General features: G+C 46.4%; 6 protein-coding genes across 14 annotated transcripts; 3 read left to right on the forward strand and 3 right to left on the reverse strand.

Moving 5' to 3' along the window:
* MOB1A (MOB kinase activator 1A) lies at nt 635-24,872 on the forward strand. Its single transcript, XM_021087363.1, has 6 exons — nt 635-918; nt 4,440-4,606; nt 11,009-11,102; nt 13,412-13,545; nt 20,521-20,684; nt 21,277-24,872. The coding sequence occupies exons 1-6, from the start codon at nt 905-907 to the stop codon at nt 21,352-21,354; spliced, it is 651 nt and encodes a 216-aa protein (XP_020943022.1). The 5' UTR covers nt 635-904; the 3' UTR covers nt 21,355-24,872.
* On the forward strand, nt 31,360-43,916 carry BOLA3 (bolA family member 3). Of its 2 annotated transcripts, XM_003481180.4 has the most exons (4): nt 31,613-31,802; nt 34,382-34,505; nt 36,855-36,943; nt 43,532-43,916. In XM_003481180.4, the coding sequence occupies exons 1-4, from the start codon at nt 31,749-31,751 to the stop codon at nt 43,595-43,597; spliced, it is 333 nt and encodes a 110-aa protein (XP_003481228.1). In that variant the 5' UTR covers nt 31,613-31,748; the 3' UTR covers nt 43,598-43,916. The 2 variants fall into 2 exon arrangements, with proteins under 2 accessions (XP_020943023.1, XP_003481228.1); XM_021087364.1 differs by lacking the exons at nt 34,382-34,505; nt 43,532-43,916 and having other exon boundaries at nt 31,360-31,802; nt 36,855-36,944.
* On the reverse strand, nt 67,062-168,572 carry TET3 (tet methylcytosine dioxygenase 3). The gene is given in 12 exon segments (XM_021087365.1): nt 67,062-74,945; nt 75,543-75,879; nt 79,044-79,181; nt 79,677-79,766; nt 82,421-82,571; nt 83,669-83,877; nt 90,899-90,936; nt 90,939-90,991; nt 97,267-97,357; nt 114,967-117,094; nt 152,596-152,652; nt 167,376-168,572. Coding segments are annotated over 12 exon segments (5,385 nt in total). The 5' UTR covers nt 167,679-168,572; the 3' UTR covers nt 67,062-73,155.
* Nucleotides 168,231-173,770, forward strand: LOC102163719 (translation initiation factor IF-2). Its single transcript, XM_005662458.2, has 3 exons — nt 168,231-168,307; nt 168,506-168,821; nt 168,913-173,770. Exons 1-3 carry the CDS (start codon nt 168,231-168,233, stop codon nt 169,627-169,629), a joined length of 1,110 nt encoding a protein of 369 aa, XP_005662515.1. The 3' UTR covers nt 169,630-173,770.
* On the reverse strand, nt 202,915-239,532 carry DGUOK (deoxyguanosine kinase). Of its 8 annotated transcripts, XM_021087368.1 has the most exons (8): nt 239,278-239,415; nt 227,380-227,492; nt 217,775-217,826; nt 215,711-215,898; nt 210,936-211,083; nt 204,392-204,507; nt 203,715-203,814; nt 202,915-203,292 (listed from the first exon to the last, which is right to left on the reverse strand). In XM_021087368.1, the coding sequence occupies exons 2-8, from the start codon at nt 227,403-227,405 to the stop codon at nt 203,266-203,268; spliced, it is 657 nt and encodes a 218-aa protein (XP_020943027.1). In that variant the 5' UTR covers nt 227,406-227,492; nt 239,278-239,415; the 3' UTR covers nt 202,915-203,265. The 8 variants fall into 8 exon arrangements, 7 of the variants coding, with proteins under 7 accessions (XP_020943027.1, XP_003125052.2, XP_003125051.2 ...); XM_003125004.4 differs by lacking the exon at nt 217,775-217,826 and having other exon boundaries at nt 215,729-215,898; nt 239,278-239,513; XM_003125003.4 differs by lacking the exon at nt 217,775-217,826 and having other exon boundaries at nt 239,278-239,510.
* On the reverse strand, nt 245,532-269,708 carry ACTG2 (actin, gamma 2, smooth muscle, enteric). Its single transcript, XM_021087371.1, has 9 exons — nt 269,472-269,708; nt 259,855-260,016; nt 259,325-259,453; nt 253,631-253,741; nt 253,351-253,435; nt 251,274-251,435; nt 250,032-250,223; nt 248,812-248,993; nt 245,532-245,753 (listed from the first exon to the last, which is right to left on the reverse strand). The coding sequence occupies exons 2-9, from the start codon at nt 259,978-259,980 to the stop codon at nt 245,610-245,612; spliced, it is 1,131 nt and encodes a 376-aa protein (XP_020943030.1). The 5' UTR covers nt 259,981-260,016; nt 269,472-269,708; the 3' UTR covers nt 245,532-245,609.

A 288,358-nucleotide genomic window follows, 5' to 3' on the forward strand; every position in this document is an offset into this window, starting at 1 on the left:
TAACCCACCAAGCGAGTCCAGGGATGGAACTCTCATCCTCATGCACACCATGCTGGGTTCTGACCTGCGGAGCTAACACAGGATCTCCAACATGGATGAATCTTGATAACATGATCAGGTAAAAGAAACTAATCACGAAGATTGTGCACATATTGTACAATTCCACTTATTTGAAATATCCAGATTAGGCAAACTCATATAAAAAGGTAGACTAGATGTCGCCAAGGGATGGGAGTAGGGAGGAATGGTGAGCGACTGCTAATGGGTACCCGTTTCCTTTGGAAGTGATGGGAAAATGTTCTAGAAATAGGTAATTGTTACCGCTCTACAAGTCCGAATATGTGGGAAAACCACTGAAGCATATTTTTAAAAACGGCGAATTTTATGCTGTGTAAATTACATCTCAACTTAAAAAATCAAATTAACGTTAAGTAAAAAATTTCGCACACATAGCCATCTGACATCTAGATAACTGGGACAAAATAGAGCTGCTTCAACCTGGACCACGCACATCAGCATCGCAGGCAGAGGATTCCAAGTCCAGGGCAACTTGTTCAGCGGAAGTCCCGGCGTAAAGGTCCCTGATTGGCTCAGGTGGAGGAGCCGGCCCAAGGAAAAGGGGCGTGCCGAGTCCCTCTCGGTGGGGCGGGGCTGAACGAAGCTTTCGCTCGCGAGATTTTGCTGGTTCCGCATTTCGGGTCCGTAAAGTCGGGGAGGAAGGCGAGGCGGGTGCAGTAGTTCGCACCTGCTTGCAGCGGCTTGACCCCGGCTGCGAGCTGCAGCGTCGCGGGCATCCGCTGTCCGCCGGCTGAGGACCTTCGGATCCCCCTCAGTCCCGCGCGGACTCCGAATCCTGACCTCGGCGGGGGCGAGCGGCCCCTCCCCTCCGCTCTGAGGATAGAAGATGAGCTTCCTCTTGTGAGTGTGGCCCGGCCCAGGGCTTCAGGGTTGAGGGGGCTGAGGGCCGAGGTCGTGGAGGGGGCCAGTGGGAGCCTGAGGAGAGGGCGGGTCCCGGGGTCGGGGCTGGCGTACCCGGCTCTTGCTTTGCCACCGCTCGGGGTCGCAGGGAAGCCTGGTTGTGGTCAGAGGCAGACGGAGGTGAAGGTCGAGGCAGAGGAAGCGGAGCGAGAAAGTTGGGGAGTAGGAAGGCCCCGAGGCCGGCGGCGCCGCCGAAACTTTTCCGCCCGAGTGCGCCTGAGGGCAGAGGGATGATCTAGGGGCGGAGCCATGGGCCCCGCTTGGGGCTTCCAATTTTTCTCCGGTCTCCAGCCTTTTGGTAACGATCCATACAGATTTGGCTTTTTACTCTACTATACGTCCCCCTTTATTGTCATCAGTATTCGGTTACCCCCGCGGAAAATGTGGAGTGCCGCAGTTTGAGAAGCTGAAAGTTAAGCTGGCGGCCTTGTGTCCAAATTCTGATCCAGCCCACTTTGTGAATTTGTATAATTAGCTAACTGCGTTTTAACTCGGTAGACTCTTATTTTAGAGATAACGTCTGGGCGCAAGTGCGGCTTAAATGGGAAAGTGTAACTCTGATGATTCTTAAGCACATTTAGCTTTGAGAAGCATTGCTCTAGCACCTTACGTGTTATTCTCAGGGGGCTCTTATTATTTTGCTTTAACATGTCTTGTATGAGCAAATACATATCCATTTTTAGTTATGGGCATTACCCACGTACTTGGCATTTTTTCCAAGTTTTATTAAATTACATAGTGTTTCATAACTACAGTTTACCCCATTTATTGTGAGAAATTTGGATTCTTTCTAATACTTTGCAGTTATAAAATAGCACTACTAAGAGTATCTTTGTCTAAATCGCTTTTTCCCTCTTTGGATTTTTTTTAAAGTATGATCACCATATCAAAAAATCCGATTTATATTTTAAAGTTTCCTTATTACTAGACCGTTATCTACCCCCTCCTTCCGGTCTTTTTCTTCTTTTAATGTTTAGTTAATTGTTTGTGGATGCACAATTCTTATTTGCTTTTTGGACCTAAATGTGAGGCTGTTTATTTCTTTTAAACTTTGTTTTGTTGATGGACATTTGAATTTCCACTTTTTGGATATTCTGTACGCTGCTGTGAACTGCGTACAGATTTTTGTACTGGATGTATGTGCTTCTTTCTCTCAGATATATACCTAGGAATGGAATTGCCTGGTTGTATAGTTAACTATTTTTAACCCTTTGAGGAAGGGTGACACTTTTTCCAAGCACTGCACCATTTTGCTTTCCCATTAGCACTGTATGAGTTTCAATTTTCCCACACCTTCCCTAGCACTTGTTAATTACACTTTTGGTTATAGCCTTCCTAAGTGGATGTAAAGTGACATCTCATTGTGATTCATAATAACTAATGATGTTGAGCATCTTTTCATGTGCTTATTGGCCATTTGTGTATCTCCTTTGGAGGAATGTCTATTCAAATCCTTTGACGATTTTTTTAATCAGGTTGTCTTTTTAGGTTTTGAATTGTAAAAATTCTTTATCCTGAATATACAGGTCCCTTAGCACATCTATAATTTGCAGCATTCTTTCCTGTTTTGTGGATTCTTATCACTGTCTTGGTGGTGCCATTTGAAGCACGGAAGTCATCATTTCATACTAGTTTCCATATTTAGCTTCTGGTCATTCACAACTTCTCTTTCTATATGTAAAGCGCCATTCCATCTCCCTGTTAAATTTCACTCATTATCATGTTAAATACAAACTTTCCATATTTGATTTTTATTGTTTTCATAACTCCTTTTTACTCCATAATCAGTCTTATTTAAAATTCACATTACTCTAGTAAAGGGAAAGTCCTCAGTTCTATTCCTTTCCCTTTTCTAGAAGTACCAGTATCAGTTTGGTGGATGATATTTTCTCCACGTTTACAAAATGGGCTTCTGCTGTACATTTCTTTTTTTTTTTTAATTAATGAATTTTTTTCTGTGCTGTGTATTTCATTCTATAATATGTTTAACCATATTAAACATAATACTGTATGGTTTTCCAGGATGTAAATATGTCATAATTATTTATTCCTTTACTAGTAAACTTTAGTTTTTCATAATTAAAAACAATTTTGGAAAATATATCCTTACCCATATTAAGGAGAGATACCTAGAAGTGGAAGGGATGGAGTGAAGTGCACTTCCGTGTTAATATGCCATATTGGTCTCCTAAAGTATTACACACTTTGACGAATAGTGTATTAAAGTACTAATTTCTCTATACACTAGCCCACACTTAATGTAATTGTTATGACTTCTGACACTCAAGCTAAGGAAAAAATAAATTTTATTTTGATTGAACAGCTTTTCAGAAAAGCTGGTCCTTATGTTTTTCTTTGAATTGCGTATTCATTGCCTTAGCCCATTTTTCTAAAGAATTCCTTGCCTTTTTCTTAACAGATTATAAAAGCCCTTTATTGTTAATACTTTGTAATATATGTTCCAAGTACTTTTTATTTTTATTTTTTTCTGCTTATCTCCTTGTTCTGAGTTATGTTAATTGTTGCGGTTAGAAATCTGTTCGTTTTTTTCTGGGCTTTGTGTTGTATTAGGACCTTCCTCCTGAATAGTGTGAGATAGAAATAAAAACTTATTTTCCCCCCTAAACCCGTTGTCTCTCATTTTCCCTGCTAAAAACTCTAACTCTGCTTCTGTAGTTTGCTTTGATGGGATTACAAATATTTTGATAAAAAATATTACAAACATTTTTTATTTCAAAAATACTTTTTTTTTTTTTTTTTTTTTTTGTCTTTTGTCTTTGTTGTTGTTGTTGCTATTTCTTGTGCCGCTCCCGCGGCATATGGAGGTTCCCAGGCTAGGGGTTGAATCGGAGCTGTAGCCACCGGCCTACACCAGAGCCACAGCAACACGGGATCCGAGCCGCGTCTGTGACCTACACCACAGTTCATAGCAACGCCGGATCGTTAACCCACTGAGCAAGGGCAGGGACCGAACCCGCAACCTCATGGTTCCTAGTCGGATTCGTTAACCACTGCGCCACGACGGGAACTCCTTCAAAAATACTTTAATATTTGATGTCCATACATGTTGGTTTGGATATTTGAGCTATAAGAACCTTAGAGCTACCATCCTCACAGCGCTTTTCTGTGAGGCCAGAAGGAAGTTAGGTTTGTTAGGCAGTCACAGAGTGGCAGATTAAAAACTAGAATCTAGCTTTTTTCTCTTTTTGGTTAAGGTGCCCTTTTTGTTAACACCAGACTGCTTCATTAGGCATAGTAAAATTTCTTTCTATATGAAATTGTGCTGCTAGTCGTGTTTGTATGCGAGACAAAAGTTCTTTTCTTATGCTTATCCCCCTGTTCCCTACCAATCTTGGCACTTTTCAGGGAGTATTATTTTGAAAATAATTTATATGCCTAAAAATAATGTCATTCTGCTTCCGAACCTAAAAAGTGATACACTTTTACTTTTAACCTAACAGTAGTAGCCGTTCTTCTAAAACATTCAAACCAAAGAAGAATATCCCTGAAGGGTCTCATCAGTATGAACTCTTAAAACATGCAGAAGCAACTCTAGGCAGTGGGAATCTGAGACAAGCTGTTATGTTGCCAGAAGGAGAGGACCTGAATGAATGGATTGCTGTTAACAGTAAGTTTTTAACAACTTTCAACTTTACTGGTTTATAGGAAGATTTTGCTAAAATCTTTTTGTTAATGCATTTCCTTTCATGGGTGTAACTGTTGTAATATAACGGATTTGTCTGTAAAGAAACGCATAGGTACAAATACATCCAAAATGTGTTGTTCTCTTCTGAGAGTACCTGATTGTACCTTGTGTGGTTGAGTAGAGAGACCTGAAGAGAAAGGAAGAGTGCTTTGGGGGAGTTTCTGAGGAGACTTGTCTGAATTGCTGAGTAAGGTCAAATGAAAGATTGGTAAATAAAAAGATTCTACCTGTGGCGGGCATGACTTTGTAAGGAATCCATCCTCACTCTTGTGCCCCCATTCCTAGCAGCTTTCATCTGTCTGTGTGTACGGAAATGTGAGTTTTAGTTGCTATGGTCAGTCACTTGACTGCTGTGACTTAGTAGTAGTTAGAAGGAAATTGAGCGATTGGGAGACAATGGAGGGACCCAAGAGCTGCAAGTCACTCTGAATTCAAGAAAGTAAGGTAGGGAGTTCCCATGGTGGCACAGCGGAAACGAATCCGACTAGGAACCATGAGGTTGCAGGTTCGATCCCTGGCCTCGCTCAGTAGGTTAAGGATCTGGCGTTGCCATGAGCTGTGGTGTAGGTCGCAGACGCAGCTTGGATCTGGCGTTGCTGTGGCTCTGGCATAGGCCAGTAGCAACAGCTCCTATTAGACCCCTAGCCTGGGAACCTCCATATGCCACGGGTAAGGCCCTCAAAAAGACAAAAGAAAAAAAAAAAGAAGAAGAAAGTAAGGCAGGATATGCTGAGGCTAGAGATTTGAATATTAGAGCCTCTCATTTCTGAGATGAGATCAGTTCTGGGATCAGTTTCTAATAATTTTAGGTGTTCCAGGAATCTTTAAGACTTTTTAATGGAAATTTTCATAAATGCAGAAGTAAAGAAACAAGAAGAGTGAATTCCCAGGTAACCATTACCCAGCTCCAAAATTATCAATTCATGGCCAGTTGTGCTGCATCTGTATACTACCCTGATTATTTTGAAGCAAATCCCATACATATTATTTCATCTATAAATATTTCAGTATCTAAAAGATAAGAACTTCCCCTTTTAAGGATAATGACAATACCATCATTCCTTTATGTTATCAAATATTCAGTTAATGTTTATATTTCCTGTGATTGTCCTATAAATGTTTCTCTCCCCCCCGCCTTTTTTTCTTTGTTTTTTTAGGACTGCACCTGCTGCACATGGAAGTTCCCAGGCAAGGGGTCGAATGGGAGCTGCTGCTGCTGGCCTATACCACAGCCACAGCAACACCAGATCCAAGCTGTGTCTGTGACTACACCACAGCTCACAGCAATGCTGGATCCTTAACCCAGTGAGCAAGGCCAACAATCAAACTCACATCCTCATGGATACTAGTCAGGTTTGTAACCCGATGAGCCACGACAGGAACTCCTGAGTGTTTATTTAAAATATATATATATTGGAGTTCCCATTGTGGCTCAGTGGTTAATGAATCCAACTAGGAACCATGAGGTTGTGGGTTCTATCCCTGGCCTCGCTCAGTGGGTTAACGTTCCAGCGTTGCCATGAGCTGTGGTGTAGGTCACAGGCGCAGCTTGGATCCCTTGTTGTGTGGCTGTGGGTGTAGGCCAGCAGCTACAGCTCCGATTCAACCCCTAGCCCAGGAACCTCCATATGCCGCAGGTGCGGCTCTAGAAAAGACCAAAAAAAAAAAAAAAAAAGACAAACGATTAAAAAAAAAAAAAAAATATGTATATATATATGGTTGGTTTAAATCAGGATCCAGCAAGACCTGTACATTTATCTCTTTAATTCACAGGTTTTGTCTCATTGCAGTCTTTTTTCCCTTGTTATTTTTGTTGAAGAAACCAATTCATTTTCCACAGGATAAGTTTTACTGATAACATTCCCAGGGCATCCATTATTTCATTCTGTTCCTCCTTTTATTTCCTGTAAATGTTAGATCTAGAGCAGCACTGTCTGACAGAACTTTCTGTGGTACTGCAAATGTTGTACATCTTCACTGTGGCCATTTAGCACTTAAAATGTGGCTTCTGTGACTGGAAGTGAATTTTTTGTTTGTTTTTGTTTATTTGTTTTTTGTTTTGGTTTTTTGTCTTTTTAGGGCCACAGTCTTTGCATATGGAGGTTCCCAGGCTAGGGGTTGAATCCGAACTGTAGCTGCCAACCTATGCCACAGCCACAGTCTTCAACCTACACCACAGCTCACAGCAATGCCAGATCCTTAACCCACTGAGCAAGGCCAGGGATTGAACCTGTGTCCTCATGGATACTAGTCATGTTCGTTAACCACCGAGCTATGACTTTGGTAACTCCTGTTTTTGTTTTGCTTTGTTTTGTTTTGACCGTTGCCACATATGGCATTCCCAGGCCAGGGATCAGATCTGAGCTGCAGTTGTGAATGCTGGATCCTTTAACCCACTGTGCCAGGCCAGGAATCGAACCCACATCCTGGTGCTGCAGAGATGCTGCTGATCCTCTTGCACCACAGTGGGAACTCCTGGAACTGAATTTTAAACTTCATTTTATCATAAATAGCTATGTATCTGTGGCTACCATGTTAGCACAGATTTAGAGCTTTGATCAAATGCAGGTTTGATTTTGTTTGTAAGACTGCATACATCTTAGGTGGCAATATATACTTCCAACAGTGTGAATACTTCCATAGACACTATGGTATTCAACTGGTGATAATCATTGCCTTCGTCAATGTGGTCCAATAGAAACATATTGTGAGCTACAAATGTAAATTAAATTTCTAGTAGCCACATTTTAAAAAATTATTTTTCTTGGGAGTTCTCATAGTGGTGCAGTGGAAACGAATCTGACTGAGAACCATGAGGTTGCAGGTTCGATCCCTGGCCTCACTCAGCAGGTCAAGGATCCGGCGTTGCCGTGGCTGTGGTGTAGGCTGGCAGATGCGGCTCGGATCTGGCGTTGCTGTAGCTGTGGTGTAGGCAGGCAGCTGTTGCTCCGATTAGACCCCAGCCTGGGAACCTCCATATGCTGCAAGTGTAGCCCTAAAAAGACAAAAAGAAAATTTATTTTTCTCAACTCATTAAAAAGCCATTATTCATATTACTAAGAGGAAAAAAAACAAGGTACAGATCTATGTAATATGTTATCTTTTGTGTAAGATGGGCTAAAGAAGCCTGGGGGCAAGAGATAGAAAAAATTAGTATAGTAAGTAGTATTGCCTCTGTGTATGGGGAGAGTTGGAGTGGTTGGAATTTAGAGCATTGTTTTTGTTTTGTTTTGTTTTGTTTGCTACCCTGTGGCATATGCCGCTCCTGTGCCAAGGATCAGATCTGAGCCACAGTTTTGACCCAAGCCACAACTGTGGCAATGCTGGATCCTTAACCCACTGTGCCTGGCCAGGCATCAAACCTGCATCCCAGCACTCACTCCCAAGACGCCACTGATCCTGTTGCACCACAGCCGGAACTCTGGAATTTAGATATTTTTATCTATCTTTTGGCATGTGAAGCATTGCATATATAGGAAAGACCCTCTTTTTGTAACCTTACTCGGATTACCATATTTTATCTGAAGGCATCTGTTGGCCCTCTTCACCCTTAAATTTGTCTTTGAGATTTAATGTTCTAATCAGCTATTCTGAAACCTTTGGTTTCAGGATCCCTTTTTTCTTTTAAAAATTATTGAGAACCCCAAAGAACATTTAATTACATGGGTTATATCTGGTAATACCAGGTTAGAAATTAAAACAAATTTTAAATAATTACTGTATAATTCATCTAAATGATAACCCCCTTGCATATTAACATAAATATATTTTTATAAAAAATGACTATTTCCCAGAATAAATTTTAGTGGGAAGTGTGGCATTGTTTTATATGTTTGCAAATCCTATTTAACATCTGACTTAATAGGAGGACAGCTGGATTCTCATACCTGCTTCTGCATCCAGTCTGTTGTGATGTCACACATCGTGGAGCCCCTGAACAACTCCATTGTGCCTCCTGAGAGAGCGAAAAGAACAATTCAAATAGTTCTGACCTCACAGAGTCCCCCCTGAAACAGGTGGACCACATTTTGAGAACACACCAATAAACCAGCACACTTTGTTTTGTGTGAATATTGCCTGCCTACATACTACTTTCTTAGAATCATGACTAATTTAAGAGGAAAGTCTGTAAATGAGGGAATTTTGTATAAAATTCCTTTGACAAGATGTAACTTTTTATTGATTTGTTTTTCTAAGAAACTTGGAAAAGCCCTAGTTGATTTTTAGGTAGCCTTGTACACAAAGAACTAAAACATTTTTAAAAAACTTTCCAAGGCTTATGTGGTTCTCTTTACACAGAGTAATATGTTTCACTCAGTTAAGTTCATTTCTTACCCCCTTCCTCTTGTGTTTTCTTCTGGATCTAGCTGAAGCTCCTTTAGGAAGTACTCCTTGACTACCTCAGCCCCTCGAGGTATTGCCTTTTCTCTAAACTCTCTAGCACTTATTATTGGCCTTTGGATGCTATCTTCTTATGTTATATTATTTGTCTCTTTTAATTTTGTTCCTTTCGTTAGCTAGAGACTCTAGCTAGGGCAAGGGACATTATCCTGTGTCTTTTTTATGTCCTCAATATGCACCAGATCTCAATTTTTTATGATGAATTAGTTTTTGCTTTTTTTTTTTTTTTTAAATTTTTGGGCACCTCAGGCATATGGAGTTCCTGGGCCAGGCATCAGATCCGAGTCACAGTCACGACCTAAGCCATAGCTGCAGCAACACGCATCCTTAACCCACTGTGCCAGGCTGGGAATTGAACCTGCATCCCAGTGCTCCCAAGATGCTGCCAATCCCATTGCTCCATAGCAGGAACTTCATATGGCGAATTAGATTTTTTAAATGCCTGATACAGCTGATACATCTTCTCCTTCATACTTTAATGCACAATGCTTTTCTTCTTTTTTAACGCAAATGATATTATCTGGTCCAGATTCATAAGCTATGGATTTTTTTTTTTTCATTTGCTTGGATATAATCAAAATATGTATTTTTACATAATAATTACATTGTTAGAATTTTCTCTAATATTTTATTTTCCTGCTTAGAAGCCGTTTAAAAGCTTAGTGTATTAAAAGGGAATATATACTGAAAGTTTAGTTAGAAGTAACAACTTAAAAAGAGAATTTGGAGTTCCGGTCGTGGCGCAGTGGTTAACGAATCCGACTAGGAACCATGAGGTTGCGGGTTTGATCCCTGCCCTTGCTCAGTGGGTTAACGATCTGGCGTTGCCGTGAGCTGTGGTGTAGGTTGCAGACGCGGCTCGGATCCTGCGTTGCTGTGCCTCTGGCGTAGGCCGGTGGCTACAGCTCCAATTCAACCCCTAGCCTGGGAACCTCCATATGCCGCGGGAGTGGCCCAAGAAATAGCAACAACAACAACAACAACAAAAGACAAAAAAAGACAAAAGACAAAAAAAAAGAGAGAGAGAATTTATAGTACCCCTGGACTGTTGAATCTCCTGAGGATTTTTGGCTAAATCCTCCAACTGAGAGGTCTGGTTTTGTTGTGTTTATACAGGCTTTTTTTTTTTTCTTTTTAGGGCCACTCCTGCAGCATATGGAGGTTCTCAGACTAGGGGTCCAATCAGAGCTACAGCTGCTGGCCTATGCCACAGCCACAGCAACACAGGATCTGAACCACATCTGTGACCTACACCACAGCTCATGGCAATGCTGGATCCTTAACCCACTGAGTGAGGACAGGGATAGAACTCACATCCTCATGGATCCTAATCAAGCTCGTTAACCATCGAACCATGAAGGGAACTCCTACACAGACTTTCTTTCTCTTCTCTTATTTGGCTGCCCTGCAGCGTATGGAGTTCCCAGGCGGGAGATCAGATCCAAGTCGCAGTTGTGACTTATGCCACAGCTGCAGAAACACCGGATCCTTTAACCCACTCTGCTGGGCTAGGGATCAGACCTGCAGCCAAGCACTGCAGAGACACTGCTGATCTCATTGTGCCACAGTGGGAACTCCTACACAAACATTTTAACACAATTCTGGGAGTTCCCTTTGTGGCTCAGCAGTAATGAACCCAACTAGTATCCATGAGGATGTGGGTTCTATCTCTGGCACCACCCTATGGTTAAGGATCTGATGTAGCTATGAGTTGTGGTGTAGGTTGCAAATGCAGCTCGGATCTGGCATTGCTGTGGCTGTGGCCTAGGCTGGTAGTTAGCTGCAGCTCCAATTTGACCCCTAGCATGGAAACTTCTGTATGCTGCTGGTGCGGCCCTAGAAAGCAAAGGAAAAAATGAAATACCCCCCCCCAGAAAAAGGAAAAAACCAAAACAAAACAGAATTCTGCTGTTATCTTTCCAGCTGTGGATTTCTTCAACCAGATCAACATGTTATATGGAACTATCACAGAATTCTGCACTGAAGCAAGTTGTCCAGTCATGTCTGCAGGTCCAAGGTACATATATTGGCTATTATATTTGCGTTTGAATTACTAAATAAAGCTAATCACCAATTGATATAAATTAAATAATAAAGACTTGTTTTTCTCACCTATTTACTTGTGAAAACAAAAGGCTTACCTGTAAGCTTTTAGTTATTAAATACTTTGGTATATGCTACCTGGTATGTTGATTTTTTTTTTTTAATAATTCCATTATAGTAAGTATTAATGTTCAGGTGTAGGAGCGAAGGTAATTCGAGTTAGGTTTATCTTGCTTTGGAAAAGTTATTTTTTCAATTTTATTGACAGTTATGGTTCTGTTTCTGGTTTTTAAATTAATTTCTTGGAAGAGTCTTTACTTGACCCCTAAAGACACTAAGTTTAAAATTTTGGGGGAGTTCCCATCATGGCCCAGAGGTTAACCAATCCAACTAGCATTCACAAGGATGCTGGTTCAATCTCTGGCCTTACTCAGTGAGTTAACAATCCGGCATTGCTGTGAGCTGTGGTGTAGGTCGCAGACGCGGCTTGGATCCTGTGTTGCTGTGGCTGTGGTGTAGGCTGGCAGCTGTAGCTCTGATTCAGCCCCTGGCCTGGAAACTTCCATATGCCATGGGTGTGCCCCCCTCAAAAAAAAAGACAATTTTTTTTTTGACTAATAAATTCCAAGAAATATTGAGAGTTGAAACTATCATTCAAAGTTAAGTCAGGAGGTGATGAAATTAATAATTTAGTGTTTCCTTCCAGTCTCTTTTCCTCTAATAAATGATTTTATGTGATGATAGATGGTAATCAAGATGTTTACCTCTTGGCAAAAAATTGTCCTTTCTGAATCTGCTACAGTTGTAAAGGAAAAGAAAAGTGAGTTTGAATCCTATTTTTTCTTTTGGCTGCACCTGCAGCATATGAAAATTCCCGGGCCAGAGATCAAACCCGTGCTATAACAGAGACGTGAGCTACAGCAATGACAATACCAGATCCTTAATCCACTGCATACAAGGGAACTCAATGAGTCCATTTTTATTACATTATTTTAGGAGGATTTTGATTTTTTTTTTTTTTTTTTTTTTTTTTTGCTTTTTAGGGCCGCACCCATGACATACAGAAGTTCCTGGGCTTGGGGTTGAATCAGAGCCATAGCCATCGGCCTACACCACAGCCATAGTGATGCCAGAGCCGAGCTGTGTCTGCAGCCTATACCATAGCTGACAGCAATGCCAGATCCTTAACCCACTGAGTGAGGCCAGTGATGGAACCCACATCCTCAGATTCTTACTTCTGAGCCACAACAGGAACTCCAGGAGGAATGTTTTTTTATTTTGTGCGGTGTTACAGTTTTATTTCTCAAACTTCCTTAAAAGAAATTTAAATAAAACAAATAGAAAACACTATCTTTGGCTTAAGTGCTTCATACAGTGAAGTTGTGATTATCTTATTAATCATTCTAGCTCATCAAAGGGGAGGTAGAGAAAGATTCATGCCTTTTTAAAGATCTTTTTAACGATCGTTTCTTTAAAATTCCCTCCAAGAAACAAGAGTTTATAATTTTGGCTTTTTTTTTTTTTTTTTTTTTTTGTCTTTTTGCCTTTTTTAGGGCCGCTTCCTTCGGCATATGGAGGTTCCCAAGTCAGAGCTGTAGCCACCAGCCTACACCACAGCCACAGCAATGCTGGATCCAAGCCAAGTCTGCGACCTACACCACAGCTCAGGGCAATGCCAGATCCTTAACCCACTGAGCAAGGCCAGGGATCAAACCCGCAACCTCATGGTTCCTAGTCGGATTCGTTAACCACTGCGCCACGACGGGAACTCCAATTTTGGCTCTTTTGATGATTACTGAACGGCCAACAAACTCAGAATGTGGTGGATCCATCAGCCCCTTGCCCATTCTCAGCACCTTTACCTAACGGACAGGAATGCAGTTCTTTTGTCTTTCTCAGGGATGTGCTATAAAACATATTCTGGCACAGCCAGCTACCACACTATCTTCATTTTCTCTTCCATTTGTAACTATCACATTTCAGAGTATGGGTATAACTTATAGTTAGCCCTTCATATCCATGATTCCACTGCATCCACGGGTTCAGCCAACTGTGCATCATGTAGTGTAGTATTTACCATTGAAAACTATCCTTTGCAAGTGGACCTGCACAGTTCAAACCTGTGTTGTTCAAGGCTCAACTGTAATTCTCTAGGGAAGTTTCAAGTCATCTTTAGGAGAACTTTAGGTAATTTACTAAAGGAACTTCTGTTGACAGACTGTGAACCTACCTTGATTACAACATGTTTTTGAAAATTTTGTCACTAAAACTTTTTCTCTCCAGATATGAATACCATTGGGCAGATGGTACTAATATTAAAAAACCAATCAAATGTTCTGCACCAAAATACATTGACTATTTGATGACTTGGGTTCAGGATCAACTTGATGATGAAACTCTTTTTCCTTCTAAGATTGGTGAGTTAATGTTATAGAACTAATTTTCTTTTTACTTTTGTTTTATTTTTAAAAATTTAATTATTGTTGACTTACAGTGTTCTGTCAGTTTCTGCTACACAGCAAAGTGACCCAGTTAAAAATACATTCTTTTTCTCAGTTTATCCTCCATCATGTTCCATCACAAGTGATTGGTTATTGTTCCCTGTGCTAGGGAGCAGGATCTCTTGCTTATCCACTCCAAATGCGGTAGTTTGTATCTACTGATCCCAAACTCCCAGTCCACTCCCTCCTCCTTGGCCACCACAAGTCTGTTCTCCATGTCCATGAGTTTGTTTCTTTTCTGTAGATGGGTTCAGTTGTGCCATATATCAGATTCCAGATATAAGTGGTATCATATGGTATTTGTCTTTCTCTTTCTGACACACTTCATTTAGTATGCGAATTTCTAGTTCCATCCATGTTGCTACAAATGGCATTATTTTGTTCTTTTATGGCTGAGTAGTATTGCATTATGTGTATATACCACATCTTCTTAATCTATTCATCTGTCAATGGACATTTAGGTTGTTTCCATGTCTTGGCTACCGTAAATAGTGCTACAATAAACACGGGGTTCATGTATCTTTTTGAATGAAAGTTTTGTCTGGATATATGCCCAGGAGTGGGATTGCTGGATCATATGGTAGTTCTGTATTTAGTTTTCTGAGATACCTGCATACTGTTTTCCATAGTGGTTGTATCAATTTACATTCCCACTCACAGTGTAGGAGGGTTCCCTTTTCTCCACACCCTCTCCAGCATTTGTTATTGTTGACTAAGTAATGATGGCCATTCTACACCTGTAGTTTTGATTTGCATTTCTCTAGTAATTAATGATGTTGAGCATTTTTTTTTTTTTTTTTTTTTTTTTTTTTTTTTTTGTCTTTTTGCCTTTTCTAGGGCCGCGTCTGCAGCATGTGGAGGTTCCCAGGCTAGGGGTCAAATCGGAGCTGTAGCTGCCAGCCTACGCCAAAGCCACAGCAACGTGGGATCCGAGCCATGTCTGTGACCTACACCACAGCTCACGGCAACGCCGGATCCTTAACCCACTGAGTGAGGCCAGGGATGGAACCCACAACCTCATGGTTCCTAGTCGGATTCATTAACCACTGCGCCGTGATGGGAACATTTTTTTATGTGCCCGTTGGCCATCTGTATGGCCCGTTGGCCATCTGTATGTCTTCTTTGGTGAAATGTCTATGTACTTCTTCTGCCCATTTTTCTTTTTTTTTTTGTCTTTTGTCTTTTTAGGGCCGTACGTGCAGCATATGGAGGTTCCCAGACTAGGGGTCAAATTGGGAATCAGAGCTGTAGCCACCAGCCTATGCCACAGCAACATGGGATCCGAGCCATGTCTTCAGCCTATACCATACACCACAGCTCACGGCAATGCTGGATCCTTAACCCCTTGAGTGAGGCCAGGGATCGAACCCGCATCCTCATAGTTGCTTGTCGGGTTCATTAACCACTGAGCTTCTGCCTGTTTTTCAGTTGGGGTGTTTGCTTTTTTGTTGAGTTGTATGAGTTGTTTATATATTTTGGAGATTAAGCCCTTGTAGATTGCATCATTTGCAACTATTCCCCTCTCTTTGAGTTGTTTGTTTTTTTTTTTTTTTTTAATGGTTTCTTTTGCTATGCAAAAGCTTGTAAGTTTGATTACGTCCCATTGGAAAAAAATTTATTTTGGCTGCACCCATGGCATGTGGAAGTTCCTGGGCCAGGGATCGAACCTCTTACCACCTCTGGCAACACCGGATCCCTAACCCACTGTACCACACGGGAACTTCCTAATTTTCTTTTAAAATGATAAATGTGTTATGTTGTTTTATTTATTTTTCTTTCTTTTTTTTTCATTCATAACAATTTTTATTTTTTCCATTATAGCTGGTTTACACTGTTCTGTCAATCTTCTGCTATACAGCAAGGTGACCTTACATATACATGTATACATTCTTTTTTCTCACATTGTCATGCTCCATCACAAGTGACTAGACATAGTTCCCAGTTCTGTATAGCAGAATTTTTTTTTTCCTTTCTTTTTAGGTCCGCACCCTCCGCATATGGAAATTTCCAGGCTAGGGGTCAAATCGGAGCTGCAGCTGCCAGCCTGTGCCACAGCCACAGCAATGCAGGATTCGAGCCATGCCTGCAACCGACACCACATCTCACAGCAACACTGGATCCTTAACCCACTGAACAAGGCCAGGGATCAAACCTGCATCCTCATGGATATCAGTTGAGCTCATAACCTGCTGAGCCTCGACAGGAACTCCTGTTATGTTCTTTTTAATGCTCTATTACTTTTAAGAAATGTAACAAATACTGCCAAATTCCTCTCCAAAGATATTGGTGAAAGTATACTCCCTCCAACCCTGTTTGCATTTGCCTGTGTTTCTTCATCAGTACTTGTTGATGAAAATTGTTATGCAGTTTTTCATTTTTTTCTAATATGGGTAAATATTATGTATAAATAAATATAGGTTATAATGTACATTTAAAAAAATATCAATGAGATAGAGCATTTTTTGGTTTATTGATCATTGTGTGTTTTCTGTTTCTTTGTCTCTTTCTTTATGTTATGTCCTTGTCATGGTGTGTGTATTTTTCCTCAGGTTGCCATTTTCTTATTTTGTTTATGAGGTGTTTTTGGAACATACGACATTTTTATTTTGTCCTATTAATGTTTCCCTTTTTGATGTTTGGATGTTTGGATTTTAATGTAATGATTAGAAAGAGTTTTCCTACTTAAAGATTATAAAAATATCATGCTTTTATTTAGTGCTTTTGTTTTTACATGTAAATCTTTGTCATATTTTTTCTCAATGCTCCCTTCACTTTTTTTCCAATTATAAATGCTGGCTAGTTCAATACCGTTTATCAAATACATATGTCTTTTCCCTGATTATCGTATATGTACACCAAGCTGACATATATTTTGCAATCTTTTAATTTCTTTATTTTTATAGAAATTCCATGCTGTTTTAATTACCATGGCCATGTATCTTGAACACCTTTTAGGTCTAGTCTTTCTTCTTTGCTCTTCTTTAATATTCGTGGCTATACTGGAAAATTTGTTCTTCCAAAGAATTTAAAATCATTTTGTCAAGGTTTAAAAAAGTCTTCGTGAGACTTTTACTATGATTTCATTCAGTTTGTAGATTAATATAGGGATTCTTGTTCTTTTGACAATACTGTCTTCCTGTCCAAGAATAAATTATATTCATTTATTCATGTCTTTTATTTATTTCTTTCTTACTCTTGTAAACTTATGTATTTTACTTTATGCTAATCCTTTAGGTTTCTTAAGTTTATTCCTAGCATTTAATATTTTCATTGATAATATGGCTTCCGACTGGTTATTGTTTAGTATATGGTTTGTTTGTTCGGGTTTTTGGAGGGGGGGCACACCTGAGGCATATGGAGGTTCCCAGGCTAGGGGTCCAATTGGAGCTATAGCTGCCGGCCTACACTGCAGCCTCAGCAATGCAGGATCCCAGCCGAGTCTGCGAGCTACACCACAGCTTATGGCAGCGCCGGATCCTTAACCCACTGAGCGAGGCCAGGGATTGAATCCAAAACCTCATGGGTCCTAGTCGTATTCGTTTCCTCTGCACCACTGCGGGAACTCCTTGTTTAGTATATGGGGAAGCTGTTGATGTCTATGAATTTTGTAATTGACATCAGGTTCTGATTGTTTCTTTTGTTTTGAATAGGTTATCTTGAGTTTTTAAAGTATACAGTCACATTGTACTAAGATAATATTAATTGGGCCTCTTCTGCTAAATGTACTACTTGGGTGACTCGTATCTAATTGCACTAACTAGTATTTCCAGAGCAGAGCTGAGTAATGGTGATGATGGCAAACATCCTTTTCTTGTTTACTTTTATGTCAGTGCTTCTAGTATTTCAGCATTAAGCAGGAATCTTGCTTTCAGTTAGAAGTATGTGAATTTTTAAAAATCAGGTTGGTTGTAGAGTATTATCAAATACCTTCCAGTATCTGTAGTTGATGATCATAAGGTTTTCTCCATTAGTATTTTTTTGATGTTCGGCTGGAAGTATATTTTTTTTTATTTCCTGATATGTTAAGGTTTTGGCATTAGTGTTCATGGATATGATCGGTTCTTGTCATTTTCAGTTTAAGGGGTGTCTTACTGTTGGATTCTGTTTTGTCTGTTTGGACTGCTGTGACAAAAAATACTGGACACTAGATGGCTTGTAAGCAACAGAAATGTGTTTCTCACAGTTCTGGAAGTCCAAGAGAGGGGCCAATATGGTCAGATTCTGTCATAGGCCCTCTTCCTGGTTTATAGCAGCAAAAAGCAGTCTGTTGCTTTTTAGGGCCACACCCATGGCATATGGAGGTTCCCAGGCTAGGGATCAAATTACATACACCACAGCTACAGCAACTGTGGGATTCGAACCGCGTTTGTGACCTACACCACAGCTCATGGCAACTCCAGATCTCCGACCCACTGAGCGAGGCCAGGGATTGAACCCGTATCCTCATGGATTCTAGTCAGATTCATTTCTGCTGCGCCATGAAGGGACCTCCCCAAAAGCAGTCTTTTGGTTATATCCTCACGTGGAATAGAGGCAAATATTCTTATAAGGGCACTAATCCCATTCATGAGGGCAGAGGCCTTATGACCTAATCACCTCCCAAAGTCCCCACCTCTTAATACCATCATCCTAGGGGATTAGAATTTATTTCAACATGAATTTTGCAGGGACAGATTCAGAACATAGCAGATTCCTTTTTGCAGTCTAATCAGAAGCTCTTTCAGGAGAAAAACTTATGTTTAGTCTGTTTGCTGTTGGTCACCTTTTCCATTCTGTTAACCTTTTGTTCCCTGACTCATAGGTCCTTTATTGTGTATTGGCTATGTTTGAATGTCAGCTTCACCTTGGAAAGTGCTTAGATTAAAACAAATTGCTTTTAGTTCTTTATTAAAGTCTCCTTCTTATTTGGAAGTAAAGAATACTTTCATCATTATTCTCTTTTCTCAGCTTCCCAGTTCTTCAATATTTCATCCTAATGTTCTAGAATTCTTTCCCCCTTCATTAGGCTGTTGTCCACATTAACTTATGCCAATTATTTATTCTTATTAGACAAAACTGTTTCTTATTCATTTCAAACTAATATATTCCAAGTCACTAATAATTCCTTTTTATAGCGTGGTGCTCATTTGCAAATTCTGAGAGAGAAGGCATTTGACTTAAAAATTCATCTTTTTTGTACATGTATACAAGACCCCGTCCAGAAAAACCTGCCTACGCGCTTCCAGAATAATGTTTGAAAAGGCGCGTTGTTACCAAGACTAGGGGGTTGGGTGGGGTGGGGAGGCACGCAGAAATCAGCTTGCAAGAGCAAAATATCTCAATTTCAAGCTGTTAAGGATAGGTTGCAAAATAAAGAATACAAAATGCAGGGAAGGAGAAAGTCTTTTAGCCTTTGTTTTCTGAAAGATTGGAGAAAAGAACATGAAGTTCAAGAGTAGTGGAGTGGAACAGACCTTTAAGGTCAACTATCTAGGATCTTTTGGAAGCAGATGCTGTCTCATGTATTTTACTAAGTGCTGGTCAGATTGTCTTTCTCTGGTTTCTCTTTTCTAAGAAACATTGATCTTGTTGACCAAAATTCTCAGAAATGCAGCCAGTCACATCCCCACCTGCACTGCTCGGAGAGAGGTGACCAAACCCTCTCCCAGCTCTTTTCTAAGAAGGTGTTTATTTTCTTTGAAAAACAGGGAGGTGTCCTTCTTCCCCGTTACAGGAAGTATTATTATGACCCTTCTTAGGCTATAGGAAAATGCTACTTTTTAAACATTAAATAAAAACTTAGGGACTTTTAGTTTAAGAGAGAAAACTGACTTTTCAGAATAATTCAGAAAAAAAATATTTTTTATTTGTGGGTAGTAGACAATAATGACTCAAAGAGTGCCTTTCGTTTTCCTTTACTTGAGAGAGTTTCCAGTCCTGGTTGAGTGTGTGTGTGTGTGTCCATAAACATTTTTTTTTAGAGCTATAAATTGCAAAAAAGAAAAATGTTCTTATTTATAGTCAAAATACTTACCCTCATTGCATTTAATCTTAGGGAAAAACTCTCCAGTATTAAAAAACTAAAATTGTTGTAACTTTGAATATCATCTTACATAATACCTGTGCCCTGCATTTGTGGCAGTCAGGAAGAGTGTGGTATGTGAGGATACCTCTTATACTTAGGTTTAGGTGAGGTTTTTTCCCTTGCCTTTTAAAGAATTTTATGGAAATAGACTTGTATTTGTTTTTTGTTTGTTTGTTTGTTTTTCCCACTGTACAGCAAGGGGGTCAGGTTATCCTTACATGTATACATTGCAATTACAGTTTTTCCCCCACCCTTTCTTCTGTTGCAACATGAGTATCTAGACATAGTTCTCAATGCTATTCAGCAGGATCTCCTTGTAAATCTATTCTAGGTTGTGTCTGATAAGCCCAAGCTCCCGATCCCTCCCACTCCCATCAGGCAACCACAAGTCTCTTCTCCAAGTCCATGATTTTCTTTTCTGAGGAGATGTTCATTTGTGCTGGATATTAGATTCCAGTTATAAGTGATATCATATGGTATTTGTCTTTGTCTTTCTGGCTCATTTCACTCAGTATGAGATTCTCTAGTTCCATCCATGTTGCTGCAAATGGCATGATGTCATCCTTTTTTATGGCTGAGTAGTATTCCATTGTGTATATATACCACATCTTCCGAATCCAATCATCTGCTGATGGACATTTGGATTGTTTCCATGTCCTGGCTATTGTGAATAGTGCTGCAATGAACATGCCGGGTGCATGTGTCTCTTTTAAGTAGAGCTTTGTCTGGATAGATGTGGGCTTGTATTTGTGAATGTGTATATGAGAGTTGCTCATGACGGTGCCTACATTTTCTGCTATTTATTTTTATCTAATGATACATTACAGGTGTCCCATTTCCCAAAAACTTTATGTCTGTGGCAAAGACCATTCTAAAGCGTCTCTTCAGGGTTTATGCCCATATTTACCACCAGCACTTTGATTCTGTGATGCAGCTGCAGGAAGAGGCCCACCTCAATACCTCCTTTAAGCACTTTATTTTCTTTGTTCAGGTGAGTTGAACCATGTTGACTTTTGTGTCCTTTGACTTGGACATATTTTGGCGGGGGTTTTGTTTGTTTGTTTTTTTAGGGCCACCCCCATGGCACATGTAAGTTCCCAGGCTAGGGCTTGAATCGGAGTTGTAGCTGCCAGCCACAGCCACGGCAACTCAGGATCCAAGCCACGTCTGTTTCTTACACCACAGCTCACGGCAATGCCAGATATTAACCCACTGACCGAGGCCAGGAGTTGAACCCACATCCTCATAGATACTAACTAGTTGGGTTCATTACCGCTGAGCCACGACGGGAACTCCCGGAATTAGAACTTTTTATATATTTATTTTATCTTTTTAGGGCCTCACCCGAGGCATATGAAGGTTCCCAGGTTAGGAGTCAAATCAGAGCTGTAGCTGCTGGTCTGCGCCACAGCCACAACCACACATGTCTGCAACCTATGCCACAGCTCACAGCAACTGAGGCCAGGGATCGAACCCAAGTCCACATGAATCCTAGTCAGATTTGTTACCACTGAGCCACAACAGGAACTCCAAAGTTTTCATGTTAGATAAATTTTTAAATTTTATTTTTCTTCTTTTTTTAGGAATTTAATCTGATCGATAGGCGTGAGTTGGCACCTCTTCAGGAATTAATTGAGAAGCTTGGATCGAAAGACAGATAAATTTTTCTTCTACAACATAGTTACCCTCTTTGCTTCATCTACTGCTAGAGCTATCTCGTTGCTATCTGTTATAGACTAGTAATACACAAACTTTAAGAAAAAGGATAAAAAGACACGTATTATCTGTGTCTGCTGATAAAATTGTCCCAAAGGTAGGTTGACCTAACACCTTCAGAGTGAGAAACTCAGGACACAGCTGACTCTCTGAGGCACTATGTGACCACTGCTATTATTGCCACAGAATTGTACTTGGTCGTAATATATGATGGCTAACCTGCGGTTTATTAGTTTACTTATTCTTTTGCTGAAGAAAATGGTTCTGTTTCAGGTGACAGCATGATGGATATTAAGAATTTCCACCAATAATTTATTAACAAATGTCCAGAACAGATTTCCTGATAATACAATCAGATCAGTTTTATTCTGCTTTTATTTTACAAACAGAAGAGATGTTTGGAAATTTCCTTAAGATTTAGAACATTTGTGTCACTTTGGATACCCCTTTAGTTTGAAGTTTGTATGCTAGTGTTTTTATAGATAAAAATATATATGTATATTTTTTCAAAATTCATAGTTACAGTTTACATCATCATATGACGTGGTATGGGAGTAACCAAAGTTATTTCTAAAATGACTCTTTTTTAATCTTTATTTGGGATTTTATTCACATGAGCCTATCTAAATTTTTAGGCGTGTGTATCAGATAACTTTTTTTAAGGCATCTAAGGACTATCCTGCAGATCTTTACCTTGAAATGCTTCATTCAGATTAATTTTAATATGTAGGTTTTGGCTGGGAAAAGGAGACTTCCCAAAAATGATGACAAACTTGGGTCTCAAAAACCACATTTTCATTTATGTTTTTGTTTCAGAAGCCTTGAACTTTGGATAGGAGAATGAAAGTACTCATAGTACTTGATTATTTTGTTTTGAATTTTCCTTTAAAAAGAACTACTTCTACATGTTTTTATAGTGACTTAACGACTTTATGAAGAGTGGTGTAGAAATGCACGAACTTTATCCCAGTAAGGATAAACCCTAAGAAAAACCACAATTAAAAAAATCCTTGAGGGTATGTGCACATTTTATAACCCTACTAAAAGTTTGGTGTGCTACCTGTTCTTTAGAGAGAGCAAGAGAGAGAGAGTGTGTGTGGTATATGTTTAAAGGATACAAAATGGGAGGAATAAGTTTAAAAAAATTCTTCATTCTGTTAATAGTCAAAGGATGGATTAGAATGTTATCCTGTTGTAATCGTTTTTGTATCAAAACTTGAAATTATTCTGTTTCTATTGGAATAAAAAGAATCTTCCCCTTTAGTGAAGAAAAGATCTAATTTTCATTAGGTTTCCAAGATTTAGACTGTTTAAACGGTCTTGAGAGGCACATATTACTAAAGACTTGTTAGATTGGCAACACTTTAAGTTCATGGACATTCTTTGTTTCAGAGCTGTGGTTTTTGCAAAGTACTCACCAACTTCCTTGATAAAGGGAAAGGTTAAATTTGATAGGGTTTTGTTTATTACTCCACTAGAATGTAAGGAAGGAATTGCTTAGAAATTCCTTTTTTATAATAACTCAATTTCCATAACTTGTTACAAATGTAGAATTTTAAAGGAAACAGTATTTTATCTGATGGTTTCAGGAAATAAAAGAGTGGGATAATCCCTTATGGAAGAAAGAGAAAAGCCCTCTGTGAAACATTCAACAATCCACATTTTCAGATTATGCAGAAGTCCCTGTCAGGCATTTGTGTGTTTATGGTGATCATTTCCAGATGAGAAAGGTTTTTTAGATACCACCTGGAATGTTACTGCCTCTTGACTTTAAACCTTGTTGTTGGTTTTAATTAAACCTGCAAGGAATATGTCTCAACTAGGGTTGTACTTTCATCATCACTTCTGCTACTTCAGATATCATCAAACAAAAGCATTCTCACCTTTTCTCCATTTTTCAGTGATAGATATCCTCTCTTCTCTTCATGACTCAGCCCTGAAATGAACCAAATTCCATCACGTATTAGCTCAGTAGTAGGGGCAGCTTAATAATGGGATGCAGATTTTTAAATGTGTTGGTCATTTGAGAATTCAGGTAATTCAGAATGTCCTTTTAAAAAATAAAAGCATCACCAGATTCCTAGACTAATCTGGTTTAACTAACGATGCATCTAAAGATTAGTGTTAACATTTGTTTACATCCAAGGCCAGGGAGTTGAGGACAGAAGAGTTGAAGGGAGGGAAGAGAATGGGGAAAGGATGACACCTTCCTGTCTTGGCTGGAGGGCCAGCTTTTGATTAAAGTTGGAAGAAATCAATCTGTCTTTGACTCTTCTCAACCTTGATCTATTTACCTGTGCCCAGGGTCTACCTGTCCCCCAACACTCACTCCCCAGGCCCCTCCTAACCAGAAGTCATCTCCTCAGTGTCTGATGGCTGTTCCTCACCCTTGATTACAATCACAGGTTGGCCAGTGCTTTCTAGAGTCTGCAGTTAATCCTATGGTGCTTAAATTTCCGGGTCTTAAAAAAGCTTTTGGACAATGATGTGCAGATTTTTGTTTAAATATGAAAACTTCTTTGTACTATAGTTTTTGTGTTGACAGCCAAATGTATCCTTTATTCTTCTCCAGACTGTGAATAAAGTGATTTTAGCGGGCTGCCAGCTAACAAAGTATTTCCTTTCATCTTAAACTTGTAGAGCCGTAGCTCATATAGCTGCCTTGAGAAATGCACATCTGTATTCATGACATTTAAAACAACAAAAGGAAAGTTTCTTCTAGTAGTTTTCTTGCCTCCAAAAAGAGGCAAGAGGAGCAGTCCCAGTGGTGATTTTAACTTTCGCAAATATTTTTGAGGTTTGCCTTCTCTCTGAGCAGGGAACAAATCAGGCCCAGAGAATATAAGTCCTAGAAATTTGCTTCTAAGCAACTTCAGTCCTGGTTATTGGAGGCCGTCTCTCTGTCCGTGAAATTCTGGCCTGAAAATACCGGCTCATATACCAAACTAAGCTTCAACAGGGACATTATTTCCTCCTAAGATCAGTTCAGTAACTGGATGTGGGGTTTTACAAAGAGGCAAAATAGTAGTCCTTCAGTCTTCCTGTGTTTTTTGCATTAGATTTTGGTATTTCAGATTGTAAAGGGCTTTGGGGGAATGATATTACCTGTGATAGCAGTAATTTTATTGAAGCAACTGAATTGAAATTCACTTGGGTTTTTTCTCATTGTCAGATTCTATTGCAAACAAGTATTCTGTAAATCCAAATGGATTATCAGTGTGCTAGCGATTTACTACAGAACAACATTCCGTGTTTGGTCTACATCAAAAATGGTTTGCTTAAGTTAGTCTTGGGTCTCATCTAAAATATTTTTAAATGTTCTTTACATAAAAATTTATTTTGTATTTTTAAAACTTTAGGGGCTTTATCTATTTTTCTAAGTCAGTTAACTGTACTTTTTTTAAAAAGTATTTTGTATCTACTTTTGTAACTTCATCAGAATAAAGTATATTGAAAGAAAGGACTGATGAAAGTATGTCTCAACACACTTGTTTCTATTTAAATGGGAAACCTGAGATTTTCAGGTTCTGTGGAAGGTTACCTTTGTTCATCATTTAGCAGCTAAAATGCCTCCTTAACTGTTAGAGGAAAGGGAAGTTTCTAGATGAACCCAACGTAATACCAGGGCCTCACCCCCAAGAAACAAATGCTGCCTCTGACTGCAGTGGCTTAAACCTATCCCAAACAGGAGTTCCTGTGGCTCAGCGGAAATGAATCTGACTAGCATCCATGAGGACACAGGTTCGATCCCTGGCTTCACTCAGTGGGTTAAGGATCTGGTGTTGCCATGAGCTCTGGTGTAGGTCAAAGACAAGGCTTGGGTCCTGTGTTGCTGTGGCTGTGGTGTAGACCAGCAGCTACAGCTCCAATTCGACCCCTAGCCTCGGAACCCCTATATGTATGCCGCAGGTGTGTCCCTAAAAAGACAAAAAAATAAAACCCTATCCCAAACAAAAAAGTCGTTTCCTTCTTACCGTGTTCTTGACCTCTTTTGCACATTCATGGCTGTGAGGTTGAAAAAAGGGAAAAGGAGGAACTATACTCCATAATTTTCTGACCTTGAAATTGAGTATTCAGTGTATCCATAAGACACCCCCCTCTCACCCCCCAAACAGCCGTTTTTCATTACTGTAGAAGAAATTAAAATAGGGTTATTTTGAGAGAACCAAATTACAAATGCCTAGTTAAATTTCTAAGAGTGTCTAATGGGTAAGTATAAAAGCTATTTCAAACTTTATATGAGTAGAAGAATCACTCAAATAATACTGGGAGGGCAGGAGTCTGGCTTTGAAGCTGCACAGCCAGAAACTGTGCAAACCATGCTTTGGGCCGTCCCTAGTAAATGCACCTATGCTTTTGGGGTAGGTTTGTTATTGCTGGCCACTAGATATCAGTCAGCCTTAACTCCTCCCAAAAGCCAGCTGCATCTGCCTTGACCAGAATAAAGGATTTTACCTAACACCTCATTCCTTTGGTGTCTCTTCCTAATCAAAAACGTAAATTTGCGCCTCTGATTGGCAGATCTTAGGTCACATACCTCTGTCCTGGCTGCAAGAGGGCTGAGAAGAAGTTTCTCATATTTACTTGGGGTTCAGAGCTCACAAATTGGCTGAAAAATCCTTTAGAGTCCAAAAGCTTGAACTTTGGACAGGCTGCTGATCTGTGAGCTTTTTGTTCCTGTTCTGTGAAAAGATGAATTTCCACTAGAATGTAAGTATCTGAGTGCACTGTTTAGCTCAGCTGACACTTTTTGGTAGATTTGCTAACTGAAGGAAGTAGATTATTGATTTCAGACTCTGGCCAAGCTGACCAGCATTTTATGGCTGACCAGCATTTTGAATATCATTTCCTTAGAGGAACCTGCCTGTTTTAGGGGTCTTTTAGCAACTTTATCTTACTTAATCCTTAGAGCAAACTGGGGAGGGGATGGCAGTGGAGAAGTACGTTAGGAGTTTTTCACTATTTTTTAAACAACATCACAACAGTTCAGACTTTGAATACACAGTGAGGCAAGTCTCTTTCTCTGAGTTGCATTTGTAAAAATTCTATGGGCTCAAGGGTGCTAGGAGGCTCTATAAAATGACTGCAATTAAAAATCATTCCAAGGGAGTTCCGTCGTGGCGCAGTGGTTAATTAATCCGACTAGGAACCATGAGGTTACAGGTTCAATCCCTGGCCTTGCTCAGTGGGTTAAGGATCCGGCGTTGCGTTGCCGTGAGCTGTGGTGTAGTTTGCAAATGCGGCTCGGATCCTGCGTTGCTGTGGCTCTGGCATAGGCTGGTGGCTACGGCTCCCATTAGACCCCTAGCCTGGGAATCTCCATATGCTGTGGAAGCGGCCCTAGAAAGGGCAAAAAGACAAAGACAAAAAAAAAAAATCATTCCAGGAGTTCCTGTCATGGCGCAGGGCACACAAATCTGACTAGGAACCAGGGTTCTATCCCTGGCCTCCCTCATTGGGTTAGGGATCTGGCATTGCTGTGGCTATGGTGTAGGCCGATGGCTACAGCTCCGATTCGACCCCTAGCCTGGGAACCTCCATAAGCCTCGGGAGTGGCCCAAGAAATAGCAAAAAGACAAAAAAAAAAAAAAAAAAAAAGTAAATGCAGAAGGGATAGACCCATTTCTTGAGATGAAGGGCATTGCACTTCTAATCATAAAGTAAAACTGGCCTTTTATTTGCTGCTGTCATAAAAAAAATTGTATGAGAACTGTGAAGTTGGAACTAATTTGGAAGCCCAAGATCTTGGGTGAGATGGTTCTAAAATCTTTTCTAAAAGCATTCATGTTCAATGGTGGCACTAGAATTGCTAAACCATTGTCAGTTCTGTTGAGTCATCACAGCGCTCTCCCTTTTTGTCCAGTGCTGGGCCAGGCCTTTGCTAGCAGTTACTAAAGCAAGATCCTGTTGTGGAATTTGTGAACCAGTGGGGAAAAGAGACACAGACATTGATAGTTTCAAAGGGCTGTTTGTGTAAAAAAGTTACGCACAAGTTGTGAGCTCCTAGTTTAGTGTGGGGCAATCAGAGGTGGCTACCTGGAGAAGATAAAGCTTGAACTGCCCTAAAAGATGGGTAGTTACTGCATAACCAAAATTATGCTGTTTGTAAAGGGAGGTAAAAGCAGTCCTGTATTGTTGAAGGGTGTGTTTCAGCTGGACAGGTAGGTAGGGGTTAAATCACATAAAAGAACTTGGGTTTTTTTACCCACAGGTGATGCGTCAAGGATTTTAAGTAAGCAAATAATGGACACGTTTTCATTTCCAGTGGCCCTGACAGCAGTGTGGTAAGCTGAGGTTAAGAGGAGGATACTAAAGCAGAGTGATAGTCCAAAATAACAACGTGAGCCGCTGTCAAAACTATGGGGGTGAAGAAGGTTTGAGCAAAAGTACTGATTTTCAGAGCTCCCATTGTGGCTCAGGGGAAACAAATCTGATTAGTATCAATGAGGATGCAGGTTCGATCCCTGGCCTTGCTCAGTGGGTTAAAGGATCCATGAGCTGTGGTGTGGGTCACAGATGTGGATGGAATCCCACATTGCTGTGGCTGTGTTGTAGGCCGGCGGCTACAGCTCTGATTCAACCCCTAGCCTGGGAAACTCCATATGCCGCAGGTGTGGACCTCAAATAACAAAAAATCTTAAAAAAAAGTACTGATTCTCAGTAAAGGAAAGGAGGAATTTTGCAAATACAAATTAGTGAGTTTAACAATGGTCTCTTACTTGCAAATAACAAAACCAACTAAAATGACTTTGGTGCTCATTTCTGGCGCTCTTTCCAGTTGTACAAATGATGTCAAACATGTCTCCTCAGCTCTCCTGTGTCTGCTTCATTTGCAAAGTGGCACTGCCCACGTGATTGCAAAGATGGTTCCCTGGAGTAGATTTCCACTAATTTAGCAATCCAGTTGCAAATGATCATTTATTTTACTTAGTTCCAGCAAAGTCCCTAGACCAACTCTAATTGGTCTGGCCCAGATCATGGGACCAACAGGAAATCAATCCCTCAGTCTGATTGGCCATGCCTGGGTCATGTGCCACTCCTAGAGCTGGGGGTGGGTCTGCCTCATTCTGTGGTCAGAGTAGCATAGCGGTGGTTCACCACTACTTTGGAAAGAATATTTTTGGCAGTTTTAGTTACATCTGTGAAGAAAAATGAAAAGTTAGCAAATTATCCCTAATCCCATCAACCATTATTTTTAAGGAATCAAGCAAAAAAATGTGAGAAGAGGCTATTGTAACCCAAAGGAGAAATTTCAAAGGCCAAAAGAGTAAAACAATTTACTTGAGTAAATTTTAAAGATCTAATAGGCTTTATTGAATGACAAATTACTGGCAGCATCCCATCTAGCCAGGAAAGGGGAGCTGCAAAGGGCTACAGAAAGGGAAATGTATTATTTTATTATTATTATTTTTTTTGCTTTTTAGGGCTGTGCCTATGGCATACGGAGGTTCCCAGGTTAGGGGTCTAATCGGAGCTACAGCTGCCAGCCTATGCCACAGCCACCGCAAGGCCAGATCTGAGCTGCATCTGCATCCTACACCACAGCTCACAGCTTAACCCACTGAGCAAGGCCAGGAAGGGATCAAACCTGCATCCTCACGGATACTAGTCAGATTCATTTCCACTAAGCCACAATGAGAACTCCTGAAAGGGAAATGTTTTTATTTTTATTTATTTATTTTGTCTTTGTGTGTGTGTGTGTGTGTGTGTGTGTGTGTCTTTATTGGGCTGCACCCAAAGCATATGGAGGTTCCTAGGCTAGGGGTCCAATTGCGGCTGTTGCTGCCAGCCTACACCACAGCCACAGCAACACTGGATCCGAGCCTTGTCTGCGACCTACACCACAGCTCACAGCAACACCAGATCCTTAACCCACTGAGCGAGACCAGGGATCAAACCCACAACCTCATGGTTCCTAGTCAGATTCGTTTCCACTGCACCAGGACGGGAACTCCCAGAAATGTTTTTAAAGGCCAGATAAAGTTAACCTACATATGGGGGACAGAAGGGGCCCATGCAACAGATTACCTTATTGGTGCTGACCAGAAAATGCCTGACTGATCAGTTAAGACTACATTTCTGGGGGACGTTGAAGCTTTAATTAGGTAGGTTAGATATAAAACCCCAGTTTGGTAGTGTGGCCTAGCATACATAAGTGACTCCATTTTCTTTTTTCTTTTTTTTTTTTTTGGTCACTTTAGGGACACACCCACAGCATATGGAAGTTCCCAGTCTAGCTGTCGAACTGGAGCTGCAGCTGCTGCCCTACACCACAGCCACAGCAACACCAGATCCAAGCCTCATCTGCAACCTATGCTGCAGGTTGCAGTAACTCCAGATCCTTTAACCCACTGAGCAAGGCCAGGGATCGAACACGCATCCTCATGGATACTAGTCGGATTCTTAATCTGCTGAGCCACAATGGGAACTCCTGAATGAGCACATTTTTAGCTGACCACTTTAAACAACTGTAGGTTCCTCCAACTTTTATCCCAAAACTGGGTTTGCCTCTTGGTGAGTGTCAAGCCAAATGACTCAACCATGTCAAAGACGGGGAGAAGGATTTATTACTTGCAGCAAGTAGGGAGAACATCAGGGACCTTCCCAACAGCAAAACTGGGGAAGTTTTAAGCTAAGCGTACATGCATATTCATGAAGGGGCTTGAGCAGAGGAGAATTTGGTTTAGAATTTGGGCAGAGGTTGACAGAGTCTAAGTTTTAGCTGAAGTCACAAGGGTCAGAAAATGTCAACATCATTCATTAGCTTTCAGTTGATCTGGAGGCTGAGAGCTTGAGGTGGGTGGGAGTGGTATTTGAATTCTGCAAAACTGCTCAAGAGTGTGTGACAGGCTAATCTACTGTTGAAGCAGAACTGGGAGTCTTTACAACTGATTTACTATCTTTGCTGTTGTTACTTCTCTTGTCTGGTAAGAGTCCGTCTGTTCCCACATACTTCTGTTTCCCTAAGATCATTAATTACTGAGACCCAAGATCTAACCCTTGTGGCCAGGCTTAGATCACAAATGACAGGCTGAAAATGGCTTATGTCAAAAATCCATGCCTGGTTCTCTGTTTCCGGGACCTTCTACCTATCTGCTTACACAACCCATCCAAGTGCAGCAGTGAACATACTGATTGCATAGGCAAAATGCAAGAGTAAAAAGAGCTGGTTCATCCTTCACGGTATACCAGACCACATGCTATATGCACATACTGCTAGAGAGAGAAAGGGCTTGGTTGAATTTCTGCTTCGAACTGTCTGAAGTATTCCAGACATGGGGCAGATTTGCTGACAATCCGTCCCTGATAGTGTCAGCTTCCCCTGCATTCTCAAAATGCCAAGGTCTGTGACTCCAAGCCTCCACCTCTGCTGAGCCGTGTCCTGCAGGCACCTTAAACTGAGGCAAATTCAAAACCAAGTTAGTCAATCCCCATCATCCCACGCCTAGCCCTCCTCCATCTATCCAAGTCAGAAACCTGAGCCTCATCCCTGCCACCTTCAGCCCTGCTACTTTCAGCCGGTCACTCCAGTCCATTCCTCCCAGGTGTCTCAATCTACTCCTCCCATCCCTGCTACCAGGTCTCCCCTTGGGTCTCCCCTCTCCTTCGGAACAGAAGCTGGGACTTCTGTCCTCCTCTCCAATTTCAGCCCCCTACTGTCTCCGCTCCTCAGTGATCTTTCTAAAGCACAAATCTGACAATGACTCCCCTCTTTAGAATCCTTCCCTGGTTCCTTCCTGGAGGGAGAAACCCAAGACCCTCTGTTTTGTTTTGTGTTTTTGTTTGTCTTTCTGTCTTTTCTAGGGTCGCTCCTGTGGAATATGGAGGTTCCCAGGCTAGGGGTCTAATCTGCCAGCCTACACCTGAGCCACAGCAATGCGGGATCCCAGCCGCATCTGCGACCTACACCACAGCTCACGGCAACGCCGGATCCTTAACCCACTGAGCAAGGCCAGGGATCAAACCCGCAACCTCATGGTTCCTAGTTGGATTCGTTAACCGCTGAGCCACGACGGGAACCCCCAAGACCCTCCGTTTAACAGCAGGGTGTGGGGTGGTGAGTGGGCACAGCGGCGGTCCACTTAGGGCACCAGGGTCCTTGGGACGAGGGGAAGTCCGAAGGCTGCATGGAGCCCCGGGTACTGGCTCTGTCCCCAGCCTGGGCAGCGGAGGCTGCTCGCGAGAGAAGGCGGAGGGCGGGGCCCCGGGCGTGCGGGGCGGCTCCCGGCCTCCAGACGGCAGGGGGCGGCCTCGCCCACGGCGGAGGTGGCTCGGGTTCCGGGTTCCGCGCCTTTTGGGAGACTCGGCGACCTCGGGCGGCGGGCCGCGTCGGCCGGGCATGGCTGCTTGGAGCCCGGCCGCGGCAGCGCCTCTGCTCCGCGGGAGCCGCGGGGTGAGCGCGGGCGGGGGCCGGGCTGCTCTCGCCGGGGCGGGAGACCGCGGGGCGGGCTGCGGCCAGAGCTGGAGCACCCGCTCGCGGAGGGCGGCGCGCCGAGCCGGGGGCCTCCGCGTTCTTTCTCTCATCCGTTGGTTCGTTCATCCAGCGGGCCCGGCTACGCGTAGTCGAAGTGTCAGGCCCGGCGCGGGCTGGGGGAGCTCCCGCGAACAGGGCGGGGGTGGAGGGCGAGGGGAACGGATGCGCAAACATTCTGAATACGGCGGCCACGGACCAAGCAGTGTTGATTTACCAGAGACGTGGGAGGCATAGCCGGGAGTCGCGGCGTGCATGCCAGGGACTGTGGCTGGGTCTGGGCTCCAGAACGTCCGCCCGGCTTCTGTGACCTTGACCCTCCCCAAATCCCACACTCCCCTAGTAGCAAGCCCGCAGAGGGCACTCCCCACGCGCTCTCCGAATTTTCTCTCCCCCTTTCTGATTCATCCACTTCTTTGGCTTTCTTCTCACATTCTTTCTTCTTTTGAACCTGCCTCCCCCAGGCATGACGAGCAATTCTCCTGGTGACTTCCAGCCTGGACAGTCCGCATTCCGGAGATTTTTGTCAGTAGATTGCTAGGTTTTTAAAAGCCACTGCCTGCAGATAGCTGAGATGAGGGAAGGTTTCTCCCAAGGAGTCAGCAGTGCCAACCACCCTGACCCCTTAGTGATTGCTTCTTCCGAGCCACCTGGTTACCCTCTGCCTTTGTCCCCCAGGGCACTGGCTTCAGGAGAGGTCCTAACCCCCCCACCCCATCTTACCCAGGCCCACAACATCAAGTGTCTGTCACATACAGCACTCAGTCTCCCTCCCAAGTCAGATCTTTCTCCTGACCTGCATTTCTGCTAAGTGTTAGAATCGAGATTTCTTTGCTGGTGATCCATAGGTATGCCCTGAATCACGTGGTTCTTCCCCTGTTCATTGATTCATTCATTCATCCATCACCCACATCTTCCGGAGGGCCTGCCCTGGGCAGTTCTGGAAGACTGCAGAACAGGACAGACTCAGTCTTGGCCTCTGAGACCAGTTGGTGAAAGAGTTAGTGCACAGGGCATTTAAAGGAGGTGATCTGAGATTCTTTAACTAACATAGGACCCTGCTCTGGGCCATCAGGAAAGGCCTAAGGATGAGCAGGACTAAGGGGATAAAGGGATGGTACCTTCAGCACCAGCCCTTGATGAACAGCGCTCTAAGGACCATCCTTCTCCAGTGGGGCTGCCTGATATTACTCCTTTGTAGTGATACTCTCGTATGGGCATCTTTCCTGACTTATCTTCAAATGCACTGTTACTTTGACACCAAGAATCTGTCTAACAGAACCCAAAGTCTTTAGCTTGACATTCAAGGCCTGCCATGCTCTGTTTTCATTCTCCCTTTTCAGCATGTGCTCAACCCAGTCAAGGGGCTGCTGACCTGGTCGTCTGCTAAGGGTTGAGACACATTCCCATCAGGAGCCCTGGCTCCTTGGGGTAGCCATAGGGGGAGGGGGAGTGCTGCTGCCCATGGTAAATCTAATAAGGTTCCTCCTTCAGGTCCTTTAACAGAATTCTGTTTCTTCTCTCCAGTGAGAATTGCAAAGAGGGTCATTCCCATTGTGGCGCAGCAGAAACGAATCCGACTAGGACCCATGAGGATGAGGACTTGGGCTTGATCCCTAGCCTTGCTCAGCGGGTTAAGGATCCGGCGTTGCTGTGGCTGTGGTGTAGGCCGGCAGTTGTAGCTCCGATGGGACCCCTAGTCTGGGAACTTCCATATACCTCCGGTGCAGCCCTAAAAAGCAAACAAACAAACAAAAAGAATTGCAAAGGGTAGCTGGCTTATCAAGCAATAGGTAAAGGGGTACATCCCACTGGAGAGAATGTGGAATGTTAATCAGGCCTAAGGGTGGGTGGCATTTGGCCTCATCAGTACGTGGTAATGACTGAGCCGGGTGGCCTGGCCTTTCCTGGTTCTGCATCTACTGATGGATCCAGCCTTAGACATTACCTAGTGCATCAGGCTCCTCACTCATAAAACTGTCCTCACAAGTTCCTCTTGTGGCTCAGCGGAAACGAATCTGACTAGGAGCTATGAGGATGTGGGTTCGATCCCTGGTCTCGCTCCTCGGGTTAAGGAGCCAGCATTGTGGTGAGCTGTGGTGTAGGTTGCAGACTCGGCTTAGATCTGGCATTGCTGTGGCTGTGGTATAGGACGGCAGCTAGAGCTCTGATTCAACCCCTAGCCTGGGAACTTCCACATGTTCTGGGTACAACTCTCAAAAGCAAAAAAAAAAAAAAAAAAAAAAAGTCATCATGATAGTGTCTCTCTCATAACATTATCACTAGTTAAACACCTATGGAATGAAGTTTGGGGCCTTGTCTCTACCATCAAAGTGAGTTATTTACAATTCCATTCCCTCCTCAAAATAAAGTTTGTTCTGCCTCCTGGGGAGCATAACGGAACACAGTGCAGTTGCCCTGCCTTAGCCTGGGGCCCTGCCTTGTGGGGGGAGGGCAGCCCCCCCCCACCACCACAGTGACTCTCCTCTGTTCTGTGGCAGCTCCCTCTTCTCCACTCTGCCCAGCGGATGTTTGCCTCGCAGACTGAGGGGGAGCGCAAAGTGACCCAAATTCTCAAAGAAAAATTTCCTCGAGCTACAGCTATCAAAGTCACTGACATTTCAGGTAAGATTTCTCCCTCATCTCTCCCACAGTTTGGTAGGATTTTTACCTGCTGAAGGGGCAGAGAGCAGGAGGCTTGGTGGGAACTCATCATCTCTGGCTTTTCCACACATAAGGCTTTTGTTTTTTTTTGGGGGGGGGTGCCCACACCTGCAGCATATGGAAGTTCCCAGTCTAGGGACTGAATCAGAGCTATGGCTGCCAGCCTACACCAGCTACAGCAACGCCAGATCCAAGCCGTGTCTGCAACCTATAGCACAACTCACAGCAACGCTGGATCCATCCTTAACCCACTAGCGAGGCCAGGGATGGAAAACCCTCATCCTCATGGGCGACTAGTTGGGTTCATTACTGCTGAGCCACAATGGGAACTCCCTTGGTATGTGTGGGTTTTGGACAGATAGGACTCGGTCTCGCCCCCACTGATGGGGTGGAGGTGAGGCTGCCAGGAGCATCAGAGGGAAACTGTGGGGACGAGGCCCGGCTGCAAGGGCTCATGGTTGCCAGCTCAGGTGAGGTCCCTCAGTCTCCCTGGGGCTCAGGTCCACAATCTTAATTTGACTTCAAGATGAGCCTTACTTTAATTTCCCCACATTCATCTGACACCCTAGAATACCAGAACTAGAACAGACCCCAGGCAGATTTTTGTCTTTTTGAGTATATTAACTGCTTCATTTTTCCCATGAGGAGACGAGCCCAGAGAGGCCAAAGAACCTGCCCAGCCCCTCACAGGAAGGAGGCGGTGGACCCAGGACCCCGGGAAGACTGTAGTGAGCCTGGTTACCAGCCTCAGCCAGGCCCTGCCTTTCTCAGGTGGCCGCTGGCCCCGAAGAAGTTCAGGCTGACTGTGTTAGCAGCAGGCTGGGAAATCGGCTTCTGCCCCGACAGAACAGGGAAGATAAGGCCTTTATCTAGACATGCATGTGGAACAGTGGTCTGGAGCGGCATCTCCCACAGCCAGACACAGCATTTGTCACTCTGCATTGCTGTGAGCGCTCCCAGGCTTCTCTGAGAACAGAACATTGGTTGGGAGAAAGTTTCGAAAGTAGTTTTTATTCCGGAAGCTCTAAGAAGTTAAGCAGTCTAAAGAGCTGCTGGACTAGGAGGTTGGGTGAGCCCCTCTGCAGGGGTCCCAAGGCAAAAAAGTCTTGATGGCACCAGTTCTGGACCTGCCTCAGGCCCAGTTAAGACAGAGCTGGAACTTCACCCCCATTCTGGCTCTGCTCAGCCCTGTGTGGAGTGCAGAAAGGGCACCAAGGTTGGGGACCTTGGTTTAACCGAAGCTTGGACTCCTAGAAGACAGGAGAGAGGCTTAACCAAGCCTGTGGAATAAATGGCACGTGGCCCGGAGCTAAGAGCTCAGGGAGGCTTTCTTTCTTGCTCGTGTTGTCCATGCGAGAGCGGACATTTTATCATCAGTCATCAGCAATAACTCTCCAACCTTCTGAAAACAAAGCTGGGACTTCAGGTGGCTGGGTTCATACAAACCCCACCTCGAGAGCATCCCTAGAAAGCCACCCCCTTCCTGCCACAGCCTGGGGGAGACCCTCTGCTGCTTGTAGGGTGGGTGGTGCTATAGAGCCCAGCTTTGTGACTAGCATGTCCTCAGCATGTAATGCTGTGTCCCTGTCTCACACTTCCCTGTTCCTTTTCTTTTGGATAATATCGCACACAGTTTTCAAACCAAATTTTAGTATATTTTTGCATTTTTAAAAATACCGATCTCTGGGAGTTCCCATCGTGGCTCAACGGTTAATGCACCTGACTAGTATCCATAAGGTTGCGGGTTCGATCCCTGGCCTCACTCAGTGGATTAAGGATCTGGTGTTGCTGTGGCTATGGTGTAGGGCAGCAGCTACAGCTCCGATTTGACATCTGGCCTGGGAACTTCTATATGCCGAGAGTGCGGTCCTAAAAAGACCAAAAAAAAAAAAAAAAAAAAAAAAAATACCAATCTCTGGTCCTTTGGAAGGTGGAACACTGAAATTCAATCCCTCCCGCCCTCTTCCATGTCATTTGCTGGCTTAATAGGTGGAAATACTAGGAAAGCCTCCATTCCCTAGGCTTTGCATGCTTTGTGCCTTATCTTTCCTATCCCAGAAGAAATAATCCGGTGTAGTGCAGGTGCTTTGCAAAAGGAAGAGCACACTTTGGATCGAGACAACCTGCCAGGAGGAGGACGTGGTCGGGTTATAAGCCAGGATCTTTTCCTAACAGTCTTAGCAACTTTCTGATGTTTCTTAACAACATTCAGACCTTCTTTGGATTGTGTGGCACTTATTTCAAGGACATAAGGAACTGTGGCTGCTGGAACTTAATAATGGAGACACTTTCACATCACGTTTATTTCAGGAGGCTGTGGGGCAATGTATGAAATTCAAATCGAATCAGAAGAATTTAAGGAGAAGAGAACTGTCCAGCAGCACCAGATGGTAAATCAGGTCAGTAGAAGCAGCAGTGCTTTTGTCTTTTTTCTTTTTTTTTTTTTTTTTACCTTATTTGGGGCCGCTCCCGTGGCATATGGAGGTTCCCAGGCTAGAGGTCTAATCGGAGCTGTAGCTGCGGGATCTGAGCCGAGTCTGCGACCTACACCACAGCTCACGGCAATGCCGGATCCTTAACCCACTGAGCAAGGTCAGGGATCAAACCTGAAACCTCATGGTCCCTAGTTGGATTTGTTTTTTTTTTTGTTTGTTTGTTTTTTGTCTTTTTTTTGTCTTTTGTTGTTGTTGTTGTTGTTGCTATTTCTTGGGCTGCTCCCACGGCATATGGAGGTTCCCAGGCTAGGGGTTGAATCGGAGCTGTAGCCACCGGCCTACGCCAGAGGCACAGCAACGCGGGATCCGAGCCGCGTCTGCAACCTACACCACAGCTCACGGCAACGCCGGATCGTTAACCCACTGAGCAAGGGCAGGGACCGAACCCGCAACCTCATGGTTCCTAGTCGGATTCGTTAACCACTGCGCCACGACGGGAACTACATAAGCAGCAGTGCTTTTGGACCACTGGTCTCCGTGTGTGAAAGGGCCTGCGAGGAGGGATGGCCTTGTATTGTCAGTCCTAGGGAAGGGTAATGCAATACCACAGTCATGTGAGCAGGAAAGCTATAATCTGGAATAGTTCCAGGGATTGGATTCTGGGGAATATTAATTGTATTCAAAATTAATAACAAGCCATCCAGTAGGTATTTTGCATTCCCCTGTGTAAAGCTACCAATGTTTTACTATTATTGTTGCATATCAAATAGTAGGTAATATTTGTAAACACCGGAGTACTAAAAAGATATATGTTTTTGTAGATTGGAAGTGTTTTTTTTTTTTCTTCTTAGGGCTGCACCTGCAGCCTATGGAGGTTCCCAGGCTAGGGGGTCGAATCAGAGCTGTACCTGCCAGCCTACACCACAGCCACAGCAACATGGGATCCAAGCCGCGTCTATGACTTATACCACAGTTCACAGCAATGCCAGATCCTTAACCCACTGTGCAAGGCCAGGGATTGAACCCACATCCTCATGGAAACTAGTTCTGTTCTTAAACGGCTGAGCCACAATGGGAACTCCTGAAGATTTTTTTTTTATCCTCTTTAGGGACTATCTGGTGGGGAAGCGGAGTCACAGCATGATTGAGCTGTGACAGCAGGGGTCTGTGACATCAGATTTTACCAGACTAAGGCCCAAGGTACTCATGATCTGTGCTTACTCTAGCGAAATTGCTCCAGCCTTGACCCCTTGGCCTGTGTCTGTAAACTCCCCGCTTCAGCCGGTGTGTGTTTGACATCATTGTGGAAAGTCTTGGACTTTGCGAACTAATTGAGCTTTTGTAAAGCTCAGCTCTGGTCACGAGGGTCAAGTTCAGGTGTCCCAGACCACTCTGCCCCGCCCCTCTCTCTCTGGACCGTCCCTCTGGCCCCTGCCCATTGATCTCTCTGTGAATCTGGACCTCTGCCCAGATCGGACCTTGCAGAAGCCCTTGTCGGCCACAGCAACTGGAAGGGCTCTCGGGCATGTGCCTCAACCTACTGATGGGGTTGCGGACATTTTCCAGCGATTACGTTTGAGGATGTTGGCTTTGGAGAACCCCTCCTCCATGGGGGGAGGAGCAAAATGAAACGTCCAAAAGAGGAAGCCTATTGGCCTGCAGGGGTCCAAGCTAGACCGGGAGTTAGCCGCCCGCCTTTTAGAGGTGGTAGGAACCAGCCCTCAGACAGGCTCTCACGTAGGAGGATGCCCATCTGGGGGTGGAGTGTCGAAAGCAGAGAGGCGACCAGACTCTGCTCCTGAGGTTCCACTCCCCAGCTCCTGGTTGCCGAGCAAGTAGTTTCTTTGGGGGTGGGTGACAGCTGGGGGGTGGGGGTGCCCAGGCTCAGGTAGGGGGGCTTGGTGGGCTGGAGCGAAGCTCTCCTTGTTGATCTTGCCTGGGCAAATGAAGGGTCTCAGGCCCAAGGGATCCTAGAAAGGTCACTTGGTGTATCTGGTGCTAGAATCTGCCCTCCTGCCCCCCAGCTTCTCATCAGACAGCCCTGCCTGGTTCCCTGAGGACAGGGCACCCCTGTGATCACCTGCGGCACCCTGGCAAGTGAACTCACCAAACCTGCCAACTCGTGGCTTCCAACTCTTCCAGCTCGCATGGTTCATCAGCCTTCTCTTCTGAAATTGTCACTGGCATTTGCCTTGGGCCGGTCCCCGGGACAGCAAGCTAACAAGTGTTCCTTCCCTATCCATCCTGACCCTACTCCGGGGAGCAGCCACAGGGAGGAGAGTGGGCACCCAGCTCCCTTGTGTGTTGGGCGGAGCTGTTCCGTCCACGTCACAGTGAGACGGGAGCCTCAGCTTCCTCACTGGTGAAGATCGCAGGAGGTACTGACGCCACGTGCCCGCCTCGTGCTGGCCTTGAGCTGGCCTCGTGCTGGCACAGGGAAGGTGGCATAGGGAAGGCGTCTGGTAAATAGCAGTGGCCCTCTCTCCCTTTCTTTGGCCTCTTTCCTGCCTGTTACCCATCACCCTCCCCTAAGGGTGCCTCTGCCCTCCTCAGAGCCCTTCAGGGGGCACCCTGGGTGCCCGCAGAGCCCAGGCCCACCCTCCCCGCCTGGGGTTTCTGATCCTCGGTCCATCTCCTCTGCCCATCCCTGACCCTTTCCAGTGAACTGAGGTAGGTTCCCAGCCCTTCCTCACCTTGCCCACCTGGGCAAGTGCCCTATCCCCTGCCTGTTCCACTCCCAGCTGCCCAGCTCCTGGGCTGCCTCCTCCACAAATGGCCAGTGCAGGAGCAAATGCTCCTTCCTACCAATCCCCACGGCAGTGCCGAGCTGGCTCTGGTTGGCGGCATCCCTCACTGTTGTGCTGAGTCCATTTCTTGTGGGCCTGAGGTACTTACCTTCCCTTTTTCATTGTCCTGGGCCTTCTGCATCTGTGCCACCAGCACCCAGCTAATGCTGCAGGCATGGTTGCTGCTGAAAAATGTTTACTCACATCTTAGAAATGGTAGGGGAGTTCCCATTGTGGCTCAGCAGTGAACAAACCCAACTAGCATCCGTGAGAATGTGGGTTCAATCCCTGACCTCACTCAGTGGGTTAAGGATCTGGCGCTGCCCTGAGCTGTGGTGTAGGTTGCAGATTCGGCTCAGATCCTGCATTGCTGTGGCTGTGGCTCCGATTTGACCCCTAGCCTGGGAACCTCCATATGCCTTGGGTGCAGCCCTAAAAAGACATAAAAAAAAAAAAAAAAAAAAATGGTGGGACGGCCAGGTCACTTGCATACCAGGGCCTCAGTTTCCTCCCCTATTTAAAGTGACCCAAGTGATCTAAGGCCCTCTGTAGCTGTAAGGTATGTGGCCTGTGTTGGGAGCCCTCTGCTGGGGGAAGGCTGTGGGAGGGGGAGTGTGCAGGGCTTAGGGGTCAAGGCCTGGATGGCTTTGCTGTCCAAGATCTTCACGTGAAGTTGTCACTGGCTTTAAGGATTGGCTCAGACACAGGAGAGCCTCTAGGGAACAAGAGTAGAGAGAGCATATGGCCCAGGGGTCTGTGTTCCCAGACCCCAGCAGTGACACGAGGCTTTTTATAGGGGTATGTCTGCTTCTCAGCAGAGCTGAGAGGGCTTCTTTGTGAATATGGAGATGATGGGGCAGCTCATTGTTCCCCCACACAGCCACAGCTCCTGGCATCAGGGCTGGACATGAACCCAAGGGAAACCAGGGGTGGCCAGGACATCAGGATATCCTGGTTCAGGTTCTGTCTGTGATTCACTGGCTGACTCACTCTCTCTCTCTCTTTTTTTTATCTTTTTCTACGGCTGCCCCCACGGCATGTAAATGTTCCCAGACTAGGGGTAGAATTGGAGCTGTAGCCGCCGGCTGACACCAGAGCCACAGCAACGCCGCATCTAGCTGTGACTGTGACCTACACCGCAGCTCATGGTAACGCCGGATCCTTAACCCACTGAGCGAGGCCAGGGATTAAACCTGCGTCCTCATGGATGCTAGTCAGATTTGTTTTTGCTCAGCCATGATAGGAACTCCGGCTTTCTCTTCTTGGTGGGGAACATGGCCCCAGGCTGCCTCCAAGCAACAGTATTTCAGTATAAAGCATTCCTCAGAGATATTGTGGGTTTGGTTCCAGACCACTGCAATAGATCAAGTCATATCAGTTTTCTCAGTTTCCCAGTACATATAAAAGCTATGCTTACATTATACTCTTACCTGTCAAGTGGTCACTAGCATTACTAAAAAAGCAATCTATGTATCTTAATTAAAAAAATACTTTTTTAGGGATTTCCCATCATGACGCAGTGGTTAACGAATCTGACTAGGAACCATGAGGTTGCGGGTTTGATCCCTGGCATTGCTTAGTGGGTTAAAGATCCGGCGTTGCCGTGAGCTGTGGTGTAGATCGAAGATTCGGCTCAGATCCCAAGTTGCTGTGGCTGTGGTGTAGGCTGGTGGCTGCAGCTCCGATTCGACCCCTAGCCTGGGAATCTCCACATGCCGTTGGAGCAGCCCTAGAAAAAGCAAAAAGACAAAAAAAAAAAAAAAAAAAAATACTTTTTTAGGAGTTCTCCTGTGATGCAGTGGGTTAAGGATCCAGTGTTGTGACTGCCATGTCTTGGGTTCTATCCCTGGCCTGGGAACATCCACATGCCACAGGTGTGGCCAAAAAAAATAGGAATACTTTGCTAAAAAATGCTAACCATCATCTGGTAACACAGGGATGTCACAAACCTTCAATTCGTAGAAAACACAGTATCTGCAAAACACCATAAACCAAAGCACAATAAAAGGAGGTAAGCACAATATAGAGAGAGTTCTATACGGAAAAGCCCAGGGAGAGATGCTGATTGGCCCAGTTTGGGTCATGTGCCACCCCTGGACCATTTGGGCTGGGTCAGGGGCACACAGCTACCTCAATACCAGGTCAGTTTGTGGTCCCACCAGCAGTACACAGTGGAAAAGGACTTTTCCCAGGAGAAGGGAGGTTGCTGGACAGGCTGAAGAAAAATGCCTACCCCACTGTGATGTCTTGGGCCTAGTATTAAAAGACTTTGATTGGAGATCCTGCCGTGGCTCAGTGGTTAACAAATCTGACTAGGAACCATGAGGTTGTGGGTTTGATCCCTGGCCTTGCTCAGTGGGTTAAGGATCCGGCGTTGCCATGAGCTGTGGTGTGGGTTGCAGACGTGGCTTGGATCCCAAGTTGCTGTGGCTCTGGTGTAGGCCGGTGGCTGTAGCTCCGATTCGACCCCTAGCCTGGGAACCTCCATATGCCGTGGGAGTGGCCCAAGAAATGGCAAAAAGACAGAAAAAAAAAAAAAATAAAAGACTTTGATTACTGTGCCTGCACTGAGCATAAACTCCCATGCCTCATCAGGTACTATAGCTTGTCTCCTGGTACTGCAGGGGCTAAATACTTATTTGATTGCAGTTTATTTACACTTGGGTCCTGGCATTGTTTGTAGCCTTAAACAATCCTCCTAATTTATAACTTTATTTTCTGATCCAGAGTAAAACTGAGGAAATAGTATGGTTTTGAAGAATAACTATTCTAGGAGGTCCCACCTTGGCGCAGGCGCAGTAGGTTAAGAATTCGACTGCAGCAGCTTGGGTTGCTGTGGAGGTTTCGGGTTCAATCCCTGGCCGAACACAGTGGGTTAAAGGATCCAGCATTGCCACAGCTGCAGCTTGGATTCAGTCCCTGGCCTGGATACGGCCATAAAATTAAAAAGTAATAGTAATAATAAGTCTTTTTTGTAGGAAATAGCAAAATACAAGAAACAGCCTAAAAGTCTGTCATTAGAGGATAGACAAAAATGTTATGATAGAGCCATATAATGGAACACTATGCTGATACAGAAAAGAATGAGGGTGTGTTTTATGCCTGACATGGAAAAATCCCCAGTGTTAGAAGAAAACAGAGTGTAGCACAAGTGTTTGAAATACTGTCATTTGTGTTTTAAAAAGGTAGTGGGGGTGGACAATATATTCATATTAACACAAGAAAGTAACAACAGTTCTCTATTTGGATGGAGGTGGAAATTGGGGGACAGGTATGGAGGGGAGCTTTCTTTTTTTTTTTTTTTTTTGTATTTTAGGGCCGCACTCGAAGCATATGGAAGTTCCCAGGCCAGGGAGTCGAATGGGAGCTACAGCTGCCAGCCTACACCACAGCGACAGCCATGCAGGACCCAAGCTGTGTCCGAGACCTACACCACAGCTCACAGCAACGCCGGATCCTTAACCCACTGAGCGAGGCCAACCTCATGGTTACTAATTGGATTCCGTTTCCATGCGCCACGAAGGGAACTCCTGTCGGGGGTGGAACATTACTGTGTACCTTTTTATGCCTTTTGATTTTTGAGCCAGAGTAAATACTGATTCCAAAAAAAAAAGTCCCCCCCACACACAAAAAAAGGAAAAATTGTTTAAAGAAAAGTGTGTGCAAAGTCTCCTACAGAGATAGAGCTATATAAAAATACTCCCATGGAGGCTTCTTGTAATCAATGCCAAGTACAAAACATGGCGATTCTTCTCTGCTTCCTTAGGCATTAAAAGAAGAAATCAAAGGCATGCACGGATTGCGGATATTTACCTCTGTCCCCAAACACTGACTACGCCCGGCGCTGTAGCTGCTGCTTTTGCACCTCGGATGAATTTGACGGACACCATTCTTTCCTAAGGCATCAGACCAGGATGTTATCTATTTTGTTCATAGACATTTCCATATTATAATTATAGAAGACTATGTTATCTATTTAGATGTTGAAGGCAACAGATAACTAAATTTTTTTTTCATTGCAAAAATATTTATTGAATCCTGCTCTGTGCGAGGCGACATTCTCAGTATGGGGATAATGTAATTAACAGGAGCAGACCAAGAAAGAACTATGCGAAATTTCCGAAGAGTCATTAGTAATGCTTCTAGTTCCTTTATTTCAGGAGTGTGTTCTTTTGTTCAGAGTGGTCTCGTCTTTGAACAGGTCTGTCCTTCTCTAGAGGCAGAATACAGTGCCAGCCTCTGTCTTATCACGAAACTTTCTTACGAGTTCCCATTGTGGCTCAGCAGTAAGGAACTTGACTGGTATCCATTAGGACGCGGTTTCAATCTTTGGCCTTGCTCAGTTGGTTGGGGATCCCAAGTTGCCGTGAACTGTGGTGTAGGTCACAGACAAGGCTAGGATCTGGCATTGCTGTGGCCGTGGGGTGGGTTGGCGGCTGCAGTTCCAATTCAACCCCTAGCCTGGAAACCTCCGTGTGCCACGGGTGCAGCCCTAAAAAAAGAAACTTTCTTATTTCTTCTCCACTATGAAACTGCTCAGGCCCCTTAATCTTTAGGGCCATACCCATGGCTTATGTAAGTTCCCAGGCTAGGGGCTCCCATAGGAGCCATAGCTGCTAGCCTACATGACAACCACAGCAATGCCACATCCAAGCGGCACCTGTGACCACACCAAAGCTTGTGGCATCACTGGATCTTTAGCCCACCAGCGAGATCAGAGATTGAACCCACATCTTCACAAATACTAGTCAGGTTCTTAACCTGCTGAGCCACAACGGGAACTCCCAGCCCCTTAATCTTGCCAAAAAGAAAAGAAAAGATCCTTTGACTTTGCTCTTGCCTTAGTTACAATTCTCCCCCTTGAAACTTCTCTGCAACAGTGATCTCGGACCCTCAGTTTCTCCCTTCCTGAGCGGATTCTGAGGAGACTGGGCTGCCTGGATCAGGGTCTTCTTTGACCTTGGGAGGTCAAGCCTACCTCCCATGACAGAAGCTAAAAAGGCCTGCTTTCCTGCTCCTTGGCAAACAGGGTGCAGGCCAATGACCTAGACTCAGGTGGCTCTGCCTTGGGAGCAAGGGACGCTGAGAAGCAGGGGCAGTGGCGTGTCCATTTTGGCAGCTGAGGCAGCAGTGTCCAGGTCTCTGGAGTCCAAAGTGATAGTCACAGCGTCTGCAGCATAAAGTGGACTCTGGCCACAGTCTTCCTGTTCCAGCCCCTTTTCAGAAGCTGCTTCGTTGGTATTCCCAGAAATTCTGATTGTCCTCATATCCTGTCACTAAATTCTTTTCTGCTCACATAGGCCTGGTCAGTGTCTGCTGCTTACAACCAAGAGCCCTGATGGGTTCACTCACCTCTCACAGTGTGGCTCCTGCCCTCCTGCTCCCATCTCTTTCCTGGACAATTTTTTTTTTTTCTTTTTAGAGCCACACCTGAGACATATGGAGGTTCCCAGGCTAGGGGTCAAATCAGAGCTACAGGTGCCAGCCTACACCACAGCAATGCGGGATCCCATCCACATCTGTGACGTACACCACAGCTCATGGCAACACCAGATCCTTAACCCACTGAGCAAGGCCAGGGATCGAACCTGCATCTTCATGGATCCTAGTTGGGTTTGTTAACCACTGAGCCATGAAGGGAACTCCATCCTCACCTCCTCCTCTGTCTTTCACACTGACCACTAGAGAAATCAGTGGTCACTATCAGTTCTTAAAACCCCTCTTACCTCCCTAAGAAATAACAGTATATAGGTAAAACAACCTTGGGCCCCAGAGTTTTGAAGCAGCACAAATTTAAATATTCTTTGCATATACTATGGCCCTCTTTTGGTTTAAGATGATTCTCTAACCCCACAGTGTGGGGGAGGGGTTGCTGTCCTATCAAGGCAGAACTGCCTTTTACATGAAATTGATTCACTCAGTTGGGGGTTTTTTTCTTCTCCTTTTTAGCTGCCCCACAGCACAGGGAGTTCCCAGGCTAGGGATCAGATCTGAGCCACAGCTGCAACCTATGCAGCATCTGCAGTAGTGCCAAATCCTTTAACCCACTGTGCCCGGCTGCAATTGAACCTACGTCTTCACACTCCACAGACATTGCCAATCCTGTTGTGCCACAGTGGGAACCCCAGTTCACTCAGTTGTATCAGCTGAGAAGACAAGATAAAACAGAACTCCTAAGGGCCAGGGCACCTCTGAAAGCCATTCACCCCAGAGGACAGCTTATAGGTGGTATATTGAGGAGATGCCTAAGACAAGTCCCAGAGGCAAGAAGGCGGCAGTGGCCCGTGAGGACAGAGACTTCAAAATTCGATACCTGTTGACTATCTGTGTAGAGCTTGACTGTCCTCCTGAGGGCGGGCTGGACATAGCGATCCCCTCCTAAAGAACAGAATAAAGTGCGAGTGACTGCAGCTTCAGAGGCTAGGCCATAAAAGGCCCTGTGGCTTCCTCCTTGCCCTCTTGGATCGCTTGCTCTGGGGGAAGGTAGCTTCACACTCAAGCAGCCTGTGGAGAGGTCCGCGTGTTGAGGAACTAAGATCTACCAATAGCTGATGAAGTCGGCCTGCCGGCAGCAGGACCAAACCTTACGCCAAGACAAAAGCAATTCATCTTGGACGTGGATCCTTCCCAGTCTGTCAACAGTCAACCGTAGCCCTAGCTGACACCTTGACTGCAAACAGCCAGGGCCACTCAGCTAAGCTATTTCTCAATTCCTGACCCATAGAAACTGGCAGATAATAAGTGTTGTTTCAAATCATGAAATTCTGGGCTACATTTTTACGCAGCTCTAGAGAACTCACACGCTTGGGCATCACTAGGGGAACACTGGGGATTACACAAACCAAAGGGTTAAAAAGCCAAACTGCAGGAAGGACAGGGGCACGACTAAACATCAGGAACACCAGTGCCACCTGGTCTCGTCTGCTTCTCTGCGATCAGCTTTAGTGTCTCACTGCAAACGGGCGATCACCATATGCTACCAGTATACGACTGACTAGACTGCCAGTAGCTCTTAATTTTTACATCTTAGTGTGATGGCCACGAAGACACAGACTTTCCTTCCAACTTCCACATCAAAGGATGCCAGGGAAGGCCTCTGCTCAGCCTGGTAGGAATCAAGAGCCACCCTGGACTAATCAGCTGGAGTCCAGGAATCAGATCACTGCAGCTTCCCTGGACTCTGGTTTGGAGTGGAGGGAGGAGCATTTGCCACAAGGAGGAGGGGTTCTATTCTCCAAAGCAGAGACTGGCGACAAAAATAACAGGTATTCTCAGCTGGAAGAAAGGGTCAGTGGATCTAGGAGGCCTCCTAGGAGTGTGGGGACATTGGAGAGACTGGGACTCTTCCCTCTGTTTCACCTCTCCTCCACCCCAGGGGAAGCTTTAGACCTGGTGAAATGGGTCAGTCCTACCACTTCCACATGTCTGCTCCTAAATCTGGCAGGAACTTTTTAAAGCAGCCATCCTTGCCTCCCCCACCCCACCCCCGCCACAGTTGTCCTTACCCCCAAATTAAAAGGAAAGCTGGGAAGAGTTCCCTGGTGGCCTAGTAGGTTAAGGATCCAGTATTGATACTGCTGGTCCAGGAACTTCTGCCTGCCGTGGATGTGGCCAAGAAAAAAAAAGTCAGGTTGGAAGAGGAATCAGTTTCTAATTGATTAAGAATAAATTGTTTAGGAGTTCCCGTCGTGGCGCAGTGGTTAATGAATCCGACTAGGAACCATGAGGTTGCGGGTTCGGTCCCTGCCCTTGCTCAGTGGGTTAACGATCCGGCGTTGCCGTGAGCTGTGGTGCAGGTTGCAGACGCGGCTCGGATCCCGCGTTGCTGTGGCTCTGGCGTAGGCTGGTGGCTACAGCTCCGATTCAACCCCTAGCCTGGGAACCTCCATATGCCGCGGGAGCGGCCCAAGAAATAGCAACAACAACAACAACAACAAAAGAGAAAAAGACAAAAAATAAAAAAATAAAAAGAATAAATTGTTGAATGTTAATGGCCACAGTATATACATTGCATCTGATACAGCCAACTCAGCTTTCAGATTAAGTGCTGCTCGTGAGAACTGCTGAATCAAGATGATGCATTTTTTGAGTCAAGTGCCCTTTTAAAAACTGTACAGTTTTCCAGTGGAAAATCCAAAGCTTCCTAGGGTAGGTGCTTGCTGACTAAGCAAGTCAATCTAAGGGACACTGCCTGGTCCACAGCCCTCCCTAGGCCTGTTTTTTCCTCGGGTTCCTGTGGTTGCCCCTCTCACCCCTGATTAGAGCACCCAACTAGCAGTCAGGGGGACAGGCTGGCCTCCAACCTGAGGCGACTGGGACCACAAAGCTCCATCCAAGACACTGCCAGTGACCAGGAGTCAATAGATTCAATTTCCTTTCTTGGGAATGCAAACTGGAAAGGGTGAGTAAATGACCCAAGGACAGCTAATGGCTGGTGGAAAGCTCTGGGCAAACAAATCTGGTTCAAATCGGGGAAGCTGGAGAGAGTCCGTCAAGGAGAAGCTGAAGTTGGAAAAAAAAAAAGTCCAAAACGACCTGGGACGTGTCATGAGGGGCATGGCAAGTCTGAGTTAGGAGGGAGCCGACAAGAGACAAGAAGATGGAGTCACTGTCCATCTTCCGGCAACTCAGAACTACCTCCTTTAGCTTAAAAATACCCACACCTGGTCCCTCCCGCGTCCAAGAGGCCAGCTAGAGGGAGGGGTGGGGAGAGTGAACCGCCGGGACTCCTTAGAGCCCCAGGGGTCGGCCCCACCCCCCAGACCCTCACCTCCGCCCCTACCTGGGTGAGGCCTGCGCAGCCCACCCCCTTTGCCCTCTGGGGAGCTGCTGCACGTGCGTCATTTGGACGGCTCCCCCCCACCCCTTCCTCACGTTCTGGGGAGGAGCGGCCTCCCAAGCCCCTAGTGCACAAAGTAAAACGCGGCTGTGCCCCATCCCCGAGCTGGGCGCAGCCCCTCTCTGACCTGGGCGGAGGGCCCGCCTGCCCCGGGTGGTGACCCGCCCGCGGGATTTCGGGCCCAGGAGCCTCGACCCTCGCGGTGGAGCCGCTGGGAGCAGAGCGGACCCGCGTTCCTGTCCTGCCCTTCCTCGCCACGACTCTGCTGGCGCGCGGCGGAGACCCCGGCGTGGGGTCCGCGGCCTCGGCTTCCCAGCCGCCAGAGAACCCCCCCAAGCCCCCCACTAGCCCTCCACTCACCCCAACCTCCCCGCCCTGAGTGCCTGCCCCCTACCCCCAGGCGCAGCTGCCGGCGCCCCTCCCCCGGCCGCGCAGAGTCTCCGCCCCTCGCCGCCAGAGACCAGCTTTGGACGCCTTTTGGATTTGCATTTGCTCTAGTACCGCTGGTGGGATCTAGTGTGTCGGTTAGGTACCTCCTTTCAGGGAACTGATCTCAGGCTATGGTAAAATGCCCTGACACTATGAATGTAAGGGAACATTTATGCACTTTAATCTTTTTTAGAGAAAAATATAAGGTTTATTAGAGAGGCAAGTAAGAGGATACAAGTAAAAGGTGCCAGTTTCTTTTCTTTTTAGAATAAAAGTAAAAAGAATCATGTTGGAGTTTCCTGGTGGCCTTGTCACTACAGCAGCTTGGGTCACTGCTGCAGCTAGGGTTCTATCCCTGGCCTAGAAATTTCTGCATGCTGCAGGCATGGCAAGAAAGAAAGTTATAAAAACGAAAGGACGTTAGGGAGCAGAATAACCAACTAAACAAATGGATAAAAGGTAAAAAGTTAAAACGACTTAAGTCAAGTAATCGCTTTAGGGGTTTTATAGATTTTTTTTCTTTTCGGGGCAGCATATGGAAGTTCCCAGGCTGGGGGTTGAATTGGCGCTGCAGCTCCCAGCCTATGCCACAGCCGTGCCAAATGGGAGCTGCATCTGCAACCTACCCCAGAGCTTGCAGCAATGCTGGATCCTTAATCCGCTGGGCAAGGCCTGGGATCAAATCCACATCCTCATGGATACTAGTTGGGTTCTTAACCGCTGAGCCACTAGGGGAACTCCCTTTTTAAAAATATATATAAACAGTTTATAGAACAGTTTAACAGAACTATTTTTAGAAGAGTTTTAGATTTACAGAAAAATTGAGGCAAGAGTCCAGTTTTTCTAAACCCAGTTACCCCTCTTATTAACAGCTTACATTAGCATTGTGAATCTGTTACAGTTAGTGAAGCAACATTGATATAGTATCACAAGTTAAAGCCCAAAATGTATTCTGATTTCCCTCATTTTTCCATAATGTCTTCTCCCAGGTATCTGTTCTACAACACCACATTGCTTTTAGTTGTCCTGTCTCCTTAGGATCTTCTCTGCCACAACAGTTACTCAGAATTTCATTTTTTTTCTTTTTTGAAGATTTAGTTTTTAGGAGTTCCCGTCGTGGCTCGGTGGTTAATGAATCCAACTAGGAACCATGAGGTTGCAAGTTCGATCCCTGGCCTTGCTCAGTGGGTTGAGGATCCAGCGTTGCCGCGAGCTGTGGTGTAGGTCGCAGACGCGGCTTGGATCCCGAGTTGCTGTGGCTCTGGCATAGGCCGTTGACTACAGCTCTGAATAGACCCCTAGCCTGGGAACTTCCATATGACACGGGAGCGGCCCTAAAAGAGGCAAAAAGACAAAAAAAAAAAGATTTAGTTTTTAAATAGCAGTACATACAAATATGTTTCCTGGGGCAAATTATAGATGTGTTTGACTGAAAGTAATTTTAAAAACAAAACCACAAAAGGAGTCACGATCCAGTTGGCCAATTGAAGGTTATTCTAAACATTTTGGAAAACATTAACTAATCGCATCTTAGCACACCAAAATAATGCACTGGCATATTGAAAAGGAAACAACTGCCCTGAGTTTTGGAGCTCAGGACGTAGCAGCTTCTCCCAAACAGGATAAATTTAAAGGAAGGTATTGCCTGGAGTGAGGTTTGGTAGATTTGTAAACAAGGTTATGGAGGAAAGGCTTCAACACGTGCATGATTAACCAGTAGGTGTGTTATTCTTAACCTATAAAATAAAGGAATAAAACTTTATAAACAAGCTGAGATTTTCCTTTTATTATTTAACAGAAAACTGATGGAAAAAAACAATACTTTGGATGGAAATGGAAATTTCTGATGCTTTTGGAAATTGTTCAATACTTCCTCTAATACTTCAGGCATTGACTAAAGGAACTGAAGCTACTAAATATTTTGAACTGTTTAGTCGATGTCCCATATCTTCATCTGTTTTCACTACTGAGGCTACGACTTAATGATCATTAAGTTTATATACATAACCTGTGGTCTATACAAACCCATTGAGCTATTTTCTGAAACAAATTTGCACAATCCTAAAGAAAAAAATAAAACTTGAAAGAACAGGCTGTTTTCCAAGGCAGGCTTTTCAAAAGCTAATGTTGACTTGCCCTGTCCTAGGCTTTTTCAGTGTTTAGTTTGCTTTTTCTGAGAGTTAACAGTTTGGAAATGGATATAAGAAGGTCAGATTTTAATGTCTTTGGTTTCCCATTCACTTGGTTAAATGCCAGAAGCAGTTAATCTACTACTCTAACGAGCACTGTGGCTCATTAAAACAAACCTCTGTCGTTTAAGGGTCAACTGATTTTCTTGCTACAATACTGAAAAAGGAGAACTGGAGTTCCCATTGTGGCTCAATGGTAACAAACCCAACTGGGATCCATGAGGACGCAAGTTCGATCCCTGGCCTCGCTCAGTGGGTTAAGGATCTGGTGTTGCCGTGAGCTGTGGTGTAGATTGCAGATGAGGCTCCGATCTGGCGTTGTTGTGGCTGTGGCATAGGCTGGCAGCTCCAGCTCTGATTTGACCCCTAGGCTGGAAACTTCCATATGCCACAGATGCAGCCCTAAAAAGAAAAAAAAAAAAAAAATCAAGAACTGAAACAATTCCCTGAAGAGGTCTGGATCAAGATAAGTGGCTTTATCAATATTATGTCAGTAAAGACATAATAATTTAAAATAAATTTTAATTACAAAATTTTTTAAGTTGTATACATAGTTGTAAGTCCGTGTGTCATTAAGTAAAGTCCATGACATCTCACTTTGGTCGCCTTTGTAGAATGTAAGCTACTTAACTGCAGCAACCTTGAAACATGGGCCACCCAGAACAAGTATGAGGCCTTCTGCCATTTTCTGATCCTCTGAGATGAACTTATGAAATGAGCCCACGAAGTATAGGCAAGAAGCTAATTTTCCTATTGAAAAGTAGGAAAGACATAAATAGCTATTTTTCAAAGCCTCCCCCCCAAAAAAGTGTATCTTAACCTGATACCTTCCTTCTGACCCACTTACAGCTGATTCTCTGTGATCTCTGGGTAAATCTCATTATTGAGCATAATTAAACACTGGGTTTGGTAGCTGACTACACCTGTGACTATCCAGCCCCCCGCCTCAGTGCCAATTTAAGAGTGCAAATCCTCTGTGGCCAGATTTCTTTAATGATAGAAATTTTTATTTTATTCTGGCTGAAGTTAATCATATTATTTTCTGAAGTGAGCCCTTACATTTACTGCTTTTTAAAAATTTCAGCAAGCTAATAATGTAGGTCTTGGAAGTCGCCTTGCAATGCAGCGGGTTGAAAATCCAGCATTGTGCGGCTGTGGCACAGATTCAACTGCTGCCCCAGGAACTTCCACGTGGTGCAGGTGTGGCCACAAGAAAAAGGGAAAAAAGTTAAGTCTCAAAGATGCCACTGATTTAAAAATCTACCATTCGAAAATGGTGCACTGAGCTCTTAGTCTGTGGATGACTGCATTTGAGGTATAGCCGGGCCTGGGGAAGAGTGAGCTGAATACAGCTGCTCTTGCTGCCAGACCTCCAGGTGAAACAGAACCCAGGTGAATGAGAAGTGGACATGCACTGTTTTCAGGAATGTGCGTCTGTACAGCACTAGAATATATGACCTCCAGTTTGGTAGAGAGCTCAACTGGTGCCATATGTAAAGTCAACAGGTTAATTGACCAAATATTCTCAGATTTCAATTAGTTGTTGGCATCAAATAGACATGAGATAATCATGATGAACTAACCATGATCTTAAAAAATATAAGGAAAAATACAACTGCCAGCCTATACCACAGCCATGGCAATGCAAGATCTGTGCTGCCTCTGAGACCTACACCACAGCTCAAGGCAGCGCCAGATCCTTAACCCACTGAGCAAGGTCAGGGATCGAACCCGCAACCTCACGGTTCCTAGTCGGATTGGTTTGCGCTGAGCCACGACGGGAACTCCATTGAAATTCTTTATTATTATATTTGTTATGCTGACCTGCGATCAGTGATCCTCATGTTACTATTGCTATTGGTTTGGGGAGCCATAAACCATACCCATTTAAGACAATAAACGAAACAAACTAAATGCCGTGTGTGTCCGACTGCTCCACTGACCAGCTATTCCCCCATCTCTCTCTCTCCTGGGACCTCCCTGCTCCCCTCGACACCATATTGATAATAACCCTACGATGGCCTCTAAATGTTCAAACGAAAGGAATGGTCACATGTCTCTCACTTTAAATCAAAAGCTAGAGGAGTTCTTGTTGTGGCGCAGTGGAAATGAATCCGACTAGGAACCATGAGGTTGTAGGTTCAGTCCCTGGCCTCGCTCAGTGGGTTAAGGATCCAGCATTGCCGTGAGCTGTGGTGTAGGTCTCAGGAGCGGCTAGGATCTGGCATTGTTGTAGCTCTGGCGTAGGCTGGTATCTACAGCTCAGATTCGACCCCAGCCTGGGAACCTCCATATTCCCTGGGTGCAGCCCTGGGGAAAAAAAAAAAAAAGTAAATAAAAGAAACCAAAAGCTTGAAATAGGAGTTTCCTGGTGGCTCAGCAAGTTAAGGATCTGGTGTTGTCACTGCTGTGGTGCAGATTCGATCCCTGGCCTGGGAACTTCTGCATGCAGCGGGAATGGCAAAAAAAAAAAAAAAAAAAAAAAAAAAGGCTAGAAATCAAATTTAGTGAAAAAGACATGTCAAAAGCTAGGCCTCTTGTTGGAGTTCCCGTTGTGGCTCAGCAGAAATGAATCTGACTAGCATCCATGAGGACACAGGTTTGATCCCTGGCCTCGCTCAGTGGGTTAAGGATCCAGCGTTGCCGTGAGCTGTGGTGTAGGTTGCAGACACGGCTCGGATCCTGTGTTGCTGTGGCTGTGGCTGTGGTGTACGCCAGCAGCTACACCTCCGATTCGACCCCTAGCCTGGGAACCTCCATATGCCACAGGTGCGGGCCTAAAAAGACAAAAAAGACAAACAAAAAAGCCAGGGCTCTTGTACCAGTTAGCTCAATTGTTGATGCAAAGGAAAAGGTTTTGAAAGGAATTGAAAGCGCTCTCCAGTAGAACACACAAACCATAAAAAAGCGAAAGGAGACATTGCCAATATGGAGAAAGTTGTAACAATCTGGATAAAAGGCCAAACTAGCCACAACATTCCCTTAAGCCAAAGCCTAACCCCTAGCAAGGCCCTTACTCTCTTCAATTCTGTGTAGGCTGAGAGAAACAAGGAAGCTACAGAAGAAAAGTTTGGGAGTTTCAGTTGTGGCGCAGTGGAAAGGATTCTGACTAGGAACCATGAGGTTTCAGGTTCGATCCCTGGCTTCTCTCAGCAGGTTAAGTATCTGGCATTGCTGTGATCTGTGCTATAGGTCACATATGGGGCTCGGATCCTGCATTGCTGTGGCTGTGGTGTAGCCTGGCAGCCGTAGCTTCTATTTGACCCCTAGCTTGGGAACCTCCATAAGCCACAGGTGTGGCCCTAAAAAGCAAAAAAAGAAAAGAGAAGTTTGAAGCTAGCAGAGGTTGCTTCTTGAGATAAGAAACCCACTCTGAAATATAAAAGCACAAAGGGAAGCAGCAAGTACTGATGCAGAGGCTCCAGCAAGTTATAATGAAGGTGCTACAGTAAATAACAGATTTTCAATATAAATTAAACAGCCTTAAATTGGAAGAAGAAAGCCAAATAGGACTTTCATAGCTAGAGAGGAAAAGTCAGCATTTAGTTTGGGCACTTCAAAACCTCTTGTTAGGGCCTAAGGCAGCTGGAGGCTTTAAGTTGAAGCCACTGCTCATTTGCCATTCCAAAAATTCTAGGGCCCTTAAGAATTATGCTGGATCTACTCTGCCTGTGCTCTGTAAATGCAACAATGAAATCTGGATGGCATCACGTGGTTTACTACATGATTTACTCAATATTTTAGGCCTGCTGTTGAGACCTACTGCTAGAGAGAAAGAAAGAAAGAAAGAAAGAAAGAAGAAAAAGAAAGAAAAGAAAGAAGAAAAAGAACGAAAAGAAAGAAAGAAGGAAAGAAAGAAGAAATAGAAAGAAGAGAAAGAAAGAAAGGGAGGGAGGGAAGGAAGGAAGGAAGGAAAGAAAGAAAGAAAGAAAGATTCCTTTTCAAAACATTACTGTTCATTGACAGTGCACCTGGTCACCCACCCAAGCGCTCTGATGAAGACGGACAATGAGGTGAATGTCGTTTTCATGTCTGCTAACATAACATCCATTCCATAGTCACCGTGGATCAAGGAGTGGTTTTGACTTTCAAGTCTTAGTATTTAAGAAATGCATTTTGGATTTTGTTAAGCATGGTTGATTTTTCTTTTTTTTCTTTCTTTTTTTTTTCTTTTTTTTGCCTTTGTTAAGGCCACATCCATGGCATATGGAAGTTCCCAGGCTAGGGATCGAATCAGAGCTGCAGCTGCCCACCTATACCACAGCAACACAGCAACAGCAGGATTCAAGCCACATCTTCACTTAATCTCATTTATCCTCACAACCCTAAACTTTGTGATAACAGCATGCTGCTAGGCTGGGTTGCCCCCTCCCCAGGGTTTGAGTATCCTGGGAACACGATGGTCCAACTCTGAGGGATGTACCACAGGTGCATGACGCATCCTGCAGTATCATCTTTACACCAAGATGATCCTTCTTCTTCCTCTCCTTCTCCTTCTTCTTCTCCTTCTTGCCATGCTTGTGGCAGGCAGAAGTCCTGAGGCCAATGATGGAAACCGAGCCACAGCAGTGACCTGAGCCATAGCAGTGACAATGCTGGATCCTTAACAGCTAGGCCACAAGGGAACTCCTGTGTTCTCCCGGTCTTCAGCACAGTTATTTGGGACTGAGGCTTTTGCGCATTCCACTCTGTTGTCAGGCCTGTTCACGTGGTTTGAGGAGCCTGCCTTCAACCTCAGCCAGACAGACTTCAGATTTCTGGGCCTCTAGTCGAAGCTTTCATATATATTTTGTTGTTGTTACTGTTGTTAATTTGTGACCCAAACAGGCTGGGTCTCCCATTTGAGGCTTCTTTAGACAGTCACTCTTCATCTTTGTTATGCCACATAACATCCATCTCCATTCGGATTTCTTTACTTAATTGACTTTCTTTCTTTCTCTCTTTTCTGACTGCCTTGTTGTATATGGCGTTCCCAGACCAGGGATCAGATCCAAGGGCAGGTTTTTTGTTTGTTTGTTTTCGTTTTTTGTTTTCATTTTTTGCCTTTCGTCTTTTTAGAGCCACACCTGCAGCATATGGAGATTCCCAGGCCAGGGGTTGAATCAGAGCTGTAGCTACTGGCCTTTGCCACAGCCACAGCAACGCCAGATCTGAGCCATGTCTGCAACCTATGCTACAGCTCATGACAACGCTGGATCCTTAACCCACTGAGCAAGGCCAGGGATCAAAACCACAACCTCATGGATTTGCTTCTGCCGTGCCACGACAGGAACTCCCAAGGCCCCATTTTGACCTAAGCTGCAGCTTTGGCAGTGCTGGCTCCTTAACCCACCGTGACAGGCCAGAGATGGATCCTGCATCCCAGGGCTCCCAAGATGCCTACAACCCCATTGCACCACAGTAGGAACTCCCTTTTTTTTTTTCTTTGTCTTTGCCTTTTCTAGGGCTGCTCCCGCCGAGTTTGGAGGTTCTCAGGCTAGGGGTCCAATCGGAGCTTTTGCTGCTGGCCTACACCAGAGCCACAGCAATGCCAGATCCGAGCCATGTCTGTGACCTACACCACAACTCATGGCAATGCCGGATCCTTAACCCACTGAGCAAGGCCAGGGATGGAACCCGCAACCTCGTGGTTCCTAGTCTGGATTCATTAACCACTGCACCACGAAGGGAACTCCCAGGAACTCCTTAATTAATTTCTTTATATAGCTTTTTCCTTCTTCATTGAGTTGGAAGATTGCTGAAATCTTCTGGTGTTGCCCCACCCCCACTCCACCATGCTTAGGTTGTTTGTTTGTTTTTGCTTTTTAGGGCCACACCTTCGGCATATGAAAGTGTCCAGGCTAGGGGTCAAATCGGAACTACAGCTGCTGGCCTACACCACAGCCACAGCACCATGGGATCCAAGCCACTTCTACAACCTACACCACACCCACCACAACACCGGATCCCCAACCCACTGAGCAAGGCCAGGGATCGAACTGGCATCCTCATGGATTCTAGTTGGGTTCATTAACCACTGAGCCACGAAGGGACCTCCGGCTTTAGGTTTTTAAAACAGTGAATTTGGGGTTTGAAGGTCATGAACTCATTGAAGCAATGAGTTCCCTTTACTTCCTGGGAGCCTTATTTATTTTTATGAACAGCCATGACTTGCCTTTGGATTTGCTATCGGATTTGATCTCTGGTTTGCCTGCTCTGGAATTTGAGAGCCTATTATCAGACACAATACACTTCATTGGGTAACTCCCCAGATGTCTCTAGGAGGCTCAAACTCTGACTTGAAATTTTCTATTACCAGCTGTGACATTTTCCTGATCATCAGCTGCCTTTACTGAGGTATCCCAGCACTCCCCCTGATCCCTGTTGCCTGCCGATCAACCTCTACATGTCTTCACTGATTCTCCAATTCCCACAATCCTTCCTTCTTTCATCTCTTTTTTTTTTTTCTGAAAGATGTTGGACATATGCAGATGGTAATTGTCATGCGGGTCATGGTCGAATTTCCTGAATTGATGAACAATCTGCTTTGCTGTCCTCTGCTATTGGTGATGCTTTTGAGCTTACGCATGTGCCTTTTCAACACTCACCTTTTGTGTGTGTGTGTGTGTGTGTGCGCTTTTTAGGGCACACCTGTGGCATATGGAGGTTCCCAAGCTGGGGGTCAAATCAGAGCTACAGATGCCTGTCTACACCACAGTCACAGCAACATGGGATCCGAGCCACGTCTGCAACCCACACCAGAGCTCACGGCAACACCAGATCCTTAACCCACTGAGCAAGGCCAGGATCGAACCTGCGTCCTCATGGATCCTAGTCAGCTTTGTTAACCACTGAGCCATGAAGGGACCTCTAACACTTACCTTTTAAAACATTTACATTGGTACTGTTTGCTCAAAATACCGCTTGTCCTCTGTATGTTCTTTGGAATCCCACACAAATTTCTTTTACTTGACTGACATTGCTTTGGGCAAGGGTGGTGGCTGTGTCTTCTGGGGGTCCTGAACGTGCCAGGTCCACCCAGGCTCAGGCCTCGAACCCAGCCTGTTAACTCCACGATGACTTGTGAGGTCATACCGCCCTGGGTAACTGATGGCTCATGTCACAGGATGGGAACAAGCACGTTGCGTGACAAGTAAACTTGTGTACTTCCTCCTGCCACTTTTTAGGTCGGGTATCTCTTCAGAAAGTTCCTGAGTTGCTTTGTAGGGCTGAGTTCAATCTCTGTCGTTCTCCCTGACAAACGTGATGTGTTTCTCAAGAATACCAATCCCTCGCTGTTTGCGTTTTTCTGTCAAGCGGATCGCCTAGCTCAGTGCCCCGGTCCTGGCGCAGGAGGCAGGCGGGAAGGGGCGGGGCGGGGCGTGCTCCTAGGGGTCCCCGGCCAGCCGCCCCTCGCCACCCACGTGCTGCTGGGTCTCCCCGCCATGGTTCCCTCCCTGGCGCCCTCCTTAGAGGACGAACCCACTGCCCTGCGTGCCCTAGTTTATAAATGACCCCGAGGTTCACTGGAGTCCAGAAGCACATGATCACACTTTGTCCAGGTGAAGAGCTCACAGGCTCGAAGGGGAAGGATTAAGGGATATGCCTGCCCCCCTGGGAAAGCTCTTGACTCTGGCCCTGGCCCAGAAGGATGGAGGGCCAGGGAGGGAGGTCCCCAGAGGGACAGAGTAATGGGACAAAGTAGGTGATTAAATAGTCCCACTAGAGAATTTTAAGTAGAAAAAAAAGTATGAGAGACCCCTGTAAGTTAATGATCTCTCGAGAAAGCAGGCTTGTTTAACGGCAAAACCAAACAGGCTTGCTTAGCAACCAAACCATGCAAGGGAAGCAAGAGCCATGCCCCCCACAGTCAAACAATGGTGGAATGAGACCCACCTCCTGCCCAGTGAGGTTAGTCAGTTAATGAGTCCCTAGGACATGCTTCTTTGCACACGCTAAGAACAAAAATAAAGGGAATGGTAACATCCTACTGAAACTTGAGATGATTTACCATATTTAATCTATGTTAGTGCCTTTTTGCTCATTTCCGTTGTGCCACGATGGTCCCCGTGTGACCAAGAAAACTCCCCTGCCTGACACGGAGCAGGATCCGATGATGGGAGTTTGACGTCTACTCAGGAATGGGGAAGAAAATGGTCTCCCCACCCCCACCCCCGCCCTTCTTCCTTTGATTATAAAACTGTAGGCCACTAAGTTCTTGGGGCAGGGCACTCCCTTGCCTGCCCGCTTGTATTCCTCACACGTCCTATCCTTACCTGTCACGGAATTCTTTCTGCTCCAAGACAGAAGATCCTCCCCTTCTCTAAGTCCCGAGGCGCGTTCTGCCCGTTTCAGTCCCGCGGGTCTCAGGGATGGCGCATCCTGGCAGGAACCCAGAGGTCCAGGAGGCCCTCTTATGCGAGAGGGCAGTTCTATTGCGTTGCAGTGTGTTAAGGATCCGGCATAGTCACTAGCAGCTCGGGTTCGATCCCTGGCCTGGGAATGCTTTCAACATAAAAGATAGCTTATAGCTGCCCAACTACGTCTAGCTGCCCACGAGTGGGTCTTCCTACGGGCACATCAAGCCTAGACTGTACCCTCCAACATCCTCACCCTCTTTCTGGCAGAAGTGGACCAAACACATTGAATCCATGTAGCAAAATAAAGATTAAGCCAAAGCCAAGCATGGAATTGAGTGCCATTGACTGAGAATTAACTTCAGAGATAATGCATGTCAATAAACTGAAATGTTATGGTTAAAAATTTGACTAAAACTTAAAACTATATCATATGGTGCAGAGAGAGTACCTCAGAAGGGCCTACATTGTTCCTGCGGTCCTTATCTTGTATATTTGAGGAATGAAACAAATGTTTATGTTCACATCATGATATTGTGTCACTGATGTCATAACTTTAATTCAAGGAGATTTTTCGGTACAATTTTCTAGAATAAATTTTGTTCCCAGGATTCAGAGCTTTGAATAGAAATTTTTGTTTGTTTGTTTGTTTGTTTATTTTAGGGCAGCACCCACAACATATGGAGGTTCCCAGGTGAGGGGTAGAATCGGAGCTGTAGCTGCCAGCCTATGCCACAGCCACAGCAACACCAGATCCAAATCGGGTCTGTGACCTACACCACAGCTCACGGCAATGCCAGATCCTTAACTCACTGAGTGGGGCCAGGGATTGAACCTGCGTCCTCATGGATACTAGTCGGGTCAGTTACCATGGAGCCGCAACGAGCCACAACAGGAACTCCTAGCTAGAATGGAAATTTTTTAAAACCCTTTGTTTTTGCTAAGGAGTAGTTGGATGGCTATAAACTATCTTTTACTTGTTTAAATTTTAACTTCCTCAAAAAGCCAGAAGAAGGACCAAAAATTAATCAAAGAAAGGACAAGGAAGGAAATGATAAGCATAAAGTATAAATTAATGAGGTAAGAAACAAAAGAGTGGAAATAATAAACACAGCACTGATTCTTTTGGAAAAAAATTAACAAGATCAACAAACCAGTAACTAAACTTAGTAAGAAAAAAGGAAGAAAGCACAAAAATACAAAATAAGAAAGGGCACAGGGAAATAACCATTGGAACAGAGGAAATTTAAAAATATATGACAACATATATTTGTACAATTTTGTACAATTTTATGCAAATTAATTTTTTAGGGGGAGGTGTTTAGGGCCACTCCTGCGGGACATGGAAGCTCCCAGGCTAGGGGTCGACACAGAGCTGCAGCTGCTGACCTATGCCACAGCCACAGCAAGACCAGATCCAAGCTGTGTCTGGGACCTACACCACAGCTCATGGTGATGACGGATCCTTAATCCACTGAGTGAGGCCAGGGATTGAACCCTCGTCCTCATGGATCCCAGTCAGGTTTGTTACTGCTGAGCCACACAGGCACTCCAATTTTATGCAAATAAATTTGAAACCACATTTAAAATGAATAATTTCAGAGGAAAATGCAATTTACCAAAATTGACCCCTGTGGAGAGAGAAAACATTGAGACCAATCTCCCTAAAATAATAGAGAAATTTATCAAATAAATACGCCGTACACGGGGGAATTCTATCAAAACTTTAACCACCAGATAACTCCAATACTACACAAGTTGTTCCAGGGACTAAAAAAATGAAAGAAGATAGCTAAATCCTTTTGTAAAACAAATATAAAATTAAACTGTAAATCAATTTCCCTTAATAATTAAATCAAATATAGCATTCCTAACCTAATAGCCCCTTAGGGAAATAAATCTTCATGACCAAGTGGGTCAAGAAAAAAAAAAGGCAGAGATAGTTCATATTTGGAAATCTATTTGGAAATTAATTAGTATAATTTACCATATATTCTCCAGGCATGCTGAAAAGGCTTTTTGACAAAATGTAGGTATTCCTGATCAAAACACCAATAAAATTGTAATTGGTTGATATTTCTAACCATGACAGTAATACACATTTATATAAATTCTTTTTTTTTTTTTTTTTCCATTTTAGGGCCTCACCCGTGGCCTATGGACGTTTCTAGGCTAGGGGTCAGTTGGAACTGCCGCTGCCAACCTATGCCACAGCCACAGCAACTTGGGATCCAAACTGCATCTGCGACCTACACTGCAGCTGGAAGCAATGCCAGATCCTTGAGAGTGAGGCCAGGATTGAACCCACGTCATCATAGACATTAGTCAGGTTCTTAACTTGCTGAGCCACAATGGGAACTCCAATCTCCATTACTATTTAGCATCGTATTAGAATTATTATCCAATGCAATTAGACAAGGGAGCAATTAGAGCATAAAAACTGGAAAAGGAGGAGTTCCTGTTGTGGCGCAGTGGAAATGAACCCCGACTAGTAACCATGAGGTTGCAGGTTAGATCCGTAGCCTTGCTCAGTGGGTTAAGGATCTGGCGTTGCTGTAAGCTGTGGTGTAGGTCACAGACGAGGCTTGGATCCTGCTTTGCTGTGGCTGTGGCGTAGGCTGGCGGCTGTAGTTCCGATTAGACCCCTAGCCTGGGAACCTCCATATGCCACCGGTGAGGCCCTAAAAACAAGCAAAAAAAATAAATAAATAAAAATTAAGAAGAAGAAAAAAAAAAAGAAAAAGGAGAGGTAAAATTATTTCTATATGCATATGACATAGCATATCTAGAAATCTCTAAGTAAGTTAAAGCTAACTCAAATGATAAAAGAATTCAACAAACTAGCAATGTTCAAAATTAACATATAAAAACCGATAGCCTTCTCATATAAAAACAATAGCCAGTTAGAAGATAAAATGAATGAGAAAGCCCCACTTACAATGCAAGATGGAAAGATAATATATTTAGGAATAAACAAGAAAAGTGCAAATCCCATATGAGGAAAATTTCAAGACATTCTAAAAGACAGAATAGACTTGTCTATTCTGTAATCTCATTCTTGGATAGAAGGACTCAACAGCATAAAAAAATGTCATTCTAAATTCATTTAAATGTAAGGTCAGTCAAATAAATGTATCAACAAGTTTTTTTTCCTAGTGCTAGACAAGTTCATTCTGAAGTTTATGTAGAAAAATAAGCAGGCAAGTTCATTCTGAAGTTTATGTAGAAAAATAAGCAGGCAAGTTTTTTTTCCTAGTGCTAGACAAGTTCATTCTGAAGTTTATGTAGAAAAATAAGCAGGAAACACCTAGATATAGAGCAATTAGGGAACACTGGCACTACTAGAAGTTAATTCATTCCCACTGCACCACAACCGGAACTCCCTGGGTACATTGGCTCTTAAAGTGCCGAAGAAGCAGGGGTATATTTGGATTGGGCACAGGCTGGTGTCAGACACACCTGGTTTGAGTCTGGGTTCTGCCTCTTCCTAGCTGATGGTCTTGGGCAAGTCACTTAATCTATCTGAAAGTTTTCTCTCTCTCTTTTTTTTTTTTTTTCTTTTTTGGCCACCCCAAGGCGTTTGGAAGTTCCTGGGTAAGGGGTCGAATCAGATTCACATCTCATGGCCTGTGCCCCAGCCACAGCCACAGCCACGTGGGATCTGAGCCACATCTATGACCTACACTGCAGCTCACAGCAACACCGGATCCTTAACTCACTGAGAAGGCCGGGGATTGAATCCGCATCCTCATGGACACTAATCGGGTTCTTAACCCACTGAGCCATAACAGTTAACTCCATGGTGTCTTCTACGTGTGGTCCTCTTGCATCTTCGGTAACGTCCTTGTGTTTTTGATAGGGATGTGTGCTAAGTTACATGTGTTGAATGTATTTCAGCTGATCCACTGCTCCCCGAGGGTATTACTTCATTTCTTCTTACAGGATGGTGAGCGCTTGTTATTTTCAGAGTACAATGGGAGACCTCAAATGACTAACAGCTCTCCTACATTAAGAAGCCTACAAGAGCCTCACCAGAGGAACTTGTGATGAGGTTGTTGAGCAAGTTTGCATAGTTATGTAGGGTAAAACAATACTGACAAAATTAAGGTCCAACATTGGCAGGGAGCAGCGGTTGAACGGTCAGTTTCGGATAGTTAAGTTTCGAGTGCCATGAGGAGAATTAAAACCCAAGATGAATTGCAAAAAGGCTGGTCCTGGGGAGCCTGACTTGGCAGTTTACATACGAGGTCACTATGTGGTCCATGACTTAGTCTTGGACTCTTTAGCGACTTAAAGCTCTCTCATGCCAAGAGTAAAAACGATAGCTTCTGTTACCTGCTACATCTCAAATGCCTGGTACTTTTACTCCTGTAGTGTGTTTTTCTGACCCTCCTATCAGTCTTACGCGCTGTGATTAGTCTGTTTTATAGACAAAGAAAATGACATAGGGAGATGAAACAGCTCATCACACATTGCAAAATTTGGAAGCAAGGGAGCCGTATTTTTCCACAGAGCGACACAGCCTTTTAGCATGACTCAGCTGCTTAAAAAGCTAGTAAACTTTGGTGTGTGTTAATAAAAGTGGCATGTCCAGATCCTGGAACTTCTTGGTGCCTCTGTGCTAGGTTTAGGCCAGCCAGATCCACCTCTGGAAGAGTGTTCATTTCTAGAGATCTCACTATAAAGAAGGATGCTCTTGGGGACAGGTGGGGGGTAGGATAGGGTCTTGAGCTAAGTCACAAGAAGGTTCAGGGTATTAAGTATGCAGTCATGTGGCTCAGAGGTTTAACTGAGATGCTTCTTAGTGTAGAAAGAAATTCAGTGGCAACTAGATGGAGGCAGATTTAGATTAGTTCAATTTATAACTGCAACAAGTTGGGATCCTGGAGTTCACTAATGATATGTGGATGATTAAAGCTTCTAAATCCACAAAATGAAATACTAGGCAACTCTTTTATTTATTTATTTTGGCCATAGCATGCAGCAGCTTGACGTGGGATCTCAGTTCCCAGAACAGGGACTGAGCCTGGGCTGCTGCAGTGAAAGCAATGAATTCTAATCACCAGACCACCAAGGTACTCCCTAGGCAACTCTTAAAAAAGACGTACAGTTGATTCTTGAACAACATGGGTTTGAACTGTTTTTGCAATAGTAAATACCGCAGTACTATAGGATCTAAGTTGGTCAAATCAGTGGATATGAAAACTTAAGACTCCGAGGAACTGCAGACACAGAAGGTGGATGATTAAATAATGGGTCTTTGATTGTGCAGAGGGTTGGCACCCCTAACCCCTGTGTTGTTTGAAAGTCAACTATGGTTCTGTTTTTCTTTTTTTTTTAGGGCCTCACCATCGGCATATGGAAGTCCCCAGGCTAGGGCTTGAATCGGAGCTACAGCTACTGGCCTACACTACAGCCATGGCAACATGGGATCCAAGCCACATCTGCAAACTACCTCACAGCTCAGGGCAACACCGGATCCCTGACCCACTGAGCAAGGCCAGGGATTGAACCTGTGTCCTCATGGATACTAGTCTGATTCGTTTCTGCTGTTCCACAATGGGAACTCCTTGGGTCTGTATTTAATATTTGAAAATATGTTAAGTGAAAAAGGTTACAACATAGTCTTATTGTTTTATCCCGTTAAAAAAATATATATACACACGTGGTTATATTTACATACACAGGAAATGTTTGTGGCCAATATGTGGTTCTCTTGCAGTGGAATTTCAAAGTGATAATTTTTTTAAGCTCTTGTCTTCTAATTTTTCTCTACTTGTGTGGAATGTGTATAAGAAGAGATGAAAGCATATTTATAGTCACCCAGTAGTGCATCAGCTCCTGCTGAAGCAGGAATCCCCCAGCCCTTACCTCAGGCCCTGGGAATAGGGCCAACAGACAACATTAGGGCTCTTTCAACTCAAAGATGTCAAGTGGAAAGAAGCAGGTTACCAAACACAGTGTGACCCCACTTCCATAAAACACAGGAGTGCCTACGAGGGTCCCCAGTAGCCCCATGTGCCCAGACATTTCCAGAGGGTTCCTCTGCAATTGAAACAAAACAGAGGAGTTCCCATCATGGCTCAGAGGAAATGAATTTGACCAGCAGCTATGAGAATACAGGTTCGATGCCTGGCCTCACTCAGTGGGTTAAGGATCCGGTGTTGTTGTGAGCTGTGGTGTAGGCCAGCAGCTACAGCTCCAATTCAACCCCTAGCCTGGGAATCTCCACATGCTGTAGGGTGCAGCCCTAAAAAGACAAAAGACAAAAGACAAAAAAAAAAAAAAAAAAAAAAAAAAAAAAAAAAAAGAATGAAAACAGAGATGAAAAGCCCCAGGCATGTCATCTGGTACCCTTGTTAAGATCATGGGTTTTTTTTCAGGCAGATACCCTCAGAGGGGCGCTTTCCTGTCCAGTGACCTAACACGGAGTGTTTTGACATCAACTGGACAGAATGCTGGTCTTTATGGACTGCGGGCTTGATTGGTCCCTCGGAGAGGCTGAATCCATTTGTCAGATGCTTCAAGCGGGAGGGACAGCTTCTCCTCCCATTCACCTTTCTCTCTTGTCCCTTCCGCAATTCCTGCTTGAGATCAGCCACCAACAGGATTGGCAACTTGAATGAGAAAAGGTAGCTCCAGGCATGGGCCTTATGGGACAGTTCATCTCCCCAAGGACAGCAGAATCCAGGGTCCCCTATTTGGTCCTCCCTCCTGATTGTTCAGGCCATGAGTTCACTGGAGGGGCACTCGGAGATCCTTAGCAAATAACATTAGAGGTGAATAATTTTAACTGGGGGGAGGGGGGAGTCTCCACACTGATTGAAAAAAGAGGACAGGAAGATAAAAGGGGAAAAAAGAAAGGAGAAATACAGATGGGTAAAAGACCACCCCTATTTCTTTCCCTTAGAGCTAGCTTTAACAATGGCCAGCCTTCAAACATTACTTTATGCAGGAAGTGGAAGGGGACAAGGACAGGCTCTATTAGCCGTATTAATGATGGCTTCATTTCGTGCACCTGCTATCTAAGTGGGGGAGGGTGGAATCACAGGGAAACTTTTTTTTTTTTTTTTTTAAATTTTATGGCTGCAACCTCGGCACATGAAAGTTCCCAGGCCAGAGATTAAATCTGAGCTGCTGCAATGACCCAGGCCGCTGCAGTCGAATTCTTTTTTTTTTTTTTCTTTTTTTGCTTTGTCTTTTCTAGGGCCGCTCTCGACGGCATTTGGAAGTTCCCAGGCTAGGGGTCGAATTGGAGCTGTCGCCACCGGCCTACGCCAGAGACACAGCAACGCAGGATCCGAGCCGCATCTGCGACCCACACCACAGCTCACGGCAACGCCGGATCCTTAACCCACTGAGCAAGGCCAGGGATGGAACCCGCAACCTCATGGTTCCTAGTCAGATTCGTTAACCACTGCGCCACAATGGGAACTCCTAGGGAAACTTAACCACCACAATCTGGGCCTGGCTCAATGAGAGGAAAAAAGAATTCACACTGAATTTGAGTGCAAAAAATAAATATAAAATTTATTAAAACACCCACAATATTTTAAAGATACCAGGAGTAATACAGTTCACAAACCCAGCTGTTTGTGTAAATTATAATAAAATACAAATCAAAAAGGATACATACTTGCAATTTCTAGGCACCCTAAATTAAATTTGCTGAAACACTGGGGGAGAAGGGAGGGTAAGGAGGGTCGCTCAGGAGGCAAACCGATAAAGTGGGAAGAAAAAATATTAACAAAAAAGTAAAAATTATACAAAATAAAATTATCAGCATAAATTTACTGTACTAAGAATATCTACAGTTTAATAATACACATCCTATTGCCTTGAGACATTGCAAAAATCTACCATTCATCCATCAACCCCAGATAAACTTCATTTCAAGTAGCCACAGTTACAAAGTCAAGACGGAATATTCAAGTATGGTTGTTAAGTTCACCTCCATTGGAAGCCAAGTAACCAAACAGGAATTCAAAGAGAGAAGAAATAAAACACATCAAAAAGCTACAGGGGTTCTAGATTAAGTCTAACGCATGAATATGCCACAATATGACCTGCCCTTGTTTCTTTTTTTAATCAGAATGCGTGAAAAAGAAATTACCTCACTCCTGTTTTTCTCCTCCTTTTTCCCCTCAAAAGAAAAAACAACATACTGGAACCAAGACAATTTGGATGTTCAGATGAGCCAAATAGTAGTTTTAAATCCTCATGGGAATAATGATGAGTTATCCCTGAATGACAGGTAGTCAAAACGAGAAAAGAGAGCAAAGAGTACCACTACGAAACGCATCCCTGATATCAGAACAGAAGCAAACGAGGAAGTCGGCCAGTTCTCACTGATTCTTGGGCAAAAAGCAACTTCAGACCTTGCATTTCTGTGCTGCAGTCTCTGCTCAGGGAAGAAGCCTATTGCTTTGCTCTTGTGGGTGGCTCTGCGGGAGGAAGGGCTGGGGGCGCCAAGACAGGGGCCTCACACGTGGAAATAGCTCTCCCCGCACGTGTGGGGGTGGGACCGTACAACCTGTGCTGGGGGTACGCACCTCAAAAGATGTTCGTTTTGGTCCAGGGTATGCTGAAGTTGGCCATGTACTACAGCAGATGCAGCTGGCTGATAAAACTAGGTTTTGAAGGCGTCATTTCGAATGACAGCAACAATGACTGAAAAAAAGCTCAATGAGATGGGCATAGGAAATTCACATTTTATTCCAAAGCAAAACTTAAAAAAAAGGAAACAAAATAAAGTCAACCACAGTCCTTCCTTTAGGCGTTCTGCCATTTTAACTGAAGAATGAAAAAATAAAATGACCCTGGATGCTTCAAGGTCAAGCACATCATCAAGAGGATAACCTGTCGCTATCCGACCGTCATGGAATCTACTTTACCAAAGTTGTCACGATGTCCTGTTTTTGAGGTATTTAAAAAAATTACTGTGACAGTGGATGACACAAAATGGAGCTTCCTGTTGAGTTTTTACAACATCAACTTCTGTGGACCCGAGAAGAAATTTAGAATAGCACCAACTAAAAACAGCCTCAGCGGCACCGAGCAAGCAAAGAACGCTCCTTCCTTTAGTTTGAACGTGAGGGGTTACCAACGAGAGGCAGAAGCAATGCTGGGGCAAAGGCTGCGAGGAGCAAACGAATGAGCCCCCTGCCCACCACGGTCCTGGCCAGTGCTGGGGGAGGAAGGAGGGCCATCTGGTCCACCTCGGCAGGCAGAGCACCTCTGGGATTTTCAGAGACTTCTACTTGGCACCCTGGACAGGGGGGTGGGAGGAATGTGTGTTGACTATGAGAACGCCTGCCACATTCGGAGTACCTGACTCCCCTTCCTCAAAAACAAAACAAAACAAACCAAACAAAAAGGCCTTCACGCTTCCTTTCTCATTAGGCCTGAGCGGCCAGATGTCAAGCCACAGCGCCTTCCACCTGCAGGCCAGGCAGGCCTACCCACCCCACCCCCACGATAACAGGGGGCTGGCTGCCTCCAAGTCTTGCCTTTCTGTCTGGCCAGCAAAAGAAGAAAACAAAACAGAAAAACTGCCCGGAGCAGGTTCTAGCACGTAAACAGAGGTCTAAGGAGACAGCACCAAAAAAGGGGGGAGGGGGGAGGGGAAGCCAAGAGAGACTGGAGCCCACCTTATTTTTGGTTGGTTGTGGTTTCAGAACCTTGATAGCACCTCAGCAGGACAGGATCAGGGACAGTCACATTAAAACACCATAGCACCATTTTATTTAGACTATTTCAATTCATAAAAATGCTTCCCAGTCCATAAAACACACTTCAGTAACAAAAGGAAAGAGAGGTTGGTTGAGGCACGTTGGGGCTATCGTTTCAATTCTGCGCAGCACTACCCTGGTGTGAGATCTGGCGGTGTTTTACTTCCTGAAGCCTGGCGGGCACCTCTCAATGGAATCAGGTTACCGTCTGCTCGCCGCTGTCACCGTCCTCACACACCCACTGCTGTGTGGTACAAAGCAGCCGGGACTGGCTGCTTCTTTCCCTGCCTTAGCACTCTCTAAGTCCCTTGCTCTGCAAACTACTGTTTCCAAAAGAGGCTGGTGGAAGGACCAAGAGGGGGTGGGTAGGACCTTTCCCTGCACGCCTGTCATCTCAGAGAGAAGGCAAAGCAGTCCCCACGAAGCCGGAGTGTGGGAAACCCAGGCCCTGCCAAAAAACACACCAAACGATGACAAAAACAAAAACACCTCAAAATCCATGAAACACACCTTGGTCAAGATTTCTGATGGTTAGATAACGGTTTCTTGAGCTAGCACCAGTTATTAGGCGAGAACCTGCCGAAAAGCGATTTTGATTTGAAAAACCTCTCAGCACAAAACTTCGCAAGTACTTTCCTTGCACGCAAAAGGCAGGGACGACAGAACAAAACGAAAGAAGAACCAAATGTCTGCGCTGCATGTGAATGGCGGCCGTGGACAGGGCGCGCTGGGGAGATGACGCTAAGACTCCATCACTTCCGCTGCTCTACTATCATTCTTACAACTTGGTCATGCCGTTCGTTAGGTTCTTTAGTTGCAATGGCTTTATTTTTCTTCTCATGATAAAAATGTCTGTTAATCATCTTTAGGACTTAAAAAATGATAGTGCCAGTAAAAAATAAAAATTTGATTTTTCTCTTTAAGAAACCTTCAGCAGCAAGGGGCGGGGGATAAAGAGCTGTGCATAGTTATTTTTTAAACATACGTCTAAAGCATGCTAATTTAATGACTGAGATTTGAGGTAGGTTATACATGTAGTGTGTACAAATCAGCATGGGCTTGAGCATGGCAACAGCACCACCCAATTTCTGCAACACCGTTCGGAAGGGCACGGGAACGTCCAATGGAGACTGCCTCTTGACTCACTTCTCAGCAGCCTATTTGCTAATCTAGAAATTTAGGAACCACAGGCTGTGTGGGCCGGGGTGGGGGACAGACATCACATGCTTTTAGCTTGTATGGGTTTCTCCTTTCATCTAATGGCTTTGCTACCAAAGGGTGATGAGGGGGAAGAGTCTATTTAACACACACCAGGGAGATTCATACATGCCACGTATCAGAAGCACCTGGGTTACACTCGGGACCTTCCAAACCGACAGCCAACCTGGGGCTCTCCCGGGTCACACAGACGGTCACATTCGCCAAACGTTTTGTAAAATATTGTATTTCTTGCTTAAGATAATTTAAAATGAAGTTTTCAAGGCACCCCCGCATCTACCTAAGCACGGAGTCAAATAAGACCTGCATAAAAGTACTGATGCGATAAGCAAAATAGCATTTAAAGGACCCAACTTTTCCTCAAAACTAGAAAATCAGCATGCTCATCAAAGACTCTGCTTCCTTTAGCTTGTCAAACTGAAGGTCAGAGGTTTTCCTATAAATCTGAGTTCTGAATAATTCGAAATCCTGATAAGCTCTTGGGTATTTATTTCAAAAGCAATAATATTTCATTTTTGTCCTGTAAAATAAATGCAACTTTACAGAATATGGTAAAAGTGAAGGATAGACAAAGCACGTTAAATAGTCAGCTACTATTTACAATTTCTCCCACAATTACATGTTAAAACATACTTTTATTTTTCAAGTTGCTGTTTAAATCTAGGCAAAAGTGCTTAAAAATTTTTCACTATTTACAGTTAAAACCAGACCACATAAATGCTCAGGACATCTCACAGCGACTCTGCGCCAGTGCTTCTGGAACAGCTACAGTAAACACCCAGCGGGTCGGTTCTCAGCTCTTAAACAAGGCACCTGGAAGCTCAGGAACTTGCCTTTAGCATCGTCATTTGATTGTTAAACTCATTTTATGAAGACCCACCTCTGAATAAAACTGCTCAATAAATATCTGATGTTTATATCAGGGCTTGGCTGTCATTCCCCGTGTGGCCACATGCCCCTCTGCATCCTTACGAAGCCTCCCGGTCACCACACACTCATCCACCTGGGTAGCGTGCTATAACTTCTGCTAAAACCACTGGAAAAACAAACACTCCAAGAAGTCTGACTTGCTGTCGACGCACGTTGCTTCCACCTGCAGGCCCCAACCTCTCTCAACAACGTCGGAAAAAGTAAGCACCACATTCTCATTCCGAAGAACTGAACGAATGAATGCACCAGAATTTTAGAAACGGGCCGGTTCAGGGGGGGTGGAGAGGGGAGGAAGGAAAGGAGAAAATGACCGAATAGAGAAATGGCACCAAGTAGGGAGGAACAAAATCATAGCTACCTGCTGAAAATGCTTGACTCTTGCATCTTAAAACTGTGAAGTGTTAGCCCACTCCCCAAATGCTGGCGCGGAGGGGGTGGGCTCAGGGGTGAGGCATGCACCATTGTCCAATGTTAACTCCAGGGAAGAGGAGATGTGTTACTGCTGTTGCACCGCTGTGCGGAGCTCCTGTGGGGCGCGGCCGCCCGCATCAAGGAGGTCCCAGCACAACACTACAGCACCAGGCCCTGCGCAGCGCAGCGCTGCACACAGCACCACAGGCTTTTCACAGCTTGGGTTCGACTTCTTGTTTTTAAAGATACAGTAGCCCTTTTCGGTATCAGCATAGACTTTGGGGCATTAAAAAAACGAAAACAAAAACAAAAAACTGCCAGTAAGACAAATTCCTTCAGCCAGTACTCATTGGCTGGTCAGCTTGGTGGAAAAGGCTCCTGAGAACCTCTCGATTCCAGCTCCGTCCCGAGGTGCTGCTGAGGGGACCACGATACCACGTGACTTGAGAGATAACGGACAGAGAGGATTCAGTGTGGAGACTAGCAAGCTTGAAGCTGTCTACTTCCAACCTGGTTGGGGTGGGGGGCGGAATCTACGCCCGCATCTCAGGTGCCTGGCCTGGGGTGCACCTGCCCCATCCCCGGCTCCAACGCTGGGGACTGGAAAAGGGTCCCCAGATGTTTTTCTACAGATTCTTCCATCCTACCGGAGAGGACAGAAGCTGTCCTGAGGGCTCCCCCACCCGCCGGAGGGAAGGCATGTCTATCAGGAGGGATGCAGTGGGTGGCTACAACCTGCACTTGGCTCATGAGGGGCAGATGGCTAGAGAACCTCGTCAGCTCCCAAGAGGGCCAGGCTCACCGGGCCCAGCGCAACTGGGCAGGAATGAGTGCTTCTGGCCTTTCCTGCCGATCCTTTACCATTACAATTGTCACTTTAAAAAAATCCAATAAATACACATTTTAAATGGAATTTAAAACTACTCCTTTGTGAAAGGACACTATAAACTTTCTTTCCATTATTGTGATATACAAGGATAGAGTTTTAAAAACAAGAGAAAATAAAAGCCCCCCAAACAAGGGGGGAAAAAAGCCAACGTGGAGATATAAATATTAAGATCACGAAAAAATCACCCGACAGCCGTAGTTTCTTCTTCAAAGTGCTGGGGAAGTGGGGGGAAGGAGGGGCGGGTCAGTTTTGAGGTTTGGACCATAAATACATATATATGCGTATCTATATATGTATATATAGATAAAAAGACTTCTGCACCCCCAACCCGCCCCCAGGTGTGAGGGCAAAAGCACCACAGAGGCAGCTCGGGCCGGGCCCGACGCTGAGGTACGCTGGCTCCCTGGCACCCTGGCTCCTAGATCCAGCGGCTGTAGGGGCCGGTGACCTTCGTGTAGGCATAGGACGACACGGTGACCGCCGAGTCTGTGGGCATGGCCAGCGCCTGCCGGGTGGGGACGAGCCCCTTCTTCTCCTTATGCTGGGGCTCGGTGACCATGGCACCCCCCCACTTGCGCTTCTTCCCATAGAGCTTGGCCTCCTGCTGGCCCAGGCCCAGCCGGGCGGCCTCCTCCTGCCGCGCCCGCGCCCTCTCCGCCAGCTGCTTCATCTTGGCCTCCCAGAGGGCCAGCCCGTGATTGGGCTGGTTGAGGTTCTTGTGCTGGTAGAAGACCAGCGAGATGCGGGTGGGGTGGCAGCGGTTGGGCTTCTTGAGGGGCGTGGTGGCGTGCAGCTCCCGCCGGGCACACTCGATGAGGATGGAGCCGTGAGCGGGCGCCACGGCCACGCCACCAATGTTCTCGTCCAGGAAGTTGTGTTCGCTGTCGGACCACAGCTCTTCCTCCTCCTCGACAGCACCGCCACCGCCCTTCTCCTCCTTCACCGTCCCCTGGCTCGAGGGCTCCTCGGCCGTCCCCTCCTCCAGGCTGAAGGGATCCCACAGCTTCTCCTCAGACTTCAGGGCCCCAAACAGCTTGTCACTGGGGCCCAGGGGCATGCCGAAGGACTGCCAGGCTTTGTCCAGCTGGCTCGCCCCTGGGGTTGGAATCCTTCCCCCCTCCCCTTTCAGGGGGCTCCACAGCTTGTCTTGGAATCCGGGACCACCCTTCAGGGCTGAGGTGAGATCGCCCGCCCCCACCCCCCATGACTTCTCAGTCAGGCTGGGCCCAGACAAGGCCGTGGGGGTGTTTCCAAACTTGCAGGGGCTCCATGGTTTGCTTCGTAGCCGTCCTCCAGGCTGGGGGGCTGGCTGCTGTCCCTCACTGGGGAACAGGCCCCACTGATGTTGGCCATCCGCGAAGCGGGAAGGGGTCAGGCAGGCAGCCCCCAAGGAACTGAGCTTATCAGGGACAAGGGCCGGGCTCTCTGCAGGAGGGAACACACCCCAGCTGCCACCCACACTGGTAGTCCTCTTGGGGGACATGCTTGGGCCTCCTGAGTACTGTCCCCATAGGTGATTGGGTCCCCCGTTCTGAGATGCCTCAGGCAGAGGCGTTTTGCCTATCTTGCCAGGCTCTCTGGATACAGATTCGACATGGACCAGTGGATCCACTGGCTCTTGCTTGATGGATCTGTTGTAGCAATTGGAGCTCTGTGCAAAGGGAGAGGGGTCCCTGGACACTGGGTGAATCTGGGGGGCCTTGGGAAGCAGATACTCCTTTGGGCCTGGATAAGCAGGCTGCTGGTGGTGAGGACTGGGGTGGTGGGTGTCTGTAGGAACAGCCTGGCCGGGCAGCTCGGCAAACTCAGCACCACCGTAGGCCGGGCTCAGGCTGTTGTGCAGAGCGTGGAGGTCTGGCTTCTTCTCAAAATTGCTGCTGCTGCCACTGTGCCCCCAGGCGCTAGGACCCAGGAACTGAGAGGGGAAGACGGGGTTACTGGATGGAAAGCTGTAGTAGCTGAACGACGGAAGAGCGTACTTGGAGTGGAAGCCGTTGACGGAGGCCAGGCCAGGCTGTGCATAGTAGGAGTGGTAGGAGTACACGCTGTTCACGCTGTAGGGGTCGGAGGGCCGGCAGTTGCCCAGCACCGAGTAGCTCTCCACCACCGCGTTGCCACTGTATTTGAAGGAGCTAAAGTGGTTCTGCGGCTCCACCTTGAGGGAGGGCTTCAGGTTCTGCTGGGACAATCCAGCCTTCAGAGACAGGCCTGCAAACGGGAGGCAGATGGAGAAGGAGCACAGGGAACCAGAGGGAAGGCCCCACAGGAGGGCTGCGATGAAGTTCCCCGAAGGTTTCCTCTGCAGGGCAGGCAAGATGAGCGAGGCTGGACCTGCACAGCCCACTGAAGCCCTGGGAGGAGTGGTCGGGAGAGCCCCCCACCGCATCATCCCCCCATGCCCGCCCCACCCGCCAACTCCACACATCCCCACTGAGGCCCCCTCGTGCCAGCCCCTGCAGAGACATGGGCCGCCCCACACGGTAAATCCTGCTGCCTCGCTGCAGACTCTCAGCCAGTGGGGCAGGCAAGCCGGGGACACCCAGCTGCCCTCTGGGAAGACAGCAAGGCCCCCACGCACTTGGCTCCCAGGTGCCACCTATCAGGTCTGGGGTCCTGAAGCTGTCAGGGCGATGGCACTGACTGACAAACTTGAGATAACACAAGGTCCAGACGGCTGCCATAGACCCCAGTGCTCTTCTGTTTGGATTTCTATCTCAGGGCAGGAAGAGGGGTAGTGAGGGGGCTGTCTGGGCCCCCCACCCAAGAGCGCCTGTGCCACCCCCGCTGGGCACCCCTCCCACACACCTGGGGTAGTGGAGATGCCGGCCATCTCCAGGGCCTCCTGCTTGATCTTCTCAGGAGTGCTCAGCTTCTCCTTCTGAATCTTCTTCTTCTCGGCTGCTGCCTTCCTGGCTTCCAGCTGCCGCTGGCGGCAGGACTTGGCAGGCTCAGGCAGGCGCCGGACCTCACGGGGGAAGGCGGTGAGCACCTGGATGGCCCCGCTGCCCACCTTGGCGTTCTGGTTCTCCTCACTGCCAAACTCATCCGTGTTGGCCATCTTGTACAGGGGGAGCACGTGCAGCTGCTCGTCCTCGGGGATCTTGCCCACGCAGCGATTGTCTTCCTTGGTCAGGGTGCAGACCTGCCCCAAGCAGAGAGAGAAGGGGGACACATGGGGTTGGGGGAGCCGGATGCTGAGAGGGAGGGGCCGCCCCCTTCCGCACACACCCCAGCCATCCACCGTCACTTTCTAGAGTGTCTAAAAAGCGCCCTGTCTTGGTTCATAGAGTGACAGTCTCACCAACATTTAGAGTCTGCTCTACAGCTTTCAAAGCACATCCATTCACTCCAATGAGGCTGAGAGGGGATGAGATGACTAGTCCAGGGTCAAAGAGCCGGAAAGGGGAGAGATGCTCTGCCCTCCACTGCTGTCACTGTCATTACATGTCATCCCCCAGACCTCAGAACTCCACCATCATCTTCCTCACCTTCAACATTCAGCCTGCTTTTGCTCTTAAAACTGAAAACTATATGTGCTGGCTGTAGAAAATTGAGGCCCGCACATAGGACACAAAAATTATCTCCATAATCCCACCAATCAGAAACAACCACTATAAATACTTGGTCCCTTTTTGTTTGTTTGTTTTTTGTCTTTTTAGGGCCACACCCATGGCATACGGAGGTTCCCAGGCTAGGGGTCGAATGGGAGCTGTAGCTGCCGGCCTACACCACAGCTCACGGCCACGCCGGATCCTTACCCCACTGAGCAAAGCCAGGGACTGAACCTGTGTCCTCATGGATGCCAGTCAGATTCGTTTCCGCTGAGCCATGACAGGAACACCCACTTTTTGATAATTAAATAGGATCATATATATTATACATACAGTTTTAGAATAACTTCATTTTTTCTTAATATACTCTATTTTCTTACACATTAAATATTCTTCCCCAATATGATTTACTAATATACCATATTATTCCACTGGATCAATGTGTTAATTTATTTAATCTCTTAGTGCTATTTAAACCTGTGTTCAATTTTTCTCTATCATAAATAATACTTTATCCTTTTCACTGAATTTTCTAAAACACTTAAGTCCTTAGAGTAATCACTGTGGGGCGGAATTGCCATGTACTACCTGCCCCATGGCACTGCTACCAGCGTTCCACTGGCAGAATGAGTTTCAATTTCTCTATACTTTTTTCCTGACACTTTTGCCATTCATTTCTGTAAAACTTTCTACTTTGTTCTGCACAAAATGTATATGTTGCTGGTACGTGTTTTTCTGATGACTAATGAGGTTTGACTTTTTTTTTTTCTCATTTACTTTTTAGTCTTGTATTGACTGTATTTTTAGTTTCTGTATTTCTGACTTTCTGGCATCTGGGGGGAGGGCCTTGATCCTGGAGGGGCCATCCTGCCCTAGGACCAGCTAATTTCTAGAGAGAGCAAATGACCCCCTTCCAGTGTAACTCTGATATGCACGTGAACCAGCCCAGGGTCCCCACCCCCAACCATCTTCATCAAACTCACATATAAGCAAACATTCTCACTGCCCTGAATCACCTCAGGGCCAGGTATGGACAAGTAGGGGCCACTCTGATAGCCCAGAGCCTACAGAAATTATTAGACGGCTTACTGACCCTGCCTTCCCCATCCCTTTCCACAAAATCCCCAGTCAGGCTCCAGGCCCTCCTCTCCCCTCTCTGCCTCCTGGCCAACCCTACTGCTGCCCAGTAAGCTGCCAAACAAGCACTCCAAGGCTATAAGAGTCCTTACCCTGCCTGGGGCCACTGCACAAACCCATGCTGAGCTTGCCTTCCCTGTGGCTTATAGAGGAAGCCTGAAAGCACTGACTGGCACAGCCATACACACAGCCTCAGAACATGCTCAAATAAGTAAATCTAGAGCCACTGACACAGAAAGTTGTCCACCATGTGTTCTTTTTTGGTTTTTTTGGGGTTTTTTTTTGCTTTTTAGTGCCACACCTGTGGCATTACTGGAGCTGCAGCTGCAGGCCTACACCCCAGCCTCAGCAACGCCAGATCTGAGCCACGTCTGCGACCTAAACCATAGCTCATGGCAACGCTGGATCCTTAACCCACTGAGAGAGGCCAGGGATCAAACCCGCATCCTCGTGGAGACAATGTCGGGTTCTTAACCTGCTGAGCCACCATGGGAACTCCTCAAAACAGAATTCTTGATTTTCACCCCCAAACTGGTCTTTTCCTGGTCTTCTCCATCTTAGTACATAACACCAACACTCAACCAGCCCACACGCTCAAGCAACTCAGACATCCTATGTCCAGCCCATCAGCAAATACTCTCAAGCTATACCTTCAAAATCAACTAAAGCCTGTCCAATTACTCCCCACTGTCACAGTCACTCCTGCCCCAGCCCTGTCACCTGGGAAACCATCCCAGCCTCCTTCCTGGCCTCCCTGTTCTGATTCTCTCCCCACCTCCCCCCACTGTAACCTCTACCTGCAGGACCAAGAGACTGCTTCTGACTCTCTAAGTCAGATCTTAGCATTCCCAGCCGAAAAGCCCTCCACACCTTCCCCGAGGCCTCTCTCATGCGCCTTGCCGCCTCGCCCCTGCCAGCCCCTCTAATCTCACTCCTGAGCCTCTGCCTGCTTGGCCCTCCCGCCTGGAGCGCGCCACCCCACGGCTTCGTTCCTTACTTCCTCGTCCCTACTCAGGTGCCCCTCCTCAAAGAGGTCTCTCTCCACAGCCCCTGCTGTCATTTCATCCCTTACCCTACTTCACCTGCCCCTATGCCTGCAGTGCTGCAGGGCGTCTTATCACAGACCCAACAGCAGCTCTCGATCCGTTTTACTCCCCAGCATCTAGAGCAAGACCCGGGGCCCATGCATCCAGAGGCTGTTTGACCAGGTCCTACTGTCTAGCACAGGGAACTATATGCAACATCCTATGAGGAACCACACATTGAAAAGATGTGACAAAGTCTACGTTTAACAGTCACTTTGCTGCACAGCAGAAATCAACACAACACTGTCAACCAACTATTCTTCAATAAAACAAACCACTAAGAGGTTGTTTGGACTTAAATCCAAGTGCTCAGAGAGACCTGGAATCACATTTTAGATAACTGGGGGGCCCAAGAGGTTGCATTCTGCAGCCTCCACCTGAGCCATGGACACAGAGCCAACCCTGTCTCTGCACACTCTGCACTCTGACTTCTCACAAGTGCCTCCAGGTCCCTCCCTGCCTCGAGCCCACCTATCTGCATAGAACAGGGCTGTCTTGCAGGCGGGGCTGTGTCAGATCTCAGGCTTCCTTACCACTGTGCACCCGTTGTAGAGGTTATGCTGGTCCTTGTGGGCGTGGGCACAGAAGTCCATGCAGGCCGTGACCCCTGAGAAGGGCCGCCCCTCCTTCAGCCCCAGACGGCAGTCAATCGCTATTTCCTCATTGGTCACCTGTGTGGATGGCCAAGGAGAGCTGCTCGAGTGACCTAAGGTGAGTAGCCCCGACCGCACAGGGGAGGTCAGCTCTTAGAGGGGGGTGGAGGGGGGGAGCTTAAGGACCACAGCCGTCCACCCTGGGCCGAGGGAGGGAGGTTTTGTGGCTGAAGCCCCAGAGCAGTTACTCTCTTCTGGGTCATCTCAAGCTCCCCTCATCTGGTCTGCAGGGTGCAGAGGTAACAAGTGAGAGAAACTCGAACCAGTGCAGAAACCAGACCAGAGGAGGTGAAGGATTATTAGGGAGAAAGACAACACCAGGGGTAGGGGAGAGATGGTCTGGGATGCAGTTAGCTTGGTGTAAACAAGGGCTCTTAACGAAGACCAACAGCACTGCTCTCCCGCTGGCTGGGCTTGTCCCGCGAGGAGCCCCCTCTCCCTTTCCCCACTTCAGGGAATGTGGGCAGAGATATGGGGGACAGGTGGGCTGAGAACAGCCCAAGGGCCCCGTACCTGGTTCTGATAGGCCTGGGGGGCCAGCCGCTTATAGAGGGGAGCAACTTCGGTGGCCAGGTCCTGGAAACTCTTCCGGAGCACTTCTTCCTGTGCGGAGAAGAAGAGGCATGTGTCTCCAGAGCAGCCCGCCCAGCAAACTCTGCACACCAGGAATCAGCCTCCATACTAGAACCACTGCCAGGGTGCCAGGCAGGTAGGAAGTAAGGTGCCATCAATCATCTTTACAGCCTGCCCTGTGGGAGGGGTACAGGCCGTGTCTATTTTAAAGTTGGAGATGCTGGAGCTCACCAGGAAAAGACTCTGCCTGGAGGTCTGGCGCCCGCTCTTCCAGGCTCCAGCCAGTGCCACTCAGAATACCTAGAACAGGTCCCCGTTTTTGCTGGGCCGGCAGGTGAGTAAAAGCATGAGCAGCAAGTGCAACTCTTTCTTGCAGTGTTCCAGACGGGTAGATAAAGGCAGGGAGTGGTGGCTGAAGCCCGGGCGAGAAATCCCGAGGCCAGCCAGGCCCGGAGCCTATCAGGAGCCAGGTACACAGACTTCAACCGTCTAGGCTTTACCCCTGCACCATCTCCCATATCAAGTCAGAAGCCATTAATGTGAGATACAAATTAATCTGATTAAATAAAATTAAAAATTCAGTCCCTCTACTGCACTAGCCACACTGCAAATGCTCGGTGGCTACAAGTGCCTCCTGCGCTGTTTTCTACAGAACACATGGCCATCATCACAGAAGGTTCCACTGGATGAAGCTGCCCTTATGAGCAGCTGCCCCAGCTGCATTTGGCAGAGTTTAGGGTATCTATAGCCTCTCTGGCTCTCTGAGCGGAACAGGCAGGGCCATGGAGGCTCCTAGCTGCCCTTGAGCACAGGCATGAAGAGTTTCTGGGGAAAAAAGAGGTGGAGAAGGGAAGCAAAAGAGTACCAGACTCACAGAATTAGAAGTGGAAGAGCGAGACCAGTGGCTTAGCTGTCTGTCCAGTGGGGAGGCCAGAGCTGCCAGCCGCCCTCACTGCACCTCCCCAGCTGCCTGCCCAACCTGCCACCAGCACAGCAGGCCTGAAGCCAGCGCAACACGAGGGTGAGGCTTGTGAGTTCTGGGGAAGCACGGGGTGGGTTTAAATGCTGACATCTTTGTCACCGTCCTGCAGACTTGGGCAAGCCATTTGCCTCACCTGTAAAGTGAGTAGTAATAGTGCCCAGATCCTCAGGGTGTCATGAAATTAACCCAGCACTTAGTAAGTGCACAGGAAATGGCAGCGGATGGAACAGGGAGAGTATTTGTGATAAATGAAAGCAATGTACGTTCATTCACGGTAAGGGTAGTTCCTGGTGGCACTGAGACCCTTCCATTCATTGAAGCTATTGCATTTGCTGCTCCTGGGGGAGGCCAGGTGCCGCCACAAATAAAAGTCTACCATCAAATTAGACTATAAGACTAGGTCATGCAACCGTCTAAAGGGCAAGCTCTGAGGAAAAGAAAGGGTTCTCCATCTAGATATGTTTCCTTTGACTTGAAAAGCAAAGCCTGGAAGTCTAAGCATAGAGGCTGATAATGGTGTAGAAAAAATGTGCCCAGGGGAGTCCTTACCCCCCTGGAAAAGGGGAAGCCCTGGTACAAGGAGCCTGGAGAGATCTGGAAGGTAGAAACTGGGATCAAGGTTTTGCCTGATCCCGGTACCCAGCCCACAGGAGCAGAGCAGGAGGAAGGCTGGAGGGAAAATGACAAAGAGCCCAGGAAGGCCTGTGCCTGCTGTGCATCTGCACTTCCAGGAGAGACCCCCTCAGGAAGGCCTTCACAACCAGAGCAACAGAGCAGAAGCAGCAGAGGGGGATCTGATCTGACGCTCCTGGTTCCCACAGCCTAAGCTCAGTCTGCAGAGGAGACCCTGAGGCCTCTTGCCCTGTTGTCACTGGGCTGCGGAGGAGGCCTTGGGCCTAGAAGCCACACCAAGCCCCCAGCAAGGAAACACCAATGCCCTGGACAACCACACAGAGACGGCCGCCCAGCAGCCGGCCAGGATGAGGGACCACTCAGGAAGTCGAGCATCGGCCAGAAGGTGGCCCAAGGCCCAGAGGCCTCTCTTTCTGCCACACATCCAGAAAGATGTCTTGGAGGCTTGAAGAAATAACCCTTTAAGAGGGTCAAATTCTAACGAGGAATTTGAACATTTACCTTAAAGAGAGTTTTCTAAGCTGCAAGAGTCTGAGGTGCCTGTAAGTCTAATTTTCCACTCATAGTATCTCCCCCCACACCCCGCATAGCTTATTTCACTGTAAGATAAGTAGCTTTAGGGAGTTCCCATTGTGGCGCAGTGGTTAACGAATCCTACTAGGAACCATGAGGTTGCGGGTTCGATCCCTGGTCTTGCTCAGTGGGTTGAGGATCTGGCATTGCCGTGAGCTGTGGTGTGGGTCGCAGATGAGGCTCGGATCCCACGTTGCTGTGGCTGTGGCATAGGCCAGCAGCTACAGCTCTGATTCGACCCCTAGCCTGGGAACCTCTATATGCCACAGGAGTGGCTCAAGAAAAGGCAAAAAGGCAAAAAGGCAAAAAGGCAAAAAGGCAAAAAAAAAAAAAAAAAAAAAGATAAGTGGGTTTAAAGAAAAGGAAGTTCCACTTTCGGACTTTCGGCACATCAGAGTTGCAGCGTGCAATCCTATGTCCCCCCTGGATTATGACGGGCAGCAGGTGGAACAGGGCGAGTGGGAAGGGCCCGTGCTCCCTGTGGGGCCCCACTCACCTCTTTGGGGTTGTCCCCCGCGAGGCGGAACTTGCGAGGAGTCTTGCTTCGAGCGTATTTGCAGCCATTGAAGTACATGCTCCAGGAACAACCGAAGGAGAAGGAGGCACCACAGGTGTTCGGGTCTTTGCCTTGACAAGCGCAGGTCCGGCTGCAACATATGTCACATTGTAGGCATACAGGTAGATTTTAAATTCTGGAATCTTCTCTCTCCCTCAGGGGGAGGCCCAGTGGAGGCCAGGCATCCACCAGCCTCCCGGTGGCTCGGATGACACCCTTCCCTGCTCTTGACTCCTTCCCCAAACCCCTACCCTAGTGGGCAGAGAACCAGCATTGAGCAGCCTGTTTGGCTCCCACGCTGGAGCCTGAAGGTCTGAGAGTCTGCTGAAGGGAGAAGCACACAGGCTGTTTGAGATAGCTGGGAAGAATCCAATAAAACCCAGGGAGGTTTACACTTCTGCCTGCCTCTGATATCTCAACCAGCTCCAACCCAGACTGCATGGATGGGGGAATAAGGTGAGCTGTGGGGTCTGAACATGCCTGCTTCTTGCAGGCCCAGGTGCTGACAGGCTTTTAAACACATAAAAACTGACACTGAATAAAATCCAGAAACAACCTGAATGTCCACCTGGGGATTGAATAAACACGCTGTGACAGATCCGCAGGGTGGAATACTACTTGGCCGTAAAAGGAATGAGCTTCGCATACACATCCACACATGAGGCTCAGAAACTCTGTGCCCAGAGAAAGAAGCCATTTACAGGACGTTTTTGGAAAGGCACCCCTAAGGGGACAGGAATCAAGACCCATGGTTGCTAGGGGCATGTGACATTTGGGGGGTGATGGAACTGTTCTCTCTCCTGACTGTTGTGGTGGCTACATGACTGTAAACACCTGTCAAACTCTTCAAACTCTGTACCTCGAAGGATGACTTCTACGCTAAGTAAAAATACCTCAATTTAAAAAATCGAGGGGGAACCCTCTAAGGGTAGGTCTTGTGAACACACTGATGCCTTATATGAGCGGGGTGCCTGCACTTCTTCACACTCATTATTATCATGAGAGCCTCAGAGCCAAGCGAGGGCAGAAAGCAAAGCTAAGCTGAGTCAAGAGGCCTGCCTGGCCAGGACGACACCCCAGGCCAGGTCCATGGGTGAGTGTTCTTTCCACCGCAGTCCTAACTCTGCAGGACACACACGGCCCTGACTCTGCGGCCACTCCCTGACCCCGCCAGGACTATCCACATACTCATCATTGAGGCCACATCTCCGGCTGGTGGGGTTCCCGTACTTCCGGAGGGTGTCGGTGAGCTCCTGGTAGAGGGTGTCTCCGAGGCTGCGGGGGATGCCCTCCCAGGCCAGGATGAGGATGACAATCACGGCATTCTGGCAGTGATGGCCCGCCCGGTGCCGCACCAGGCAGAGCAGCTTCTCCTCCAGCGTGTGCCTGCGGATCACCTGTAGAGAGACAGGGCGGGGGCGCTGGGAACCACGGGAGCAGGGCACCCTTGCTCTTGGCACGGGATGCCACACGCCCTTCACCTCTGCCAACAGACCCGGAGGGGCAGATCTTGAGGGCAGTGTCACAGCCTGGTGACAGCAGCCACACAGACTGCCACACACCATCATAAGTTGGGAAAGGAAAACGTTAAAGAGCAAAATAAAAAATAATAACTGCAAAATAAGTTATTGGTGATTTATATAGACTTAGGAGGAAAAACACATAGATGAAAGTATAAGCTAAAATACGTTCAGAAATTTTATGTTGTCCTAAGCTATCTGCAGAGAAAATGCTGCATATCCATGTGCTTTTAGTTGAAACGCAAAGAAAGTCTTGCTACTATGGAAAACAGTTTTTGGCAGGTCCTCAAAAAGTTAAATGTATCTAACCAGGCGCACTTAAGAGTACAGCCAAGGGGAGGGTGGGGACTAGGGACCCGGACAGACACTGGCCCCCCACATTCTTCAGAGCAGCAGCATCCAGCAACAGCCAAAAGGCAGAAACAATGCAAGTGTCCGTCAACTTTTGAATGGATAAACAAAATGTGGCACATCCACACGACGGAATACTTCTCAACCTTTACACTACAACATGAATGAACCTTTGAGGACATTATGGTTCAGTGAAATAAGCCAGACACAAGAACACAAATGTTGTATGATTCCACTTACACGAGGCACCTGCAGTTGCTAAATTTATAGAGATAGAAGGTTCAACGGTGGTTATCAAGGGCTGGGATGAGAGGGAGAGAGGGTTGGAGAGTTTCCTGGGTGTAGGGTTTCAGTATGGGATGATGAAAAAGGTTTGGAAATCAATTGTGGCGATGATTGCTTAACAATGTAATGTAGTTGATGCCACCAACGGTACACTTAAAAATGGTTAGGGGATTTCCTGTCGTAGCGCATCGGAAACGAATCTGACTAGAAATCATGAGGTTGAGGGTTCGATCCCTGGCCTTGTTCAGTGGGTTAAGGCTCCAGTGTTGCCGTGAGCTATAGTGTAAGTCGAAGACACGGCTCAGATCCCGCGTTGCTGTGGCTGTGGTGTAGGCCGGCGACTACAGCTCTGAATAGACCCCTAGCCTGGGAACTTCCATATGCCGTAGGTGCTGCCCTCAAAAGACAAAGAGAAAAAAAAAAAAATTGGTTAGGAAGGGCAGTCACCTATAATGGAACATGACCAAGGATAATGCAAGAAAAAGAATGCAGGAGTTCCCTTTGCAGCTCAGTGGTAACAAACTGGTATCTGTGAGGGTTCAGGGTTCAATCCCTAGCCCTGCTCAGTTGATTAAGGACCTGGTGTTGACATGAGCTGTGGTGTAGGTCAAAGACACGGCTTGGATCCCGCGTGGCTGTGACTGTGGCTGTGGCGTAGGCCAGCAGCTGCAGTTCCAATTCAACTCCTAGCCCAGGAACCTCCATATGCCACGGGTGCAGCCTTGAAACCTATCCCCCGGCCCCCCAAAAGAGAATGTATGTGTGTGTGTGTGTGTGTGTGTGTGTGTGTGAAACTAGGTCATTTAGCTGTACAGTAGAAACAGACAGAACACTGTAAATGAACGACAATGGAAAAAATAAAAATCATTTAAAAAAATAGTTAGGAGTTCCTATGTGGCTCAGTGGGTTAAGGATTTGGCATTGTCACTGCTGTGGCCAGGGAACTTCCACATGCTATGGGTGCAATCAAAAAACAAATGGTTAAAGCGGCAAATTTTATGTTATGTATATTTTAACATAATTTAAAAATGTATAGTGTAATACACCAAAACCCACTGAACAGTATACTTTAAATGAGTGAATTTATGGTATATGAATTATATCTCAATAAATCCATTTAGAAAAAAAAGAAAGCACGGCCTGGGGCCCTGCTCTGCACCCAGGTCCCCACCTCACTCTCCGCTCGCTCACTAAACACCGCCCTGGATCACAACAGGATATATGCCAAGGCAATGGGTACAGCAGTCGGGGGATGAGGTGGCTGAATCTCTCCCCAAAATCCCAAGTAATTCTTTGACCAGATAAGACATGGGGCCCAGTGAAGAGGGGAGACTGGGAAGGGCTCCAGGTAGCAGGGGGAGGGACAAGGATGTGCAGCGGGGCTTCTGCAAAGGACTAGAAGCAGGACACTCACTTACACACATCTCCAGACTCTAGCAAGAGGGGCAGATGGCTGGGAGAGGATGAAATGGGACGGCCACCAACATAACACAAGCAGCACAGATCAAGCCCTCAACTGGGACGACGGGGACTGAACCAGGAAAAGAACTGGGTTCCAGAGACACTCAGGAGAAAGGTGACTTTGGAACCACTCAACTACAAGGGCTGAGGGACAGGAAGTCTGAGATGACTTGCACATTTTGTGGCAGTGCAAGATACTGGGTGGGTATGGGTGTTGTTTCCTGGCAGGTCAGCAGGGAACATGCCTGAGGCACTGGAAGACCTGCGTGGCTTTTCCTAGTGGCCCAACAGAACAGGTCTGGAGGTCAGGAGACGTCTGGGCTGGAGACAAGCTTGGTCAAGAGTACGTCAGTGCAGGGAGATGCCGAAAGCACCAGCAGACAGGCAGTATCAACAAGGCAAGCAGGCCAGATGTGCAACTAAGGAGCTGAGGTCGGTGGCAGGCCAGACCTTGCTCCATCAGCCCTTGCCTGGAGGAAATTTCAGCCGAGGGCACCCACCTCTTTCAGTTTTACAAGAAGAAAACGGAAATCTGGCTTTTTCAAATGAAATCTCTCCTTTTAAAGATACGAACACCAAATTCAATTTTTACAATTGTAGTGAATTAGACATAATAGAAAATCTACCATTTTAAGGGTACAGTTTAGTAGCATTAAGTTACATTGTTGAATAACTCACACCAGAACTTCTTCCATCTCCCAGAACTCTGTTTTCCCAAACAGAAACTCCACACCCATTCAACACTAACTCTCCCATCTCCCCTGACCCCGCTCCATGGTAACAAGCACTCTATTTTCTGACCGTATTAATCTGACCACTCTGGGTGCCTCATATAAGTGGAATCAGAGAGCATGCGTCCTTTAATGCCTGGCTTTACTGCATTTAGCATAACGTCCTTAAGGTTCACCCATGTTGCAGCATGTGTGAGAATTTCCTTCAAAAATTTAAAGGACACCTTGTATGCTGAACAAAACACATGCCTGGACCGTGAGCTCCTGCTTTGAGCCACAGCAATAATGGTGCCCATCACCCCCATCCCTCATAGAAGCATCAATTACATCGTCATTTATAAAACTGGTTTGGGGGATCAGCAGACATGTGAACATGCCGTGAATCACATCCCTGTGTGGCTGTGTGGCCTCCTGCAAACGGAGCCAGGCACTTCATGGGCACCTGCACACATCGTAGATCCTTAAGGCAGTGGTCCCTGTGACTGGAGGCCCTATTGTCAGCCTGTGCTCACTGCCCAGGCAGCACACTGGCTACCACTCCTGTGTGACACACGTTCAACGCACAGAGACACCTGACCTCTCAAAGCTGAGACTGAGACCTGAGGGGCAAACACATAAATGTGACTGGGCGTGAGCAGACAGGCTACACTGACAAAAGCTGTAACAAAGTGGAGCTCCCTATCCACACTCTGTGAAGGCGCCCAGCACGATGAGGTGCACAAAGTGCAGAAGTCAAAAGCAAGGCCAGTAGAAGGCACGAACCCACGGACAGTTCACATGCCAGCACAGCACAGGGTCTTCAATAAATCATTCAGATTCCCAGAGCGCTGACCTAGAACAGCACAGCGCCCAGCAGAAACCTAAACCCACTCCCCCAAACTCCCATCCTTGGTACTTAGTTCCAGCCTCTGGGGTTCTCCAGGAAGTCTGTTCCACCATGCCCCGTGGGCCTTCAGATATTTGCCTTCGGACCTGTACCTCTACAGACTGGCCCAAGCAGTATGGCCATGGTTCTTTCACCAAAAGCCCATTTTTGCTCTCTGTGCTGTTTGCTTCTGGCACAAGCCTTCGTCACGCCCTTACTCCCTTCTCCCTTACTCCTGTGCTCAGTGACTTGCATGCTTTGCACAGGTCACTTTAAAATCACAGACGACCAGCAGGCTCTCTGGTAGCCCCAAATGCTTTCTTAGATATTCTCTCAATATGCGGTTGCTGGGCATCCATGATGCACCTCAGCTTTGTCCCCCAAGATCCCAGCCAGGCAACTCTTGAGCTTGTCAGGCATGTTGCTTGTAGCCTAAGGTACTGGTCAGGGGTGCAGGCTGCACACTCGGACAGAAACCCTGGCTGGAAAGGAAACCCAGGCTCTAGACATGGGATCAGGGAGGCAGGAAGAAGCACAGAAGGCACTGTCCACCACCGGCAGCTGGACGCTGCCACTCGCCTGTGGCCATGGATTACTGCCTGCACTCTTGATGTCATGCTGCCACCAACACTAATCTATCTTTCTTCGCATTTGTGGGTCACTTCCCCAGGTGGCAGAGAAAGGGAACACCTGCCTCGTCTCAACTTCCAAGGAGGTGGAACTCCTTAGATGAGCCCTACAACCAAGATACAGAGGATATCCAGTGGCTGTGTAGGCCAAAAAGAAAAAGAAAGAAGTCACCTCACATGGAGATGGCTAGAAGAGGAATAGAACCATAACTCAGAATGTTGTAATAGTTCTGGGATCTACCCCCATTTGCTCTCCTCACAGAAGCATTTCTTTCCTCTCTCCTTATATCTTTTTTTTTTTTTTTTGTCTTTTGTCTTTTTAGGGCCCTCCCCACAGCGTATGGAGGTTCCCAGGCTAGGGGTAGAATCGGAGTTACAGCTGCCGGCCTACACCACAGCCCCAGCAACGCCAGATCTGAGCCAAGTCTGTGACCTACACCACAGCTCACAGCAATGCTGGATCCTTAACCCACTGAGCGAGGCCAGGGATCGAACCTGCAACCTCGTGGTTATTAGTTGGGTCCATTTACCACTGAGCCACGATAGCAACTTCAATCTCTCCTTATATCTTTAACCCGGCAGATAGAGGAACTTTCTCACCTTTCTGTCACTAGTATTCCCCTCTATCCAAGCTTTTCTTTCAAAGCTGGCATCCCCCACCAGGCTCGGTGATACCCCCAAGCTGTTCCAACCTTTGGACAAAGCCTCAATTCTCTGTGCTCCATCTGCTCTGCTCTGGACACTTTTCTACAGACCCCAGGGAACCAAAGTTCTGAGGACCAGGTCCCTCCCTGTCCATCATTCTGCTTTCCTCTCACAGCCCCAAGAACTAATCTCATGCTTTACCTGGGCCCCTTCCTCTTCCGCCCCCGACAGAGACACACACACAAGCACCAGTCAGGAGTCGACGCTTCACCATGGGTATCCAGGGGCTGGGAATGCATAGTCTCATCCTCCATGCCTTCCACACAGCCAGCTGTTTTCTTTCTTTAAGGTGCCAACTGTTTCTGAGGCTGAAAAGTCCCTAGCTCTATCTGCGCCCCAAGGAACTTCCATTTCTTGCCCAAGACTTTAGAATTCCTCAACATCTGTATGAATTACCAGGAAAAAGGGACAGGTGTCATTTCTCTGATGGGTGCTCTGAGAGGACAGCACCCACCCTGATCAGCCACAGACATAGTCAACCTCCCATTGTAATGACCATCTTTCACAGGGGTGGGGACAACATGCTTCCTCATACTTATGAATACTCTTAGGTACTACAGATTTTGTATATCATTCTGAGCTACTGTCTGAAAACTGCTACAAATAGATATGTGGTAGTTCAGGGTCAGGCCTTTTTTTTTTTTTTTTTGGGGCACCTGCAGCATGTAAGTTCCTTGGTGAGGGGTTGAATCAGAGCTGCAGCTGCTGGCCTATGCTACAGTCACAGCAACAAGGGATCCAAGCCTCATTTGCGACTTACACCACAGCTCACGGCAACATCAGATCCTTAACCCACTGAGTGAGGCCAGGAATTAAACCCACATCCTCATGGATACTAGATGGATTCTTAACCCACTGAGCCACAATGGGAATTCCCAGGCATTTTTTATTTTCATTAATCACAAAGGTGCAAAGGCATGGAGGTACTGACAGATAAAAATGGGCATTGCACAGATGGACAGAGGCTGTCAGAGGTCATCTCACCACCATCTCTCACACAAAGTGTATGTAAGCCCAGCCTTTCTGCCTCTGCCCACGTGACTCTCCTCACGGGGAATGCCTCTACCTTCTCACTGCTCATTTAAGGTCCACCTTCTCTGGGAAACCCAGCCTGAACGTTCCTCTTGCCATGTACGCCCCTTGTCCCTGAACGCTACTGCACCTAGTCGGCCTCTGTCAATGTTAAACCTCTACTCAGTCTCCACGATCTTATGTCCTGTGTCACTGCATCATAAGCAGCTTGCATGCAGGGACCAAGCCGCCTATTTTCCATGCATATTCTCCCTCCCACACACCTAGCACAGTGCTGAGCAAATAGCTACCTGATAGCTTTGCTGCTCTGGGCGCTGGTTCTGCAGAGGTTCTAAAGTGCTCTATGAGAACTAGAAAGGCAAGGTCAGAATACTCTGGGTGAAAGTGGGGTCTGAGTCACCAACAGTGCCCCTGCTAAGACACGAAGGCTGCCTTACAGCAAACGGCGGCTCAGAAGTAAGGCGGATGCACTACTGCCCCTGATCCTGCCCGGAGGCCTAGTTCTTGTGGACAGGAGATAGGAATGCCGCCCAGCTCCAGGGCACGCAGAGGGGCAGAGGAGTCACAGGGCCCGAGGCGGGGCCCAGCCTTGAGCAAGAGGACATCTCTGGCTTCCCCTTTTCCTTCCCCTGCAGCCCTGAACAATGGGGGCTGCGCCTAATGACCAGAGGGCGCCTCGACATCAAGGGGCTGGCATTTAAACACAACGGGGACCCAGAGGTGCAGCTAGCCATAGGTGACCCCCACCAGCCAGATGCCGGCTCCCGGCTCCCTGGACAGAGTGTGCGTCTACTCCCCACTCCTCAGCCCACCCTGGGCTGCAGAGCCTTGACACGTACCCACTTGGCGATGGGGCAGCCACGTGAGCTCTTCCCTCCTTCCCCGTGTAGATGACCTTCTCGATCCGGATGGCCTTCCCCTTCTCTCCGTACCTGGAGAGGGAGACAGAAGCCACCATTAGCAAGTAGAAGCCCAAAGGAGAGAACTCCCGGTACGAAGGCAAGCCTCTCGAGACTGCGGGGCAACAGAGATGGGAGAGACAGGTTTACATGCTTCCTCTGTGTTAGAGCCTCTGGGGTCACAGCTCCACTTACGGCCTCCCAGGGCCTCCGGTCAGAGACCCAGGCAGAAGGTCTCTGACTATGACTTAGGAGCCTCCAGGAAGGGCACTCATACCAGAGGCTCAACACAGGCATGTGCATCCAGCCCTGTTAGCTAAGTCACCCCGAGGGTTAGTTATAAATTCAATAAAATGCCACAGACAAAAGAAAAGAAACGGAGAAACCCTTATTATTCTCTTTCAACAATTCCCAACTGACACTTGCACAGATGAGGTCAGACAGCTGAGGTCGAGGGAGGTGAACCTATGTACAAACTGCCTCACGATTTCCTTGGACAGTAAACACGCCTGGTTCCTGCGCGTGCCCCATCCCTGGCCCTCACACCCGTGCACATACACACTCCAGGATTCTGAAAGCATCGAGGTAACTGCACCATGTTCTGAGGTGAGGAAGCTGAGGCCCCCAGAACGGAACTGAGCTGCCCGAGGCCACACAGCTCCCTGGGGCAGTTCAAGTGCAGCCCTGCAAGTCAGAGAGCCAGTCTGAAAGACAGCCCAGCCGCTTTCTTGTTACAGGACTGTGGCCAAATGACTAAACTCTCAGCCTCAGTTTCCTCATCTATAAAATGGGGATAAAAATGGTTGGGAAAAGATCAAGCAAGATAATCCACAGGGAGTGTATCAAAGTACTCTGACGTTCCTGGCTTCAGGGAGGAACCCAATAAACATTAACTATTCTTAATAATGTCAACAGCCATCTTGCTGAACTGCCTTATTTTTTAAGTTTTTTGGTTTCAAGTACAATATCATACCATCTGCGAATAATGGTTATTTGCCACTTCTTCCTCTCCTATGCCTCTATCTCAGCCTGTCTGGAGAGGCCAGCACTTCCAAAGTGTTAGCTTTGCTTATTTCCCACTTCACTGGAAATGTTTCTAACTATTCATCGCTGCACATGAAGCTCGCTGACTTGGGGATAGAGACAGAGCTTCCCCTTACTGTGAGGGGCTCTACTAATAAGAGTTTCCTGTTCTGAGGATTTTTAATCAAGAATTGTTTATCAAATATGTTTTTTAGGATCTAAGGACATGGATGACCCAATGGTTTTTCTCCTTTGGCCAATTACTATGGTATGGTATTTTAATAGACTGTCTAAATCAAACTGTCCTTACATTTCTGTAACAAATCCAATTTGGTCATGGCATATTGTTGTAACATACTATTTAATAGAGGGTAATGTTATCATAGCTGTTGCTGTTATCCATATTCTTTACATAAATGCATATACAGTGCCACATAGTTCTTTATCTCACCCACTCCACTTCTAGGAATCTCTATTAATTCATAAATAACTGTACAGGGAGTTCCCACTGTGGCGCAGAGGGTTAAAGATGCAGTTTGATTCCTGGTCCCGGTGCAGTGGATTAAGGATCCAGTGTTGCTGCAGCCATGGCACAGGCTGTAGCTGTGGCTCAGATTTGATCCCTGGCCTGGGAACTTATACATGCTGTGGATATGGCCAAAAAAAAAAGAAGTAACAATACAAATTCGCCAAGATTTAGGAACAAGATATTCATTGCTGCATCAACATGAGAACATTTAGAAACAACTTAAATGTGCAGTATAGGACTGGTGAAATGAAACATAATAAATATAACAAAATGAATTTTCATACAATGGAAAAACCATGTGGCCAAAAAAAGAATTCTACAGAATTTTATGTAGTGACATGAAAGAAATTAAGTGGAAGGAAAAAGCAGCTACAAACATGAATACAGTGCATTTGATTCTGTTTTGTTCAAAATTTCTCTATATACATATATGTATCTTTGTAAATGCTTATTAAAAATAGAAAGGTAAGAATCAAACTTTTAGGAGTTCCTATTGTGGCACAGTGAAAATGAATCCAACTAGGAACCATGAGGCTGCGGGTTCAATCCCTGGCCTCGCTCAGTAGGTTAAGGATCTGGCATTGCCATGAGCTGTGGTGTAGGTTGCAGATGTGGCTCGGATCTGGTGTTGTGGCTCTGGCGTAGGCCAGCGGCTACAGCTCCGATTCGACCCCTAGCCTGGGAACCTCCGTATGCCCTGGGTGCAGCGCTGAAAAAAAAAAAAAAAAAAAAAGACAAAAAAAAAAAAAAGCATCAAACTTTTAAAATAAAATTTCTTCTGGGAAAGATAATTACTAGAGAGCTTTATTCACTCTAGACTTTTTTTTTTTTTTAAGACCTTTTATAGACAGGTTTTATTTTTGTAATTGGAAAAGAAAACAAGTATTTTTTTAAATGCTGGTCTAAGAATTCTCTGAGTTCGATGTCTCTTTGCTCGAGACCTCAGGAATGAAGTGAAGAGCATTTCTGATAACTGCCACATTAAAACTCTAAGGCTCTGTTAGCCCCTTATAGAATGTGTTTGGAGACAGGACTCTGGGGAGTTTAGATAGCGTGGTCTGGCTCAAGAGGAAAAGACAGATAGTGCTGCTTTTGTTTGGTTCCTGGAAAACTTTCAACTCAACGAGCACTTATCAGGAAGCGGCCCACGAGTGCAGAGCTGGGCACTCAGCGTGTGCTGGGGTCACTGTGGGAAGAACTGCCCAAGGTGCCCACACTGCTCTCATGAAATGGACAGGATATCGTGTTCCCCACAGGAGGGTGAGCTGAGGACACAGCCTCGGCTTTCTGACCAGGACCTTCCCTGCTGCCCCATCCTTGGGAGAAATGCTTCCTGTAGTGAACTTCTTATTTGGGAGCAAATAAAAGGGCCAAGCACAGTCTGATCAGGTAGATTTTTTTTTTTTTTTAAACCAGAACTGTCTCTGTGTTTAAGACTACCTACTAACTCTGGATTTAGTTCTTTTTTCTTAAATATCTTACTTTCTGGTGTATCATTAAGAGACCTTCCTAGGATCCACATGAACCCCGAGACCCTAAACTAAGTCTGCAAAGGTAGGCTGAAAGCTGACTTTAAATGGTGACTTGATCATCTTAGCCTGTGGTTCTCAAAGGTGCTGCTGAGACCAGCATCCTTGGAAACTGGGGAGAAGTTTAGACTCTCTGGTTCATCCCTGACCTGCTGGGTCAGAAACCCTGGGGTGGGGCCTAGCGATCAGTGCTCTCAAGCCCTGCAGAAGCCCCGAAGCACGTTCCAACTTGAGAACCACTGAACTGAAGTTGTGATTCTTCGGGGCTGCCTCCATCACACAGTAATGAGGCCAGTTCCCCACAAACTCAAAAGGGTTTGCTAGCATTATGTTGGGGCCTCATTCCTAGAATGAACACTAAATGAACTTCTAGAGAAGCCCCTTTCCAGTTCGAGGACACGTATCTCTGTGCAGCACGCCATTCTCAGATATAGGTTTAAACATTTGACTCTGATTATTTCTGATAATGAGGACCTGGGTACCCAGCAGGTATGGAACCCATTAATAAATCTAATAACATGTTAGGACTTGCTTTCAATCTCTCCCTCCTTCCTCTAAATCTTTACCAGATAAGCGAAAAGTACCACCATCCCCTGGATTTCAGTTTACATCCCCTCCTTGCCTCGGCTGGCAGGTAGTGGAGTGGTCCTGCAGAGGAAGGGCAGGAGGAGGTCTAGAGAAGGAGACAGCCTGGAGCAGTCCCGAACCAGACCCCCGGCCAGGTGATCTGAAGCAATCACTCATTCCCCTCCTTGTTCCAGAAGGAGCCTAAAAAGATGTCTATATGCTAAAAATAACAGGTGATGAAATCTGAGTAAAGGGGGAAACAGATGACATGATCTTGGTATTTTGCACAATGCAAACAGTGGGATCTTGTGCGTATTTTTGAGAGATGAGCCTGGAACATTTCAACACACAAGACATCACAGAAGCTAATGAAGACTCCTTGAGGTCACGTCAAAAGAACTCAGGCGTGAACCTGAATAGGCTCCCATGGGCCAAAGATGAGAAATTATGTCCCTTATAATGAGGATACACAAATCTGGCTCTGAGCTTACTAGCAGCCAACATAAAGATGGAAACACAATCTGTTACATGATTTACAAGGTCCTTAAGATAAAAATAAACCAGTTACTGAGGAAAAACACAAGTATTCCTGGTCTTGAGAGGAATTCCTCCCTTGGATCTGCTGCTGAAGAATCTACACTTGGCTGTTATTTTTAAAGCAAACAAGAAAGAAAAAAAGGACAAAAATCTCGACTTCATCATTCTCTCTTCATCCTCGTTTCAAAACACACTCCTCTATAACTAAAAGTTATTTACGGAGCTGTCTAGAAATCTTGTAAAACTGTTACCAAGACGCAAACACACATAACTGTCCCAGATCAAACTTGTCTATGTGACTTGCTGCAGCCCTTAACCCATCAACAGTAGTGTCAGGATTCCTCACAAAACTGGTGGCCAAAACGATGGCCACTCCAGCTTCGAAAAGTGCAACACGTCTGCACACGGGCACACACAGGAGTGCATGTACAATACACACACTGTTTTAACTGTTTCATCTGTTTCATTCTTACCAACAGCGGACTAGACCAGGGTTCCCCTTTTCTCCACATCTCTGCCAACATTTGCTATTTGTAAGCGTCTTGATGATTCTCATGGACTCAGAGGTGCCCTGTCAATCAGGCTTAGATTTACAGATCGGGTCTCTGATCAAATGTTTTTCTTTTTCTTTCTTTTTTCCCCTCTTTTTAGGGCCACACCTGTGGCACATGGACGTTCCAGGGCTAGGGGTAGAACTGGAGCTGCAGCTGAGGTCTACGCCACAGTCACAACGACACAGGATCTGAGTTGCATCTGCGACCTATGCCACAGCTGGAAACACCAGATCCTTAACTCACTGAGCAGTGAGGCCAGGGATCAAAACCACATCCCTATGCACAACTATGTCAGGTTGTTAACCTGCTGAGCCACAACGGGAACTCCATCAAATGCTTTTCTGATGGGCTATTTTGAACATAAATTTTCCACATGGTACAGGATAATTACGAGTGTTTACAGTAGATCACTGTCCTCTATTCATCTTACCTTTTATTCATTCGAGGAATGTCATTACAGGCATTCAGTCCAAAACCATGTTCCCTGCTCTATTAGTGATAGTATTAGTTTAGCTACCCTGGTTAGACAAAATCTGCTCACTAAGTGCTTTCCACATATCGATGCAGTTTATCTTTATAACTCTCCTCCAATGGATGTGCCTTTATCATTCTCCATTTTGCAGACAGGAAAACTGAGTCACAGAGAAGTAAAGCCTTAACAAAGGACTCAGTAGTAAGTGGAAGGGCCAGGACCAGCCCTGGGACTAGCTCCAGGATCCATATGCTCTCAATCACCAAGCTATTTTACCGCTCTACACACTGGAACTCATAGAATTTAATACCCCCTGTGGACATTAACAGATTTTAAAGTCTCTATCTATACAAACAGCTGTTAAGTAAAAGCCCTATAGTCTTGAGTTTGGACTAGAAGTGTATATAAACTCAGGAGGTATTTAATCACTAAACAACAACAAAAATAAAAAAAAAAAAACAAAACCCTACATATATGTCTTGGCTCTTTCTACCGAAATGGCCTAGAAAACTAAGCATCCCCAGCACACAGACTCTGTTTTCTAAATACCTTTTTCCCAATAAAAAGTCAAGAAATCAAGAACTCCTAGGATCACGTCAAAAGGACTCAGGAGACAACCTGAACAGGGGCCCACCGCCCAGAGACAAGACATACATGCCTCCAAGCAGAGGTACAATGCACCGCGTAGGAAGTAGTTTTGAAAGATCAAGCCTTGAGACCGAACTACTAATTTATAGGACACAGGGCAGAAGAACCTGTTAAACGGCATCACAAGAAAGGTAGTAGTAAATTTTAGACCCTGGGAAACTCTGTAGGACAGACAACTGCTTAGTCTCTTTAGTCAAAAATGTTTCAAGAAAGAGAGCGAGGAAAGGGGGAAATGAGGATATGTGAAGGGCAGACCTACAGACAGAAAGAAACCCAGAGCACTGCGGTCAAAACCTCGCGTTCAGCTGCTCACCGTCTGTGTATCGGGGCTTCCTTTCCATAGGTTGTCTCGTCTGGTACAAGGCCATGAAAGTGACAGAGAGGTGCTTAAAATCCACGCCCTATTAACTGCTTGCCCACTTCTCCTCAGACCCCCGTACATTACTCACCGCTCCTCCATGAGTTCCCGGATGGAGGCTACCGTGGGGCCAGATCCCAGATGAGTGTAATACGGACCTTCATCTTTCTCCACTATTTGTTCTGCGGAAACACAGAGTAAACATTATTTGGGGACATCCATTCCTCACCATTAATTTAGAAAGGCACATCACCAACAGGAAAATTGATGGCACGTTACAAAACAGGAAATTCAAAGGGTTTATAAACATGTGCAAATGTGTTCAACCCGATTAAGAAATCAGAAAATACAAATTAAAATTACAATGAAACACTATTACACACAGACCAAACTGGCCAAATCTTTAAAATCTGGTTAGTTAAAACAATGTGTTGTCGAGACTCTGGTCTAACCACTTTGGAATTTAGTTTATCATTATACATATTCTAGAGCAGAGGTCGGCAAGCCCCTCCCCTCCTACGTACATATCCAAACAAACTGAAACAAGGATTCAAACAGCACCTGCACACACTGTTCACTGCAGTGTTAGTCACAAGAGCCCCAAGGCAAAAACAACAAGGTGTCCATCAGCAGAGGAACAAAATGGGGTATATTCGTACAAGGGAAAATTAGTGGACCATAAAGAGGATTTATTCTGATACATGTTATCACATGGATAAACCTAGAAAACCTTAGGCTAAGTGAAATGAGCCAGACACAAGAGGGCAAATATTGCAGGGGTCCACTTACACGAAGCCTCTAGAATAGGCAAATTCATAGAGATAAAATTCACAGAGGTCAGAGGTTACCAAGAGCTGGGAGTAGTGGGGAATGAGGGAGTTATTGCTCAATGGGTACAGAGTTTCTGTTTAGAGTGTGGAAACAGTTTTAGAAATAGATAGTGGTGCTGGTTGCACAATCGTGTGAGTGTAATTAACGCCACTAAACTGTACACTTAATAATGGTTAAAATGGCAAATTTATATTATGTATATTTTACCCCATTGTAAAGAACAGGAACAAAGTACTGATACAGGCTACAATGTGAATGAACCTTCAACACATTACTCTACATGAAAAAGGCAGGCAGGAAATACCACATACCACATGATTCCATTCATATGAACTATCCAGACAAGATCAATCCATAGAAACAGAAGGCAGAATGATGGTTGTCAGAGGCTGCGAGGAGGGCGGAATGGAGAGTTACTACTCAGTGGACACAGGGCTTTACTGTGGAGTGATCGAAGTGTTCCGGACCTAGACAGAGGTGACTATTTCACAACATTGCGAATGGACTAAATGCCACGGAAGTGTTCACTTTAAAATGATTAATTTGATGTTCTGTGAAGTTCATCGCAATTTAAGAAAAGGAACAAACGATTGACTCACACAGCAACGTGGATGAATTTTAAATGCATTTTTCTAAGTGAAAGAAACAAGACTCAAAAGATAATGCAATAGCAACTCTGGAAAACAGTATTTTGACTGGACACTCTAAGGCCATCAACCAAAAGAACTTTCCACAAACACTGAACACAACAGTTCATAAATTTGTTTCATGTCTAGGGACCACAAAAGAAAAAGGACATTAGTGGGAAACTGATGAAATCCAAACAGTCTATAGTTAATAGCACCGTACGAACATTAATGTCTTCGATTTCAATGTACTATAATTATGGAAGTTGTTTGTATTAGAGGATGCTGGGTACAGGGTATAAAGGAACCCTCTGTACCAACTCTGCAACTCTTGTATAAATGTAAAATTATTTCATAATAAAATGTTTTCAAATATAAAACAAAACCACAAAACTATACAGGACCCTACGTTGCTGATCCTGTCCTAGAGGAAATCTTAGTCACATGCATCAAAACATGTTCAAGGATTTTCACGGCAATGTTATTTGCAGTCGTCCACACTGGAAACAACCCATAATCCAGCAACAACTGCATGAATAAATACAACACAATAGGCTCAGATGGCAGCATATAGCCAGCAACGAGAAGCATATAGCCAGCAACTGGAACAATGTGGCTGAATACAACACCACTACAGGGCATGAAGGGGGTTCAGCACAGGACAAATACAGTTTACGTTTAAATAATATTCAAAACCAGGCTCAACCAAACTATAATGTTTAGAGATCCATTCATAGCGGTAAAATTATTAAAGTGAAATGGAAAAATCCCAGGCACTCCACAATTTTTTAACCTATAAAAAATGGCAATTTCATATGGCTCAATCTTAATTTAAAGAAAAACAAGGGAATCACTCACAAGAGAGTGGGTACCTCTGGGGGATGGGAGAGGGATTGATTGGGAAAGGCACTCAGGCTCTTCTGGGGAACTGGAAATGGCCTACTTCTTGATCAAGGTGCTTACTCAGGTGTTCATTTTATAAATTTCATTAAACTGAACATGAACGTTTTGCATAACTGTCCATATGTGGAATGCACAACTTTTTTTTTTTTTTTTTTTTTTTTTTTGCCATATCCATGGCATATGGAAGTTCCCAGGCCAGGGATCAAATCTGAGCCGCAGCAGCATTTCCGGATCCTTAACCCACTGCCCCATAGCGAGAACTCCTTCACAATTTTTAAAATGTTAAAAAAAAAAAAAAAAAAGGTGATGTCATACCTGTTCTACCCAGAACATTATGTTCAGCTTTATGGGGAAAACAAGACAGGGCAATAGCTGATTAGGCCTTTAAAAATTTATGGTCTAGCTGGGTAGATAAGACCTACATATAAGCTACTTTATACCATTTCCAGGCAATAGGGAAAGATTAATTTTTTCCAAAGCATGATGTTGGAATGAATGGAGGAAATTTTGGATCCATACTTAATACCTTACCCCCAAAACCTTCCAAATGGTTGAAAGATTTGAATACAAAAAATTACACTATGCAAGTTCTAGAAGAAAAACAATGGATGATTTTTTTAAAAAAAATAATCGTGAAAACAGGAAGGTCTTTAAGTAGAACATGAAATTCTGAGGGCAACACACCCCCCAAAAAAACTCTGATAAATTTAACTGAAGAAAAATTTATAGTAATAACTACTAAAAGTCAAGCCACTGGGGAGAAATATTTGGAACTCACACTAGACAAAAGACTACTTTCCTTAACATTATCAAGTGCTCCTACAGCTAAATAAGGTCAATAACATAAGAAATAAATGGGAAAAAAAGTTAAAACTGGTTCTTTGAAAGGGAGATGAAAATGGGTCAAACATATGAAAAGGTACAATAAGGTACCAGTCTCACCTTTCAGATGAGTCACCATCAAAGTCTGATAGCTCCTCGTGTTGGTGAGGGTACAGAAAAATGGGCAGTACAGAAAGTAAGTTAGCAAATATATTAAAATTGCAAGTGCCCAACCTGTCTGGCTCAGTAATCTCAAAAATGTCAAATTCTTCTAAGAATTTATTTCTAGGAATTTGGATGTACTTGCATAGGTACAAAATGATAGGTATACACAAGAATACTGCATCATTTGCAATGGCAAAATATCAGACACCTAAATGTCCATAGTACATTATGTATTATAAACACATTACAACACGTCCATATAATGAAAGCAGCTATCAAATGGAATTAGGCAGCTCAATTTACTGACCAAAAAATGACATCCAAGATATTTGAAGTGGGAGAACAAGCAAATTTTACTATCACATTATGTTACAGTTCGTACATACACACAGTCACACATACATTAGTATATATGCACACATACAGAAGGATAAAGGTGTATATGTCATTAGTCACATTAAGAATAAGTGTACAAACATGGTTGTGAAAATGAGTTCAGTTGTGTCCCTGGTTTCAAACATACAAATAAACAGTTGACATGGTGTGTGCAGCCCATCAGATGAACTGATGAAAGCTGTCTACCATGTATGGCTTCTGTTCACGGAGACTCTTCATCCCTCTCTGAATCACTGTCATGGTCCCCTAACTGGTCTCAGCCCTCCAAGGTCATCCTACCCAATACCCCCAGACGGAAATCTGATCCTGCCAGTTCCTGCAGATGACTCCGTGCTAGACAGAGCCCCAATTCCAGAGCACAGTCCCCAAGGCCCCTTGGAGCCGTTTCAGCACACCTCCCAGCCTTGCGTCCTGCTAGAGCCACCACTTCTCTTTCCAAGCAACCAGGCACCACCCCTGTGTCTTGGAACACATTTCCTCATTGACCACAGTGCCTTCTTTCTTTGGAAAAACTCAAGTCTTAAGGCCTACTTTAAATGCCACCTTTTCTGTGAAACCCTATTAGACCTCTCCTCTTCCCTCTGGATTCTTCAGAGCAAACAACAAAAATATCACAGTAAGATATTTGGGAGTTCCTGTTGTGGCACAGCAGAAACGAATCCAACTAGGAACCATGAGGTTGCGGGTTCGATCCCTGGCCTTGCTCAGTGGGTTAAGGATCTGGCATTGCCATGAACTACGGTGTAGGTCACAGATGTGGCTCGGATCTGGCATTGCTGCGTCTGTGGTGTAGGCCGGCAACTATAGCTCCAATTAAACCCCTAGCCTGGGAACCTTCATATGCCATGAGTGCGGTCCTAAGAAGACAAAAAACAAAAAACAAAAAACCAAGAAACAGAGTATGATATTTAACATGTCACAGCAGAATGAACACAAATTTTGCAGACAGAGACCTGGGCAACTGCAATGGTTATCTCCCCAGCCTCTCTAATTAATCCCCCCCCCCCACCTTTTTGTGTAAAATGCATCAACGCCCAAACGCAGTGTTTGGTGCATAATATGAACTCATTATGTAGCTGCTGTCTAGGCTCTGCCAAACAAACGTATGACTGTGACCAAGTTACACAACCCTTATGAGCTTTAGAGCAGATAAAGTCATGTTCCTATATCAAAGAGTTGCTGAAGATCAAATGAGATGTCAGGTAGCTAGCACAGATCTCAACCTACCAATGCTTTAATGTTTCCTGAGTGAATGAATATTTTCAGCTAAAGGATGAAAAATGACCTGTTCCAAATAGACACTATTTTGAACCATAAAACAGAGAGGATCATAGAAGGAGGGCCATGAAGTGGCAGAGGGGGCAAGAACCGAGGTATAGGTAGGGAGAGAGAACATAAGAATACGGGTCTTGGAAGCAGTGGTCTGAATGCTCCTATAGGCACCAGGAAACTACAGCCTATATGGAAAATAGAGCATAAGAATATGCCAGAACTTCTGGGCTCTAATCCAGTTTCCACTGTCTGGAGAAAAGTCACAATAATGGAATGACTGTAGGGTCTCACACTGAAACTAGAACATAACTTAGTTTTTTGGTGATTACCTTCTGTCCCAATTCAGAAAAACTCAAAACTTACAGTTAAGGGCAGAGAAAGGATATTTTCTTTTTGGCCACACCCGTGCCACGCACCCGTGGCACATACCTGTGGCACATGGAAGTTCCTAAGCTAGGGATTGAATTGGAGCTGCCATAGCCATAGCAACACCAGATCTGAGCCACATCCATGTCCTACACCACATCTCATGGCAACGTCAGATCCTTAACCTGCTGAGCGAGGCCAGGGATTGAACTCACATTGTCATGGATACTAGTCAGGTTCTGAACCTTCTGAGCCCCAACAGGAATGCCAATTTGGAAAGGGAGCCTTTATACATGAATGGCAACTATACCGGTCACAGAATTCTTGTCTTTTTAGGGCCCCACCTGTGGCATATGGAGGTTCCCAAACTGGGGATCGAATCAGAGCTACAGCTGCCAGCCTACGCCACAGCCATAGCAACGCAGGATCCTTAACCCACTGAGTGAGGCCAGGGATCAAACCTGTTTTCTCGTGGATGCTAGTCAGAATCGTTTCCACTGAGCCATGACAGGAACTCCTGGGCACAGAATTCTTAAGTCGAATCTTTTACCTCAATATCTTGAGAACTGCAACACATGTATCCAACAAAAGACTCGCATCCACAATAAAGAACCCTTTACTGATCAACAAGAAAAACACAGAAAAACAATAGAGCAATGGGCAAATGGCTTGAACAGGTACTCCACAAAAGAGGACATAACAAAAAGGTGCCCCATCTCATCAGTCATCAAGAAAATGCAAATTAGGAGTGCCTGTCATGGCGCAGTGGAAACAAATCCAACTAGGAACCATGAGGTTGTGGGTTTGATCCCCGGCCTCGCTCAGTGGGTTAAGGATCCGGCATTGACATGAGCTGTGGTGTAGGCCAGTGTAGGCTGATTTGACCCCTAGCCAGGGAACCTCCATATGCCGTGGGAGCGGCCCAAGAAATGGCAAAAAAAAGACAAAAAAAAAAGCAAATTAAAGCCACAATGAGATACGATTATACACCTACTACAACGGCAGAAAGCCTGTTGACACCATTTGCTGGTTTACATGTGGAGTCCTGCTGGTGGGGGTTTAAACTGCTACCACCACTCTGGAAAAAAGGACAGCACCTACTAGAGCTGAAGATATACAGTTTCAGTCCTAGGTATACACCCAGCAGAAGTATGTAAGTGTGTATATACATATAGCAAGAGATGCATAGAAGAATGTTTTATATCAGCATGATTCATAATCACCCCCAATTGGAAACAATCCAAAAGACCATCAACGACCTAATGGATAAATGGTGGTACACTCATAAAGTGGAATACTATACAGCAATGAGAATGAACGAACGCACTATAAGTATTGCTACACACAAACACAAATGAACTTCACAAGCACAACACTGAACAAAAGAAGCCAGAATATAAAAGAATACATATCTCTGAAGCTCAAGAGCAGGGAAAACTGATCCATGTGGTTTGACGAGTAGTTACCTTAGGACAGGAGTCAGCAGGTTTTTTATGTTAAAGGCCAGATGGCGCACACTGAAGGCTTTGCGGGGTATGCAGTCTCTGTGGCAGCTATCCATCCTTGCTGATGTAGCACAAGAGCAGCCACAGACACTACATAAACAAATGAGCATGACTGTGTTTCACTACAATTTTATGAACACTGAAACCTGAATGTCACACATTTTTCCATGAAATACTATTCTTCTTTTGATTTTTACAAACCATTTACAAACATTTTTTAATTTTTATTTTATTTATTTATTTTTTGGGGTCTTTTTGCCTTTTCCAGGGCCACTCCTGAGGCATATGGAAGTTCCCAGGCTAGGGGTCTAATTGGAGCTGTAGCTGCCGGCCTACACCAGAGCCACAGCAACGCAGGATCCGAGCCACGTCTGCAACCTACACCACAGCTCATGGCAACGCCGGATCCTTAACCCACTGAGCAAAGCCAGGGATCGAACTTGCAACTTCATGGTTCCTAGTCAGATTTGTTAACCAGGGCGCCATGACGAGAACGCCAATAAACATTTTTTAAAAATGTTTTTCGCTCCCAGATGCTAGCCAGATTTGGTCTGCAGGTCAGAGTCTGCTTTTGGGAGGCAGGTGTAAGTGACTGGGTGGGGGCATGTGGAGGCTTTGGATGTGCTGGAAAAGATCTGTTTCTTAGATCAAAAAACATCTGGGGAGTTCCCGTCGTGGCGCAGTGGTTAACGAATCCGACTAGGAACCATGAGGTTGCCGGTTCGGTCCCTGCCCTTGCTCAGTGGGTTAACGATCCGGCGTTGCTGTGAGCTGTGCTGTAGGCTGCAGATGCGGCTCGGATCCCGCGTTGCTGTGGCTCTGGCGTAGGCCGGTGGCTACAGCTCCGATTCGACTCCTAGCCTGGGAACCTCCATATGCCACGGGAGCGGCTCAAGAAACGGCAAAAAGACAAAAAAAAAAAAAAAAAAAAAAAAATCTGGATCAGATGTGGTCACACAAGTACATGCCTTCTGTCACACCGTAAGGCATACCCCACTTTGCTTTGCTTCACAGGTACTGTGCTTTTTACACGTTGAAGGCCTGTGGCAAATCTGTGATGAGCCAAATCTACCAGTGCAATTTTCCCAACACCATTTGCTTCCCTTTGTGTCTCTGTGCCACGTTTTGGTAACGCTCACAATATTTCAAATTTTTTCATCATTATTCTATTTGTTACAGTGTCTGTGATTAGTGATCTTTAATGTTACTATCGCAAAAAGATTACAACTCACTGACACCTCAGATGATGGTTAGCATTTTTTGGCAATAAAATATTTTTCATTAAGGCATAAATGTTTTTTAGACATAATGCTATGACACCTTTAATAGAGTACAGTATAAATACAACTTTTACTTTTTTAAGACGACTTTTATATGCACCAAAATTCAAATCAAAAAAATCCATGTGACCTGCTATTTAACATGATGTCCACTTTACCTCAGTGGTCTGGAACTGAACCTGCAGTTTCTCTGAGGTGTACTTAGGATTTACATACCTTCTTTTTTTTTTGCTTTTTTTCTTTTTAGGGCTGCACTCGTAGCATATGGAGGTTCCCAGGCTTGGGGTCAAATAGGAGCTAGAGCTGCCAGCCCACACCACAGCCACAGCCACATCAGATCCGAGCAGCTCACGGCAACGTCGGATCCTTAACCAAATGAGTGAGGCCAGGGACCGAACCACAACCTCATGGTTCCTAGTCGGATCCGTTAACCACTGCGCCACAACGGGAACTCCCTTATATACCTTCTTATACGTATTTCAGTGAAGAGAGTGTTTTTTTAAAGTTTATTTTTAAAAGTAAAAAAAAAAAAAAAAAACCTTAAAAAAAAACAAGTACGTGTGATCAACTTAATTTTAGGTTAACTTATTTGGAGGCAATGCTCCATCCTTGAAATTCAGTAAGTTCATCTGGATCGTTATCTGTTGATTTTTATCTTCTTCCATTCCAAAAACGTTTTCTAGGAGTTCCATGGTGGCTTAGTGGGTTAAGGATCTGGCATTGTCTTTGCCGTAGCTGGAGCCACGGCTGTGGCACAGGTTTGATCTCTGCCCCTGGAACTTCTGCATGCTGTAGGTGCGGCCAAAAAAAAAAAAATTCTATTTAATCTTTTTTTTTTTTTTTTTGTCTTTTTGACTTTTCTAGGGCTGCTCATGCAGCATATGGAAGTTCCCAGGCTAGGGGTCTAATCGGAGCTGGAGCCACTGGCCTACGCTAGAGCCACAGCAATGCCGGATCCAAGTCACGTCTGTGACCTACACCACAGCTCACCGCAACGTCGGATCCTTAACCCACTGAGCAAGGCCAGGGATCAAACCTGCAACCTCATGGTTCCTAGTTGGATCCGTTAACCACTGTGCCACGACGGGAACTCCTCTATTTTATCTTTGACTCTTGCTTTTGTTCGATTCCGTTCTGTGATCTTTGCTGGGAACACTAGTGAATGTTCCCAACATTCCTGACAGAATGAATCTGTGGACGATCCCTCCTGTCTCTCTTCTGTACCCCTTATCTCCACTCTGATGATGTTCATTTCTATTTTCTTCTGCTTTGGAGTGATCTTTCAAGCCTGGCCCTCTTCCTCACTGATTTGCTTTTTCTGGAACTCTGATTCTGCTTTCTGTAACTTTTAGTGCACTGTAAGTGCTTTGTGATGAAACAGCACACTTCTTCTGCAGTTTCATCCATACCTCTTATGACTTCTTTGTAACTGTCTTCTAGTGCCTCATATTTCATTTCTGGTTTTACAGTGAACATTTTAGTCAATTTCCTCAAAGGTATAAATCAGTTGTTCAAACTCTTCTTGTCTTTTCTAATGTAAGTCTTCATTTGAATGTTATATTTCATTCCTCTGCTTTTCCCTATGAATTTGAATGGGTTGCACGTTGGGTTTTTTGTCTGCTTGTTAATTAATCTTTCAATGGAGGAAGGCGATCTCCTGGCTTTGTCCCCATAGACACTACTGACCCTTTGGACTAGATAAATCTTTTTGGGGTGAGGGCTGTCCTGTGCATTGTAGAATGTTTAACAGCATCCCTGGTCTCTACCCACTAGATGCCAGTAGAACCACACTAGTTGTGATAACCAAACCTGTCCTCAGACGAATGTCCCCTGGGGTGAGGAGGGACATAAAACAGCCCTCAGTGGAAAGCCACTGGTCTAGACTCTGTTTGCCCAGAACTAGAATGGGCAGAATCTCCTAATCCTACCTGGACACTGCTCATTCTTCCCTTAGAAATTAAGCTTAGAGAATTAGATGCTGTAGAGGTTTCAATTATTAGTTTGAAAGTTCAGCAGGCTGAAGGGGGAAAGGCAGACCTGGGGATGGCTCTGGACAGCTCCAATAGGGAAATTTCACCTCTATGCCCTGTTTGCTGGGGCTGATGCCTCCTAATTTGTATGCATGTTTGTGTGGGGAGGCTTGGGTTGTGTTCTGTCCTCATGTTAAGATTTTGGTTTATATTCTCGTTTGGAAGTGGGCTGGTCACTCTGATAAGATGTTAAAGTTAAAAGAAAGCCTCATGGTTTGCAGAATTTTTGTTTGGTGGTTCAGCAAATATTTTTCTCTGCACAATGGTCTTTGTTTGGTGCTACTGGCCCTCAACTACAAAGCTGGCTCCTAAGACATGACTTCACATCTCTCCAGCCAACTGTCCTCACCCCAGACCTTATCCCCATCAGAAGCTGGAGCAGCAGGAAGAGAAGTCTGTTTGCACTCCTGACTTTCTAGAGTGCATGCCTTCTAGGTGGGTGGTCTCCAGCCCATCTCTCCAAGTTGTTGGGTCCTTCTGAGCCTCTACTATTGTTTTTCCCAACAATGGGAGTTGTATATGCCCCATGTCATCCTTTATTTCAATTTAAATTGATCTTAATCTGGCACATAGCTCTTGGAATTCATAGTTTAAGAAGAGGGTATTTCCAAATTTCAGTTGATGAAACTGTGTTTGTTTCTCTTGGTTCCTTTCGCCAGGTTTCAGGAAAAGAGTATTTTGCTATCTTGCTGTTAAATCACCATTTTTCCTTTTAGTCTCCAGTGTAATATTTCTTCCTTCTCCATACACGTAAAGTGACAGGACGAGGAAATGGCTCAACCCTTCTTAAAGTAAAACCTGTTTTATGTCTTCCTTTAAGCTGTGGGAGAAGTGACATTTTTTCCTAAAATACATGGTGGAAAGCTCTGGGGTAGAGCTCAGGAGAGCAAAATCCAATTTTTGAGAAAATGCTGGTTATGTGGCTCTAGGTGCTTTTTTTTTTTTTTTTTTTTTTTTTTGCGCCCTGTGCACTTAATTTTAATACTCATTAAAATAGAAAAATATGCTCTGCTCCACTTTTGCACTAGACTGGGGAGAGAATGAAATATATCCTTTGTGCTATGAGCAAGAGATACTAAACACAAGAAACTACTCATCACTGCCTAACAGAAAGACGGGCCCTTCACTTCTAAAAGTACCTTCCACTTTTCCACTGCCTCTCTACACAGACACTAAGGCACCCACACTTTCCAGGTGGGGAACCTGATGGCCAGATACAGATAAAATAAATGCTTTCTTTTTTTTTATGACATTGATACAGAGAGTTGGTTGATAACTGGTATACAATTAACCCATAGATGTCAAGATCACACAAAGGTTTAACTGTACCCATCTTCTTATTCCAAACAATTCTATGTAATGCCTAATAATTCTTGATGTAATTTTAGTGGACTTAACGCCAAACAGTTTAAGCTTCTACAACTAATTCCACTTCCATGACAGTCAAGAAGTGATTGCTAGAACGCTGCCTCCTGGCAATCACAAATCCACACTGAGGGCAGGTAGATGGTTGGGCCAGATGAAATTTTTCAAACTAAAATCTCAGGTCATCTGCCTGTGAGTTCATGATGGGCCTGCTGGTAGTAGAAAAACTCATAACAACGGCACACCTACTGATGACAAAGATGACAGGTAAGGAGAGCATGCCCAAACCTGTCTGTAGAATTTAAATATGGAGGCGAATAAGGTTGACAGTTGACCAAAAATTATGTAGAGCACTACCATATGCTCAGCACCAGTCTAGATGCTCTAGAAATACATTCCACCCCTGCTCTTTTTTTTTTTTTTTTTCTTTCTTAGGGCCACACTAGCAGCATATGGAGGTTCCCAGGAGAGGGGTCCAATCGGAGCTGCAGCTGCCAGCCTACACCACAGCCAGAGCAACGCAGGATCCGAGCTGTGTCTGCGACCTACATCACAGCTCACGGCAATGCCGGATCCTTAACCCACTGAGCGAGGCCAGGGATTGAACCTGCATCTTCATGGATACTCGTCGGATTTGTTCCCGCTGAGCCACGATGGGAACTCTTCTGTCCTTGTTGTTAAGGAACCTGGGATTTAACTGAGAAGACTAGTATGCATATAATAACAAGTCATGTAAGACAAAGAAGAATCCAGCGTTAAACCTTGACCTTTCTTCAGTACTGATGCTATTAGCCCTCGCAAACTCTTTGTTCTAACCCACCTTCTTCTCAACTTCTTCCCACTTCTCTTCCACACCTCCTTCACGGCCGCCTGCCTGAGATTCTTGATTCCAAAAGTCAGTATCCTCCATTCTGGTCTACACATCAGCCTGGTGGTAGATGTATAACTGAGACTTCAGCTACCATCAGTTCCCAGATCGAACCAGATGTACACCTGCTGGTCCCACAGACATCTCAAAGGCAAACGCCCAAACTTGCCCTGTACTTCAAATCTTGGTGAACGGCAACCCGCATCTACACAGTCACCCGACCTGAAACCTCAGGAGTCATCTGTGACTACTCTTCCTTACTCCTACCTTCACCAGGTCATAGGCCAGTTAATTCTTTCTCTTCTTCTTTCTCTTCCCCAGCCCTCCTTCCCTCCCGCCTACTTGGTATCATTCGTACTTCAGGCTTGCATCAGTTCTTGCCCAGGCTTGCAGACTGGTTTCTCTGCCTTTGGTATCACCCCCTTCCCCTGAAACTCTCTCCTCCAGCCACTCCCAGTCTTTCATCTAACACACCAGTCATACCAGAACGACTTGTATTTCTCCATGTTTTCTCATCTCCACATCTTTGTGTGGTTTTTCATGTAGTTTCCATCGCCATAATCATCATGTCCCTTTGCCTAGAGCACTCTACCTTCTCCCTATCAATCTGCTTAACCTCTACATATCCTTTAAAACTCAACTCAGAATCACCCCCTCCAGGAAGTTCTTTGATACTTTCCCATCCAGAGTCAGACTCCCCACTTTATACTGGTGTCCAAATAGTCTGCTGACAAAATATATTTAAAAGACATGAAGTTCCTCTTCATATCCAACTGAATGCAAGGGAAGAAAGTAGAATCTTAGAAAAACTACAGCAAGTGAACTTCACTTCACTGTACACAGGGCTAAATCTCTGTGTCCTCCACTCAGAATTGTGGTTCCTCTGGAAGTGACCCAGCGGATACTGTTGTCAGCCACATTTGCGGGACCACATCCCTCCCTCACCCAAACTTTCCCCATATTTCAGGCAAAGGAGATGATATGGCTACTTATTTAGGGCAGGATGACCAACTGGATAAAAACACAATACTCTTCTGAAGACAACCTCTAAAATCTGTCTCCTAACTTCCTGCTTTTGCTCCGCTTAAAGGGCTCCAGCTATCTGTGGACGGTTCCTCAGAGACATCAGGACAAGACTTAAAAGTTAACACAGACCTGTTTCCTTGTCTATAAAATGATGATCAGATGATCTCAAAGGATGCTTTTCCCACTAAAACATCATCTGGACTCATTCCATGTCCTCAGTTGGCTCTCGGTGTGAATGTCCCCATTTCTGAGAATAGATAAAATACATAAAGGACCTAGCCACAAGTTGCTGCAGCTCATCATCCTGCCTCTGACTGCGGTGTCACGGGATGGTTAAGGGGTGATTAGGGGAATCGCGGACGTATGCCTCAAAATAGCAGAAATGCATCGAAACTCTCTTCTCCCAATAACTCAATACAGAACTTCACCCTGTGCTATGTTTTCTCAAGCCTATACATATCATACTACCCACATCATACTACCCTTCTGGAGTAAGGCATTTCCTTTCATGTCTTTTACATTTATTTCTTTGAAGCTTCAAGGGGTACCTTTAATTCAGCATTTCAAGATTCAGAGAACTAGTACATGTGAATCCCATCCATACCTTCAGAAAACCCATTATCTTCATGCACGTGTAAAACAATGTTCTTTGTGTTTGGGTTTTTGGTTACCTGGGGATGCCCAAGTTGGCCAAAATTGCTTATCTGGCAAAAATCACCATGGAGCTTGAATATTAGGTTTCTTTTGCTATTCTGTAAGACCTTTCATGTTTTTATAAGGTTGTTGCCATACTTAGTCATTTGTTAGGGCTGCTAAATGGCATCTCCAAATTTCACTGTCATGTCTCTAGAAAATTCTCCCTTATAGTGACCTGCAATCTGCACCTCTCTACTGACGACTGTAGTTCTCTACTGGGTTTCTCGAATAGGAGACAGCTCCTATGTGACAGTAATCCCAGAGTGAACAAGCTTCTTTCCCAACTCTTGTCCTGAGCCTGAGCTCCCAAAGACACGTTCAGCCACACCAGCTGATGCAGGCTTCCCCTAACACGAACCTCTGCACCTCTAGAAACGGTTTCCAAGTGGATCCTTTCTTCTTTGGCCCTCTTTACTCCTAATACCACTGCTTTAGCTGGACTCATTTCTCAGCCAAACAATTTTACTCATGGTATGGCCTGGTAGGGAGCAGTCCAACTGCCCGAGTTCAAATCTCCCACCCACCATCTGCTAGCTCCACGACCTGGGTAAATCTCTGAATCTGATTTTTCCTTCATCACTGAAATGGGACTGCTGACAGTACCTTCACCTCATAGAGATGTTAGAGGAGATTAAATGAGGTAGTGATGGTAAAACCCTGGGCACAATGCCTGGAACAGAATGTGTCATCGACTAGGACTATTACTGTTGTTGCTATCATTCTCAACAGTTTTCTAACTGGTCTCCTGCCACAAGGTTATCACTCTTCACCAACCCATCTGCTGTGCTACTTCTACTAGGAGGATGGACTTTCAAAAATATTTCTTGATATGTATACATAACACATAAAATATGAATTTCCTAAGAGAAAATTCAGAAACTATGTGAGGGGGAAGTCATCCATAGTCTGACCAGAGACACAATCACTGTTGAAGTATTTCTTCCTAGTCTTTTCCCATTTTTTTTTTTTTAAACCTAGGTGAGCTGACCATTTAAATACCCTTTTGTGTCTGCTCTTTTGACCTTAGCATTTTCCTATAATTTAACATTTAACAATACAAGGTAGGTCTGGTTCTAATTCTTTGTTTAGCATTAGATACAGATTCATTTACCTGTATTACATATAAATAACACACAAATCGGAGCAATAAATGGTTGCTGGTGTCAGCTCCCCTTATCTCCTGCCCACTGCCCCCACTACTCCTCTGCCTGCCAAGGCACCAGGTTGCCAGCATTGCCACTCTGGGTTTCTCTGATGCTGACAGTTGACTGCCTGTGCTTTTGCTCACTAGTTTCAAGCTGAGACTTGTTCCCTCTGCTGGGACGCTCCTCTGACCTAAGGAACACGGAAGAACACTGAAGGTTTGGGTCCACACAGGGCTAGTAGCCTTAACGTCCTGTGAGCCTGCTCCCTTCTGCTCCTAGACGTGCTCCTGTTTCTCAGGCTGGAGTGGCTGCCTACTCACCTCTCCCCATCTGTGTTCACTACAGTTTTGCAAAGCCAGCTTCCTCAGGAAAACGTTACCTTCCATAATGACAACAGAGTCTAGTGTTTCAGGGCACTCTACTGTTCAGCCTCTTCCACATGGCAGCACAGGCACCTGCTGAATGGGCAACTGGGTATTTTATTGTCTGAACCATTCCTCTTAATTTTTATCTTATGGGTCATCAGTAATCAATAAATAACTGATGAATATAGTAACAGCCAACCCTTTTTTTCCTTCCTAACGTGTCTATTTTTACATCTTTTTCTTGCTTTATTGTACTCGAGAGGATGATAACAGCAAAGCACTCTTATAATGCTTCTTATGGGCCAGACACAGCCCTAGGTGCTTTACTCATTGAAACTAATTTAGTCCTCAGATCAGTCCTGGTGAGGTGGTACTATTATCACTTTCATTTTAGGCATGAGGTAGTGATGGGATTAAAATTCAAATAAAAATAAAACTAGTTTCACCAAATGTATTATCCAAATACCTGAATTCCACAATTAAAATTTTATTATTTCAAAAAAAAAAAAGTTTTAAGTGAAAAAAATGTATTATGGACCAACTCTGTCCTCAGCCCTATCTATGCAAGGATATTTCCTACCCTGGACGGGGAGAAACAGCAAATGAAGCTGTGAGCACAAGGAAGATGGGCCAGACACATACAAACGCAGAGAAAAGGGAAGCCCAATTCCTGCGATCAGAACAAGCCTGTCTCAAACACTGGGAAATAAGGGGCCTTCAAAGTCACATCGTTATTAAACCCAATAATGAAGTCAGCCCTCGGTGGAAACCATAATCTCCGACGTCTGTGAGCCTCTGGCAGGACACTGCACATCTGTTCACCCCCAGGCCAACTTTTCCTTGTCCCCTAAGTGACTGTCACTGGCCCTGCTATCTTGTACCCAGGGGCCTGGGGTAGCTGGCGTGGGCAGGACAGCCCAGCGTCTCCTTACCAACGGGGATAGAACATCTGACACATCACACAACTGGCCTAATGTCAGTGCATTTAAATGAGCAGAGAAGACAGCCTTTTCCTAAGACCTGTCTGTGTATCATAAAATCACAAGAGCATCAACGTGTTTCCTGCCACCATCTGAAACACAAACTTCTCCCTCAGAACACTCAGTGAGCAGCACAGAGTCAAGGCCCAGGGTGGACCTGGGGCTCATCAAGACATCAGCAGCGACCCCCACTCTGAGAAAGTGGAGGTCCCTGGAAGCAGTCCTCAGAGGCCAGGGGCTCCGCTTTATTCCAGAAGGCAAGGCTCAGAAACAGACCCAATTCCTCAGTGCTCCTTCCCATACCATAGCTTCAAGCACTACGCTAAGGACACCCAAACCTGCAACTCCAGCCTCTCCGCACTTTCAAACTCAGCCGGTCCAAACAGAGCTCATCACTTGTCCGCATGCCCATTCACAGTGACCATGACAACCGGGGCAGAGACCCGAGTTGTCCTCCTCTCCACACGCCCTCCTCCCCCAGAGGCCACTTACTCCATGGTCCCTGCCCACCCACTCTTTCAGTGCAGGCCCTTGCTACTTTGTGCCTGGCTCATGGCAACACCTTTCTCACTGATTCCCTTGCCAATCTTGTCTCCCCGCCATAAGCCAGAACAGTCTTAGAGAAGCACAAAGTGACAACAGGTCCTTACTTGCTCACTACCTATTTACCAATGAGATCAAGTCAAACTCCTGACCTTGGCTTGCTGGGCCCTGCAAGATCTGGCCCCTGCCTGCTTCGCAAGCCACCTTTTGTTCAATCCCCCCACACCCTCCTCCCCCTTTGCACCCCCAGACCAAGAGCCGTCCACATAAACCCCACCGTGTCACAGCCACCAAGCTGTTGCTCAAGCTATTGCTTCTTCCCAGCATGTCTCCTTTCTCCTCGATGGCCTTGCGGGCCTCAGCACAAGCACCACCTCCTACAGGAAGGCTTCCATGATGCCTTCGCCTCAATCTCCACTGCCCCACAATACACCACACAGCACCACCATCGGATTCCCTCAATGTCTTCTCCACTAGCTTGTGGGCTCACTTCTGTGTCCACAGGCCCTAGTGTGGTGGCTGGGACACAGATAAAAGACAGAGCCTAGAAGTCCATGCCCGCCAGGCCATATCCCTATGCCTCTCCCTGACACCCAGGCGGACTTACCTACGCAATCACAAGTGGGGAACTCAGCCTGGGCTCTCTTGGCAGGGGTGTCCAGCAGACTCTTGGTGGGTGTGTCCAGGTACTTAAGAGGTGACTCCAAGAAGCCACTGAGGGTGGGTGTGAGTGGATTCTCGGCCTTGGTGGGTGTAGCCTCCTGAGCCCCCTCCTCTGAATGGAAGCAGGTGGTTGAAAGTACAGTCACTGCCCCCGAAGACTCGATCTTGATCTGCTTGGGAGAGCGGGTGGCGAAAGGGCTCTCAGGGGCTGGGAGACAGGTTGGCTGGTTCTCAGGGTCCTGAATGGGCACAGATGGGGGGCCAGGAAGCCCAAAGCTATCCCCAAATTCAGCCTCAAACTGCCGGATAAGCTCTTCCAGCTTGTCATCAGCAGGGGGAAGAGGGCCAGCGGAGCCTGGCTGCAGGGTTGCCATGGGGCTGGGAGACCTCATTTCCTGAGTAGGGGGCAGCAGGCTGTCCCCGGAGGGACTAGGTGCAAATAGCGCAAGAGAAGGTTCTGGGGGTTGGGGGACAGCGGAGCCCTGTGAGGCGGGGACGGGGGTGGGCGTCTGTGCCTGCGCATCCTCAGAGGCTGGGGACCTCAGCCCTTCCAGGACGATTTGCCGCACAGGCAGGAAGAGAGGCTGCGCTTCCCGTGGCCTGGACTTCTTGATCTGAATGGGCTTCCGGACACCGGGCTTGATCCCAGGGCCGGCTTTGTCGGTTCCCGTGGGACCTCCAACTGGTGCCAGGGACTTCTTCTTCTTCTCCTTGGGTGGTCTGTCCGAAGGCCGTGAGCTGGGGGGTGCCCACCAGCCGGGGGCAGGAGGCTCCGAGGGGTGCGGGAAGGCGGCATCACGGGCCTGCTCCAGGAAGAGACTGCGCTTGTGGTGGAGGTGCTGCTGCAGGGCCGTCTGGGCCTTCTGGTGGGTGCTGGGCTCTGAGGATGGCGTGGGGGCCTCTCTCTGGAGAGTGGGGGACGGGGAGGGGGCCGAGGAGGAAGAGGGCACCTCAACCTTGACCTTGGGCTTGCTGGGCAGGGCCTCGGGCCGCTTGAATACTGACTGGATGTAATCACTGGCACTGCCCAACAACTGCTCCAGTTCAGCCATGGGGTCGGGGCTCGGGCGGGGCATGGGCCAGGGGCTCCGGGGAGTTGCTGGTGGGGTGTCAGTGCCCCAGGCTTCGGGAAACTCTGTTCTAGGAGTCGCCGGAGGGAAGGCAGGGCTCTCAGGGGCAAAGGATGGGTGCTCTTCAGGAGGGACCACAGGCCACGAGGGAGCCCGGAGGTAGGACTGGGGAGATCTGAAGGGGGCGGGAGGGGACAAGGCCTCAGGAAGGGGGCACGGAGCCTGGGAGGTGGCATGAGAGGGCTGGGGGAGGGCAGAGGAGAGTTGTGTGAGGGCCTCAATGGCAATGGCGGTCTGCAGGCTGATGTTCTTTTCCTTGGCGATACTCAGGGCACTCTGGGACAGGGGCAGGCCCTCCGGGGGTGGGATCTGGGGGACCTCAGAGCTGAGGAGTGGCCTGCTGATTGGCGCCGGGAGGCCAGCCTCACCAGAAGGCAGAGTCCCTGGGAGCCTGGGCCGCTCTTCCCCGCCCTCCACCACCACGGACTTGATCTTCCCCTCCAGCCACTCGAGGTAGTCAGGGCACTCTGGGCCATCGCAGTTGCAGTTGGGTGGTTTCATGCCATGCCGAGCAAGGGCCAGGGCCGTCTGCAACGTGTCAAGGTCTTCACTGCCAGCAGGGCAGCCTTCGGGCCCTGACTGGGGTCCCCTGCTGTTGTCGTCCCCAGCTTCGCGACTCATCTCACGGTTGAAGGTTTCATAAAGCCGGGTGCTAAGGGCCCCGTAGGAGGACACGGCTTCGGCCACAGCCGAAAAGGCCACCAGATCGTGGGCATCTTCCAGGCGAGCAGTGTGAGCTGGTCCTGGGGCCGCGTCCCAGTCGGGCTTCTGGTCTGCTCGCCAAGGACCCCCAGTGCCCAGCAGGCTGGGTCCTGCAGGTTCTCTAGCACCATTGACCGGCGCCCCTGGGGCGCTTAGCTGCCTTGAGTCCCCATGGTACACTGGCCCTGAGTCCATCTGACCTGGAGCAGGTCCATCAACTGGGCTGAGCTCTGAGCCTGTCTGGAGAGAGAAAGAGAAAAAGAGGGTGGGGGATGGGGGGAAAGATGAGCATAATATTTGAGAAGCATTGTCCTGCGTCACACTCAGAGGCACAGCTAACACTGCTTTGCTTGCAAACCTTCCCTGCCTTGATAGAGCCTGAACCTCTCAGCTCATCTTCCCACACCTCCTTTCCCAGCTAGCTGCCCCCCCAGAAACAGAAGGCAGATTTTTAAGAGATCCTAACACTGAATTCTGATCCTAACCCTATGGCTCAGATCCTTTTTGAGTCTTACATTGATGAAACTTCCCTGAAGCCAAGCATCAACTGGGAACACACACAAAGGTCTTTAACTCACAATGACCAAAGTGACACCAGAACCTTTGTTTTTTTGACAGAAGGAAAAAGAAAGCTAACCAAGTATCCATAACAATGTGCCAGAACCATGAAGTGTGTATGTGTGTGTGTTTACAGGGAAAGAGAATGAGCAGCTCTGACTAACAAATTCAGCCTGGACCACGGGTCAGCCACAGCCTCTCAGGGGAAAGGTACCCACAGTTCTTTTCTCTGCCCATCACTTCCTCGCTTAAGCCCAGGCTGGCTCAGAGCACCAACAAGATGAGGCTCCCACCCTCAGCCCCAGGCCTGAGGAAACACTGATCATCCAACACAGCATGCATTTAGCCCTTCACCCAGCCAGTCACACCAGAGACAAGTGAGTCGGTGCTTGGAAGAAGATCCAAGCTTCTTCCCAATCTCAGGAACCACTATTATTTCACCTGATGTCCACCCAAAATGCACAGAAGGGGGAGAGCACAAGAGGAAGTAGGCCAGGGGCCGGTCCAGCAAGTTAAAAGCTGATACACAGATACAGAACTGAGTTTGCAAGATTCATCCCACCAGAAAGGAAAGCTCTTCCTTACAGTAGTGTGTCAATAAAAAAATATGAAAGGAATGATGGCAAAAGCTTGATGAGGCACAGGACATATACAGAGCCTCAAAACATCTCTTCAAAAATTGCTTAATTACAACAGTAACTTTATAGTGGAGAAATCCACGATAGCCACCAAAAGTGGATACCACCTTTGCCAAATGATCAAAGTTGTCCTCATCACCAACACTGGGACAAACCACCATCATGCGCCTCTTGATATGCTACACTGAGATGGATATAATACCGTTGACATAGAACGCCTGCCAAAACGTATAACCTAAATCTAATCACCAGGAAACATCAGCTAAAGAGAAACTGAAAGGCATGCTAGAAAGCACCTAGATTGTTCTCCAAAATTTTTGAAGACAAGAAAGACAAATATCTCTCCCAGCTGACCCGAGACTAAGGAGACAGGGCAGCAAAATGTGTGCTCAGGGGTTAGATTCTGGACTGGGGGGAAATAGCTATAAAGTACATCACTGGGACAAGTGATGAAATCTGAATATGGATGTGGCTAAGATCATATCATGTCAATCCCCGTGTTCTTGACTTGGACCATTATACTGTGGTTATGTCAGAGAACATCCTTGTCCTTAGGGAAGCATTTAAGGGATAAAGGGTTCCTCCAATTTAATCTCAAATGGTTCAAAAAAAGTTATACGCATAAAGAAAAACATACACACATGGAGAAAATGATAAAGCAAATAAGGCAAAATGTAAACAATTTGGGTATATGGGAGTCCCAAGTATTCTTCCTAAACTTTTCTGCTTTTAAATTCTATCAAAATAAAAAAGAAATTAGTCCCTTAGTTAGAACATAAACTATCTTAAATAGATGGTTAGAAGGATACTAGTCTCTTGACTGTCAAACATGGCCAACGTGGGCTCCAAAACGGTTGTGGGAAGCTGGGATTTGATTTGCAACAGACCTTTGGGAGGTGAACAGAGGCTCCACCCTCTGGTTCTCACCTAATTCTCATCACCGCTCCTTTCAGCCACAGAGAATCCCCATGCTTTTCCGACATGCTGTTCTGAGCTCTGCACATGCAGTTCTCATTGCCTGGAATGCCCTTCCCAGCCTCTGTGCGGTCTCTCTGGCTTATCCTTCATGCTTCAGTTCAACATCCCTTCCTCTCCAACCTGGGTGGCAGACTGGCCTGTGGCTCCTTCCCCAGGGTTCCCACAACACCTCGTGTGGGCCTCTATTAGCACTTGCTACTACTATTATTCGAGCAGCTGCTCCCCCATCAGATGATAGTTCCTTCAAGACAAGACCCAAATCTTTATGATTTGCGTGCTTCCTGCTCAGTCCAGTGAAGGGCCTGCTACCCCCACCCCTGGGCCATGGAATATACCAGCCTTTCCATGACCCTGGTGGAAGACTATTCTTCAGAGCTAGGAACCAGGAACAAAAACTTTTCCTCTAGGAATGTGGATGATCACCCCATACTCCCTTCCTTCCTTCTTAGAGACCGAAACTAACGTGACTGCAAAGGCTACAAAATCTGAAGTGGTCCAACTGTATGTGCTCATGTATAAAAGACAGAAGGAGCATGCATAACACGAGAGAGTGGCATGGATTTATAAAAATAGTGTCATACACCCGCATGTTCATTGCAGCTCTGTTCACAATAGCCAAGAGCTGGAAACAACCCAAATGTCCATTGACAGACGACTGGATTAGGAAGATGTGGTATATATACACAATGGAATACCACTCAGCCATAAAAAAGAACGACATAATGCCATTTGCAGCAACATGGATGGAACTAGAGACTCTCATACGCAGTGAAACAAGTCAGAAAGAGAAAGATAAATACCATATGATATCACTTATAACTGGAATCTAATACAAAGCACAAATGAACATCTCCACAGAAAAGAAAATCATAGACTTGGAGAATAGACTTGTGGCTGCCTGGGGGGAGAGGGAGAGAGTGGGAGGGGTCGGCAGCTTGGTCTTAATGGATGCAAACTATTGCTCTTGGAATGGATTTACAATGAGATCCTGCTGTGTAGCCTTAAGAATTATGTCTAGGTACTTACATCACAACACAACAATGGGAGGGAAAAAAGTGTATACATGTATGTGTAACTTGGTCCCCATGCTGTACAGCAGAAAATAAATAATAAATAAATAAATAAATAAAAACAGTGTCAGGGAGACTAATGCTTTATGAGCTGAGGCTTCCCCAAAATGGTTAAGACACCTAAACGGATTTTTGGTATATGAATAAGAAGAACAAGGAAGTGCTAGGCCCGCTCTCATGGGTATGATTTCCCTGGGAAGGCGAATGCTCTTTGGATCAAAAAGAAAAGAAAGGAAAGAGTAGATACAGATGAGAGAAAAGGGAAGCCAAGATGGGTGGGAGACTTTAAGAAACTAAATTCCAGTTTTCCCAGCCAGAGGATCCCTCTGACACATTCCTCACACCTGCCGGTGATCTCAGAAGAAACCTGCCATCAGGAGCAGGTGCCAACAGGTGCGAAAAGAGCAAGTGTCATCCCAACTTTCAGTACACCGAGAGCGGCCTATGGAAGAGTTCCAAGCGGGCACTAAAGGGACCTCAAGGAGTCAGGTTCAATGAAGGCCATCAAGCCATCAACACTCAACTAATCTCAGTGCTTTGTGTTATGCAGTCACTGGACCAGGACATGAGAAGACATCCTGGCTGACAGGTCACCAACTCTAGGGCCACAGGTCAAATCTGCCACATCTCTTCTGTTTGGTTTTTATTTGTTTGTTTTGTCAATGTTAAAAAAAAAAAAATCAAATTTCAAACGACGTCCAGATTTTCTTAAAGATCCACACTCCTGTCTGGCTACGCTGTCTACAACTGAGCACTGACTACAGCCCCAGGTCCCCCACAGCTTCACATTTCACACTGCCTTCTTGAACAAGGCTAGGAGGCAGGGGTTATTTATTAGTTGCCTGAATTAATTATCATTTCATTCATCTGTCTTACTTGCCAAGGCCCTGGAGGCATTTGGGTTTGCGAATCAGGCTGCCGACATCCAAGTGTCACAAGGTTGGCTGTGAGCCCTTTGAGGGCCAGCTATGGAGAATTACAGGCTGCATGGGCTGGCTCACCAACGGCTGATGACCAGGCTCAAAGTACGAGCGGTGTATCAACAGAGGGGGCGTGGTCTTTAATGGTCGGCCACAGGGCTCTGTCCTCAGCACTGTCCTGTTCAACATACTGATAATGACAGCAAAGGCACGCTCATGAAAACAGGCAGATATTGAAAATAGGAGGGATAAAACCATAAGTGATAGGACCAGGTGCTAAAAGCTCAACAGGCAAGGGGGGAAAAAATCTAACAGTAAATAGGATCCTAAGCCACATCTGTGCAAATCAAAGTTGGAAGAAGCACATAACAATGACAGTAATGCACATGCAAGTACCTTCAGAATCAGGAGGGGTAGAAGATTAACTGGTGGCATACGCAACATGATGTGATGTGGCAGCTTCAAAGGGTCTTATGACTCAAAGCTTTTTCAAACTTGTTTTTACTACAATCCACAGTAAGAAATACATTTTACACCGTGATGCATTATGTACGTATACATATGACAAGTTCGCAAAACAGTTTTTCCCTTACTAGACACACAAATCTCTCCCTCCTTCTTTTTCTTTTTTATTTATTTTTAATGGTTTTTGTTTTTCCATTATAGTTAATTTACAGTGTTCTGTAATTTACAGTGTTTTATAAATTTCTTCTGTACAAAGTGACCCAGTATATACATACACATATATATGTATATATATATTCTTTTCCTCACATTATCCTCCATCATGTTCCATCGTAAGTGACAAGAATAACTCCCTGTGCTATACAGCAGGATCTCATTGCTTATCCACTCTAAATGCAATAGTTTTCATCTATTAACCACAGACTTTCAGTCCATCCCATTCCCTCCCCCTCGGCAACCCCAAATCTGCTCTCCAAGTCCGTGAGTTTCTTTTCTGTGGAAAGGTTCACTTGTGCCATATATTAGATTCCAGATATAAGCTACATCATATGGTACTTGTCTTTCTCTTTCTGACTTCACTCAGTATGAGAATCTCTAGCTCCATCCATGTTGCTGCAAATGGCATTATGTCGTTCTTTTTTATGTTTGGGTAGTATTCCACTGTGTATATGTATACCACATCTTCCTAGTCCATTCTCCCTCCCTCTTTCTCGCAGGTCACAACAATGTATGTTTACTACCAGGTCCCAAGCGTATGCTGCTGGACACATACACAGGATCTGACTGGAACAAGACCTGCTCTGCCCGGACAGTCCCCACCTGAATACAGGCTGCCCTCTGGGGCTGCACCTGTGAGGGGGCACAGAAGAAAAGCAAGCAGGACAGTTCAGAACCATGAAAAGAACTGGTCCTTTTTGGTTCTGAAGCAGACACGACTCAAGAAGGTCTTTAAACATCTGAGCGCCTATCATCTGGGAAAAGAACTAGACTTGTTTCCAGTGGCCCTAAGAGGTGGAATCAGAAAACAGGTAAAGTTTTAGAGTGAAGATTTTGGCTCAATTTAGGAAGACATTTTAATATTTCTACACTAATTTGAGATACTAAAAAAACACACTGAAATCTGTCCCTCTAACACCCAGTGAGTACTGAAAAGGAAGTCAAGCTCTTAGTGACGATTACTGGTAGGGAGGCAGGACAATGGTAGAGGAGGATGGAGGCTAGTTTAGGCCCTAAATTCCAGCTAGACATGTCTCACCCCTAGGACCCGCCACACCTTCTCCCTTGCTTCTCACTCCCCTCTGGGCTGCAGCCAGCACTGCCCTGAGGAAGCCCCTTCAAGGCTGGCCTCCCGCCGCCTCCAAGCCTAGAACATGACACAGGCCTGGGAGTGCAGCCTGTATAAAATGGACACACTCTCTGTCCAGCTGCAACAGTTCTGTCTCCCGAATCTCCTGTTCTTTTTTTTAATTACTCAATGAATTTTATTACATTTATAGTTGTACAACGATCATCACAACCCAATTTTGTAGCATTTCTGATTCTCTTGTTTTTGCGAGTTTTCCCAACCCAGAAGATGAGGCTCAGAAGATGGGCAGGTATTTCGGAGAAGCAGAGGAGGAAGAGGAATTCCGAATGGAGGGACTCAAACAGGAAAAGGCACAGAATCAGGGGAAGGCCTGGTGGGCCCAGGGAAGGGTGGGCTGCTGGGAATCCCCTGAGCACGTGTGGAGAGGGCAGGTGTGTGGCTCTCGGTGTAAATACAAAGCAGCGACATTCAGGTGTTCCCATGGAGTGCCCACGGCAGAGTTTAAGGCTGGTGGCCTGAAGACCAGTGCAGAGACTAAGGCCGTCGTCCAGAGGAGTGATAACAAACACCTGAACTTAGCAGCAGAGAGATGGGAATGAAGCAGGACTGTGGAGGCAGCTGATTCAATGGAGGAGGTGGGACAAGGAACAGAACCAATCCCCTCCTGATAAAGTCCTCCTGGACCAGTCCTGCCCACCACGGATCTGAAGCAAACCTGACATAGTCACCACGCACAGCCACCTTCTGCTGGGGATCCTTTTCTAAGACAGGATGACCAGCCACACTGTAAAAGCTCCCAGGGGACAAGGCTTCCATTACACCTTCAGAACCTGACAGAGGGCTCAGGATGTGTTCTTGAAGGTCTGCTGCTGCTTCTTCCTAGGACCTGGCTGGTACAAGCCTCTTCACCCCCTCAGCTTTGAGACGTGGCCTGCAGGAGCTGGGCAGTTAGTGGCGCACACGGTAGAGGCCTGCAAAGCTGCCAATGCCATCAGGAATGTCTTTGCCATGTAGGACTTGGGAAGCTGACCAGTGATCCTAAAACAGGCTGCCCTCCGTCCACCTCCAGAGAGGCCCACCGAAGGTGTCTATGCTGCCCCTTCCAGAAGCAAAACCCTGGCCTGCCCTCCCTGGGACCCACACAGCCTACCTTACCAGGTCTCTTCCCTGCCACAGCATCCCTGGGAAAGCTCCAGCCCATCCCAGGCTTGGCCTGGACAGGCTATGGGTGTGCTTGCCTCACCAGGGGTAGGCAGCAGGGTTTGTACTGGAAGACAGGCAGATAAATGCCCTTCTCAGAGCCTAGAGACCTAACCCCTCACCTACTGCATTAAGGGTTGGCATGTACGTACAATGTCACCACCTGCAGTCACAACTCTCACCTGCAGAAGACTCCAGGTCTTCCTCCAGGGCCCAGGAATGAACCCCTGTCAGAATCTGGCCTTATACCCTGCTTGGTCAGGACTTCCAGGGTCCCATTCCTCCCCCTCTACAGCCAACTCCTCTCGATGCTCCCCATGCCCCATAGCTGGTCTCTCAGACATCTGCAGATGCTCAACAACAGCGAGAGCCTGCCCTCCCCACCCCAGGGGCTCCAGAACCCCTGCATGCAGGAAAGGCTGCAGAAGTGTGAAGCCCCACCCCAAACATCTCATCCTATTCATAACGCAGTGAAAGGCACAGACACGGCACCAGGTTTTCCAAGTCTTTCCTGATTCAGAACACCAACACACGAAAACAGACGGGCAATCCTCCCATAAAGGGAAAAGGAAGGAAGGCTGAAAGATAAAGACCAATACAGTGAAAGATCCAAGTGCTCCCTGACTGGCCTTCTTAGGGCCTCTAGGAAAGGGGACACGAGACGAGGCAGAGTCCTGAGGGCTGTCCTGCTGTCCATCAGTTGTATACTACGTTGGAAGAAGCATGTCTAAGTCAGGATGAATAAGCCTGCAGGCAGGCTCCACAAAGGCCAGTGGCCAGGAGGCAGGGCCACTGTCGGGGCACATCCTATACAGTGGAGTCTCCAAGAATGAACTCTCACAGGACTCCAAGATAGGGGTGGCTGCTCCCCGCCCAGCTGGCCAGCAAGTGCCAACCCTGCACTTTCCCAGCTGCCCACATCACCGTCTCAGCCTCTCTGCTCTTCCATCAGCCGTTCAACGGCTACTTTCCAGCTCCACCCTTTTCCCCAGTTCCAGGGTTCAGTAGCCACCTCCACATAAAACCAATTTCTTCCAATGGATGGCCCTACCCCCTCTAATAGCACAGGGGTTGTGTTTATGGCATGTTCCATCGGCAGCTGATCAATTATTCATCTCTTAAGAGAATTCTCTCCTTCAAGGATGTAGTGATGACACAAATCTGTAAGTAGGGAAAGAGACTTTTAGGGGAACCCTTTCAGAGGATGTACACATCTGCCTGTTTCTGCAGGAGTGAATATGAGAGGGAGTGTGTTTGTGTGTGTGTGTGTGTGTACATGCTGGCTAACCCAGCCCATGTCTGCACTCTCTGCATCTGAGCTCTCTCTGCAGACAGCAAATCTCAAGAGTTATATCTAACATCTAGAGACTGCCACGTGTAAAAGTGGGTATCCTTGTGTGAAGTGGGGTAGGTAACGTCTCTTGTGGTTACTATGTACATATCAATAAAACATTTTAAAATCTAACTTTTTTTGGAGTTTCCGCTGCAGTGCAGTGGGTTAAAGGATCTTGTGTTCTCACAGCTGTGGCTCAGATTTAATCCCTGGGGTAGGAACTTCCATATGTGATGGATGAGGCCCCCCAAAATCAATCAAATCAAATCAAATATAACTTTTTTTTAATTCCCTAGTGGCCTAGAAGTTAGGATTTGGTGTTGTCACGACTGTAGCTCAGGTTTGATCCCTGGCCTGGGAATTTCCATGTACCATATTAGGTGGGAAAAAAAAATCTAACTTTTTTCCTACTACAAAATGGACAGATAGAGTAAGTCTCTCAGTGGCTAGGGTTATGCTCAGGAAGAAGCTGAAATGAGGCTAATTCCCTGAGGTCGTCGTATCTGGCAGAAGCACAGGACTGTGATTGTTCATGCCTTGGATCGGAGAGTAATTAATGTGGTTTCAGGGAAGAAAGGAAAAGAAAAGGAGGAACTAGGAAAAGTCTCTACAGAGCTATGATGGGACCCCCTTACCAGAGGCCGAGTATCCCACTCATCACTGCATGCTCATTACCTCTCCAGTCATCATAAACGCCTAGAGGGTAGAGCCTCACCTCCATAGATGAGGACACTGAACAGAGAGGTTAAATAACTTCCCCAGTATCACAGAGCAATCCAAAAGAACACAGCCACTTTTAACCACCAAGTACGCTTAATCTCACTTAAGGAAATGCAAACAAAATTGGACCACAGAAGAAATTTTAAAATTACATGTGCCAAAGATCTTCCCTGAAGCATTAACAGTAAAGAATTACAATATGCTCCAACAGTAGCGGAATAGTTTTAAAATGTTTTTTCATGGAAGGAGAATGAGGAATAAACATAAGTAAAAACCACAACTTCATTAGAAAACAGAAATATAAAATAAGACTGCAGTGAGATTCTGTTCTACAGCCATTACGAAGAATTTAAGAGCAAGAAGGTTTAGTTCAAATCTTGCCCCCACCACTTACTAGCTGTGTGACCTTGAACAAGTTAATTAACCTCTCTGTTCCTCCTTTTTTTTAAATCTGTAAATCTGGGGTTAAAAGTTGACCTCTCTGTGCCTCTGTTTCCTTACCTGAAAATCAAGGGTTAACAGCATTACCGACTAACCTCTCAGGGTGGTCAGGAGGATTAAACAACACTTGAAGAACATGTACCACAGTACCAGGTACGCAGTAGGCACCAACAAAGGGTATTTGAGTCTGATACCAAATGCTGGTGGGATTTAGCAGGAACTTTTTCTTATATACCACATGCAGAGGGCAAAACAACCATTTTGGAAAGGTCTGTGGTACCATCTTTTAATGTTAAATGTCCACACACCCTATGATCCTGCAATTCTCTCCAGAAGAAACTTTGCATATGTGCATCAGGAAATGTGTACACAAATGCTCACAGCAGCATTACTCATAAAAACCAAACTGTGGAAATATTCTAGGTGCCTACCAACCACAGAGTGGGCATCAAAAGACTGTATATAGTCTACCAACTCTAAAAAGCTCAAAGGAAAAAGCACATATAAAGGTACTGTGTGAGAATACAAACATATGTAATTAAGACTTTAAAAAGCAAGGGAAAACAGAGGTCCCGTGGTGGCTCAGTGGTTAACGAACCTGACTTGCATACATGAGGACACAGGCTCAAACCATGGCCTCACTCAGTGGGTCACAACTGTGAGCTGTGGTGTAGGTGCAGATGCAGCTCAGATCCTGCATTGCTGTGGCTGTGGTGTAGGCTGGCGGCTTATACCTCCAATACCAACTGAAGAAGAGGATTGGGCTGGGGAAACAGCCAGGTGGTTTCAGTAATGTTAGCAAAATTCTAGTTCTTAATATAGGTACTAGGGAGTTTACATGCATTTATTATTATGCTTCACCTGTTTAACACATAAAACACTAAGTCAATGTTTCAAAGACACATGGGAAAAATGATAATATGTAATATTCCATCAGTGGCTATATGCCTCCTTAAAGTGATATAGAACATAAAAACAGAGAAATGTTTTCAATGAAAAAAAAATGAAACTCAACAATGTACTTGTACATAGATGCTTTCTGAGGGTTTTTATGACGGGGGAACTGTTGACGTTACTTGAAGTGGAAAAAAAAGATTTGAAATATTGCCCAATTTAAAAATTCAATTCCATTAACAATGCATGTCTGTGTGCACATACAAAACACCAAGGGAAATATGCGGAAATGCTAACAGGGCTCATCTCTGGGTGATAGGGAATGGGTGTATTTTCTTGTTCACAATCTCCAGAATTTATCGTAGGTATCACATTTGTATTTGGAGGGGAAAATTTAAGAACACAGTGCCTACCACACATCTGAAACTGTGCGCAAACTGTGCCTCCGCACAAAGACTCGAGGGGCGCCGCAGGGAAAGGAATTTGTGGGTGCACTTTCTTGCTCAGTTGCTAGAGAGTTGTGTGACACACACAGATGAGCAGCACTCTGGGAGGGGAAGGCGGGGGTCTGGCTGAGATGGGGCGCTGAGCCTAGACTCCCCCACCCGCCCAAAGTTCTTGGTAACCCGCCGGGAGCCGGGTGCTGGGAGCCGCGGCCCCTCCCCTCAGGCGGCCTCCGGTGGGGGCGGGGAGGAGCCGAGCCGAGCCCGCTCTCCACACGGAAGCCCCTGCCTCCAGCGGCGGCGGCCCGAGGCCAGCGGGAGGAAACGGAGCCGACCACATCTGAGGCCTGGCGAAAGGCGCAGCAGCTGCCTCGGAGGGGCCGCCAGCGCGCGAGAAGCAGGTCAGGACGCAGAGGCGGCCCCTCAGCCAGACAGCAAGAGAGCCCGCCTCCCGCAACACGCGCGCGCGCGCTCACACACACACACACACACACACACACGCACACACGCGCGCCCCCACAGCGCCCCAGTCACCAGGGCCATCGCTCAAGCCACGCACTGCACGTCCCAGAGCCAGAAAAGCCCCCATCAGTCCCCAGCCAGGCTGGGCGAGCCCACAGCTCCACCCACCCAGCTGCTCAAACTCGGTTCTCACCACCCACCTCCTAACCCCAAAGTCTAAAGAGCTAAGGAAATGAGAAGCGTCGCCAACATCGGAGTCCACTGACAGAGAGCCAATCCTTGACTAACAGCCCCTTGCACTTTCCCTAAAGGTGCCCCAAACCCCATGTACAAAACCTACTGGCAGTTCAGGTGGGCCAAAGGACCCGCCCTGGAGGGCGATAATGAAGATGCAACTGCAGCTAACATTTCTGAGTGCTGAGTGCTAACCTATGGATTAAGAAAGCACTTTCATGTTTAAATGTAACCTTTTCAAGTCTTGCAACAACCCTACCCAACCTCCATTTTAGTGGAGGAGCAAATGAGAGACTAACATACTCCAAGGCTCAAAATTGTGAGTGCAAAGGCTAAATCTAACACTGGGGCAAGAATGGATGCCCCCCACCCCACCCCCACCCCGGGCGCCTCCTAGCTACCAGAGTTCTAGTCCATCTCAGAGAATGAGCTCCCACCTTTGCAGGAGAGTCTCAATAACTGTGGATTTCAGGCTCTTACTTGAAGCCCTGTTGAGTGAGTTTGCCCCCATCTGTTTCTTGCTCAATGACTCTAGAGGGTTTAAGTTTTTTCATTCAAAGAACTGAATCTTTAAGCTATCACCCAAAAATCTGTAGAAAAAGTAACTTTTGGCAGAGGGGCCTCCACCCATGGGTCATAAGACTGACTTTACACAGTGGGCGAGGAAATGGAAAAAAAAAGGAAGCTGACATTTAGGGAAGCCAGAAGGCAGGAAATTGGGGGGTGCAGACAAGTTCTATTTATTCCAACCCCCTGGAGAAATCACACAATACATCTCAGTGCAAAGTCCTACTATCTGTAGTCACAGCAGGTCTGTTAGCCCAGATAACTGAAAGATGCCAGGAATTTGGGTTCTTGTACGTGTTCATCTGAAAGTCCTATCTTCAATGTTGGAAAAAAAGGAAACAGGAACCTTGGCCCTCCTCATCTACTTTCTCCTCCCTGAGGTCGTGGGGGACAATGAAGGCAGCAGGAATCCTCTCCCTCTCTGTGGCAGGCCCTCACTCTCCTGCCACCCCCACACCCCCCTCCCTAGGCTCTTGTGACACTGCTGGATCCTGGTCCTCCTCCATTCTCCTTTTCCTCCTCCATCCTCTCCAGAGAGCTGCTCTCCACCCAGCCCCCACCCTCACCCTCCCAGCTCTTCTGGAAACTTCACCTACACCCAAGGCTCCACTGCTCAGCCTGCACCTATAACCCCAAAGCTTCCCTTCTCCAGGACTGTTCCTCAAGCTCCCAGCCTGCTCTCCAGCTGGCATGCGTTTCCACTTGGACGCAACTTAAGTCCGACACACTTAAAACCTAACTCAGCACCTGTCCCTCCTTTCCAGCAACTCCTCCTCTGGACGTTCCTTTTAAAATTTCACATAAAGAGGCATTCCCCCGTGTACCCTGGCTTAAACCTTCAGTCACCTTTGCTGTGTCCTCCTCTTTATGTCTCCACATGCAAGTCAACTGCTGTCAACTGTTCTCTTGACAGTATTCCACCTCCGCCTTCTTTCAGTTTCCTCCTCAGGATCTCTCACAGAGACAATCGTAGGAGACTCCTTGACTGGCCAACCCACCTCTGCTTTCACCCCAGCTCACCACTCTCAGAATCACAGGCAATCCACTGAGCCTTGAAGCTACATCCCCGAACTCCCAGGCCAGGGTGACCACTAACTCACTACTTCAAACTTCTCTTTTCGTTTAAGTGATAGAAATAAACAAGTAGGTGGAGTTCCCACTGTGGTGCCGTGGGTTAAAAATCTGACTGCAGTGGCTCAAGTCACTGCAGAGCATGGGTTCAATGCCTGGTCTGGGAACTTCCCTACGCTGCGGGTGCAGCCATTAAAAAAAGAAAAGAAAAAAGGAAATAAACAAGCAGGTAAGCAAATAAATAAACAAATAAATAAACTGAGGACAATAAAGACCCTTTCACCTCGTAGTGCTGCTCCTAGGAACTTAGGTTTATAAATTTGCACTTCAAAACATACTTTCTACACTTTCATGAAAGGTGAAAACTCAGGATGAGGGGAACAGTTTAGTAACTCATGATACAACTTGGTAGGATATTATTATACAGTCATCAAAACCCATAAATTATGAACAGCAAGAAAAAACACTGGGTAAAGTGGGAAGTAAAAGTAGGAGAATACCATACAAAATAAACCATGTGACACCATGCATGCGAATGATAAAAGAGGAAAAAGAGGTTTTTTTGAAAATAGCTATAGTAGCCCCAAAGAATTAGGGAATTTCACCTGCAGATGCTATCAGCACATCTTAACAATCATACCTTTCATATATGAATATATCTAATTATGTATTCATTTATTTATCCCTCCAACAAGTAAGTACTGAGCATTTACTATGAGTATCACTTTTAGGCTCTGGGGATACAGCAGTGACCAAGCAGTCCCTGGCTGATGAACAGAGACTTTGATCTGGGTCCCCTTCAAAAGTAAGTTACTTCAGGGCAGACATGTCATTTGAAATGTGTATGACAGCATAAAACCTATTAAGTATTCTGTGGCTGGGAGTATATGATGAAAGCAATGAACACTGATATTAACTCTAAGGTTATCTCTGAGTGGAGCTGCCCTTTGTGTAATTACTGATAGAATATCAAGGGCACCCTAAAACTCATCAGAGAGCTAGGGAAAACCCTGGTGGAAGACCCAAGAGAATAAAGAAAGGTCATAAGCCTAGAACAAAAGGACAGGAAAGAATAGTTTCAGTAGAAGATGCTGAAAGAGATGGAGGAACAGGAAGTTCTGTCACTGCAAAGTGGAAAATGAAGAAGTTCAAAACAAGAAACTCCCATTTCCCAGAGACGACCATAGTTTACATCGGGCACCTCTCTTCCCCTATGCAGTGTGCTCTTGTGCTACAAAGTTGGGGTTACTGAGTACATCTGGGTTCTTTTCATGGTCACATCTTCCCTTACTGTATCATGTTTTCCCATAGTATTAACTCTTCTTCAAAAATTTCCCTTCTAATATCTGTCTTGCTTTCCTTGGCATGTGCAGAGCACACAGAAAGCCCCTGAGGTTGAACGTCTGCTTCCCTCACCCTGTGCTACATTCCCATGGCACTCATTAACTCCTCTTTCCACCTCATGTGGGCTTGTGCTTCCTCCGAGGAGAGGGCTGGAACACTTGGCCCTAAGGCAGGGACCTGGTTGGCTGCATGGATAGACTCTACTAGCTCCAAAGGTTGTCTCTAACAACCCTGATAACATCGGATAGGATTTCACTCACATTAGCACAGGGGTTTCAACTCATCTGGGTGACGACTTAGAAGGTATGTCTCTAGTCTGCCTTTGCAGCCATTAAATATTATGCAGCCATTAAAAGGAATGAAGTACTGACACATGCTCCAATGTGGATGAACCTTGAAAACATGATGCTGGGAAGCCAGACACGAAAGGCCACATATTGTATGATTCCACTGACATGAAACGTCCAGATCAGGCAAATCCATAGAGACAGACACATCAATGGTTGCCTAAGACCATGGGGACTGGGAGAAAACAGTAAGTGAATGAATGATAGTGGGCAGAATTTCTTTTTAGGATGATGGGAATGTTCTTAAATAGACAGTGTCGATGGTCATACGACTCTGTGAATATACTGAAACCAATGAGTTGTACACTTTAAATGGAGAAAACATATGTTATGTGAAATGTTACGTTAATTATATCTCAATGAAACTGTAATTTAAAAAAATAAAAAGCCTTTAGAGAAAACCTTCATTTCTATCTCCCTAGGAAGAAGCTTTAAGACAAAAGCAGAAAATGAACACTTGCCTCAGGAAGGGAGGGCTGAGCTGGTGCGCCTACCCCACAGGTGGAGGGGAAGGGACAGAGGAATGCCGGGAGTATCATAAAAACTCTTCTCCGGAACTCCCGCACCCAAGCCTTCATCACGCCTCTTACTTCCTCACTGGGTTACATGTAAAAGTGAAAACGAGAGGCCTTGTCGCAGGGAAAGCGGTGGTGGTCCTGTGGGGATAACACCTCCCACTTCATCTCCAAGTTCTGAAAGGACTAGGAAAGCAGGGCTGTAGCTTCTTTTTTGCTTTTTTTTGGGCCACTCCTGTGCCATATGGAGGTTCCCAGGCTAGGGGTCGAATCAGAGCTGTAGCCGCAGGCCTAGGCCACAGCAATGAGGGATCCGAGCCGGTCGGATCAGCAGCTCGGCACAGCTCATGGCAACACCAGATCCTTAACCCACTGAGTGAGGCCGGGAATCAAACCTGCAACCTCATGGTTCCTAGTTGGTTTCGTTTCCCTGAGCCACAATGGGAACTCCCTGGGTACATGGCTCTTAAAGTGCAGAAGAAGCAGGGGTATATTTGGATTGGGCACAGGCTGGTGTCAGACACACCTGGTTTGAGTCTGGGTTCTGCCTCTTCCTAGCTGATGGTCTTGGGTAAGTCACTTAATCTATCTGAAACTTCTTTTTTTTTTTTTCTTTTTCTTTTTTTCTTTTTTGGCCACCCCAAGGCATATGGAAGTTCCTGGGCTACGGGTCGAATCAGATTCACATCTGATGGCCTATGCCCCAGACACAGCCACAGCCACGTGGGATCTGAGCCACATCTGCGACCTACACCGCAGCTCATAGCAACGCCAGATCCTTAACCCACTGAGTGAGGCCAGGGATCGAACCTACACCTTCATGGATGCTAGGTCAGATCTGGTAACCTCTGAGCCACAATGGGAACTTCCAGGGCTGTAACTTCTGAGAGAAGAGTCAAGAAGCTCATGTGGCCATGAGCTCTGAACACACATGAACACACATACACCAAGGTCCCCAAAACCAAGATCCATTGACATAAAACCTGCTGAGCAGCTGAGGAGACTTACAGATAACGGACATGAAATGTAGGGTGGTTCAAAAGGTCCTTATTATTAAAAAATAAAATAAAATTGGGGAGGGGGGTTTGCAAGGGATTCAATAAAATAAAAACAAATGAGGTAAAGAATATGTAGCAAGCAATTAATGCCTTTACAAAGTTAAATATTGTTGAAAAAATGAATCATGTGTTTGACCAAAATTCCAGAACCTCCACAGAAGGACTGGGGGCAGGTGGACAGGTGGCCTGCTGGTTCTGGCCCAGCCTCGGGACAGATCCAAGGCTCCCACTTTCAGCTGTTTGGCCACTTACACCAAAACTGCCAAAGGGGGTTAAGCCACACCCCCAAGCTGAGGTGTCAGTCCTCAGAAAGCAGCAGCCATGCCCCTCCAAGATCCTTGTTCCTCAGCCCTGTTCTCAAAAGGGAGTGGCAGTGGCCAGACCACTTTTTTTGTTTTTTGTTTGTTTGTTTGTTTTGCGTATAATTAGGACCATATTTTTATTTGCCTTCAGTTATCAGAGCGTTTCGGTGTGAATTATTTAGATCTGCACCTCCATTTTTTTCCTACTTGACTCAGAGGCTGGAGAAATGCTAAGATGGATAACAACCTCTACGTTCCAGGCATGGTTAAGAACCTTACTTTTCCATCCTCATGATCCCTGATTTTACACAAGAGAAAACTGAAGCATAAGAAGTTAAGCAACTTGCCCCGAGGTAATGCCGGCCAGACCAGTTCTCAAGTCCCTCTCTCTCACCAGCTCTGTCCACGACCCCTGGCCAACACCAAACCAGCTAGGGAAGGGATGAGGATGGGTGCTGTGACCTGGCACTGCACACAGAGGGGCAAAGGGAAATGCAGGAAAAGGCAGTTCCCTGGAGACGGGGCTCTGCCCTACCTCACTGCCTGAGGAGCTGGCTAAGGAGAAAGGCCTGGGAGCTAAGTGTTCACCTGGCTGCTGGAGGGGCATGTGACCAGGAGAGCACCTGAGAGAGACCAGATTCCCAGTCCCAGCTCTTCTAAGGCCATTTTGCTGTAAGTCCTGGACTTTATCCAGGCCTCAAATTTCTAACCTGCTTTAAAATTTTTTTCTTTTTTTATCTTTTTAAGGCCGCACCCGCAGCATGTGGAGGTTCCCAGGCTGGGGTCGAATCGAAGCTACAGCTGCCGGCCTACGCCACAGCCACAGCACCGCCAGATCTGAGCCATGTCTGAGACCTACACCACAGCTCATGTCAACGCCAGATCCTTATTAACCCACTGAGCGAGGCTAGGGATTGAACCCACAACCTCATGGTTCCTAGTCAGATTTGTTTCCACTGCGCCATGACAAGGAACTCCAATTTTTTTTTTAATGTCAGGAAAAACTGAGAATCTGCTTCAGATTAAAGGAAACTAAAAAATCCTGGCCAATGAATATGTGTGATCTAGGGGGTCTTTCCTCTTTCAAAAGAGGTTGTGACAATTGGCAGAATTTGAATAAGATCTGTAGGTGAGTGTTATTAGTGTTTACAAGGTCTATAGATCAAGCCTGTACTGTGCTGCTTCCATGTTATAGTTACTGATTTTGATCCCTGCACTGTGGTTTTTTATGTGACTTTAGAAAATCCACACTCAAATATTTAGAAATAAAGGGTATCACATTTGCTACTTACTTTCAAATGGATCAAATAAAAATTACAGAGAAAGAGATAGAAAAGAATAAGGCAAATGTAGCAAAATGTTAACATTTGGGAACCTCAGTGCAGAGAATTCTCTGTACCACTCTTGCAACTTTCCTGAAACTCTGAAATTGTGCCAAAATAACAGTATTTTTTAAAAGAGTTATGTTACTAGATGCTCTCTGAGACTCTTCCAGTTTCTGTGAAAAGGTAACATTATCGGCATTTGACAGACAAGGCACAGGAAACAGTGTGAGCACGGCTCTCAGCAACAGCAGGAAGGCTCTGGAACGGGCCTCTGACTCAAGTCCTCCCTGCCTACCAGCCCCCAAGCTCTTCTGACCACTGAGAGAACAGCCCCAGACCCTACCCCAGGCCCTGCATGAGCACCACGGACCAGAAGGCAAGTAAGAAAGGGGACACCTGGGCAGCATCCAGCTGGCTGTCGGGAGAATCAGAGAACCCCAGAATAGGGGCTACCCCAGTCCCTCCTAGACCCCCTCCCTTGACACCTACAGAGCACACCCAAGAGGGCTCATCTGAAGCTTCAGCAACACACACACACATACACACAAGCTCCAACTGAACACGCAGGCCCATAGGGCACACAGAATTGCAGCCTGCGCTGACAAGCAGTACCGCCCTGGGAGGGCATCCTTCGGCCCCCTCTGACCAAAAGAACACAACACGGAAATCTTAAATAAGTCTTCTAAACAACTCTAGGGTTGGGGGGGGTGTCAAAATCACAATTACATTTATTTCCAACCTATTTATGCCAGTGGAACTTGTTATAGTAAGTATGTACTTGAAATATCATTTAAATATGTCATCTGATATACTCATATGTAATAGAGTATAAAAATAGAGTTGTTTCTGTGGGGAAAAAAATCACAATTACAGATTTGAAGATTAACTAATATCAATGAAAACAATAGCTATTAACGAGAAAAATTCATGTTTCATAAATATTTTTGTTAAGCAAGAAGGAAACTATAGGTTTCAATCCAAGAAGCTAGAAAATAAAAACTACATAAAAGGAAAAAGAAAGCAGTAGTGAGAACACAGAAACAGCTGCTTAGAAAACAAAATGCAGGGGTATTTATAAATGAATCTAAGAGACGGCTTGCCAAAAGGTCAATAAAATATGCTACTTTTTTTTTTTTTTTTTTTTTTTTTTGCCATTTCTTGGGCTGCACCCGTGGCATTTGGAGGTTCCCAGGCTAGGGGTCGAATTGGAGCTGAAGCCGCCACCCTACGAAAGAGCCACAGCAACCGGGGACCTGAGCCGCGTCTACGACCTACACCACAGCTCACAGCAACACCAGATCCTTAACCCACTGAGCAAGGCCAGGGATCAAACCTGCAACCTCATGGTTCCTAGTCAGATTCGTTAACCACTGAGCCACGACGGGAACTCCTCAAATATGCTACCTTCTGACAAGGCTGCTTCTTTTTAAAAAGAAAACATAAAAATTTACATTGAGTATAACCATCCTAAGTGATTAAGACATGAAATGCTTTACTAAAAACTTTGAAAACATGAATGAGAGGAAAATATTCAAAGAAAACTTTTTCAAGAGGTAGAAATACTTAACATAGTAATCACCAAACAAGTAGAAATTTGTCAGAGGGCAACGAACTTGAGAAAGAGAGATGTCAAAGGCACAAGGCCCAGAAGACAAATGATTTTTCTGGCTCATAAAAAAAAATATGGCTCTCTTCTTCTTTAATTATCCCAGATCCCTGTGAGGTAAGCACTACCTCTCTACTGTACAGACAAGCACTCCGAGGGCTCAGAAGGGCCAAAGCACTTTCTCTAAGTCACCCAACCAGACTTGGCCAGAGCCTGACATCTCCAGGAAAAGGCCCAGAAAACTGTTTCAAAATGCTCCTCAAGTACCCCTGTCATTAGCCAGGCTTGGAAACTTCTGGCCCTTGCGTGATCCAATGGGCAGCAACAGAGCAGCAGCAGCACCAGAGAGCTTGTTAGAAATGCAGCATCAGCGTTCCTGTTGTGGCTCAGCAGAACAGAATCCAACTAGGAACCATGAAGTTGCAGGTTCGGTCCGTGGCCTTGCTCAGTGGGTTAAGGATCCAGCGTTGCTGTGAGCTGTGGTGTAGGTCGCAGACATGGCTCAGATCCAGCATTGCTGTGGCTGTGGTGTAGGCTGGCAGCAAGAGCCCCAATTGGACCCCAACCCTGGGAACCTCCATATGGCACGGTTGCAGCCCTAAAAAGACAAAAGCCAAAAAGAAAAAAAAAAAAAAAGAAAGAAAAGAAATGCAGCATCTCAGGCCCCACTATAGACCTGCTCAGTTAGAAAAAGCATTGTACAGAATTTCCCAGGTGATCTGGATAAACATTAAAATGTAAGGAGCACAGATCTGGACTATACCTGGCTGATTTTGTTCAATTCCTCTTAAAATATTGCAAAACCAGTGCCTGTTCTATTTGACAAAAACAAAACAAATCAACCAGCAAACTACTAGAACTAGATATAGTCATATAAAAAAGTATGGCAAAGTAAAACAATAACATTAAAAAATTAAGAGACATTTGTAACATTTGCCAAGATGTGATAAAGCATTAATACCACTAATATATGAAGCTCTTTTATGAATTCACGAGAAAATCACGAGAAGAACAGGCAAAGCAAATCAAAATACATTGACAAAAAAGTGTAGATAACTAAATACAGCAATAAAAATTTTGCAAATCAGAAAATTTTACACCAATTTTTATACCAATAAAAAATTGCATTTAAGAAACATGCATAATTTTTATAACTGGGGATAAAAATCAATAGGCACTTAAATTTTTTAAAATATAGACTATTATCAAATACTAAAAGCTATAAAAATATTAACAGGTTAACGGGAGTTCTGAATGATAAAATGACGATATTTTCCCTATTTGCCTACCCGAATTTCTTGATCTTTCTACAATGAATTTGCATTCTTTGTAATAGACAGCAACAAAAAAAAGTTAACTATTTCCTAGAGTTTGATCTTATCTGAAATCTAATAGCTTTTACACTAGTCTCTCTTGATTCTACATGTGTTTGAATAATGCTTGGCCTCTTTTTATTTTTTTATTTTTTGTTTTTGTTTTTGTCTTTTTAGAGCTGCACCCAACGGCTTATGGGGGGTTCCTTAGGCTAGGGATCGAATCAGAGCTGCAGCTGCCCGTCTACACCACAGCCACATCTTCGAGCTACACCACAGCTCACAGCAATGCTGGATCCTTAAGCCAGCGAGTGAGGCCAGGGATCGAACCTGCGTCCTCATAGATCCTAGTCAGATTCGTTTCCACTGAGCCATGACGGGATCTCCATGCTTGGCCTCTTCATTAACCATCGCAGCGCTTTGAGGCAGGTCTTTTCAAGTCCTCATCAAGCACTGGGAGCCCCAAATACAGCCCCTTTTACATACACTGACACTGACTGACAGTTTTTCAGACTCTTGTGGGAGTAGAAATACCTAAAGGCAGCTGGCCTCAGACGCAGACTCCCACATCCCACCCCCAGATACCAATACCAACCCTGTCTGTGTCTATGGAGGGATTCAGACATGGTGCTCCTCCAACTACACTCCAGAACTCCCCCTCCAACAGCCCTAGGGAGTGAGGGTGAGCGCAGAAAGGCGGGCAGTCCCAGCTAGTCCAGAAACTGGGTGAACGGAGGGTCTGACAGGAGGGCAGGGAGCAGCAGTCTCTTTCCATTGACAGCGAGCAAACCTGCCAGCACTCAGGCCTCTACTCCTGGAAGAGGGCGCCCCGTGGGTGGGGGCAGGCTGGGAAAAGGCTTTCTCCAACAGGTGAGCCGGAGCCCTGAGCAGCCACAATGTGAAGGCACTTGGAACACCTCCACGAATTCACGGAGGCCCATCTGTCAAGGGTTTCTGCTCAGCGCCCTGAGAAAGAAGCTCCTCCAGAGCCGGCAGAGGTGCAGCTGTGGCTGCCATGAGGCGCCCCCCAACCAGGACTCCAAACAGCCCAGGCAGGCGTGGTGACCTCTCCCACCCCAGGAGGGCACTGGGGGAGCGAGCAAGACACAGATGAGGCAAGGCACAGAGCAGTGTTTCTGCCTCCTCCTCCACCTCCTGGGTGTACCCTGGGTTCCACCATCCCAGAGATTCAACTAGCAGAGGAGCCAGAAAGAACATTTCTCTGCCACCCTGAGCACTGAAGGGGAAGACAAACAGCCCACAGGCTAAATGAGAACCATCCACTGCTGCAGGCAAACACACAGAACCAGCCACACGGCGGAGGCAGAGGGACTGGCAGAGGCAGAAGAACCTCGAGCTGCTCACAGCCCACCTCTAAGTTAGGCTATTTCTTTTATATGCAAAGCCAAGCGGATCCCTCCCCACACCTTCTCTTTACAGACCTAGAGGCAGAAATCCTGACCTCTGCTTAACACCGCGGGGATTCTTGTGTCTCCAGGCCTGTAACCCTGGTGCCCCAGGGAGGAGGGGTCCCTCGTTCATGGGTCCTGGTGGATCCAGCCTTCCCAGGCAGCACAGATCAGGGACCTATGCCTATGGGAGGACCAGCAGCGGAGTAAGGCAGAGTGGCTTGCACTGGACAGCTCCACCAAGAAAAGGTGCCTTTCATTCATTCCCCAATTACAAGACACAATGAGGGGGAATGGCACACTGAGAGAAATAAACTTCACTTGGAAGCTGGGGTGGAGGTGGGGAGATAGAGCTGGGGGTGTCGCAGACTCTGGAGGAGAAGAGTAGAGAGAAGACACTACCTTTGAGAAAGGAGACCAGCCACACAGACACGGAGCCAGTTCACCAGTGGGCTTACAAGCTCTGCTTCCAGCCTTGAGGAATCCTCATCCCCACAGAGCAGTTACAGCTAAGTCTGTTTCATGCTCCCTTCAGGTGTCTGGGAACCACCAAGGCGGGCTCTCCCTATGGGTTAACGCTAATGAGGGTTAAGGCCCGCTGGGCTGTCTGTCCGGGGTAATTACGAGGTGAGGGTTCAGAGGGCTCCTCCCTGATATCGGCTGGTGGGAAAATGGTCCAGGACCTTTTTTCTCTTTTCTACTGTGGGGACAGGGCAGGTGCCCCACCCCTGTTATCCAGCTCGCAGCTTTCAGGCTTGGCGCCAGGGCTGCTTTAGATTCTGCTCCTCACACTGGCCTAGGTTGTCACACTTTGAAGAGGTGAAGCTCATTGTCTCGCATCAATTTGACTCCACAGCATTTATTAAAAGGATTTACTGCATGCCAGGCTTTGTGCCAGCTCCTGGGGAATGAAACTAAGATGAGCACCTCACCATGAGAAATTCATACCAGGCACTAAAGTATGGCTGCACTGGTACAGAAGCATGTACGGGGACTGAGGGGACAAGGGGCTGCCTGGCCATCATACAGCACCTGACAAAAGCCAGACAGTTGCCAGCATACCTTTGCTAACAGGCTAGAAAGTGCAAGGGGCAGCGACAAACAAGAGAGCCTACAGTAGCTCAGGAATAAACATAACAAAAGACATGTAATCCTCACATGAGGAAAACTTTACAACTTTGATGGACACACAAAAAGACTAGAATAGAAGTTCCCTTCTGGCGAAGAGAGTTAAGGATCCAGCATTGCCACAACCATGGCACAGGGTGCAACTGTGGTTCAGGTTCGATTCCTAGCCCAGGAACTTCCACATGCTGTGGGTGTTGTGGGTGTGGGAGGGAAGGGAAAAAAAAAAAAAAAAGACTAGAATAGAATATTTATTCCCTCGATGGGTAGACTCAGTATAAAGCTGTTCATTCTCCTCAAAATAATCTATAAGTTCCATGTGATCCCAACTGAAAAATTCCAACATTTTTCAGAGAACTTGACAAGCGGTTTATAAGCTGATTTGGAAAAGGAAATTCAAGAGAGAAGCCAAAGAAATTGTGTGGAAAAAATGAGTTTTTGTTTTTGTTTAATCCAAATTGTTATATAAAAACTGCAGTAATTAAAACAATGAAATACAACAGAATCGGACAAATAATTCCATGGAACTGGAGAGGCCCTAAAAGTTTGCTTATGAATATGTGAATATTTACCAAATGCTCAAGGTAGAATTGAAAGTCATTTGGGAAACTATAAATATTTAATAAATAGATCAGAGATAACAAACTTTCTCTTTGGGAAAATTCAATCTCTATCTTATACCATATACAAAAATGAATCTCAGCTTAGAGTGATCTAAATATATAAAATAAAACCATACTATAAAGTACAAACTTGGATGCCAAAATACTGATGAATTCCAGTGTATAAAAATCAAATTTCCATTAGATGGACAAAATGAAAGACAAATGAGAAGCCAATTTTTTTTCAAAATACAGTAAGATTAATATTGATAACATATTAAGAACTTTAATAAATCAATAAATAGACAATCTAATTAAAAGTGGGTAACGGATACAACAGGTAATACATAGAATAAATGCAAAAATGGTTAACATTTAAAATATTCTCACGTTCAATAATAAAAAAATGTGATATCCTTTTTCACCTACCAAATTGGTAAAAATTAAAGACTGAAGGAATTCCTCTGTGGATCAGTGGGTTAAGGACCCACTGTTGGCACTGCATGCCATGAGTATGGCCAAAACCAAACAAACAAAAAAGAAAACCACACAAAATTGGAGTTTTCACTGTGGTGCAGCATGTTAAGGATCTGGCTTTGCCAAAGCTGTGGTGTAGGTCACAGGTGTGGCTCGGATTTGATCCCTGGCCCAAGAGTGTCCATATGCTGAAGGCAGATACAGCTGGGGGAAAAAAAAAAGTCTGATAATTCCTTATTCAGTGTTAGTAGGAGAGTAAACTTGATTGATATTATCCAATTACATTTTGCAGGGCAATTTGGTGGTGCCAATTAAAACTCCATTTGTATTGTTTTGTCCTATACAAATACTTGAACAAATAAACCCAGAATATACGTACAAATATGTAAACTACAAGAGTTCCCCTCGTGGCACAGCAGAAACAAATCTGACTAGGAACCATGAGGTTGCAGGCTCAATCCCTGGCCTTGCTCAGTGGGTTAAGGATCTGGTGTTGCCATGAGCTGTGGTGTAGGTCATAGGGATCCAGCATGGCTGTGGTTGTGACATAGGCTGGCAGTTGTAGCTCCAATTTGACCCCTAACCTGGAAACTTCCATATGCCGAGGCTGCGGCCCTAAAAAGCAAAAAAAAAAAAAAAAAGTAAACTACTATGTAAACTGCTACATCATTTTTTTTTTCCTTTATAGGGAGGCACCTGGGGTATATGAAAGTTCCCAGGCTAGGGGCTGAATTGGAGCTGCAGCTGACGGCCTACACCACAGCCAAGGCAACAGGGATCTGAGCTGCATCTGTGACCTACAGTGTAGCTGTGACACCACCAGATCCTTAACCCACTGAACAAGGCCAGGGATCAAACTCACATTCTCACAGACACTATGTCGGGTTCTTAACCGAGCCACTGAGCCATAACAGGAACTCCTGCTACAATATTTATAATTGCAAAAAAAAAGAAAAAAAAACTGGAACTATAAGTGTCCACCAATAGAAGACAATTAATTACAATAAACCTGTAAACGGAAACACTCCACAGCCACTGAAAAGGCTAAGATAAGCATACCGACATGGAAAGATGGCCTCAACATATGAGCAAATATAAAATTACCCGCCGAAAAAGGCATGGTACAGACACATTACCGTGGGGTGGAGTAAGTTCATACACTCATTTTGGAGGCATGTACTCATTTTCAATTGTTAATGGGGATTACACTGGGGCAGAGAAGACACAGGGGAAAAGAAAGAAGAAAAATATTGCCATTGGTTTCTAGGTTGAACTTGAAGTCCATGCCTTCTCTGCCCCCCTGCCCAGACTCTTCCCTGGCTTTTACTGTTCTCTGGGGAGTCAACATAAAGGGTGAGAAAGGAAGACCAGGTGCTACAGCGTCTTCCTGGGCCAAGCCCTTCTCTGCTGGCTTGAAGAAGTTCAGGCTGGGTGCAGAGGCTCCCCCCACCACCTCAGGCTCCGCTGGACTCAGAGAGGGGAGACTGTGCTTTTCCAACTGGAGTCACTGCTGTGGCACCCTGAGCTCTAAGAGGGAATGCAGAAATGGATTTTCACTGGAGCACAGGACTCCTAGCATTATGGATACCTCACTTGTCTTCTACTGTCCTCTCCCCCTTAAGGACATTATTCGTGGCCTCAGGGATGGGCCAGAGCTTCTAAAGGTGCATGAAAGAAGCAGGGAGCAACACTTGAACCTGCAGCCTAGGCCAGCTAAGCTAGACCAGGAAGTCTGGGTCAAAGATTTCTCTCCCTCTCTCCCTCTCTCCCTCTCTCCCTCTCTCCCTCTCTCCCTCTCTCCCCCTCCCCCTCCCCCTCCCCCTCTCCCTCTCCCTCTCCCTCTCTCTCTCTCTCTCCCTCTCTTGGGAGGAAGAGGAGTCAGACTACTTCAGAACTTGGTATTTGCATGTTGGCTATGCCATCAGCATCTCCCCAAGAGCTCCAGCAGACATAAGATATCAAAACCAGAAGAATGAGGCCACAGTGGAAGGCAGAGAAAAAGTCACCTTTTTAAATGTGTGTGTTATCAAAGAAGAAAAAAGTAGAAAAAGATAAAAAACAAAATGTCCTAAGGATCCAACTGACTCTAGAAAAACATATACCAAAGAAACCTAAAAAGAAAAAAGACAATTAATAAAGACTAAAGTAGAAATTAACGCTTTAGAAAACGGAAAGCACAACTGGCAAATCTATACACTTTTATAGAGGAGAAAAGAATCCAAAAGCTGCAAAAGCCCATCCTTCAAATAAAGTACCAGGCTCAGGTGGTTTCATCAGAAGAATTTTTTTTTTCAACTCCTTAAGGAATGAGCTGACCATTTAAACTGTATTTAAACTGTTCCAGAGCATAAAGAAAGAAGAAAAGTTTCACAACACATTATATGAAGTTATTATTACTCTAATACCAATATCTGACAATGGAAACACAAAATGAAAATCACAGGTCAGTCTCATTCACAAATATAGATGCAGAACTCCCACATTAATAAATCAAACCAAAACAGCATATTAAAATAAATTCCCCATTGCCAACTATGCATATTCAAGGAATGCAAGGAAGTTCAGTATTAAAGAAACGCATCAACACAATTCACCTTATTAACAGGTGAAGGAGAAATATCTCTTATCTTAAAACTATGTTAAAGAGATATCCCTGGTCTCAGTGCCAGCTCTTCCTACTTGTGAAACATCAGCCCTTGGTCACACCACTGTCCTGAATCTCTGTTTTCTTATCTGAAAGTTGGGGCTACCACCGCCTGCCTTGGAGTTGTCATAGGAACAGAGAGAGAGAGAGAACTATGAAAACTTTGCCCCATGAGCCTCACACCCGGTAAGTGCTCAACACACAGCATTACCGTTAGTTTTTAGGTAGGGCCAAGCACGCTATAATGTGGAGCGACTCCATTTTTAAAAACAATAAAAACCAAGTGAACGGCATACATAGAATCAAGTCTAGAGGGACGCTCCAGGTAAAAGTGTTTAACTGGGTTGTGTATTATGAGCAAATCCCTTCCCTTCTATTTCTATTTTCTAATTTTTCCAAAGAACATGTGTTATCTACCTTATCAAAAAAAAAAAAAAAAAAAAAAGAATTAAAAGCCCAAAAATGTTAACAGAGTTTGGGATTTAGCCAAGATTGAGGAGAGGCAAGCCTAAAGGCCAAGGTGGGAAAGGAAGTCAAGGTGACAGAGGAGAGGGTAACACTGGAGAGGGGCTGGCAGGAGTCCACTGCTGCGGGCCCCATCACCCTGAAACCCACTCAGTTTCGGGAACCCCCACAGAGGTGTGCAAAGGTGTTCCTGTCAGAGGACAAGCCGAAGCCCTCCTAGCCCCAAGCTGGCACACACTGCCATACTAGGCAGGGCCTCACCCACTTGCCCAAATGCCGCAGAAATTCTGCATAGTAGCAACAGCACTCGCTTCTTGACCCAGGTGCTGGTCACGCAGGTGTGCTTTACTTCGGCGAAACTCGACAAGCTGTACACAGGACGTGCCTTTTTGTGTGTATGCTATACTTCAGTGAAAAGTTCCCTCAAAATTAAAAGCTGAGAGGCGAACACTTAGTTTCTGCCATCAGCTCCAGAATTTCCCTCTTGAATTCTGGTTTTAATAAGGATGAACTTATGGATCGCTTTCATGGAACAGAACATTCAGTCCAGGATTTTGTCTGACACGTCTCATTGTCTTAAATAAATACAGAGTCTGGAAAGCTTATCACTAAAATTATCAATAGATAAGAGAAAAATTCTGGAGCAACCCAGGGATACAGGAGACAGGGAAAGCCAAAAGGACAGGGGTGGAGGCTCTCCACTCTGAGTACACATGTAAGTCACCTGGGGAGCTCTGAAAAATGCTGGGGCCTGGGCTCCACCCCAGACCAGTAACATCAGATCCTCTGGCGCTGGGGCCCAGACACGGATATTTTCTTTTTTCAAAGCTCCACACGTGATTTTAATACACAGTGGCGCTGAGAACCACTAAACGAGTTGAACCAGAGGGACTGGCCAGGGGAAACTCTCCAGGCAAGTTGAAACAGGGCCCCTGCCCGTCCTGGCGGAGGCTGTTCACAGGGAGCAAATGTTTAGGGCTGAAGTGCTGCCCCCGACCCCGCTGCCCCAGACCTCAGCAGAGACTCCAAGCGGGGAGCAATGCCCCCCACAAGGAGGAGGTGGCCTCTGGACAGTAAGGGGGAGGGGCTTCCCAGAGGTTGGACACGGACCCCTGGGCTCTGGTTCCCAGCTGGTGTTCAGACTGCTTCAGCCCACTTGTCCATACACACCACTCCAACCACACAACCCCAGAGCTGAGCCCTAACTACTACCCAGGGACCAAACGACACCACCGGGAACCCACAGCTAGAAAACAGGAAACCGAGAGAAATAACAGTGGGAAGATGGGCCACAGGGAAGAGGTCAGTGTAGAGCTCAGTCATCAGGTGGGACCTGGCTCAAGGACGAGCGGTAGCGGCAGTGAAAAGGGGATGCCACACGGCTCAGCTGCCAAGAGGTTCCAACCTAACCCAGGGATGCACCAATTCATCCTGCATCTCATCTACCTAATTATATGACAAGAACCCCCAGGGGGGACCCCAGGAGATGGCTGTCTTGGCCTGATAGCCTCACAGCACTTTACAGGCTCCTAGATAATTCTGCCTCAAGCAGTCCTCTGCCCACACCTTGCGAAGAGGCCCTCTTTCTGCTCAGTTTAGAACTTGGGGCTGAGTTCAAAGCACGAGGGGTGAGACGGGCTGAGGCCATGAAGGGTGTCTTGTGAGGAAGAGCACAGCGGGGGAAGAGAAAAGAATCTGCAGTGCCAGGAAGAATAGGTGGGCATCTCCTGGGTGTAGGCTCCAGCACACCACTGAAAGTGCGCATCTGCACTCCCCGACTAGAGCTCAGGTGCAGGGCAACAACTGGGAAGGCAGAGCGTCCCCTCTCTGGGTCCCGCAGAGTCTGGGACAGTAAGCGGCACCCTCTTCACCCAGCCCGAACTTGTTCGCGCCAGCAGAGAAATGAGGTGACCCAGAGGCACACTCAAGGGAGCGGGGGCAGCACAGGGAGTCCGTCTGCGGTTCCGGGTGGGGCTATCAGATCCCTAGTAACTAGGTGGTTCCTCCACCTTCTGCAGAGCTGCCAGCCCGAATCAGAGATGCAACCCTCCCCTCAGGTTCAGAAAGGTGGACCGGCAGGAAACAGCTCCTTCCGTAAACTCCATCTGTTTAGCATGGCTGGAAATCAAGGCCAGCAGGCTAAAGGGCAGACTCCTGGTGAGGGGGCTGCAGGGGAGCGGGAAAACTCAGTCAACAGGGCAGGGAGCTGAGGAGCTCCCATTCAGGGAGAAGCTACAAACCCTTTCAATGTCTTTGTTTCCCTTGCAAAGCCCATGAGGTTAGGATTACGCATAAAAAATGCTTGGAGGCGGGATTGAGAAATCCAATTACTTAAGCACCAAGGGCGCAGGAGTTTCAGGCCATAGAGGTAAGTAACCAGGATTTGCTTAGGCCCTAATCTCACTGTCCTTGGGATGTTTGCCTCCCAAGGAGTATTTCTGGAGCATATGGGTACAGTGTTACCTATACCTCGGCCCCTCCCCTCTCTCCTCTGGGACGAGGCAGCAGGGGTAGAAGGAAATTAATATTTTTACTCTTTCCGTCTAATCTTCAGCATCTTAAGTGAAAAGACCACTCCCAAGCGGAAAACAAAATAGTTGCGGGCAGGGGTGGGGGGGGGCTAAATTAGGAAGGAGATTCCTGAACTCCTGCTATTAAAAATATTGGGATGTCCGCCCTTACAGAAATCAGGGCAGAGTGTGTGATCAGCGCTCTGTGTTATGGAGAGCCAGCAAAGAGAAGCACAGAAGTCAAGGTTCCCTGGCCGAGGCAGTGGAGCTTTCGTGTCTGGCAGGGCCCGAGTCCCCGGGCCACTATAGGGCCTGGCCTCAACCTTAACCGTTGTACTCCTTTAAGTCATGCAGTGCACACACACTCTCTCCCTCTCTTCCAGAGTCCTGCTCACAGGTTCTGGTGACCCACCATCAGCACCTGAGACCTGCACAGGGAAAAAGGCAGACAGGAGGCATTCTTATCTACAGAAGTGGAGATGCAAGCAAAATCCTATGAGGTCCTCCAAGAGAATTCTGGGGCAGCAAGATCCCTAGTCTTCCAAGTGGTGGCTCTGCCCCATGATGGAGAAGTAGGGAAAAGAAGGGCCAAAACAGAGACCCTCCGCTTTCCCGGAAGCAAAGTTCTAAATAGGGCTGTTCAGCGAACAGCCCGTTTGTCACCAGCTCACCACGACGTACACACAGGAACCCAGAGTAAGCCTTTAGAGATCTGCATGGCGCGCTGAACCTGCCACGCCATCCACACGTGCATTCACCTGCACCACCTCGGCCAGTGGCTCACAGATTGGTCTGGACAGTGCTGAGCAGCTGCCAACTAGTTGGACACAGTAGGACCTGTTTTTCGGTCTGTGATATTTTGGAAATTGGAAAACTGGCCCTCGTCCCCGTCTAGTATAAGAAAAACTTTGGAGGCAACCCCTTCATTTTACAGAAGAAACTAAGGCCCAGGGATACCAAACGACCACCCATGGCTAACGTCAGAGCTCAAGAGTAGAAGAGTTGGGATGCGAGAAAAAGAAACCGGACGATAGGACTTCTCACCCTCCTCTTCTCTGCCAGCGGCCTTGAGGGAGCCCCTAAAGCTTTAAGGGCTGCAGGACCCACACACTTCAAAGGAGTAGAAGACAATTTCAGGTTCAAGGTGAACTGCCCAGGCATAGTACTTCCTTTCAGCTTCTCCTGACTCTCAAGCCCAACACATCTAAAGCCAACACCTCCCTTTCAAAACTAAGCTATGGTTTCAGCTGGTCCATTTCTGACCCCACTACCCTAATGTGCAATGGCCAGATCCCCGAAACACTAACTTATGGAAGCAAGGTTGACATGTCAATTTTTCTTTCAAAGTCTCTTGACGTCCACTGAGCTGGTGGTGAAAGCAGATGGAAAGAGCTAAGCCTGGTTGGGGGCAAGTGGCATGGCCGGCCACGTGCAAGTTAATAACCCCAAACACAAGATCGAAAGCATTCGCTGTATTAAAGAAACAAACAAACAAACAAACAAAAGAAACCTTCCAGTGCTGGTTTTCCCACTCAATGTTATGGTTTTTGGCAATTCAGTCAAAGTCTGTTACTTCCAAGAATATTGTGAATATCAAATAACAATGATTCCTCTTAGTTTTCAGGACCTAGTACTGTACCTGGAACAAGGGAAATGCTCAGTAAATGTGGAAAGACAAAGGGAGGGAGAAACGAAGGTGAAGTGGATGGGGGTAGAGTCAGCTCTGGAGAGCATGATCATCTGTATTCTGTCTCAGCCAGCCATCCCCTATCCGCCCAAAAGCTTCCTAAACTAACCCATACGATTCCTCCTCGGAAGCTCCAGACAGGCTGGGAACAAGGGGGAGTCCTCAGCTGACTGCCAGATGTACAAGAGGAAACTAGGCCAAAAGCCCAAGAGGTCAGAGTGGGAAAGACCAGAGACCCAAAAGCTGAGCCAAACCAAGGCCCCTCCCCACACTCCCTACCCCCCCTCCCGGCCAGCCAAACCATTTGCTCCAGCCTCTGGGGCATGGGAGGGGACTTGGCAAGACCACAAAGACCATTTCTAGCAGAAAAGTCTATCTGCAGCTGGAGGGAGCCTGGTACCTGGGCCTCTCCTCAGCTAGCTCCAGCGAAGGGGCTACGGAGCCACCACAGCCCCCCTGTGGGCAGGCTCCAGGATCTGCACCATCTCGGGCTGGAAGCCTCTCTTTTGGGCTCACTCACCTAACTGCCCTGCAAAGTCTTCTCCCTCTCCCAAGACATTTGAAAATGGCTAGGGTCACCGGGAGGTGGAGCTGGGCTCTGGCACTCTAACCATAATAGTACATGTCATGCATGGGGAAACCCTCTCTCTCCATCCTCAATCTCAACTCTAAATCCACTTGGTTGGTTCCTTTCCCATTTTACCCTGACGTGCTCACTTGCTTCTACAAAACCCCAAGTTCACTACTGCTTATAATGTACCCCAGGGAGAAAAGGCTTCCCCCTGGCCTCTCACCAAGGGCTAGAGAGTGGGAAGAGCAGGCCAGAAGGAACTAGTAGGAGTGACCCACAGTGTGCAGAAGGTTGAGGATCACAGGTCCTTGACAAAGGACTATGTCTGCAATGGTCTGAAGGCAAGACAGAAGGCAGAGATCCTGAGCAGAGGCCCCAAATAGCTTCCAGACATCCTCAGCCAGTGGAGGCTTCCCCTGGGGCAGAGCGTGGGAGCAGCATGGGAGTCCGAGAGAGAGCGGGGCCGCCTGGTGTTCTCGGCACTGGGCACTCACTCCCGTCCAGGCTGCCAAGAAGGAGGTGCCACGGCACGTTCCTTAGGATATCACGGGTAGACATGTAATGTGCCAGATGGTAAAATGACCACCTGCGTTCAAACGCCACTCCACGCCTGTGCCAGGCACTACACACACTCCACCACAGGGATGGTTTGGAAACCCTGGCAGGACTCAGCACACAGGAGATGAGCACATTCCCAGTGGCTGCTGGACACCCTTCACTCAGGGAGCTTAGCCATCCTTTGATCCTGTCCTCATCCCTGGGAACAGCGACTGGGAGAGCCCCTTGTCCTGTGTCCCGGAGCCCTTTCCTGATCTGAACGAGCTCACACACCACACACATCTTCCTACACCACCACCTCCTCATGGAAGAGGATGGGAGAAAACTGCTCTTCTGGGCTCTGTGGGACACCACACTCCACTGGCCACCTAAGAAAATGACGGGAGGAAGGTGGCACCAGGAACAGGGGCTGCAGGTCCCAGTACTTGCTGGCAATGCCCAAGCTGGGCCAAGAGGAAGTTATGATTTTCCGACAGACAGCTCAGCAATAAAAACAAGCACAGGCACAACCTCAGAGCTTTAAAAACGCCGCCAGCTCAGCCCTCCGCCCCCCTCAAGGAGGCAGGAGGAGGAAGACATGTTTGAAGGGCATCCTCTGGTTTTTCAGGCAGCCCCGCTCCATACCCACAACACGACGATGGGTGGATATTAGGCTGGGAGCTGCCAGCGGGAGGGCAGGGCCAGCAGAATGCAGGCCGGGAGGAACGGAGAACACACTTGGAGAGAGCTGAAGAGAAGCCATCGCTAGGCAGGAGGGGGTGCTTTCCGGAGTAAACAAACCTGCCAGCAGTCCTTCCTCCCAGCAGAGAGGGAAGCTCTGGCTGACCAGGCCGGAGACACGGAGGAGGGAGGGAGCTGCCCTCTCCCTGAGCCCATCTGTCCTCAACTCCTTGTCCTGCTTTCCCCACGGTGGGGGGCAGATCAGGTGCGCTCCATGATCTCCGGGTCCGCAGCCCTCAACGGCACACAGGTGATCACAGCTCCCCCCTGTCAGTGGTGGGAGGCCAGAAGAGGAAGTGGAGGTGGAACCTGGGGATTCTGCTCTGGAGAAAGGGCGTGGAGTGAGCTCATAGCTCTCTCCCCACCCACGGCATCGCCAGTATCAACCGCCCTCTGCCTGCCTCAGGGGCCTCCCACAGTCTCGTCCCAGGTGGTCGCCCACTACTTCCAGACTCACCGAGGCGTCGCCCAGTTCAGGGGAGCTGGTGGCACCTGGCTCTTCTTCTCCTTCCCCCAGAAGCAAAAGCCTTGCCCTCCCCCAAGCACTTCCTTGCCTGAAGTTTCTTGGGAGGAGGCCAGGGAACCACCCTGGCTCCTGATCCACCCCGCAACCTCACACAGGAGCCCCCACCCCCTGAGGGGAAGCAGGGCCCCTCCCTGCCAGCGTCCCCGCCCAGGCAGTGAGGGTGGCACTTCCAGCACCCACAGTTTTCCCAGGAAGCCAGAGGAGGATTTCCAGGGAGAAAATCTAAGAGCATCTGGGGACATGAGCAGCTCGCCCACCTGCTACCTCAGCAACCAGATTCCCTCAGCTCCTCACAGGCTCCGGAAGCTGAAGGGGAAGACAGAGCTGAGGCAGCGGTAGGAATGGGCTCCCCCTCCTAGGAGAAGTCCCATCCAGTCCTGCCCTGCCCACCTGTCCCTACACTCCTTCCCCAGCCTCTCCGATCTTGAGAGGCAGTTACACGGAGCTGCCTCTTGCTCTGTTTTCTCCACCCTGGGCCAGCAGAGGATACTGCTGAGTAATCCCAAACTCACAGAGGATCCCCAGCCCTGAAAACAGAGCAATGCCCAAGAAAACCTACTGATCCTAGTCCTTGCCAACCTGGGAAAAACATCTGTGTTTCCTTGCAATGGCTTCTATTCCACAGACTCTGCCCTGCCCCAAATACCCCAGCCCTGTGGCCCTGGGACAACCACACGGAGAAGCTCAGTGCCCCTTTCTCCACTTTCCACGCACCTGGTAGGTGACATGCCCTTCCCAGGCCCCCAGACACCAGGCTGCACAGAGTAACAGCAGCCACCCGCCTGCAGGATTCCCAGTCATGATGTTGCATCAGCCCCCACCCTACCCAAAATATCCTCACCCCCACCACCTCCTCTCCAGCCATCTCCATGGTGACAGCAGCATGACTAATGACACCCTATCAGCTTCAGACTCAGGAGCGCAATTCCCCCTCTCCCTTATCCCCCCAACCCCCCCGGGGATTTCTGCAGATTGGATGCAAACCAACAGTGCCAGGGACATTCTCGAGAGATTTCCAGAGGCAAGGGTGGGGAGTGGGTTGCATGTCTTAAAAAAAAAAAAAAAAACCAGTTCAACAAACCCAGTCCCAACTGCACCCAAACCATCCAGCTGAGAAAGCAAAAAGAATCCAAACAAAACCCACACAGGCCTGAGAATTCATTGGCCGCCCACACCCCCGCCGCCCCTCCCCCTCAGCTGCTGCTACACACACAGTGGGAGATTAAGGGATCACCAGAGGAGACCCTTTATTTTTATCCAATCCAGTCAAACACTTCACCCCTACCACACACACACACACACACACACACACACACACACACACACACACAAGGTACCTTGACAGCTGCCCCTTGTCCCCACGGCCCGGCTCCTTCAGCAGCCTTTATTTCCACCTGCAAAAGAAGCCGGAGAGACTGATGAGCCAGGCTGACACCAGGAAAGCAGCAAAGTCCTTCTGCTGCACCCCCAGCGGCGCTGCAGGGGAAGCGGGAGAAGGGGAGGCAGGGGGCCTCGGAAAGAAAGGATAGCAGGGACCATCTTCCTGCCTCCAGCTGCCACCCAGACGCGCGGTGGATGGGCTCATTCGCCTTCCAGAGTGTTTTTGTTTTCATTTCTCCTTTTTCCATCCTCCCAAGATCCAGGAGGACTCTGCCCCTCCTCCTGCGTCCGGTCTGGCCTCGTCCCTCCCCGCCCTGCCCGCTCTACCTCGGCCGGCCTCCTCTGGTGCATCGGCCGGCGGGCCTCCCATTATCCCCGCCGGAGCGCACGGAGGGAGGCACTGCAGAGGCGGCGGCGGCCAGCTGCCGGCTTGGCTCCCCTCCCCGCCGCCGGCGAGGCTGGTGTGGAGGGGGCGGCGCGCTCGCCAGCCAATCCCTGCGGCCGGCCGAGCGGGGGCAGGGCCGCCGGGGGCTGGACCTGCCCAGTTGGGAGGCGGGGGCACCGCCAAGGGTGCCGCGGAGCCGTGCTGGCTGCGGCCCAGGCCCGCCACTCCCGGCAGGCAGGGGATCCCGGGACACCCCCGCCTCCTCCCGAGAGTCGGGGCCGAAGGTACTACCCAGAGGCATCCTCTGCATCTAGCGGGTCAAAGACAGACTGCGCCTGGGGTAGAGCTGATGTTGGCGGGATTCCCCGCCTCGGGCCACTCTCTAACCCTAGGACACCAGCAAACTGCCTCATCCTAGCAGCAACTAGGACAGTGCCAGGCGCTATGATAAGAGCAACGGCCCCTGCAATCTTCCAAGAAAGAAAAAAAAAAAAAAAAAAAAAGGCTTGGCAATATGAACCTTCACCCCGTTTTGCACATAAGGAAACAGGCAAGATAAGTGAAGTAACTTACCCAAGGTGACACAGCTAGAGCAGGGCAGCACGAGGACTTCAGCCAGGTCTGACTGGCTCTCAAGACCAGACTCTTAACCATTATGCAGTCCTACTCCGCCCCCCCTCTGACAGATTTCTTCCTGAAGCCCACACTGCCTGTGGCTCAAAGCCTCACCAAGTCAGAGGTGCCCTCCCTTGCACACAAACACCCACATGGCATCTTAGGATCACTCATCCCCGGTGCCTGAACAGACGCCACCCCCTCCATACAGCCTCACCACCACACTCAGTGTCTCCTCCTCTTTTAGAAAGGCCACGTGAGGTGATGCCCCCAGATCTCAGGGCTTCCCATTCCCTGGAGAGGCTGAGGAGGGGAGGCAGCGCCAGACCTCCAGTTCCCAGACTCTGAGCCTCTGGAGGCTGCAAGCCCCAGGAGACAGAAGGAGAAAGAACGGAAAAGGGAGGGGAAAGCCCTGCAATTCCTAGGCACCCCAGGGCACATCCTGCCTCACTCCATCCCCTCCCCATAGCTGAACGCCCCAGAGCCTCCGCCTTCCAGGAACGGGCCTTCCATGGGCTCTGGTACTCACACATCTGGTTCAGGTCCTGGTTCTCCTATCTAGCTGCAGGACCCGGGCAGTGGCACCTCGCTTCTTAGCCTACTTTTGTTCATCTGCAAAAGAGAACTACAAAAGCAGCTACCTCATCCACAGTTGTGAGGACTCCTAAAAAAATGAAACACAGTGCCCGCCAGTGTAGGCACTGCTAGTTACCACTCTTAACTACTGAGAGAGCTCACTGTGTGACTGTGTGCTACTTCTCATACTAGAGAAGAACTAGTTAGGATATGAAAGAGTTCATTTCAGTGACGCACTCTGCTACCAGCTTCACCGCACCTGCCCAATAACTCCCCCTCCCTGAAGCCCAAGGGGTACTCAGAATGGGGTGAGATGCCTTAGGAAAGACATCAAAGCTGGCCTCTGGTGAGGGGATTCCAGGAGGCACCAGGGCCCACACCTGCCCCACCCTGGGGACAAAGGGCAGCCCTACTTGGCGCCTCCCTAGGGCAGGGAGGAAGGCAGGTGACAGGGCAGGGCAAGGAGCATTGTCCTCAGCCACAGGCTTCTGTTCCCCTTAGCTCTGACCTTAGCCAGGCCAAGTGAAGTGCCTCCTTCATCTTGGACCCCCAAATCCCTGCCTCACCCACCCACCCCACACCAGTCTGCCACTGGATAAGAGCAACTAACGCTGCATGGATAGCAACAATCAATACTGTTGCTGCTGCGGCTGCCACAGTTTATCAAGCCCCTGCTACGTCCCAGGCACTGTGCCAACCATGCTGTGGGAGCATCTCATCCGACTTACTCCACACACAACCTTATGGGAAAACAGGCTTAGAGATGTTAAGTTACTTGCTCATCAACTCACAGCTGGTAAGTGGGGAGGTAGAATTCCAATGCGGGCCTTTCTCATTCCAGTTCTCTGGCCCTTCTCTCCTAGAGAACCCCAGGGAAATGCAAAGAAGGATGGTGTCCCTTGAACCAGACCACTTCCCTTTAAGCTGTGGCTCTGAGAATAGTAATATGTTCATGCTTCAGAGACTCGGCCATGCTGCTCCTTGCCTAGGTGCCCCCGCCTCTCCCCCACTCTGCAAGCTAATACAGTGCAAGGCTTAATCCAAACATTACCTCCCTCTGCTGCCTTCCCAGCTCATCCAGCCCCCATGAGCATCACCCTCTCCTCTCAGGGCCTCTTCTAGAGCAGCCACAACCAAGAGCAGTTATTTATTTACATGGCCATCTTCCCCACGTGGGCAGGGGCCCTGTCTTCCCCACTCGATAGGCTCTGCACAGAGATGGAATGTGCTGAGCTGAGTTTCTGCACAAGGAGAGTAGAGAAGCAGGGGCTTGGGCCCTAAGATGCAGAGGCCACTCTCCTGGTCGGCCTGTTCTCTGAGGTCCCCAAGGATCAGAGGGATACTTCTCTCCTGGGAAGACAAGATTTAGCACAACTGAACCATAACCACGGCCCAGCCTTGTTCAGCCAGCACCCATCTTCCTCACAAGGCTACACAAGCCACCCTGACGCTGCCTGAACCACCTCCTGGCGCTAACTTAGCCCCACCTTCACCACAGATCCTGGCCCGGCCTCTCGAAGCCTGCAGACACCCTAGCAGAGCCCGTGGTCCCCAGGGCATCTCTATCCTACCCTGGCCCCCTGCCCTTTTCTGAGGCACCTGGAATGTTAGCATTCCAAGGAGTCAGGGATGCACATGCTGGGGCCACCCTGCCTCCAGCAGGGGCCCCTCTCCACACCCTATACCTGACCCCCTCCCGCCCCCACCTGCTCCCCTCTCTATATCTGGGGCTTCACAGTGACCAATGCAGAAGTAGCTGGGACCCTCCCCACCTTCCGCCACAAGCCCTAGACCCTACTACACTCCCAGCAGCAGGAATGGGGCCACAGCCCTCCCCACCAGGGAGGTGAATGGGTTTACTGGCTCTCAGAACCCACAAAATACCCCAACACAGAGAACCTCAGAAACACGAATACCCACAGGCCAGAACCTACACAGATATATAAAGACTAGGAAACGGGGACGCACCCACACGTAGATTCGGAGGGACTCAAAGGAGCAACCACCAAGCACCAACCTGACGCCAAGCCCTGTAAACTGGAGCATGATGTACTGTATCTAACTTCACCCTCAAAACAAACCCATGAGACAGGAATTTTTCATGCCCATGCTACAGATGGAGAAACTGGGAGACTAAGCAGAGTTCTCACCCCCCTCTCACTCATTGCAATACAGTTGGTGCTGCTCTGTGCGGCTCTATGATTTTATCAACCTACCTCTTCTAGAGTTGAGAGAGTGTAGAGGGGCGACTTCTCCCTCGCCATGGCTGTGTCCTGAACGAGGTCACTCCCCACCAGGCTTTACTTCAAAGCTCAGTTCAGGCCCCACTTCCTCCAGGAAGCCTTCTCGGGTTACCCAGTCCTCTGCCAACTGACAGCACTTCTAATGTTTCTCACTTGACACTTGGTACTGCTGTCTGTCTCTCTGTGTGTCCCACCTCTCCAACCAGAATGGTTAGAGTTGTGCCTTTGTGAAGCCCCTGCGGGGTTTGGCCCGACATTCCACACACTAAAGGCACTTGGAATTAACTGTGGGGGAAGCCTGTGACCTTCCCTTCCCTCTCCATGGCACAAAGGATCCTGCCAAAGAAACCCAACACCCCCTCCACCTTCAGAGCCTATGTTTGAAGTCACTGGTGTCCACGCGTCAATTTCCACCCAAGTAATTGCAACCCATCACACACACATCATCCCCTATATTTGAAACTCTTTGCGGTTGTCATGGGAACTGCCTTTGCCTTCATTCACTGATCGGGCCTCACAATTAGGTTTGGCAGCGGAAGTCTGTATCAACGGCAAGTGCAGGGAGGAGACAGCCAAGGAGGAGGTGGAAGAACAGCAGCAGCAGCAAAGGTGCTCCTTCTCAGAGATGCAGCAGAACATGACTGAGCCCAGGCGCCCAGTGACGTCAGAAGGAACACAGAGCCAGCCAGCAACCCCACCCGCACGCTCCCATACCGACAAACAGAATGCACTCAGCCTACCCCCCACCCCCGGGGCTGACAGGGAGCAGGTGAATCTCTGCCCACAGCCCACATGCCCTCCTAAGTGCTTGTAAGAACGCCTTATATTCGGTGGGCCTCGTCAGGGTCTCCCCACCCCAAATTCAACAGCCTTGGACCATCCAAGCAAATAATACAGAACCTCAGTTGGTCACTAAGAAGGTGAGACAGGAACGCTGAGTGGTTCAGAAACCTGAGGGCAGCCCCAGGGGAAGATTCCAAGAGTAATTAACCCAACACGGCTTACCTTCCACCTTGAGGATCCATGAACACCCTCAGGTGGTGCCCTGTGGTCTGTGCTCGTCCTTCCACATTCCTGCCACCAGCCGCGAGCATTCGAGCAGCATCTCTACACACCAGGTTCAGGGCAGATGCCGCCCTCCTCCTGGAAGTCCCCCCCTCATCCTTCACCTACCACTGCGCGGAAACTCTCCAAACAGGTCCCTTTCCTTCCGCGATGGGCTCTCTGGGCCCAACAGTGACTAAGGCTGGTTTCTGCCTTCAGGGCATCCCTCCCCTACAGCCCTGCCAGTCTGTACTGTAACTATTTGTTTCCACGCTTGTCTCCCTCCGCAGACTGTGAGCTCATTAAGGACAGAGTAAATACTGCCTCCCCTTTACCGCGGCTCAGGCTCAGCGCAGCGCCCCGCACACAGCCAGTCCCAGGCGAGATGTGCTGAAGGAGGATGGGAAGGCAACTTGCGGGTCTACCGTCAAAGCACATGACGTCCTGCCTCCGGAAACTGAAGCGACGCCACAGAGAGGAGCTGCCCTCCCCCAGCACAGGGGCCACTGGAGGTCCCAGGACCAGGGAAAATGCCTCTCCTCTGGGTCCTCCTAGCACCAACCCCTCGCCTCTCACTGGCTCCCAATGCCCCCACGGGATCCTGCAGCGTCAATAGTTCAGACAGACGCAGGCTCCTGGGCAGAGGATGCTGTTCCTCCCTCTTCCAGGGCTCCAGGATCATTCCCAGCATCAACAAGGGAACCGGAGTACCGAGAGCTTACCCTTAAAGGGCAGAGCAAGCAATAAAAAGTAAGAACGAAAATGACTCGAGAAAGAGCCACCCCATGTCCTTCCCATAACAAAGACTCAGAAGGGAACAGATTCTAGTCCAGTACCTTGCTACTTGTTTTTGATCCAGCATCTCCACGCCCATTCTGGAGGCTTCCTCTGGCAGGAATTTAATGGGGTGGGGGACTGTGGGGCACATGCCATTTGGCAAATGCCCCCAAATGATTCAACCCAATGCAATTCCCCCTTTCATTTGGAGCACCTAGAATTATTGCTCTGTCAACGGTGAGAGGAGCATAATTCTGTCCACAAACTCCATGGCTGGGTGTGGGGCACAACGGAGTTAGAACTTGTACAGGTCAGAGCCCCCCACAGTGCAGGAACTCTGCCTATGAGACCTGAAGCAAGCAAGCAACCCCCAGACCTGTGGTCGCCGGAGGCCTGTCAGGTTACCCTACACTGGGCACCAGCTTTCTTTTTCCCCTCCCTCAGTGACTACTAAAAACTTCGGTTATCAGATTTCTTATGCAAATGACAAGAGACAAGGCCACAGAGAGATGTGTCCTTGTCCTCCAGGTGTGCCAGCAGCCTGGGTGCTGCCCAGACACACTTAGGCAGAGGCCCACAGCAACCCTAAAGGGCTTTCCCAGCTGGAATGCAGCAGGGCTCAAGACATACCAAGGACCCCTTCTCTCTTTCTAAACATTCTGCACTCGGTCCACAAGAGAGCTGGAAAGAATTGAAGCTGTGGCTCAAGAGGATCGGTGGTGTTTCTGCAGTGCCAGGACACAGGTTCAATCCCTGGCCTGGCAAAATGGGCTAAAGGATCCAGCAATGCTGCAGCTGCATAGGTTGTAACTGCAGCTTGAATCTGATCCCTGGCCTGGGAACTCCACATGCCACAGGGCCAAAAAAAAAAAAAAAAAAAAAAAAAAAAAAAAAAAGAAGTGATGGGGTTGCTGTACACCTGAAATAAATACAACTTTCTAAGTCAACTATACTCCAATAAAATAAAGTTTATTATTTTATTTATTTATTTTAGCACCTCACCTGCAGCATATGGAGGTTGCTAGGTTAGGGGTTGAATGGGCGATGCAACTGCCGGCCTATGCCACAGCCACAGCCACACCAGATCTGAGACACATCTGTGACCTACACCACAACTCAGGGCAACACTGAATCCTTAACCCACTGAGTGAGACCAGGGATCGAACCCACGTCCTCATGGATACTATTCGGGTTCATTACTGCTAAGCCACAGTGGGAATGCCTAAAGTTTATGAAGAATAAGGAGAAGAAGAGAAAGAAGGAGAAGAGTAAGAAGAGGATTAAGGAGAAGAAGTAGAAGAAGAGGAGGAGGGGAAAGAAAAGGGAGAAGAAAGAGAAGTAGTAGTGGTGGCAGAGCAAGGAGAGGAATGAGTGAATTAGAGATCCCTGAGGTGTGCCCTCACCCAGCCACCACTGCAGAATGAGAGGTCCAAGGCAGAGAGGCTGACTGCTCACTTGAGGTGGGGTCTGTGCAGGAGGAAGCCAGGGCCATAAGTCAGCTCCGGCAAGGTTACCGGGGCTTCTGAGCGAGAGTGCGGGTGGGAGAAGTCACTTTCTCCAAGGGAGCTTCCGAGAGAGCCTTTGGATGAGCAGAACGCCTCATTCCTTTTTCCCCACGATCATTAAAGAAGATCCTTCAAGAAGTAAGGAGCTCTGCCATGGGTTAGAGCCCAGGAAACCACTGCCCCTTCCATAGCCCTCCCCCATTACCTTGGGGTGGGAACAGGGTTCCCAATGCTCAAATCCTTCCAAGAATAGCCAACCAGGACAGCTCTTTTTCCAACCCAGAAAACAGGCTTCAGGGAGGTTCAGAGACACACAGGGGAAACACCATGTCCAACAGAACTACTCATACACCAACACGCAAGCCGCTAGAAAGGCAGCTAGTGTGACTGAGTTACTGAATGGTAATTAACTTTATCTTTAGCAGCGCCACACAGCTAATGGCTACTACGCCATGCTCAGGGAGAGCACGCCTCTTCAATTCGGAAGGTCAAGAATACTCTTGAGGATTTGCTGAAAACCATATACCTTCTCCCCTGAGAAAACACACCCCTGCACATTCACACACTTGGCTGAAATTTTCAGAAAGTTCACAAACCCTCACCCTCAGGTCTGAGATTAGGTCTAGAACCTGAAAACTGTATGGCCTAAGAGCGACGTCTCTTCTGCAATGCAGGTGTCTAAGGAATACGAACACAGACCTGATGTTACAGTTTACATCGTTCGAGCCAGAGACCACTAAGTGTGGAAGCCCCGACCTGACAGAGAATGTCCTCGTTACATCCCAGCCAGAGCATCCAGCCTCTACTCAGACCCATGCAGGTACGGCGCTGGCTCTTTGGTCCTCGAACGGCTTCAAATGTCAGACGATTCTTCTACCCGCTTATAATTTCTCCCCTCTGAGAAAAGTTCCGCACACCCCCCGAAGGAACTGACACCCCCTCCCACGCAGGACTCATCCCAGCCTGCTTTGCGCTACTCCCTTCCAAGCTGGACAGCTCATCTTCCTCAGCTGTCCTGCACAGAACCACCCTGACGAGCTGTCCACATACCTTGTAGAGTTTCAGCTCTTCCTACCTGCTAGGAAGCCAGGGTGCCTTACTTGCACATGTCTGTCTTTATTTCCCTTTTGAAACCATTGTAAGACTCCGGATTTGCCCTGATTAAATTCCATCAAGTTGGGCTGAGGCCCACTGTTGCAGACCGCCTCCATCTCCTTAACCCCTAGTTCTAGCATTCAACTTAACATCTGCAGCACCACTTCGACCGCCGCCACCACCACCCACCAAGCTGACCTGTTCCTACTGCATCCTGTGACGGAAGCACACATCCTCTCAGTGCCTAAGCCTCTAGACCCTTCCATGAGACCTGGAGTTCTGCGGATGGGCTCCTCCTCTTCACAGCTACCACCAGCTACCCCCTCCTGGGTTTCCCATGTCCCAAGTCAGGCGGCTGAGCAGCAAACATCGTCTGAGAGTCCTTTCCTTACTGTTCTCAGAACAATCACATACGAGTTCTTAAAGGGTTTAGTGATAACTCGCTAGACTAGAAGGAAGTGGACTCCAGAAGAACAAGAATAAACATGAAGTAAATCTCAAAATGTTCTTGTCTCCCTGGCCTACGGTGTAAAGGATGGCTTGGGTCATCGTCTTTATTCTTGTTGGCAACCAGAGCTCTTTTTGTTTTTTCTTTTTTTTAAAATATAGCTGATTTACAACACTGTGCCAATTTCTGCTATACAGCAAAGTGACCCAGAACACACACACATATCTATATAGATATATGTATGGATACATAGATATACACACAAACATACATTCCCTTTTTTATATTATCGTCCATCATGGTCTATCCCAAGAGACTAGACATAGTTCCCTGTGCAATATATACAGCAGGACCTCACTGCTTATCCATTCTAAATGTAATAGTTTGTATCTACTAACTCCAAACTCCCAGGCCATCCCCCTCCATCCCCCTTCCCCTTAGCAACCACAAGTCTGTTCTCTACATCTGGGAGTCTGTCTGTTTTGCAGATGGGTTCACTTGCGGCAATTGGAATTCTTTACCTCTGTTCATCAAGACTTATTTCTTTCTCCTTCTCCGTGCCCCATCTCCTTCTCCAGTCACAGAAGTGCCACAGACAAGCTCCTCAAACTCTCAAGGACATACAAAATCACCTGGGAATCTGGTTAAAGTGCAGATTCTGATTCAGTAAGTCTGACGTAAGGCCTGAGACTCTGCATTTCTAACAACACCCCAGGTGATGCCAATGCTGCTGGTCCATGGACTAGCAAGGTAAAAGTATGGCTGTGAACAAGCCAGGTGCCCTAAGACTCAGATGAGCATGTAAAGTGAAGGGTCCTGGTGGGTGCCCATCACCTCAGCTCTCATCTGTGTCAGAGGATTTCCTCTCTAATTACACATTAGATACATCTGAGGAGCCCCGACCCAGTTGGGTCTATTCCAGACTGCTCCAACTAGAACCCCTGGGGGTGGGGTCCAGGTGATCCCAAAGTGGAATCCCTGATACACACAGTTTGAACAGGACAGTTATACCCGTGCCCTCTTCAGGATGCCTTTAAATAAAAAACTAGCTCTCCGAGCTGTCCAAGAGGCTGGCAGAAATGAAATCATCGTTTATTGACAGAAATCCAGATCCATTAGTTTGACTGGGTTGCTTTGTTAAAAAACGCAGCAACCCCCAACCCTCACCACTTGCCTTTTAAAATCTCACAAACTACCTTTTTAATAATCCACTCTAAAACTGTCAAAAATTGACACTGGTCTATAATTTCCAAAATCTCTTAGAAAAACTGAACTTTTTGCCTGACTCTGGTCTTTTGGCCCTCTTCTTATCACCATAAACCCATAATGATGTCATTCCACGGGCATATCTGAAGGTGTGCAGTAGGGAGCAAATGACTCCGATTCAGGGAGGAGAGCTGGCTCTCCTTTCCTAACTTCACATGCATGGTCCTTCCTCAGTTTGTACTCTGTGACATGGACCCAGTGACTGCTCTTTCTCTGTCACTAGTTCTGCTCCCAAGTTGTAAGATTACTGATTCCTTCTATGTTCTTGCTGGGAATACATAAAAGACTTTTATTGTCCTGAGCATTTTCCACCCGCCTCAGCACATTCTGGCCCTGGACTCTTGGATGCTCCTCCAAAGGGGTCAGACTAGGCTGGGATCCCACCCCTTCCATGGGAAAAGCTTGGTCTATGGCCATCTGCACCCACTAAACGGCAGCCCAAGCAGCTACACAGACTCAGATCTTCCCCAGTTCCATCACCTTCCTCCTCAGAGCACCATTTAGGACTGTGAAGTCAGCATTTCCTTTTTTAAAAAGCAATCCTATCCCTCCAGCTTACTTCCCTTTTAGTGTCTGTGGCCATGGGGTTAAAAACTATATCAGAAAAATACTTTTCTAAAGTCTATGGTAAACACCTCTCCTTGCTCAGGCTTCACTCTGGATTCACAAATGCTGGGATGGGAGTTTCTGTTGTGGCTCAGTGGTAACAAACCTGACTGGCATCCATGAGGATGTGGGTTCAACCCCTGGCCTCGCTCAGTGGGTTAAGGATCCGGCATTGCCATGAGCTGTGGTGTAGGCTGGCAGCTGCAGCTCCGACTCAACCCCCAGCCTGGGAACTTCCATATGCCGCACATGTAACCCTAAAAAGCAAAAAACAAAACAAAACCCAAACAACAACAACAACAAAAATAAACGCTGGGATGGGGTCCCTTTCTTTAAAGAGTGTCACCCCTTCTGCTTTACCAATCAACTCTCTCTCTCTCCTGGTGGGAACAGGTGCCGGCCCAACAGCATCCCCCTTCACGGCCTCTGTCTTCAGGAAGACAGGACGAGCAGGCGAGGCAAAAACGGGTCAGGAGTTCTGATATTATTGAAAGATTCCCAATTCCAAGGCCTCTTGTCTCAAAACTGACAGAGAGCTTTGCTTCTGTCATGAAACCCACTTGGTTGAGGGCTAGACAGGGTTCTCACACCATCTGTAGTTCTACCTCTTCATTTCTCACCCACGGCACTTTCAGTCATGCTTCCAATCTTATACGGACATTTCCACAACGGGTTTCTCTCCTACCCTCTTTATGAGACGTTTCCTGCCCTCACTCATGAGCACCTTTTGGGTCAGGCCCTGGGTCCCACCTCCTCCCCCAACAGGGAGCCTGGCAAACCCCTCCCTCGCTCCCTCCGCCTGGCCCCACAGTTCTAGGAGCAAGCAGGGGACTTCTTGAAGTAAACATTTAACTTGTACCGCATCTTCACACATATAGCTCAGGGACTAACATAACAATTTGTATGCATAAAGGTGAATTCTTTTTTAGATGGTCCAGGAATGTTTTGTCACCCTGCACTGATTACCTACTATGTACTAGACATTGTGGCTATTTTATCTCAATTAATTCTCACAAAGAAGGGTTCCCCCATCTGACATACGCTTCAGAGAGAAGCAGCACAGTGCTTACTTTGGGATCTGAGGCCCTCTATATCTCCACACCCATCAAATCCCACTTTTCCAATCAGCTATCTTCGCTGCATCACAAGCCATCGCTTTGGTAAAAAGAAGGCGGATGTCAAACAGCCTCCAACATCAGCCAGGATCCAAATCCTTCCTGGGACTAGGAAGGAAGACCGAGGACCAGGAATGAACCCCGCAGGGCTATTACCTGACTTCAGGACCCGCCCAGAGAGGCAAGTAGTCTCCTGTCATGGTGGTGGATGGGACCATCCTAGGAGCCGCCTCTAGCTTTAAAATGCTGCCGTTCTCTGAGCAGAGGGGCCCTACAGCACCACTATCCACAGTGGGTAACAAAGCAAGTAGCAGGGGAGGAAAACAAGAAAGTCAAGTTAATGTCCCCCCTTAACAGGATGACCCAAAGCAGCTGCCAGCAGATAGCTGAAAGGAAGCCCCAAAGGAAGCAGGGGGGAGGTGGAGACAGGACGGAAGTAAAGAAAGGGTGCCCAGAAGAGGAGACACGGGGAAGCAGAGATGCAAGGGAACAGTCTGATTCCCAAGAGGCTCCTGGGTCGCTGCGCCTTGTCCCACCTGGAGAGTTAGGGTCAAGTGCTGAAGTTCTATTCCTGAGGAACAGGTCTCCTCCTTCCCTGACCTCCCAAATCCTGGGACATGTCCCCTCTGCCATGTGGCTGCTCAAATCTCCCGGTTAAGGTCCCAGCCGTCCCCAGGGGACTGTAAATGCTGGGCTGGTTCCCTGAACTCCCTCAGTCAGGCACAGCCTCCCTGGCCTGTCAGCTCTGCCAGAGATACTTTCGTCAAAGGCAGTGCAGCCTGGACAGTGGTTCCCACGCTTTCAGCCTTCACGGACCAATTAAAAAAAGCGTGGAGACAGACACTAGTTACTATTTTGTATCTTGCCAAGTAAAGACTTAAAAAAAGAAGAAAATCTACTTTCTATCAACAACTTCATTGCATAAAGGAAAGTACATTTTTAAACATTAAGTAGAAAAGATTTAGCCTTAAAATACCAGCTTTAACAAAGCTAGCTTTAAGAGAGCGAGCACCCCACTGTCCTCTTTCCATTATCTCTCCAGAAACTGGGAGACCTCTGTCCTGGAGCATCGCTGGTCCACAGACCAGCATGCAGACCCTCTGTCCTAGGAGACCACAGGCCACCAGCTGCATTTTCCCTGACCCTGGGGGCCTAGAGGGCAGCCGCCAAGGCAAGGTCCACAGGGACACAGACACCGCTGCGAGGGGTCGGGGGAGGAACGGGTGTCTCTAGGCCTCAGCCAACCTAGATTCCGGGTCTCTTAATCACGACCACCGGCGGCCCAGGAAAGCAGCCTACATGCAAAGATGACAGGACCCTGGCCTCACTCCGCGCCCCATTCACTCAGGTACGCCTCACTGCTGCAGAAAGAAGAACTCAGACGCGGTGCACAAAGGACAGGCGTTCTAGGAACACCCAGCCCAGAAAGCTCAGCCCCTCCATCCCCGAGGGCTTGATTATGGGAGGAACAGAGTGAAAGAAAGGTGAAGGAGAAGGAGGTGAACCCTAGAAGGAAGCGATCAAAGGAACCAAGCTTTACAAAGTAGCCGGGGAAGGTCCCTTACACCAAAACACCACATCTCACAGCCAGGAGTGAAGCCGATCCTGATCCCATCCTCTTTTCAGAAATGACCCCACAGGGCACTGGGCCAGCACATGCCAACTCCCCCGAACACCAGCAACATAAAGGGACTGGACACTGGCTCCCAGGCTAGGATGGGGGGCTGCAGGTGTGATCCAGATGTCTGCTTTAACCTGAGACCAGGGAAGCAGGGCACCAGTTTGCCATTCCTGGGCCGTGATATGCAGCTTCCATAGGGAGTGGGCAAGAGAAGGTGAGACGGGGCAGAAACACCCACTTGCCTGACGGAAACATTTGGCTCTTTCTTCCCAGCCACGGGACCACAGCCCCACCATGCTCGAAGCACAGCTCTGCACTCAGCGGTCAGGGAAATCCTGCGTGCAAGCCGCCAGCCCATCGAAGCCACAGGTGCCCCAGCTCTCCGAAGCACAGCGGTTCCCAGCCCAGCTGGAAAGGGCTTCAAAGACTATCAAGCCCAACCCCTCCACCTCCCCAGGGAGAAGACAGACCCAGAGAGGAGGTCTGAGTTGTCTGAGCACTCTGGCTAAATCAGTGGCAGAGCGAGGGAGCCCCACTGACAGCGCAGGCCTCCGTCTCTGTCCAGCGCCAGTTTCGCTGCCTGGAGCGACCTCAGCCGCTACATCGCTCCTCCCAAACTGCTAACTTTGCTCGTCCCTCCTTCTGCCAACTCTCCGCTGTTGCAGCTGCCACCAACCTCATGCCGGCAGCCCACCACCAGAATGGAAAGGAAAGATGGCCAGTGCCTCTCCACTTCACGTTCTGCTCTCACTCATTCAACTTCCCTCCCTCTATCTCCTTGCTCCAAATGAAGTACTCCTTCCTGGGGCTGATAAGGACTCAAAAGCACATCATTCATTCATTCAATTCGTGCTACACACCAAGGAACTGAGCCAGGTCCTGAGATTACATAGATAAATGGTTCCTGACCTCAACGAGTACTCTTTAGTAGGGGAACCCAAATCATGGGTTTCTCATTAAACTCCCAAACATTTCTGGTTACCATCCCCAAAATGAAGGTACCCCAAAAAGATCTGAGGAAATAAACATCCCACTCCATCAGGGCAGCATAAAACCACCCCATCGCTCCAAATTTTCTTTCCACATCCATCAGTCTCCACATCACTCAGGCACTGATGCGACCTCGAAATACACCTGAGACTTCAGGCACAAGAAACTTCTAGAGATAAAGCTAGAAGCTACATCAAATGCTAACACGAGAGATGAGAGTGCTAGCTTTCTGCAAAACCCAGTTACTCTCCTACAAACTGTCGGCCCCCTCCAGCACAGAGGCCCAGACCCAGCTTCCAAGAACAGCTACACTCCTACTCACAGCCCCACAGCTATTCACGGACCAAGAGGATCAGAATGGGGAGAATGGGCTTATCTGTCTTTAGCAAGACTCCTCTGAATACAGCACCCTCACGGAATGGACAGGGCAGCCGAGCAAGAGCCAGCTTACCTCCTTGAGAAGCCCCACTTTTTTCTTCAGCACCTCACACTTGCGCAGTTTGCAGATCTGGTGTGTGCGGCGGTTGGTACAGCTGGTGCAAGCCCCACAATTTTCCAGCCGCCGGCAGGGCTCACAAGTACCACACCGTTTCCGTTTCTTCCGCCCATCTCCACCCCCTCGGAGTTGGGATTCACTCCCGGCCATTGGGAGCCCAGGCCCCTGGAAGCCCCCTACCATCACCTGGCCCTGAGGGAAGTCATAAAGGCCTGGCAGGTCCGGCTGGACCGCCAGGGGCACCTGAAACTGACTCATGATGCTGCCAGAGGTGGGGGCATAGGTGCGGGGGCAGAGCCGCAGTCCAGCTTCCAGGCTGCAAAGGTGGCCAACAGGTCCTTCTCTCCTAAAGCAGTCGCGAGACTACAGGGTGAAGGCAAGTAGCTCCAGGCTGCGGAATGGGCGCCTCTTCTCAACCCTTCTTCACCTCCTCTGCAGCAATGTGATAGGACTCAGTTGGGGGCCGCTCTCCCACCTGCTGGGGCCCGGGATCTGGGGGAGGATACCAGCGGCAGTCCCCAAAGAAGGGATCATCTTGGCTGGGTGGGTTCTTCACCCTCACCCACCCTAGACCCAGGCATGAGGTGAGCAGGTGGCTGTGTGATGGGGGCAGGGCAGGGTGAGGAGCTTCTCCTCCAGTATATCTTTCTCCCGGGTCAGGATGATGGAGAAGGCAGCGCTGCCTGAAAGAGAGACAGAAAGGGGAAGCGCATCACTCAGGGCTCGGGCCCGGGGACAACTTTCACATGTTACCTCTTCCTGCTTCTGGGAAAGAGAAGATAGAGGAAGAGTAGAGGCTTGCTTGCCCTCATGAAGTTCTGCCCAGAACCTCTGGCAGGGCGCACTAGCACCCGCCGCCTGAAGGAGGAGGCCTGGGGCCTGACGGGGTGCGAGGGGAAACCTGGCCGGCGAATTTAAGGGGGTGGTCAAGGTGAGCTTTCTAAGGAAGTTGTCCTCTGCCCCACCCCCACGGGTTGGGCAGAGTTTCGCCAAAATTCCCACACACCCCTCACTGGAGGTCGCTGGGGCCTCCCGAAGGGAGCCCAGCTTTCAAAATAAAGTTTGCGGAGAGCTTCACTCGGAAGAGCTGCCCGGGAGCCCCCGACACGCAAGCGGCCTGGAGGGGGGCGCGCCCGGGGTAGCCCGCGCCGGCCGCCCCGCCGCGCCCCTCTGCCCGCCGGCCGGACGGGGAGGGCGGCCCGCTCCGCCGAGGGGGCGCGGGGAGGGGGGCGCGCTCCGGCTTGGGCCCGGCCGCGCGCGCGCCGCCGCTCGGGCTCCTTTGTTCTGGGGCCTCCGCCGCTCAGCTCCGGCGGCTCCGCAGCCCCCGCCCCGCCCCGCCGCCTCCGCCCGGCTAGGCTACACTGTGACCCGCAGCACCCCCGCCCCGTCCCCCGCAACAAAGTAGCGGCCCCCCCGGGCGGCCCCCGGGCCATCCCCTCCCCCCGGGGCCGGGCCCCCTACGCCTCCCCTCCCCCACCCCGGAGCCGGAAAGGCACCGACTGCACCGACCTGCCCGCCGCCTCCGGGGCGGAGCGCACAAAGGGGCAAAGTTTCCCGGCCCGCACCGCCGCCACCACCGTCGCGGCCGCCGCCGCCGCCTGGGGCGCCCGCCTCCTGGAGCGCCTGGCCCGGCCGAGCTCGGCGCACGGAGCCCCCCGCCCGGGCCGAGGAGGGGACGGCGCAGGAGGAAGGAAGAGGCAGCGGCGGCCGCGGCGGCAGCAGCAGCAGCAATGAAGGCGTCCGCGGGACTCCCCGCCCCCCGCGCGCCGCGGCACGTGCTCGCCCGGGGACTCCCCCGCCCGGGAGGGCGCGCACGTGCGGCCCCGCCGAGCCCCGCCGGCCCCGCCGCCGCCCCCTCCGCCGGGTTCGGGGCTACGCGAGGGGGGAGTTCCGCGGAGGGGGAGGGGACGGCGCGGGCGGCCCTCGAGCGGGTGGGGGCAGGGCCCGGCCCGATCGCCGCGCCTTTGCACCTGCAGTACCTCCCCTCCTCCGCGGTCAGTCTCCCGGGACCCGGCCGCCCTCCTCGGGCTGGCCGCCCCCGCCCTCCACCGCTTCTGCAGCCCTGGCGGGCGCGGCGGGCAGCGCGGGGTGGGGCACACGGACCTCCCAGCCTAGGCCCTCGGCGGAGCGGGCCTCGGTGTCCCCACTTCCTGCCACTCCCTGCGGACCGAGCAGTGTGGGACGGCCCCGTTGCCCCCAGGAGCCCTGAGCTCCGGCCCCGACTGACTCTCCTCTCCTGGCCGCCGCTCGCCCATTCCGAGGCAGGACAATGAGGGACATCGTGCGTCTGCGTACCGAGTCAGCCTGGCGGGCAAGGAGGGGATACCCGCGAGCAGAGGCCGCGGGCCAGCCGGGAGGCACCCTTGCGGGGGGTCACGGCCGAGCGCCCTACCCAGGCGGACCCAGGGGCCCTGCCATCGCGAGCCTCCCCCGCGCCGCGCTCGGCTCTTTCGCGTCGAAAACAAAGACTAATCCGATACCCCCGCCCTGCCTCCCAGAGGAGGGGGAACAGGCGCGTCGCGGAGGGTAACTGAGGAGGACGCGTACAGGAGGGGCTCGGACATGCTACGAGTGGGCCGTGGCGCAACCGAGCCCTGTAACCCGGCACAGACACTTTGAAAAGTCACCCTGGGCTCTTTTCCAGGCAGGAGGCAAGGGGCAAGACCTAAGAATATTTCCAAGTTGCCAAACTGCCCGTTCTCTCTGCTGCTTTTTTCCCTCACCTGTTGTGCAGGCCAAGTTGAAATTCCAGGTTAGATTAATTCAGCTCCACCCATCTGGCCTGACTGCCAGGCTGGTCCCCGAAGCTGCCTTCCACCTACCTGGGTTGCTGGGGAGAAGGGTGGGTCTCTTACACACACACGCACACACACACACACAAACATACACACGGGCAAGTCCTGGCAGAAGCAACCACAGGGCAGACTGGCCTGACCAGTTTGGGCGGTGTTCACGGAGCCAGGTACCTGGCAGGCTTCGCCACCCGGCTGAAGCTAACAACTCAGCCAGAACTGGAAAAAGAGCATTCGGCCGGTTATTTAGAAGGGGAGAAAAAAAAAAAAAAAGTAATTGATCTCAAGTAGAGTTGTCCAGAAAGCCCTAGGCGGGAGGAGAAGCCCCGGTTCTGTCTGGGACTTCCCTCCCTCCTCACAGGCCTGTTTTTGACAGCCTGGCTCCAGGGGCCAGGTTGTCAGCTGTGGGGAGGGTGGTGAACATGGCTGCACTACCTACTTCCTACTCCGGCGTTTGAGAGTAGGAAAGAATTTCGGTTGGGGAAGTAGGTCTAAAACTGAGAAGAGATACCAATAGAGTGTAATTTTCAATCCAACGTGAGAACAGTGTAGTTGTGACTGTGTTTAATGTTTTAAATGCTTTCGGCAAAAATTATGTATATTAAAGGAAGTGTAGGAAACAGAATTAGAAGACAAAAATAACCCAAGCACAGCCACATTGAACCATTAGCTCTGCTTCCTTCTAGTCTTTTCTATTTGTAATCAGTTCCTTTTTTGGGGTTTGATATGGCTGTACTCACATTGATTATGCAGTTTGCTGTCCTCTTTTTACTTAACCTTATACTGGAAACATTTCCCTGTTTGATAGACAATCTCCAGATAGCGTGACAATAAAGAAGGTGGCCTAGGAGTCAGAATGGTGGGTCGCAGACCTGGCTCTGCACTTGCTAGCAGAATGACCTTGGACATGGTACTCATCATCATCCAAGAAACTCAATACTTAACATAGGGCTTAATACACGGCAATTATTCTTTAATCCGTAGAACAACCTTGTGAGATAGGTGCTATCATTAAACCCACTTTACAGATAAGGAAACAGATTAGGTAATTTGCTCAAGGTCACTTAATAAACCGTAGACTCGGAATTTGATCTCAGCCTCTTTCCTGCTGTTTTGTCTTGGTCAATGGCACCAGCAATGTACTGGGCCGATTTATTCTTCATCAGCTATCTATGAAAGGGTCATTTCATAAAAATCCTTTAGGTACCAAAGTGGATGCCGGTGCCATTCACCAAGACAGAGCACAGGAGGAAAGATGCCTGGAGACATCTGCGTGGAACTGGGTGTGGCGCTGGAACACGTGGGTCCCATCAGGGAGCAGCTCATGAGGCCTCAGGTGTGCAGGATCTCATTAGGAGTGGACATGGAGAGTGAGAGGAAAAGGCAACCAGGCCAGAGCCCGGGGTACACCAGCTCGTGAGGGCTAGTAGCTGACAAGGGACCAGCAAAGGAAACAGACGGAGCTGTCACAGCCGTAGGAGGGAAACCAGGCCTGTCTGCCTCTAGAAGCCGCTGTACTTCAGTGGCCTTGTCGCTCACTCTTTCCGACTGGGAAGCCCCTTCCCACTGCAACCCCTTCCCAGCTACTCCATCCACCTGCCAATTTCCCATTCTTCCTGCAAGGCTCGGCTTAAATGCCTGTTTTCCCATGAAACCTCTTCCAGCCCGCCAGACAGTTCCAAAGCCCCACCCACCCTCCCTCCCCAGAAGTTTGACACAGCCTCCGAAGGAAAGTTTACCTTATCAGTATTGTCCTTGTTTGCACATTCCCCTCCCAGTTCCTATGAGCCCATGGAGGGCTGGGACCCCGTCTTTTCACCTTTGTAACCCTAGACCCAGCACCCAATCGATATGCGCGGAATGAAGAAAAAGAGGTCAGCAGAAGCTGATGAATGAAATATCCCAGTAACAGCACCCACAGGCTTCCAAGATTTATCCCTGCTCGCTTGCCTACGTGCAGCAAACCCTTCCGGGGCCCCCAAGATAAAATCCGAACTCTTCAGACCCTGCCTTCCCGGGTCTGCAAGCGGCCAGGTTATTCCTATTGGAGCAGCGCTCAGGGCAACAGAGCAGCTGGGATCCGCGTGGAGGTGCAGGGCGAGCCTCTCTATCAGAAAGCAGCCTCAAACTAGAGGCAGTGGTTCACTAAGCGTGATCCCGAGTCCACAGCGTCACCAACACCTGGGAACTTGTTAGAAACGCAAGCTCTCGGGCCCCACCTTAAACCTACTCAAGCAGAAACTCTGGGGGTGGCGCCCGGCGCTCTGTTTTAACAAGCCCTTCAGGTGCCGCACACTCAAGTTTGAGAGGCCGGCGAGAAGCAAATTCAGCACCTAGGCGCCGGTGAAAATCTCGCCCGAGGCGCTTAGAGGAGGTAGACCGAGGGAGGCTCCTTTTATGAGCTGGCTTGGCGGGTCCCACCCCCCAGTGGCCGAGGGCTGTGCCTTTCGGGCAATTGCTCGGAGGAGGTCAGGACCTGACTGCGCCGCTGCCCCAAGGGCTACAAAGGGAAATCCCATCGCAAGAGGGAAAAGCTGCAGGCACCACAGAATTGGCAGTGGGCGGTACACTGGATGGGGATGGAGGTGGAGCCGCGGAATAAGTAAGGCTTCTGTTGATGAACTGAAGTTAATTCCGCACCGGGCAAAGGGCACAAGAAGTATAATTGGATGTGCGCGCCCGTGGTTCTTCGAGAAGTCACTGCGTGGAACCACCACTGCTGGGTGTTTGTCCAACCTGCAAATGATTCAATGTGACTGACCTCCTCTGAAACGCTTGACCCCGCTCGTTCTCTTTCGCGAATAAGCAATTTGTCCTATTTAAACAATGAGCTTTGTGTTATGGGACCTTTTGCAGAAATGTAAATATACACCGAAATCCACACCTGGGCTTGGTTTTAAAGCCTGAAGGCATTGGAAAGTTCATTTGATTTTGGATGTCTTCTTTGGTCAGGTACAGGTTAAAAATATTATCAGCTTATATTTGCATAGAGCTTTCCCTTTTCGAAGCACTTCCACACCCTTTCTCATTCTGTCTGCAGAGAGTGGCTTGTACACCAAATGTGCAAACATTACTTTTCTTTCTCTGACATAGTTACTATTGTTATTGTCACCATTTTACAGATAAAGGAACGGGGGACTCAGGTAATTTTTCCAAGGTCCTTCACTACTAAGTGGCAGAATCGGGCCTACAATCTAGGACCTCTGAAATTAGTCTACCCTTGCCAGGGCTGTCCTGGGGAAAGAAGCTGGCATTTGGCTCTTGGGGAAAGGGAGATTCGTTAATGGATTGCTTTTGGACATACATTGGTTAGTGTCACATGTGTAAGGTATCCAGACTATGCTTTTGAATATCTCAGCAAATGCTTTCATGTTTTATAGCTATTTCTGTGACTTCATTTTGCATTTAGGTTCAATCAAATAGACCACATAACTTACAAGGAGCACGCAAGGTTCCCCTTCATTATGGGAAAGAGATTAAATAACCTGGAAATCTTCCAACCTAAGGGGACTGGGCAGGAGGATGGGGACTTTGATTGGCTCAGAGACTCAGGATGCTGAATACCCAACAGGAATAAAAGCCCCCAAACCTTGGTTTGACTGGGTATATAAATCAGGATCAGTTAGTTGGGCTACAGTAACAAGCAATCCCCGACTCCCAGTGGTTTGACATAAGTTTTTTTCCCTCAGTCGTGAATTATGTCCACTGTGGGTCAACAGGAGCTCTGTTTTCCATAGCCACTTACAGGCACAGGCTTCTGCAACTAGACATGTTGTCTCCTTAGCGCTGAAAGCAGGAAATGAGGATGGGGCAAATTGAGCACTGACTCTTAACACATTTACCTGGAAATAACACACATTTTGCTCTCATTTCATTGGCCAAAGCAAATCACAAGGGGGCAGGGAAATGCCATACCTGCGATGCTCCCAAGGGGGCCTGGAAGGAGAAGCAAAAATATTTGGTTAACAGTACTAATAACTAAGACACAGGAAATAGTGTACATGCTATATGAGAGGGGTGTGTGTGTGTTTGTGTGTGTGCATTTGAGGCATGAGTTAGTGCAATCACTTCTGCCCATTTCTAGAACACTTCTCCCTCCTGGGAACATACGTTTGAGATTTCCACTCCAATGGGTTGGCATTCTTCCCACTAGAGCATGTTCCAAGTTGGACCAGGGTGAAAGAAACTTGAGTTAAGGGAAGTATGGTGGGAGAGGTGAGTGGCAGTGGGGCAACCTCAGTAGAAATTAATGTGTAAGTAGAAAAAGAATCCAGAGAAGGAAAAGACCCAGGGTGTATGTGTCACTGGGGGCCTGCCTGGTAAAGGAAACTACTAAGGCAGTGTAGCTTTGGCAGAAGCATTTCCTGCCTTCTTACCATCCACTCCCACTCATCCTTCCTGGCTAAACTCAAGTGACACTGCAGCAAGCATTTGATGATCTCTTGAGACGGGTGGATCACATCATAAGGATGACTCGGTCTGTCCCATCCATTGTGTTGTGGGCGGTGGACCATAGCTTGCCCAGTGCCAGTTTAGTCTCCGGGTCTTAGAACACAGGCAGAGGAACCAGCTGGAAGGCTGTTGCAGGAACCCTGGTGAGGAAAAATGATGCTCTCCATGAGGGTGGTGGGGTGGGGGGTAAAGAGAAGTATGTATCGGAGAGATATAGGGAGTGAAATCAACAGGAAGGGGGGAGTTCGATGGTGGTGCAGTGGAAAAGAATCTGACTAGTATCCATGAGGATACAGGTTTGATCCCTGGCCTCGCTCAGTGAGTTGGGGATCCAGCATTCCTGTGAGCTGGGGACCTGGTTCAGATCTGGCGTAGCTGTAGGCCGGTAGCAAAAAAAAAAAAAAAAGAAAAGAAAAGGTCTTTCGGAATTCCCATCGTGGCATAGCGGAAATGAATCCAACTAGGAACCATGAGGTTGCAGGTTCAATCCCTGGCGTTGATCAGTGAGTTAAGGATCCAACATTGCCATGAGCTGTGATGTAGGTCACAGACATGGCTGGGATGTAGTGTTGCTGTGGGTGTGGTGTAGACCAGTGGCTACAGCTCCAATTGGACCCTAGCCTGGGAACCTCCATATGCCGCAGGTGTGGGCCTAAAAAGACAAAAAAAAAAAAAAAAAAAAAAAACAGGAAGGGGCTGATTGGTGAGGGGTGGGGAGGAGGTTTCTAGAAGAGCACCAAGGGGCCCTAAGGAGGAGCAGGTCACTAACTGAGGTCGGTAAGGACATGTTCCATTTTTGTGCCTGTGGTTCCACAGAGAGACCCAGGAAGCAGTGCCAGGGGTTGAGGAGAGGAAGCTGGCTGCACCCAGATCCTGGATCCACCTCTGCGTTAAGCTTCAACATCAAATCCTCAAACGAGATCATCATTTTTTAAAAGGAACTTGAGGAGTTCCCACTGTGGCACAGCGGAAATGAATCCGACTAGGAACCATGAAGCGGCGGGTTCGATCCCTGGCCTTGCTCAGTGGGTTAACGATCCGGCATTGCTGTGGCTGTGGTGTAGGCCAGCAGCTGTAGCTCTGATTCGACCCTTAGCCTGGGAACCTCCATGTGCCGTGGGTGCAGCCCTAAAAAAAAGACTGAAAATAAATAAATAAAATAAGAGGAACTTGAAAAAAGAAGGAGGAGGAGAAGAAGAAGAAAAAAAAGAAGAAAAGTGGGGCGTTACGGAGAGGAAACCACTGAAAATATATGTAGCATAAAAGTCATGACATTTCCGGAGTTCCCTGGGTCCTAATGGTTAAGGATCTGGCATTGTCACTGCTGTGGCCTGGGTCACTGCTGTGGTGAGGGTTTGATTCCTGGCCCAGGCACTTCCACATGCCACAGGCACAGCCAAAAAAGAAAAAAAGAAAAGAAAAGGAAAAGGTGAAATTCCTGAACTACAAATCCTAAGAATCCAGTTAGAGGAGCGAGTGCAAAGGCTTCATTGAAAGAGCTAAGCCTCCCTAAGAGACTGGTTCAACTTCAACTAATTTGCCTCATTATCTTATTTCTGTATGTTGCTCCCATCCCATCTCCAGCTGAGAAAGGGCCTGCTTGTCCCATCTGAGACCTGAACTTGATATCCACATCTTTCGTCCTTGAGGCGCCCCTTCCCCGTATCCTTTTAGGGGTGAGAGTCAAACCCCATTTGCAGGAACTGTGCAGTGCAGGGGGACCAATCCTCAGAACACCATTCCTCCCACTCGGCCACTACGGGGCTCTCCCCCACCCCCCAACATACTTCCCTTCCACACAAACTGAGATGTTCTCTCTAGATGCCTGGGCTTCATTATCAGCTCCTCCATGTACTGGTTTATGACCGTGGGTGCGTAAATTCCCCCTCCCGGCCTCCTTCCTATCTGTAAAAATGGGACTCATGATACCTCCTTTGCAGAGGATCAAAAGAGCCAAGCTATGGCAATGTCCTGTCTCAGACCGTGGTATACAGTAGGCACTCAAACGGCCCCCATCCTTCCCTCCCCATCTTCATCGCCATTTCCTGATCCCTCTTCCCACTTCACGGGGAAAGGGTCTTACAATATTTTAACCATACGTAGCCATGGCAACAAGAGTTAAAATATATACAATAAGCAATGAGGATACTATGTATCGCCTAAAGGATTATCTTAACCTTCATTAGATGAGGATGCTCAGGTGCCCAGGATAAGGCTTTGCACATTGAATAGGAGCCCCTACGCTGCCGCCCTGGCTGGAGATGGCAGTTTTCCAAATGCCTCCCACCCTCCACATTCATTCAGCCCTAGGTCTTGTCAGTTCCACTCTAAACTGTCCTGAGCTTGTCCCCTCTCTCGGGCTCGCTGTCCTACCCCATTCTCTCTCTCTAGCCTACCTCCTTTGCCCTCACTCTCTGGTCTCCTTTCTCACAGACATGGATCTCATTCCCTTTGAGTCAAACCACCTGCACTGAACTTGAAAAGACCAGGTGTCTGGGCCATCCTGCAACCAATCAAAAAAAAGTTCCAGACTCTTGCTGTCCCAAGTGTGATCCATGGATTCGCAATAGCAGCACCACTGAGAATTTAGAGAAGTGCAGAATCTCGGCGGGGGGTGGGGAGGAGCAGAGCAATTGAATCAGAATCTGCATTTTTCACAAACCATCTAGGTGATTCATAGGCGCCTTAAAGACTGAGAAGCTCACCTTTAGAAGTCTGCAGGGACTAGGGATAAGAAGGCTAGAGATATGGACGTGGAGAACAGACTTGTAGGTTCCCAAGGGCGGGGGAGGGAGTGGGGTGGGCTGGAGTCTGGGGTTAGTAGATGTAAACTATAGCATTTGCAGTGGATAAGCAATGAGATCCTGCTGTAAAGCACAGGGAACTGTACCTAGCCACTTGCAATAGAACATGATGGAGGATAATGTGAGAAAAAGAATGTGTGTTTGTGTGTGTGTGTGTGTGTGTGTGTGTGTATGGTTGGGTCACTTGGCTGTACAGCAGAACATTGTAAATTAACTATAATAAAAAAATCTTTGTTGGCGTTCCCGTTGTGGCGCAGTGGTTAACGAATCCGATTAGGAACCATGAGGTTGCAGGTTCAGTCCCTGGCCTTGCTCAGTGGTTAAGGATCTGGCGTTGCCGTGAGCTGTGGTGTAGGTTGCAGACGTGGCTCAGATCCCGCGTTGCTGTGGCTCTGGCATAGGCTGGCGGCTACAGCTCTGATTCAATCCCTAGCCTGGGTACCTCCATATGCCGTGGGAAGCAGCCCCAGAAAAGGCAAAAAACCAAAAAAAAAAAAATTTTTTAAGTCACCCCCCTCCCCCCAAAAAAAGGCTAGAGAGAAAAAAGACACTGTGAAGTTCCATGGTGGCCTAGTGGTTGAGAATCTGGCAGTTGTCACTGCTGTAGCACAGGTTTGATCCTAGCCCAGGAACTTCCTCATTCCATGGGCCTGGCCTTAAAAAAAAAAAAAAAAAAGTATACATGTATCCCCTCCATGGAGCTGGGAGAGGCATTCTTGAAAACACCTGCACTAACAGATCCAGGCATTTGAAGTCACTCTAGCTTCGTTCCTGGGGAGGTAGTCTGTGTGCCCAACACTGCACTATTTATCTGCTAAACCAAGGAGGGGGGGTTATCAGCTTATGTCTCAGGCTTCTTGCCAATCTCTAGGATTGTCCTAATTGTGGCATGACTAGGCCATCACCCACATCCACCTGACATTCGGCCATTTCAAACCACAATAAAGCTTGCATTTGAATATCCAGCCTTTGGAAAACAATCTAATTGTTTATAGTGAATCAAAAGCCTGTAAGACAGAAAATGGGTGTTAAGGCAGAAAGAGGCCTCAGAGAGCAAACAGATTGGCCATTCAAACAGGGATGTGCAGTGGGCTAAGGGCACCTAAGTGAGGCAGAGCTGGTCACTCGGCAGGGCCTGCTCAGATCCACAGGCCCAGGAGGAGCTTCACAGCTGCTGGAAAAAGAAGAAAGAAGAGCAAGGAAGTAAAAGAAGTCTGGAGTCACCCCCGTGAAGCCTGGCGAGGAGCTTGGGTTTATGAGTACATGCTGATCTCTGCAGGTTTGTTTGTTTTTTTTCTTTTTAGGGCTGCACCTGCAGGATATGGAAGTTCCCAAGCTAGGGGTCAAATTGGAGCTGCAGCTGCTGGCCTATGCCACAGGCACGGTGATGCCAGATCTTGGCCATATCTCCCACCTACGCGGCAGCTTGTGGCAACGCCAGATCCTTAACCCACTGAGTAAATCCAGGGATCGAACCCGTATCCCCATGGATACTAGTTAGGTTCTTAACCCTCTGAGCCACAACAGGAACTGAGTCACAATGAGAACTCCAGTCAGCAGGGTCTTTTGAAGGTATCTCCGGGGCCTCTTGGCTGCGAGATCCCAACTCCGAGGCAGCAGGTAAATTTCTTCAGGTAGTAGGCCAGAGTGCCCATCTATCTACTATTGCCTGGGGGCACTCGTGGGAGATGGGCCCCAACATCAACAACGAAAAAAATCTTAGGACTAGGATCACCAGATTTAGCAAATAAAAATACAGGGCATCTAGTTAAATTCAAATGTCAGAGAAACAACAAATAATTCTTTAGTATGTGTATGTCCCAAATATTACATGCCAGAACAGCCCTATTCAGCATTAGAGTGTGTCCCCAAGGCAGGGGACCATGGAAGTTGGGGTGGGCAGGGTTTGGGGGTGGGGGTTGGCCTGGAAGAAAGTTTCCACCTAAAGCCCAGGGGTACGCACCCTAGTTTTGAATTTAGAGTGGAAAAGGGCTTTTGCTAGTCTTGAGGTGGGCAGTCTTTTGTGAGAGGTTATGCAATATAGTTTGTTTTGTTTTGTTTTTTTGCTTTTTAGGGCCACACCCGTGGCATATGGAGGTTCCCAGGCTAGGGGTCGAATGAGAGCTACAGCTGCCAGCCTACACCATGGCCACAGCAATGCCAGATCCGAGCCGTGTCTGTCAACTAGACCACAGCTCATGGAAACACCGGATTCTTAACCCACTGAGGGAGGCCAGGGATCGAAGCCGCAACCTCACGATTCCTAGTCAGATTCGTTTCTGCTGCGCCAGGACGGGAATCCTAGTTTGCTTTTAAAATGCTTCACCCTACAAAGGTGGGAACTACCAACATTTTTTTGTTTTACACTATCATGTATTGGATAGGGTATTTCAAGAAATATATACTATACAAGTATTGTAGTTTTGATTATTCCAAGTTAGTTTCCAATAGGAGATGGACTATTTCTTAGTAGAGACTGATAAAATTCTGCTTGACCAGAAAAGTTGCCCTTATTTAAGAAGGCATTTATTCACTGAGAGCTGTAGAAGAAACTGGTAACTGTTTATCTGATCAAGAGATCAGAAAGTATTTCTAAGCATATAATTAGTAAATCCTTCTGCATGTCAATAACTCAAACTAAATTATAAATTCAGGGAAAATATTTACCATGCAAATGAAAAGGAAAAGTTTCTTTTTCTTTGTCTTTTTGCCTTTTCTAGGACCACTTGCACGGCATATGGAGGTTCACAGGCTAGGGGTCTAATCAGAGCTGTAGCTGCCCGCCTACACTACAGCCACAGCAATGCGAGCTGTGTCTGCAACCTACACAACAGCTCATGGCAACACTGGATTCTTAACCCACTGAGCGAGGCCAGGGATCAAACCTGCAACCTCATGGTTCCTAGTCGGATTCGTTAACCACTGCGCCACAATGGAAACGCCAAAGTTTCTTTTTTTTTTTTAAGGGCCACACCAGTGGCACATGGAGGTTCCCAGGCAAGGGGTCCAATCAGAGCTGTAGCCACCGACCTGTGACACAGCCATAGCAACACCAGATCTGAGCCACATCTGAGACCTACACCACAGCTCATGGCAATGCTGGATCCTTAACCCACTGAGCAAGGCCAGGGATTGACGCTGTAACCTCATGGTTCCTAGTCAGATTCATTTCCTCTGCGCCACAACGGAACTCCAAAAGGAAAAGTTTTATATAGTTAGTATGTAAGAAAAAAAGATAAATACCTACAAGGGGAAAAGGCAAAGAATATGAACACTCACAAAACAAGAAATACAAATAACCAATAAAGATATAAAGAAATCTAACCTCAGAGTTCCCTGGTAGCCTAGTGGTTAAGGATCCCGTGTTGTCACTGCTGTGGCTTGGGTTCGATTCCTGGCCAGGGAACTTCTGCATGCCACTGGTACAACCAAAAAAAATAAAATTCCAATCTCATTAGTAATCATAGCAAGCTGACAGATCACAAAATGAAAATACAGTTAACACTAGAACAATATGGGTTTGAATTGTGTGGGTCCACTTATATACCTGGATTTTTTTCAAAAGTAAATACTCCAGTCCTACCCCACCTGTGGTTGGTCGAATCTGAGGATGTAGAACCGAAGATAAAGAGGGCTGACTATCCATCACACTAGGATTCAGGACTTTTCAGAGCGTCCGTGCCCTAACCCCCATGTTGTTCAAAGATCAACTGTATTCAATTTTGCTAATATGGTTAACAGCTTTCTTTCCCAAGATATGCCACTAATGGGCCCATAAACTCATATACCCTTTGGAAAGCAACTTGGCATGTTTATCAATAACCTTCAAAATGTTTATACCCTCTCAATAATCTCACTTCTGGGAAAGTGGTGCACAAAAATCTAGGCGCAAGGCTCTTCACGGAAGGTTTGCTTACTTATTTGTTTGTTTGTCTTTTTTAGGGCCACACCCATAGCACATGGAAGTTCCCAGGCTAGGGGTTGAATCAGAGCTACAGCTGCCTGCCTACACCACAACCACAGCAATGCCGGATCTTTAACCCACTGAGAGAAGCCAGGGATCGAACCCACATCCTCATGGATAGCAGTTGGGTTCATTTCTACCTAACCACAACGGGAACTCCCAGGAGGGTTTATTTATAACAATAAAATTAGACACAACCTAAATGTCCAACATTAAAGATGATTAATTCTTAAGACATAAGCACAGTAGAACATGCTGCAGCCCATATAATAACCAAATACAAGTTAATTATGAAAAAACAAGAATATATAAAAGAGTAAAAAGAAAAACCTGAAGACTGTAGTCCAGTGTTAATCACTTCCAATGTTGTAGATCATATCTTTAAAAACATTTTATGTCTTAATATTAAAATAGTGTTTTGAAAAATATTTGGTAACATTGAGAAATATTTACTACACAGAATCAAAAGAAAATAATCAGTATATATTGTGTTATCAAGGATTTGTGAGTAAATATGCACAAAGATTAGAAGGGAATACCTCAAAATAGTACAAGTAGGTCACTGAATAATTTTTCTTCTTCATAACTTTCTTCTAAAATTTCTGCAATAAATGGATATTATTCCTATAACTGAGAAATAGAAAACTATTTTTGAAAAAAGATAAGTAGAGCATCTGTGCCTTAAAGCAGGTCCTTGGGAGAGCAGCAAGCAAATCCTGGTGACGAACAGAATGACTTCGCTTTGCACGTGGGAGCCACCCTAGAGAACTTAAGGTTGCCAAGGCTGGGGCCCTGGTCCTGGAAATTCTGGTGGACTGAGTCCGAGCAGGGGCCTGGGCCTTGTGTCCTTGGCAACATTTAGTGTTTCTTGGGGTGGGGGTCTAATGTGCAACCAGGCTAGGAGCTACTACTCGAATGAGCCATAACTAGTTTCCACAGGAGTTTTAGGCCACTGTGGTCTGACAGAGGAGGAAGTGCAGGATCTGGTTTTAAGCCCAAGTGGCCTCTCCAAATTCATGCCTTAGGTGAGTCGTTTAACTGCACCTTAGTCTATCTGGAAAATGGGAATATTTAATGCAAGATTTGGGATGCGGGAGTTCCCGTCGTGGCTCAGTGATTAACAAATCTGACTAGGAACCATGAGGTTGTGGGTTCCATCCCTGGCCTTGCTCAGTGGGCTGAGGATCTGGTGTTGCCATGAGCTGTGGTGTGGGTTGCAGACGCGGCTCGGATCTGGCATTGCTATGGCTCTGGCGTAGGCCAGCGGCTATAGCTCTGATTGGACCCCTAGCCTGGGAACCTCCATATGCCGTGGGTGCGGCCCTAGAAAAAGACCAAAAAGAAAAAAAAAAAAAAAAGATTTGAGGTGTGGCTTCAAGGAGAGGATCAATGAGAAAATGCTATGTGAAATAGAATGCAAATAGAAGGTGTTCTTTGTGAGACCCTGGAAGATTCGACGACAGCAATTATCTTTGATCAATAAACTATCCTTGGCAAGGATATCCTTCCTGTTGTGGTCCAGTGGTAACAAACCCAACTAGTACCCATGGGGATGAGGGTTCCATCCCTGGACTTGATCAGTGGGTTAAGGATTCAGTGTTGCCCTGAGCTGTGGTGTAGGTCACAGACATGGCTCAGACCCACATTGCTGTGGCTGTGGTATAGGCTAGCAGCTATAGCTCTGATTCAACCCCTAGCCTGGGAACTTCCATATGCCGTGGGTGCGGCCCTAAAAAGAAAAAAAGAAAAAAACATAGATGTCCTTATCTAGTTATCTCCTTGGAAGGTTATGTGGCTATTGCTTAAAATGTCTTGGGAATTCCTCTTTTGAGGTTACTTTTGTCTAAACTACATTATTTCCTGAGTATTTTCAATCAGTGAATTCATTCTCCATCCTTTGAAGAGAAGCTTAATTTTAGAAAGCAGCCAAAAATATCTTTCAGAACCAATCCTGATGAGCACGATGGCTTTCAAGCCTAAGTAATACATTTTATTTATTTATTCATTTTTTCTTTTTTGGCTGCACCTGTGGCTTATGGAAGTTCCAGAACCAGGGATCGAATCTGAGCTGGAGCTGTGACCTCCACCACAGCTACAGAAACACTGGATCCTTAATCCACTGTGCCTGGCTGGAGATGGAACCAACACCTCCACAGAGACAAGCTGGATCACTAACCCTCTGCACCACAGCCGGAACTCCAAGACACTCTATTAGCTGAAGAGGTCACTTGTAAGGTACACATGTGTCTGTCTTGCTACCCAGGGTTTTCCCAGTACTCTGCACAGAACCTGGAACCTAGATGTTCAACAAATACTTGTTGAAAGGTAAAGAGAAACTGCTTTGCTACTCAGACTCAGAAACTAGCTCAAGGAGTTCCTGTTGTGGCTCAGCAGTAACGAACTTGAGGACGCGGGTTCAATCCCTGGCCTTGCTCAGTGGGTTAAGGATCAGGTGGTACCATGAGCTGTGATGTAGGTCGCAGACATGGCTCGGATCTGGCATTGCTGTGGCTGTGGTGTAGGCTGGCAGCTGTAGCTCTGATTCGACCCCTAGCCTGGGAACTTCCATATGTCTCTGATGAGGCTCTAAAAAGCAAAAAAAAAAAAAAAAGAAACTGACTCAAAAAGCAAAGTAGCCTGTTTGGGATTAATAATTTCTATCTTGTATGCTATTAGAAAGCTGTCCCTGGGAGCTCCTGTTGTTGCACAGTAGAAGCGAATCTGACTAGGAACCATGAGGTTGTGGGTTTGATCCCTGGACTCACTCGGTGGGTTACGGACCCAGTGTTGCCGTGAGCAGTAGTGTAGGTCACAGACTCAGCTCAGATCTGGCGTTGCTGTGGCTGTGGCATAGGCTGGCAGCTGTAGCTCCAATCAGACCCCTAGCCTGGGAACCTCCGTATGCCACAGGTGGGGACCTAAAAAGTAAAAAAAAAAAAAAGCTGTCCCTTTCTTTTGATAAGTGTGTGTGTAATGCGTGTATATATACCTTAGGCATTTGACTAAGGAGAAAATGGTGCAGTTCCTTCTCCTTATTGGGGCTAATACTGGATTTGGTTTCCTAAGACAATGCTAATCAGCAACACTGGACAAATCCAGGCATTTTGGGAATTATTTTTCATGCCAACCCAATCCACAAAACAGGCAAACATGATATTGTCAACAAGGACGATGCTCAAAACATAACTCACTTTTCACACAAGAATTTCAAGACACTGTCATTAATCCAAATCAAGACTTGCAAATTAGCCAAGGTCCACACCTCCACCCATTAATGAATTTGAGGAGTACAGAGTTAAGCAGCTCATAGCTGAGACTGAGAGCAGTGGTCTGAGAGTCGCATAAGTCCTGGGTCTGTCTCGTTCAGCTGTCAACAAGCTGTGTGGCCTGGGGCAGGGGGATTTCTCACCTCCCTCCTTGGTCTTTATCTATACGCAATCTCACACTTTTAAAGCCATCAATTCTTGGAACAATGAAGGCTGACAGGAAGCAAAGAGAGCAGGTTGCTGACAGCAGGCAGCCTACTGGCAGCCAGGATCGGGAAGCTAGGTGCTGCTGAGGGTGCCGGAGACTCAGGGAGTAGCAGAAGCCAGTCTCAGCTGAGATGAAGTCCCTACTTTGGAAGAAAAAGAAAGTCAAAGACAGAGCTCCACTGCTCCTGGCAATGGAACTGTTTCCAAGAAGGGAACACATAGGTCATCTGAGGTCAAGTTCAGGGCTCGCAGCCAGCCGCCAGGCGGGAAAGGAAGCTGCAGCAATCGCCCGCCGGCTCTCCCAGCCCTTCATCTTCAGAACGCAAGCTCCACACCAGCCCCTTTGCTGGGACTTCCGGGGGACCCCAGGGGCTCCTTCCAGTCCCCAGTCTTCTGGCTTGGCCATGCAGACACACCACGAGGAGGTGCTGAGGAGAACAGGTACAGTCAGGTCAGGGAGTCCATGTGAGCTGCGTTGCAGCGCTGGGCTGTCTTGTCTTGCCCCTGGCTCTGCTGAAGCATCTGAGCACTGTCCATCCACCGCTGCCCCTCCTCCAGCCTCGCAGCCTCCCCTCCCTCCCTTTGCCCTTGGTGTTCATTTACCCCGAAGCCGCTCTCACCACAGCTTTTGCTCCAGAAATCCTACCATCATTTTATGCCCAGCTCAAATGCTATGTGACCCATGAAGTTCCAGTAGCTGGAAGTAGCACCTGTTACCATCTGTCCTGCATCACACTTAGGGTCGTGTTGCCCCTCCCCATTTGGGGCCACATTGTATCCACTCATCACCATCACATCCTGTGTCTTCCCTCCCTGGCCTGTGCTGCCCACCTGCCCAGCACGTTCTCACTGTTCTGCTGCCAACATACCTCCCATGTCGCCTTCAAGCCTCAGCTCAGAGACAGTCTCTGAGGGACTTTGCAGCTCACACCATCTCTCCACCCACACAGACATACTGGCTCCATGTTTGGAGTGGCTACTCTGAGCCCAGAAGTTTATCTCCAGTATTTCTAATCCTTGGAATGCCCCTGCAAAGTAGGTGCTTGAATTAGTTTCACTCTGAAGGTGTAAGAAAAGAAGCTCAGAGAAGGTAAGGAGGTGCCTGAGTTACGCTGCTGGCTGGTAGCCCAGCCAGGATTGGAACCCAGGTTTGCCCAACACCCAAACCCAAGCCCTCCATGCGGTCCATGCAACTTCATTCATAAAGCAAGTATTTTGAGCCTAAGATTGTGGGACCTTGAAGATTATCTTCTTTTTTTCAAAGCAAGGAACCTAAGGTGTCATGACTTGCCCAAGGTAATGCAGCTTCTCCCTACCTGCCTTCCTCATTCCTCCCAGGAACCAACTATCAACTTGCTGGGGGGGTCCTGAGTACTGGGTCACATTCCCTGAGGCCCCTAGTTGCAAGTCATCTGATACAACAGCCCTGCAGCAGGGCCCCACATTAGGCAAGAGAGAATGTTTCAACAAGCTCAGAGCCACAGTTTTACCTAACGATAAAATCCCAAACGACTGTTACTTAGAGTTTCTATTTTTCTTTGTAAAAAAAGTCTGAGGAGGGCAATCCAGGGCTGCCACTGTAATTTTACCAAGTTAAAGCCTGGAGCTCTTTCCCTTTTTTCTTTTCTTTCTCTCTCTCTTTTTTTTTCTTTTCTTTTCTTTTTTTTTTTTTGTTGTTGTTCTTTTGTCTTTTCTAGGGCTGCTCCCACGGCATATGGAGGTTCCCAGGCTAGGGGTCCAATCGGAGCTGTAGCCGCCAGCCTACACCAGAGCCACAGCAACGAGGGATCCGAGCCTCGGCTGGGACCCACATCACAGCTCACGGCAATGCCGGATCCTTAACCCACTGAGTGAAGCCAGGGATTAAACCCACAACCTCATGGTTTCTAGTCAGATTCGTTAACCACTGTGCCACGATGGGAACTCCTCTTTCTTTTTTTCTTTCTTTTTTCTTTTCTTTTCTTTCTTTCTTTCTTTTTCTTTCTTTCTTTTCTTTCTTTCTTTCTTTCTTTCTTTCTTTCTTTCTTTCTTTCTTTCTTTCTTTTCTCCTCATTCTTCTTCTTCCTCTTCTTCTTCTCCTTTTTTTTTTTTTTTAAGGGCTGCACCTGCTGCAAATGGAAATTACCAGACTAGGGGTCAAATCAGAGCTATAGCTGCCAGCCTACACCAGAGCCACAACAACACAGGAACTGAGCCATGTCTGCGACCTACACCATAGCTCATAGCAATTCCGGATCCCCAATCCACTGAGCGAGGCCAGGGATCGAACCCACATCCTCATGGATACTAGTCAGATTCGTTTTCGCTGCATCACAATAGAAACTCCCCAGAGCTGTTCTTTCTTCTGCAATTCCCTCCTCTAGGGGCATTTCATGGTCCACAGTGGCTCCAGGATCAGCTGGCTGGTGACTCTGAGAGCAGAATCCCAGGGCTCACTGTCTATCTTCTATTTCAAATTTTCCCTAAGGATCTCACCATCACAGAATCTAATCCAAAGGTGGAGAAGCTTCTCAAAGCCTAGCTGGGAGCTGGCCTGGGACTTGGTATGTAGTTAGCATGGAGCTGGAGCATAAAGTACTAAGGGTGTGGGGGACATTTCATTGCTTCACCCAAGGAGCCCTTCTTAAGCTCAGTCTACTTCTTCCCATTTGTTTAATAGTTACTGAGCCACTCACTCCTAGGTGCCAGGCAAAGACGCAAAGAGAAGTAAGAATCATTCTGACTCTAATAAAGAGACAGGAAGTAGACCTTTTTTTCCCCCTTTCTTTTCTTTTTAAGGCCGCACCTGCAGAATATGGAAGTTCCCAGGCTAGGGGTTGAATAAAGCTATAGCTGCCCACCGACACCACAGCCACAGCCACAGCGGATCCGAATCACATCTGCAACTATACTGCAGCTTGTGGCCACTTGGGAGCCTTAACCCATTGAGCGAGGCCAGGGATCGAACCCACATCCTCATGGATACTAGTTGGGTTATTAACCCACTGAGCCACAATGGGAACTCTGGAAACAGATCATTTTAATGCTATGTGGCAAGCGCAACAATAAGATAGCTGCAAAAGGCACACTGGCAGGCATCTGACCCAGCTGGGGAGGGGTCAGCAAAGGCTCCCTGAGGAGTGTGCTTGCTGATGAGACAGATATGAGAACTATAAGGAAGGAGGTCACTACCCTCAGCTGATTGCCTGGATGTTGGGGATGAATGAGAGGCGGAGTCAGGTGCTCCCGGGGGCTAGAGGAGCGATGGGGAGAACACCGAACGCCACATCTTCTCAAGACATCCAGTGATTTCTAGCCTCAGAGCAGGTGGTCACTTCCCCACCGCCACCTTTCTGACTGCTGCTCCCAAAGATTTGCATTTGGGCTCATCTCACTTGCAGGGTTTTAACTCAGGTGCCTTCAGGAGGTGACGTCTCCCTGACCACAGTCTAGCAAATCAAATATAAGAGCACAGTCTGCACCACATGACCTTCAGGCCAAACCCAGCTGGAGTTTCCCAAGTGTCACCTGAGCCCGAAGGTTCCTAATGGAAGCTCTGGCTCCAGACAATCCACCTGGGAACATCTGCCACTGGGTGGAGAGCCAGAGAATGAATCCCTGCCTGTGTTGGGGGACTTACCCACTTTGGGTTGGGGTAGAGCCTGCCTCCCACAGTGAAGATGGAGAGTCAGATGCTATTTCCCCAAATTCTCTTGCAGCTACTTGGTGTGTCAACAGCACATGGCTCAGGTTCTTATTTATGCCTTTTTTTTTTTTTTTTTTTTTTTTAAAGGGCTGCACCTGCGGGATATGGAAGTCAGGCTAAGGGTTGAATTGGAGCTGCAGCTGCCGGCCTACACCACAGCCACAGCAACATGGGATCTGAGCCATGTCTGCAACCTGCACCACAGCTCAGAGCAAAGCTGGATCCTCAACCCACTGGGCAAGGCCAGGGATCAAATGCGAAGCCTCAGTGTTACTAGTCGGGTTCATTATCACTGAGCCACAACAGGAACTCCCAGCCCAGATTCTTCGAGTCAGGGACCATAGACTCTGTACCCCTACCAGAGGTCTTGGATCCCTGAGAACTTTCTGTGGCAGCAGCAGTTGTAGGGGGCTCACATTCTCACCGCCACTGTGCTGGACCCTTGGGGCCTTGCAGATGATGGGCCCTGGGGCTTCATCAGGTTCACATTAACTTGCTTCTGATTGGGATTCAGGACCATGATGGATTCTCAGGCAGATATTGGTCCAGCAGGGGGTGGGGCTAGGGCAAATGCTGGGACCAGGAGAGCACGGCTTTGTTCAGGGGACAGTGAGTAAAACCATTGAGCTGGAACAGAAGGTTCTTTCACAAGGGCAGGGGAAGATGAAATTGGAGGACCTCAAAAGCCCAGTTAAGGAGCCTGGTCATCATCTTGAAAGGGGGACCAACATTTTTGAAAAATGAACTTTTATTTTGGAATAATTTGGGGTTTACAGGAAAGTTTTTTTTTTTTTTTTTGTCTTTTTGTCTTTTTGTTGTTGTTGTTGTTGCTATTTCTTGGGCCGCTCCCTCGGCATATGGAGGTTCCCAAGCTAGGGGTTGAATCGGAGCTGTAGCCACCGGCCTACGCCAGAGCCACAGCAACTCAGGATCCAAGCCGCGTCTGCAACCTACACCACAGCTCACGGCAACGCCAGATCGTTAACCCACTGAGCAAGGGCAGGGACCGAACCCGCAACCTCATGGTTCCTAGTCGGATTCGTTAACCACTGCGCCACGACGGGAACTCCTACAGGAAAGTTTTTAAAAACTGCACAGTTTCCACATATCCTTCACCGAATTGTCCCTCATGCTAACATCTTACATTCTATAGTACGTTTATCAAACTTAAGCTGACACTGGTACATTACTATTATCCAAACTCAAAACTTGATTTGGATTTCACTAGTTTTTCCACTAACGTCCTTTTTATATTCCAGGATCCAATCCAGAATAGCACTTTGCATTTATTTATTTATTTATGTATTGTCTTTTTCGGGCCACACCTTCGGCATATGGAGGTTCCCAGGCTAGGGGTCTAATCGGAGCTGTAGCCACCTACCTACGCCACAGCCACAGCAACGCCAAATCCAAGCTGCGTCTGTGACCTACACCACAGCTCAGGGCAATGCCAGATCCTTAACCCACTGAGCGAGGCCAGGGATCAAACCTGCGTCCTCATGGATGCTAGTCAGATTCGTTTCACTGAGCCAAAATGGAACTCCTGGGCCTTTAATTTTCTTGCATAGCCTCAAAGGGCCTGACATTTGGAAGGTACTTCCTACATCGGTGATTGTGATATGGAGCTCACAAACACAATGACCTGAAAAAGGGCAGATCATGTCTCCAGCTACAACATTCATTTGTTTAGCAAGTCTGTATCAGTAACTGACTAAATAGCAATAAGTATATAAATGCCTGACCCTGTGCTAAGTGACTAAGACACAGTCTATGTCAAGAATGGCAAAGCCCTAAAGACTTAAACATAAGACATAACACCATTAAATGCCTGGAAGAGAACATAGGCACAACATTCTCCGACATAAATTGTACCGATGTTTTCTTAGGTCAGCCTCCCAAGGCAATAGAAATACAAACAAAAATAAACAAGAATTCCCTGGTGGCCTAGCACTTAATGATCCAGCATTGTCACTCTTGCGGCTCAGGTTGCTGCTGCAGTACAAGTTTGATCCCTGGCCGAGGAACTTCTGCATGTCTCGGGCATGGCCAAAAAACAAACAAAAAGCCTGAAATAAACAAAGGGGACCTAATTAAACTTACTAGCTTTTTCATAACAAAGGAAACCATAAAAAAAAAAAAAGACGACCTACAGAAGGGGAGAAAATATTTGCAAATAATGAGACTGACAAGGGCTTAATTGCCAAAATATACAAAAGCTCATACAACTGAACACTGAAAAAACAAGCAAACCAATCAAAAAATGGGCAGAAGACCTAAATAGACATTTCTCCAAAGAAGACATACAGATGGCTAGTAGGCCTGTGAAAAGATGCACAACATCACTAATTATTAGAGAAACACAAATCAAAACTATGAGGTATCACCTCATACCAGTAGAATGGGCATCAGTATAAAGTCTACAGGAGTTCCCATTGTGGCTCAGTGGGTTAAGAACCTGACTAGCATCCATGACGTTGCGGGTTTGATCCCTGGCCTCGCTCAGTGGATTAAGGATCTGGGGCATAGATCGCAGAGGTGGCTTGGATCTGGTGTGGCCGTGGTTGGCAGCTACAGCTCCAATTCAACCCCAGCCTGGAAACTTCCATTTGCCATGGGTGTGGCCCTTAAAAGACAAAAAAACAAAAACAAAACTTTACAAATAACAAATGCTGGAGAGGCTGTGGAGAAAAGGGAACCCTCTTACACTGTAAGTTAGTACAACCACTGTGGAAAAAAGTATGGAGGTTCCTCAGAAAACTAAATATAGAACTACCATATGGAGTTCCCATTGTGGCTCAGCAGTAATGAACTCAACTAATACCCATGAGGACACAGGTTCAATCCCTGGCTCCACTCAGTGGGTTAAGGATCTGGTGTTGCCATGAGCTGTGGTGTAAATCGAAGATGCAGCTCGGATCTGGCATTGCTGTAGCTGTGGTGCAGGCCGGCAGCTGCAGCTCTGATTTGACCCCTAGCCTGGGAACTTCCATAAGCCGCAGGTGCAGCCCTAAAAAGACAGAAAAAAAAAATTCAAAGACACATGCACCCCTATGTTCATAGCAGTATGATTCACAATAGCCAAGACATGGAAACAACCTAAATGTCCATTGACAGATGAATAGATTAAGAAGATGTGGTCCACAATGGAATGCTACTCAGCCGTAAAAGACAGTGAAATAATGTCATTTGCAGAAACATGAATGGACCTAGAGATTCTCACACTAAGTGAAGTAAGTCAGTCAGAGAGACAAAATACCATGTGATATCACTTATGTGTGGAATTTAAAGATTTCAAAAATGAACCCATCTACGAAGCAGAAACAGACTCACAGACATAGAGAACACACTTGCGATTGCTAAGGGGGAGGAGGAGGGAGAGGGATGGCCTGGGAGTTACGGGTTAGTAGATATAAACTATTTCATTTAAAATGAATAAACAACAAGGTCCTACTGTATAGCACAGGGAATTACAGCCAATCTCCTGGGATAAATGATAATGAAAAAGAGTATTCAGGAGTTCCCTTCATGGCTCAGCCATTAATGAACCCAAATAGGATCCATGAGGATGCAGGTTCAATCCCTGGGCTTGCTCAGTGGGTAAAGGATCCAGCATTGCCATGAGCTGTGGTGTACATCGCAGATTCGGCTTGGATCTGGCATTGCTGTGACTGCGGCATAGGCCAGCAGCTGTAGTCCAATTTGACCCCTAGTCTGGGAACTTCCATATGCCTTGGGTGTGGCCCTAAAAAGAAAAAAAAAAAATATATATATATATACACATCTGAGTCACTGTACTGTAGAGCAGAAGTTAGCACAACATTATAAATCAACTATGCTTTAATAATAATTTCTTAAAAGAATGGCAACATTGAGGAGGGAGATGCCTCCAGACAACTTTTATTGAGGTCTGAAACCTAGGGTGACATGGTTTAATGAGCAGAGGGCCCAAGGCCACATAGCCTGACTACCATGTAGAGGGTGAGGAAAGAACCTCACAGAGAGGAGACTAGGGGCTGGCAGAGTAAGCAGGTCTTGTAGTAAAAAAAGTGAGGAAAAGGTGAGCAGGAGAGAGAAAGAGTGAGAGCATTGCTTTATGTGGGAAACACAGGGTGACTACATCCTGGAACCTTAGGTTAGCTTTGTAGGGCTATGGAAGGAGTGCTGGAAGGTGAGGTTATAAAAACATGGCAGCTGGAGAACTTCTGCACAGGAAGGGCTGAGGGGCAGCTCTCTGGTCACAGGGGTGGGGCTTTCAACCTGACTCAGAGTTGCTCTTTTGCATAGCAACCACAGCTTTTTAAAAAAATATATACAGTTGATTTACAATGCTGTGTTAATTTCTGCTATACAGTAAAATGATTCAGTTATACATACACACAAATCCATTCCCACCTAGGTTATCACAGAATACTGAGTAGATTTCCCTGTGCTATACAGCAGGTCCCGGTTGACCATCCATTCCATGTAACATAATGTGCATATGCCATCCCAGGCTCCCAATCCTGCCCCCAACCCCTTCCCCTTTGGTAACCATACATTTGTTTTCCAAGTCTGTGGATCTGTTTCTGTTTTGTAAATGACTTCCTTTGTATCAATTTTTTAGATTTCACATATAAGTGATATCGTATGATACTTGTCTTTGTCTGACTTCACTTAGTATGTCAATCTCTAGGTGCATCCATGTTGCTGCAATGACATGATTGCATTCTTTTTTATAGCTGAGTAGTATTCCATTGTATATATGCACCACATCTTTATCCATTCATCTGTTGATGGACATTTAGGTTGCTTCCACGTCTTGGCTATTGTAAATAGGGCTGCAGTGAATACTGGGGTGCATGTATATTTTTGAATTATGGTTTTCTTTGGATATATGCCCAGGAGTGGGATTTCTGGATCGTGTGGTAGTTCTATTTTTAGTTTTTTGAGGCACCTCCATGCCGTTTCCCAGTGGCTGCACCACCTTACATTCCTACCAACAGTGTAGGAGGGTTCCCTTTTCTCTGCACCCTTGCCAGCATTTATTGTTTAGAGGCTTTGTGATGATAGATGGCTTTTTTGTACATGGTTTTCTTGAGGTGGCTGGGGAATAGAGGATTACTGGTAGTAGTGATAGGTGGGTTTTAGGGGGGAGTTGGCACCCTAGCCACTCCTGGCTAGGCCATGCCAGTTAGGGTGCCACATGAGTGTGATGATAGAGCGGGCAGAGTGAATAAGTACTGGGCAGTCAACCTCAAGACCCACTAACCCTGCAAGTAGAGAAACAAAATGAGGTGCAGAGAAGATCTGAGAGAGCTCAGAGATGACCAGGCAGTTTGGTGAGAAAGGAGGGGAAGATGAGAGCTGGAGGGGCAAAGATGACTCTACGGCTACTAGTGAGTCAACTGGGTGAATTGGAGACGCAGGAGAGACAGGCTTAGTTGGCTGAGGTGGGGTGGGAGTGGGGTTGGCTGGGGGTGGGGAAGAGAACCCTGTCTTCTTCACACTGAGCAGGAGGATATCCAGGTAATGATATCCAGAGGTCAATATGGCTCTAGGACTTTTTTTTTTTTTTTTTTTAAGGGCCGCAGGTGTGGCCTATGGAAGTTCCCAGGCTAGGGGCAGAAATGGAGCTGCAGCTGCCAGCCACAGCCACAGCCACAGCCACAGCCACAGCCATACCAGATCTGAGCTGTGTCTATAACCTACACCACAGCTCATGGCAACCCACTTAGTGGGACCAGGGATCGAACCTGCATCCTCATGGATACTAGTCCATGAGGATCCATGAGGAGCCAAAACAGGAATTCTAATATGGCTCTAGCTTTAAAAGTCATATTCCTGGGAGTTCCCGTCATAGCGCAGTGGTTAACGAATCTGACTAGGAACCATGAGGTTGCGGGTTCGGTCCCTGCCCTTGCTCAGTGGGTTAACAATCCGGCGTTGCCGTGAGCTGTGGTGTAGGTTGCAGACGTGGCTCGGATCCCGCGTTGCTGTGGCTCTGGTGTAGGCCGGCAGCTACAGCTCCGATTAGACCCCTAGCCTGGGAACCTCCATATGCCACGGGAGTGGCCCAAGAAATGGCAAAAAAAAAAAAAAAAAAGTCATATTCCTGTCTGTGATTTGCTTCAAAATCATCTGAGCATGGTAGGGAGGCAAAAGGTGAAACAAAACTGACTAAGAGAAGATAACTGAAGTGGGTGAAAAAGTAAAAATTAGCTTACACTAAGGATTTTTCTTGTCATTCACTGGGCAGGGCTGGGAGGACGGACATAGGTAATAATAGCCATAAAGTTACCACGACACAGGTTTCCTCCCAAGGGCGCACTGCAGCCAAAGTGCCACAACCATCCCCTTCTTTGTGTGATGACTGCTTTCTGACTCACTGAGAAACCTTGTTCTTTAAAATGATGGACCATCGGAAACTTTGCTCTTTGAAATTTTATCAGTAAAAATGAAATGCCCTCTGTTGTGAGGAGGATCGAAGTCACTTTGACACAGAGAGGCGGGCTTGATTTGCAAGCCAGGTTCAGAGCTTCAGATAAGGGGCTTCTGAACACAACGTTCCATGTTTATCTTACATTTTGCACTTTCTGAGGAAATGAGCCTGGGTCTACTGTGCAGTTCAGACCAGATGTGGACTCCTCCTGCTTTGCTTCGAGCCCATCAAAACACTGCTTCATTTAAATCTTACCTAAATTCTTTTCTTCCTCTAAATCTTATAACTCTCTCTTTGCCTGTTTTGCAAGACACCCCGTGGTTTCTCTGGTCTCCTTCACTGCAATGAGTTAATAAATCTGATTTTGTCAAAACACAGGTTTGTATCCAGTGATCTTAGGTTGATTGATTATGACATGAGCAATAGGGATATGGGAGTTCTTTACACTATTCTCTCCACTACTGCAAATGATCCGCATTTCCCATAATATTTCCAAGTTTTTAAAAAGTCCCCACCCCATGTTAATAGTGCATGCCATGCAGCACTATTCACAATAGCCAAGACATGGAAACAACCTAAATGTCCGTTGAAAGATGAATGGATTAAGAAGATGCGGTACATATACACAAAGGAACACTACGCAGCCATAAAAAACAATGAAATAATGCCAATTGCAGCAACATGGATGCAAACAGAGAGTCTCATACTAAGTGAAGTGAATCACAAAGAGAAAGACAAATACCATATGATATCACTTATATGCGGAATTTAAATGAATGTGGCACAAATGAACCTATCTACAAAACAGGAACAGACTCAGACATAGAGAATAGATTTGTGGTTGCCAAGGGGGATGGGGAGGAATAGACTGGGAGTTTGGGCTAGTAGATGCAAACTATTACATTTAGAATGGATAAGCAATGAGGTCCTACTATATATACAGCACAGGGAACTACATCAAATCTCTTGGGATAGGCCATGATGGAAGATAATATGAGAAAAAGAATGTATATATACATATGACTGGGTCACCTTGCTGTACAGCAGAAATTATAAATCACCTATACCTTGATAATTTTTTATTATTTGCTTTTTAGGGCCATAACCATGGCATATGGAGGTTCCCAGGCTAGGGGTGGAATCGGAGCTACAGCTGCCAGCCTCCACCACAGCCACAGCAATATCAGATCCAGTATCAGGTCGTATCTGTGACCTACACCACGGCTCACAGCAACGTCGGATCCTTAACTCACTGAGCAAGGCCAGGGATCAAACCTGCAACCTCATGGTTCTTAGCTGGATTCGTTTCCACTCACTGCACCATGAGGGGAACTCCTAATACATTTTTTAAAAAAAATTTTAAAAATAGAGCATGCCGATTCCCGTGGCGCAGGTAACGAATCGACTAGGAACATGAGGTTGGGTTCGGTCCTGCCTGCTCAGTGGGTTAACGATCGGGTGCGTGAGCTGTGGTGTGGTGCAGACGCGGTCGGATCCGGTGCTGGGCTCTGGCGTAGGCCGGGGCTACAGCTCGATCGACCCTAGCCTGGAACTCATATGCCAGGACGCCAAAAATAGCAAAAAAAAAAAAAAAAAAAAAAAAAAAAAAAAAAAAAAAAAAAAATAGAGCATGCCATGACAGTGTTTGAGTTCTGTGAAGGGCAGAATTCTGGCCCCCAAAACAGCCACATCCTAATCCCTGATGTCTGTGAATGTTACCTTACTAGCAAAAAGGACTTTGCAGATATAGTTAAGGCTAAAGACCTTGAGATGGGAGAGTATTGTGAATTACCCAGATGAGTCCAGTGTAATCAAGAGGACCCTCAAAAACAACGAACCAGGAGTTCCCATCATAGCTCAGTGGTAATGAACCCAACTAGTATCCATGATGATGTGGGTTCAATCCCGGCCTTGCTCAGAGGGTTAAGGATCGGGTGTTACCATGAGCTGTGGTGTAGGTCACAGATGCAGCTTGTATCCGGCATTGCTGTGGCTGTGGTACAGGCCGGCAGCTGCAGCTCTGATTAGACCCCTAGCCTGGGAACTTCCATACACCACAGATGGGGCCCTAGAAAGCGGAGGGGGGGGGCATTAAAAGCAAGGATCCAGGAGTTCCCATTGTGGCTCAGTAGGTTGGGAACCTGATGTAGTCTCTGTGAGGATGCAGGTTTGGTCCCTGGCCTCACTCAGTGGGTTGAGTGTGCAATGCTGGCTCAGATCTGGTGTTGCTATGGCTGTGGCCTATGCTGGCAGCTATAGCTCTGATTCAACCCCTAGCCTAGGAATTCCATATGCTGCAGATGTGGCTGTAAAAAGAAAAAATTAAATTAAAAAAAAAAAAGCAGCGAACCATTTCTGGCTATGGTTTTATTTTTTTCAGGGCCACACCCAAGGCATACGGACATTCCCAGGCTAGGGGCCAAATCAGAGCTGCAGCTGCCAGCCTACACCACAGCCACAGCAACACGGGATCCGAGCCACGTCTGTGACCTACATCACAGCACATGACAATGCCAGATCCCTGACCCACTGAGTGAGACCAGGGATCGAACCTGCATCCTCATGGATACTAGTCAGATTTGTTTTCATTGAGCCATGAAGGGAACTCCCCTGCTACGGTTTAGAGAGAGATGTGATCACAGAAGAAGAGTCAGAGATCCATCATTGCTGGTTTTGAGGAGGAAGGGGCCACAAGCCAAGGAATGTGGGCAGCCTTTAGAAGACAAAAAGGTAAGGGAATAAGTTCTCCTCTAGAAGCTCCAGAAAGGAGCACGGCCCCATTGCTAATGTGCTTTTAACCCAATGAGACCCATGTCAGAGTTCTGCCCTACAGAACCGTGAGATAAGTCTGTGCTGCTTTAAGCCATGTTCGTGGGAATTCGATGTGGCAGCAGTAGAAAATGAATGCAAGATCACTCAGAGGAGGGAGTAAAGACAGAAATGAGCCAGGAGAGCCTGAGGCGACACTAATGCTTCAGAGGAGAGGGAAAAAATGGGAGTCAGCCAAGGAGGCTGAAAGGGAGAGACACCAAGCAGTGGAAAACCAGAAGAGACCAACGAAGGGAAACGCTGCAGGAGGGAGAGACTGGCCCAGAGACTGCAACTGCCTACTCTTTTAAGTAAGGGGTGAAGGTGGTTGGTTAACTGGTCTTTCGGTTTTAAAGTACATGCTATTTTCTTGCTTCATTTCCTTGTGATTCTAGCATTTGTATATACAAACAATCCCTTTCACCTGAAATTATGATCTCCTTTCATGTTGAATCAAATCCTGAGAGTTCGAGAACTTTCGCAACCTCAATCCACGTTATAAACCCATTAAGGTAATTAGTCTGGTTCCAGAACAGCAGGTTTGACCACATCTTAAGCCAGAGAGAAGTGTAGCTATTTTTACATGTTAATTCCAATTATTTGACTCTAGGGGACCTGCCCAATCCAGGAGGGTGAACAGCCTGCTGGGGCTGCCCTAGTGGAGCGGACCTATCTACCACTCCCCCCAGACCTACCCCCACCCTCACACTTAAAGCCCCAAACTACTCCTCATAACAACATGTACTCTCTCTCCAGACCGGCTCAGCTACCCGTTTGGAAAAAATGGCACATTACTTCATTCAGGTGAGACTATTGAAGGCTTTGATTATCTGAGAAAACATTTATAATCTAAAAGACAAAGTTTACAAATGGAAAGAAAAGCTGAATTTATAGACTTTCAGGCTTGAAGTCTAAGTGAAAAATGCGGAGAGAATGGTATTTTTTGTTTTGTTTTGTCTTTTTAGGGCTGCATCCTTGGCACATGGAGGTTCCCAGGCTAGGGGCTGAATCGGAGCTGCAGCCACAGCAACATGGGATCTGAGCTGCCTCTGCGACCTACACCACAGCTCACGGCAATGCCAATGCCGGATCCTTAACCCACTCAGCAGGGCCAGGGATTGAACCTAGCTCCTCATGGATGCTGTCAGCTTTGATACTGCTGAGACACAATGGTAACTCCAATAAAGGTATTCTTAAGTGATAAACTCATTAACCTCATCTAGTTTTGACAGCTTGGGCCTAATGCCTCATTCTCACAGGAGGGCCTTGGCACAGGACCCATTCGTTCTTCAGAATTCAGAAATTGTCACTTTTGTGGGGGGCTGTCACAGGTTATGCTGGTTCCTTCTGCAAGGCCCCCATGGTACACCGTACATCTTTCAAAATAGTCACCATACCTGCAATACTTGTTCAGTGTCTATCACCCTTTGCATTCAAGGACAAAATCTGTGATGTAAGGACAGGTCCTCCTTCTGATGAGTTCGCCTTGGTCCTAGTTACATAATAGTTCTCCTCGGTCTCTAGCATACAGCAGATACTCAATATTTGTCGATGGTTGAGTAAATGAATGAAGTGGAGGAGAGTTAGTCTCTTACTCTGGCTTCACAAGTGATTTCTACATTAGTGGTTCCTGGAAACTTAAATGGCAATAAAACATGCAGGCCCCTCCAAGCTAAAGCACCAAAACCACTGAGTTTCCAAAACACACCTTATACCCTATGTTCATCTCTGGTCTTGTCCAAAGCCTGAAGCAGCAAATAAACACAAGAACAAGTAGAACAGACTTTCTTTCTTTCTTTCTTTAATAGACATTTTTATTTTTATTTTTTTGGCCATGCCCACAGCATGTGGAAATTCCTGGGCCAGGAACTAAACCCGAGCCACAGCAGTGACAATGCCAAATCCTTAATTGCTAGGCCACCAGGGAACTCTGGGACAGATTTTCAATACGTGCTAACACAACTCAATGGGAGAAAAGGGTAATCTTTTCTACAAATGGTATTGTAGAAACAACTGGATATACACAAGCAAAAGAGCGACACTGAAGCCCTTACTAATACTGCACACAGAAATTAACTCAAAATGGATCAGAGACCTAATGTGAGAGCTAAAATTATACAACTCTTAGAATAAAACACAGGGGGAGATGTTTGTGGCCTTGGGTCATTCAAAATTTTCTTAGACATGATGCCAAAAGGATAAGTGAAAAAATAAATTTCATCACAATCAAAAACTTTTGTGCTTCAAAGGATGCTATGAAAATACAACCTGCAGAATGGGAGAAAATATGAATAAGTCATGTATATAACAAGGACTTGTATCCAATATATACAAAGCACTCGTACAACTCAACGATAAAAAGCAAAATAAACACAATTGAAAAAATGGAAAAGGATATGAATAGACTTTTTTTTTTTTTTTTTTGTCTTTTTGCCTTTTCTTGGGCTGCTCCCATGGCATATGGAGGTTCCCAGGCTAGGGATGTAATCGGAGCTGTGGCCACCGGCCTACGCCAGAGCCACAGCAACACGGGGGTCCGAGCCGCATCTTTGACCTACACTACAGCTCACCGCAATGCCGGATCCCCAACCCACTGAGCAAGGCCAGGGACCAAACCCGCAACCTCATGGTCCCTAGTCGGATTCGTTAACCACTGAGCCATGACGGGAACTCCTAGACATTTTTTTCTAAAGAAGATACACAGGAGTTGCCATCGCGGCTCAGTGGTTAGCAAATCCGACCAGGAACCATGAGGTTGCGGGTTTGGTCCCTGGCCTTGCTCAGTGGGTTGGGGATCCGGCATTGCCGTGAGCTGTGGTGTAGGTCAAAGATGCGGCTCGGACCCCCGTGTTGCTGTGGCTGTGGTGTAGGCCAGTGGCTACAGCTCCGATTGGACCCCTAGCCTGGGAACCTCCACATGCCATGGGAGTGGCCCAAGAAATGGCAAAAAGACAAAAATAAATAAATAAATAAATAAAAATAAAAAAATAAAGAAGATACACAAATGACCAATAGGCACACGGAAAGTTAAGCTCAACATCATTAGCCTTTAGGGGAATGTACATCAAAACCACAATGAGATACAACTTCACAACTACTAGGATGGCTATAATCAAAATGATAGATGGCCACGGTGTAGAGACACTGGAATGACCACACACTGCAGGAGGAAATGTAACATGATGCAGTGACTTTGGACATTCAGTGGTTGCTCAAAAAGTTAAACATGGTTATCTCTTGAGTCAGTAATCCCACTTGTTGGTATATACTCAAGAGAAACTACACCTTATGTCCACACAAAAACTTTTATATGAACTTTCATTGCAGCATTATTTCTAACAGTCCCAAAACGGAATCCACATGTTCATCATGGATGAATGGATAAACAAAAATGTGGTACATTCATAAAACGGAGGTATTTAGCCATAAAAAGGAATGTAGTGTGGAAACATATCACAATTTGGATGAACCTCAAAAACCTTGAAAGTGAAAGCTAGTCAAAAAAGGCCACATATTATGAGATTCTATTTACATAAAATGTCCAGGATAGGCAAATCTAAAGAGAAAGAAGGTAAACTGGTGGTGGCTTAGGGTGGGGGGCAGGTGGGTGGGTGGGTGGGTGTTGTGGGGGTGGGGTGGGGGTACAGCGACTGCTCATTGGTATGGCATTTCTTCTTGGGTGATGAAAACATTCTGGAATGGACTGTGGCGATGGCTGCACAACCCTATGACTATACTAAAAACTACTGACTTTATTTTTTTCTCGGCCATGCCTGCAGCATGCAGAAGTTTCCGGGCCAGGGATCAAACCCATGCCACTGCTGTGACCACAGCAGTGACCATGCCAGATCCTTAACCTGCTGAGCCATGAGGGAACTCCTGAATTGTATACTTTACGTGGACGAATTGTATGCTATATGAATTATATGTCAATAAAGCTGTTATAATTTTAAGTAGGATAAAGAAATGCTGTGCTATTTCAAAACGTCACACGTGTTAGAAAGCAATCTCACACGCACCTTCCCAAGCATCCAGGAAAACACAGGTTCCTGTCCTCAGGGATGCTCTGGGTCCCAAGTTCATCCATTTTCCTGTGGGCCTGCGCAACTGTCAAGGGCTCAGTGTAGGAATTCCGATCCCAGCAAATCATGGACCTGCAGGCTTCCTGCAATGAAGCGCTTCAATTCTATAGTGCCATGTGTTTTTTTCTCTTAACAATAAACTGTCCTTGAAGGTTGAAGTGGAGCACAAACGCAAAGATATTTTTTTAAGTTATTTTCTTTCCAGCAGAGACAGAGTCACTCCATTCAGGTCACCTGAAACTCACTGGGGCCAGGTTCCAGGATGACCAAACCCAGCTGCTGAATTTTTAGGTTCCTGATTTGTTCACTCCCCCTCCCCCCCTTTGCCCTTACCTTTCTTTCATCCAGGTTCTTCGGCTCCAGGACAAAGGTCTAAACCCCCACCCATGCCCCATACCAAGAATGCTGGATGGGAAGAGACAGAGGAAGTTCCTGGAGTTTGGGCTCCATTTCCTGGCTCTGTGGCTCACACTTGAGTGGCCAACCACACTTAAGCCACTTTACTTTTCTTCTTGATGCCTAAGGCAGAGCTTGGTTGGGGTCCTGGAAGCAATTCCTACCCTGGCATGTCAGAGGGAACCAGTGAACACACAGGGCAGTCTGGTCGGTGAAGGACTCAAGAATAAGACAAGCAAAGACTTTTCTTGGAGTTCCCGTGGTGGCTTAGCGGTAACGAACCTGACTAGTATCCATGAGGACTTGCATCCTGGCCTTTTTCAGTGGATTAAGGATTCGGTGTTGCCCTGAGCTGGGGAGTAGGTCGCAGACACTGCTTGGATCCTGCATTGCTGTGGTTGTGGTGCAGGCTGGCAGATACAGCTCTGATTCGATCCCTAGCCTGGGAACCTCCATATGCTGTGGGTCCAGCCCTAAAAAGACCAAAAAACAAAAACAAAAACAAAAAAGCAAAAAAAAAACAAAAAAACAAAAAGACTTTTCTTAAGTGAAAACGGCTAGTCTAGAGGGGAGTTCAGAGCAGGCACCAACAGATACACATAAATAAGTGAACAACTGGATTAGCAAAATCCACAAAAACTTAAGACTTTATTTAAGAAGTCCTTAGATATAAAAGAAGACAAAGGCAGGGTCTAAGGATAATAGAAAGCTAAGCCCTGCATGTCAGAGCCCTCTAGGGGTAAAAGGAGCTAGAGTAGGGGTGGAAAGGCAGGTGACTTGTATCTTTCTGGCTTCACAAAGTCAGAGAGCCCAGATCACAGCTAGAACACATCATACTGGGTACAGATTCTTTTTTGGGCGGGGGGTTGTACCCAAGGCATGCAGAAGTTCCTGGGCCAGGGATTAAACCTGTGCCAGGGCAGTGACAATGCCGAATCCTTAACCGGTAGGCCACCAGGGAACTCCATCGTTTACAGATTCTTTACAAAGGTGTTTACCTGTGAAAAAGAGAAAAGCCAGAAGCTAAATTTCACATTTTCCAGGAATAATGCACATATAGCCAAGCCCACGGATTTTTTTGTAAAGAAGAGAAAATAGGTATGGAGAGGAAATGCGACCTGCTCAGCGTCATGCAGTGTCAAGTGGCAGAGCTGGATAGTATCCAGAAGTCTCACTGCTCTAGTTCTGGAATCCCTCAGAGGATGGAGTCAGCTGGAAAGCACACCTTACAAGCCCAGTATTTAACAATTATTAGCCCCAAATACTTTGGAGAATATTAGTAATTAATACAAGGCCCCACAGGCTTTGGAGCATGAAATGCAATCTGAGGCACAAAGCACAGGACCCACACTGAAGTCTGAAGCGATAAAAGTGCAAGAAAGGAAAGCTACCAGGACGCAGGAGTTAAAGTCTTCCCCACCCTTTTCATGAGCTCTTCTTGTCTGGTTACTTCTTCAGAAAAATCATCATTGACATCCAACACCAGCACTGGAACGTTGAGCAGAGCCTCAGAGTGGAGCCTATGAGAAGAAGCATGGACATTCAGCAAGTGTCACATACTCACCAGTTTTAATAATTCAGAACAGATCTAAGGTCACACGGTTTCTCAATGAAATTTCATGTAAACAGCAGCTTAAAAAGGAATTCAATAATGTCAGCTGGAAAGATGAGGCTGAACTTTCTCTAGTGCTGAAATGGATACCGACACTCAGAGCCCCAAACGTCTTAAACGAGCAGCACAGCGAGCCTGACGGGAGGCAAGGCTGAAGCCAGGAATGTCAGCTAAGGACACTGACAGTTTCTCTCAAATGTTCGAGCCCTTCCCCCTGAACCAACTCTGTCGTCCTCATCAATGGCCATGTTCCACCCAGGAGAATGTCAACAACCAACGAGCTGGAGAAATGGAATCAGTAAGTGACTTGGAACACAGACATTACTTCCGATATTCAGTTTCTGATTTGGATGATGCCTGCCCATCCGCCCACTTCCAGTACATTCTGAACCTGCGCACGGGGCTGCGTGTTGAGCGTCCTGAAACATTAATGCCTGGCCTCGGGGAGGCAGGCCTCTGTCCGTGCTGCGCTCCTGTCCACTTACGGGGTTGTCTTGTGGACAAGCCAGGCTTCGTGCTGATCATGAAGCTGCTCAAGATACGCCAGCTCAATTCCTCTCTCCTCTTCCCTGGCCCTCCGGCGTAGCCTCTTCAAACAAACCTGAAAGACAGCCCCCAAGCTCTGCTGAGCCACCAGTTAGCTCAGCTGTTCCAGGGGAGCCTGGGGTGGGGGGCAGTGGCGCTCAGACCCACTCCCCACGTCCACCCTGGGCACCTCACTGACTTCGCCTTTGCCGCCTTGTGTTCTTATTCAATCCCAGGGGAACGGCACCCATTACTTCAGGACCCTGGGGACCTGGAATTACCCTTCTTTTTCCTTCTCCCAGTCACATCCAGGAAGTCACTGAATTCTCTTCAATCTCTCTCCAGCTGGTTCTTTCTTTGCCCCTCCCTCACCTCTGCCCTGGTCAGGCCCCCACCAGCTTTCCCATGAAGTACGGGGCAGGAGCCTTGTGGCTCTCTGCCCTGGAGACGGGGAAGCGTGTGGCAAGAGCACAGGCCTCAAAATCAGAAGGTCCAGGATTAAGTCCCCAGCTTCACCAGGCAGCAGCGGTGCAGGTGTTGTGGCCTTCCACTTGCTCACTTTCATCAACCCCATGGGTCCCTGGGAGGATCCACAGCAGAGAGAATGTCAAGCTCCCAGCCAAAGGTGTCTTTCGCCCCAGTCTTCCCGCTCAGCCCACCCTCCCACAGCACCGAGTTAGGCAGCGGTCCCTCGGTAACGGCGGGTGGGCTGGTCCCAGGACCCCCTGCAGGTACCAAAATCCAAGGTGGCTCAAGTCCCTTACACATCTAAAGTGACAGCGGGCTGGCTCTCCACATGGGCGGGTCCCACATCGGCAGACGCGGAGGGCTGACTGTAATGGTATCACTCTCCTTGCTTAAAATACTTCTCAGGGTCCTTACTGCCCATAGCCATCGGCCCCAGTGCAAGGAAGTAGGAGCAACACTACAGGTACAAAAGAGTCAGCGATTTGAAACATCTCTTTCCTATCACATCAAACACCTGCTCTGGGGCAGAATGCAAATTCTGCGTAGGTCAAGGGTAAAGACGTAAAAAAGTGAGGCTTGAGATGAGCTCTCGGTCCCCAACTGTTTCCAGAGTGTACACAGTCCCTTATGCTGACAGGCCCAGAGAATGTCCCCTTCTCCTTTATCGGCCACACAAGGCCATTCCCAGAGTGTGGTTGCCCCTTCTAATGCCCCACTGTCAGCTTCCTCAGCTCCTCCCCTGGACTTGCTGCTTCAGCCAGACTGGCCTCCCACCTGCTACAGACCATGCGCCTTCCCCTTGCACGACATCTGCTTAAAGGTCTGCTTGGCCTCAACGGCCTGCCTTCCTCTCTCTGCCTTTCACACTCAGTGTCCTCTGTCCTGGGAAGAACAGGTGGAGTAAAGCACTGACTCAGGACTCTGTTCCTTCAAACACTGACACTTTATTCCCAGATGTGAACTCCATCCCCAAATGCAGTGTACAGCATTCCCAAGGCTGCGGAGTCTTTGTTCTCTTCCCTTCTTGCCCCATCTTTTCCTGTAAGGAAAGGACAGCATATAAACGCGTTTTATTCACGGTCTTGTGTCCAGTGTTTCAAACTGATGGACACAGACGTAACATGCTAATACCTCTAGCACTTACCCTTTTCATCTCTTTCCTCTGAATCGAGAACTGCTCTAAACTTAAATGAGGTCCTCATCCTAGGGATTCCATAATTTAGTTAGATAACAAGTAAAACGAGATATGCAAAACAGCCAATCAAGCGCCAAGCTGTGAGTCTGCATCTCAAGTGCAGTGGGTCAGACAAGGAGGAGCAGGTGGGCCCCTGCAGTCAGAGAGGCGCTTCTTGGAAGAGGCAGGTGCTCCCCCTTTATCTCTGGTCCCAGCTCACCTGTTTTTGGGGGGTTTTTTTGTATGTCTTTTTTTGTTTTTTTGCCTTTTATTGAGCCACTCCTGCGACATATGGAGGTCCCCAGGCTAGGGGTCTAATCAGAGCTGTAGCCACCAGCGTACACCAGAGCCACAGTAACACAGGATGATCTGAGCCACGTCTGTGACCCACACCACAGCTCACAGCAGCCCCGGATCCTTAACCCATTAATCGAGGCCAGGGATCGAACCCGCAACCTCATGGTTCCTAGTCAGATTTGTTAACCACTGCACCATGACGGGAACTCCCCAGCTCACCTGTTCACACCACTCTGCGAGATGGGCACTGCGCTAGGCCCTGGACGAACACAGACCAGCAGTGGCATTTCAGCTCTATCGGATGACAAATGTGCATCTGCACAGGGTGCTCTGAGGGTACAGTGACTGGGGGAGACCCAGGAGGTGGACCAGAGTCCATCTTGAGCACGGGGCCTGGCAGCGCAGGTGGTCAATAAATCCGTGTTGCCTGTATTCACTGACCATTTTCATGTCTGACCTAATCGGTCTGCCTTTTGCTCCTACTTTCATCTTTTTCCTTTTCTACTTTCCTTCGCTCTGAACCTCCTCTTTTTCCCTCCATCCTTCTGCCCCTACATCCTCATCCTCACTGCTAACTGCTTTAGGATGTTTCCCCTTGTTCCCCTGCCCCCATCACAAAGCTTTATACCACTGACTTCCTGCAAGCCAATTCCCTGCCCCACTGATGATGGATGTTAATGGTTTATTAGATACTTTCAGAAATATTTTATGGGAGTTCCCGTCGTGGTGCAGTGGTTAATGAATCCGACTAGGAACCATGAGGTTGCGGGTTCGGTCCCTGCCCTTGCTCAGTGGGTTAACGATCCGGCGTTGCCATGAGCTGTGGTGTAGGTTGCAGACGCGGCTCGGATCCCGCGGGTGGCTACAGCTCCGATTCAATCCCTAGCCTGGGAACCTCCATATGCCGCGGGAGCGGCCCAAGAAATAGCAAAAAGACAAAAAAAAAAAAAAAAAGAAATATTTTATGCACATACACATTCTTACCCCTACCTTTTTTTTTTTTGGTCCCACCCACAGCATGTGTAAGTTCCCGGGCCAGGACTCAAACCTGTGCCACAGTGGTAGACCCAAGCCGCTACAGTGACAAACACCAGATCCTTAACCTGCTGTGCCAGAAAGGAACTCCATCCCCCCCTTTTCTTAAAAAAAAAAAAAAAAAAATACATATAAAAGGTGCCCTACCACACATTTTGTTCTTGTTTTTCTTTACTTAACAGTATATCTTGAAGATTCTTACATACCAGTAGAGTACTTTCTAACTCCCTTTCATGACTTCAGAGTTTTCCAGTGCGGGAGGGAGCATTAATATATTTAACTGGTCCCTAATGATGGCTGCTTGGGTTGTTTACAAGAATTTGCTATTCCAAACAATGCACCCTTGCGCAGGAGCCATTCTGCCCGTGTGGGAGCAAGTTTATGGAGGAGTCAATTCCAAGGAGCTCCATTACTAGGTCAAAGGGAGGTGCACCCGCTGGTATATACGGCCAGACCGCCCCCTTAAGAGGCTGACCAATCCACATTCTTGTCAGCAAGGTAGCCTCAGGATTTCTGAGCACAGCAAAGCTCCCTAATTCTCCCAAGAGAAAAATATTATCAGAATTAATGAAAATGCCTATTTTTTAGAACGTGGCTTTATGTTTTCAATTATACACAAGGGCAGGGCAATTCTTTTCATCAAAGCCATGGTTATTCATTCATCGCCGGCAGGCAAACCTTGATGTTAAAGTCTCTCCTGCTAAAATAGGCTAGCAGTCCCCTTTGCACTATCAATTTGCTTAAAAGAGCCAACTTTTCTTCCCCCCAGAAGTCTAAGTAAACTTTTTTTTTTTTCTTTGTGGTCTTTTTGTCTTTTCTAGGGCCGCTCCCACTGCATATGGAGGTTCCCAGGCTAGGGGTCGAATCGGAGTTGTAGCCGCCGGCCTACACCACAGCTCATGGCCACGCCGGATCCTTAACCCACTGAGCGAGGCCAGGGATCGAACCCACAACCTTATGGTTTCTAGCCAGATTCGTTAACCACTGAGCCATGATGGGACCTGCAGGTAAACTTCTATTTTGAGCATTTGGCATAATTCTTGCTTTACCGATATGGCTGCAACAAGTTCTTTAAAAAAAAAAAAAAAAATCCTGTGCCAACACTGCTTTAGTCTGGTCCCTCTTCACCTCAGTCCTCACGGGGAGGACACACCTGGACATGAAAAGGAAAGACATGCAGCTGGTGACAGCAGGGGAGAGAAGGACCCTTTTATCAATCTGTCCCCTTCGCGTCCTGCCTCCCCCCCGGCCCAGCCCTGGTTTGGACAGTCTGAGGTCAGAGGCAGGCACGGACAGTGACTGCTAGTTGGTCTGGCCACTGTGTTTCCCAAGCCCCACACCTGGGTGCCATCTGCCCCTGGCCTTTCCAGTGTGCTGTGTCCATGCCATGAACACAGCCTGGCTCTTGGAGGCACACTGGCCAGCTGCACTCTCTCTTCCTGACTCCCTGGGGCACAGAGGCGCAGCCATTTCTCTTTTGATTTTTTACTGTTGGCTTGCTTGCTTCTTATGATTTAGGGAAAAGGGGGTGGGAAGGAGCAAAAGGCCCTAACTGAGGCCCACCTCACTCAGGGCTCTGGACTGGCAGTGGAGCACTTGTCTACCTTTCTATATAGAGAAGTTTTCACTTCTGTTCTGCTCTCTCTTGGGTCTCACAGAAGAGGTCAGGGGTGACTTCAGGTAAAGGGCACTGGCACTCCTGAGCTCCTGGCTCGAGTAACATCAAAGCAGCACCAAAATCCCCATCCAATCTCAAAAAGAACAAGCTATTTCTTTCCTACAATTAAGCTGCAATGATCCTTCAACCCTTATTCTATGCCAGCTGAAATACCGCCATCAGTCCCTCCAAACAGCTCCATCAGCCACCATAACAACAACGATCACCACCACCCTTATCATCATCATGGGGATGACTTCCCACAAAGTCATTCCAAGAGCACAAAGAAGCAAGGAAGACTTTCTTGCTTTCCTTGCTGGGTCTGAGTGACCCAGCAGGTTCGGTGAGGAAACTGGAGAAGGCTTGGTCAGTACTCTCAACTCTTCTCCTAATGCTCAGCCCCGCAACTGACGGCGGCTTTCAACTATCCATCCCATAAACTCCTACTGAAAGCCCATCGCCTCTTCAAAATCCAACAACCTTCACTCGTTCAAGTCCATGATGCTCTTACTCAACCTTGGCCCAGGCCCTGAGCCTTCCTGGGGGCCAGGACTTTCCTCTCCCCCTGAGCCCTACACTCAGCTACTTCAAACCATCCTCCTTGGCAGGGGCCTCCTCTCCCCCTGATCACTGGCACCGATCCCCACCCTACAAGTCACCTTCACGCTTGGCCTCTTCTGTTCCTGCTCCCTGGCAATGAAGACTATGCAAGAAGTCATAAATATGTGACCCAGCCAGCTCTAGCGTCGTTCTTTTTGCAGAAGGTTTTCAGCCCTCTGGCTTCACTGTGTTTCAAGTGGCCTTGAGGTCTGCTGTGTCTCACTGCAGACCTGAGGTTCTATTTATTTCCATGGAATCTCTCATTTCCTCCTATGATCTAGCTTCTATCTCACAATTTTCAGAAACTCCTGATACGAAGAGCCCCCACATCTGGTCCCCCACACCCAGGGCCTCCTGCCTGGCTGCCACCTCCCTGAGGTCAGGCCTTTCCATCCGGTCCTCTCCTCCCCGGCTCCTGTGAGCCTTTGCAACGGGGGCTCGCTCTCCCACCCATTTTCTGGCCCTGCTCAGTCTGTTCTCAGGCTGCCTCCTATCCACAAGCTCAGTTCTAACTCTAAACGCATGGCCTCGAGCCTAAAGAGAGCTATCCTTCCTAAGATAATCTGGCACAAGACTACATAGCAGCTGTATATCTTAAAAGCTGAGAACGACACAGCCCTCAAAAAATTCTCCCTGCCTTGGCTCAGAATCCCACTCCACAAGAGCCCCTAGAGATCACTAGTCTGAGACACTGGATTTGACAGACAAGGATCACTCCAGGGGAAACGTTTCCAGGGGCTGCCCATGGTCACTGCCTATCAGCAGAGCCAAGGACCACCACTGTCTCCAGAGACTTCTGCGCTTCTGCCCTAACAACACTACATCATGCGCTGGACTTGGTCCGTGGTCCGAGTTGGAGAGTCGTGGAATGCATCTTGCCTTCAGTGGCACTCTCAAGGTTCAAAAGGAGACTAAATGCTCTTCTTCCTCCTGACATGCTATTCAGGGAAACCATCAAGACCGCCACAGACTCTGATGACCCAGTTAGAGGGAAGGAAATGCTGAGGTAACTGGCTACAGGTTATTGGTCAGAGCGGCTGACCTCAAATCCTGGGCAATTTCTCGATATGGCTGCTACATCAAGGGAGAGCCTTTCTTCGCACAGTTTGGCTTTAGCCCTCTCCTGCGGAAAGCCTGTGCTTACCCACTGCTCTCCGTGCACCAGGTAATACCCACAATCAAATTTCTCTAATTGGAAAATCGGAGGCTCGGAGAACATCGCCTTTTAAGTTTCATATGACCCTAAGGTCTAAGGCTTTAAATTCTGTGTTACCTGGGGAGCAGCCTGGAGGTAGACGAAGCCATGTAATCTGAGCCGGCTGGCAAACTCCTGCAGGAGAAAAGAATGCCCGTCCTGATAGATATGCCACTCCACGTCACTGAGGGAACCATTTTCAAAAAGATTCTTTGCAAAGATATACCTGGTTGGAAATTTAAGTGGGATGAGGGGAGAGAAGGAGAATGGAAAAATGGAATGAAAGGCAAAAGAAAAGTGAAGCAAAAAAAGAAAAAAATCAATAACCGACTTATTCCATGTCTGTCCAAACCACTTGACCTTTCTAGTTCATCAAGCTTTTTTTTAAAAAAAAGAACCGGAGTGTTTCTAGCTCCTCATCAATCTTTAAGAAATCTGAATTCTTCACCTATATCTCTCCTTCCTTGCTCTACACTAAGGTGAGAAGAGCATTTAGACTTCGGAGGCCCAAAGCACAGCTCTCGGGTGGATTACTCCACTGGAAGAAAAGGGGCACTGAAAGCAGGTATCAATGGTGGCCAACAATTGTCCCTACTGGAAACTTGTCAAAACATAAAGCAAATGGTGCATGTCAACTTGAACTTAAGATTTCCTTATTATTATTGTAAGTAAGCCCTGAAACAAACAAACCAAAAAACCCAATCTAGTATAAAGCACCCACCACTTTTAATTTAAGGACTCTAGTCTTCTGAGTCTCCAGGCAGCCTAGCCATCCCTGTGTCCAGTGGAGAAGTAGAGAAGAAACTGTATTTAAGTGGGGTCACCTATGGAGCAGGGAATGCATTTCCTACTAACTGCAGTATTCACCAGGAAAGCAGACTCTCCTCCAAAGCAAGCACATATGCACTCTTGCTTCCTGTGCTGCTGAGCTTCTAATCCAGATACAAGAAATCTAAGAATCCAACTAGTTTTGCCCCTTGTTTACTTCTGTAACTAAAGGAGCATCTGGTAAAGAGAAAATCAGAGCTACCTGGAAACTCTTGCTTCAGGAGGGTCAATTCTGCTTTCAAACCTCAGGCATCTTGATACAAAACACAATTTATATCCTAAACAATGAACTTCAGTTTCTAAGGCAACACTCAGCACCTGGCCACTTCTGAGAAAATGAAATTCAGAATCCTTGTGTACAAATGGCTCAGGCAAGTGCACGTCACAAGGCTGCAAGTGTTGTGAAAAGAGAATGGGCTGCAGAGTCACATTCCTAAGCCCTATCCTGGCCTCAAAATTCAAGAGCTGTGTCGCCATGGGCAAGTCATTTGACTCTCGGCCCACTTCTTCCTCTGCACGAAGAGATAACAGTTGAGCCTAACTCACAGAGCTGCGAGGACTGGGACGGAATACTTACAAGGTGCTCATGAGAGGGACTGGTACGTAGGCTAGGAAGGTACTAATTTGGGAGCTCCAGGGGTCAACCTGTCCATTCTGGACTGGCTGAACTATAGCCTAGCTGAAGGCAACAAAGAGGTGAATTTCCAGTTCCAGTTTCTGAACAATGTTTTCAGCTTCCTCACAGGTAACATGGAAAGCGAAATCTCATGAAGAGAAATTAAGTATGTGTAAATAAGCCCTATACAAGGGCCCTCGTCTCTCTAAGATGAGCATTTCTTCCTCTCTCTAGAGCTGGTGGTGATGGGGAGAGAGGCAGTTAGAAGGCGTCAACGCTGAGGAGGAGGAACCACTGCAGCCTGAACGCAGGGGTTGCAGAGAAGAACCAGCTTAAGGATCGAGGCGTCAGGGTCTCTGCTCTAAAGCCACATGCTGTTGTTTCTTTTAACTTAAACAGAAAAGATTTAGATTTCTCCTTCCCTGTCATCGAGTCTCCCAAACAACCCATGCTCTTCCTTTGGAACACATCTGACACACATGAGCATGTGCATAGTCTCAGAGTGCCCTGTTAGACTAAGGTCACCATGAAGGTGGAGACAGGCTCTGCTCTGCTTACTGCTGCAGCTCCTGGGCCTGGCCTGGTGCCTCAACACAGGCAGCATTCCACAAATTGGTGCTGAGCAAATGAATAAAGGAAGAAAATTTGGGGCCATGATGTGTAATTAGTTATTCTTTCTGTCAAAAATTTGCTCCCCCACGCCCCCTGCCCAAGAAAACACCTAGGATGTTGTAGCTACCTATAGTGCAATCAATTTCCATCTCTTCCTTTATAAGTAAATGTTAAGATCTTACAGCTTCTAAACAAAATACTTCTGGAATTCCTGTTTTGGCTCAGTGGGTTAAGAACCCAACAACAGTGTCCCTGAGGATGTGGGTTCAACCCCTGGCCTTGTTCAGTGGGTTAAGGATCCGGCATTCCAGGGCTGTGGCGTAGGCTGTGGCAGTTGCAGCTTTGATTCAACCCCTAGCCTGGGAACTTCCATATGCCATAGGTGTGGCTCTAAAAGAAAAACAAAACCAAAAATGTTCTGTTTCTTTTTGGGGGGCCATGCCTGTGGCATGCAAAAGTGTCCAGGCCACAGACTGAACCTGAGCCACAGCAATGACAATGCCAGATCCTTAACACACTGAAGCACCAGGGAACTCCAAAATACTTCTATTTCTGAGGGGTCTCTCACACGCCTACCTCACTAAGAGGCTGGAAATCAAAAGACCAATGGTGAGTATGTTTCCAAGCAACCCAGAGAGTTATATGTAATTCATTTTCCTAATCCTAGAGGCATGGCTTGGGAGAAGGGAGAGGAAAATAGGTAGAAGCACATCCAACAGCTGAAAAAGAACCAAAACCCATAACCCAACCATTTATAATTCACATATTTAGCTTTTACAAAGAGCAGGCTCTCTCCTGGGGTCCAGAGAGAAGGAATGCCTAGTCTGTCAGGTTTGTTTTACATATCTTGAATGATTTTGAAGTAATGTTTTTAAAAAAAAAGTCACAATACATCTACGAACATACCCTTATGTTTTCCCTCCAGGAGGGTTTATGGGAATACTAAGAGTAGAACAAGTTTCTATAATTTGGAATTAAATAGATAACCAATCTAGTGTCTTCAGAAGTGAGCAGGCAATAAAAATGCATTTTCCATTTTGACAACTGTAGGGGCTTAAGACAGACCACCATGATGGACCTAGAAATTATCATACCAAGTGAAGTCAGTCAGACAGTGAGACACCAACATCAAATGCTATCACTGACATGTGTAATCCAAAAATAGGACACAATGAACTTCTTTGCAGAACAGATACTGACTCGCAGACTTTGAAAAACTTTTGGTTTCCAAATGAGGCAGGTTGGGGGGATAGGCTGGGGGTTTGGGATGGAAATGCTATATATAAAATCGGGTTGTGATGATGGTTGTACAACTATAGATGTAATAAAATTCATTGAGTAATTAAAAAAAAAAGACAGACCACTATGGTTGAAATCACCATTTCATACTACACAGGACACTCAGAGCCTTCAGATTAAAAAATCCTCAGTGATGTCCAGATCAAGACACCCCTCGCTTCCTCTCCAAATGGCTTGAATGAGAGTCACAGCCTGGTCTTGAGGCAGAACCAGGAACTCCAGAGCCTAGATGGACCAGCGCCTCTGGATCAGATGAGCTGAGTTCCCAAGGCAGCCGCTGGCCTTCACGAAAAGCGACTCTACAGCTCACTCCTTCAGGTGGTCAGGACGGTGCCCTTCCCCTGACTGACTGAGGCACTGCCTTTTACAGACTCTGGCCAACAAAAGTCCTGTCACATAACAAAGGGTCCAAAGAGGATAAATCCAAGACTGAAGCCAATTTTACAAATGTGTTCTTTCTACTCAGATATCTTGTCGTGAAGAATAAAAAAAGGATAAATGTCCTTCTCTTATTATTTTAGGAAAAGAAATTTTAATTGTCTGCTTTTTCCTTCAAGGTGATGACCAGCCACTGATTCATTTGGTTTGCTAGAACATACACTGCTACTTAAGTGTTTGTTCTGTGCCCTTTAGCAGGTAATGGTTGTATTAAGTAGCTACCAGCCTGCTTCTATGCCAGAAAAGATTAAGGAAACATAATCAGGGCCAATGTGAGAAATTAAATGCATTCAGTTTGTGAAAAACACCATTTCCTTTCTTGACATATATGGTAACTCTGTGAAATTATAAGTCTAAACAAATCTGTATTGTGTTGGCTTTAAAAAGAGGACAATTTGGGGAGTTCCCGTGGTGGCTGGGTGGTAACAAACCCGACCAGTGTGCGGAGGATGCAGGGTTTTTTTTGTTGTTGTTGCTGTTGTTGTTGCTATTTCTTGGGCCGCTCCCGCGGCATATGGAGGTTCCCAGGCTAGGGGTCGAATCGGAGCTGCAGCCACCGGCCTACGCCAGAGCCACAGCAACGAGGGATCCGAGCCGCGTCTGCAACCTACACCACAGCTCACGGCAACGCCGGATCATTAACCCACTGAGCAAGGGCAGGGACCGAACCCGCAACCTCATGGTTCCTAGTCGGGTTCGTTAACCACTGCGCCACGACGGGAACTCCCTTTTTTTTTTTTTTTTTTTTTTGGAGGATGCAGGTTTAATCCCTGGCCTCCCTCAGTAGGTTAAGGATCTGGCGTTGCTGGGAGCTGTGGAGTGGGTCACAGATGCAGTGTGGGTGTGGCTGTGGTGTAGGCCAACAGCTGCAGCTCCCACTGGACCCTTAGCCTGGGAACTTCCACATGTACAGCCCTAAAGAGAAAAAAAAAAGGAAGAAGAAGACAATTTGTCCAAGTATAACTTTCAAAGACCAGAGCAGTGCAGGGTCAGAGCCAGAGGAGAACACATGCAGTGCTGGGCGCGCAGCGTGTGAGCGGTGGAGAGCTCGGGGTCTTACCTGTCACTGTACACAGACCTCTCAAAGATCCGTACCGCCTTCTCGGCCTCTAAGAGCTTCTCAGGGAAGGGCTCCAACTGTACTTTCAGGCGGCTCATAAAAGAAAATGTCTGGAATGTGTAGGACCATCGTGTTGGATTCTGGTACATCATATCCAGTAAGTTTCCGAGATTTGGGCTAGTGCAGGCCTAGAGGTCAATTACAAAAGAGGAGAAGTTCCCAGAAGGCATGTTTACGGCACAGTGTTTACCACTCCCCCCCTCCGAAGGTGGAACAATCAACGTGAGAAGAGGCAATTACAAAAGTCCCTTTTCCCTCCAAAGATAGAATCGCATCCCTCAGCTCAGTCAAAACTACATAATCAAGGAGGAGCCATTCCTACTTTATTAGACAAGAACCTGCTAGAGGGAGAGGACACGCCACCTTTAACACACCAGCGAAGAGTGGAGGGAGAGCCACACACAGAATTAGCACAGCCACTGACTGCTGGGTTTGTGCAGCATGTGGGAGGGGTGTGAACAGTCAACAACCACCCAACGCTCCACCTGAAATCAGACATTCCTACTCTAACACTGTGTTGCTCCTCTTTTGAGCTTCCATTTGCGGCACTTTCTTTTTAAACCTTCAGCCCAGGGAGTTCCAGTCGTGGCTTAGCGGAAACGAATCCAACTAGGAACCATGAGGTTGCGGGTTCAATCCCTGGCCTCACTCAGTGGGTTAAGGATCTGGCATTATTGCCATGAGCTGTGGCGTCGGTCGCAGATGTGGCTCGGATCTGGCGTGGCTGTGACTGTGGCGTAGGCCAGCAACCATAGCTCCGATTCGACCCCTGGCCTGGGAACCTCCATATGCTTCGGGTGTGGCCCTAAAGACAAAAATAAAGAAGTAAACACATAAATAAATAAATAACAAATAAAACTTCAACTCAAATATGAAAATAACTGACCACTGGAAAATCAAATCAACCAAATAGAGTTCTTGTTCTCATAGCAAGGCCACAATTTGTTTTGTTTTTTTGTCTTTTTGCTATTTCTTGGGCCGCTCCCGCGGCATATGGAGGTTCCCAGGCTAGGGGTCGAATCGGAGCTGCAGCCACCGGCCTACGCCAGAGCCACAGCAACTCAGGATCCGAGCCTCGTCTGCAACCTACACCACAGCTCATGGCAACGCTGGATCGTCAACCTACTGAGCAAGGGCAGGGACCGAACCTGCAACCTCATGGTTCCTAGCTGGATTCGTTAACCACTGCGCCACGACGGGAACTCCCACAATTTGTTAAACAAACAAAAACAAATACTTCTTCCTCAACTCTAGACACTTCACGAAAGGCATGTGAAGACCCGCTTACTCAGCAGGTGCAGATGGGAACACAGGGAACCCTGGATTCTTTCCTGGGCCCCGCCGCTGACTCACAGCAAAAGTGAAGTCTGCGCAGAACACTCTGGACCTGCATTCAGTCAGTCACCATTAACTCAAGGCCTGTGCGGATGAGAGGCCACGTGAGTGAGGTGCTGTGAGGGGTACCGAAAGCAAAACGAAGATTTATCTCAACATTCGCTGCACTCTGTTACCTCATTCAACCTTCAAAACAGCTTCAGGAGGTAGGTGCTACTATTATGCCCATTTCTTGAGAATATCCACTCACAAAGGTTACATAACTGACTTGTCCAAGGTTTCGTGGTGACTAAGTCTTGAATAGAGACTCAAACCTGGCTTCCTCTAACTTTTCCATGCTAATACTTCTCCATATTAGGGCAAGCAAGACACGGTTCCCAAACTGGAGGAGCTCCCAATGCAAAAGGAAAGGGGGTGACACAGCTAGAGAGCTAGAATTGAAAGGCAGAATGTATGATGAAGAGGTGATCACGTACGGTGGAGGGAATCTAATAAAATTTCTGGAAAAAAGCGGTATTAAGTTGGGAAGTAAATGATACATCAAATTACCACAGATGGAAACAGGGATTAAGAAGAAAGCAATTCAGGTAGAGACAAAAATTCAGGAGGGGGTAAAAAAAAAAAAAAAAATTAGACAATCACAAAAGGTCTAGTTTGGCTAAATCTTACCCCTAGATTCCAAAGAAGGGTCTGGGCCCTTTGGACGCCTTCAGCAGGAGCACTGCAGGTAGAACAGAGTGGATCACAAGATAATTTCCCTCTTTCCAACCCCCCAACCCACAGACACACACCAGCCTCACAACTGGCCCCTGGCTAAGAGCTGGAGGGGGAAGCAGGGGACAAATCTGAATCTACTTGAGTCTGTGATGGTGTCACTAGAGACTGCAGGGAGCCCTTGGTATGTGGCATAGTTCTGAGATGGCACGGAAGTCCCACTGCGCTGGCAGAGGGACCAGGGCTGACTGGGTGGGGGCCTTGACCAGAAAGCTTTGGGCTACCAAGGGGAGGACCAATCCGTGTGCTCAGGACAAGCGGCCTCTCAGGAGGCAAAGCTGTTACCGAAGACAGGCGAAAACAGAACAATCTCCATGAGACTCAAGACACCACCATGTTGCTAAGAACAGGCTACCATGAAAAAGGCACAATGCGAAAAGAACATTCTTAGAGGAGAAAAATACAACTGCCAAAACAAAACACCCAATGGAGACAGTAACCAGCAGACTAAACTGCCGTAAAGCTAATTAGTGAAAAGCACGCAGAACGTCAACTCCAGAAAAGTTCCCTAGACTAAGAGGAAAGCAAGCAAAAAATGATGAAAGAAATGAAAAGGCACACACTATAGGAGATCCAGTTTACACTGTTATAAAGTGGGAGCTTAGGCTGTTTTTTTCTTTCTTTCCTTTGGAAAGACATGATGTAATGCCCTTGCGCCCACCTCAGGGCAGTTAATGCAATTTTGTATCAAACGACTTTTCAAACAAGGGCCAAAACTGTGTGCAACTTCACAGCACCCCTAGCCCAGACAAAGCTACATAACCAAATGGTTTTCCTTGTTGTGTGATAAAGGTCCAATACGAGAAGTGAAATGCCACCCCCAATAAAAAGATGAGCAGAGAAAAGACCAGTGTCAAGTGCGTATCTCCCTCTCATCAAATTTCGCCATCTCTGTCCAACAGAAACAAGATGTATCTCCAGGTGTTTTAGAACAGCAATGAAGTTTAAAACCATGGTATAACTAGGAGTTATAGATGAAAAAGAAGCCAAAATCAAAGAAAATCTGAAACATGAGATTTTCTACATTTCAATTTGCTGAGTACCAGAAAAGATTTAATATAGATTTATATACACAGCTTTTACACAGACACACACACACACAAACACGAACCCCAAAATGGGCCTATCCTGACAAAATGTCAACAATACATTAAAGCAAAACAAAACAAAAACCTAAGAGGAAGGAGGAAAAACATGAATTACTTATATTTAAAAGAAACAAACAAAAAAGGGAGTTCCCTGGTGGTCTAGTGGTTAGGACTTGGTGCTTTCATCTCTGTGGCCTGGGTTCAGTCCCTGGCTTGGGAACTGAGATCCCACAACAAGCCACTGCAAGCTGAGGCCAAAAAAAAAAAAAAAAAAAAAAAAAAAAATATCAGAACCATATAACACTATAACACTTCCCTACGACAGAAACTAAAGACTGCTTTTTTTCTCTTTATGGCACCTGCAGCATATGGAAGCTCCCAGGCTACGGCTCAAATTGGAGCTGCAGCTGCTGGCCTATACCACAACCATGGCAATGCCAGATCTGAGCCACATCTGAGACCCATGCCACAGGTTGCAGCAATGCTGGATCTTTAACCCACTGAGCAAGGCCAGGGATCAAACCCGCATTCTCACCAAGACTACCTCAGGTTCCTAACCTGCTGAGCCACAAGAGGAACTCCAGAAACCAAAGACATTTTAAGACAAGCAATCATTCAGAAATGATACCACCCACTTTCTGAAAAAAATTTCTCTAAAATACATTCAACCAATTGAAAAATGAATCAAAATAAGAATTAAGAAACATAAGTGGCAGTAAGAAAACAGTGATCAGTGAATGACCAGTGTTAAGTATAAAGGAATTATTATTACCATGGTTTACTTTACTGCCAATTTCTATAGTTAAAAGAGAAATTTCACAATTCAAAAACATTCTGGATCTATAAAACTACAGCTTTCTATACCTGGAGGATGTAGTCTGGAGAAGAAGGTAATACAAAAGTAGTAAAGTTTTTTTTTTCTTTCATAGAGACTCCATTAACATTGATAAATAGGTTTAAATGTGTACATGTGTGTGTGCGTGCAGGCGAGTGAGTGTGTGTGTGTGTATTTATTGGAGTACATTCAATTTAAAATATGATATTAGTTTCAGGGGTACAGCAAAGTGATTCAGTATTTTTGCAGACTATACTCCATTATAGGTTTTTATAAGATAATGACTATAATTCCCTGTGCTATACAGTAATCCTTGTTACTTATCTATTTTACACATAGTAGTTTGTATCTGTTAATCCCATAACCGTAATTTGTCCCTCCCCTTCTCCTAGCATCTTTGATAACCACTCGTTTGTTTTCTTTATCTGTGAAGTCTTAAACATGTATATTTTTTATTTAAATGTTTCCACTGGTAGAATAAAAATAGCAAAATTTCCATATGAATGAAGGGGAGAAAAATGAAAGAAATATTCAAATATTGCATAAAGGAAAAAAAGGAGATGGAAGCACAAAATAAGGTGGCAGGAATATATTAAACATAATCATGATAAAAGAGAAAAATTCCCAGGAAAGGCAAACCCTAAGATTGGGTAAGAGCTATAAATTCTGTTCATAAGAGAAACACCTAAAACAAGATGACATAGATTCGTTAAAAACAAAGGGACAGCAAAAATTCCACCAAGTAGATGCAAATGGAAAGAAAGCCCACGTGACAAAGCTGTATTAAGAAAAAAAGCATTAAACACGACAAGAGAGTTTTTTAAAAAAACTAATAAAGCCATAAAGACTCCACACAGAAGTCATGAACATTCTTATACGGAATAATAAAGCACGGAAACACAAAAATATAAAGTCAATTAAAAACAAGGAAAAATGGGCAAAACATAGTAAAAGCATAAAAATTTAGTACACCACTTTTCTTAGAATTTAATTCAACAAGTAGACCTCCAAAATGAGAATTTAGAGGATAAAACTCGAAATCATTAGTTTTTCACCTATCTGAAACTGGGATACATCTCACAATGCTTATTAAATTTAATTATTTTATTCTTTAAAAATTATTTTAAATAATTAAAACAAACATTGTAATTATTCTTTGGAAGTGCTGTTAAATTGATAATGCATTTTACAATCAACGATATCTTAGAATTTATAAAAATGTCACAGCAAACTCCATATACCTTACAGATAATACACATTCTTCTTAAAAGCCCATGGCACATTTACCAAAATTGTACCTAGGTTATGAAGAAAACCTCAGTGAGCTTCTCCAACTAGAAACCTTATAAGTCACGCTTTTAAGTCGTAACAAAATAAAACTAGAATTAACAAAATAATAAACATACAAAATCCACTCAGAATATGTAAAACACTAAAAATAATTCTGAGGCAAAAAATAAACCAAAATTACAATTACAAACACTTGTTTGTGAAATTTCAGTTAAAATCTCATTTGTCAAAATCTAGAAGACAGGGCCAAAGCTTATCCCATGAAGAAAACTTCCAGTTGCACATGCTTTTAATATTAAGGCAGAAAAAAAGAAAAAAATACCCAAATTAATCACACACTGAAAGCTTTAAAAATGCAAAGAAGCTCTGAGAGATAAACAAATTTAAAGGTAAAAATTAATGAATTAGAATGCAACCCCCATAGAATTAAAAAAATAAAACCATTAATTGAGTCTTAGGACAAGTAGACAATCATCTATCAAATCTATCTCTGCCAAAATATTCACACAAATAAACATCAGACAAAAGATAGAACAATTCTCAATGTAGAAGAACTTAAATTATAAAAGTTCTCAATGTAGAAGAACTTAAATTATAAAAGAATATGCATAATCATTTTACACTATTAAATTTGAAAATCTCTATAAAAGGGCAATTTTCTTTTTTCTTTCTTTCTTTTTTTTTTCGGTCTTTTTGCCTTTTCTTGGGCCGCTCCCTCAGCATATGGAGGTTCCCAGGCTAGGGGTCGCATCAGAGCTGTAGCCGCCAGCCTACGCCAGACCCCCAGCAACGCGGGATCCAAGCTGCGTCTGCAACCTACACCACAGCTCACGGCAATGCCAGATCGTTAACCCACTGAGCAAAGCCAGGGACTGAACCTGCAACCTCATGGTTCCTAGTCAATTCATTAGCCACTGAGCCAGGACGGGAACTCCAAAAGGGCAATTTTCTAGGAAAACAAAATTATCAAAATTGACACAAGAAGGATAAAAAAAGTGAATAATAATTTTGGACAAAATAGTTGTCCAATAACTATTCTCCCAAATAGAAATGAATCCATATAATTTTAAAACAGATTTCTAGCATATCTTCAAGGAATAGATAATTCCTCTGCTAAAAATGACCCAAAACTTCTCAATTCATTTTCATAATCCTGATGGTAAAACCTGTCAAAAACTGTACATACAAACAGTAATACCAATTGAATTTATAAATAACAATGCAAAATTCCAAACAACAAACTAGCAAATTAGTGCGACAGTATACCATGACCAAAAGAGTTCATTCTAGGAATGTGAAGATGGTATTGTTATCAAATCAATGACTAACATTAAGAGGTAAAAAAAGAAAAAATCCCATGGTTATGTCACTAGATGCTAAAAAAGGCTTTGGATGAAAATTTAACATCTGATACTAATAAAAACAGTTAATATCCTACTAATAGAAGGGTACCTCCTCCACATGGTCTATTGAAATGAATGACAGTCACAGAACTTAAAAATGGTACATTAGAGGTAGTTTCACTAAAGACAGAAAAGATAAGGGTAACTATCATAACTGCTATTTTTTAATATTGTTCTGGACCATCTATCCAGTGAAAGAAAACAGAAATGAGGTTTGGATAGTGAAAAACTCTCACAAATGATTAGTATTTAAAGAAAACTATTATTTTCTAAAACCCCAAGCAAATAAGGCAAAAAAATTAATATGAGAATTAAGTCTCATAAGATATACACAACAATCAACTGCTTTTCTTTAAAACGGCAATAACCAGTCGAAAAAAAAAATGATAGGAAAAGAGATCCCAGTCACAATAACAAAATATATAACCACTCAGGAATAATCTCAACAAGACTACTCCTGGGCCAGACAGATAACAAGTTGGGGAAAAATCAGGCTCCTATAACTTTTAAAGTCACATAAAGAGTAAAACCTTAAAAGCAAGAGAAAGAAAAACAGGTGTGTATTTTTGTAATATTGGGCTGTGAGAGGTATTTTTAAACTTTAATGTTAAAGGAAGTAACTACGAAGTAAAATATTTGACCACATAAAAACATCAAAGTATAATATTACAAAACATCCATAAATATAAAGGAAAAATGACAAACTGGGGAAAGTATCAATAACATACGACAGAGTCAAGAGACCTAGCAATGAGACTTATGAAGCCATTACAAAAAGATCTCAACAGGAAAAAAAAAAAAGGCTACAGTCATCAAAACAGTATGGTACTGGCACAAAAACAGAAATATAGATCAGTGGAACAGGATTGGTTAGGAAACCCTAAACAAAACAAAAAGACAACCCACAAAATGGGAGAAAATGTTTGCAAATGATGCAACTGGCAGGGAATTAATCTCCAAAATATATGAATGCCTCCTGCAGCTCAATTAAGAAGAAGAAAAAAATTAAAAAATGGGCAGAAAACATGCCCAAACACTTATGGTCAATTAATCTACGACAAAAAGAGGTAAGAATATACCTCCTTTGGAGAAAAAACAGTCTCTTCAAAAAGTGGTGCTGGGAAAACTGGACAGCTACATGCAAAAGACTGAAATTAGAACATTCCCTAACACCACACACAAAAATAAACTCAAAATGGATTAAAGACCTACGTGTAAGACCAGATACTATAAACTCTTAGAGAAAAACACAGGCTCTGTGACATAAACCGCAGCAATATTTTCTCGGATCCAGAAGTAATGGCAATAAAAATGAAAATAAACAAATGGAATCTGATTAAACCTAAAAAGTTTCTGCACAGCAAAGGAAACCCCAAACAAAACAAAAAGATTACCCCACAGAGTGAGAGAAAATATTTACAAATGAAGCAAATGACAAGGGATTAATCTCCAAAATATACAAACACCTTCTGCAGCTCAATATAAAAAAACAAAACAAAACAACAAGCAAGCCAATTAAAAAGTGGGCAGAAGATCTAAATAGACCTTTCTCCAGAGAAGACATATGACGGCCAAAAAACACAGGAAAAGATACTCAACATCACTAATTATTAGAGAAATGCAAATCAAAACCACAATGAGGTACCGTACCACCTTACACCAGGCCAGAATGGCCACCATCAAAAAGTCTACAAATAATAAATGCTGGAGAGGGTGTGGAGAAAAAGCAACCGTCTTACACTGTTGGTGGGAATGTACATTGGTGAGACCACTATGAAAAAGAGTTATGGAGGTTTCTCAAAAAACTAAAAACAGAACTACCACACAGTGCAGCAATTCCAGTTCTGGGCATCTCTCTGGAGAAAACTATAATTCAAAAATATACATGCATCCCAATGTTCACTGCAGTACTATTTACAATAGCCAAGACATGGAAGCAACCTAGATGTACATCAACAGAGGAATGGATAAAGAAGATGTGGTACATAAACACAATGGAATATTTTTCAGCTGTAGAACATGACATAATGCCATTTGCAGCAACATGGATGGACCTAGACACTATCATACCAAGTGAAGTTAGTCAGATAGTGAGAGACAAACATCATATATTACATATATGTGGAATCTTTAAAAAAAAAAAAAAGGATACAAATGAACTTATTTGCAGGACAGAAACAGACTCACAGACTTTGAAAAACTTATGGTTACCAAAGGGGACAAGTGGAGGGGTGGGAGGGATGGACTGGGCATTCAGGATTGGCATATGCACACTGAGCTATATGGAATGATTGGCCAATGGGGACCTGCTGTATGGTACAGAGAACTCTACCTCGTATTCCGTGATAACCTGTGTAGCAAAAGAATCTGCAAGAAAATGGATTGGTGTCTATGTATGACTGGGTCCCTTTGTTGTACAGCAGCGATCATCATGGCCTTGTAAATTAATAATACTTCAATAATTACACTTTGATATACTTTTAAAAAAAGAGGTCTGAATAGGCAATTCACTAAAGAATACTAATGAATGGCTGATAAACATTAAAAAGTTGTTCAATTCATTGGTAATCAAAGAAACGTAAAATAAAATAACACACCATTAATTTTCTTACCTCTCAAATTAGAAAGGATGAAAAAATAAAGAACATCTGGTGTTACTGAAAGTTTGAGAAAAATAGTATAGCTTTTCTGAAGGAAAAATTTTCTCAATAAAACATGTAATTTTGTCACATCAAAATTCCAGCTATAGGTTATGGTTTTAGATCACCTTCAAATTTCATGTATTAAAAAAAGAAAGAGACAGCTACAAGGATATTCATCACTGTAGCACTGTTTCTAATAGGAAGAAATTAGAAAACTAAATATTCAAAGGAAAAGATTGGATACCTAAATGATAGCACATCATATTATGCGGTACATGGCAACCATTAAAATGACATTACTATCAATGGAAGATGACCTTGTCTATCAAGTGACATGCAGATGACAACCACGATTTTTCTTTTAAAAAAAAGGAAGTAGATGCCTATGTTTTACACATTTATGTCAGGGTATGTAAATAAAAATATATACATTTACTCTGTAGAAATAAATCTAAAAGGACAAAAATGTTAAATATTTTGCTTCTGAATAATGGGATTATGGGAGTATTAGTTATCTAAACTGTGCCAAAATTTAGTGGCTTAAAAAAAAAATCATTAACTCCGTTTCAGTGGGAAAGGAAATCTGGGGCACAGTTTAGCCGGATGGTTCACTGCCTCAGGGTTTTCCATGAGATTTCAATTAGGATATTGGCTGAGGTTACAGTCATCTGAAGACTTGACTGGGGACTGAAGGATCTTCCAAGAAGACTCATTCGCATAGCTGTTGGCAGGAGGACTCAGTCCTTGCTGCGTGGGCCTCTTCCCAGACAGCTATGCTGCATTATATGGCAGCTGGCATCCCCAGGGACAAAGCAATCAAGAAAGAACAAGATGGAAGATACAATGTCTTATGACCTACCACAGACACACACTGCTAATCCTGCTACACTGTATTTACTAGAAGCAAGTCACTAAGTCCAGCCTGCACTCTAGGGGAGAATTAAGGTCCACTTCTTGAAGGAAAGAGCCTCAAACAACTTGTGGATATATTTTTAAATCCCGGAAACAGGTGACCGGTGGCATACTCAGAAAAAGATAATTTAGTTTCTAAACAGGAAAGTTAACTTCACAAATACCCACCCACACACACAGCGCACACATACACAGAGACAATTTACAAAACAAATATCCTCAATAAGAATTACATGCCTGCCAAAAAAAGGTAACACAATCTTGAGGTGGAGTAACAGAAAAATGGCAGCCAGAACAAGCTCTGTGACATCCTGCACCATTTAAACCACATCTAGAATGTCCTGTGCAGCTCGGAGCACCCATCTTACTAAAATCTAAGTGGAAAAAGAACAAACTGAAGTGCATCACCCAAAGTTACTTCAAAATGAGAAAAGGTCTGGAGAATAATGGAATTTGGTTTCAAAGAGAGAAGGCTCGAGGGGGAGAAAAAGCAGGCAACTCCAGGCCTTAGAAATGTACGAAGGGTTGCCAGGTGGAAAAGTTAAAAGACTGCAGTGAGCCAATGAGTCAGAGTCACAGGTATGCAAAATGGCTCAGACAAGAACTTTCTAACAATAGGTTGTTAAAAACAAGAATGAGGCACTCAGTGAACGTTTCTGGTGACTGGTGAGGAGGCTGTGGAGACTGAGGCAGGTACTGCCACTCCCTCAGCTTCCTCTAAGGTTTCTGTCCAAATCGGTTCTTCCCTGCTCACACTGCTGTGGCTGGTGCTGAAACCAATGCTATGCTATAGCTGCTCCCAAAGCAACAGACCTGACACCAGCACCTAAGCCACGAGGCCTAAGTGAAATGTACAGTGCTTGGGATAGGACAGTGCCTGGCATGCAGTATGTGCTTTATAAAGGCTAGCTAGTATTTCTGCAGCAACTCAAAACATGACAAGATGCTCTCTAAGGTGACCCTCCAGTTTCTTAGATTTCATGAATAAGTCAAAATCACCATCAATCCTGATGGTCCATTTCTGTAACGTACTTAAGGGCAGGAATGACAAAATTAATCTTCAAAGCCAGGATGGCTGGACAGGCTTTGGGAAGCCATAAAGAACCAAGGCAAGTCCCTTTACTGATCTGTAAAAACGACACAAATCAAAACTAAACACATTCATACAGGTCATATTTTCTCTAGTGCATGTGGTCTGCTTTCCGGAATGAAGGTATTTTTAAAAAGGAGTCTCAAACGGGACTACTTCCCCTACTCAGAGCAAATTAGATTATTAAAATTAGTTTATTCACCCATGCCTGCCAACTACCCACCACAACCGAAAACTTACTTTTTGGGTGCCAGCAGCCTGGACATTCTGCCACGTTGCTACAGGTTCTGTAGCTACGTCCCACTCTGGGTAAGTTTTCGTGAGTAACTTCACAAAGGTGGATTTTCCCACAGCTGCAATGCAAACAGCATGTGTTGGGATGCTTCCCAAATCAGGGCTATAGGAAAAGGCTGCCATTAACTCTGCCACAGGTGCCCAACAAGAGGGAATAAATATCGGTTTCTCCAATTTCAAAACTCAGCGGCCACATCACCGCCAGATTGATAATGGGGCAGGCCATGCTAACCAGAGTCACCACAATGAATGCAGGCAACAGGGAATTCTTTTTTTTTTTTTTTTTTTTTTTTTTTTTGCCACGGCTTGTAGTGGCTAGAAGTGGGATCTCAGTTCTCCCACCAGTGACTGAACCTGGGCCACAGCGGTGAAAGAACCAAATCCTAACCACTAGACTGCCAGGGAATTCCCAACACCCCATAAGATTTGATTTGTAATTTTAACATCTATCCCAACCTCCCAGAGGCAAAGAGTACTTAATAAGAGTTAAAAATGGAATACTACTCTCAAAAGCAGATGGAATCAGCTACACATGTTGTCAAGCTTGCATCACGGTCCTATTTACTCCGTGACCGTGTAAAAAATCACAAGTTTTCCAAGATAGAAAATGAAGATAATGACCCTCATTCATTTAACAAATCTAAATGACATTCAGGGAGTGCCACGACGTGCTCAGGACTGTCTGGCACTGGGGGTACAATGGTAAATAAAACACCGGGTGGATTCTGCCCTCACAGAACTTGTATGCAAGATAGACACTAAACAAACACAACAGTAACTAATAAGAAAGCATATTAAGTGCTAGGAAAGAAAAATCAGGATGGCTCTGACACTGCTCCGGAGATCAAGGAAGGTTCTTCTGAAAAATGTTATTTGAGGTGAGACCTGAAAGATGAAGTCTGGCCGGGCCCAAGGGCGGGGAAAGGTGGAGGGAGCAGCATGAACAAAGGTCGGGCAAAGAAAAACTTGGCTCACAACAAGATAGCAATCTGTGGCCTTGAAGGCACGGCAGTGACTGTGTGGTCAAGTGGAGGAAAATGGCTCATAAGGAGCGTGGAGAGGCAGGTCGGCAAGCAGGGGCCAGGTCATACGCGGCCTTGTGCTGTGGTGAGGAGTCTGGGGTCTCTTCCAAGGGCAATGTGAAACCAGTGATGATGGGTTTTAAGGAGGGAAATGACACGTCTCCATCTCACTTTTAAAAGCCCACTCAACCAGTTATGGAAGAAGAGGCTGATGGGAAGGAGGCAGACCGGTTAGAAGATAATAATAGCTTGAATCGAGGTGATGGCAGATGAGGTAGAAAGTGATGGCTGCTTTGAGAAATATTTTGGAGATGAAATTAACCCAGTACCACAACATTCAAGTTATCTTTTCCCACTTACACCAATGCCTAGCTCATCACTTCCTGAATTCCAGACTCACTGGCCAAGAGGCCTTCCAGACATTTTCGCTTGGATATCCCACACATAACTCAAAGTCAATATATTCCCTAAATGAACTCTTCATCCCCCCCCCCCCCCACCAACACACACACCAAACTGAGCTTCCTTCCTGGTATGACAGCACCAGCCACTCAGTCAGAACTTCCTCCTCTGCCAAATCTCAAGTGGCCAGCAAGTGCTTTTGCACCTGCCTTCTAAACTTTCCCTATCTGGGAGTTCCCATCGTGGCTCAGTGGCAATGAATCTGACTAGTATCCATGAGGACACAGGTTCCATCCCGGCTTTGCTTGGTGGGTTAAGGATCCAGGTTGCAGATGAGGCTCGGATCTGGCACCGCTGTGGCTGTGGTGTAGGCCAGCAGCTACAGCTCTGATTCAACCTCTAGCCTGGGAACCTCCATATGTCGTGGGTCGGCCCTAAAAAGACAAAAAATAAACTTCCCCCATCTGTCCTTTTCCCTCTATTTCCACCTCTTACTCAAGACCAGGCTCTCATTTCTTTCTTATTTTTTAAAAAAGTCTATTATAGTTGATTTATATTGTTCTATCAATTTCTGCTGTACAGCAAAGTGACCCAGTCATACATATATATACATTATTATTATTATTTTTTGTCTTTTTAGGGCCTCACCTGCAGCATATGGAGGTTCCCAAGCGAGGGGTCGAATTGGAGCTACAGCTGCCTGCCTACACCACAGCAACACCACCACCAGATCTGAGCCACATCTACAACCTACACCACAGCTCACGGCAACGGCAGATCCCTGACCCACTGAGTGAGGCCAGGGATTGAACCCGTATCCTCATGGATACTAGTTGGATTCCTTCTCGCTGCACCATAAAGGGAACTCCCATCCGTTCTTTTTTTTTTTTTTTTTTTTCCTATGAGGCTCTCATTTCTTGCCTAACTCTGGCCTTGCCCTTTTCAATCCATCATTCATAATGCAGCTATAGTGAACACAAAACAGTACTGCCTAAAATACTTTGGCAGCTCCCTACTGCCTTCAGGACAAAATTCAAACCTTTTAGCATGGTCTATAAGACACAGTGAAATTCTGCCCCTGCGTAGACCTCTCTGTCTTAGCTTCCTTCAGGCATTCTGAGCTCCCACTGGATCAAACTCCTTGTAACTCTAATCACGCCAGACTGCCTGCAGCAAAAGTGCCTTGGCATGTGCTTTCCCAGTTCCTGAAGCTCCTTCTCTCCTCCTCTGACCAACCTCTGCTCAGTCTTCAAGATTTTGCTCAGATGTACCTCCTGTGTGAAGCCTTTCAGGACTCTGACACCTCTAGACTGGATCAGCTCCTTTGTGGTTGGTCAGGCATTACAGGTAAGCCTCTATCACTGCTACTATAATTCTGTTGCTCTAGGTAGAAGATGGGGCTCCTCCAGAGCAGGAAGCAAAGCCCAGACTAAAAACCTGGCTGAATGAATAAAACATATAAGACACTATTAATTCCAGTTCCCTAGGAAACCCACATTTGTTAAAAACCAAAAATGAACCTTAACAGTGTGTTTGGAGTGCAATCTCCCCCATCGGGGATAATCTTTCTCAAGTAAGTTCTACCCTTAGGAGGAACCCAAATGGAACCAAGAGAAGGAAGCGGAGGCACCCTTCCAGTCAATTCTATCAGCTATTCATGGTTACTGATCAGGAGTAAAGAGATGTCTTCAGCAGAAGAGCCCACACATCCAGTATGTGACATTTATTACCTACCACTCCAACTGTTCCCTGAACAGAGTTAAGAACAAACACATAAACCTGTGCCTTTTGTACAGTCACACTCATCTCTCAGTCCCACCTCCAGCCAACTCATGTGTGCCTTTGCACATGTGCTCAGCCTCTGCTCCTCCCTCCCACACTTCAGTGACTAAACATCTTTCCCTGTTCTACTCGGTCTATGTCTAAATCCCTTCCCCTACCAAGCCTAAAGCCCACCTCTTCCACCAAGTACAGGATGTCTCTAGCTCACACCCAATTCCTACCACGACAGGCAGTTGAATCAAACAAGAAATATTTATTAACTGCCTCTGATAGGGTTAGCAGTTAACTGTTTGGATTGTTTCATGGGTCTCAGTGTTGGTTTCCTAACAGGATCTGAATCTCTGAGGTTGGTCCCAGGAACCCACATATTTAAAGGATGCCCCAGTGATCCTGAGGCAGATGTGTATTTGAGACTGCCACAGCTGCACTGCCATCTGATCACAGTCGACAGAGGTGGCTTTTTAAAAATACAAATTCCGGAAGTTCCCATCATGGCGCAGTGGAAACGAATCTGACTAGGAACCATGAGGTGCGGGTTTGATCCCTGGCCTCACTCAATGGGTTGGGGATCCAGTGTTGCTGTGAGCTGTGGTGTAGGTTGCAGACGAGGCTCAGATCCCCCGCTGCTGTGGCTGTGGCTGTGGCCAGCGGCTACAGCTCCGATTAGACCCCTAGCCTGGGAACCTCCATATGCCGCAGGTGCGGCCCTAAAAAGACAAAAGACAAAAAAAAAAAAAAAAAAAAAGTTCCAAAACCACACCCCAGACTACTAAATAAGGCCCTCTGGGCTTGTCATGGAGTTACCAACAGAGTCTCCAGAATTAATTAAAGATTGGTTGAGTTTGTGTATTATCAGATACCTGTCTACCTGTCTGCCCTGAGTAGCCCTTCATTTAAAACATTCGGTAGGGGTGCTCCAGTTGTGGCTCAGCGGTAACGAACCTGACTAGCATCCAGGAGGACATGGGTTTGATCTCTGGCCTCACTCAGCACGTTAAGCGATCTGCCGTTGCCATGAGCTGTGGTGTAGGTCACAGACACGGTTCTGATCTGGTGTTGCTGTGGCTGTGGCTGTGGTGAAGGCTGGCAGCTACAGCTCCAATTCGACCCCTAGCCTGGAACTTCCATATGCCACAGGTATGGCCCTAAAAAGACAATCAATCAGTCAATAAAATATTTGACAGAGTCAATATTTAGATGGTAGGCTGTTGATTAAGCCTAAAACATGGTCTCTGCCTATCAGCTGAAAAACTACTTAAATTAATACGAAAAGATGAAGGTAACTGATTAGTTAGATGGGTAGCATGGAATGTGAGAATTACCTAAATTTTTAGAAAGTTAAAAACAACTACCTAAGGAATGATTGCAGACGGAAAGAAAGGGCCCTGAGGGTTAGGGAGTGCCAACTTCACCTCTGAGATCAGAAACTATTAGTTCATCTAAGGGCAGTCAGGACTCTGAGAAACTGACTCATGCCATTTAAAGACACAAAACCCAGAATGCCAACAAATTAGATATAATGGGAAATATATTGCTCCAATTACTGGAACAATCACACCAGAGCAACACCCCCACCTCGCATACCACTCCTCATTCCAAAGCGTCTAGAAAGCCAGTTTAGTAATGAGCAGCCAGCTTCAGCCAAGAACGACAGTAAATGGTGGTGGACGGTCCAAGGAGCTTTGCCATCCATGCTGCTGTAGGGCGAGGAGAGCCTGGGTAGTTCACAATAGGACTGCATTTCTTAAACCACATTCCAAGAGAACCCGGCTGTGCCAGGCACCACCCACAGATAGGGAACAATTGTTTTAAAAAATAATTCAAAATTCTATATTTATATTAAAATTAAGCACAATAGAACTTTTTTTAAGGCTATGATACCTGACTGTAATTGTTTCTTTCCTTTAAGAAGGTTTTGTTTTTGTTTTGTTTTGTTTTTTGCTTTAACAGCCACACCTGTGGCATATGGAAGTTTCCAGGCTAGGGGTCAAATCAGAGCTGCAGCTGCTGTGGGACCCGAGCCGAGTCTGTGACCTACACCACAGCTCATGACAACGCCGGATCCTTAACCCACTGAGCAAGGCCAGGAATCGAGCTTGTATCTTCATGGATACAAGTCAGGTTCTTAACCCACTGAACCACCACAGGAACTCCTGTTTTGTTTTGTTTTGTTTTAATACAAAATGTTTAAAAAAAAAAAAAAAAAGACAAAATGTTTTAAAGTATTCCCCGGGGTTTCATAAAAATGGTGTTGTCTGTTTCTCCACTGCTACACTGGCCTCCTCCTAGTGACCAGAACATCTGTGTCCATCAAAGGCCTCTCTTCAGGCAACACTGGGCAGACGGACAAATGCCTCCCTTTGTTGGGTCTCTACACAGAGCACCAGCCTAGTATGACAGCCTCATCTCAGGCTTGTTTAAATTCAGTTAGATTCCGGCTTAACTGTTCCCTTTCAATGTACTTTTTAATATCATGAAATGTGAGAGGTATCAGATCTCATAAGCAGCATTAAACCTTCCCTAGGGCCTTGGCTACCACTGTACTTCATTATGTCTGCCATGACTTGAAAAAGGGTGGGAGGTGTTTTCTTTGAGTACATTACATCAACATGCTGATTTCTATTAGCACCAGGATTGTCATTCCACAAGCGGGACCAAAGGGTTCTATTGTTAATGTTCATCCTTTCCCAAATCATGTTTTTTTCTTTCCTTCCACAAATTTTTCTATAAACCATGATGCCTGCTATAGCTACATTATACTAAAACCTAGCAGTACGATAGTATCTGATGTAACACTCAAAATATATTATTTTAAATTTAATATGCTTACAGCTCATGGGACCCTCTTAAATATACCATCATCTCCAGGCATTTTATTCTTCTGAATGAGATGGGGGAAAAAATCCAATTCTAAACCCTTTACCAAAGAGCAAACAAAAACAACAAATATAAAACTGCCTATCTTGAAGTTCCCTTATGACACAGCAGGTTAAGGATCTGGCATTGTCACTGTAGCAGCTTGGAGAACTGCTGTGGCAAAGGTTCAATCCCTGGTGTGGGAACTTCCACTTGCTGTGGTAGAGCCGAAAGGAAAAAAAAAAAAAAAAAAAAAAGAAAGAAACTGAAAAAAAAGTTCCTTACAGCTTTCAGAGTACAAGTCAAACTTTCTGCATTTAGCATGAGACCCTCGCTGATCTAGAATGAACTCCCCAACTCTGCCCACCAGTTGATTCATCCTTTCACTGTTGCCTTCCCAGTGAAGTCTCCTTGAACTCAGTCCAGCTCCACAATAGCCCTGGGCAGAGTTAATTACTGCCTGCTCTGGTTTACCGAGGCGTCATACTGTAATTATTTGTTGACTCATCACTCTCTCCAGCTAGATTGGGAGCTCGCTCTTTGAAGACAGTGACTAACCTTTTTTCCTTTGCATCTTGAGTATCAGGTGCTCAGGTGGAGATGGACTGATAGAATGAGGTGAATCACAGACACAGAGAATCCAATTATTCCAAACACTGTATGTTAGATTAGATACAATGTTTAAAATAAGAAGATCTTTTTTCCACTGGTATTCTTGCTCAATTGTTTATACTTAGTGAGAGTAAAAGAAGCACACTAGTGATGTTAAGTCACTAGTCTTGAATGCTGAAGGAACGTAACCAGGAAGATTTCCACAGCTTTACGTACAAACTCTCTAGATAGCAAAACTGAGGTTTCTTCTTTCAAACTGGGTCTTGGAAAATCAAAGTGAAGGGAAAAAAAAAAAAAACAAAGTGTGAATAGTCCAGGATGACTCACTGACAATATTTCATAAAGCGATCCTTTCTCCAATTTAGATTTGTAATCATAAAATAACTGGCTTTGGAAGGTGATAATACACTTTAGTAATGAATATACTTAAAAGATAAGATAAGGGTTTTATTTTTTAGATTTCAAGGGACTCTAGGTTCCAAGCTTTTGACTTTCAATCATACATGACATATGGCTTCATAACTCATGTTTGATGCCATTAGTTGCTAATTCACCCAGCCATTTTCTTTACATGCTGCTGTCTACAGCCACAGAATCAAATCAACAAGATTTAGAGCAACAGGACTACAAGAAAAGCCCCTCTAAACAATCTAACCAGCTGGGACAGGGGTTCACCTTCCCCTGTTCAGGTTTCCTGAAAGGATACTCTGATGGGGGGGTGGGGTGTGGAATGCCACCTATGGTTAGAGAACAAGGTAACTATTTGACTTGACTGGAAAAGCAGTTTAATGTATTTTCCTCTGTGGATGCCAATGACTAACTTCCACAAGGATATCACAGCACAGGATTCAAGCATCTGGTAAACAAGGAAGGAGTACAATGGGCCCAGCCTGGGTGAGGTGCTGGTGACACAAACTAGCTCACCCAGGGGAGGTACTGAAGGTACAGACTATCTCAACAGAACTCAAATGCTGCAGCAGCTGTGGGTACACAATGTTATGTGGGTACAAACAGGAGGCAGTGACCCATTCTGTCCGGGGAGAGTCATCAGGGTGTAATAGGAGATGAGAAAGAGCCAGACTAAGGTCCCCCAGTCCACTTCTCATTCATCACACACTGCTTGGGCAAACACGTTCTCTTCCGAGACTTCAACTACCCCTACAAGTCAGCAACTTTGTATCTGAGGTCTCAGCTCCAATCTCTCTCCACCGCATGCACTTATTCTAATCTACTTCAAAACATCCAACCGTCTCAGAGGCACCTCTTACAAAACATATCACTCTCACCTTCCAAGACCTCCTCTTCTTTTATTCCCATGCTCAGTTTTCAGAGTTGGGGTCCAAAATAAACCTCCTTATCCCTCACCTCCAAGTGGCCACCAAATCCTGTCAATCCCAATTCCAAAATCTCTCTCAAACCATGTCATCTCTGTCCCGCCATGCTCTCTGTTCAGACCTGCATCTTCCCTCCCTCTGGTGACAATAGCCACGAACCTAGTCTATCTACTCCAAACTCTGTTCCTGTTCATTCATTCAACAAACTGGGTGCAAGGCACTATGGGTATTGCAGCAAACAAGACATACGAAGAAGGTGCCTGCTTTATTGAGCTTCCTATATTTTTATTTTTGGGCTGCGCCCATGACATGCAAAAGCTTCTGGCCAGGGATCTAAACTGAGCCACCACAGCAGTGACAACCACTCAGCCACCAGGGAACTCCCCATGGAGCTTTCTTTGTATTCATTCATTCTAGCCGATTTCCTTTAAAAAATTAATCTGTCGATGGCACATACTGGCTTTAAGTCTTCAGTAGCCTCCCAGAGCCTACATGAGAAACTCCTGGCTGTTCAACATCTGGCAAACCCTACCCTTCTAACCTCTTGTTCTGCCATCCTCTCAAAGGGCCTTTAAACTCCAGGCGCAAAAGCCTGATATTAAAACCGCATGTTTCTTCAGACTCCTCGTTGGCAACTGTTACTTCCTGTGCTTGGAATACTCTTTCCTCTGGGGTAGGAATTCCTACCCCCAGAGATTCTGAGTTTCCATGTCCAAACATAGCACTCAACACATGGTGCAGAAATCATGTTTAGAAGCCTGTTCTTCTCACTTAGTTGTGACTTCCTTAAAGGAGAGAGGCTGTATCACATCTGAGCCCACCTCCGTGGTAGGCACACGGAGAGCCCCCAGCTGCATGAGAAAACAGGGAAGAAGTATAGAAATCTGGAAAGGTTAAGAAGCAAAGGTCAGGACAGTTGGGAGAGGCTGCTCACACCTCACTTGATGCCCTCTCCAAAGGACTTATTTTGTAAAGGACTCTGTTATCTCAGTGGGCTCTGAGGAGAGTTTTCTTTACGGGCGTGTTTCCCAAAATACAGGACAGAACATCTTTAAATAACACCATCAGGCAGGGAGCACTTCTCATGGCTTTCAGTGTCTCCAATTTGGCTGGAGAAAAGCACACAGCTGGGGTGACTGGTCTCACTTTACATGCAAGCCCACCAAGTTCAAGTGGGTCCTTAACACCACCCAGCAATTCTACATTTCTCCCCCTACTCACAAGACTATTTCATGTCTTTCCCCTCTCCTCACACTCACTCCAAGCTGCTCTTTCCTCCTAATTCACTGAGAATATAGACACAATCAGAGGACCTTCCCCAAGTTCCCTCTGCAGCTACTTGAGTCAGGAATCATTTCTGCTGCCATTCTCCCTGGTACTAGAGATGAACAGTGCCCCCAGCTAAAGCCAGCCTCTCTCCGCTTGGGCAAGGGATTCCATTCCTTCTGGCTTACTAAAATCACTCTGGCAATTCTATCCTCTCTGCTGTTTCACCAGTTCTCTCCCTCTCTACCAGCTTATAAATATGATCTAATTCCTCTTACAGAAAGAAAAAAAATTAAAACATCCCTCTCCAACCCTATTTCAGCCACCACTCCATGGCCCCCCTTTCCAGGAAAACGTCCAAAGGGTTGTCTTTCGAAAAAGTTGGCTTTTCTCCTGTCTCAGTGGTCATTCCTTCTCAGTCTCTTTTGCTGGTTCCTTCCCATCACCTCAATTTCTGTAACATTTGCATGCCCATCAACACACATAGGTTCCTGGCTTTCAATACTGTCTACATGTATAACTAGAGTCCAGGGAGACTCTCAATTCTGGACTCAGATATCCAATGGGCTATTCAACATTCCTATTTAGATATATAATAAGCATACAAAAACCTAACACGGCCTAAAACCAAAAACTGGAAATGACCCTCTGCCCCCAGGCTGTTCTTCTCACTCTTCTCCATCTAAGAAAATTGGATCTTTTTTTTTTTTTTTTTTTTTGGCTGCACCTGCACCATGTGGAAGCTCCCAAGGCCAGGGATCAAACCCATGCCACAGCAGCAACCCTAGCCATAGCAGGGACACCACCAGGTCCTTAATCTGAGGTACCACAAGGGAACTCCAGAAATCCCCCTTTCAAGGGGCTGAGGCTGAAATGATTAGACATTACTAACCTCTCTTTATCTTATATTCCTCATCTTTCTGTTACCAAATCCAGTGGGCCCTATTTTCAATGTAACTAGAATCTAATCACTTCTTACCACCTCCACTGTTACTGCCCTGTTCCAACATACCATAACTCATCATTGCAACAACTTCCTGACACCTTCTATTTTCAACACAGAGTGATCTTTTTAAAATCTAAGTCAATCATCATGTCACTTGACTGCTCAAACCTTCCAATTGTTTCCCTTCACAATTAGAATAAAAATCCATGATGGACTACAAGGCCTAGGCAAGGGGTGGCTAGTTTACCTTCTGACCTCATCATCCCCACACTCCCCACTGCCCACTCCATTCCAGCCACAGCAGCTTTCCTCTCTGAACTTCCCATCTAGGGGGCCTGTGCACTAGGTTCTCACTCTGCCTGGAAGATTCTTCTAACCCTCACCTTCCTTGGGTTTTTGCTTAAATGTCACCTTCTCAGTGAGGCCTGATTACTCAATTTAAAATTGCAACTTCCCTCAATCCCTGATCCCTGAATTTCCTCTATCATGCTCATAACCAATATACTGTTTACTTTGTTTAATTTATGTTGTTTACTGTCTCTCTCTCTCTCTACTAGAGCTCCCTGAGAGCAGAGATTTTTATTTGTTCTGTTCACTGCTGTGTCCTCAGGGACAAAACCACTGTGGGATTGTAGAAATTGCTCACAGGGCTATTTCTTGAATGCATAAAATGAGAAATTTTCAGTATGCTGCTAGAATGTCTTCAATACTTTACACTTGCTAATCCCTTTTCAGGGCTTAGCAGCTTAATAGGTAAAAGTCTTAAGTTAGAATTTAGTAACATTATATTGAAATGCTTTGCTTTCATTTTATTTAAGATCCAGTGGGTCTCTCACTGGATTGCCAGGTGAAATAAGGACACCCAGTTAAATCTGTATTTTAGTTTTTCTTTTCTTTTTTTTTAAGTGTATGTCCCAAATATTGCATGGGACACATACTAAAACATTATTCGTTATCTGAAACACTATTTTCAATGGGCATTCTTTTTTTCTCCCCTAAATCTGGCAATCTTATTATTACTATTATTATTATTTGTCTTTTTTTTTTTTTTTGCCTTTTCTAGGGCCGCACCTGCAGCATACGGAGTTTCCCAGGCTAGGGGTCTAATCGGAGCGGTAGCGGCCGGCCTACACCAGAGCCACAGCAACGCGGGATACGAGCCGCGTCTTCGACCTACACCACAGCTTATGAAAACGCCGGATCCCCAACCCACTGAGCGAGGCCAGGGATTGAACCCGCAACCTCATGGTTCCAAGTCGGATTCCTTAACAACTGAGCCACAACGGGAACTCCTAGCAACCTTATCTTAGGGGAAAAAAAAGAACTTGCACCCTGCTCCTTATTTCTATTTTGTTCTATCAAAACAAGCTAACTCTTGTCCTATCTGTGGACTGCGTGGCTTCTATGCCCCAATAAACGTGTCTCTGTGGGAGAGAACTGAGGCTTGACGCCTGAAAAATCAGAGTCAAAGGCCCAGAGTGCACTTAAGGGGAAAAGGCCTGGCAGCTCAGTCCGGCCACATCAGTCGGGGAGGGAGGGGGTTGCAAGCCCAGCTCCCTTTTGCAGCCTCTCAAGCACCTGCTCTGCGGAGGCCGAGGCTTGGCAGCTACTTTCTGGCCCTTACCAATGTTGCCTTCGATGGAGAGCCTTCGGGGCCCGCGCCCCGCGTGCAGACCCCTGGAGGGGGGCCCGCCCTTGACTGGGCTCTGAGCCATGGATTTGGAGGATGATCGCAGCAGCCTTAGATAGAGCCGAAGCGCGGTCATCACACCCACGATTCACGCAGCGATCACTTCCGCCGAGAGCCGTTCCGCCCCCGGTAGCGCAGTACACGCACTCCGGCGCGCCTTCTACGTCAGGCGATCGCCAGGCAGGAAGTGGGTGGGGTTGAGAGGACTGGAGGGGAGGGGCCAAAGGGAAGCTCTGTTCTCGCGATGTTCGTGGGAGGGTGTAACGAAAAGGAAGACGCCTGATGTAGGCAACGGGGAAGATTGCTGATGAGAGGTGCTGCTGTAGGATTTGCACCTTCTTTTTTGTTCACTGGACAAATAGCACTTAAAAAGAGACATAAATTAACGGTCTCAGCGCCTTTGCCTTTTTGTATCACTGTAACATAAATTTCACAACTGAAGACAAAAATAATTGTAATTTTAAGCGACTCCCCCACCCCCCGCCCCCACGTTGTCTGGTTTTTATTCTGACACAGGAAGAAGTTGGACGGTTTTCAGTAGGAAGAAGATGCAACCTGAAGATTTACACAAATTAACGTTTTCCCATGCCCTGTTAATTCGTGGCATAATGCTGGCACCTTTTTGAATACGTTAAATTCATCAACTACACCCCACCTCTTATTTTGCTTCTTGAATGGATAAACAAACTTTTGCCCCATCAATTTGCATAGTAGCCAAATATTCTGTAAGGATAAAGAGGGTGGAAGCTCAGGGACGCGTGTGGAACTCGTTTAAACCAGATAAACTGGGTTCTGTGGGCGTGAGCAATGGCGGAGGCGAGGTGGCTGGTGGGGATTCAGAATGGGATTTGTAAAAGCTTGGGAAAAGCCAGGATAAAGAGAGACTTTCTAATGCATAAATGTATAAAACTGGAATCCAGCAGTCGGTGGAGAATTGTGTTTTGCAGAAGGACAGGGACAATTCTGAGCTGCTGCCACCGGATGAGGCCCTAACAGGCTTTGTCCTGCCACACCCCATGGATGTAACGACTTTAGAACTAAGGATTTATGAAATGTTGTCAAATGATGCCTCCACCTTCCACAAGAGTCAAACCGGGAGGCAACAGGCAAACCAGCATTCTGGCAGCAATCTTAGATGAGGGAGGTTTTAGGAAACCATTCTGTTTGCCAGAATCAGTAGGGCGGGGCCAGTGACTGGGACAACTGTTTGCAAATCTGGCACAGGAATTTTTTCCTATATTAATGTTTATATGGGATGGCTGAAATGACATTAGTATACTATATTCCCATACAATCTAATTAAAAATAGAGTGTACATTTTATTCAGGATAGCCTGGGTGGGTCGCAGGCAGCTAAAGTCTATCCCATCCCCCACTCCCACTCCCACAGCTACTTCTGTGTAAGAATACTGCTTACCTTTCTTTCCTTTCCTTTCCTTTTTGTTTTTTTTCTTTCTGAGCCACAGCCACGGCATAGGGAAGTTCCTGGGTCAGGGGTCAGGAATTGAGTCCGGGCTGGAGCTGCAATCTACACCACAGCTTGTGGCAACGCTGGATCCTTAACCCATTGAGCAAGGTCGGGGATTAAACCGCATCCTCACAGAGACAACGTGGAGTTCTTAACTGTTGAGCCGCAAGGGGAACTTCCGCCACAATGCATTTTTTCCATTCTACTCTTGATGGACATTTGAGAGTTTCTAGATTTGGGCTATTATGAGTTATGTTTGCTGTGAATATACTTGAATATATCTTTTGATAAAGTGAAGTATGCATTTCTCTTGGACATATGCCTACAGGTGGCATTGCTGCATGGCTGGTTATATGTATGCTCAGCTACTAAAGATATTCCCAAAGAGCATGCAGTTCTGCAGTGTTTGTACCAGCTGACAGTGCTACCGTCAGTGAGTGAGCACTCTGGTTGGTCCACATTCTCACCAGCAATGGGTATTTTCAGCTTTTTTCATTTTATTCATTCTGCTGTATATGATATCTTATAGTTCTTTGTTTTATTTTGTTTTGGCAGTGGTTCCTAGGCCAGGGCTCAAACCCACACCACGAAGTGACCTAAGCCATAGCAGTAACAATGCTGGATCCTTAACCTGCTGAGCGACCAGGGAACTCCTGATATCTTGTAGTTTTAATTTGCAATAATGATTAATAAAGTGCAACATTTTTTCATAAATGATTAATAAAGTGCAACATTTTTTCATATGTTTGTTGGCCATTGTAGTAACCTTTGTTGTGAAGGACCTGTTCAAGTCTTGTGCCCACATTTTTTTTTTTTTTTTTTGTCTTTTTAGGGCCACACCCTCGGCCTATGGAGGTTCCCAGGCTAGGGGTCCAATTGGAACTGTAGCTGCTGACCTACGCCACAGCCACAGCAATGCAGGATCCAAACTGTGTCTGTGACCTACACCACAACTCAAGACATCACCAGATCCTTAACCCTCTGATCAGGGCCAGGGATCGAACCACATCCTCATGGATACTAGTTGGGTTGGTTAAACACTGAGCCACAACAGGAACTCCTGTGACCACATTTCTATTGTCTATCTTTTACTTATTATTTTTATTCCTTGTATATTTGTTGTGAGTCTTTTGTGAATATTTTCTCTCTGTTCCTTGCTTCTTCTTTTTTTTCTTTTAGCAGTGCCAACAGCCTATGAAAGTTCCCAGGCCAGGGATCGAGCCCACGCCACAGCAGTGACCCAAGCCACTGCAAAGACAGTGCCAAATCCTTAACCTACTGCAACACAGGAGAACTCCTTGCTTCTAAAAGCTTTTAAGTTTTTTGGATGTATAGTGTAAAGTCAGAAAGCAAAATGTCTTTTGTCTGTTAGTTATTCCATTATTAGTGATGATCCTTCTATTCCTCTGTATTCCTTTATGCTTGTTTTATTATGTTATACCAGGCCCCAGACTTCAGGATCTTTTTTGATCCTAATTCCACATTTCTAGGAGAGAGACTCTGGCCCAGCTGTGGCCAAAAGGTAAGGTCTCAAGGGACAAACATGAGTGGCCCACCCCACTGTGCATGAGGAAGGAGGGCGATTAGAGGGATTGTCGTGAGCAAGGGAGGAAAAAAAGATGGTCATCAGTTCCTCCTGGAAGTGGTAAACAGGGTGTTTGCATCCCACCTCTGGGGGACAGACAGCAGAGATAACATCGGTGAGCAGAATTCTGTCCCACTTGCCTGGAACAATAAGGTCACTTCCTGCTGCTGGGGGCCTGTCAGAGACCTGCTGGGTTTATGGGTAAGACCTGATGTTGCGCCCTGGGGACTCAAGCATCTATACCTTCCCCCAATGTTTGCTGAGCTCAGAAAGAATGATTACTGTCAATTATTTGTAAATACTGTCGTGACAAATAAAGTACTGGTCCGCATTACCAAAATGCTAAGCAGCCACTAAAAATCAGGAGATAAGCATACACAAATGTGACCCTGACTGGAGTTCCATGGTGGCTCAGTGGAAAGAAATCCGACTAGTAACCGTGAGGTTTTGGGTTCCATCCCTGGCCTTGCTCAGTGGACTAAGGATCTGGCATTGCTGTGAGCTGTGGTGTAAGTTGCAGATAAGGCTCGGATCTGGCATTGCTGTGGCTGTGGTGTAGGTTGGCGGCTACAGCTCCAATTGGACCCCTAGCACCCTAACCTGGGAACCTCCATATGGCACGGGTGCAGGCCTGAAAAAAAAAAAAAAAGTGACCTTGGCTTTCTTCTGCAGCTTGGTGTCTGGTCAGTTATATTTGCATCTCCATCAAAGATATTCTAATGTGCTAGCTTGTGCTAACTCAATTTGGTTAAACTGAGAAGGACACTTTCTAGAATCCCCTCCTGACAGGGCTCTGAGTTAGAGTTGGTCAAAAGAGGGCCTGTGGGAGATTTGGAAAGCAGAACAGGAGCCTCCGCCACTCTGGGGAGCACTCCATCATCAGATACTGTGACAGACAGATGTGCCCACGAATAAATCCCAGCTAGTCTTCAAGGCCTAGTGACTCCTCTCTGGTCATCCCACACTTCCCTTCAGACCTTCGCTTTCCTAGCGTGCCCTACCTTTGGGCAGTCTCATTCCATAATACATCCCATGTTCCCATAGTGTACACAGTGGCTATGCTCCCCGAATGAACTCTGTCTGATAGAAGTAATCATAAAAGGAGGCATGCAGAGAGCAACTAAGAGTGTGGGCTCTGGATTCCGGCAGCTAGAGGTGTAAGAAAGATAATCCATGTGCAGCATTTACCCCAATGCCCACCGCAGAGGGACCACCCAATAGGCATTGCAGAAGAAGTAATGGCTGCCTTCAGCTTGGCCCTTAGTGCCTGGGATGTTTTTTCTATTTATCTTTAATTGACTTCTTGGATGTACAGTCTTATCAAGCCCCCGTAACTGATCCATGCTCTCCCCTCTATCAGCACATAATTTGACTTCCACTGCAGAATCCAAGGACAGCCATACTTGAAAGTGGGGTACGACTGGGTGGAGGAGGGAGGGGAACAATGGGTCAGCCTCCCCTTCTTGCCCCACATGGAGATTCCCATGTGCCCCTCCCATCAGGGAGTGCCAGCGCTCCACACTTCTCTGGCCATGCCTGCCTGCCACTGCATCCTACCACCTCCTCCCTGGCTTTCTCTTCCAATAGGCTCTTCTCTGCAGGACTGCCCTCAGCCTACTGGAGCCCTTTTCCTGCACAGAAGGAAAGCCTGGGACTTTCTGTCCCCTAGGAAGCACGGTCACCAACCACTGATATGTGACCAGGACAGCCTGGCTCTTTGCCTGCCATTAGGTTTATACTCCAGTCAAGGGACCAGGCTGAAGCCATCCTCTGTGGGACTTTGGCCCCTCTCCTGTCCTGCCTCTCACCTCCACTTACTGGTTTCTCCTGAGACCACTTCCCTGTGAGTCCTCATTTCAAGGTCTGCTTCTGGGAGAACATAAATCCTCTAGGGGTTCTTGAAAACATGCTTCTCCAGCCCATCCCCAGAAGGCAGGTGCAGGGATGGTGGAGGAGGAAGGTCTGCCATTGAGGTCCATGTGCTTCCATGCCTTCACTGCCTCCGTATAGGTGTGTCTGGGAAGACCGGGTAGGTCCTGTTCAGGAGCATCAAGGATGGGACCTGGCCAGGTGGCAAGAGCCAAGGGTACACCAGGCAGAAGTGAGGACCTAGTTCTGTCAATAACTAGCTGGAAAACCTACTTAACTAGTAAACTAGTTATAAAATGAGAATGATAATAGTACCTGCCTCACAGGGCTGTGGTGAGGATAAATGAGAAAATTAAGCTCTTAACCCAGTGCCTAGTGTATTGTCAACATCAATCAATGTTAATTACTATTATTTTTCCCTTGTTTTCTCATAGTATTTTGTGACTGCTTCTGTTTCACTTCCAACCATTCTTATATGTATGTGTCTGTCTCCCCTGGTATGCAGTGTCCTTGATGGGCAGGAATCATCTTTATGAGATACATAAATCCCATTTGGCCTTACCCAGTAATTGTAGCTGGCAAACATTTATCAATACTCATGATATTAAATAGACTTGACAAAGGGCAGGGAGCAAGCAGCAAATAAGGAAAGAGAGGGAGAGAGAGAGAAGAGGGAGGGGGAAGAGGAATGGAAGAAGAGGAAATATTCTTCTTTCTAGGGATGTTGCTCCTTTCCTGATTAGTTTTGGGGCAAAATACACCTTAATCCCAAATGACAAAGGAACACATAGAGATTTTAAGCCCACTATGACCCTCCTTGACATAAGTTTAACATAACATTGTATTTGAACCACTCACATGTTACCTCCTATAAGCCTTGTGTTTCTCTTTCTGTTCACACTCCCTAGAGTATCGCCCTTGAATACAAGGACTTACATCTTGCTTCTTGTTTCTTAACCTCCTTCCCCTAAGAGTCATCTAGTCCTCCTTCTTACTAATGTTCAAGAAAAAGGAAACAAGGAGATACAGTAGAAGTAGCACTAGGCTTTAGAGCCAGACACATTCCCTTTGGATCGAATCCTGGTTCTCTGGGATCTTCAGCAAGTCGATACCTTCTCCGAGCCTTCATTTCTTCATCTGTAATGTGGGGATAATAATGGTACCTCCCCCACACGGTCATTGTGTGGACTAGAAACAAGGTGTGAAAAGCCCTTCGTGCTGTGTGTGAGACCCGGCCCAGGAAAATAAAGAGCCTCATACAGAGAAGTAAGGCTTGCAGGTTTTAATGTTTCATGGTTGTTGACAGAGAAGTCTCCAGGAGATCCCCAGAGAATCTGCTCTCACTCTAGAAGCACTTCCTGTGGACAATGGAAGGCCCTGCCTCGTCATACTCTGGCTTGCTGATCCACATCTGCTGGAAGGTGGAGAGAGAGGCCAGGATAGAGCCTCCGATCCAGACCGAGTACTTCCGCTCTGGGGGAGCAATAATCTGCAAAGAGCAAATGTGGTAAATCATGATCAGTCCCCAGGGAATAGGGAAGGTGGTCGAGGAATCAGCTCAGCACCCTGCTGGGGAGCCTCAATGGTAAGAAAGGAACAGGAGAAAGCTTGTGGTAGATTAGACTGTTGCTCAAATCATCCCTCTCCCTCCCACCCCATCCTCATGCCCCTGCTTGAGAAGAGTGCCCTGTTCTACCCTGTGACTTTGGGCTGGGCCCTGTATTTGCTTTGGCTGATGGGATATCAGCAGACATGACCCAGGAGCTGGAAATGGGCTTCAGGCGTGCAGGTGGGCACACTTCTTGTGTCACTGCCACCTTCCTGAAAAGAGCTTCCTGAAAAGAGCTGTTGGCCCTTCAGCTTGGGCCCCACAGCAAGAGATGTGTCCCTGACCTGGGCTGGCTGGGCCTGCAGAGCTGCCTCACCAAGCTTGACCTAGATCAACCCACCTGGCCCATGATGCATGCGCAATAAATGCTTATTGTTATGTGCCCTGAGATTTCATAGTTGCTGTTAACGCAGCAGTAGCTAACCAATACAAATCTATAGAGGGAGTTCTGTTCTGTTTTTGCCTGGAGTTTGGATGCATGAGCAGCTTGGGCTGGGATTCCTCCATTCCCGAGTTTAAGCAGTCTACTCAAGCGTCACTTGTATCTAGAAGTTCTCAAATTCATACATTCAAAGTTCATCCTCACCACTGCGAGTCCTGAGCGTGGCCTTTAGAAATTGATTGTCATGTCAGACAACTTTGAACTCCAAGCTAAAAGTGGATCCAGAAAGACTTTGACTCTTCAAACAATTCCTGTTTCTGAAGGGACTAAGATTTCAGCTCTGGAACAAACCAGACACGAAATCGATTTTCTTTTGGTCTCCTAAGACTCTCCTTACATATTACCTCAGTTGCAAAGATCATGGAATTGCAGAATAAGTAGGGTCTTTAGAAGTTCTTATTTGGGCAGACAACCATCACCCTGTTGCTCCTTTGACCGACACCTGAAGGAGGGGCCCAGCCACTCAGAAGGTAACAACAGATTTTATTGCTGGACAGTTTTCATTGTGAAAAAACTCAGGGTTGTCTTGGGCTGGAGGCCCTAAATCTAAGCCCCACTCCCACCCCACATCTCTTCTTCCATATCCTGGAGGCTTGCCTCATCTTCCCTACTGTCTTTACACACATCTTGCTGTCCAGTTTGGCCAGGGTGTTTGTACCTGCACACACACCCCTGGGCACCTTTGCTGACTCTATTTCTGCTGCCTGCAGCACCCTTTACCCTCTTCTGGTCTTGTTTAAGTTGTTCTTCCATTGATCATGTCTACCTGTCAGATCTTAAACTCCTTGAAGGCCAGCATATATTATTAAACTCCGGGCATACATTGGGATATGCATCAGATCACTGGTGTCCGTTATCAGTGTAGGTCATGGGGGCATCCCCTACCTGCTGAACCAGAATCTGGGGGAGAGGCTAGGTGAGGTGTTCTGACACAGGCTCCTGGTAAAAAGCCACTGCCCCAGGCCTGGCATGGTGCCCTTCCTATAGCAGGGTGACTGCTCCAGTGGCTCTGGGTGAGAAGAGCCTACCGGTGCTCCGCTATCTCCTGGTGACTACTCTGCTTCCCTGTGCTGAGCACCATCTGCTAGGCAAGGGGAAGTCCTTTGTGAAGAAGGCTCTTAGAATACCAACATAGAGAATACACCTCTTCAGAAGTTCCCATTGTGGCTCAGTGGTAACCAACTCAACTAATATCCACTGGGATGCAGGTTCAGTTCCTGGCCTTGCTCAGTGGGTTAAGGATCTGGCATTGCCGTGAGCTGTGGTGTAGGTCAAAGATGTGGCTCGGATCCTGTGTTGCTGTGGCTGTGGTGTAGGCTAGCAACTGCAGCTCCAATTCAACTCCTGGCCTGGGAACTTCCATATGCTGTGGGTGCAGCCCTAAAAAAAGAACAAAAAAGAGAGAGAGAGAAGAAAGAGAGAGCGAATACACACCTCCTCAGATCAGGCCTGCTCCTTGGAGACCAACTTTGCAAATTTCAAACTATTTGTTATTGCTACTTTACTCCTAACTCTTTTTCTAACCCTGCTAGCAGGAAAGTTCCTAGAAGCCCTAAAAATGGCTGTAGGAGTGATTACTTGGAGACCAAGGGCCGGGGAGAAGTGGTGGGCTTCCGTTCTGGTGGATCTATGAAGTGAGAAGCTGTGGTCCAGATGGGACAGCAGGTCAGAGGCTGTCCATGCATCAAGGAATGTCCCTGTGAGTTTGAACCAGCAGCCTGTCCTATAAACAACATTCTGTCTTTGGAACTCTCACACTTCTCTAGGGTGAGACCGAAGTTCTCTTTAATGTGGGGATTTTGTTTTTTAGGATTTTTTTTTTTTTTTTTTTTGCTTTTTGGGGCCACACCTGCAGCATATAGAGGTTCCCAGACTAGGGGTCGAATTAGAGCTGCAGCTGCAGGCTTATACCACAGCTCATGGCAATGTCACATCCTTAACCCACTGAGGGAGGCCAGGGATCAAAACCGCATCCTCATGTATACTAGTTAGGTTCATTACTGCTGAGCCACAATAGGAATTCCTTTTTTTGTTTTTTGTTTTTGCCATGCTTGCTTGCAGCATGAGAAAGTTCCTGGGCCCAGGATTAAACCCATGCCACAACAGTGACCCGATCCACAGAAGTGACAATGCCAGAACCTTAACCCATGAGCCACCAGGGAACTCTTAAAGTCGAAAGTTTAAAGATGCTGTGGTGTTGCTTCCATCTTTTCTTTGCCTTTCTCCTTTCTCCTTTCCTTTTTATCCCCCTTGACATTCTCTCCATTCCAAATTCTTTTACCTCCTCATATGATGTCCAGGAGATTGTATTTGAGAGTCCAGGTTAAGTTGTCTCCAGCTCATCAGTGCCCAAGGAACATAATCCACTGAGTTGAAATCTGTCTCATGCCAGGACGATCACCAAACTATAGGCCTGGCAGCCTGACTCAGAGCATCTCCTAGGAATACAGGTCTTTGGACAAAGAACAGGGTGGAGAGGAACACGGCAAGACCCACCTTGATCTTCATGGTACTGGGGGCCAGGGCTGTGATCTCCTTCTGCATCCTGTCGGCAATGCCAGGATACATAGTGGTACCCCCAGAGAGGACGTTGTTGGCGTATAAGTCTTTGCGGATGTCAATGTCACACTTCATGATGGAATTGTAGGTTGTTTCATGAATTCCAGCTGACTCCATGCCTAGTAGAGATCACAGGATCTAGTCAACATTCATCACCCCATACCTTCGCTCCTCAAGGGACACTTCTATTGTTGCAGCTGCCTTAGTTTAAATCCTCAATCACCTGTCTAATGGATCACAAGGTCAGACTCTCTGATGGTCATTGCAAAAACACACGTTTCAGGAAACTAGTTATCTTTGTATTAAATCTTACCTTACTGGATTCTCGTAGCAGCCCTATTACAATTTCTACTTTATAGATCAGAAGACTGAGGTTTGAAGAAAGTAACATGTCCAGGGTCACGGGGCTTGAAAGAGCAGAGTCAGGACTTAAAACCAGGTCTGACCCCAAAACCCATCCTGTTTACTGCTATAGGTTTCAGACCCCATGACCTAAATGGTGAGGGATCCAAGAGGTATTTTGTGGGAGCTCCCTGGTGGTCTGGTGGTTAAAATTTGGCACTTTCACCACTGTGGCTTGGGTTCAGTCCCTGTTAGGGGAACTGAGATCCCACATCAAGCCACTGCACCTCATGGCCCAAAATAAAAATAGGTATGTTGTGTTTAAACTTGTTCTTAGTTTCATGTTATAGCCTCTAACCCACTTTTCCTTTATTTTGATTATTTTGATTTCCTTATGCTTCTATTTAAAATTAGATTCTGGAGTTCCCCTCGTGGCTCAGTGGTTAACGAATCCGACTAAGAACCATGAGGTTGCGGGTTCGATCCCTGGCCTCGCTCCGCGTTGCTGTGAGCTGTGGTGCAGGTTGCAGACGAGGCTCGGATCCCACGCTGCTGTGGCTGTGGCATAGGTCGGCAGCTCCAGCTCCAGCTCCTTAGACCCCTAGGCTGGGTACCTCCACATGCTGAGGGTGCGGCCCTAGAAAAGACAAAAAAAAAAAAAATTAGATTCTATCTAGCTGTATTGTTTGTGTATTTGGGGCCCTTCCTGGAAACCTGTGGCAGAAATATAAAATATAGGCAGTGTATGTGACTCCTGGTACCCCGGCTCTCCATTCCTGCCCTCCGATTGGCTGAGGCTAGGGGCGGGGCCTCACCGATGAAGGAAGGCTGGAAGAGGGTCTCCGGGCAGCGGAAGCGCTCATTGCCGATGGTGATGACCTGTCCGTCCGGCAGCTCATAGCTCTTCTCCAGGGAGGAAGAGGAGGCTGCCGTGGCCATCTCGTTCTCAAAGTCCAGGGCCACATAGCACAGCTTCTCCTTGATGTCTCGCACGATTTCTCGTTCAGCTAGAAAGAACAGAAACGACAGAGTTGCTACTCCGTTCTGTTTGTTCGGTTGCCCCGTTTTGATCTCCAGGAAAACGTCCTTCTTCCTTCTTCTTGGGATTCAGTCTCAGGATGAATGTTAATGTTTTTATTCCTCTTTCTAAAGTGGAAGTTCAAAATCTTGATTCCCAGGGGGAAAAAAAAATCTTTTTAAGGCCTCACCTGTGGCATATGGAATTTCCCTAGCTAGGGGTCAAATCAGAGCTGCCACTTTGGTCCACAGCCATGCAACACCAAATCCAAGCCGCATCTGCCACCTATGCGGCAACTTGCAGCATCGTGGGATCCTTAACCCACTGAGGAAGGCCAGGGATCAGACCTGCATCCTCACAGATACTATGTCCTTTTCTTAATCCACTAAGCCACAACCAGAACTCCCTAAGCAAAACGTTGCATGTGTTTTTCATTTGCTCTCATCCCTCTGCCCTGGTGCATCTGCAGGCCTTCCTGAGGGTCTTGCAGGATGCATTTCCCACCTAGATGGAGGTTTAAACGCTGGGATGGTACAGAATATAGGAAGGCCCCCACTTAAACACTCCTCCTGCCCAGGGAGCTGCTTGCTCTTAGAAATTCAGTCCTTATTTATTCCATTTGTCCTCAGACAAACTATAAATGCCATAGGTAATGAAAGGCATCCCCAGATCCTTACCACTATTCACCTCTGTGAAAACTAGCTCTGGTTCTGGGGTGGACGTGGACAAGGGGATCAGGTGCCTGAGGAGGGAGGAAGTGCTGCAAAACACACTTGAACGAGGGTGGATCAAGCACTTCTCAGGACGAGTATGTCTAAGCTTTGTCTCCTTCTCCAGGGTGTCTTAGTTGGGAACCTTCCTCCTTAAATGATGATGCCTTATCTAGTCCGGTCCTGGGGCCCAACCCCAGCCTAGGCCCTCCCCATCTACCTTCAGAGAGTTTGAGGACACAGCACCACCGCCTTCTCATTGGTCATGGGAACTTCTGGTCCTCGATCTGATTTGGTTTTGAGCCCAAGTCCAGAAAGAGGCTGGGTACCTGTGGTCACAAAGGAGTAGCCTCTCTCTGTGAGGATCTTCATGAGGTAGTCCGTGAGGTCGCGGCCAGCCAGATCCAGGCGCATGATGGCGTGGGGCAGTGCGTATCCCTCATAGATAGGGACATTGTGGGTGACGCCATCCCCGGAATCCAGGACGATGCCTAAGGACAGAGGGGATGAGACCTATGAAACCTTCCTTTTCTTTCCTCCACCCCTTTCTGGGACCTGTTACCAAATGGTCTTCAACGACTCTGTTTTTCTTTAGCAGCTGAAAAATTCACTCACTGTGAGAATCATCAATCATATTTTTTGTGTACATCAATTTTTGTGTACCTCAGTTTATTCTCCCAGATGAGACTGTAGGCTTTTGGAAGGCAAGTAAAATGTCTCCTCCTCTTATATTCTTTTTTTTTTTGCTTTTTGGGGCCACATCCACAGTATATGGAGATTCCCAGACTAGGGGTCAAATCGGAGCTGCAGATGCCAGCCTAAGCCATAGCCACAGCAGTGAGGGATCTGAGTCACATCTTCCACCTACACCACAGCTCACAGCAACACCAGATCCTTAACCCACTGAGCAAGGCCAGGGATCAAATCTGCATCCTCGTGGATACTAGTCGGGTTTGTAACCCACTGAGCCACAACGGGAACTCCTCTCCTCATCTTATATTCCTTGAAACACTTTCGCAAAAAGGCACTCTTGTCAACTGGCATCTAGGCTGCACATTCTTTAAGTGAGACTGGATAAGTTTCATACCCTTCAGGCATCCAGCTAACACATATGCACATGCAACCAGAATCTTAGCTCTAAAAGGACTATAAAAACCAGTTTGAAAAAAAATTGACATTCTCTACTGATGAAACTTGAAGGGAAATAAGTTTTCTCAACATGATAAGAAATCCCTCTTGATCCAACAATCACATCAGAGGTGATGGGGAAATGCTACAATATTGTTATTGTGTTATTATTATTTAATATTTTCCTGGATGTTCTAGCCAATGCAATATGACCAAAAATAGAAATGAAGTACTATTTTTTTAAGAAATGAAGTATTATTAACAAAAGGAAATAGAATTGTCATTATTTGTAGATGATATAGTTATATGATACTTAGAAGACCTAAGAAAATTGACTGAGAAATGATGAGAGTTAATAAGATGGTTCAGTAAGGGTCAAGTCCAAAATAAATATCCAGAGACCAGTGGCTTACTCCTATACAGGGATGTTGATCACAGCATATTTTATAATAAAAAATGGAGACAATCTAAAAGTCCAACAATAGAGACACAGTAAAATGAATAAAGTATAGAATCCTCATACAACGACTACCATGTGGCCATTAAACAGGATATTCACAACATAACACCAAGTGCAAAGGACAGGATACAAAAACGTTATATACCCTGTATTTCCCCATCACTTTCCTTATCACCTGCAGTGAAATTATCTTGTACTCTGGTCTCTCCTCTGCTAGACCGTCAGCTCCATAATGGCTGGGTCTGTCTTGTTTGTCAGGGAGCACCCATGGGCTGATGCAGTGTTTGGCACTTGGTGGGGAGTAATGGAAAATATTTGAATGAATGAATACATGGACAAATCAGTGAATACAGGCACGAATGTTTGAAAGAAGTTCACAGAAGCTGTCGAGTCCCTATTAAAAATCGCTTTATCATCTTCAAGTCCCCTCTGTTGCCACGAGAACCTTTCTAACGATGAAGGCCACATCCTCGTTATACATCCACCATCTCAGGTTCTGCCACTGTCATTTTGTTTCACGAGCAAAAACATTCTAATATGGTTGGAAAGTGTGTATAAGTTCCCAGACTATCTACTGGGAGGGAAATGGCCCTGGCAGGATGGTCTAGTGGTAGTTTGCTCATGTAAACTCTTTCCAGCTACATGGGGTAGACTCGGATCTGCATTCTACGTGGGATCCCCTTCGGTTATGCCTGACCCAAGGTTTTGCTTGGACTTGGGCTGTCCCTTCGATTCTTCTGAAAGGAACTGCTTCAGGAGCCCGGCTTTCAATTCCTCCTCCTCAAGTCAGAAGGGGAACGGATTACAGGGCTACTCACCTGTTGTGCGGCCGGAAGCATAGAGGGAGAGCACAGCTTGAATGGCAACGTACATGGCAGGGACATTGAAGGTTTCGAACATGATCTAAAAGGATAATGAAGAATCGAATACTATCTGGCAGAAAGCACCGTGCCTCTGGCCCACAGAATGGTTTATAATTTTATCAAGGGCAGGAACTGTGCCTATTTATCCCACTCCCACCTCCCATAGGGTCTGGCTAGCAGGTCCTCAAAAAATTCTGTTGCGTTGATACATGAAGGGGAAAAAGATGACTCTTACCTGGGTCATCTTCTCCCTGTTGGCCTTGGGATTTAGGGGGGCCTCCGTGAGCAGGGTGGGGTGCTCCTCAGGTGCTACCCGCAGCTCGTTGTAGAAGGAGTGGTGCCAGATCTGGTTGGGACAAAAGTCGGATGAGTGCAGCAGACTCCCATGTGGGCTGGGAAGTTCTGACTGACACGTCCATGCTGGGGGAGGATGGCACACTGTCCTCAGGACAGACTGCATCTGGAGAGGAGGCCTGTGAACCCTGGGAATTTCCTTTTTCTTTTTTTCCCTTTTAGGGCCACACCCATAGCATATGGAAGTTCCCAGGCTAAGGGTCAAATCAGAGCTACAGCTGCCGGCCTGCACCACAGCTCATGGCAATGCTGGATCCTTAACTCACTGAGCGAGGCTGGGGATAGAACCTGTATCGTCATGGATACTAGTCAGGTTCATTACCACTGAGCCACAACGGGAACTCCCTGGGAATTTCTGATTGGCCTTCAGAGGTTATATTCCTTCTCAACAGGGCCCCAGACGGGGCTCAGACCTGGGGCCCATATACTTAGTGTGTCCATTTTTTTTCATCTGATCTTGCCTCCTCTTTATTTCCTCCCTTGTCTCCCCTGCTCTGGCCCCTGAGGGACCAGGCCGAGTGCAGCTGTCTGACTTCTGGCTGTTTGGCTGATGGAAGATACCATTTAGAGGTCAGAGAGTGTGAGGAGGGAGAAGGGCAGGGTGAAGGGTGGCCCCTCTTTGGGCTCCAGCTCCCCCTGAGCCCTAGCGACACTGCCCTTGCCCCTCAGCTTTCCCTCTGTGGCTGGTACTTGGATGCCTCCACATCCCCTTCTGGTCTCTAACCTGCTCACATCTCTTAATGTAGCCCTTCCTTAAGTTAATTTCAAAACCCTGTTGAGTGCATATTGACTCCTGCTGAAGCCTGACAGATATGCCTGGATTGTCACTGTCCATTACTGACACAGCTGCTCTTTATAGCAGGGTTTCTCAATCTCAGCACCTTGACATTTCAGGTTGGATAATTCTTCACTGTAGGGGAGGGCCTGGCCTGTGCCTTATGGGATGTTTAGCCGCATCCCCGGCTTTCACCCACTAGATGCCAGTCACACCTCTCCAGCCATGATGAGCAAAAGTATCTCCAGACATTGCCAAATGCCCCCGTGGGAGGCAGAATTGCCCCAGTTGAGAATCACTGCTTTAGTGGGAGCTGTTTCCTCCTGCTGTGCCCAGTTCCCTCTTCAGTGACCCAGGACAAAAAACAAAAACAAAAACAAAAACAAAAAACAGGAGCCTTTACTTCAGAGGGATTTGGCAAAGAGTGGCAGGGACACAGGGCTTTGATTTCACAGAGGTGGGAAGCTTTGATTCCATTGTACCCATATATTTATGGACCCTTGGCTTTGTGCCAGGATGATGCAACATGTGATCTTAGTTTCAAAGTCTGGAGGAGAGCAAGGCAGTCAGAAAGACCAAACACAAAGACACATCCACATTTAAGTGAAGGAAGAGCAGGGGAAGGTCATTTCCTGGGAGATTTGAGTGGGCCCTCAAGGCAAAGGAAGGTCTCCAGAAACTGAGAGGGTATCTGAGGCAGAGCAAATGGCACAGAGGCCCTGGATGGTGGGAGTTTCCCAGCAGACATGAAGGAGCTGGCAATTAGGCTTAATAAGGTGATGCCAGAACTTCCTCAAAGGTGGCCCCCAGATGCTTTGTGGCAGGATCATCTGGGATAACTTTATAGGTGAAGGTTCCTAGGCTGTATCCCAGATCCACGAATCAGAAGCTTCGGGTGTCAGGCCCAAGCATTGGCACTTCACTTTATTTCATTCTGGGGAGCTTTTATAGAGTACTTGAAAAGTTAAAGATGTTGACAGTTTTAAAATTAGAAGGAGTTCCCACTGTGGCTCAGTGGAAATGAACCCGACCAGTATCCACGAGGACTCAGGTTCAATCCTTGGCTTCTCTCAGTGGGTTAAGGCTCTGGCATTACTGTGAGCTGCAGTGTAGGTTGCAGACTCAGCTTGGATCTGGCATTGCTGTGGCTGTGGTGTAGACTGGCAGCTGCAGCTCCCACTCGACCCCTAGCCTGGGAACTTTCTTATGCCATGGGTGTGGCCCTAAAAAACAAACAAACAATAAAATAATAAAATAGAATTAGGAAATTATTTTTATTTATTTTTATTTATTTATTTTTTCTTTTATAGCTGCTCTGGTGGGATATGGAAGTTCCTGGGCTAGGGGTCGAATCAGAGCCATATCTGCAAACTATACCACAGTTTGTGACAATGCCAGATCCTTCACCCACTGAGCAAGGCCAGGGATAGAACCTGCATCCTCACCAAGATGTCAGGTCCTTAAACTATTGAGCCAAAGTGGGAACTCTGGGAAATTATTTTTAACAGGAATAAAAATTTCCCATATTTCCATCACCTAGTAATAAACAGTTAATATTTTGGCTTTTTCCTTCTGCCTGCTCTTTCATGTATGTTGAAATTTATTACTATTGCTATTTATTTACTTTATATACTTTCATTATTTATTATTTACTAATTTTTTTCCTTCTTTTTAGGGCTGCATCTTCTGCATTTGAAAGTTCCCAGAGCTAGGGATCAAATCAGACCTGCAGCACAGCCACAGCAACACCATATCTGAGCCACATCTTTGACCTCCCCAGCAGCTTGCAGCAATGCCAGATCCTTAACCCACTGAGTGAGGCCAGGGATTGAACCTGAATCCTCATGGATACTATTTGGGTTCTTAACATGCTGTGCCACAATAGGAACTTCTTATACTTTTATGTTTGTTTCCTGTCACTTCCAGCTAATAAAGTTTTCTTTTTCATAGTAAATATTTATTTTTAATAAACTGAACAAAAGTTCATTTTGATTTTTTTTCTCTTTTTTAGAGTTGCACATGTGGCATATGGAAGTTCCCAGGCTAGGGGTCGAATTTGAGCTGGAGCTTCCAGCCTACGCTAAAGCCACAGCAACACAGGATCTGAGCTGTATCTGTGACCTACACCACAGCTCATGGCAATGCCAGATCCTTAACCCACTGAGCAAGGCTAGGGATCGAACACTCGTCCTCACGGATACTAGTCGGGTTTGTTTCCACTGAGCCATAACGGGAATTCCTATTTCAATTCTTACACAACATTTCATCATATATCATCACATAGTAATTATATAGATATAAAAAATCACGTGGTAATTAATTCATGGTATCTTTGATTTTTGTTTAGAAATAATCTTGTGATAGTTGTCTTTGTACATATCACTTTTTTGTGTGTGTGCTCGGGATGTTTTCCAAAGAAAAAAATTCTAGAGGTGGGGTTACTGGGCTAGAGAGCATGGTGATTGGAAAACTTTTTCATGTCTATTGTTCACAAAGAAGCTAAATTTTTTTTTTGTCTTTTTGTCTTTTGTTGTTGTTGTTGTTGTTATTGTTGCTATTTCTTGGGCCGCTCCCGCGGCATATGGAGGTTCCCAGGCTAGGGGTCCAATCGGAGCTGTAGCCACCGGCCTACGCCAGAGCCACAGCAACGCGGGATCCGAGCCGCGTCTGCAACCTACACCACAGCTCACGGCAATGCCAGATCGTTAACCCACTGAGCAAGGGCAGGGACCGAACCTGCAACCTCATGGTTCCTAGTCGGATTCGTTAACCACTGCGCCACGATGGGAACTCCAAAGAAGCTAAATTTATCTTTACCTCAGATTGTTCTCGTAAATTTTGCCTTATCTGTTGCTCCATACGTTATGATTATCTTATATAATTAAAACTTGTGATATTTTTAGTGGAACTCCTAGGAGCAGAAAGTAAAGTGGTGTTACCAGGAGCTGGGGGGAGGGGATGCTAATTAAGGGGTACAAAGTTTCCATTATTTGGGATAAGTAAATTCTGGAGATCTGATATAATGTATTAGCATGGGGGCAATAGGTAACAACATTGTCCTGCCTACTTGAAATTTTCTAAGAGGGTGAATTCTAAGTGTTCTCATTACAAGAAAAGAAAAAGCTATGTGAGGTGGTAGATATGTTATTTAGCTTGAATGCGGTGATTGTCACATAATGTATACACGTATCAAATCATCAACTTGTATACCTTCAAATATACACAATTTTTTAAATTATGAGATTTTTATTAGGATGGGAATGAGCCTAAATTAATTTGAGAAGATCTGACAGCTTTCCCTTATTCAGCTTTTCTTTTAAGGCACATAATATACTTTTGGTAGTTTCTTTAGAGTTCACATTACGACTGTGAATAAATTTTTTATCTTTTTTCTTTTTCTTTCCTTTTTTTTTTTTTTTTTGCTTTTTAGGGCCGAATTTGCAGCATATGAAGGTTCCCAGGTGAGGGGTCGAATCAGAGCTGTAGCTGCTGGCCTACGCCACTGCAACGTCAGATTCGAGCCACGTCTGCAACCTACACCACAGCTCACAGCAACGCCAGATCCTTAACCCACTGAGCGAGGCCAGGAATTGAACCTGCAACCTCATGGTTACTAGTCAGATTCATTTCCACTGAGCCATGATGGTAACTCCCAAAAATATTTTGTCTATTATGCTTTCGAATTAAATATTGCTAGATATATATAAATATATAAATAATATGTGTAATTTATTGAGTCTTAAAAAGTGTGTTCCATGCCTTGGGATTATTCCAAGTATTTGTCTGGTTCAACCTCCAGAGCAAACTAATGAAGAAGGTATTTTTATTGCTGTAAATAAAGAAGCCGAGGCTTAGAGGGAGGAACTTGCTCCCACATCTCCCTGCTACTGACTCCAGTGTCTGTGCTCTTAACTGCTCCACAGCAAGAAGCAAAAGCCATTGTATTTTATCTATTTATCTCACATCCAGAGAGACTGAATCTAGGCTTCAGAGAAAAGTGTATGTGAAGTACAGATTTCAAATCAGCTTTCTTTATTCCCTGTTGCCATCTGTCCAATAAGCCCTCTGTTACATTTCAAAAGACAGTTGTGGCAGAAGCAAGAATTCTCAGACAGCTGTCAGCAGAATTTATCAAAAGAGTATTAGAAATTGTACAGCAACTATACCTCACTTTAAAAAAAGAATATTAGAAAGGCTCTATCAAAAACAAACAAAAAAAGGCTCTATCAGCATTTTGCACAGGGTTGTTTTGAAAACAAACCAGTGTTTAAAAATTACCTCCCACATCTTCTGAAACACACACAAAAGCTTCTGGAGACCCCTAGAGATACCTATGTAAATTTTTCATTAGAGAAGCATCATAACACTAGAGCATCAGTGCACCTATCTGAGGTCATGAGAGAGAGAATAAAGCTGTTTGTCTTTCCAGGGGCAGCAGTGCATTTTAAAGAAGGATAAGCACTGGGCTGAAGTGAAAGCTGCAGGAAAGGATGAAGCTGGGACTTGGAGCTGTGGAAGAGGAGGTGAGTGACAGGATTGGGGCTGTTTTTAGAAAGACAAGCCTTGCAGCAGGGCAGAGAATGAATCAGGTGAGTGAGGCAGGAGACAAAAAAAGCAGTCAGGAAGCCATTGGCATCGTCCAGGGAGCAATGTGGGCAGCTGAGGCTGGAGGATGGCCACAGGGATAGACAGAAGGAAAGAAGGATGTGAGAAACGCTGCAGAGGAGGAGTTGACAGGGTAGAGGGTCGTGGTGATACACTATCATTAAAGCGAGCACATTAAAGGGGGTTCACCAGTACCTTCTCCATGTCATCCCAGTTGGTGATGATGCCGTGTTCAATGGGGTATTTGAGAGTTAGGATCCCTCGCTTGCTCTGAGCCTCATCCCCCACGTAGCTGTCTTTCTGGCCCATTCCCACCATTACACCCTGCAATGCAAAAAAGGAGGAAGGAGAACGGAATTGGCTTGGAGGAATTCAGGCATTGGAGGGTCTCTGAAGAGGCATAAAGATGGGAAAAACATCCTTCATCCCTGGGAAGCCAGACTGACGGAGACACTGGTGAGGCAGATACCCATGAACACAGAGATGGTGGGGAGAGGAGACGGAGGTTTTCTTGTGGGCTTGTCTCTCTTCTTGGTCCTGAAACAGTGTCGTTTTCTGAGAACAGGGCCCATCCAAACACATCTTCCTCTTCCCTTCCCTTACTTTACACACACACACACACACACACACACACACACACACACACACACACAGCTCAGCATCAACTCCACAATGCAGAGCTTCCTCCTAGTAGCTCACAGCCTTGAGTCCACACGAGCCCATACCTGGTGGCGAGGGCGACCCACGATGGAAGGAAAGACGGCCCGGGGAGCGTCATCTCCTGCGAAGCCAGCCTTGCACAGGCCAGAGCCATTGTCACACACAAGCGCGGTGGTCTCCTCTTCACACATGGTGAGTGCAGCCGAGTGAACCGGGGGCTGGAGCACCTTGGGGGTTGGGGAGAAGAAAAGTAGTCGGCCGTGTGTCAAAGTCACATTGGAGGTAGGCTCCTTGGCTTTGGGGCCTGACCCCATCAGCAGCCAGGGCCCCGTTCCAGGGCAGGGGAGGCCCCTCTCTCTCTGGCATGTGGGCTTCTTCCCTCCACTCTGCTTGTTTGGGGCTGAATTGTGGACCCCTCAGATTCCATGTGGGAGTCCTAACCCCTGTGCCTCAGAGTGTGACTGGGTTTGGGGATAGGGCCTTTAAGGCTGTAATTCAAGTAAAAGGAAGTCATTAACCCACTATGACTGGTGTCAAATACACCTGCAGTTATCTTTATTAGAGGAAATTGGAGCACAGATGCACAAAGAAGAAAGACACAGCCAGAAGACAATCATCTACGAGCCAAAGAGGGTGGCCTCAGAAGAAAACCAGCCCTGCCCACGCCTTGATCTCAGACTTCTAACGTCCAGAATTGGGAAAAAATAAATTTCCATTGTGCGGGCCACCCAGTCTGAGGTGCTTTGTTATGAAAGCCCTAGCAAATGAACCACCTGCCTCCTAAAGACCGGAAATGGCTACAAAGCTTTCATCCAAAGGAAAGAATCTCCAAAATTCTTGACATTTAGAAAAGGAGTTGAAAAAATGTGTAATGTACGTAATTAAGGGCTACTCTATAAAAGAAGCCTTACAAATCAATAAGAAACAAGTAAATAGCCTCAAGGGGAGGGGGGGTGACTACAAACAGAGAGTTGACATAAAAGGAACTACAAATGTCCAACAATTACATGAAAAGATGATCAGCCTCACTAGTTATCAGGAAATGCAAACGAATGAAGATTATTTTCACCTATCATATCATTAAGATTCAAAGCTTTATTACAGGTGTTGGCAGAGGTGTGGGAAAACTGGAGAAACACGCGACTCCCCAACCTGGCACTACCCAAAGGTCCCTTACAGGACACCATATTCAAGGTAAGAGAAGGGCCAGGCTGATGGACATGGACTAGTGTGGATAGATTTCTAAACCATTCTGCCGAGTGCACAAAGCAAGCTGCAACATAGAATGTACAGCAGAAAACTGTGATTGAGTTCCTTTTAAAGCACAAAACAACATCATGCATCTTCCATAATTTTCTTTGTGTGGATGTGTGCACATGGCAAAAAGTTCTGGAAAAAAACATATCTAAGACCCATCATGGTCATTACCTGGAGATGGAAAGTGCCATAATGTCTTAAATTTTTACGAGGAGACTGTATCCATGTACAGTCTATCATTAAAATCAATCATAGGAGTTCCCGCTGTGGTACAGCAGGTTAAGGATCCAGTGTTGTCTCTGTGGCAGCACAGATTCAGTCCCTGGCCCAGCACAGTGGTTTAGGGATCTGGCGTGGCCACAGCTGTGGCATAGGTCAAAGCTGGGACTCAGATTATTCAATCCCTGGAACTTCCATATGCTGTGGGGGCAGCCAAAAAAAAAAAAAAAATCAATCATAACATATCATTGGGGAAAAAAAGATGCAGTAGTTCTAGATGAAATGTTCAATGCTAAGGGTAGAGGCCCCTTAAGGAGGAAGGGGCAGCCTGAGAGAGTGGAAAGCCAGGGACTTTGGGGTGGGACGGCCCTGCCACATCAGATGGAGACGAGCAGAGACTCCCTTCCTGCAGTGCTGGTATCTAAATGCGAAGGACAGCAGAGTGACCAGGGAATTAATTTTTCCAACATCTGTTAAAGGTTTTCTTTCTTTGTGAGGTGGGGGGACAGTGTGAAAACACAACCCCCACCAAATGCTTGGCACTTAGGGACAAAGGAGACGCCATGGCTGCTCCAGGATGGGGTGCGGATTGCGTGAAAAGTTTCAGGTGGGGCAGAGTAGAAGTGGTATGGGGGGGTGGTTTCTAGCTGAGGGGGTTGGAGTCCAGAGAGGAGAGGTGCAAGGAGTAGGAAGAAGAGGTGACCACATAGGAGGGCCTGCCAAGCTTCACTCCGAATGTCCAGGAGGGAGGAGGGGAGATGCCACAGACACCTGGAACCCTGGTCCCCCAATGACCTTGGTGGATAGACAGTGAGGACCATGACCAAAGCAAAGAGGAGACAGAGCCACAGGCCTGTGAATGTGAGTCAGAAAGGCTACCTGAGCCTGAGCAGAAGCTTATTCACACAAATTGTAGGCTGAAAGGAAGCCCTGTGTGGTTCAAAGCAGGGTGCATGCTGGGAGGCCCCCCATGGCTTCTTGAATCCAGCTTTGTTTGTCCTTGGTGACCCTCATGATTCCCCCTGGCCATGGAGATCGAGTTCCAGCTCTCTAACTTGGCCCTCAAGGCCCAAGAGGGTCTGGTCTCTGTCTGGGTCTCCAAGCTCGTCTCCCCATCTTGCCCACCTTGGCCTCCTCACTCTGACTCTGTGGAGTTTCTTTCCACTCTCTGAACTGTGCTGTCTCCTGTCCCTTCTGGACCTTGAGACACAGGGTCTGGAACACCCTTTCCTCCCACCTGTTGGCTACTCTGACTCCTATCACCTCTGCATCAACACTGTATTTCTGGTTTCAGTGGCCCTTCTTTGCCCCACAGCACCTTGAACTTGTCCCAGCAATGATCGGCTTGGCATGTCCAGGCTCATCTGTGCCTTTGTAAAGGCATGAGCCGGGTCTGTCCTGTTCCACAGTAATTCTTCAGTATGCCCAGCACGAGGGCTGGCAGGGGTGGGCTCTTAAACATTTTCTTATCCAGATGAATAAGTCAATCAATGGGTGTTAAGGAGAAAGATTTACGAATAGCAAAGGTAGAACAAACATTGGAAAGAGGACATCAAAGCCTGAGATGAGGTGAAGATGGAAGGGAAGTACCTTGTTGCTCAAAACAATATTGTCTCTGGTTTAAACAGTTTCCGGATTGCAGAGCAGATCCCCCTAACCTCCTACCATGTTAGAAGAATGGAGAAATGGTGAGACATCAGGAGTCAGAGATGGCAAATGTTCTAACTGTTCAAAAAGAAAAAGAAGGCAGCTGTCTAAAACCTCAGATAATCGTGATATACAAATCAGGCAGTTTTCTAGAAGGCATTATTAGAGAAAGCATTATTAAAGCAGCAGTGGTTTCTTGTAATCAGTTAGGGTTTACCAAAGACAAATGTTGGCAGAATAACAGCCTCCCTTTTTTCCTCAGGACCACCCTGCCTGGAAATGCAGGAGAAGGTGGGAGACATTGAGCTGAACTTGATCTTGGCATCTGACAAGTTCTCCCATGATATCTCTATTGATAAAACCTTGTAGGCTGAACAATAAATTAATTAGGCATATTACACCTGCCTGAGTTACTGTCACTGGAAGGTGTTAATTGATGGGTCAATGTCAACCTGGGGGCAACAACATGCCTCAGAGCTCCATGCTTGGTCCCTTCTCACGTGACATTTTTATAAGTGAATTGGATGAAAATCTGGAGTACATACTGATCAAATTTCCAGATAAAACAAATATGTTGGCTAGAAGAATCAAAATCCAAGATCTCGAAAAGCAGAGAAAATGAGCTGAATCCAATAAGATTTAATTTAATGGGATAAATATGTGCTTGCGGATGTGCGCCTAAATAACCAAACTGTGCAAGCTCTTGTTGAGCATCTATGATCAGGCCTTGGGGTCTTGTCGACAGCCAGCAGCGCGCTGGAGCCAGGATAACAGCTAACCCCACCTCTGGCTAAAGTGCTGTGTCAGTTCTAGGATCCACTCTTGCTGGCAGAGGTGGGGGAGGTGGGCTGGCGTTCACTGCTGACACATGTTGAATTGTGCTACTTTTCTGAAGGGGAATTCAAAAATACTTATCAAAAGCCTTAAAACTGTACGTATCTTTTAAATCCACAGAGACACTTCTAGGAATTTATCCTTAGGAAAAACTCATGGATGAGCGCAAAGATTTGGCCAAGAGCCAGTTTATCAGAGCTCCGTTTAAAATCCCGACATCAGGAACAACTTTAATGACCAAAAAGTTATTGAATCATAAGTCAATCAGTTGATAAACTAGTTGCCAGAAACATCCACACAATAGAGGGAGCAGAATATTTAATTGGATGGAAAAGGCGCAAGGGGCTTTGTTGTGTGAAACACAGTGGTATGTTCCATGGTTCCTTTTTTTTTTATTTTATTTTTTGTAAAAATGCATTTTTCATTTAAAAAAATCAGGGGGGGGTGCTTTCACATTCATTATTACTTAAGCCTCACAAAAGCCCTGCGGGAAGATATTTTTATTTCCGTTTTACATGCAAGTACACCAAGCCTCAGAGAAGTGAAAGGACATAGCCCTCGGGCTCCTCGCCTGGAGAGGCAGGGCTGGCCTCAGCCCAGGCCAGGTTCCGAAGCCCAGGCGTGCATCTTCACCACCACCTTAGCGAAACTCACAGCTTCTCCATGTTTGGTATTTTTTTGCTTCTGCCTCCCTGTCTCTCTAGCGCTATTGGCGGCAGAAGCCCTTCAACAAAAAGGTCTGTGTTCTTTTCTCTCCTGGAGCCTCAGCCTCCCTTTTGCCACAAGTAAGTTTAGATTTTGTGTTTCTAGCCCTTGCACTGTTTAGCATGTAGTAGGTGCTCAATAAATGTTGGACGACGATCCCACCCCCTGCCTGGCCTTCTCCCAGAAGGCCTGCTCTGCCCATGGGATCTGATTTCCAAGTCCCCACAGGCCAGTCTTAAGACAGCTCGGTCAGGGGACCCTGACGGAGAGCCACTTAGGGACAGTCCTCTCCACGAGCTGGTCAGCAGAGCTGGGTTTCCTTGTTCTAGCAAGGGGTCCACCTGTAGGGGAAAATAACCTTGAAAAGCTAGAGGGTGGGTGGCCAAGAAGCAAAGCTGCACCTTTGGGACTGTCTCCCTCTGAGGTCCCCTCAGCATCCCTCACCTGTGACTTGTAGTTCAAGCCTGCCTGGTCTTTCAATGAACCCTTGTGCCTCGCCCTGAACTTTTCCAAGCACTAGGAAGAAAGAGAGCGTTGGACTTTGTTTCCCAGCAGTTGAGACCAGCCATAAAAGCGACCTCAAGTTGTCAGCAGTGCCACTCCGCAGCCCTCCAAGTGGATTCAAGTCTGCCTTTTTTGAAGTCAGAATCACATGAGAAGTGAAGGGGGTGAAGGCAGGGTGAGGGCTGCTGGCCTGGAGTGGAGGCTGCTGGGTAGGGGACCCGGCTACCTGGGAGAAGGCTTTGACCAGAGCCAGGCTCTTCTGGAATGCCTCTGCCAGGAGAAATTCTAAACTTTCCTCAGCCACTTGCTGGTAATTTGTGGCTAGACTCGAGTGTGTCAGCTGAACCAGGGCCAAAGTCACTGTGGTTTCCTGGGTCACAACCACTTCGCGCTCACAGAAAGCCGACAGAACTGTTCTGGCTCTTTCGGCACGTACTACATCTGGGCTTCATTGAGGATTTCACAGAGTTAGAAACACGGCTCCCCTCAAAGTGACCCAAACCCAGAGATATAATGAGTGCGGAGAATTTGCTCACCCACGCGTCCTCCTGGCCACCCCCAAGCAAATACAAGGACAGAGGGTGGTGACAGCCCCCTCCCCACCCCCACCCCTGCTCTGAAGGAGAAAGGTTTGGCTTCCAAGTTCCCTTCCGCTCTCTGTCCTTTGCCCTTCTCCTCCTCCGGGCACCCCTTCCCACGGCTCCCCTTCTGATCTTCAGTTTCCTTGAGCGTAAAATGGGAACAGTTTGGGAGTTCCTGCCATGGTGCAGCGGAAACGAATCTGACTAGGAACTATGAAGTTGCGAGTTCGATCCCTGGACTCGCTCTGTGGGTTAAGGATCCAGCATTGCTGTGAGCTGTGGTGTAGGCTGGCAGCTGTAGCTCCGACTAGACCCCTAGCCTGGGAACCTCCACATGCCACAGGTGTGGCCCTATAAAAACAAAAGACAAAAAAAAAAAAAAAAAAAAAAGCAAACAGTGACATCTACCTCCTTGGAGGATGGATCAAATGAAATAATGGACATGAAGGGCTTTGTAAATTGTAAATCAGGGTCAGCAAACTAACACCTATTTTTGTGAGTCCCTCAAGCTAAGAATGGTTTTCTTTTCTCCCCCCTTCTTCAGCCGCCCTGTGGTGTATGGAGTTCCCAGGCCAGGGATCAGATCTGAACCACAGTTGTGACTTATGCCCCTGGATTCCTTACAACCCACTGTGCCAGGCCAGGGATCAAACCTGCATCCTAGTACTACAGAGACACCACTGATCCTATTGTGCCCCAGCGGGAACTCCAGTTTTCACTTTTTTTTTTTTTCCTTTTTAGGGCTGTATCTGAGGCCTGTGGAAGTTCCTGGGCTAGGGGTCCATTCAGAGCTGCAACTGCAGACCTACGCCACAGCCACAGCAATGCCAGATCTGAGCCGCATCCTGCATCCTCGACCTACGCTGCAGCTTGTGGCAATGAGCAAGGCCAGGGGTGGAACCCGCATCCTCATGGGAGTATTTGGGTTCTTAACCCGCTGAGCCACAATGGGAACTCCGGTTTTGACATTCTTAAATGGTTGCAAAGGAGCCAAAGACTAAGATTCCAAGAAAATGATATAAAATTCAAATAAGAAATAAAGTTTTATTGGAACACAGCCACACCCATTCATTTACATACAGTCCTTGGCGGCTACCGCTATAATGGCTGAGTTGAGTAGTTGTGTCAGAGACCTTTAGACTCATGAAGTCTAAAATACTCAGTATCCTGCCCTCCACAGAAAAAGGTTGCCAACCTCTCTTGTAAAAGGGCTGGAAAAAAATTAATTCTTATTGTCTCCCTTACTCGTCTCCATTAGAGCTTGCTCCCAGGGTGAAGTCTGTCCTACAGGAAGGAGATGAAGGAGCCACTTCACCAATCAATGATCACTGAGGGGAAGGCAGAGTTTATGCCAGTTCCCAAAGACATTTTCATCTTAATGGAAAGTTTAAGCCCTAAAAGGAAAGCCTCTCAGCCAGTGAGATTTCAAATAATAGTTGGGGAAATATCTTGGAGTGAGGGCTTCAAATGACCAGTAAGCAGCTGCCTATTATAACCTGCACACACACGTACCCATACAGTGACTGCATGAGAAACACGCCTATGGTAGAAAATACTAGCAACACCTCTTATAAACGTCAGGGTATCTTGACTTGGTTGAGATATATTAATAAAATAAAAAATGACTTCTGGCTAGTAGTATTTCTGTTCCTCAGCAATCTGCCACTGGGGTCTGCTCCCTTCGGCTTTTGCTCCAGCCACTCCCTCCCTCCCCCACTCAGTTCTATCCTGACCCCTCTCCTGAGCTCCAGAGCTGCAGGGCCAACTGCCTGCAGGGGTCCACGCCCCACACTCCAGCACCTCAACTCCACCTCTGAGACCCACGTCCTCATCAGCGTCCTCTGACTGCAATGGCCCCTCAGAGTATCACACACGCGCCCCCCTCCCCGCCGCCAAGATGGAGCCCAGTCCCAACACTCTGACCCCGCCCCCCAACCCCAGGCCCTCTTACTTCTGCCTCCATGCCACCCTGCGCCACCAGCTTGGGGACATTGCACACTGAGGTAGCACTCTTGCCCTGTTCTAGTCCCTTCAGAGGGCAGATCTCTTGATATCATCTTGCTGTGGTCTCCCTTTGCTCCATCCTTTAGTGTTTAAAGCCCTAGTCATCTGGCCTTCCCCACCCCTCTGACCTCAGTTCTCCCTGCTGTCTGCCTTGAAATCTACATTCAGTGGAGTTGAGCCACTTGAAGGGTCCCACAGATCATGCTTCCTTTTATCCTGGAGCCACCCCTACTTCAGGACCAGCTCAGGTACCCTTTCCTCCAGGAAGCCTTCCCTGATCATTTCTGGCCCGGGCAAGGGGCTCCCCCCGGGCTCTGCCCTTTTCATCTGTTGATCTACTCTGTGGTTCTCATCTGTCTCTCCCAGGGGTTGCAGAAGCCCGGAGACAGACTCTGAGTAGCAGGGACAGTGCCTGGCACATAACAAGTGCTCAATAAATGCTGCTGAAATGAACAAAAGGAGGGCGGAAAGAAATCTAGCCTCAAGGTCAGGTTGTCCTACTGCCTGTCTTGGCTTTCCAGGCGTGACATGTAGCATCTCTGCTTACCGCCATTTCTCTGGTATCCCAGCATCTCTGTCACAGCCTTTTCTCTCTTCAGCCCTAGGGCTAACCTCAAAGTCTAAATCCACTCAACTACTAAAAGCAAGTGCTTAGAGCCTCCCTATGCAAAGTCTGATCCCAGAGCAGCAGCCTCAGCATCACCTGGGAGCTGTTTGGGAATGGGAATTATAAGGCCCCACCCCAGTCTATTGCGTCAGAATGTGGGGTGGGTGGTAAGGCACTCTGTGTGGTTCTTAAAGGGTCAGGCCCTGACAGCACTGAGTGGAGGGCTTTATGCATGTGTTATCTCAGCTAATCTTTCTAACAGCACCGCCAGGTAGATAGCATTACTATTGCTCCCATTTACAGGTTAGGAAATTGAGGTCACCCAGTAACTTTGGTAGCTGGGCAGTCCGCACCACTACAGCAGCCAGCCTCAGCTGTAAGGAGATGCTAGCAGACTCTGATCACAAAAGTGGACACAGCCCCTCGATCTCATTTTCTTCCTCATTGTTACTTTTTGGCCATACCCACGGCATGCAGAAGTTCCCGGGCTGGGGATCGAACCCACGTGACAGCAATGGCCCAAGCTACAGCATTGATGTCAGATCCTTAACCTGCTGAACTGCCAGGGAACTCCCTCCTTCTAATTGCTTATGCTTGTGTGTTTGTGTGTGCCATTGGGAGAGGACAGGGGCCTTGGTGGAGAGGTTCACAGCCGGGTGTGGGTCTTTGGGACAAGTTTTTTAACTTCTCTAGGCCTCAGAGTCCTCACCAGAGAATGAATTAGATGGTTCCACATCCCTTCCAACCCTGAATCCACATGAAGCCCCAGGACCCTTGCCCACCCCACTGCTGAATTTTTGCATTTTCCAATGATCCTGGAGCCTTCAAGGCTAAGAAAACTCTTAGCCAAGCCTGAGTCAGAGGCCGGAGAACCCACAGGGGTCTGAAGAAAATAAAATCCTCTCCCGTTCCCAACATGATATCTCACGGACACAGGGACCACACTGGTTTGGATTCAAATACCCCAAGAAGCCATTTTTCAAAAAAGCGTCTGCTCCCCTGAAACAGCCTCCCGGACATTCCAAGCCACGAGGCTGTAGATCCGTGCTGGCCCTGGGGAGCGGCCTGAATAGAGACCGCGGGTGACACAGCCTACGCACCACCCAGTTAGGAGGACAGGGAGCCCTGGTCCTGGCTGTCCCTGCCCAGGATGTCCCATGACCAGAGATGCCTTTTGCTGGCAGGCAGCGGTGTGCTCGCAGGCACCACTGCACACTGAGGGCCTTGACGTGTGACCTGGGCCAGCGTCACGGACGCCAGGCCAATCTAGAGGCGCCTCCTGCACCCAGAAAGGAAGAGCCTGGGAAAGCTGTGCGGTACTCACCGAGGGTAAGAGAGGTCCTTCTCCCAGTGACTGAGGGCTGGTGTGTCTTTGGCAGAAATATCAGAGCAATATAAAACCCCAGAGGCGGATCTTCTTTAAACAGAGTCCCTAAAAAGGCCAGCTGACGGTGTGTTAGCAATATTACCATATAAGGTGGTTTTTTCAATAAATTGGCCTTGGGGGGTGGGGAAGGGGGTTGGGTAGGGTGAATTATCATTTGAAAAATGTATGCAAAAGGCCTCGAGAGGCCACAGCCCCGGTGCTGGCAGATTTGTTCCTTTTATGCTGCACTTGCATAAACAAAACTCACACCAGGCCTTATAAGCTGCCCAGAGTGAGGCCAGATGCAGTTCTGCTCCTGGAGAGAGAACCATACCAAGAATGGCAGTGGGCCTCCTCCCTCCACACCTCCCTTCTCAGACCAGGCCGCCTGCCCCCCCACCACACCCCCCTGGGGCCAGCCTGGGACACCTCTGCAGTGTCCCCCAAATGGAGGCCATTGTGCCTGGTCTGGCACAAGCCCAGGACAGCTAAAAGCTGAAGGGAAATGCCAGCCATCCTGGGGAAGCAATCCCACGTGCCCTCCTCCCCCGCTGCCCCTCACACTAGCTCCTGACCCCTGGGCTGAGTCACTGGGAGGCCCAGGACAGCCTAAGCCTCCCCTGGCCCTTCCCTGTCCCCTTTTCTTCCTGGGTTCCCTGTGCCAGTCCCTGAACATTGGGACTTATGGCCTTAGCGTTGTGCCACACCTAAGAGGACTCACAAGCTTGGAGACGTGTGTCCACAGTCCTGTGGTTGCTGCTTTGTTCTCATAGTTCACGTCCCCTTCCTGAGTAGCTGTTTGTTTCCCAAACCAGCAGCTCTGGGGTCTGTGGCAATTACTTTCACCTCTATATTGTCCCAAAACCACATGCCTGACCCGGATGAAAAGTACGGATTGCCTATTGAACAGCTCAACCCAGATGAGCCTTCAAAGCTGAATCCCTGACCCCTACTCTCAATGCTGCTCTGCCTCCTGGGTTCCCTACTTCTGAGGCCTTCCCCTTGGTCCTTCAAGCTAGAAATCTGAATTGGTCTGGATTCCTTGCTCTCCTCTCTCCCTCCTGCCCACACCCACTTGGGTCCTTCCTGCTGCCCCTCGCCTCAGAAATGCTCTGCAGCCTTCTTGTCATATAGCTGGCGCTACCCTGCTTCAGACTTTGGTCCTGCCCAGCACGGCTTCCTGACTCTGCCCCACCTTCAAACCCAGCAGTTCCCAAAGTATGGTCCCCAGGCCGAATGGAAGGCAGTAACAGCATGACCTGGGATGTGTTAAGACATGCAGATCCAAGGAGTTCCCATTGTGGCTCAGCATGTTAAGAACCTGGCTTATATCCATGAGGTTGGGGGTTCTATCCCTGGCCTCGCTCAGTGGGTTAAGGATCAGGGGATGCCGCAAGCTATAGCATAGGTGGCAGATGCGGCCCTGACCACACATTGCGTGGCTGTGATGAAGACCGGCAGCTGCAGCTCTGATTCTAACCCTAGCCTGGGAACTTCCATAGGCCACAGGTGCAGCCATGAAACAAAAAAGGGCAGGGGGAGAAATAAGAAATGCAGATCCTTGGATTTCACCCACATGGATGGAATCAGAAGCCCTGGGGGGAGGGCTCAGACATCTGTGTTTTACAAACCTCTCCCTTCCCACCCAGGTGTCCAGGATACCTGGACACCCCCCACCAGAAGAAACAGGCACTGAATACCGGCTCACCTAGTACTGGGCCCCCCAGGTGACTCAGCCCAGGGGTTAGGAGCCTGTGTGAAGGGCAGCAGGTGAGGAGGGCACACGGGATTGCTCTCCCAGGTGAGGATGCTATTTCCTTTCAGCTTTTAGCTGTCCTGGGCTTGCACCAGACCAGGCACAATTGCACCCACTTTGGGGACACAGCATGGAATTCTTGGCGATTTGGGGTGTCCTGGCACAATGGCTGAGTGTAGATCTGTCTTATCCATTAACAAAGGACTGAGGTGCCCAAAGATGTGGATAAGGAGTGGTTGCTGCTGACAGAATCCAGAGGAAAGACTAGGAAAGCTTTGCATGAAGGCTTGTGGCTGTAGAGAAGAGACACTGTAGCCATCACGAGGTATCCTTACTAATCTTTTGACCACTACCCTGAGTGCTTAGCCGAGTCTAAATTCCAGGCCCCCAGGGAAGCTTCCCTGAGTCTTTCAGGCCCTGGAAAAGCCCTGGTTGTGGATGGTGGGGCAGGCCAAGTAGCAGATGAGGTGGGAGCTGTCCAGCAGGGACACAGGGCTGTCAGTCCTGACTGGGAGAGGCAGCGAAGAGCCAGGGCCTAGGTCGTGTTCTGCCTCCTAGTCTCCCTCCCTGGGCAGGGACAGAGAGTGAGTCTCCTCTGACCTGATCAGGGATCTAGTGGGGGCCTTTTTTTCCCTTCACAGTGTTAGGTTTGGTTCCCTTCTCTTTTAATGATTCAGCACTGTGGCCAGGGTTTGGCATAATCAGCTTATAAAATAAAGAGCCTGTAATCAAAGGGAATTGCTTGGGTTCCAGACAGTCCAAAGATCAGATCCAAACAATTCCCTTTAACAGCTCTATGCAGAAACCAAAGCCCTAAGGAAATACTTAGGGAGGTGGAATCTGCCTTGACTTTTGATAAAGATGAGGAGGAGACAGGAGGCTAAACCAGGCGCCAGAGGTACTCACTTTTTCATGGGGCGAGGAAACCCACCTTTAAACAGTTATTTTCTTGCCCCCCCCCATTTCAAAACAAGTGCAAAAAACTCAAAGAATGCAAAAATGTATATTTTAGAAAGCAAACATCTCCTACTATTTCAGACAGACCTGAGTCAGAGACAGCTCAGATATGCTTTTAGTATGATGTGTATTCTCTCAGCTTTTTGCAGACTTTTTCTTCGACTTTTATACTACTTCATAAAAATGGGATTATGTTATAACATATGTTTTTACAACTGTTCTGAAACTTGCCATGTTCTCTTAACAATACTCTTGGATGGCTGTCCAAGCCAGTTCATATCATTTTTAAAAACTGAACACAGTTTTTCATAGTAGGGATATACCATAAAACATTTAACCAATATCCTAGTGGTGGGCTCCTGAGTCCTTTCCAATTTTTCACCTACGCAAACATTGATGCTGTTAATAAAACCTTATATGGAGTTCCCATCGTGGCACAGCAGAAACGAATCCGACCAGGAACGATGAGGTTGTGGGTTTGATCCTGGCCTCACTTAGTGCATTAAGGATCTGACGTTGCCTCGAACTGTGGTGTAGGTCACAGACGAGGCTCGGATCTGGCATTGCTGTGGCTGTGGTGTAGGCTAGCAGCTACAGCTCGGATCAGACCCCTAGCCTGGGAACCTCCATGTGCCTCGGGTGCGGCCCTAAAAGGACAAAAACGACCAAATAAAAAAAAAAATACAACTGTATATATTATGCCTTTGTGTGCATGTGTGAGTATATTTATGTGGTAAATTTCCTAAAGTGGAATTGTTTGATCAAGCAAGAACATTTGAAATATTAATGGAAATGGCCAAATTGTCCTCCAAAAATGTTGTACTAGTTTACAATCTTGCCAATAATGATGAGACCACCTCCTTCTTCACACTCTTTCAGACACCAAGTGTCAATGATTATATTTTTTAAATTTTTGGTCCATTTGTTAATTACCTTTGGAGTTCCTGTTGTGGCTCAGAGGGTTAAGAACGCGACACAGTGTCCAGGAGGATATGGGTTCAATCCCTGGCCTCGATCAGTGGGTTAAGGATCTGGCATTGCTGCAAGCTGCTGGGTAGGTCGCAGATGTGGCTCAGATCTGGTGTGTAGGCCGGCAGCTGCAGTTCCAATTCAACACCTGTCTTGGAAACTTGCATATGCCCCAGGCACGGCACTAAAAAAGAAAAAAAAAAAATTGTTTATTACCTTTGGAAACAGGCTAATTTTTTTTCTTTGTCTTTTTAGGGCCATGCCCGTGGCATATGGAGTTTCCCAGGCTCGGGGTCCGATTGGAGCTGCAGCTGCCGGCCTACACTACAGCTCACAGCCACAGCCACAGCCACAGCCACGCGGGATCCGAGACACATCTGCGACCTATACCACAGCTCATGGCAACGCCAAATCCTTAACCCACAGAGGGAGGCTGGGAATGGAACCTGTGTCCTCATGGATAATAGTCAGATTCATTTCTGCTGAGCCACAATGGGAACTCCCAGGCTAATTTTCATATGACTCACCACATTAGGTATGGTTTAGTTTTTCCCGCCTGATTACAAAATTAATGCATGTAATAGTTAAGGAGAAAAAGGAAAATATGGAAGCAGGTGTTTGCATCCTAAGATATTTGTTTTGGTGGACCATTGGCCAGTTGAGCCTCTCTGTTTCTCTGGCTCTATTTTCGCCCAAAAGAACCATGTGATAGATTTCCTGCTGTGGCACAGTGGGTTAAGACTTCTATAGCAAGTGTTCCCATCATGGTTCAGCCAGTTAAGAACACAACTAGTAATTGTGAGGATGTGGGTTTGATCCCTGGCCTGGCTCAGTGGGTTAAGGATCTGGCGTTGCTGTGGCTGTGGCACAGGCCTGCAGCTGCAGCTCTAATTTGACCCCTAGCCCAGGAACTTCCATATGCCATGGGTGTGGCCCTAAAAATAAATGAAGAAATAAACAAATATAGCTCTAGACCTGATAGCCGTTGAAGTCAATATTGCATTGTTATTCTCTTCCACACATTTCTTGGCTATTACTATTTACTTATTCTCCAGAAAAATTTTTAAATTATTTTGTGAAATTCTCTCACCACATCCCCTGAAAAAGTTGAGATCCTAATTGGTCACAGTGAATTTACATATTAATTTATAAAATGTTTATACCTTTACATTGTTGGACTTCCTATTTATGTCTATTTATTCAAAACTTTCTTTATGTTCCTGAATAACATCTGAAAGTTTTGATCATATAGATCTTGCACAGTTCCGTTTTCTGAACTATGTTTTTATATTTTTCGATGCTACCATATTAATATTTTTGTCATATTTTATATCTGATCACTGACATATAGGAAGCATATGTAACACACATTTCATATATGTGATATGTTATTATATACATATATCTAGTCATCTTGTTAAACTCATTAGCTTGAAGGAATTTTTTTTTTTGTCTTTTTAGGGCCTCACCTGAGGTATATGGAGGTTCTCAGCCTAGGGGTCAAATTGGAGTTGTAGCTGCTGGCCTATGCCACAGCGACAGCAACAATGTCAGATAAGAGCCGCGTCCATGACCTACACCACAGCTCACGGCAACACTGGATCCTTAACCCACTGAGTGAGGCCAGGGATCGAACCTGTGTCCTCATGGGTGCTAGTCAGATTTGTTTCTGCTGAGCCATGACAGGAATTCCCTGAAGGGATTTTTAATAGATAGTATATATTATCTGAAAATAATAATTATGAAACCCAATATTTCTGCCTCTTAATTTCTTATTTTTATTATCTACATAGAACTTCAAGAATAGTGTTTAATGTTTTGCTCTTACAACTGGCATCCCTGTCTTTAATGAAAATGTCGCTAGTTCAAATTTTTTTTTTTTTTTTTGTCTTTTTGCCTTTTCTAGGGCTGCTCCTGCAACACATGGAGGTTCCCAGGCTAGGGGTCTAATCAGAGCTGTAGCTACCGGCCTACGCCAGAGCCACAGCAATGCGGGAACCGAGCTGCGTCTGCAACCTACACCACAGCTCACGGCAACGCCAGATCCTTAACCCATTGAGTGAGGCCAGGGACCGAACCTGCAACCTCATGGTTCCTAGTCGGATTCATTAACCACTGCGCCACGATGGGAACTCCTCGTTCAGTGTTCTTAACCATCATCGCCTTCAACTCTCAAGGGTTCTAATTCATTAAATCTGAGGAGGGACACAGGCAACTGTGTCCTGTTAGTTACACAGATAACATTGAACCATATTCCCAATATGTCATTGAGGACCCCACTCTAATATTTCCCTATTAAATATTATTCAATATAATAGGCATTATTTTTCAAATCATGGAAATACTGTTCCACTAGAGGTTTATTAAGAGTTATTAATGCTTTATCATCTCAGTGATCCTCCCACTAAGATAAAACATGAAAATACCTGTTCAAAGGTACCAGAGAACCACCAAGCCAGACAGGACATAAGAGGCCAGGTATCTAGAGAGAGAAAATGCATTTGGGTAAAACCGGTATTCTATGCCATTTTCCCCTTGAAACATCTTTCAGTGTTTAAGCAGCTCAGGGCAGAGGCCAAGAAGTTGAGCAAGACACAGTAACTAAGAGAATGGGAAGCTTATCAATACTTTTGGCAGACTCATGAGGCTAGGGAGAAAAATATTGGAGTTCAGGACCCACTGTGGGGGAGGGGCACTGTCCAGCACTCCAGGCTTTCCACTGGGACTCTGATGGTTAATTTTATGTGTTAACTTGGCTAAGCCATGTACCCAGATAGTTGGTCAAATATTAATTGAGTTATTTGGTGAAGGTATTTTTTAGACGTGATTAACTTTTTGTTTGTTTTCTGGGTTTTTTGTTTATTTGTTTTTGTTTTTTGCTTTTTAGGGCCTCACCTGCGGCATGTGGAAGTTCCCAGGCTAGGGGTCAACTCGGAGCTACAGCTGCCTGGCCACAGCAAGGTGAAATCCGAGCTGTGTCTGTGACCTACAGCACAGCTCATGGCAACACCAGATCCTTAACCCACTGAGCAAGGCCAGGGATCAAACCCTCATCCTCATGGATCCTAGTTGGGTTCATTAACCGCTGAGCCACAAAAGGAACTCCAAGATTAACATTTAAATCAGTAGACTTTGAGTAAGGTAAATTATCCTCCACAATGTGGGTAGGTCTCATCCATTCAGTAGCCAGCCTTAATAGAAAAAGATTGATCCTCCTGGGAGAAGAAATTCTGCCAGCAGACCACTCTTGGACTCAAACTGCAATTCTTTCCCAGATCTGCAGCTTGCTGGCTATATATATATACACACACACCCACACACCAACACACACACACTTTATTGGTTCTCTTTCTTTGGACAGCCCTAATGAATACTGGTCCCATAAAACACTATGCTCTAGGGAATAAGGGTAAGCCAGCATAGAGTAGGCCTTACAAAGATTGCACACAGCTTAACATAAGTTCAGTTCCAGACTGGAAGATGGTGAACTCTAACTACCTGCAAAAATTTAAAGTAAATTCTCTCTAGAAGAAGATAATACTATTAAGAAGAGCCTGTTAAGAGCCTCTATAGATATCTGTCTGTAGTATCTGGCATTCAATTTAAAAATTATCAGGAATACCAGGATATAGGCCTAAAAGAGAAAAAAGCGAACAATAGGAACATATCGCAGATGATCTTTATTTTGGAAAAATAGGAAAAAACACAAAAAAGAGATCTGGAATATGGTGAAAAGGTTTAACGTGTATAATTGCTCCCAAAAGGAGATGAAGGAAATAATGAGACAAAAAGAAGATTTGAAAAATAATGGCCAAGAAATTTCCAAAACAGATGAAATATATTAAGTTAAAGATTCAAGAAGTACTCTGTATCCCAAGTAGGATAAATACAAAGAAAAATCATTTCCAGGCTCCTGTCATAATGGACCCATGGTATGTGGGGGGAACTAAGATAAAGAGAACAATCTGAAAGCAACTGAGTGAAATATGTTCCTTTCAAAAGAATAGCAACAAAACTTACACTGACTTTTCATAATGGAATGACATCTTTAAAATGATGAATAAAAATATATATAACTTGTGAAATATCTTAGAAAATAAAGGCAAAAAATAAAGACACTTCCAGAGACACTAACACTGTGATAATTGCCTTAAGGAGAATTCTTCAGACCAAAGGAAAATTTTCCCAGTAGGAAGTATAGACATTCAGGAAGAAATAAAGAACAATGAAAAGGGTTAGTATTGCATAAATATGCATGAATATTAACTATACAAAAGTAATAATGTCTACTGAGCTTTAAAATATATGTAGAATTATAATACACAATAGCAGTAACACTAAAGTCTGGAGGGGATAAATGAAGTGTTCAAAGTTCCTTGCTTTGTCTTGCAAAGAGAAAAGTTACTATTTTGCATGAAATGTTAATAAATCAAGGATGAACATTATAATAGCTAGAGTAATCTCTAAAAGAAAAATCAGGTAATAGAGGAGAAAACAAATAGACTAATAGAAGATACTCCATTAATACAGAAGGAATTGGAGTTCCCGTCGTGGCGCGGTGGATAACGAATCTGACTAGGAACCATGAGGTTGCGGGTTCAATCCCTGGCCTTGCTCAGTGGGTTAGGGATCCGGTGTTGCCATGAGCTGTGGTGTAGGTCGCAGATGCGGCTCGGTTCCCGCGTTGCTGTGGCTGTGGCTCTGGCATAGGCCGGTGGCTACAGCTCCGATTAGACCCCTAGCCTGGGAACCTCCATATGCCGAGGGAGCAGTCCAAGAAATGGCAAAAAGACAAAAAAACAAAAAACAAAAAAACAGAAGGAATCAAGGAAGGAGAGAAAAAGAAAAAGCAGGTAGGAAGAATAGAAAACAAATTGTAAGTTGGTACCCTTATGCCCACACATATCAGTAATTATGTTAACTTTATTTTTTTAAATTAATTTATTTCTTTTTTTGGTCTTTTTGTGATTTCTTGGGCCACTCCTGTGGCACATGGAGGTTCCCAGGCTAGGGGTCTAATCGGAGCTATAGCTGCTGGCCTACACCATAGCCACAGCAACTCGGGATCCAGGCCGCATCTGCAACCTACACCACAGCTCACCGAAATGCCGGATCCTTAACTCACTGAGCAAGGCCAGGGATCGAATCTGCACCCTCATGGTTCCTAGTCGGATTCATTAACCACTGAGCCATGGCGGGAACTCCTATGTTAACTTTAAATTGAATAAATATTCCTATTTAAAGATAAAAATTGTGGGAGTTCCCATTGTGGCTCAGCGGTAATGAATCCAACTAGCATCCATGAGGCTGTGAGTTTGATCCCTGGCCTCGCTCATTGGGCTAAGGATGTGGCATTGCCGTGAGCTGTGGTGTAGGTCACAGTCTCAGCTCAGACCTGGTGTTGTGTGTCTGTGGTGTAGGCCAGCAGCCATGGCTCTGATTTGACCCCTAGTTTGGAAACTTCCATATGCTTCAGGTGCAGCCTTAAAACGCAAAAAAAAAAAAAAAAAAAAAGAAAAAAAGATAAACATTGTTTTGTTGGATATTTGATGATGTTAAATTGACAATATACTGCCTATAAGAGGTATTATACCTTGGAGTTCCCTTCATGGTTCAGCAGTTAATGAACCCAACTAAGATCCAGGAGGACTCGGGTTCGATCCCTGGTCTCACTCAGTGGGCTAAGGATCTGGCATTGCCGTGAAATATTGTGTAGGTCGCAGATGTGGCTCGGATCTCGAGTTATGGTGGCTGTGGCATAGGCCAGCGGCTGTAGCTCCGATTTGACCCATATCCTGAGAACTGCCATATGCTTCGGGTGCAGCCCTAAAAAAAAAATTACAGATTCAGTAAAATTGAAAGTAAGAAGCACTACTCAAAAGGAAGTTGTACTAGGAGCTCCTGCTGTGGTGTAGTGAATTAAGAATCCAACTCCGGGGGAGTTCCCATCTTGGTGCATCGGAAATGTATCTGACTAGGAACCATGAGGTTTCGGGTTCAATCCTTAGCCTCACTCAGGGGGTTAAGGATGCAGCATTGCCCTGAGCTGTGGTGTAGGTCGAAGACACGGCTCGGATCTGGTGTTGCTGTGGCTGTGGCAGTGGCATAGGCCGGCAGTTGTAGCTCCGATTAGATCCCTAGCCTGGGAACCTCCATATGCCCCTGGTACAGCCCTAAAAAGCCAAAAACCAAACAAACAAAAAAGAATCCACTTCCAGGGAGCTCCCATCGTCGCTCAGTGGAAATAAATCTGACTAGTATCCATGAGGACACAGGTTGAGCCCCTGGCTTTGGCTTGGATCTGGCGTTGCTGTGCTTGTGGTGTAGGCCAGCAGCTACAGCTCCGATTCCACATTTTATAGAATTGAGGACTTTGAAGCTGGGGAGGGTAAGGCACTTATGGGAGTGACATAATCTATAAGTGAGGAAGCCAGGAATCCCTCCCAGGTCAGTTTAGCTTTGGAGCCAGTTCTTAACCTCAGCATTACACCCTCTCCTAGTGCAGAGGGAAAATAATATATTTGCAACTTGGCATTAGCTGAGAACTAGGAGAAGCATCACTTGTAGTGTTCTGAAAGTTAGGTTCTCCCATAACAGTATATAATTTAGAATCAGGCTTTATTTTCAAAATGTTACCAGAAATATATTTCTTACTTTTCCTACATTTGGTTTAAGAGTTCTTGTGTAGCCAAAATAACCTTTAACAAGTCAAATGAAGGAGCTATGAAAAACCAAAACAGTAAGGAGCCACTCAAGACCTCATGAAAGGTAAGGTTTAGGATACATTTTTAAAAAATAGTTAATGAGTTTTACTACATTTATTGGTGTAAAACAATCATCACAACCCGATTTTATAGCATTTCCATCCCAAACCCTCAGTGCATCCCCCCACCCCGCAACCTGTCTCATTTGGAAACCATAAGTTTTTCAAAGTCTGCGAGTCAGTATCTGTTCTGCAAAGAAGTTCATTGTGTCCTTTTTTTAGATTCCACATGTCAGTGGATAGCATTTGATGTTGGTGTCTCATTGTATGACTGACTTCACTTAGCATGATAGTTTCTAGGTCCATCCATATACATTTTTCATGCTCTCAAAAGTATTTTACTTGGGAGTTGAGGGCAGTAGGGGAGGAGAAAAAATAGGTGAGGGAAATTAAGAGATACACACTTTCAGTTACAAAATAAGTGAGTTACAAGTATGAAATGTACAATGTGGGGAATATAATTATGTAATATCTTTGTATGGTGACAGATGGTAACTGGACATAGCAAGGTGATCATTTTAAAAGGTATAGAAATATTGAATGGCTATGTTGTATACCAGGAACCAACATAGAGTTGCAGGTCAATTATACTTCACAAACAAATTCATAGAAAAAGAGATCAGATTTGTGATTACCAGAGGTGGGGGAGCAAGGAATTGTATGAAGGTGGTCAAAAGACACTGACTTCTAGGAGTTCCTATTGTGGCTCAGAGGTAATAAACCCAGCTAGTATCCATGAGAACACAGGTTCAATTCCACCTCACTCAGTGGGTTGGGGATCCAGTGTTGCCGTGAGCTGTGGTGTAGGTCGCAGACATGGCTCAGATTCAGAGTTGCTGTGGCTGTGGTGTTGGCCAGCAGCTGTACCTCTGATTCGACCCCTAGCCTGAGAATCTCCATATGCTGCACATGACGCCCTAAAAAGCAAAAAAACAAAACAAAACAAAAGGTTAATAAAAAGAAAGACACTGACTTCCCCTTATAAGTACTAGAGTTGTAATGTACAACATAATAAAGATAACTAACACTGCTGTATGTTATAAATGAAAGTTGTTAAGAGTAACTACTCTCCTAAGTAACTCTTAAGAGTTCTCATCCCAAGGAAAAAAAAAATTTTTTTTTCTATTTCTTCAGTCTAACAGTCTCCCAAGTGAGTTATTTTGGCTGCCTTTTTTTTTTTTTTTCCTTTTTTTGTCTTTTTGCCATTTCTTGGGCCACTCCCAAGGCATATGGAGGTTCCCAGGCTAGGGGTCTAATCGGAACTGTAGCCACTAGCCTACACCAGAGCCACAGCAATGCGGGATCCGAGCCGAGGCACGTCTTCGACCTACACCACAGCTCACGGCAACACCAGATCCCTAACCCACTGAGCAAGGCCACGGATCGAACCCGAAACCTCATGATTCCTAGTTGGACTCGTTAACCACTGAGCCATGACAAGATCTCCTTAGCTACCTTTTTCTATGTCTTTAATGAGAACTATATGAGATGATGGATGTTCACCAAACCTGCTGGGGTAATCATTTCATGTAAGACAAATCATGTTACACACCTTGAACTTACGTAGTGCTGTTTGTCAATTATATCTCAATAAAACTGGAAAAGGGAGTTCCCACTGTGGCTCAGCAGATTAAGAATATGACCAGTGTCTGTGAGGATTCAGGTTCGATCCCTGGCCTCACTCAGTGGGTTGGGAATCCAGTGTTGATGCCAGCTTCGGTGTGGTTCCCAGATGCACCTTGGATCTGGTGTTACTGTGGCAGTGGTGTAGGCTGGCAGCTGTAGCTCCCATTCGATCACTAGCCTGGGAACTTCCATATACCGTAGGTGCAGCCCTAAAAAACAAACAAACAAACTGGAAAAAAAATTTAACTTCAATAATAACTTCTAGTGAGAATGGAATCTGGCAACAAGGGCAGACTCTGGAAGAGGTTCTTTTGTTTGTTTTTAGAGATTTTATTTTTTTTCTTTTTTGGCTGCCCCATGGCATGTGGAGTTCCCCGGCCAGGGATCAGATCCTAGCTGGACCTAAGCTGCAGTTGTGGCAATGCTGAATCCTTAACCCACTGTGCCAGGTTTTGAACCTGCGTCCCCAGGTCTCCCAAGAGGTTGCTGATTGAGTTATACCACAGCAGGAACTCCTGATTGTTTTATTTTGTTTTGTCTTATTTGTTTTTTGGCTGTGCCATGCATGTGGAAGTTCCCAGGCCAGGGATCGAAACTTCACCATGGCAGTAAAAGAAATTCTCTTTTACTCCGATGATATGGCAGAGGTTTCTGAGTGGTTATTCTGGAAAGTGAATTTGTGTGGTACCGAATGCTGAATAACTCCAAGAAAGTTCACTTCCCCCAGCTCTCTCGAAACAAGATCAACAGCCCCAGTGTTCATAAACACGAGGCCAATCTCTAACTAGAGCCCAGTTGTGGTCCTCCATTGCCCAGACAATTTTTAAAATGAACTAAATAGAGCATCCATGGGGGCTTTTTGCCTCTTGAGTTTTTAATGCTTCTTCTGAACGATGGACTCCAATCTCCAGTTTTATTTATTAATTGCATCTATTATTTATTATTTTATTCCTTGGACTTGGTTCTGTTTAGATAGAGCCAGAGTCTCGTTTATTCTTCTTGAATAAGGTCAACTTGTGCCTCCCCTAACACACATTAAAAGTCTATTTTTTTAAAATTGGTTATTCTACCTAAGTTCTATGCCAGCTCCTTAACACTTCATGCAAATCCAGGATTCTCAGATCAGCATTTGACACAAGGATAAGATGGTCTTTAAATTCCACCACATGAGTTCCCGTCATGGCTCAGTGGAAACGAATCTGACTAGTATCTATGAGGACACAGGTTTGATCCCTAGCCTCTCTCAGCAGGTTAAGGATCCAGCGTTGCTGTGAGCTGTGGTGTAGGCCGGCGGCTACAGCTCCGGTTCGACCCCTAGCCTGGGACCCTCCATATGCCAAGGTTTTGGCTCTAAAACAAACAAACAAACAAATGAAAAATTCCACCACAAGTCACTGCTATAAGGTTTGCCTACAGTGGAAAGAATAATATCATATTGTCTGCAATTTTTTTTTTTTTTGGTCTTTTTGCCATTTCTTGCGCCGCTCCCTCAGCATATGGAGGTTCCCAGGCTAGGGGTCTAATCGGAGCTGTAGCTGCCAGCCACAGACACAGCAACTCGGGATCCGAGCCGCGTCTGCAACCTACACTACAGCTCACGGCAACGCAGGATCGTTAACCCACTCAGCAAGGGCAGGGATCGAACCTGCAACCTCATGGTTCCTAGTCTGATTCGTTAACCACTGCGCCACGACGGGAACTCCTGTCTGCAAATTTTATTGACCTCTCCTCAGTCTGGCCCATGGACAAATTGATTCGGCACTGCTACTCTACCTCATGGGCTAGAATAGGGAGAACAACTTTCCTGAGGGCTGATCCAGACTGAGCTCTGACAGCAGTACTTTTCCACTCATTAAAAAAAAAAAATCTGATACTATCTTTGGATGAGTTCATCGCATAGCCGCTTGCTATTTTTTTTTTTAAATGTAGGAATTCTCTTCTACTCCACTGATATGGCTTTATTTTCCTGGACAAAAAAATGGTCTCTATATACAACAGACCCTATTAGCTAATTATGAAGAGAGAAGGGCTACAGATCAAAATCTCCAACATTAAAGTTATTACCTAAGTAGGTAGTTCCATGTTATCCCCAAGTTCATAAGTGAGGAGACAACCCCACTGTCCAAAATTTGATTCCCCAAATTTGCTGTACAGAAACACTTTGTCGTGGTTACTGCAAGTCCCTTTTCTGCTGTAAAGTGGGAATCGGTGTACCAAGTGGGCCACGGGCTCTCTTACTCCACCTTGGTGAGCTGCGTTAAAACGAAACAAAAACCCTTTGAAAGTCGAGAGCCTCAGATCTTACTTAGCCACCAATTAAGAATGGCAGCTAAACCCCAGGTCCTTGCCAAAGATTATAATTCCAAGTTCGCTGTCACTAAATATTTATTAAAACGGCACCAAAGAGAAAACTGGAGTTGTTTAAAATCCATGCAGTCCATCTGCATTCTCAGATATGACAAAATACGTCCCTAGGTTAAACCAGATTCACAGACAGCTGGGTATCTGAGCTGAACTATGCTGCCTAGCTCCACCCCACCCCCTTTCCAGTAGAATTACTACATATTGTGCTTCAGTGAGATGCGATCTTTTATATGGAAAAGCATAACCCTCTATGTGCTGTTTGGGTTTATTACACAAATGTTTATAATATCCACAACATCACACATCATGTGCCCTAGTTGTGGGGGGATGGTAAGTGGTCATGGTTTACTGTTTCGCTCTATAACTGGATCTGCTTTGCTGTATCCTTGTAGTCTATATTCCTTTGTCCCTACATTCAATTAACTTTCTCTTGGTAATATTTTACATATCCTGGAAAACCTTCCTACTAGGTATCCAGAGTCTAGCATGGGGCTTGGCACTTAGTAGCCACATAGTAAATATTTGTTGAAATAATTAAAAGTGAAATACAAAAAATTATAGAGTATAAATTAAGTACTAAAAGTGGAGTATAAATAAAGATGAAAACATTCACTTCTCCCTAACTTGGGTTCCCTCAGTATTCACTCATGGAGTTGGTGTTCATCCTGTGTACACTCATCAGTTATGAAGAAATTGCTCCTGTGCTCTTTCATGGGACTATAGTTTCTTTTTTCTTTTTATGGCCATATTTGTGGCATATGGAAGTTTCTGGGGCTAGGAGTCAAATTGGAGCTGTAGGTGCAGGCCTGTGCCACAGCCACAGCAACACTGGATCCAAGCTACATCCATGACTTACACCACAGCTTGCAGCAATCCCAGATCCTTAACCCACTGAGTGAGGCTAGGGATCAAACCCCTATCCTTACAAAGACTAAGTAGAGTTTTTAACCGCTGAACCACAATGGGAACTCCAAGTTGCTTTATATTACTCCATCATTTTCTCCCTGAAGACAGAGTTTACTTCCTCTGTATGTATTTTGAAGAATACGCTGCACAAGCAGGTGCTTAATAAATCCAAGTTAAATAAATGACCATGGCCTGGATGTGTGACCCACCTTTGGGGGAGTGAAAGTGTTACTACCCAACAGTCCACCTGCTATTATCTAAAGCCAATAGCATTGGTGTTTCCATTTATGTGTTATTAGCTTGCTTACTTTGGGTCACTGGCCACAGTGATGATGGCAGGCCCTACCTTTTTCTTCCAGGCACTTATTGTAGACATCTATTGCTTTTGCCTGCCCAGCATCCATTCTTCCCTTAATGCCATCATTTTTCTTTGCAGAATGAATGTTCCCTCACTCCCAGTGCATGTAGTTCAGATGGGGTATAGACACATAACCTAGGACGGGAAATCAGAGTTTTCCATCCCCTTGGCCACAGTGGTTGGCCCAAAGACGAAGGCATGACAAAGCCATGACCAAAGTCATGACCCAACGACTCAATGACAGGACTTGTTGGAACTCCTGGACCCAGAATTTCTCTTTTTCCTGCTGGACTTACCAAGACAGTAGGATATAAACCCAAAACTGTCAAAGCTACCATATTGGAAAAACCTAATTAAATGAAAAACCTAATTAAATGAGTACATAAGAGCCAAGAGAACAACACAGAATAAGTCTTGATGACCATAGGTATGGGATTCGGCTGTGTCTAAACACCAGTTTGAATTCAGTTTTCTGTCATTGCAATGAAAATAATTCAAACCAACACTGGGTTTTGTTCCCATTATATGGTCTCTTCCTAGGCCAAGGCCAAGGGCCATATCAAAGACCTGGTGCTTATAGAGTAACACTGGGACTGGGGACTAAAATACTTGTGTGAACTTACCCTGAGTCCACCATGGTTCAATTAAAAATAATTTAAAACTCCTATGCCATGGAAATGTATAGAATACCAAGCTGGGTGAAAGAAGTTCTAGACACAGATGTTTAAGCAGGGGGCAGGGATGTGAAGAACTGTTCAAGGAGGCAAAGGGATCAATGCTATAGATGGCGTCAACCATATCTTGATGGAATCGTGGTCTGGTATGACACTATTGGGTTTTTTTAAAAGGCAAAGGGAGATGAAGCGAGGAGACCAAGGGGTAGGGAAGCTAACTCTAGGCAATGACTGAGGAATATTAAGAACAGGCTTACTTCCTTTAGTCTAAGTTGATGGTTGCACTTTCTTCACCCATCAATAACCCATTACTGTTTGTCCAACACAAGTAGCATACTATATTTTCACTCAGGCCCAGGAAAATAATGGAAATAACCCCGGGCCACTGTAGGAGTTCTTTTTTGGAGGAGGCTGAGGTGGGCAAAAGAAATCCTTCACTAGGAACTGAGCACAGAGGAGATTTGCTAAGAAGCCCAGATGGATGCACAGGAGTTCTTCAGGCCATAGCCCAAAAGTCTCTCTTCTTTCGGTCAATTCTTTCTCGGCTTTCCACCCTCCAGGTTTTGTCCAAAGATCTCTGCTGGCCTTTGCAGCAAGGTTTATGTTGAATGGGTTCCAGTGGTGAGGTCACCCTCATGGAAGGTTTCCATATATGACATGCCTCTGCTGCTGTGCCCAAGAGCATTCCTAAGGCCCTTTCACTGATGCTGTCCAAGAATAAGGTCTTGGCTGGATTCCCACACTGAAGGGGCAGTAGAGCTTTGGTTTCTGAAAATAGTAGGCATTGTCCTGTCTCTCCAATTACAAAAGCAATACATGTTCTCTGTAGAATATTTGGAAAATTGAAAAAAAGCATAGAGGGGGGAAAAAGAAAGCCTTCATGCCATAATTCTATCACCTACAGAAAACCAATATTAACATTTTGGTGTATTTCTTTCTCATAGTTTTAATGAATACATATATCTATATATATTTTAAGAAGGCAGTATTGCATTGTGGTTGCGTGTGGGTTTGGAAGTCTGACACCACTCATTTGGAGTTCTGTGGCCTTCAGCAACTTCAGAAAAGAACTCCCACAGTGGCCCAGGATTATTTTTGTCTTTTTCCTGGGTCTGAGTGAGAATGTAGTATGTTTCCTGTGTTGAACAAATAGTAGTGGGTTATTAGTGGGTGAAAGAAGTGGAAATATCACCTAGACTAAAGGAAGTAAGACTATTCTTAGACACTCCTCTGTCACTCCCTGTAGTTAGCTTCCTTTTCTCCAGGGAGTCCTCTCTTCACCTCAGTTTGCCTTTAAAAAGCCAATAGCATCATATTGAAGCACAATTCTGTCAAGATAGGGTCCATGCCATCTACAGCATTGTCTTACCCCCTTGAACAGTAAAGTTTGCTAATTCTTCATCTAGTCCTCCACCAGTACACTAATAATTTATCATGTTACCCAATAACAAAATTTCCCCCAATAGTCTTCATCTTTCCATTTTTAAAAATGGTTATTCCACTTACTGAAGAATCATTTTTTGATGATTTTTAAGTTAAAAAAATGAAATTTTTGTAGACTTGTATTTAAATTTATGGGTTATTTAAAGAGGAATTAACATCTTTAAAGCATTGAGACTATTCCTCATGGAATATGGAACGTCCATCTTTCCATTTATTTTTTCCATATCCCTCTGCACAGCTTCGTGTTCTTTACATAAGTCCTGCATGTTTCCTATTAATTGTGTTCCACGATATTTTATCGTTTTTGGTTGCTAGGGTGAAAGAGAAATCATTTTCACCCGGCCACAACTAGCTATTGACTGTACTAGAAAGCTACTTTAGAAGTTTTATATATATCTTTTAATGGACAACTTTGCAGCTATTTCTTATTAGGCCTGTTTTTTGCTTGTTTGTTTGTTTGGTTTTTTTTTTTTTTTTTTTTTTTTTGGCTACCCCACGGCACATGGAATTCCCAGGCCAGGGATCAGATCTGAGCCACAGTTGCAACCTACGTTGTAGCCAGATCCTTTAATCCACAGGTTCAATCTGCCAGGCTGGAGATTGAACCTGTGTCCTGGTGCTGCAGAGACCTCCTATTGTACCACAGCCGGAATTCTAGGGGAGTTTTAAAAATAAAGGAGTTCCTGTCATGGCACATCAGAAATGAATCCAACTAGGAATGCTGAGGTTTGGGTTCCATCCCTGGCCTCGATCAGTGGGTTAAGGATCCGGTGTTGTGGTGAGCTGTGATGTAGGTCGCAGACATGGCTCAGATCCCGAGTTGCTGTGGCTGTGGTGTAGACTGGCAGCTGTAGCTCTGATTAGACTCCTAGCCTGGGAACCTCCATATGCTGTGGGTGTGGGCCTAAAAAGCCAAAAAAAAAAAAAAAAAAGAATAAATGCTACTTCTCATCTTCAAAAACTTATTATCTACTGAGTCTTGAGCCTTTTTTTTTTTAATCTATATTAGTGGATTTCTTTTATGGGGCC

Source organism: Sus scrofa, chromosome 3 (assembly GCF_000003025.6).
Source record: "Sus scrofa isolate TJ Tabasco breed Duroc chromosome 3, Sscrofa11.1, whole genome shotgun sequence".
NCBI lineage: Eukaryota > Metazoa > Chordata > Mammalia > Artiodactyla > Suidae > Sus > Sus scrofa.

Coding starts and splice junctions, on each gene's coding strand:
- MOB1A (XM_021087363.1), top strand. Junction 4,607..11,008: donor TGAATGGATTGCTGTTAACA/GTAAGTTTTTAA, acceptor TTATCTTTCCAG/CTGTGGATTTCTTCAACCAG. Junction 20,685..21,276: donor ACTTTATTTTCTTTGTTCAG/GTGAGTTGAACC, acceptor TTCTTTTTTTAG/GAATTTAATCTGATCGATAG.
- DGUOK (XM_003125003.4), bottom strand. CDS start 239,419: ATGACCGCGCTTCGGCTCTATCTAAGGCTGCTGCGATCATCCTCCAAA. Junction 215,899..227,379: donor AGGCTGCTGGCACCCAAAAA/GTAAGTTTTCGG, acceptor ATTGACCTCTAG/GCCTGCACTAGCCCAAATCT. Junction 204,508..210,935: donor ACCTCCAGGCTGCTCCCCAG/GTAACACAGAAT, acceptor GCTGTCTTTCAG/GTTTGTTTGAAGAGGCTACG.
- LOC102163719 (XM_005662458.2), top strand. CDS start 168,231: ATGAAGTTCTGCCCAGAACCTCTGGCAGGGCGCACTAGCACCCGCCGC. Junction 168,308..168,505: donor GAGGCCTGGGGCCTGACGGG/GTGCGAGGGGAA, acceptor TTCACTCGGAAG/AGCTGCCCGGGAGCCCCCGA. Junction 168,822..168,912: donor GCCCCGTCCCCCGCAACAAA/GTAGCGGCCCCC, acceptor GGAGCCGGAAAG/GCACCGACTGCACCGACCTG.
- BOLA3 (XM_003481180.4), top strand. CDS start 31,749: ATGGCTGCTTGGAGCCCGGCCGCGGCAGCGCCTCTGCTCCGCGGGAGC. Junction 31,803..34,381: donor TGCTCCGCGGGAGCCGCGGG/GTGAGCGCGGGC, acceptor GTTCTGTGGCAG/CTCCCTCTTCTCCACTCTGC. Junction 36,944..43,531: donor AGCACCAGATGGTAAATCAG/GTCAGTAGAAGC, acceptor CTGCTTCCTTAG/GCATTAAAAGAAGAAATCAA.
- ACTG2 (XM_021087371.1), bottom strand. CDS start 259,980: ATGTGTGAAGAGGAGACCACCGCGCTTGTGTGTGACAATGGCTCTGGC. Junction 253,742..259,324: donor ACTGGGATGACATGGAGAAG/GTACTGGTGAAC, acceptor TGTCCCAACCAG/ATCTGGCACCACTCCTTCTA. Junction 248,994..250,031: donor CTTCCAGCCTTCCTTCATCG/GTGAGGCCCCGC, acceptor GATCTCTACTAG/GCATGGAGTCAGCTGGAATT.